Genomic DNA, 259,286 nt, shown 5'->3' on the forward strand with positions numbered 1-259,286 from the left:
CCTTCGAAATCGACAAAATCTCATTTTTTGCTGATAACTCAAAAACGAAGAAACGTAGGAGGCTACGGTTTCCACCTTTCTTTCTAGGAAATGTGTCATGCGTTTTTTTCTAGCTGTCGAAATCGCCCCAGTAGACAACGCATTTTGCTCACTCTGTATAGGGTGTCCTAAAGTGTCCAGTGGGGGAATCTCGGAAACTAGATAAGCTAGAACAAAAAAGGTGGCACGTTTTTAAGCTCTTTTTCAGCTACAGTGAAAACCGTAGCCTCCCAGAATCCTTCGTTTTTGAGTCATTAAAAAAAGTTTTAATTTTGACGATTTCGAAAAATTCTCATAACTTTTCGTCTTTGAAGTTACATACCTGAAACTTTAACCTTCCACAGGCACTTACCTAACCTAAGCTAACCTAACCTAACCTAACCTAACCTTCTACAGACACTTACCTAACCTAAGCTAACCTAACCTTACCTAACCTAACCTTCTACAGGCACTTACCCAACCTAAGCTTACTTAACCTAACCTAACCTAACCTAACCTTCTACAGGCACTTTTTTACGTAGAATCCTTTTCTATATGCTTAATTTTGAGGCAAAGTATTGTTCTTTTGAATATCCATTAAGAGGAGTTCCATTAACACGTGATCATAAACGTCAAAGAGTGGAATGGACAAGGCAACATATCAATGGGAACGATCAATGGTGTAGGGTCCTTTTCACTGATGCATCCAGATATGGACGATTTTCAGATTCTCGAAGAATAATATGAATAGGATATGAACAATCCCACGCATACCCTGTAATCGTCGCTATGTCTAAGAAGTCCATTCATTCCAAGAGGGTAGTGTTGTGGTACGGCCGCACAGATCTACACATTTGTCCTGGGAATATGACCCCCTTACACTATAGGGAGCATGTCATTGAGAATGTTGTGCCAAATTTTTACGCTGCTATTGGTGAAACTTTCCAATTTCTAGACTATAAGACTATACCGCACCGTGCAGCCATAGTTGAGAATGCGCGCTAGGAGCTTGGTATTCCACATTTACCAATACCTCCGCACTCACCAGATTTGAATTGCGTAGAACATGCATGGGATATGCTCCAAAGAAGATTAGATAAACATCCACCTACCCCAGAATCCTTAAATGATCTGAGAGAGCTTCTGCCCCGTTTATGGAATCAAATTCCTCAAGAAATGTTCAACAACCTCGTGTGTAGTATACAAAGAAGATGTCAAGCTGTTATTGATGCCCGTGGAGGCCATGCATTGTATTGATAGTCTTCTCTGGGAATAAAATTTCGTTATTTTACTCGATTTTTCTTAACCACCCTGTATACGCTGCAGACCTACAGGCTAAAATTAATTTTCAACTTATCATATTAATATGAATTTTCATCACAAAAATCTTATTTCAACTATATTTTTTGCAATTTAAGTCAATATCCCTAACTCATTTGGAGCAGTTTATATTAAATGACCGTTGCATATCGTAGCATACGACAGGGATGAATGACTGTTCAATTCCTCCAAAATGCTCTGTGAAATGTATATTCTCAATCCCACCCACAAACTCCCGACTCTTTTCAGATAACGGTGTCACTTTTATCCGACTTATTCCTCCATATTCCCTTCCATTATCCCAAATTCAAGTTTATACACGTCCAATTTACCATCACGTGGAGAATGAAAATACGTAACGAATTCAAAATTGAATTTTCGAATTATTCCAAGGGAAGTTTTCCACACGTTTGCCGCCGTCTGCATCTTCTCCAGCAATGAAGAAAAGATGATAAAACAGACGAGAAATAACCAGAAGCGTTCGCTTTCCCTGTACTTGAACGCACCCTTTGATATCGACTTCACACCTAATTAGATTTTCGAAGGAAACCACGTGGAGTATACGGGGAAAACAAGGCTTGTGATAGCCGATCCTCCGTATTTTCCCACCACAGCATGAAGATGAATATTTTTCGATAGGCTCATTAGCCCTTTGTTATGGCCGTCTAGAATGCGATAGCAAGCCTGTTTGAAAGTGTTTTCATAATATGTATATCATTATGGCAATATACATAACCAAATAAACTGCCAGTCGAAAATTAGGTATACAGGTTGAGTCTTTGACTTGTACGGTTGCTTGATTTTGGCTGTTTCTGGTCCGAAATTTTTTATTTTTTGAACTATATCCACCCGGGTCATTTTTTCGATTAATTCTAGGTCGCAGATTCAGAATATGCAATTTGATTTTTCCTAGGATCATTATTTTAGGAATTAAATGAGTTTTAGTGAAAAATTGGTCAAATTTGAGATGCTATAGCAGCCAGAAAAAGGGAATTAGACATATACTGACTTTTTTATGATGTACGAGTCCTTTGCGACTGGAAAATTCTAATTTTTATTCATCTGACGCGAACAACTTAGATTTTATGATTTTTTCCGCGAAGGTCCAAATTTTTCAATGTTTCATTGATCATAACTTGAAAAATAAATTTTTAAAAAAATATTTGTTTGCATATTCGTTATCTCCGCCCTTGAATTAGTCGACAGTATGAATTTGATTCCGATCGGAGACCAAAAATATTTTTCAAAAAATCGCAATATTTCCATACATATGCATGGAAAATTTGAAAAATTTTTAATTTTCCCAATTTCCACCAAAACTAGAAAATTTACTAAATCGAGGGCGTAGATCACGAATATGCAAACCGAATTTTGCTGAAAGGATTAGTTTTCAAGTTATGGTCGATGTAAAATTCGAAATTTTGGACCTTCTCGGAAAAGTCATAAAATCTGAATTATTTGAGGTAGGTGAATGAAAATTAGATTTTTTCATTCTCGAAGGATCAATCTATCACCTAAAAAATTAGCATATGTCCAGTGCCTTTTTTCTGGCTGTTAGGGCTCTTCAAAGTTGATCAATTTTTTCGAAATTTTTCAGTAAAATTGAATTATTTTCCAAATTACTAATACTAGGAAAAATCTAATTGAATATTCGTAATCTACGACCTCGAAGTAGTAAAAAGAAAGAGCTTCGACTATATAGTTCGAAAAATACATTTTTTTCGGATTTAAAATAATTTCGCCTGCTACCACCGAAATTATTCCGAAAAAAAAATCATTTAGCTTTATCAACCCGGATCATTTTACTGAATAATTCGAGGTCGTAAATCAGGAATATGCAATTAGATTTTTCTTGGGATCAGTATTTCAGGAAATAAATCAAATTTCGAAAAAATTCATCAAATTTGAAGAGCTATAGCAGCCAGAAAAAAAGCTCTGGACACATGCTGATTTTTTTTGGTGATAGGTTGATCTTTTGCTAATGGAAAAATCTATCTTTCGTCCACGTACCGTAGGCAGTTCAGATTTTATGATTTTTTCCGGGAAGGTCCAAAATTTCGAATTTTCCATCAACCATAACTTGAAAACTAATCCTTTCAACAGAATTCGGTTTGCAAATTCGTGATCTACGCCCTCGATTTAGTAAATATTTCAGTTTTGGTGGAAATCGGGAAGATCAAAAATTTTTCGAATTTTCCATACATATATATATATGTATGGAAAAATCGCGATTTTTTTCGAAAAATATTTTTGGTCTCCGATCGAAACCAAATTTATACTGTGGACTAATTCGATGGCGTAGATAACGTATATGCGAACAGATATTTTTTTTTAAATTTATTTTTCAAGTTATGGTCTACGAAAAATTGGAAATTTTGGACCGTCGCGGAAAAAATCATAAAATCGAAACTGTTGGCGGCAGATGAATGACTATTGGAATTTTCTATTTGCAAAGGATCAATCTATCGTAAAAAAAAATCAGCCTATGTCTTATTCTCTTTTTCTGGCTGCTACAGCTCCTCAAAGTTGTCCGATTTTTTCGAACTTTTTCACTGTTGAAATATTTGTACGAGTCAAGGACCCTGTATATACCAACGCAGGTTCTAAAAGATATCAACGAAATAAAGAATAATAAAACCGTACAGACGGACAGAGATGAAGGGATGAGATTTTACAGCAAGCGTATGAATCCAGCCCAGTGTCTGTTGCCATATCATTCAACAGGAAAACAGCAGGAATAAATCAGACAATTCGGTCTTAACTCCAGCGTAAGCGCGAAACTTTGGTCGGGGAATCTCCATCTTAGGGCCCTAAAATGAGAAATGGCCACGGTGCAGTCTTGAAACGTTATTTCGGGCCTCTTTCAACTTCGGCCATTTCAAACGGAATATATACATAAATCAAAACCGTTCCCACCGAAAACATTAACATTCCCCACTTTTAAAAGCCGTTTTGTATGCATTTTTAAAATTCATCGGGTAATAACTCACTGCGGCGCGTCAGGGAGAAATCCGAAATTTCTTTCGGCGTCGGGATTCTGTTTTAAATTTCAAATTCGACCGAGTGACTTCCAGGATATCTTAATTAACGCACTGCCGTGGAACACCTGTGCCTTCCGATGTTCCCGATTAATAAGGGCCTTGTTCCGCCTGCCTCGAGTCTCTGGGAAAATTGGGAGGTGTTTTGGATTGATTTCTGGGCTCCTCGCCAGATGAAGCGGGGAAAATGACTTTCGGGGCTCTATTTTCGACTAGGAATTAGCTCATTTCGAGGTTTCATAAAGTTCTTATCTGATTTTCAACCACCAGGTTTTATGGATTCGAGAAAACCAAACATTTGATGATTCGATAGGGATTTGCACTCTAGAGAGTGCTTAAAAATGTAATGTTGAAAAAAACCATTTTCTCCGAAAGCCTCGTTTAGATTTTCATTTTTCAAAAATTGCGATATCTCCTTTTATATTTCTCCAATCCAATTGAAACCTCGGATTCTATAATCAGCATTGCCAAGACTCCGACAAAAATGAGCAAGGGGTTAGACCCCCCCTAAAATGACGTATTTGCTACTCTGTCTGAGAATCAGGAAGTTCTATCACTGTCTTACGATATGGAGTGCATAGAATTTGTTCCAAAGATTGTAGAAAACCGTACAGTTGTTGATTCAATAGAAAATTCCACTCCAGGGAGCCCTTCAAAGTGAACTTGGAAATGAAAAATGGAAAACCAAAAAAAATTATTTTCTCTTTAACAGTGTCAGATATTTGAAAGTTCGGTATGAAAATATAGGTTTTCGAACACGCTGAATCTACTGCGTGCAATTTCGAAAGCCTATCTCCCTTCGTTCAGATTTTCATCTTGGAAATGGCATTTTTCGAAAAGTGCCAATTTCACTTGAGAATTCGTCAAGACCGAACGGTTGTACCGAAAGGGATGAAATTCTCTGATTTATTACTAGAAGAGTTGGTCTCTTAGAATTTGTATCACATTCAGATCTGCGATATTTTTCCTGGAAGAAAAACGACTCGCAAGTTGACTTTCGAAAAATTCCCAAAAAGATGGGGTCAGTTGATACTTCCTCAAGACCGAACGGTTATGCCGATATGGATGAAACTTTCAGATTTCTTACTAGAATAGTTGCTCTTTCAGAATATGTATAACATTTAGATCTGCGATAGTTTTCCTGGAAGAAAAACTGCTCGCAAGTTGACTTTCGAAAAATTCCCAAAAAGATTGGGTCAGTTGATACTTCCTCAAGACCGAACAGTTATGCCGAAATGGATGAAATTCTCAGATTTGTTACTAGAATAGTTGCTCTTTCAGAATATGTATCACGTTTAGATCTGTGATAATTTTCCTGGAAGAAAAACTACTCGCAAGTTGACTATCGAAAAACTCCCAAAAAGATGGGGTCAGATGAAACTTCCTCAAGATCGAACAATTATACCGAAATGGATGAAATTCTCAAATTTTTCACTAGAAGAGTTGTTCTTTTAGAATATGTATCACATTTATATCTGCGGTGATTTTCCTGGAAGAAAAACTACGCGAAATTTGACTTTCTGAAAATTCCCAAAAAGATGGGGTCAGTTGAAACTTCCTCAAGACCGAACGGTTAGGCCGAAATGGATGAAATTCCTAGATTTGCTACTAGAAGTGTTGGTCTTTCAGAATATGTATCACATTTAGATCTGCGATAATTTTCCTGGATAAAAAACTACTCGCAAGTTGACCAGCGTAAATTCCCAAAAATATGGGGTCAGTTGAAACTTCCTCAAGATCGAACCGTTGTGCCAAAATGGATAAAACTCTCAGATTTTTCACTAGAAGAGTTGCTCTTTCAGAATATGTATCACTTTTAGATCTTCGACAATTTTTCTGGGAGAAAAACGACTCGAAAGTTGACTTTGGAAAAATTCCCAAAAAGATGTGGTCAGTTGAAACTTTCTGAAGACCGAACGGTTTTGCCGATATGGATGAAATTCTCAGATTTTTTACTAGAAGAGATGCTCTTTTAGAATATGCATCACACTCAGATCTGCGATAATTTTCCTGGAAGTAAAACGACTCGCAAGTTAACTGTCGAAAAATTCCCATAAAGTTAGGTTCGTTGAAACTTCCTCAAGATTGAATGGTTGCACCGGGGTGGATGAAATGTCGAGATTCATCACTGAAAAGGTTGCTCTTTTAGAGTATGTATCACGTTCAAATCTACTATGATTTTTTTGCTAGATTCCACCTAACTCGAAAGTTGAAAAATAGAAAAATCAGAAATATGATTTTCTGGTAAACAGTGTTAGATATTCGAAAGTATGGTGAGCAAATGACATATTGGCACTTCTGTCTAACAATCACGGTGTCCTACTACTGTCCTAGGATATGGACTGCATAAGTAATTGTTTCGTAGATTCGAGAAAACCGAACAGTTGACGATTCGATAGAGAATTGCACTCCAGAGAGCCCTTCAAAGTGAACTCGAAAATGAAAAATAGAAAAATAAAAAAAATTATTTTATCGTAAACTGAATCTTTATTTTGTTCATATCTCCACTATGTGGTTAATTTTGGAGGGTTGATTCTGAAAGGACGGAATTACTTTCACATTCCCTCCTTCCTCACATCACCTTGCACTTAATTTAAGCTGAAAAACTCCCCATTACAAAATAGCTAACCGACAGAACACAATATACAGGAATTCCTTCCCCAAACCGTCAAATATGAGATTTCATCTCGAATTTCACGAGATAAACAACGACAGGAGCAAAACACGAAACACTGGAACCTGGAGGGTTTTTTGTTAACGACGTCAAAGACTACGTGGAAAAAATGGACGCAACCCACGTCAGATTCCCCAGATTCATTTCGTTAATTAATGAGTCACACAATTCAGGATTATTAAAATCTCTTAAACGAGCCCCATCATCTTCCACTCGGGCCTGTTCCAAGCTCGCTTACCCTTTCAGCTCTCATCAGGGGGGATAATTTGACTTATGAAGGATAACACACGTTGGAAGTGAGAGTATATAATTCGTTTGTAGCACTTTGGGTGAAGATGTGGGATGATTATTTAAACCGATTAGACATCTTGAGTACTTAACGATTAGGTATCTGTGAATCTGAAAGTAGAGAACTATTTCCACCCCAACAGATGAAAATCGCTAAATGCTGAATATTCTTCACACATAACCTCATCATTTTCATGTGAAAAAATGAGTGAAAAATCAAAATCTGAGAAAATATTGAATTTTCTGGATCTCCATGGTGAAAAACTTTTTTCTGACTTGTCTCACACATAATTTCATGTCTTAAGAGACCAATACATGATTTATTCATTCATTCATTTCGTAAGGTTTTCACCATATAGGTTTTTTGAAGTAGGATAGGTCAGATTGCTACAAAAATGGGTGTTTATTTTCATCCATGCCTTCAACATCACGTTTATGTTTGATGAAGCTCTATGTACGTAGCAAAAACCATGTAGCTAGATCTTTATAAACTGGCCAAACCTATTCCCTTAATTCTTAACTAATCACACTTTTGATCCCTTGAGATGATACAACCTTTATTCAAAGGGAAAGGCTACTCTTATGGTCTCAAATTTAAATGGATAAGATCTTTGAAATGTTGCATCCCTAATTCCACTTAACACTTAATCCAATCCATAGCTGAAAGGGGTGGCTTTGAAAGCTATAAGGGCACAAAGTTGGAAGACTGAAGAAAACATCAACAGAAGTCCTCATTCCAAGAAAAAATTTATGTCAAGGTAGGTGGGGTAGTTTTGACGCTTTGTATAGTTCGAAAATATCTACAGCGAATCAAGTAGTGCCCTCTGTGAAAGGGAATGAAAGAAAGCGATCCTGTGTAGCTGAACTGAAGCTGAATCCTGAAAGTCCTTGAAATCGATAACAGAATCGCTAGCGACATCTTTCGGTGGGGTAGTTCGGCTGGGAAAACTATGGAAAATTCATTTAACCAATAACACAGGGGTAGGAAAACATTTCTGAAGATGTCGTTAGACGTTGGAGGCAGCTAGGTTGATTTAGAAGTATGAAATATTGTAATGATGAAGGAATATGATTTTGTGAAAGCATCCATTTGGCTCATTAGTCTCAGTTTTCAATAATTGAGACTAAAATTATGGTGTTTTTATGATTTTGATAGAAAAGTATTATTATTTCTCTGTTTGTAGTTTGATTATTATCATTTTTTGGTATATTCTCTACTTCGAATGTCATCCCCTATTGGAAAAAGTAAAAGAGTAATTATAGTATTTTCGATCATGAAATAACACAATATTGATACAGATCATCGATTTGGTAAGACTAAAGTTATCGAATTTGAAAGTTAAAATGAATTACAGCGAAACTGACGAATTCTATGTGTGCGAATACTAGCACTCAAGGTGCTGCATTATTATCTGCAAATTCCTATGATAAAATTCCAATTCCTCGAATGAAAAATTTTACCATCAGAAGTTTGCAGGTTCCTCTGAAAACTTCTTTATATCATAAATGTTAATATTCCGAAAGTGACATTGACATTCGATCTCAACAAAAACGTTCATTCATCGACCTAGATGTTGAATAGTCTCAATAATTTTGAAGGTAGTTCCATTCGTCTACACTTTATCGTCAATTTCCTATTCCATATTATAATAGATTGAATATGAATCGTAAACGACATAGTAATATGTAAGCTATGGTGCCAGTATCAAAAAGAGAAGAAGAATAAATTATGAAAATGCGTTGAACGATGACAATCACGCTAAAAGTAATTTATGCAAATTACATAACATAGAACAACATAAATGGGACTCCATACGTCAAATTGCAAAATCAGATCAAATTCTCATTTGAACATTGTATAATTCATTATGAAGAACTGTCATCATGTATTGAGTGAGAGGACGAGTAAATTATCAACAATTAAGCTAGTATTATTGATGGGTGGTTAATAGTGGACTAACGCAAAGCTGGTTTGGTCTAGAAAAATACCCAAGAGGATGCATAGAAGTGTAAATACGATATTGGATTGATGCTTATAAAATCAAGAAGTCCGTACAGGAAGAGTTTGATGTACAGGATGTGTCAGAAAAACGACCCTACTTCAAGATCACCACCTTTGGATTTTGGGGGTTCCACAGGACTCCTTCACGCCCACAAAGAACTTACTTCATACCGTCTTCAGTTTGTCTTACCTCTCACTCCTAGACACACAAGTGATCGACTGGCTTGGTGCAGAGAACAGCTGAACTGGGTATTTCCTTGAATAGAATAATATTATCTTTAGTGATAATGCAGATTCTGTTTGTGGATGCATGATGGCTGTGCGAGGATGGAAGATGAGATCTTAAATTTTTCGTGGAAAGGCATGGGGGCTGTTCCCAGAGGTCTGTAGGGTTGAAATCTGGTGATCGTAGATACCCTGGTAGTAGTTGAAATGTAAGGGCAGCTGGGAATTCTTTGGAATTCTGTTGTAATGAATTCATTAGTTGTTTTCTATGTCCCTCAGTATATTAACGTATTGGTGGAGTTTTAGAATTCTCACAGATTTGGTTCAGAATCGCACAGCGACAAAACGAATCTCTCAGCTCATGAAATAATAAAAAAAATGGTTGTATTAATCTTTCCTTCGAATTACTAATTAATGAGAATCGTTTTACAATTATAATGAATCTATGAGCTGAATATCAGACGAACAAACCTCATTTATAGGCGGTTCTATCCATACCGTAACGACATAACTCAAATCCTTAGTTAATTACCATATTTTCTCACGCGTGCCAAGATACGCGTCGTGAGTACAAGCCTACACATTTTTCCCGGAAATTTTTCAATCGGACCGACAGAATCCTCGTCTGGGCCGTAGGATGCGCCAGACTCGATTTGAATTTTTCCGAAACGCATGTCCAACAACTTCTCAATGGGGTGACATTGGCAACAGTTTGGTTTGTTGTCAGTAGAAGCGCGAGTAGCGAATAGTTGGCCATGCTTCCCCGACCAAAACAATCAGGTTATCCTTGAAGGCGGACAGAGGCGCGATTAGTTCGGATTTTTCGGAGAATTTTCCGCCCGTTTTCCGCTTTTCAGGTTGGCTTCCGATCGAGACAAGGGACGTTTTCCTTCGGGTGAAAGTTTACCCGGATTCGCGAAGTTGGAGATGTGTGAAATTGACGGCTTTGCCGATTTTTTCACGCGAGAGTTGCAGAGCAGTCGAAGTTGACGGAAGTTTGTTGTTTGTTTGTGCACGGGTCACTGAGATTAAGCGGGGATCTTCGTTGATTTTTTCTCGTAGACATGTGAAAAATGAACTGCACTTGAAAAACTGGGAATATTCTAATAGGTTTCAAATTTGTGAGTATTGTTTTTAAACACAACATCAACTAAACAACATTTCTAAGTTTCAAACTTTGCCTTCAAGGTTCGAATGAAAATTGAAAAAAAACTTTGGAACTGTTATTCCATTAGTTTTCAAAACATCTATTCTCAGGAATTTTTCGAACGGGAATCCTTTATGTAGAATGAAGGCAAAACCAGTTTACGTAGATACAGGTAGTACAATTGCTACCGCTTTTTTTTAATCCTGACTCAGTCAAGAATTTCCAATTGATATTAACTGGATATTTTTCCTATTTTTTTATGTATGCATTTTAAAAAATTCAAAGAGACTATAAAGCCTCATAAAAAGAAAAATATTGTGAATAGAATTAGGAAATGCTAATTGAAATCAGCTGATCTTTCTAAATAACTTTGACACCCTCAATGTTACATGCCCTTTCGTAAATAGCAACACTCAGTTTGATTTATTACAAATTGTACTGAAGAAAAAAAAACAAGAAAAAAGAAAAAAATATACAGATGGAAATGAAACATATTCGACTTCTAACACTTTAATTACATTTTGTTTTAAAAATGCAGTCACATCTCTTGGGAAATTCAACTTCCTAGAGACTTTTTCAGAAAAAGTAGGTACTTGAATAGCTGGACGCCATTCCTGTGTATCCATTTTGTTATTTCAGAATCTATTTTTGGAAGAAAATGAATTCAGAAAAGTGAAGAATCCGTGCATGCCTCATTATGATCGATTTTCTCAAAGTATGATACGTGTTAATGTTACAGTTATGCAGTTTTTTCATCGAAATAAGTTTTTCATTTTTTTCAATAACAGACTTGTTACTATAAAATTTCTATAAAAAATGATTCATCACAATATAATCGTGAATCACCAATTTCTGTATTCAAAGAAAATCTGATATGCTTTACATGCCTATTTTATAGAATATACATAGAATAACGACAAAAGGAGAATGGAGGTTCCATTCTTACCATTCTTACTCACAAAAAATTTCAATAACATGGCGGAACGGTATGTCATACGATAAATTCGTACTTTTTCTTGCCCGACAATCCCAAGAGTAAAACTAGCATATTTCCACTCTTTTCAGTGGATTCCAACCCCTCATTTTCCATCCGAATATTACAAACCTAAATCGCGCAAGAAAGTTCCGCAATATCTGAGGTCCAAATTCAAATAAAATGCAAAAGACATTAGCTTGGAGTTCCATTTGGAGCGTGAGGTTAAATTGCGTTTGCCACAGACGCTGCCCTGGGTGATCCGAAACAAAACACTATTTGTCGGCTCTTTTGATGGGAAAGACGAACACTCCAGGGAATACAGCGATGTTACAGGCGCCATTTTCAAATTCTTATCAGGGAGAAATGCACACCAAAGAGTGCGAATATGGAAATGAAAAGAAAAACGAAAAAGTTCAAGGGCATTTCTCGATCGGACATACCTGTTCCTGCTGGAACAGTGAAATGTAAAGATTACAGGGGAATGTTATTTAAAGAACAGCATGTGAAACCTGCCTAATCAATTTTGTATAGATGTATATGACCATACTCGTAAATGGTGTGTTTTGCATCTTATCCAAAGAGAGTAATAATAGGTTCGCACTAAAATCACTATAACTTTCATGATTCCAAAGAGGATAATAAGATCTGTGCGCCCATTATAACAAATGCTCCTTTACCGTTGACCCTGTTCTCGCCACACTGACGAGGATGTATTGATATCTAGTTAGCCTACACCAGTTCCATGCATAAAAAAAATATTGCGTTACCACAGCAACGGACAATAACTCATTAGAAGTGTCAGTGTGAAGTTTGAAGTCAAAAAAGTAAACCAGAGTTACGCAATAAATTAAAAGAAAGAAGATGTCCACCGAAATTGTGAAAATGGAAAAGTTGGAGTATCGAGCCATCATCAAGTACCTGTATTTGAAAGGGTTAAGAGGTAAGCAGATTCACGAAGATATGCTTAATACACTTGGTAATCAATGTGAAAAATTGGACTGCAAGCTTCAAAAGAGGTAAATTTTCCATTAAAGATGGAAGCACTGAATATTTCATACGAAAGCGATCATCTTATAGTTCACGTCAATTTGGACATGAGAAAAATTGCTACAAAATGGATCCCCAAATGTTTGAATGTTGACCAAAATCGTGCAAGGGTAGAAGCATCGCGTTCGATCTGTGCTCGATTTGAAAACGATGTAGACTTCTTAAACCGAATTGTATGGATGAGACTTGGGTACATTTCTACGAATCAGAAACAAAGCAACAATCGATGGAATGGCGACACTCTGGTTCTCCAAGATCTAAAAAGTTTCCTCTCCAAAAATCTGCTGGAAGAGTTCTTGCTTCAGTTTTTTGGGATTTCCATGGAGTAATCATGATTGATTGTTTGGATAAGGGTGGAACAATAACCGTAGATTACTATTCGACATTACTAACCCCTCTACGGGAAAAACAAAGAGAAAAGACGCGGAAAGCTATCCAAAGGTGTTTTGTTTTTACAGGACAACGCCGCTGCACACAAATCTTATGTTGCCATGCAAAAAATTCGTGATTCAGGGTTTGAATTGCTGGAACACCCCCCTTATTCGCCAGATTTGGCTCCATCCGACTATCATCTTTTTCCTCAAATGAAAAAAAGTTTAAAAGGTCGTAAATTCTCTTCCAACGAGGAGGTGATAAAAGCTGTGGAGATTTGGTTTGCAGAGCAAGAGGAAACATTGTTTTTGAGAGGTCTAGAGACGTTGCAGGTTCGCTGTAATAAATGTATCCAATTAAGAGGACAATATGTTGAGTAATAAAATACTTTGACATTAAAATTTTGTTGGGTTATATAATAGGCTAAGAATTTTTCAATATATCCTCGTATATTCGCCCATCAGACTCGTCAAATACGTCAAAAGTATGATGGATCATATGTAGATAAGGAATATGTGACTTAAAGAGAACTTGATAAGTGTGTGCGTCACATCTTCGGACCACCTTACTCCTTTAATTTCCCATTTGGAGATAAGATATAGGAAAACACAATTTCACTGATGGGATACACTGTGCTACAATGTGGGCAGAAGTTTTTAATTCTGCCTGGCAAAACCCAAAGGAGGATACTTTTTTCAAGCGTGCGTTCATTATGTTCTGAAGAAAGGAATAGACCCCAGTGTACTATTCTGAACATCCCATATATCTCATCTCTATTTTCCATTCAATGCAGGAAACGAACACAAAACTTCGGTTTATAAGTTTTCAACGATATTGAAAAGGGGGGATTGGAAGATGATTTGGGGGACTAGTTCATTGTTGGAAAATATTCCATTTCAAATACAGCAGGAATCCCACTTCCTACTTCCTACATCCTTTCAATTTAGGCATGTTTCCTCTGCCATTAAGTTGTCTTGTTAGATTTCTTTGGCCCACCTGAACTGCCCTTAATGTGATAATCTCATCTCTTGTTTATTTTCGACATAAAATTAGACGTAATTATGTAGTAACCCACGTTTTTTTCGCGTGATGTTTAACCATTTAATGTAAGCAAAGGCTCCGACCAATTGTGAGGTTCTCATTATGTGATTTACCATGAGTTTACCGCATTTGGATCAATAATGACGTTTATGAAAGATATATATCGTGGAGCTCCCATACGATAGAATAAATTTAACAAACTAAATTGAAGTATTTTTATTTGGATTTCCCTGGATTAACTCTTTGTCATTTTATTTGTTTTTTCAATCGTAGTTTATCATAACGAAATTTTTAGTTAAATATGCAATATCCAATACAAAAGGGATAATTTTGTGAATGCTTATACTATTATGCAATTATTCAAACAGAAGGCTAAGTGGAGTATGCATTTTGTGACGCCGTCTTTAGAAACAAAGTCGTGAATTTAATTTGGATCTAGCGAAACTCGACAAAGAAGATTTTCCCATTGAAAACAGATTAAGAGCAACCAAAAATCGAACCCAGTTCTCATTGTGTTCACAGCGTAGAATATCAAAGGTTCTTAAGCTTGTTCCTTCGTCCCTTGAAGAGCCATCCTTGAGACCTTGTTTCTGTTTTGAATTCAAACGTTGCTAATCGCCGGATTTTCAAGTTCACCCAAGTCAACTTGGGTCATGTCAAACGTATTTCCAGCGTTTTGTGAATAGTATTCGGCGTAGAACTGGGTTGCCTTGGCACAGAGCTGATTCGGTTTGTGTGGATGCACTTGATTTTTCCCGAGGATTTGTTTCGACTGAACGGATACATCGCCATCGGAAGTTGTTATGGGGTCTGAAATAAGATAAATAAGATCGAATGGCCGGGAGGTGATCAAGTATAGGAAACCGAAATTGCTGCAGTTTCAGAAATTCCCAGAGACATAAAATAAAAACTTCTCTCGTTATCTACCATTCTATTTGCTGGAAGTTTGATGTTGTACTCAAACGGACTTAGAATCTAAGGTCTTCAAAGCAAACAGCATATACAGGGTGAGTCTTTGACTCAAGATATGACTCAGTTTTGTCATTATGACCATTACTTACCATAAAAATACCAAAGCTTCGAACAACCCAACTGTTGAAACCAAGATGGACTTTATGTGATGAATATTTGAACGTTTTGTGAAATAAAAGTATTCTTCATATTTTCTAGTACCTATAATGCGCTGTTTTCGAGTAATTCGATATTCAAAATTTAAAAAGGATCTGTGAAATTCGAAAAATTGGGTACTTTGGCTGATTATAAACCTGTTTAAAAGATCCATAGATGTGTTGTGTCATAGTTTAGCAGTTATTCTGGACGTAATTTTGTTTTTCCATGGGTGGGACAGCTCATTATGAAAACTCAAAATAGCTTTCTCTATCTTTTTATCAAGCCTAGTCGTAAGAGATGGTATGGAAAAATATTTGTACGAGTCAAAGACTCACCCTGTATATATAAGCATATGATACGGTTCATTAGATATTCAATTGACTAATTGGTCCACCTTAGAACATAAACGCCTAATGCCATCATTAGAAGTAAAGTCCACTTTTATTAAGCTGAACTGAACAAGCCATTTGTCAGTTTTGTCAAACTGACCACTTACCTATACATGGTCAGTCGTGGTCTACACGTTTCTGGCATGAAAAGTCAGAGTTGTCGTTTGGACACTCTACTACCCTCTACCTCTCTGACAAATTCCTTAATTGGTATGAAAAGTAACTGAAAATAGAAATTAACCTTTTCGTGCATTTTCGCATAATAGTAAAAATACCCAAGATACCTATGAATTTTGTGCGATAGTTTTTACTCACTCTTTAATTGTTCCTATTTCCTTTACGAAATCACAAGCTCATATGTAGAAACTGCGATAATTCTTTTTATCTGGGTTCAAACTTTATAAAAATGGAGTGATGCGTCAAAATTCACCAGCTCAAACTGTATGAATATTTTTTCATTCAGTGCCTCAGGTTACACAGGTTATCAATATGAAACATGAATTCCGTTTCGCCTGGGAGGATTTTTTCAATTCGTCTGGTGCATTCCGACGAAAATAGGCAATGAAAAAAATTCAGCATTCGTAGCATTTTGCCTTGAATATAGCAGCAATAAGCCGAGGTTTCGGATATGGAGTTGGATGTAATAAGATTAAGGCAGATGAGCTTTTCAACCACACAGTACGTGCTCGCTCCCATGTAATTTTTTATGCCGCTCTCAGATTCAATTCTACGTTCTTATATCGTCGCTTAGAACATGGAAATCCCTGTATACAAAACTATGTTGAAAAGCGGAGTGAATGCGCTTGGTGAATTTGATGGCCTTTAGGTTGTATTCCGTGTGTTATTCTTGATTTTAATGGATCGTTCATCATATGGCATCGAGATCTTGTTGGTTTCACCACAAGACATCCATTTACGAAATACAAACATTGCCCCGCCAAAATTGACTCATCCTTGTCTTTAATCATCACATTATACGGTGACATATTTTTTTCCAACGAGAAACCACCAATTAAAATCATTCAAATGTAGAATAAATCATTGGTTTGATGTGCCAAGATCAATTTCCTATATATACTCAATTGAAATTTTCCACAATTGGTGGTGCTGCTATACCAATTAGGGCATGTTTGACGTTGTCAACGCATAGTCTTACAATACGATTAATCTATTCAGAATCGATTGACGTATAAATGGAGTTGTTATGAGTGGATTCCAAGAATCGAGTCTATTATCATAAGGCTCAATAGGAAGTTATTCCGTAGTATTTGAGCAATGCGTATTTCGGGCTTGTTGAATAGTTTTCGAGTCAACATTTCATTTTTGGAAAATTTGCTGTGAGGAACAAAGCAATGGAGGTTCAGTATCTTTTTGGATATGAAGATATCTCAGATACCAACTAGTTGATTCTAATAGGTATTTCTTTGAGTATTTTCAACTAATTCCATGTTCAGAAGCATTGCAGATGATAATAAAAATAGCAACAGTCAACAACCAACGAATTAACTAATTTCACCTTTTTAATATCAAAAGATACCTTTCTTTCAGAAAACAGTCAGTATTCAAGAAACTAGCAGGCATAAGAATATATTTGGCTACCCATTTCTGACTCCTCATATAATCCTCCATTACCCCCTGTGCGATGGTCAGAAATCACCCTGTACAACCAATCGAAAGAACATCTGTCTCAATTTGCTCGTCCAAGAAGTTCAGAGAAACGTTGTGCATACTGAAACTTCACTATTCACTTAATAAGGCCCGTCATGTTATAACCTGATAATTTCAAGATGTGGCAGATTGTATAACTTCCGAAACTCGTTAAGTCTTTGGGGTTTCAGGTGCATCCCTTCTCGTCAACTAAGATCGAAGGCAGGACTTCAAACACACAAAGGGTGGTGTTGTACTGAAACAGTGGTGGTTTAGTAGAAGCTCGTGAATTCCCAATTTACTAGTTAGCTCAGTCCGAATGGCTTTACTTTTAGTTGAATGTTCCATATGGGTGTGATCAAAATTGTAACTCACATTATACAAAACGGTTTTACTCATCGTTCAAATCACTCAACTTGAAAAGTACAAGAATCGAATTACTCAAATTTGATAGATTTTTTTTTGGTTCACCTGAATCACCTTCATTTTATGTGTAGCTTCGGTCAATGATTCTTCTAGTTCTTCATGCACCACCATAACTGTTTCTGTATTGAATTAACATTTTTATCGTATTCTTCTTTTCGATTTCGAACAAGAAACTATCCGAAAACTGGAATTCTATTAATAAAACATATAAACTCGTAGAGCATTATGAATAGCATAATATCTGGGTCAAGTTTGACAACCGGATTCCCTGATTCAGGGAAAATGACCCAATCTATTATCATCAGTTAGTTGCTGATTATAATCGAGTATATTCTTTGCTGTGTTGGTAATCAAAAATTTCTTAATAGGTTGAATTAAATATGGTACACTTTGATGGTTGCTCTTCATCTACTAACTGGCAAGTCCAATGACTCTAAGTCATTAGAAAAACAAAGTTTTCCCACAAGAATTGTTATTTCAAATGACTTTTTACCCATTGTCTATGATACGCCACTGCTAACTAACCGAGTCCTGTCAGTGAACTTGAGATTGCCACCTTCTACGTCATCACCCTTTCATTCGGTTTTCAACTGTATTGCGCCTGCAGCCTGCAGTGCTATATCTTGGAACGTAAAGAGCGAAGCGATAAAGATTCCATAGGCACCAGATATCTAACATTTTTAGGAATGTGTTTATGAGAAAAAAGAATGATAGGCACGCCGAACGAGTTCTTCATCGAAATTAACGTGAAATTAAGAACTTAATCACATTCCATCCAACGAGCATGCTATGCTAATGATGTACTTGTACCATCGAAACATCCATTACCTAACGCTTGGAATAGGTATTTAAACAAATTCAATGCACCGTAATAAATGTCAACTTTATCAATGGAATTATGTTCATTTGGATACACGATTGTGCTATCTGCCATAAACTGCTATTATAACTGCGTTGTTGATAGCCAGTAGTAATTAAATCGATTACTGTTGATTGATAACCACTCAAACACTTCTTTGTATGAAAAACTAATTGATCGTTGTCGAATATTGTGCTATTTCTTCTTTTGCAAGGGCAGGACCGTTCTTAGCGGGAGTGCTGCGCGTGCATCGCACGCTAGTGGTCATCAGAAGGGGCGTCAGCGGTGACGTTTCGTTAAATAGTACAAAATATATGTACCAGGGTCATTTGTTGACTAATTCGAGATCGTAGATCACGAATATGCAATTAGATTTTTTGTAGGATCAGTATTTTACGAAATAAATCACTTTTAGTGGAAAATTTCGAAAAAATTGGTCAACTTTGACCAGCAGCCAGAAAAAGAGAATTACGCATATGCTGATTTTTTTTATGATAGATGAATCCTTTGCGAATGAAAAATCCTAATTTTCATTCATCAGAAGCGAACAGCTTCGATTTTATGGTTTTTTTCCGCGAAGGTCCAATTTTTCATCTAACAACATGAAAAATAAATTTTTCAAAAAATATCTGTTCGCATATTCGTTATCTTCGCCCTTGAATTAGTCGACAGTATAAATTCGGTTTCGATCGGAGACCAAAAATATTTTTCAAAAAAATCGCAATTTTTCCATACGTATGGAAAATTTGAAAAATTTTTGATCTTCCCAATTTCCACCAAAACTAGAATATTTATTGAAACGAGGGCGTAGATTACGTATATGCGAACCGAATTTTGCTGAAAGGATTAGTTTCCAAGTTATGGTCGATGTAAAATTCGAAATTTTGGACCTTCGCGGAAAAAATCATAAAATCTAAACTATTCGCGGTAGGTGAATGAAAGTTTGATCCTTTCGTTCACGAAGGATCAATCTATCACCAAAAAAATCAGTATATGTCCAGTGCCTCTTTTCTGGCTGATACTGCTCCTCAAACTTGATCAATTTTTTCCTAAATTACTAATACTAGGAAAAATCTAATTGAATATTCGTAATCTACGACCTCGAATTAGTCCAAAAAAATGACCCGTGTCGATTAAGTTCGAAAAATAAAAAAATTTCGGATTTTGAATAATTTTGTCTGCTACTTACTTACCCACGCTCAGAACAAAAACTATTCATTAAGCTATATCGACCCGGATCATTTTTCTGACTAATTCGAGGTCGTAGATCAGGAATATGCAGTTAGATTTTTTCTAGGATCAGTATTTTGGAAAATAAATCACTGTGCAGTTTTAACTTTTCTGTGACTTTTCTTTAATTATATGTGTAGGCATAGGGGCAGCAGAATCTTAAGCCAGCCCTAGAATCGGCCCTGTGTGAGGCCTTAGATTAATTAGCACTCCATTGAATCATCTTTCTATTTCATTAATTCTCTGGAGAGCAATCTTGAAACAAATCAACAAGTCCTGAACGATCTAGACTCACAGTAGAGAATATCTAAAAGTTAGTTAGGTACTGATAAAATTGAAAACGAATGTTTAATAAACAGAAATTTATCTATTAGTTACAGCTCCTGTTCCAATCACAATATTTTCAACTCACACAAATCATTACTTTCGACATAAAATCAATTCAACAATGAAGAATGGCCATACAGCCATTCCATATACTTCTATATTTTATTATACTGAAATATTGACATCTGTGTTTTTTATATGGATTTTGTAAATAATAATATTTTACTTTCCCTCCAAGTGATAACAGAGGAGAAAAAATATTTGAACAAATTTCCTCCATATTTCGGTATCCCCCAACTACCCAACAAAAAATATTATGTTCGAACTGATGTTATTCTTTCTCAACCTCTCCAAATTTCCTTCTAGTAAACACGGAATCCACTTCGCTCGTTATGCCAGAAATATCACCATAAATCATTTCGTATCTATTTCACGAATTACAACAGAATCGTTTAACGTTTTTGAACAACCGCCAAATCGATGTTAACACCACATTTCAAGGGCTTGTACTTTGAAGAGCTAAATAACTGATGATCTCGTGTTCCTAATTCGAATCCATCCATTTTATCTTCCTCGTTAACCCAGGAAATCACCTTGCAAAGAGGTATTCGGGATATGCGAGAACTGGTTCTTAAATTATAATATTCATATTTAATTGCATTTCGAATTCGATATTAGGCTATGTGTAGAGTTGGTTGGTTCGATGATGGTATGAGGAAGGAATTTTGTGTTTTATGTCCCATCCAGGTCCCATGTACCAGCGTTCACATTTGAAGGTTACAAACTTTGAAAGGTTATGAATTTCAGGATTATTCAGTCCTCTGTCTTGAATCATGACAGGCAGAATCGTCAGATTTCACCAACCAATAGCTTTATTATGTGATCCAAAAATTTTTTCTTAGATTTGAGGGGTTTTATAGAAGAATAAAAGGTTATATGTTTATTTGTGTCCGTTTTTTTCAACATTTGTAACCTTTCCGTGCTTGACTTATTGGCACTTATGCAGGGAGACTCAAAACACGAGGCAAAAAATTAAGAAGCTCATACATACTACGTTTATGCCATATTTTAGACAGGGTAAAGAAACTAAAACACTTCATTTTTATAATAATTATCAGTCAAACAATTTATTAGTCTGAAACCCTTCGAAACAGATTTTGTTTGAAAGGAAACATTTTCAAATAAACATTGTAATGCTTATCTTTGATCTAATCTACAAAATCAATTTCTCATATAGATAACGGGGCATCACTTCTGACATTGAACTGTGCTCATATTTAACCTCCAAAAAAAAACAATCAAGAGTTGTAAACTATTATAGATTCCGGTTTCATCTTTTATTTCTTTCGAACCTAATGGTATGAGAACAGGCTCCTGGTTTACCTGAGCCGACTCTACCATAGCCATATAACTCATACATTAATTTTCAGTATCATCCTCCATGAACTGGTTTCTCAGACAGATATGTTGAACCCGAGCCAAAAAAATTACATAAAATTCGTCCTTAGCATTAATACTTATAATTGGTTTCCGTGTGAAGTTAACATTCTGGAAAATTTGAGGCAATTTTCCGTATTGAATGTATTTGGTCCAGCCCAAATTTATCAGTGCTTGGGAATGACGAAACCTGCACAGTACTCATGAATATTTCATTCAGATATATAAAGCCACATTAACAGTTGTTATGGCCAACAAAATGCGACCAATTATTCCAATGAGTACAATTAGGAATTCACGGTATGTGAAGAATTAATTAATCATTTCATGTAACTAAAATCATATAAATCAATACAAAACCATGATTTTCCATAATGCGATTTCACATTCACTCTGAAAATGTTCTACACAGGCGTGAGAAATTTCGAATGCACCATGCAATTCCTTTTGGAATTTGTATTATGTAGGACCAAAGTGATTATGTTTCAAAATTAGCTGGAGAATCCGTAAAAACAAAAATTTCTGGTACATGATTCGAATATGATGTGTACCTTGTTTGGAAATTCCTAACAAATGTATCAAGAAGGTAAAGAAAGATAAATAACAACCAGAAAAGAATGAAAACCTATATTGAAGGTATGTTGTTGGATATGAAAAAACACAACCTCTTTTGAAGATCGCTACTTTCAGTTATCAATAACTTGAACTTTCACTCAATCTCATATATAAAAAAGGAAATAGAAAAACGATTTTGAATATGTACGGATGTATTAGGTTAGGTGTTTAAACACTGTCAACTATTCGCTGTAAAATGTCGACTATAGAAAACAAACTAGGATATTTTTGAGAATCCATTACAAGCAGTTGTAACTAGATGTTAATTAAAATCAATCGTGTTGATTTTACCCCGTCTGAAAAAGCCTTGACTGAAGTGTATAAGAATTTGAATATTCAAATTTCCTCAATTGTAGTCCCTACAATAATGACATCCAATAATAGAATGTTTTCCATTCAAAGTTAATCTGAGAAAGCGGTAATTCAAGTTCCTTACTGACATTTCCATATTTGGAATTTCGAACATTCTCACTGTTCAAGAACAATTTTTTACGACTGATAGAGCATAGATGTCAACAAAAAGAAATGCTACGAATGTTTAGGTATTGTTTGAATGAATCGCTTACGATAATGAAACTTCGTGTTCGAATTTCTAGACAAAATTCTCTTTGGTTCCGAGAAGCCACAATTATGGTATAGATAAAAAACATTGTTTTGAATTCTTGAAAATATATAAGAATTATATTAACCTTATGATCACGAAAGATTCTTTCAGCCAGAACCTCTAGCAGACCGTTCGTCGAAAGTTTCGATCTACATTTTTCCCATTTTCTCCTACAGTTGGATTTTCCCAAATTTTTATAGATTACCTACCCTACCCCATATGTGCACAAAAAATTGGGTGTTCTGTTTTCAGTGTCACTTAGTGTAAGATAAACACTCCATCTGTTTTCCTATATTATGCTGTCATTATTTTTCAGACCATAATTTGAACGAGAAGTAGTTTCGGGAAACTTTCTAACACAATTTTGTTATCCAACTTTCAACATCTCCTGATGAAGAGTACCTTCGGTTCTACATGAATCTAGGCAAATATTTACTTTATTTTGATGCGACCAAATCCATGAGCTCTTAGAAACTTCCCCCTTCACTGAAATTTTCATTATTAAAAATCTCCTTAATCAATTTCGAAAGCTCCCTGCAACAACCAACAACTAAACTTTCTTTTACCGCTACTCGTATTTGAAACTTGTCACTCGTATTTGAAACTTATGGAATGGGATCATACTATTATACAGGGTTGGCCATAATTCTAGAATGAAATTGCATCAATATTCCATGAACGAATACAAGAAAAAGAACACATGTATGAGAGATGTTCCAGATACCTTAACAAAGCCTGGAATGAACATCAATTTGTAGGTGATCTCTATCAATTGTTGAACAGTGTATTTCAGTCCGCCTTGCAAATATGCTCTTTGTTTCGGTAGCCAGCTTGGTCGAAAGTCAACATAGAAATTGATATGCTGCTAGCACTTATCATCTGCATGTCATAACTGTGGTGCTGCCTGGGCGGTATAATCTCATTATTCCTTTTGCTGCAGCTTCGGTTGTGGTTGCACTCGATGGAATTGGAGTTGGCTGTCGCGAATTGCCAGATGAAAACATTCAAATTACGTTGTGACCTTAAATGGACGACCTACTCCTAAAACAAGGGATTATGTCATTATCGAATCGCTTCATCAAAGTCGCCAGAATTTTAGCGGTTACGGATTCACATTCGCAGACATAAACTCGCTTAGTTTCGAGAATTCAGAGACCAATTTCCCAAATGCCGTAATAGAATCGAGTACACAACATCTAATGTTTTAGCGGAAAACGCTAGCATCGGAACAAAAAGGGAAAAATGATGGATATTGAAGGCTACAGCAAAAGAGATGTGGAAAAATTGTTGGATGGACATCAATTCAAATGAAGCGTCAAGTCTTATTTTTCCATAATCGATTCCTTATTTTTGATAGAAAACTGCTGAGATTTATTTGTACTCCTCACACTTGAAGCCATTCAAATCTAATACCAATTTTATCGCCCCACTAAGAATAAAAGATTCGTGACATCTACGATTTTTTTCTGATTGTGCTCGCTGTTTTTTACTCTTGTCTTAAACCTCCCCGTAGAGAATTCCAACTTACATTTCCCTGCAGTCTATCCACTTAACCACTACCTCAATCATTAACTGTTCATTGGTTAATTGCAATGCCATGCGTATAATTTTTCGCATTACGATTCATTCTGAACTCCGTTTTAATGCCTGAAGGGATCTGAATTAGCAATTAGCATAATATTCGGGACTCTACCTCCAATATCAAATCTGTGTCTTAATTATGCTACCAGAAAGGAATACCGGTAAGAAACATGATTTATACGGCTGTAAATATGCTGATATAACCGAAACCCAAGATTAACTTTTTTGAATATAGAATCTAACGTTAAAATGAATCGGCTGAATTAGGTCTTACTACCTGTTATCTACTTGTAACAGTAAAAAATTTGATGCTTCCGGAATACCCCAGCGTTAACCTAGAAAAAATATAGTCAATACTCAACATATACTGAAATATGCTCGACCAAAGTATATAATGAATTAATGAAAATATTCCTGAAAGTTACACCACATGATATTTCACAAAACTTCACCAAGCATTTCAATTTCTTATACACTGCGGACAATCATCATCATTTATATGATGATGATCATTTCGTCGCTTGAATCTCAAGTCAGAATAATGGATTCTTTAGATTCATCGTCTCCAAATGTGGAGAAAATCAAGACTTAAACTACTAATGGATTATTCAAAGCAAAACAGAAGTGTTGTAATATAATTTTCTCTCAAAAGGGAAATGATAATAAAGATGTAACTCTTGTGATTACAGAGCCGGAGCGAGGGCGTGGCGAGAGAGGCAGTCGCCACGGGCGCTAGCGATCTGGGGGCGCAAAATAAAAATATTAAAAAAACAATATTCTCTCCAATTGAATATTTTTCATTTAATATTTAACACAAAACATAATATTATAAAAATATGCCAAACACATTATACATATGTGTGTGAATTAAATTAATGTGAACGTAAACGAACACTATACAGGTGGGATTGTAAACAAAGTCCGTAGTCCACAGCATGGACTGGAGAATAATAATCAAATACTTAATAATAATAAATTATTAAGATATAGTCCAGATATAGTCGGAAAACAGAATGCGTCGCCACAGCCTTCTAAAGAACGTCTCTATTGACGGCTGTGGCGACGCATAACAACGCGATAACAAAGGCCATGTCGAGATCTACTTACAAAAAAATTATTTCCTTCAGAACATAGACAACAATAGCTCCTGGAGAACTGGAGAGCTGGTAAATTATCACAGATAGAGGTTACAGAAGAGGAAAAGAGAAGAAAAATAAAATAGCCTGGAGGAGAAGTTGATGATGAAACATTTTAATTTTGACTAGAGGAATAAGCTGAAAAAGGACCTCATTCAAGTATTGAACTATATTTCAGTGCAACTCGAATAAAGATTCAGTGTTTTGCCAGAAGTTTCTGAAGACAGCTTTCTCGAGGGAATATGTTTGCAAGGCTTTCTACTTGGCGAATTAAACAAGAAAGCATTGAAGTATAGTCCCGATTCAGATCCAAACAAATTTGTGGCCATTCAAAATATTCTTGACTTTATCAGTAACTACAGCTGCCCAGCTACATATTAACGTTCTTTCAACAAATTGAAATTAGTGAAAACCTATTTAAGGTCTTTAACTGGACAGGAAAAGCTGACTTATTTAGCATAGCAGTCCCATCAATAGAAAAGAAAAAGAGTCACGACATCATTGATATTCTTGCAGAAACCGAAGCAAGAAAAGTCAAATTATAGTTCATTTTGAATGCATGTTATTGTTATTTCGTATCCCTTTTATTTTGATTTTATTTGTATTGATTTCTTTAAAACAGTAAAGATTTTTCCAAGCAAAAAAAGCTAGGTATTCGATTATGAAAGATAAATACAAATCAACATAGGAAAGAGAATTTCTTAGGGGCGCATTATGAGAATTCGCCACAGGCGCCAGAATCCTAGTTCCGGCTCTGTGTGATTATGCTCCTTTATATTGGCTCAAAGCAAAAGGATGAGTTAGCCTAAAGCACTCATTGCATCAGCTCTCCAAGACACAATACACTGCATGAATACTGTATGACTTCATGAATATTCGAATCTTTTGACATCCATTCAAGTTTCAATTGAATTCAAAGAAAAGCGGTTACGATTCAATGTTCATAAAACAAAGTCCAAAAGACTGAACCAAAGTTTTCCCTTGTTCCTCGAAAAAAACAGTCGAGAGTTATTAGAATGTTTCGATTGGATCATCTAAAAACTCCTATGAATATTTGGTGTATAATAATAAAAGAAGTGAGAACTAGGAGAAAGAGAATGATGATAATTTGGACGTTATTTCCTCAGTATGTCACTGAGATTGTATTTTTGATGGGGATACATTTGTAAGATGCCCCCTGCTTCTTTGCATCAGGAAAATCCGAGTTTTCATGAAATGAGCATCTGCTCTGTAACATTCAACGTTGATACGGTAATTTTTAAAAAATTACAAGATGCGGAAAGTAACTAATATCTCCTGTTGTATTGTTTGAAAAATAAGAAAAAATCGATTTTCACGAAAATTTTATCGGAGATCCAGAAGTTTTGGGGAGAAATTTCAGGTTTTCATCCATGAAAAATTGAAACCCCCTCTTCGTTTAGTTTTTCATCGTTTTAATGGCATTTTTGAAAATAACAATCTTGTTCGACCCACTTAAAACCTTCTGTTCCATACTCGGCATATCTCAGACTCTCTTATATTATAAAATCGAGTTGAAAATTTTCTAATTTATGAGTTAAAAATGAGCTAGGCATTGGACCCTCTAATAAAACTGCCTATTTGCTACTCCGTTCAGAAATTAAGGTATCCTGTTAGTGTCCTAGCATATGATCATCTATAAGAACAAAATAGTCGAAGATTGAATGATAAATTGCTTCCCAAAGAGCCTATTTCAAAGTGGACTCAAAAATGGAAAAAAAAATCGGTTTACTCGACATTCTCCCTTAGATTTTCATCGTTTCAATGTCGTTTTTCGAAAATTAGATATATCCATCGAACGGAGTTGTGGAAAAATCGACGTATCGTTGAGACACTCTGTATCTCATTCGGAATTCACGATGCAAAACGTGTGCAATTATTCCCGAAGGGGTCCCAGTTTTTTTCCGTTCCAGATTCCAAAGTTTCGTCGATGAGTATGTTACACCAAATTTTTTTCGAAGCCCCTGGGAAGGCGGGTTTGATAATCCAGTATCATAAAGGTGTTTCTATAGGAATTATCTTCACGTATAACCCGTAATAATACCTCATTAATGCAATTTCGCAGCTGAACTAGAGGGATCAATTAAGTACACAAAAACGGACAAAGCGCTATAATTTGGAATTTATAATCATCGAGGAGACTTTGAAACGGGTTTTTGTTTATCTTTTTTTTTCACGATTCTACGGCCAACATTTCCGTTCACCGAGCTTTTGATCAATATTCGTTGGCTTATCGTCGATATTTTGTTCATACATTCGAGTATTCCCAACTGAATCAGAAATGAAAATATTGATTTTTAATGGAAATCAATCCAGATTCAAAACAAATAAAAGACAAAATTTGGTACTATTCAAATCAATCAGCGTCACTCGGAGTATTAACAGGAAAATCATCTCATCGAGGAAGAGCAGATGTTGACCATGGTTTCGGTTCTATTTGACCTCGTCAGAGCAACACAATTCTATTATGTTCGGGTGCTGGATACATGCTGCAATCCAAGTTGCTGACTCAGAAGCACTGAAAAGATCGTTAATATGGATCAGGAAGAGGTTGGGTGACAAAATTGGGCCATACTTCGGGGGACGGAAGATTTCCCTTGCATGTATGTATTGATAAATTCACATTTCCCATGCATTCCGACATGCGTGCTCAATTTATGTCCAATAAAATAGATGAGAGTCTATGTTGCATCGGAATAGATCCAGTTCTACATTCCTTCAACCACAATATTCAAAATGTTCATTTCGTCCCTTCTGGAAGTAGAAATCGTGACTAGAGTTGGGAAATTGTTTTATATTCCTCTCGCAGAATTAGATCACAACTCGAAATCAGCCTTATACAGGGCGAATCTTTGACTCGTAGATTCTATACCATTTTTTCCGAATCGGCTATGTTTGAAAGATACAGGCTGTTAAGAAACCATAAAAATGTTACTTTCAGTTTTATTTCACAAACGATTTTATCGAATGAAATGAATTTCGGTATATATTTCTTCAATTATTTGATGAAACTTTTTCAAACACAAGATATCAGCCACGTCTTCCAGTTTTCTCATAATGACCATCACGTACCACAAAAATATCAAAAATTCAAAGAACCCAAACTCTTGAAACTATGTTGGTAGCTATCTGATGAATATTTGAACCTTTTGTGAAATGAAAGTATTCCTCTTATTTTCTCGTATAATGTAATTTGATGTTCAAAAATTAACGGAGGTGTTGTGTCACAGATTTAGCTAGTTATTCTGAAGATAATTTTGTTTTTCCACAGGTGGCACAGCTCATTATGAAAACTTGAAATGGCTTTATCTTTTTATCAGCGCCGAATTGGGAAAAATGGTATAGGAAGAAGTACTTCTTTTGACCTCAAGAATCTAGTGTCAGAATATTTGTACGAGTCAAAGACTCACCCTATATACATCGAAAATAAATAGTTTGCTGATACGGCTTCAATACACAAGCTTGAAACCCAAGAGAAAAACTTTTCGGTTCGAAACATGTACATATTTGTATTCGTTCGAAAGAAATTGGATGCGAGAAATTCGATTTACTTCTAAAGCTCCGCGTAAAGCCAGTTTGAAACATTTTAAACGAGATATAAAGTACGTAAATAAATTCGTCGACTGGAATGAATATTCTGAAATGCTTTCACCAACTGAACACTCTCTGAACTGGTTGCCATAATTTCAAGACGTTTTATGAAACATCACTGCCATTTTCGATTTCTTCCATATTTTTCGGGAATTTATTGAATAATTTAAGTGCAAAATATGTTGAAGATCTCTGACATGAATCGTTGGGGATCAAAGGCTGTGTGCCAGATTATTTTGCTCGTCATATTTTATGTATGATTGTTCACATTTCACGTTAATGTTGCTACATATTGAAATGAATGTATTCTTCTTCGTTTACTTAAAAAGTCATAGAAAAAGTATACTCTGTCACACCGTTAAAATGAAAATATGATGCTCATGATATACTAGCATCAGATTCTCATTTTAACCCAGAATATAGGTACTATTCTTTCTACAGTTATAATAAAAAACTCGTCTCGTACAACTGTTTTTAATTCGAATTTAAATTTGAACATCAATTCTTCCCATTCCCTTTAAATTAACTCGTATTTCAAAAACGTCATACTCTGTTTCTCTTACAGAGGGAAACTCCAAGCACATGGCCAATTTTCGTGGCATAATAAACCACTCGACGAAATATATAAATTTAGACATTGTGGGCAGTAATTTCGATTATTTTGACACCACTGACAACAAATAGTAGTGCTGGCGTGTCTATTAAGTCGAAACGTTCACATTTCTTCCCGATCAGCTTGAGGCACATATGTTGTTGTTTTGCCACGATGAAAAATGTTCACGAAATTACGAGTAAGATGTTCGACTGGCCGTCTTCCAAGAGTTCCTATGTATTTCCGTAGTAGTTTTCGAATTACTTCTACAATCCTATCACTCTGGATGAAAATAGAATCGTAGTAAATAGGAAATGAGAGTGGTTGAACGAAAACTCTATTGCGCTTTTCGATTCTAGGAATCCAACTGGGATTCAAGAAGATTTGTTTCAATTACCTTGATCGGAAAACATGTTCAACGAACGTAGTATTTTCTTTACTGTCAGTTATCAAACTGCATCAATCATCCCCAAAATGCATTTAGATAAAATTTGCCAAAAACGTTATTTATGTTGTCCAGGTCTTACTCGAAGCAACAGAGAGAAGTGTATGGAATTTCAACCTATTCAGCATTCAGTATAAAACGCTTCTAGGATATTACCATAAGTTTGAAAATCATCGGCTTATTTCACTGGTTATTTTTAATGATCAATTCTTCGAAAATATTTAGAAATCATACTACGAATTTCAGGCGAGAAAAACTTTTGGAAATATTCCTGTAGGTTAGAATTTAATTAAGAAATTCCATCCGCAGATTTCAATAAGGATCTCAGATTGAAAATTCCCCATTCTAGGTATATCCTAAATACTTCCGCTGGAATCGAAACTTGGAAACTGAGGAAGTGTTCACAGATAGTGAATTTCTTCCAGAACATTACTTCTCCGTGCTCTCTGAGGCAAGAGGTCCTTCATATCTCGCACCTACGAGTTGTTTTTTAATTTTCCACAAGTACATATATAGAATATTTCCGCCAACTGCACTTGTAACAATACCAAAAACTCGCAAACTTTTTGTTTTGAGAACTCTTTGTGCCCTCCGAAAAAAATCCATCGGAATGTAAGTTCGAATCGGTTCGATATTGGATTCTCGATGAATCAACACGTCCTTTTGAATCGACGAACAATCAACCCCCCAACCCCATTCACTTCAAAGAGCTCTCAAGTCCCTGTAATTCCAACAAGTAGGACAATCAAGTTCGCCACCCTGTTAAATGCTTACAGTCCACATCGAGCTATATGCACAGAACAAAACCACACAAGTTCTGTGAGTATTAAAGAATCCAATAGGTATCGAGGGAATTCAGAAAAGTTGGCTACTTTATAAAGCTCGTGCTGATCAAAAGGAAACCATAACATGAGAGCTACATATCTACTAGAATATTAGTGCATCAGTGGATTGAAAAGAAATTACCAGTACGATGAACTTCGATGCAGTAGAGTCTTATGCTAGAAATAAAAATTGACTAGTAAAGATACTTATTGCTTATGGATACAGATATCGTTTTGTTACAAATACAATAATTTTCTGATATTATTTTATATACAGGGTATTGGCTTGATATGGCCGATTCTTGATCCATAATTGAACTAAAAATGAAACATATAATAGGACTTCTAGTGAAGCATAAGGAGATGCAGATGTCTCAAGATTAAAAAATAATAATGTTATATTCTACACAGAAAAATAGGACAAAAACTTCATATCAACCTGTATCTTCATGACTCTTTTCTTCCAAATTCAGTAGAAGTAAATTCCATGCCTATTCTACACAAAAAATTATAGGTGCTAGAGTTATGTCCAGAGCATACACCGTCTATTCTATACGAATGAAATTCTTCTTGCATTCTCTAGTATTCATAAGCACAGAATTAATTCTGTGTTTACTCTTTAAAACGCTTCTTAAATTGCAGTTTTTTCCACAATTTCATTGGAGTGCTTCTTCTGGAGAAATTATTGATCACAGATTAAATCAATCCAGCAAAAACTCTCATTCATGATCCATTATATTTTCTTATAGTATATTACAAAATGAAATGTTTGGTAAACAACGTTAATATTATGAAGGATAAAAAGATAATGAAAAGATTAATTGAATCTATTTCTCGACAAGTATCGAATAGTGACTATTTAGAACTTCACTCTTGATGTAGATTATCCACATTAGTCTAGTCGACTCTAAAAAAATCAATAGAACATTTATAGGTTGTTCAAGATGCTGCAGAATGTCTTCATTAACTTTTCCACTCCAATACCTCGAGCTAACTTGGGAGGGCAGAAAAACCTCAATATTTTCGGAATTTTTTAACTTTCTGGCTCATTCGTTCATTTTCAAAGTTGTAGAATATTGGATTTGCTACAATATCATTAATAACGTCATTCATTTCTGCCGATTACTGAAACTTTGATTGGCTCATTGGATCTCACCTAATTTTAGGTTTAGGTGTATCGAATTTGATGCTCAGCAACATCGAAAATGAACATTTTGGACGAAAACAGTTTAGTTCAGAAGCTATGAGCGGAAAACTGGAAAAGTCTGGCAATTTTGAGGATTTTCAGCCTTCCTCATGTTAACACAGGGTCCTCGAGTTTAGAAACCTCACAAAATCATCCCAGATCATCCCCGAGCAACCTGGAAAAATACCATCTACATTACGTTCATTGCAGTACCTGATACTGTAATGAAATCTGGAACTTGAAATGTACTGTAACAGCTTTTCTATCATTGCCAAAGATTTCCGACACCACACGTGTATCTTCCTCTATTCACCAGCTGATTGTCTATCCTTTTTTCTTTCAGGCGTTCGTGACCGACGCCCGAAGCTCATGCTGCAGCATCCCAACGCGACGATGGATGTCTCCCTGGTGTCGAATAACTCCCTGTCCGCTTCCCTGAGAACGACGGATCATTCTGAGACGCCGGTTGGTCGTGACGAACACCTGGCTCTGTTCGAAGTGGCCACTCTGGCCATCATTTTCATAGTCACGGTTGTGGGGAACACGACTGTTCTTCTAGCCTTATGGACGAGAAGAAGGTTAGTTTGGGATTTTGGTGAATTTTCTTCCACAAGAATTGCAGATTGAGGATTTCTCCTGCATGGGATCCAACTCACAGATGTAACACATCACTCAATATACACTGCGCAAAAAAATTAACGCACATTATGGAAATCTCAAATTTATTCTACAACTGAAGGTGTTCTCAATGATAATTATTTTTATCAGAATTATGCATGCATATGTTATCCACTTTCAACGGTTTTCTTCAATACAGATGTTTTTTCCCAGCAGGAATAAAAAAAGATGATATTATCAGATTTTGAATGTATTGGCTCCATTGCAAAATCAGTTGTTCTCGATCAATTTTAGTGATCAATAGTTTTTCTTTCGTTTGATTTTCTACACTCGATCGCTATGCAACGCGAAACACGCAATTTGACCCAAGAGGAGTTTCCCATACAAGTGTGTACAGAATGTTGCAGCGATTCAGGGAGACAGGTATGAATGTCCGAAGACCAGGACAGGGTAGACCACGGGTTACAACTGCCATTCAAGAACGTTACTTGAGAGTTTCTTCGTTGAGACAACGGTTTGCAACCGCTCGCCTCCTTCAAATTCAGCTTGTGCAAACTCATGAGGTTCAAATTAGCACTCAGACCATAGGAAATCGCCTCAGAGAATATGATTTAAGGCCTCGTGTCGCGGCAAGAGGCCCTGATCTTACCCCAGCCCATCGAAGGGCGCGTTTGGATTTTGCGAGAGAGCATATCCATTGGGAAGAGGCTGATTGGGAAAGAGTTCTCTTCACAGATGAGTCTAGATTCTGCCTCTACCATTGTGATCGACGTTCCCTTGTATACAGACGTCCACATGAAAGATATGCTCAGTGCAATTTCCTGAATACTACTGGTTTCGGGGGAGGATCGATTATGGTATGGGGTGGAATATCTTTGACTGCTCGCACAGACCTAGTGGTCGTTGATAATGGAGCTATGAATGCTGATAAGTATATAAGGAACATTCTTGAAGAGCATGTAGTGCCATTTGCCCCATACATTGGTGAAAATTTCATATTTATGGACGATAATGCCAGACCCCATCGTGCGCGCATCGTTCAGGAGTACCTGGAAGAGGTTGAAGTCTCTCGAATGGAATGGCCAGCAAGAAGTCCAGATCTCAATCCGCTTGAGCAGGTTTGGGACGACCTCAATAGAAGGCTGAGAAGTTCAGAAAATCATCCAGCTACCCTTAATGACTTAGGAATCCAACTCGGAGAAATCTGGGAAGGATTAGATCAGAACATTTTAAGATCACTCATTTTGAGTATGAACCGTCGTTGCCGAGCTGTAATTAACGCAAGGGGTGGAAATACCAAGTATTAAATCACTTATCAGCATTTCAGTATTTTGAAAATTATTCATTACTCTTCTTTCACATAAGATTCGGTGAAATCCTGAATTTTTCTTTCATTTAATGTGTCTTGTTTCGTTCAAAACCTTCCCGAGAGAACATAAAAAATGAGTTATAAAGTCAATGTAGAGTTAACTTTCATTAAAATTGAGATTTTCAGAATGTGCGTTAATTTTTTTGCGCAGTGTATATCCTGTCTAACCTTCTAATGCTCTTTTAACTTCTCGATGACCTGTGATGCGATTTTTCGAAATAGACCTTAGTTTTCTCATTCACTCTTTCAATTGAGACAGATCTCTTTCTCTGAAGCTTCTTTTACATGTCTTCAACAATCCAGTAGTCGCTGTGGAGAGATGCTACTATAAGGCACAAGGAATTCCTAAAGAATTCTCACAAAACTAATTAATCTGTCCATCGTCCCCACTGATGAGAAAACATCACGTTCTAGTTTTGTCTTTAATCTGCTCTTTACGTCTTCTTTTTTGCTGGACATCCCTTTTCTTCAGCATGAGGGGCGTCGAAAGTCCTCAAAATGAATTATCTCCTTGACGACTTTATGAAAGAGTTGAAATGAATCTCATTAAAGATCTGCAACTTGGGAAGTATGACATGAAATGAAAACCTCTTTCTCAGGTCTCTCTGAAAAGTCTATAAAATATTCATACCAAATCTTTCCTGAATTCATTCTGTTCAAATTTCAGTTCCTCAACTCTAAACGAAGAATCAATAGCTTGTGGGGTTTCCGCACACATTCTTAAAATCAATATTTCAGGTTCAATGTAGTCACGATGATACAAACTACAAATGCCACTAATCTTAGGGTTCAACATCTTATTGGAAATCTGCTTTGCATCGAAACCTAATACCACCATTCCATACAACCACGACACGATTTATAGAGTTTTTCTGGTATGAAGTTAGACCAAAAACAATCATTTGCAGGGTCTCCTAGCAGCCACTACACCTTCTGATGAATTGAGTGACTATATGCATATAAAGAGGAGAGTGTTTCAGTCAAAATATAATCTTTCAGAATCCCAGTTTCGTTCTATAGTTCCAGTGTTCGCGTATTCTATCACAAGATCCCAGAAGCTGAGAGAGCTCAGAACTTCGTTCTCTCACTGTCAGACTTTTTTCCAGAATAATGAAACTGATTCGGATTTTCGTGACAGAAACTAATTGCCTTCAGTGGGCATCTATCATCCAGATACCAGGTAATAAATTTCAATCCGCAAACAAACTCCATCTATCTCAAGTATCGAATTCACTGAAAAGAATAAAAGGCGAGTTTTAGTTACTCCCATCTCTCTTGTTGATAGTTTACGTTTTTGTTCCAAGGAAAGCTCTTATATCCCGCTGTAATGTCATACATATTCCGATGAAATACAACGACAATTTCGCTACTGCGAGTTTTTGCGAACACTTAAGAAGTAGAAGATGGAGGAGATGCCAAGAAGCCATGGAAGTTTGGAAGGTTGCTTGAATTTCTTTGTCAACTCGGGAGAAAATGCACTCAATATGCGCTCCACTCAAATTAGAGAATTTTGCTAATAAACTAGTTCACATTACAACATTCCAATTTTTTTATACGTTCCAGATATGCCGGAAGAAAGAAACTATCCCGAATGTACTTCTTCATCTTGCATCTCAGCATCGCAGATCTCATCACTGCCATCTTCAGCGTCCTCCCCCAGCTGGCATGGGAGATAACGTACAGGTTTTATGGCGAGAACGTCCTGTGCAAATTCATCAAGTTCAGCCAGACTCTGGGCCCCTATTTGAGTTCGTACATACTGATGGCCACGGCGGTGGACAGACACCAAGCCATATGTCATCCGCTGACCTACTGCTCTTGGACGAGCAGGAGGTCAAAGGTCATGGTGTATGGGGCTTGGATAACGAGTCTGATATTCTGTCTGCCACAGGTGAGTTCGTACCGAATGCATTAATTATAATAAGTGATTAAAATGATCTATGATGTGTATTTATCGAATAGATGAGGTAGAATAAATCTTGGCATTCATATCCTGCAGGTAAATTGTTATACAAACACAGAATAGTGGTCTGAAAGTGAATGTGAACTGAAATATACTTGGTCAAACCTCTTATAAGTAAACCTGTCCAATTTTATCAATCATTACAATGATTAGGGTGATAATCGTAAGGGTTGAAGTAATAAACATGATGATTGAGAGATTAATGATGATGATCGAGATCGTGAGAAGAATGATGATAATCGTGATTTTCATGATCATGATTACCTATAATAATGATCATCGTGAGTGTTCGCGAAACTTATGATGATGATCTTTAAAGGTGATAACCATGGTCATCATAATCATGATCATTATAGCGATGATGATGTTTATTAGATTCATTTCTTCATTGCTTTATTCAGAACACCTGGACCAATACTCTAGGACCGATATTCTTTTACATTCCGAAAAAATTTCCCAAAATATCGAAAGTAAACATAATGATTACAGTGATTTTATGATTATGATTCCATTATCATAATGATCATAGTCAGTTTCGTGATGATGATCGTAAAAGTTCTGATGTTTTTCCTGATTTATTATAATCACGGTGGTGATGATGATTATTAAATTCATTTCTTCATCAATCTCTTCAGACTTCAGACCTCGTAAGCCAACACTGTTAGACTGATTTTGCTTGTAAAATAGCTTCCCTTAATATCGAAAATAGAAATCAGATTTCATGATTTCGAATCGAATGACTTCATTATAATTAGTCAGCTCAAAAGGTGATGGGTATTCGTAGAACTGAACGAGAGCAAATCATCATCTTTCTTCAGTTGATACAACAAGTGAATAGTCATACAAACACAGAATAGCAGTCTGAAAGTTCCTAAAAAAGTTGAATCTCTCAGAAAAGAACTGCCAAACTTATGGGGCACTACGGTGATTATCACAGTAATGATGAAAATGATGATCGTGATTATTATGATGATGATCTTGATTTTCATGATTATGACCATGATTTTCATAATGACCATGATTCTCATAATTATTTCAGAATACTCTTATATGAGAAATTTACTTTTCATGATAGAGAATTTATGATAGGATGTTACCCATCATTGATAGTTTCTGCTCGACTTGTTTGATCATGTGTTGGTAAGCTAGACACAGCCTTAAGGTTCCTCATGTTCTGGGTCCTCCTCATATCTAAAATGTGACGTTGGTGTATGCGTTGCCCTTACGTGCTCAACTTCCCCAATTCTGTGTTACAAGTCTCGGTAGACCGCGTGTTAATCTTGCACTTTTAATGTGACGCTGAGCCTGTTATGAACAATGTTACTCAATTTTGTAGATTCCCGAATCTAAATTACCTCGCCTTCATCATCCCAGTCCCTCGAATCTGTAAAAAATTAATCCACAGCACGTCCCCAGAAGGGAAATTGAATCACTTTTCGTTCCCGGTGAATACAGGGTGATTAAAATAAGAACTTCCGGATCCCTTCTAACAGCAATTAATTCAAACTTGTCGTGGAGCCCCCAAAACTCGGTGGCACTGGACAAGAATTCAAATTAGACCGCATTATCATGCCACAGAGTCGAGTGAGGTGCTGAAAGCTAACAGAAAACCGGGCAGTAACTTTTTCGAGTCTGGCTGGAGTTTCAGCACATCATTTCCGGAAGCTACCGGATAAATATTACGGGGTTATTTCCGGTATCAGAATGATGTTTTAGTGGACAATGCTCGGTCGATTTCAAGAAAAAAATGGAGGACAATGAATCTACAGATACATAACTTTGTGATTTTGCCTTCATAGCTTTTTGAAAATCGGTAAAAAAAATTGGAGTATCCAGCCTTCATCAAGTACCTGTATTTAAAAGGGTTAAAAGGTAAGCAGATTTACGAAGATATGCTTAATACCCATGGTGATCAATGTCCTTCGTATGCGACCGTGAAAAATTGGACTGCAAGCTTCAAAAGGGGTAAATTTTCCATTAAAGATGATGACCGATCGGGAAGGCCAGTTTCTGTCAGTCCCCGAATGTATCGATGCAGTTCATGACATGATTTTATCAGACCGTCGAATTCGGATAAAACGGATATCTGAAGCACTGAATATTTCATACGAACGCTTTCATCATATAGTTCACGTCAATTTGGACATGAGAAAAATTGCAAAATGGATCCCCAAATGTTTGAATGTTGACCAAAAGCGTGCAAGGGTAGAAGCATCGCGTTCGATCTGTGCTCGATTTGAAAACGATGTAGACTTCTTAAACCGAATTGTTACCATGGATGAAACTTGGGCACATTTTTACGATCGATGAAATGGCGACACTCTGGTTCTCCAAGACCTAAGAAGTTTCGTGTCCAAAAATCTGCTGGAAATGTTCTTGCTTCAGTTTTTTGGGATTGCCATGGAGTAATCATGATTGATTATTTGGATAAGGGTAAAACAGTAACCTGAGATTACTATTCGACATTACTGAACACTCTACGGGAAAAAATTAAAGAGAAAAGTCGCGGAAAGCTATCCAAAGTTGTTTTGTTTTTGCAGGACAACGACCCTGCACACAAATCTCATGTTGCCAGGCAAAAAATTCGTGATTAAGGGTTTGAATTACTAGAACACCCCCCTTATTCACCAGATTTGGCTCCATCCGACTATCATCTCTTACCTCAACTGAAAAAAAAAGTTTGAATGCTTGTAAATTTTCTTCCAACAAGGAGGTTATAAAAGCTGTGCAGGTCTGATTTGCAGAGCAAGAAGAAACATTTTTTTTGAAAGGTCTAGAGACGTTGCACGTTCGATGTAATAAATGTATCCATTTAAGAGGAGAATATGTTGAGTAATAAAATATTTTGACATTGAAATTTCGTTTGGTTCTATAAAATTTGGCTAAGAATTTTTCAATATATCCTCGTAATGTTGATTGGAAATTCGCACACTTTAGGCCTCTCTGTTTAAGCGGTTTTCCCTCAGGACTAGCCTGTTAGGAATTTGTGGTCGGTTTGAGGCTGCTTTTAGGCGCGAAAACCACAATCTGGAACTCTTGCTACGAGGCAGGGTAACGCACCCGGCAAACTCCGAGTATCCGCGCGGATTGAAATCCGTTTCTCGACGGGGTTATCGCAGTTTTACGGTTGTTCGAAGCCGCGGGTCCCTCTGACGTGAAGATCCCTCGAATTATAAGCTTCCTCAAGCGATAAATAACATATCGATCGGACATCCGGCTTTAGAAAGGGGCATAAAAGTTTGGGAAATCGCGCGCGAGAATAGGTATACTTGGGAAAATGTTGGATTCATTGTGGAGGCGAAAATAGAGACGACGCCTATTAGGGGTGATGAAGACTAAATTGCATGATTTTCACTACAAGGAGTTTCACGAACCGTCTGTATTCTTATTAAAGCAGCTTCAGGGGATCGAAGATAAATATTCATATAGTTTCATTGAGGAGAATACATGATTGACTACTGAAGCACAAAAATGGAACATTCGCCTTCCCACCCTTGCACAGGCATCATGCATTTCTGAACAGAATCTTAATTCATCACTGAAGGCTATTTTTCTTTCATTCAAGGTCCCTTCTCAGCCATTCTCTACAACTATTCAGTTGGAAATCGACGGTTGCAATTTGGCGAATGCGCAGGTTAGCACATATTAGGATAAAGTATAGAAGAATATCTTTGGAACGAAGAAAAATGATATTTACAAGTGGTGAAATGACATTTAAAACTGCTTTATTTCTTACTATCGTACTTCTGGTTTCATCGAAAAGATCTCTTTATTCCGAATTCGTACATACCAAGTTTAGTGGAAATGAAAAATCGAGAAACAAATCAGTTTACTCTTTCCTGCAGAACTTCGACTTATTCCATGGTTTAGTGTAGAATTTGTTGTAGAAGTTTGAGAGGCTAAATCAATTGCAATGTCTATGTCTATTGTCTAATAGTTTCGTTCGTTTCGGTTTGCAAAATCCCAAATTTCGACCATACCTGCAGCATTGAAACGTTTAAATGATTCAATAACCGTTGAACGTGATATGGAATTTCTTTCAGGATACAAATTATTGAAGTATTATTATTACACCTTATTTTATAACTTCTATAATACTATCACTATAACTGAAAACGATGTTTTTTACTTGAATGAATCATTCTGAAACGTACAATTAATTTCTCTTGGTTTGGCAAGAGTTACCTATTCGTATACTCGTTAATTCCTTACTACATTGTATTACTACAAAGAATAAAAGAAAAATAGGTATTTATGTTCTTATTCTCATTAGTATCAAGTCAATTATTCACATATTTTTCAACTGTCTCAGGCCAGACGGACCAAATTTTGGTAGAGAATAACCCTGTGAGTCAGATATCATATTTATAGTTTTGGTCCGTTACAATCCTGTCAGCAATCCAGGTTTTTTGTCGTGAACGACGAGAGATAAATGGAAGAAATATGATACAAAAAAACGAGTGATATATGCACACTATTCCAGCCATTTCGCAGAAGATTGATTCCAAGAAAATGTCATTTCCAAATATATTATATGAGATAATTTATTAGCATGTCTCCAACTCGACAAGTTGTCGCGCCATAAAAGTTCATTTCGGTAAAAATGAATAAATTCTACAGAAAATTATCTCAATTATGTATAAAATTGTCCCTTTATTTTAATTTTTGATCACAATTCTGAGAAGAAGTGTATGATTCCAGCTTGTTATTTATTAAAGGATTTCAAATTGTGAATCTGTCATTGGATCATCAAGATTGGCAGATTTAACACGTTGAGCGCCACAGCGGTCCGTAGGGACCGCTGATAGTCTTACTTGTAGGACCACGGCGGTCCGTAGGGACCGCTGTTTTGGAATTTACGACTACTCTTCAGTAGTATTTTTTTTCGAATTTTTATTCGAAAAAAATTGAACAGGTGTTGTTATGGTTATAATAAGGAGATTGGACTCGACAAATTTCACCTGTACCGCATTTGCTGTGCGTTTCTATTTTTCTGGGGACCAGAGCGGTCCCGTGGGCCCGCTCATCAATATTCTTGATATCAGGCGATATTGCACTTTTAGCGAGAATCTGAGCAAAGGGATTATCTATATGATATAAGAGCAAATCAAAATATCGACACAGAAAATTTGGCCCCACAAGAAAATATATCGATATTTGGATGGCGCTCAACGTGTTAAAACGACCAAGTTTTAACGGTGTAATTATTGGAAACCTCAAAATCATTTGATGAATTTATTGAGCTAATTCAGAGGAAAAACTACATACAGTCAATCCAACGAAAATTATATTCGTAGATTAATTAATAAATTGTTACTGACAAAACGAGATAAACTGACTGATGGAAAGGCCAATGCAGCAATATACTTTCGAAATATTTCCGCATAACTGATGAAATAATGATCAAATGGTGAAAATCAATCGGATGGGAAATCTACACGGATAAAATTCAAATAGAAAATTCCACCCGGACACATTTGCCTAAACGAAGTGGAGGGTGCGTTCATTCCAACTGATATCTGTCGAATTTTCATTGGAATGCTTTATTGTGTCGGAATTTCAGAGCTGACCGTATAATTCACCCGGATAAGTGAAATGAGATTCAGAGGTTTTATCTATAATGCCACAATCCGAATCATTACGATAAAGGTTAACCTTCAGTGAAATAAACTCAACAGAATCTACTAGTGGTCATAAAAATAGGAATTTAGACTTGTAGGGGGATTTATGAGGGGTTATATTGTTAGTAGACGTCCCTTCACCCCAGTTTCTTCAGAAAAAATCGTAGAAGATCAAGCAAAGTACGAATCTATCGCCTATGAGCCAAGTTAAAAAAATTATTCCTTCTGAAGATAACTTGTAATGTCAATGAGAGAGAGTACATTGAATTCGTAACAGTAATCATTCCCTAATGGCATGCATTCAGCATGAAATATCCAACGTATTCAACGTTGTTCAGAACTATGAACTTGTCGATTCGGTGAACATTTACGTTCATACATATGTTAATTGCTGATTTCAATAGCTCGTGGAAAGTAGCAGCCATAATTTCAGCAAATGCCAGCAGTTCCAACCCTGTCTGATTGTCCCAATTAGGATTTTCGAGAGCACATCAAATATTCCCGTCTTTGAAATTGAAGATAACCGAGAAGTTGGAGATGAATTACTCAAAATCCATCAGATTAATCATGTATTACAGAGTTGGAATGATTGTATCTTGTATCAAGTTTGATTTCGAACTACAGACAGTTCCTCACGATTAGTTATCAAGAGAATCACCTTGTGCTTATCGGCAGACGTCAAGTAGATACTTGACATGCAAAAACAGTAAACGCCCGACACTTCCAAAGATTTTAATTCCACAATCCGTAGCCAGCACAGATGCTGCTTGCTGCAAAATACGATCGGACATAATTGGATTGACTCCTTCATCTCCCTAGATACAAAACGAATTTAATTAACTGCTTTGCAAGAACTATGAGGGACGTGGAAGAATTTCAAAGTGCTCCATCGCAAACATTGTGGATCACGAAGACACCGTCAAGACTCTGCTGTAAGGGTATATTGCTGAATTGCGATAATTATGTAGAATATTCACAAATTGTTGCTTGGCGACGAAGAAAATTGAGATCGAAAGACAAACCGCGGGATAAACGATGAAGAATCGGGTTTGACGAATGAACTGGAACAAATCTGAATCCGAATCATTCTAATGAAATTCGTGGCTCGGAAAATGGGGCAACCCAAATCAAATCTGTAATATGAGAATTGAACCTGTCTTATCGCTCGAATTTAAATCAATAAACGTTACCGATATGAAAACTGGATGACGAAAAACCCAGCATTGAATCGTTCTTTCTTTCGCAGATTCGTTATTCGAATTCCGTTCAATGAAAGTAATAGCAAATAAAAACTCTCCGTAACAAGTTTCTGAAAACCTTATGATTTCTGAAACGAGAAATCGTTCTGCTTTGATCTCTATAAATAGACCCCTAAGGAAATGTCAAATAGGCAGAGCATCTTCCAATTGCACTTCGACAAACTTCAGTCCGCGAGCGATTTATTCTGGAAGTCATGCAACTTAACCCAAAAGAACTGTTCAACATTAAACTTCAGGCAGAATTCTATCATTTCTAAGACTTGACCCACAGCTTTAAAACAAATGTGTAACTACAAGTTCAAAGGGGGGACACATTTCTTGATAGCAAATAATTTTCGGGGATGTTTTTTGCACAGGGTGTCCAGAAACTGAGCCAATAAACGTAGAGGGAAGATTTCCTATCGATTCTACATAAATCGTCCCAACCGAGACTTCCCAGATGCTCCTGTGGCATTATTTTTTTCGAAATGTCCAAAATTGCATGTGGGAGGATCAAACTTAGATAATTTATGTGGTCTCTATAAGCACAGAGTGTTAATGTTAACATCATTTTTCATCATGAATATAGGCGTATCGTTTTGCTCGTTCAACTGTTGGTTACAACAAATTTCCTTCACTTTCGGTCCCAATTCCAATTGTCTCAAAATACTATTAAATGATTATTGGCATTGAAAATTAAAGAAAATGAAAAGTCGATAAGGATATGATCAAACCTGTCTGTGAAATCTGGCAATTCTTGAACAACTATTTTATTCTTATTCTTGAATCTTTTCTGATTGTCCATCATAGTGTAGCTCATTATTTTCGCAGGTTTTCATATTTTCCTATCAAGAATTATCTGAAGGAGAATACGACTGTTGGGCAACATTCACCTACAGTTGGGGAGAGAGAGCCTATGTTACATGGTATGTTGAATTTTTTAATATATTTTTACTGAACTATAGGTAACTGAATTATTGGAAACAGAAACGTTAGCTTTCGTGAATTTTCTCTCCAACATTAATCAATCGATCTCTCCACCAGAAACAGGTGAGTTTTTTCACGCTGTGGCTTCCTCGGTTGGAGGGTGATCTAATACCTCTTATATTATTCACGAAATTTGCCTGACCCTTCTAGAATTCTAATTGAAAAACATTACAGGTAGGTACTGAAGGCTGTAGCATTTCTACTTCCTCAGTTTCAGATGTTTTACCTAGGATAAACTTCTGAAGAAGAGTTGGCAAATGATGGAAATCATCTAAAAATTGGGCAGAAAATTTCGTTGTGATTGCAAAATAGCGAATGTGTCGGTTTAAAATACTGTTTTAGTTTGTTTGTTAAATGTGTTTGATTGACTCATGTCAGTCATGCATTATTACGATGGTTTTCACACAAACAGTTTGTCTTATCATTCGACAAAAGATGTAGAGGCTTACATAGTCCATGATGAATATGTTTCCTTTCATATTGGCACTCATTTGAAAGTGCAGAACTGTTTCCCAATATTTCATGAGGTTCATCTGAAAGTAGCTGAGGAGCAGCTGCATTTGAGAGATAACTGGCCATATCGTATGTTCACCGAGGACATTGCCTGTAATCTCGAATAAACCGAGTTTCTTGACCCTTTTCGATACAAAATGAATTATGTACCGAGCCCAAGGTTCACTTTAGCGTTTCCGAAGGCGATAGATCAAAATTTGATGATCGTTTGAATGGCTGAGGGAATGTACATATTTTCAGAGTTGTTTTTCAGGATTCAATTCCATTGATTGATCAAAAAATTACAAAAACTGTGTACCTTTGACTAGAAAATATCTACTGTAGGTAATTCGAACACAAAAAGCTCATGTTTGATTCATAACTTTTCGATAAAGAAGAAAACCACAATATTGCTATCGATGAAGAATGAGCAATAAATCATAAGATTAAAATAGATGAATTTCCATCCCTCCATCGAGCAGACTCTATTGAACGAACTACAAAAGACCTTTTGTCTTCGTAAATCTGTCGTTAAGCATCAGAGGACGTGGTATTGATAGTTCGGGAATCATTGTTTATGGTCACGACGAGAAAACATTAGTTATTTGAGTTTCAAAAGCCTATATTTCTATCGAACAAGCAACTGAACTTCGAATTCAGATACTACAAAAATAAAATATTGGTTCGTAACAGGAAAATATACAGGGGGGGTCTTTGACTCGTAAAAATATTTAAACAGTAGATTCTTGAGATCAAAAGAAACGCTTTTTTTCCTTACCATTTTTTCCAATTTGGCTCGGTTTAAAAGATAACGGCTGTTGAAATCTCACAATTGGTTCCATCGAACCTCAAGAATCTACTGTTTTATTTGTACGAGTTAAAGACACACCCCGTATCCACCATAAGATTAGCTCGAATGCTAGCCATAAAATTATTCTTTCAATTTTCAATTTGAAATAGTGAAAGGCATCGGTGTAAAATTTGCAGAGTTCTTTATATTTCTCTTCAGGTACAGCATCTCCATATTTATCGTTCCCTTGATCATCCTCATCGTCACATACACGGCTATCTGCAGGACCATATGGCTGAGTTCGGAGTCCAGTTTAAGGCCCAGAAACTCACAGACCTACCAGAACAACGGTAAAAACAAGAGGTTACCACTAATTTCGAGGGCTAAAATCAACACTATCAAGCAGACCATAGCGGTCATTGTGATGTACATAGTTTGCAGTTCCCCCTTCATCGTTGCCTTGTTATGGGCTTCTTGGGATCCAGACAATCCCTTCAAAGAAGGTAGGTAATCGAGGTGTCTCTTGAATATATCAAAGAAATGCCTTTGGTTTTTTCTCACTTCTCACTTTTTGTAAATTTATCTTCATATAAAATTAATTTAATGAGGACGCACATGAAGAATCTCTGTAAAGTTTTCGGTTTTCGAATATCTAAATGGTATTGGGAATAGCTTTGCAATCAGGGATTCTTCTGACATGAATCTGGAGATACTTGTGAATTTACTGGTACCTGAAAACAGCAAGGATTTTTCTTCACGTTATCATAATTCTATTTTGAACTCGAATAACTCCAAAATGGAAATGGCATGTAAATAACTTAGGCTTAATTCTCCAGGAAGTCGAGAATCCCCTCCTTTCACTTATCGGAGAGTCATCAACCCCTAGGGTTCGAAGTGATCTTTAATTTTTATTGGGTAATTTGATCCAGTTCGTTCAAGTATCAACCCGTATCCCTATTCGAAGGGAAAATTTAACTTCATGAATAATGTAGTCTTATCAAATAAACGCCTATTACGGCCCTTAGAATACCGATCCACGTTCGGGTGTAGGAAGCAAGGTTCATTGTTTTATGCATCACGAATAAATCAAGAGGTGTAACCGGAAGTAGGTTGCATCTGGTGTCTGAATAAATGCGTGGAACGCTCAGGGATTTTGGGGTTATTTTTGTCGTCGAAAAGTTCAAGGTTGCGCTCAGAGAAAAGATCAATTTTGGTAAGGAGAGAATTGGAAACTTGTGAACTCCTCCAAGCTGGTGTGGATCCTTTGCATTCATCTCGATTTATTTATTTTCTATCCGAGTTTGTTGTCTTGATAAATATTCAATTCGATAATAAACAAGATGTGCCTCGAAAGAAACATAATGCATTTCAAGTGGTATTTCAGTGGAACTGTTTTTGGGCCAGAAACAAGCAATTTTCCCACTTCTCAGGTGCTCCATAATTCACAGATGGAAAAGCCAAGGGATTTGTTAGGGTCGCAGGAACAACGATATTAATTCTCACAATTTTTATTCCTCTTTCCCTTTATATAAAGCTGCTTCGAGACTCGCAAAGGTCTGTTTGTGTATACATCGATCATACAACCCTGTATTAATAATAACTATAATGAGACATTTGCGCATTCGCCAGTTTGTATACGTCATCTGAAGATTCGAAAATTTAACATCTATATAACCCTGAAGTTGTTATAGAATTTTCAAGGTATTAAATGAGTAGATAAAGAGAACAGTTCTTGATTTTCGTAAAGTTTACGGTAATATACTTATAATGAATGAAGCTGTTAACATATTTATCATTTCGTTCCTTATTCCCAAAAATGATGGGGTGAGAGTATCACAAAATGATACACATCATTATCGTAAATTATCGCACCATCGCACCTTTCTCAATTCAATTGGTTTTTAAAATATTTAAAATGGAAAATCCATTGTTCGCATGACAGATATATTATATCCGAGCAATATCCGATCCCATAAGGACCATCTAATGTCAGTCAAATCGAACACTATAACGGGAACGATTCACAGGCCATATTGACATATTGTAGTCTGGTCCCTCGTGTGAGAAATTCATAAATAAGGCCGAAAGAATATTTTCAGCGAGGAAAATTTATAGGATTTGGCGTCCTTTCAAAAAGACCAGGAATCGTATACGTAGGCGATGATGCGTTAATGTTTGATGACGATCAGTTCAGTATCATTTGATATTCAAGGCGGGTGGCTACATTTCCAGATGGGCATTTACTGGAAGAGTTTTAGTGCCTCAATTGGTATTCCGTTAGGACGGATCCTGTTTGAGTATGCGAGGAAATTGCTTGTCGAGTGAATGAAATGAACCTTTTCAGTTGTTTCACTTAGTAATAGAAACGTTTTTCACTCAGTGATCGGCCGTTTCTTATCAACATTGATTACACAAAATATAGATGTTTTGGAGAAAGACTTTGTAAAGGAGAGAAAAATAAATTATATAAAGTTGAGCCAAACTTTGTTATTTCAAATGGACACCCTATATTTTGTTACATTGTTCAATTCTTTAACTCTAGCTACATCTTAGGGATATAGGGAACGCCCTATATATCAATATAAGCAGTAGGACTTTTAATCCTAAAGGCAGATATGTATCATTTGACTGAATGAAAGAAAACATCATTATACCTACTGATAATCATGTGAAATTCAGTTCACCATTCTTATAATTAGAAAAAGCTTCTCCTAATTACTGAAACCTTACGACGTTTTAATTCAAAGTCCAACACGTTCCTATACAAAACGAAGTTTATTTCCTCATGCAACACCATTGTTGTAAAATGAAGTCATTCACTCATTCCTAATGAAGTTCTGCACAACACCGGACTAAAACTCAAAATATCACCATAATACTGTGGAAACTTGAATCTTTCACACCATCCACCTCGGTGAAAGTAGCCATCTAACTAAGGAAGGAATAACTTTTCTTCATATATATTGTAATCTTAATATAAACACGAGTAAACTCTTTCTTTTATCATCCAAACTTTCTTCCAGGGGTGTCATTCGTCATCCTGACCCTGCTGTACAGCCTGAATAGCTGTTTCAACCCCTGGATTTACTTGGCTTTCAACAGGGAACTTCCAAGATTACTTTTAAGACACTGTCTGTCCTCGAGAAGAAATTATAGGGATGCCAATGGCGGAGGTACGTATTTGCTGTTTCCTTTCCTTTAACGACCGTTTGAATCGGACAAATCGTTATTTGATGACTTCTGAGTTTATGATTACGTTCCTTTTCTCTGCGGAGATCGATACCAATAGCAGGAATTTCGAAGATTCTAGGCGTCGTGGACTTGGATGGATTACTTTTTCAGCAGATAACACCTCAATAATTAATCACTTTCTCCATAATCCAAGAGATTTATTTCATATCAATCAACAAACACCTTACAGAATTTCAAAATAAAACTATCCATCTCCCCCAAAATCACTCCAGGAACCGCCACTGCCATATTCTTCGCGTTTTGCGAGATTCTATAATTCGGTTAGCTCAAATAACGTGATTGTATACATGATTCTTTCGGTTGATAAGGCAAGCAATGATTCGTTTTGCGTGAAGACTTAATTGGACACGCATGGACTATTACCCTTTAGCGTCATTCGTGATTACTATCTCAACACAGATATGAAATATGGCCGAATGTCAGATTAATATTCCAGGCGTAAAATTATGTTGTTTGTGGATGAGCAGCCTGAAGCTGTTGCGAATCCAACTTATACGTCAGCCGTCAGATTAATAGTAGAATTATTTGTTTTCGTCCACCTGTACGACCGGGATAAATCAAAAGGCGGGTGTCAAATTTTCTCAAGATTTATTGATTATCTTCTTCCACAAAAATGATTCCAAATCACTCAGATCAATATCATTTGAGATTGGAATGATCTAGATCTGGTCGGAGGATATATTGATATCTAGTTAGCCTAAACCAGTTCCATGCATAAAAATTTTTTTGCATTACCATAGCAACGAACAATACCTCATTAGAAGTGTCAGTGTGGAGTTTGAGGTCAAAAAAGTAAACCAGAGTTACGCAATAAATTATAAGATACAAGATGTCCACCGAAATTATTAAAATCAAAAAATTGGAGTATCGAGCCATCATCAAGTACCTGTATTTAAAAGGGTTAAGAGGTAAGCAGATTTACGAAGATATACTTAATACCCTTGGTGATCAATGTCCTTCGTATGCGACCGTGAAAAATTGGACTGCAAGCTTCAAAAGAGGTAAATTTTCCATTGAAGATGATGACCGATCGGTAAGGCCAGTTTCTATGTCAGTCCCCGAAAATATCGATGCATTTCATGACATGATTTTATCAGACCGTCGAATTGGGCTAAAACGGATATCTGAAGCACTGAATATTTCATTCGAACGCGTTCATCATATAGTTCACGTCAATTTGGACATGAGAAAAATTGCTGCTAAATGAATCCCCAAATGTTTGAATGTTGACCAAAAGCGTGCAAGGGTAGAAGCATCGCGTTCGATCTGTGCTCGATTTGGAAACGATGTAGACTACTTAAACCGAATTGTTGCTATGAATGAGACTTGGGTACATTTCTACGATCCAGAAACAAAGCAACAATCGATGGAATGGCGACACTATAGTTCTCCAAGACCTAAGAAGTTTCGTGTCCAATTTTGACATTGAAATTTTGTTTGGTTCTATAAGTAGGCTAAGAATTTTTTAATATATCCTTGTATATCGGTTTTAATATAAGATACACAGTGGTACTCGAGAACTCCAAAAATCTATTGTTGCTTGAACAAAATTTCTCTCTTTATGCCGTTTGTGTGTATGCCAGCCTTCCTGGGACTTGGAGAACTAACCTAATAAGCAGATAGCGATAACCCCGTAACATCACATTGCAGGTCGCAGCGGAAGCAACTCTTCCGGCGTCCAGACCACCACCCTACGTTCCTTCTCCAGGTGGTCGATATGCAACAGCTCCAAGTCGGCCAAGACACCCCTCACCAACGGCAAGAACCTACCCCGTCCCTATCTGACCAAATACAAGGCGCAGCGCTGGATTGTCACCTCTCCCAACACAATGAGCACGACCACTTGAAAGTTGGGAAGCGACGGCCTGCTTGAGTTCGGAGAGGGCTGTCAAAGCATGGACGATATCTCCAATTCTTCCCTGGTTGAGCTCAGTGAGCTCACGTCAGAGATGACGGAAATGCTCGATGTAGATTTAACGGAGTCTGTGATTTAGGATTAAGCTCAGAGCCAAATGGAGAAATTCCACCATGGTATTTTATGTTATTCAGTAATTTGTCGATCGTATTCCTTCAACTAAAGATTGATAGTGGTCGTGGGATCGGAATAAATTTCACAAAGAACTCCAACTTCTTCTATGAGCGACGTTTCGCAACTTTATTGTTGCTTTCTCAAGCTCTAAAAAAACATACAGGCAACAGTGAATATACAAACATTACACAACAATAAAAAAAGTCTCTACCTAGAATTCAACTGTGTTCCTCTAGTCCATGACAAAAAGATCGCAATAACATGTAGGTAAAACAGGTGACAGCGACACACTCCTTCCCGACGTCAAATTCATACTGAATTTCATATTGTTGAATATTAATTATTATAGTACATCTGAACGGAAAAGAAATGCGCCTCCGTCATCGCTTTCATAAGGAGAGAAACATGAAAATACCATTGAACAGAGAATTCACAAAATCTCACGAACTGGACAAATATTGGACAAACTAACTATTCTACTTTGAACATCAATATTTCTTAAATATTGTAATAATATATAAGATACCATGTTCTTGTGGGAAATCATATATTGGCCAGACCAAACAGTACCTAAAGTCACGGATAAGCCAACATACCAACGATTGTAAAAACCAGAATCAGAATAAACCAAACAAAACAGCATTAGCTTCACACCATTTTGAAACTGGACACTCTTTTATATTCGAAGATGTCACAGTGCTAGATCGGGAGGCCAATTGGTTTAAACGCAACGTGGGGGAGATGATCCAAATAAACTTGGCCGACACTGTCAACCTAAGAAGTGACTGCGCTAATCTTAGCATTATATATAGCAACATACTAAATATGTACGCCCGACAAAATTTTAAATTCAGGTAGTTTTTTTTTTTTTTTGTGTTTTAGGTGTAATTTAATTTTATTTAAGAAATATTGATGTTTAAAGTAGAATAGTTAGTTTGTCCAATATTTGTCCAGTTCGTGAGATTTTGTGAATTCTCTGTTCAACGGTATTTTCATGTTTCTCTCCTTATGAAAGCGATGACGGAGGCGCATTTCTTTTCCGTTCAGATGTACTATAATAATTAATATTCAACAATATGAAATTCAGTATGAATTTGACGACGGGAAGGAGTGTGTCGCTGTCACCTGTTTTACCTACATGTTATTGCGATCTTTTTGTCATGGACTAGAGGAACACAGTTGAATTCTAGGTAGAGACTTTTTTTATTGTTGTGTAATGTTTGTATATTCACTGTTGCCTGTATGTTTTTTTAGAGCTTGAGAAAGCAACAATAAAGTTGCGAAACGTCGCTCATAGAAGAAGTTGGAGTTCTTTGTGAAATTTATTCCGATCCCACGACCACTATCAATATTTTATGTTATGTTCCTTCAAACGGATCACCAGGTTGCTTGCATAGACTTATAATAAATGTTATTATAAGTCTATGGTTGTTTGGAACGAAAGGTGTATAGAGAAAATATAACTTATTTGCATCTGCATGGCGAGAAAAGGTCTCAGCCAAGTTTTGCTGTCTTTATGCATAGGCTTTTCCTAACTGTTATCCACATAGTGAATGATATGTGATGTTTTCATATCATAAAGTGAAAGACACTTCATCCAAATTTAGTCCAAATCCAAAATTCGTTGCTGTATTCATAATTTGCATTGATAAATTCAACAATTTGCTAAAGTATATACCTACATCAAATTTCCGATATACCTATATGTGGAATAAAGGAGAGTTGAGTAAAAAAATGTCTAAAGTAGTGTCGAAATTAAACATCCATTGGATTGTTTGCTTGGAAATGAAGGTGATCCGTACATTACGATTTAATATGTATATTAGTATTCTAAGACTAAGACTGTAAATATGAAACGTATATACGTATAAGAGAACATATAATACAATATACAATATATCAGTAAAATGTTACATCGAATAAAATATTCTTTCGTAATGAAAAAATCGATTAATTCAAAGGAAAATTCTAACAATTCGAGTAAGATTAGGCTGTTACTGTTATGGAAACTGCGTACATGATAATAAAAGAAATGAGGTAGGGATTTAAGATGAGATTAACTTATCTTTCAACTTTTATTCACAGCAACGGTATTTTCCTTATACTCCTTATAGAAACCCGGCCTATACATTTTACTGCCATAATCAGTCATAAATAATGACTGGAAACCAAATCCCTACGGTGATGATAAATAAGATCGAAGTTTCCCTAGGGTAACAATAAATCATCCCTTAAGGGGTTAAACTTGAGGACATTTTGCTAAATGGAGAAGCACCACTCATCAGTCTGCGTTGACGAATGATGTAATATTCTGCTCATACACGTACGAGTTACAGTGGTTTCACAGGAAATTCGAGTTTTATTAGGTACCCAAGTAAAAATTGTGGCCAATTTTACCAGTGATTATGATGTGTGAAATTCGCTGGGTTCAAATAGTTCTGTTGATTTGCTTATAAATGAGTTCCTTCTTCTCCTCAAATAAACTCGACGAATGTATTGTCATTCATAAAACTCTTCGTCCATTTATGTATTTATGGAGATTGTTGCTTAAATCTGATACTAAATTACAGAATAATGGATCCATCTGTGATCTGTAGCCTTTACCTGATCTAAAAGGCCGGAAACTAGGATCAGTTGATATTTAAAATAATACAATAAAACACTCTCACCCTGCTTGAACATTTTTACTTTAAAGAACACAAACGTTTTGTAATGATTCCCAGCAAAATACGAATGTAAAAATCAAATCACACTTTGAAATATGGAAAGAGATAAAAAGGGGGATGTAAAACATGCTACGCCGCATTTAGGATCTTTTTTCTGGCCTGTTGGATTACGTAGGCTAAAATCTGAGAGTATCTCTGTATTCTATAAAAAGAACAATGTAAGTAGAGTGTTTGTCCCACGACAAAGTAAAGGTGCAAATAAAATGTATACGATTCAAAAAGAACTGATGTATTTCTGGAACGTGAAAGTACATGTACCAAAATTGTTCTGCCAAATCAAGTTAATTGAATAAAGGTATATTTTATAAGAAAAACTGGTGAATGAATGATCCTTTTCTTCTCAATAAGTTACATATTTGCACTTTTATCTGAAAATCACTGTGTCCTACTACTGATGCCCTAGGGCATCAGTAGTTGACTTCGAAAAGCTCTCTGGAGTGCAATTCTCTATTGAATCATCAACTTGGTTTTCTAGAATCTTCAAAACAAATTCTATGCACTCCATATCCTGAGACATTAAAAGAACATCCTGATTTTCAGACAGAGTGGCAAATAGGTAATTTTAGGGGGGTCTAAACTCTTGCTCATTTTTGACCTATTTTGACGATTTTCGAAATCGAGTTTCTGTGCTAGGGTGGAAGCCTAGGCAACGCTGATTATAAAACCGGAAATACCAAATCGATCTGACGAATATAACAGGAGATATTGCAGATTGAAAATTGTAATTTTTGAAAAATGCCATTTCAGAGATGAAAATCTAAACGAAGGTAGATAGGCTCTCTAAATTGCTTAGAATAGATTCAGCGTATTCGGAAAATTATAATTTCATAGCAATATTGCGAATATCTAACACTCAGTGTACGAGAAAATCGAATTTCTTGTTTTCCTACTTTTCATTTTCGAGTTTTTGAAGAGCTATCTAGAGTGCAATTCTGTATCAAATTATGAACTATTTGGTTTTCTGGAATCAAAGATTAACCTCTTGGCTGGAATATGAATAACAATTGTAACAATTGATATGTAGTCCATATCCTAGAGCTCTAGGATATGTGTCCTACTACTGATGCCCTAGGGCATCAGTAGTAGGACACATATCCTAGAGCTCTAGGATATGGACTACATATCAATTGTTACAATTGTTATTCATATTCCAGCCAAGAGGTTAATCTTTGATTCCAGAAAACCAAATAGTTCATAATTTGATACAGAATTGCACTCTAGATAGCTCTTCAAAAACTCGAAAATGAAAAGTAGGAAAACAAGAAATTCGATTTTCTCGTACACTGAGTGTTAGATATTCGCAATATTGCTATGAAATTATAATTTTCCGAATACGCTGAATCTATTCTAAGCAATTTAGAGAGCCTATCTACCTTCGTTTAGATTTTCATCTCTGAAATGGCATTTTTCAAAAATTACAATTTTCAATCTGCAATATCTCCTGTTATATTCGTCAGATCGATTTGGTATTTCCGGTTTTATAATCAGCGTTGCCTAGGCTTCCACCCTAGCACAGAAACTCGATTTCGAAAATCGTCAAAATAGGTCAAAAATGAGCAAGAGTTTAGACCCCCCTAAAATTACCTATTTGCCACTCTGTCTGAAAATCAGGATGTTCTTTTAATGTCTCAGGATATGGAGTGCATAGAATTTGTTTTGAAGATTCTAGAAAACCAAGTTGATGATTCAATAGAGAATTGCACTCCAGAGAGCTTTTCGAAGTCAACTCGAAAATGAAAAGTGAAAAAACAAAAAAAATATTTTCTCCTAAATTGGGACAGATATTTGAAATTTTGGTATGAAAATATAGGTTTTCGAACACGCTGAATCTATTGCGAGCAATTTCGAAAGCCTATCTGCCTTCGTTTAGATTTTCGTCTCTGAAATGGCATTTTTTTAACTGCGATATTCCTGGTTATTCGAAATTCAAAGGATAAACGATTTTCTTTCAGATACAGGAAATTTTAGCCATTCCTACATATCCACCTTTATCGAGCCACATACTTTAATAATGTACTATTTTTTTATTATCACTTGCCACTGTGGGTTAAGCTTGTAAATCCAAATTTAAGTACTTCTTTCAACCAGTAAATAAAAGAAAACGATATTTGAAATAATATTTATTTGCATAAAATCAATTTATAATCAAAACATAATGTAGAATAACACATGCAAAATACTTTCGAAAAAAAAAACAATTTTGTCATAACAGGTAAAAGAATTGGACAAAACATTATATATATTCATAAAATATCCTGATATATTTGAAAGTGGGCATAAGACGTAAATAAATATACAAATATACATGATAACACATTACGCAAATATGCAAAAACTCTTAAACTAATCTAAAGATTACACAATAATCATAATCAGAAGCAATGTAACATAAACGAATGAATAAATATCCATAAGATGCTTAACATCATCCATTAGTTCATTAATTTTGGGCTTACATAAATTAAATATTGAGTAATGATAGACTTCTAGCATGTATGCAACCAATTTCTCTTGTCACTACATTTCTCAGTATCACATACTCTTTGTTCTATTTTAAAATGTCGAGAAACATTCTTAATTCTAATTTATAAGCATATCAATCATCAAAATAGTAATTTATATTGCATTGAAAATATTTATTTCCACAAGGTGTGTTCGTGTGTGAAAAAAATTACAAGGACACTTTGAACTTTTTGGAAAATCGAAACAATTTTCTAGGAAAACCAGATTCTTCTTACAGAGAGGTTTGTACTATTTTCATAACATTCAAAATGTATTCTGCAAAGCAATGTAAACTAACAAATGGAAGAAGTTGACTATAATACAGAGCGAGTAAAAAATTCGTTAAGCTGAATACTTTTCCCACACAAAAACACCCTGCTGTATAAAAATATCCTCGAAATGGTATATATACTCTTCATCTGACATAAATACCGAATTTTATAATCCAATCTACTTTCATTCATAAATGTCATTATCTCAATAAACATTTCAACGTAAAAACATAAATTTGGAAAAAATTCAAAACAACATCACAAAAATTCAGAACGTAGTGAAATTTCCAACTCCATCTTATTCAAAACTTTGGGGTATATCCTATTCACAATAAATTACGATTCAATCCAATAAAATGTAACCTTATCTGTAGTGTTTTCATCGCTTATTCTGAAAATATGTATAACTCTACTACTTCTATAATCTCTCAAAAATTCAATGATGAAATTATCGTTGGATATCTGTGATAAATGTATGTATATGGGGCTGAAACTTGGAAAACTCGAGGGGGTTATGGAAATGGCACTACAGATTTGCAAACACCATGTTTTTCAGTCTTTTTCATTGTTTAACTTAAAGGAAGAGAAATGAACGATTTTTAACGTGTGTCATTGACATGCTTGTTTATTTCTTCATATGACTGCCCTAAGGGCTTCGTAAGGACTGAAAAGCAACCACACGTAAAGATAAACATGACAACACTGCTTTAAAAAAAAAGACAAAGAAGATGAAAATTTTCTTTCAATCATTTACCACCGAACAGACCTTCGTGATCTGATGTCAAGTAGAGACCCTAGACGGAACCTCAAGGAAACTAAAACGGGTTAAAAATCGTCCAATAGAAAGAAAGGAACATTCAACGGTTGTCGGTATCAAGTTTATCAACTCACATCAACGTCGCTTCGAACGACTCCATTTCATTCGATTCCTCTGGGACCATCTATGGGCATCGTGTGGAGCACCTCGTCCAACAATTGCAGCGCCCTGTGCAGGTGCACTTCGATCCAGCACGGGGTTTCTTTGATGGACTGTCTGGGGTAGTCGGGACCCCAGCCCTTGACGAAGCTCAGTCGGAGGATGCACAGCTTCCTCAGGTCGTCGACGCCGATTCCTGTGGCCGCGGAGAGGCTTATGGCCGGGGCTATTCCACCGACCGAATGGGGTCCTGCCACAGAATTGTTTCTTATGTAGAAGTATTTTTTTTTAATGAGAAACTCGATTATTCTAGTCTAGTCTAGTCAGCTGACTGACTGGACCGCTGAGGGGCACAGAATGGTATGGAATTACAGGTTTTCGAATACGCTCAATCTATTCCGAGCAATTTCGAAAGCCTATCTCCCTTCGTTCAGATTTTCATCTAGGAAATGGCATTTTTCAAAAATTGCAATTTTCAATCTGCGATATCTCCTGTTAAATTCGTCTGATCCAATTGGGATTTCCGGTTATATAATCTCGATTTTTTGGGTCAAAAATGAGCAAGGGGTTAGACCCCCTAAAATGACCTATTTGCTACTCTGTCTGAAAATCAGGATGTTCTATTACTGTCTTAGGATATGGAGTGCATAGAATTTGTTTTGAAGATTCTAGAAAACCAAACAGTTGATGATTCAATAGAGAATTGCACTCCAGAGAGCTTTTCGAACTCAACTCGAAAATGAAAAGTGGAAAATAAAAAAATTCGATTTTCTCGTAAACAGTGTTAGATATTCGGAAGTTTAGTATGGAATTATAGGTTTTCGAACACGCTGAATCTATTGCAAGCAATTTCGAAAGCCTATCTCCCTTCGTTTAGATTTTCATCTGTGAAATGGCATTTTTCAAAAATTACAATTTTCAATCAGCGATATCTCCTGTTATATTAGTCTGATCCTATTGGAATTTCCGGTTTTATTATCAGCATTGCCAAGGCTTCCACACAAGCACAAAAACTCGATTTCGAAAATTTCGATTTTTTGGGTCGAAAATGAGCAAGGGGTTAGACCCCCCTAAAATGACCTATTTGCTACTCTGTCTAAAAATCAGGATGTTCTATTACTGTCTTAGGATATGGAGTACATAGAATCTGTTTTGAAGATTCTAGAAAACCAAACAGTTGATGATTCAATAGAGAATTGCACTCCAGAGGGCTTTTCGAACTCAACTCGAAAATGAAAAGTGGAAAATAAAAAAATTCGATTTTCTCGTAAACAGTGTTAGATATTCGAAAGTTTAGTATGGAATTATAGGTTTTCGAACACGCTGAATCTATTGCAAGCAATTTCGAAAGCCTATCTCCCTTCGTTTAGATTTTCATTTGTGAAATGGCATTTTTCAAAAATTACAATTTTCAATCAGCGATATCTCCTGTTATATTAGTCTGATCCTATTGGAATTTCCGGTTTTATAATCAGCATTGCCAAGGCTTCCACCCAAGCACAAAAAGTCGATTTCGAAAATCTCGATTTTTTGGGTCAAAAATGAGCAAGGGGTTAGACCCCCTAGAATGACCTATTTGCTACTCTGTCTGAAAATCAGGATGTTATATTGCTGTCTTAAGATATAGGGTGCATAGAATTTGTTTTGAAGATTCTAGAAAACCAAACAGTTGATGATTCAATGGAGAATTGCGCTTCAGAGAGCTTTTCGAAGTCAACTCGAAAATGAAAAGTGGAAAAACAAAAAAAATTATTTTCTCCTAAACTGGGCCAGATATTTAAAATTTTGGCATGAAAATATAGGTTTTCGAACACGCTTAATCTATTGCAAGCAATTTCGAAAGCCTATCTCCTTTCGTTTAGATTTTCATCTCTGAAATGGAATTTTTCAAAAATAAAATTGCGAATTTCACTTGAGACCGTTGTGCCGATATGGATGAAATTCTCATATTTATTACTAGAAGATTTGCTCTTTCAGGCTATGTATCACGCTGAGATCTACGATAATTTTCCTGGAATAAAATCGACTCGAAAGATGACCTTCGAAATATTCACAAAAAGTTGGATTCAGTTAAAACTTCCTGAAGATCGAACGGTGTTAGATATACAAAAGTTTGGTGAGCAAATGTAGGATTTCAAACGCGCTAAATGTATTTCGAGCAATTTCGAAAGCCTACCTCCCTTCGTTGTTTTATGTGCCCCTCTATAGTATCCTCAATCAGAAATGCCTACTTCTCTGAATGAATAACGGGTTAGGTGAATTTAAATTAGAAATTAGGTTGAGTTAGTACAAGATTTAAGTTAGGTTAGGACAAAATTGAGAAAAATCGACTTGAAGAATTCAAAGTTTTGTAATAACCCAGATCATCATGAAATAACCTGCAATTCATTGAATTAATTATAGGTTAGGTCAATTCAAGTTAGGTTAACTTAGTACCAGTCGATTAAGGTTAGGTTATGTCATGTAGATTTAGTTTAGTTTAGTACGAATCAACTTAGGTTAACGTGCGAGTTACTGCCCCCCAAAACAAAACAATTTCTGACCTGGTATATGCCCCGCAACTGCGGCGGCTTGCGCGGCGGCCGCCGCGCGTGCCGTCGCCGCCTGGGACGTCATCTGGTGATGGCACTGTCGCAGATCGAACACCTTGATGTACGCCGAGGGGAATATCTTGTGGACCGCGTCTCCGGGCTGTCTGCCGGCCTCCCTGTCCAAATAGTAACTTTGAACGAAAACAGGATGGTCACTAAGACACCGCAACCAAACGTCACCCTCTCCCCTGAGATCGAGCTGCACGCCCTTCCCTATGTGGAGGCGTGCCCGCTCACTCTGCTCGGTCCTGTGTACGTTGCTGAGCGCACCCAGGCAGAATCTGTTCCCTCCCGATGGGTCTACGTAGCCGTCGGTGGTCACGCTGGGGCAGCTGGAGAGGACCTGGAAAGATTTCAATGAATTACTCTTCGAATCAGACAATCGATGACTTCCATCAAGAAATTTCACAAGAGCAAGCAATGACTAACCTTAAAAGTCTCCCCAACCTGGATGTCGAGCTCGAAATAAGCAACTGAACACCAGTATTCTGGAGGAGGCTGGCTAGACAGGAGTCCACCCATGTTGACCCCATTCTCCATCTGGCCATTGTTCCAGAAGTTGGTCCTTTTTTCGGGAGGTTGCATCGACTGTGTATAAATCAGTGTATTGGTACCGCTCCAATTGTTCTCTGTTCCAGTCATGGGTTGTGCCATCGAAACGTTCTGTTGCTGTTGGTTGTCTTGGACGTTTCCCATATTTCCTACCTGTATGGGGGAATTGTTGGAGTTGCCGTCATGGTTGATCCTAGAAGGAACGATTGGGGAATTGTTTCCTGAAAGAAAAAATTAGAAATTCTGAGGTTCGACAGTTGACACTTGACAGATGTCATCTGACAGTTACTTATTTGACAGTTACTCATTTGACAGTTACTCTTTTAACAGTTACACAACTCAGTACAAGCCTATAATAATAGGTTAATAGAAGCTGAGTAGAAAGTTTTAGGTTTTAATGTTGGTTTCCTTAATTCCATGTACCTGTTATGTTTTGCACCATTGGCTTGTTTTCTGGGACTATATTTGTTTCAGCTGTCGTATAGATCTGGTGATTGTTATGTCCGGACACCAGATGCAGTGTCGTTGACCCAGGAGAATTCTGCTGAGAAGTGTTGATCTGTGTGAAAACTGAACCGCCCATGTGTCCCATCTGCATGTGAGGCAGCCATTGGGTATTTCTGTTATCGGTATTTTTTTCCATTTTATTTCCTTGCAAAGAACGAGTGGGAGAGTTGTAGATCGGGTTGGTGTCTGAGGTCGGAGGAGCTGGAAGAGCGTTCATTTGGAAATTTTGCTGGAATGGATGATGCTGGATGGTCTGAGGAGCATTCTTGTTGATTTCATTATCAACCTCCATGCTTGAACCAGGAACGGGACCAACGGTGTATTCATCCTTCACCATGCGGGGGGCTCCTGATTCAGAAGGAGAATAATTTTATTTCACTATTCCAATTAGCATCTGTTCTGTATTTTTCACAAATAAATGAAATTCACAACTAGTATTTCGTCTCATTCCAAATTACATAAACATAAATACTAATATAAGAATAACAAAATGGTGAAGCATGAAATTAAATAATAATCTTAACTGCCAATTAACTAACCTGACTGTAATGTAAGCCCGCACAAATCAATTCCAGGGGAAACCACCCTCTCATAGTGATAGGGATTTACACACACTGAATCACATTTTAGGTCAAACGCAAACTGACAATGTTTCACATGCTTCAACTCGTTTTTATGCAAATCACTCCATCTCCAAATTCTGGCGTAAATAACATGAGGAAATCCTTTCCTTCCAGCCACCTTGATCAATGAAAATTCATATGGGATAAATTAGTAATTAACTATATGAACAACCAATGCTATGTTTTTACCTGAAGTCTCCCATCCAGTGTTCTTTGAATGGTTACACATTTGCTTGGGTGAGCACCACTGGTCGTTATTGCTGTGATGAGAGAATCAAGCTCATCTCGTTTTTCTTTCAATTTTTTTACAAGAGACTCGACTGCTCTTTTAGCAAAACCTTCATTTTCACCCCCCTGTCTGTGACACATTAAACTGTGTACAATACTTAGACATGCATCAGCAGACGATGGTGCATTTGTACCAATTCCAGACATTTTTCAATATTTCAACTCAGTCTAAAAGGGAGCAAACATATAATATTAGTTTTTCAGATCGAATTCCTTTTAATCAGTTGTCATTCTTCAGTATATCTACCAACTCAAAAGACAGTATCTAAGTGCTGAACAATTTTTACTATCAGACTTCAACTTCCACATGCACAAGTACTTGACAGCATCTTTAAATACTTTTACTGCTAATTGGTAAACAAACATTTGTTTGACAGAAGTATCACATATTTTAAATGCATATCTAATGAAAGATAACACAAAAGAAAAGCCAAGTTAAAAAAGATCTCAGAAAATTATGACATCACTTTTTGAAGAATTTATTACAATGGCGAACAGACATTCATCTCAAAAAATTTTTGTGAATGAACTATGTATTCCTGATAAAATTATTTATTTTTTATTTTTAGATAATTCTTCTAGTGAAATGTTCATAGATTGAATCGGATCAAATAATGAAATTATGAAGAATGTGTGATGATCTCATAGGATGAATTGATACCTCTTAAGCGTTTCTTAGAGAACATAAGAGCCAGATTCGATCATGATACATTAATTCAGCAACCAAATCTTATTTTCTGAACCAAAAGACGAATTTACCGTATATTTACAATACAAATACAAACTTTCGTGAACGCCATTAAACTTTTCAGGCATAGAATTCAATTTTAAATTCTTATTCTTCGATGAATTTCTGGCGGCCTTTTTTAGGTTGAAATCATGAGCTGTAAGTTTCAGCTAGAACGAAATAAGGACAAGATTTTCTCGGATTACTATTTTCCTTCCGAGTAGCATCTTACGAAAACAATAAAAATGCATCTTTCATGCATTTGAACCTCGACGATGCTCGACTGTCTCTATTTGTGCCGTTTTTTTATTACCACTTTTTGACTTTTCCTTCTTTAGCTTTTTATAAAGTGTAGCCTACTAGAAGTTACCAAAGAGTTAATCTTTGAAGTTACTAACTAACTTCTAGTAGGCCTGCAGAATGAACTGGCTTCACACAAAAATAAACATCTTTCAGAAAATTCCAAATCTATTGGATACAAATGAGTTTCCATTATTTGCTGATATTCTTTCCGCCTGCTAGTTTATTTTGAATGCAGATTCCTAAAAGTTTGTAACAATGAAAAAAACTTTGAATTCACCTATATTTGTTACAAATAAAATTTCTCATAAAATATACAATGGTATTTCATTATTACACAACTTTACCATCATAATACTGACAATAGAAAAATATATCATGTAATCTTCAGAATGACTGTAAATGTAGTTAAGGTTAGTCCATTTTTCATAACAATAGTTATAGCATTATGTCCAGATACTCTTCTTAACAAACTCCTGAAAAAGAAATTAAACAACAAAATTTTCAACTGATAAGTACCAATTAAAAGTGATGGAAAATTTGCATGAAAATTATTACTCATTTCCTACCTCATTTTCTTGGATTTTTTGGGACCAATCTTCTTTCATCATATTTTCAACAGAAGCACAGATAAGTTTCACTACTTTTCCAATATTATCATTAAAAATCTTCAAAACCAATTCATGTGAAACATGTTCAGTGTTCGGTTTCCAGCAATCATAATCAGTTACAAGTGCTACACCAGCATAACTGATGCCTGCTTCCTTGGCCAATACTACCTAAATGTTATGTCATAGTTAAAAAAAATCAATCTTCCTAGGTTTCTCTCACCTCTGGACATGTTGTCATTGAAATAACATCAGCACCCCATTGCCTGAACATAAGGCTCTCAGCCTTACTAGAAAATCTGGGACCATTTACGGCAATTATAGTACCAGATGAATGACAAAAAATACCCAACTTCTCAGCTGTCTTGATGATAACCTGCCGCAACTTCTCACAATAGGGAGGTTCCATAGGGATATGGCAGATACCTTCAAGTGCATTACAAGAGCCATCATAAAATGTCTGATGTCTTCCATGAGTACTACAATGTTTTTTATCTTGATCACTGATTCAAGAAGCATTTCTATCGAAGTGATATTTTTTTATGGAATATATGTATTTTAAAAACATAAAGAACAAAAAGATAAATATGACTGATTACTTCAATGCTATTATCAAAGAGTAATAACTCTGTTGTTTGCTATTATGATCTGGATATTTTTTGCTAATAGAAACATGGAAAATATAGAAATATTTCTACTCAAATAGGTAGAGGTAATGAAATTTCCTCACTTATCAATGAAATTATTCAATATGACTAAGTCCCCTGGCTTATAGTCTTCTCGAAGTGATCCAGTAGCTGTTGATACTATAATTTGTGTACAGCCTTCTTGTTTCAAAGCCCAAATGTTTGCTCGGTAGTTCACTTGATGGGGTAAAATATTGTGCTTTCTACCATGCCTGGCCAGCAGAACACAAGGTACTCCACCAATTTCCCCCAAAATCAATTTATCAGAGGGATAACCAAATGGCGTGGTCACTTCCTTCTCTGTCCTATTTTTTAGGATATCAGGATTATCCATGCCAGTTCCACCAATGATTCCAACCTACATATTTATATATCAAATTAATATAAAAAATGATTTAAGTGTTTGCTGCATGAAAAAATCGATCCTCGTATTTTCAGTAAGCACTCTGTTTCCATAAACGAAATTGATTTCAATGATTTATTTTTTTTCACAAGTAGGTACCTAATGAAGTTATAAAGTTCTTACCTTGATTGAAGGTGCCATTTTTCAAAGATTAGAAATTAAATATACCCTGCAGGAATACTTGCTTGATTCTGTTAATTTTTATAGGTTATAAGATGCTGCCGATTGCGGGCTTCGACTCAAATCTTTTAATCAGTGCTAATAGATAAGATTGAACTTGTAATTTCTACGCTTGGTAGCCAAGCACTATCGTTCTGGTATTCCTATGTGTTGCTTTGCTATCATTTTTAATCTCAGCAAAAGTATTTATTAATTAATTCTTGTCAATGGTGAACAAGTAGGCGAAATTTTTTTTGAAATTGCCCTCTTGTCAACCAGTAATAAGAAAACAACTTGATAATTTAGAATATTTGGACACAATTCATGCGATTGACCAGTTTATACAAAGACAAGTTTTCCATTTATCGGTGAAATCGGAGAAAACGGTTCTCTCCGACTTTTATACCATTTTGCGCATCCACCATAATCGAATAATCATTCGATCACCTGTTTTGTGTTACATTCTCTGCTCAGTTCTGACAGTTGATCAGAAAAATAATCGATAGAAAAAGATAGAAGGTAGTTGTTGTGAAGCTAGTTTAAAAACTAGCGCGTTATTTTATCTTCTAGAAACTATGCATAGCAGTTTTTGCGAATTGTGAATGCACAAAGAGGTGCCCAGGAATAGACGATTTGTAGCAGTAACTTGGACACCCGAAAAAATATTTCACAATGGTAATCCTTTTGAATCTTGCAATTTCAATTTTCACTTAACAGTCTCGTTTTTAGTCTAAATCTGCAACCAAGCCTACTAAGCGAAAAAATCCCAAGTCGTCCTCAACTCCTAACCCAAAGAGATTTAAACCAACAGTTGAACAAAATGAATCCATTCCTGATATGGAAACATTACTGTCAGATTTGCCAAAGGAAGAAGGGAATATTTCTGAGAAACAAGCAGAAATCCTAAATGAAAAACATGAAGGTTCTCCAGAAGAGATAGTGAATGATGTCAAAAGTGAAGTTGTAGAAAAGGAACATGAAAATGAGAAGTCTCAGGAAAATGAAAAAGAAAAGGGAAAATCGTCTCCAAAATTGGACGATGGACCTTTTTTCGATGATGATGATAAAGTGATAGAGCAAACACATCATATCATCATTCCTTCATATTCAGCATGGTTTGATTATGATTCTATAAATGAAGTGGAAAAGAGGAGTCTACCAGAATTCTTCAACAGTCGGAATAAATCTAAAACACCGGAAGTCTATCTAGCATATAGGTGAGTTTTGTTATAATATGAGTATCTATCATGTCTAATTGATTCATTTTGTAGGAATTTTATGATTGATACTTATCGCCTCAATCCAACTGAATACCTCACTAGTACAGCTTGTAGAAGAACTCTAGCCGGAGATGTTTGTGCAATAATGAGAATACATGCTTTTCTTGAGCAATGGGGGTTAATCAATTACCAATTGGAATCTAACAGTAAACCTGCTGAGATGGGTCCCCCACCAACATCACATTTCCATGTATTATCTGAAAGTGCAGCTGGATTACAAAATATTGGTACTCCAAAATTGGCTAATAATGACTCGAAAAAAATCATGCTTGATTTAGATGATCATTGCCCTGAAAAAAACTCAATGATAGGCCAGCTGGGATTGAAGTTAGATCAATATGCTGGTAAAGCTAAGAAACAAAGCAAAGCAGCACGAGAAGCTATGAGGTGTTGGACAGAGCAGGAAACCTTGCTTCTTTTGGAAGCAATAGAAATGTTCAAGGATGATTGGAATAAGGTTGCAGAACATGTTGGTTCTAGGACTCAAGATGAGTGTATATTGCATTTTTTGAGGCTTCCTATTGAAGATTCGTTTCTGGATAAATTACCCAATGGTCCTCTAAATTTTCAGCCGATTCCATTCAGTAAGTCTGGTAACCCAGTTTTGTCCATCATAGCATTTTTAGCTTCCATTGTTGATCCTAAAGTAGTGACTGTTGCAACTGAAAGTGCCATGAAATTGTATACCAAGATGAAGGACGAAGAAATTCCACACCAAATAGTAGAGGACCATTTAAACAGAATAAGGGAGTCTAAAATCGAAGGAAAGTTTGATCCGAAGTTCCGTTTGGAAGAAACAGGAATTTATGGGACTGGGTCAAATGAAAGTGTTGACGTTGATGAGATTGGGGAAAAAGAAGATACTCCTATCATTAAAGTGGAAGGAGATACCCAGAAAGATATTGAGAAAGCAGCAGTTCAGGCTCTAGTAGCAGCTGCTCTTAAAGCAAAAAAACTGGCCGATGTGGAGGAACAAAAAATGAAAGGGCTCATTCAGCTTTTAATTGAAACGCAGATGAAAAAGTTTGAGTTGAAGTTGCAACAATTCAAAGAACTGGAATTGATGCTTGTTAAGGAAAAAGAAACTTTGGAATATCAGAAGCAGCAGCTAATCACTGAGCGGCAAAGTTTTCACTTGGAACAGCTTGAAGTAGCAGAACAGAGAGTCAAACAACAAGCTCAATTGAAAGTTCACCAAGGAAGTGAATAATTTAGTATTTAAATATTATTTTGTTTTACTTGTTGAACCTTAAAGAATGCCTATTTTAATGAGTCACTGGAAACAGTAAAAAAGATACTAAATTCTTCCTTGAACATAGAGTTGACATCAAATACGTCTTGCATTATCTTATGAAGTCTGGACATTGTGAATTATAGGTTAATTTTTTATATTTTTTATGGTGAGACCTCATAATGAAAAACATTGCTTTGCAATATTTCTCTTGAGTATTTGTTTCTGTAAAAACAGGAGTGCCATTTTTCTTGATGATCTCTTATACCTTATCTTAAAGGTTGAAGGTATTAAATTCAGATTTGGTTTGTAGGAATAGTTTGATAATTTTTATTGTTATATTCATTTCGAAAAAGGTTCATTTCATTTCATTTATTATGTTCTTTTATTTAATGAGAGGTGATATGTAAATTAATTTATTAATATTTATTTAATTCGAATATGTGTTCCTTAATGTGTCAAATTATTGGATAGCTTTTTTACTGGATAGCTGGATAGCAAGACTGAAAAATAAAGGAGAATAAATATATTAAATCTTGTTTTTAGTCTTTCATAATGATGGGGATTGAATGGGTTTTCAATTTTTCAAAACCAATACAGTTTTATTTTTTCAAAACCAATCCAAAGTTTTATTTTGTACCACTTGCAGACCTGGATCCACTTTTATTATTGAGTCATGGTGTTTTCGAATCTATAAAATCCTGATACCTTAATGACGTCATGTTCATCCACTGGGAACAGCCTGTACTTGACAAATGTTTTCACGTACTTGTTATAATTAAGGTCGCACTATGAACAAAATTCATTAGTTAAGTTTCCGAATTATCAAATTTTATCATAATGGCGTAAGTTCAATAATAATTATAGGTACGTTTCTTTAAATGTGAAAGTTTCAGGTTGTCCTTTATGATAATATTTTTTGTCATAATATTCACGTTATTCACCTTTTTCATTTGCTGTTATGGTTCAGAAGGTTAGTGTTAGTACATAACCTATAAACTGAATCTTATAATTCGTATTGTTCAATTTTCAGAAGAGAAAAGGAGGAATAGATATTATCAGCCCAGTTATCCAAGAAATTCTTTCGAAAATGTTAGTGTTCCGCCTTTTAATCCTACTAGCTACAGAAATCCGAATCCTACCAACATAGGATTCAATGTGACTACTACTGATGGTAAATACAACTGCAATCTAGCTCGTAAATTGATATCTTTATATATGGATTTCTGTCAAACGGGAGTATGTCTTATCACTGCAATTTTTTTATTGCTTTTAGGGCCTTCTAGAATAATCCCTCCGGTTGGAGTGATCCCAAGTGCTCCTAATACATTTCCATCGCCTTACCCTCCAGAAAATGTAACTCCCTACCCTCCAGTTCAAGCACCTTACCCTATTACAGATTCTCAAACCTTTCCTCAACCTCAGACTACCACATCAAGACCTTCAGCACCAGTAGAAGATAATTCTCAACCTCCGTCATATTATGAAGCAACACAACACAAATATTGAACTACATAGTTATGAGAAGTATGTCAAATGTTATGAACTTCTTAGATAAGTAACAATTTGCTGTATTTGTCAGGATGATGTGATATCAACATAGTGTTTTCCTCAGGATAAGTCGTCAACAAAAGGCCACATGCAGATACTTTGACGATGGACAGTACTTTTGAAATGTGGTCCTCACTATGCAACTAACATAATGGAGCTTTGATAACTATATATTTTTGTAAGTTTTACATGTTTTTTACCACTTAAGAGCATAAAATTGATATTTTATCACTAAAGTATGTCATATTACTTTATTTGTTTTTATATAAATCTCACTAGAAGAAGATTTCAATACATGATGCTTGAAATTTTCTAAACTATCTTTCTTATTATCCTTAATCTACATCCGAATCTTAGTCTGTTAAAATACAAAATAGGTAAAGGTTAAAGTTTCTGAAATCGTTATGTTTCAACTGCCCTTCGTTCAACCTAATTTCCAGCACTCTTTTTAGTTTTCGAAGTGATTTTCATACTACATCAGGAATGTTTAACATATTTATTTGAGGCGTAGGGACCTGAATTATTTTCGCCAAGTTAATAGGTAAATAAAAGAAATCTTTCGTTTCGTTTTGTTTAATTCAGTATATAATCTTACAATCATAAATTCATATAATTAAATTTGTCCTTTTCTGCCCAAGTTGAAAGCGAAATATCTTAACAATTCACAAATTATCAAAACATTTTACTTCACAATCATAACAAAATATGTACATATTGCCTTGAATCAGTAAAAAATCATTACATGCATTAAAATCAAACAGTCTCGTAGGTATTATCTTATGTCGAACTCATTTAGGGAGAGTCTCATTATTCGAAGCCTCGATTAGAAGCTCCAACAAGGCGTTTTGAAGCTAAAAATAGCCATACTTACTCGGCTCATTTATAGAGGGCGCCACCCAAAAAATTCTATTTTATCAGGTTATCTAGTCTATAAATCTTGAGTTGGCGATTTTCTTCTGACGTATTTGTTGAAATAGTCTGGCCTCCAGCATTTGCAGGAACCGGGAATCAGGAACCAGTCATAATAAAGCCTGACCTGGAAGCATCCCAAAGCGTCCACTCCATCGCAATGCGTTGGCCTTGCAGTGGTAGTGTGTTCTGCTGGAGCTGCTTGCAAACCTGCCCTTTTGTGTAGGTATTGCTGGTAGTTCTGCGGACAAAAGGGATGATAATACCGAATTCAGTATTGGTTGGTTATTTGTGTTGTTTACCTGGAAATCTTGCACAGAAGGGGGCTGCGAAGCAGCTACTGGACTTCGTTGAGGGTTTGCAGTATCACTGCTGCTGAGTACGGTATCAGGATAAAATATCTCTGCTACCAATAAACTGGACCATCTAGGGGATGAAAGACAACCACCATCCAAGTAGTGGCATCGAGACTGCAGGCATCTGAAACGGTGGAAAATATTGATACAAACTGAATGCAACATTCCTTCTATTAACTCAATTAAAAAGATTATGCTAACACCAGATTCACCCACCTCGTCACTTCTATAGTTTGTGTAAAATACCCTTCGTAAGGGATTTGAACCACGTATCTCCACACTCCCTGGTAGTTCTTGGCAAACACCGGAGTTGCGTACTCCACCTTTGCTGGACAGGGCGTTGGGGGACCTTCGTACCTTGGTGGTGGACCCCCATTCTCATCTCTCCTCTCTAACGGCAGATGTCCCGTGCTTTGTAAGACTGTGGTGGGTTGGGAGTGAGATTCTCCGTTTATGGCTTTGTAGAGCATGCAGAAAACACCTCCCTGGTCGCAGAACTTTCGAGATTGTCTTCGCTGTTCGGACTCTGTTTCATTCTTGGCTTCATCTGGTTTGACTTCTCGCTTCATGCGATCATTGGTACCGGAAATACTGAAAGAATAATAAGATGAACAATATTCCAAAACGGGAGGTCTGATGTGGGCCAAGAAGCACGAAACATCTAATTTTTAATTTGATTATTTATAAAGAAACCAAGATCGAAGAACGCTGTCCGTTTGGTTAGTTTAACTTGTGAAACTTTGTTGAATCCTGGATAAAATATCAGCTAGAATTGAAAATAAGAGTTACATTACAATGTAATTGATATTAATTACTATGTTATCTGTTTGAAGCAATTAGTGAAACATTCTGAACAAGTGAAATTGATGAATGGGGAAAATCTTAACAAATGATTGGTAGGTACTGCTCTTGTCATCAGGAAGGATGAACAATAGGATGATTTTTTTAATTGCACTCACGTGTTCTGTGAAATCAAGTCGTCTTGGAGTTGAGCAACTTTTGGCAATGTTTCGTCTGCTTTGAGAATAGGTAATGTCCTGCTTAAGTACTTCAGGGTCATATTCCTTATCAGTTCACTGAAAATTGAGGATGCATATGATCAGAATCCGAAAATAGATTGTGTAATAAAAGAAGTGATTCTTTGGATTGAGAATAATGGTTCAAAGCTATCTAGACTGAACTCAAACTGAGATTCAGTTACCAAATTGTTGTTGATTTAGTTTTCGTTCGAAAAACTCACAAGGGATATGCCGTTCCAAGAATATTTTGCCCCATCGGGTTCCTAGGGATGAAACCCTTGTTGAGATCTCCGCACAAGTTGTTGTGGGACATGTGGGGTGTCTTATCGCTATCCTCCCTACAGTCCACGTTGGCGAATGTGTAGGGAGGAGGTCTAACGGTTGGAGGTTCGGCATTTGGAGACTCCACGAAGGCGTAATAACCCTCAGGGGGTTCCTCGGAACTGGAACCAGTTATGGCATTGCCGGAGGACTTCTCTGGCGATGGATCCGCTCGTGTGACCAAAATTAGGAAGTTCTGAAAAGACAGAGGTTGATTACTAGGTATGTGATGGATCAAAAGTTGGAGAGAAGCGATTCTTTGGTCAAAAGAGTGAAACAAAAACTATTTTGTTTGATTCTATACAAATTAAGAAGGAAGCACAGATTTGTGCCTAATGATACTTCCTACTTCCCTTCACCACATAAGTCTAGCCCAAATGTTATATTTTTCAAGCGTATGTAGTTGAAATTGCCTGCTCAAAATGCCTAGAAGTGTTTATGTGACGCAAAGGTTAATGATCTTAGGTTATTATGGGTAGTTTTAGCGATCGCCCTAAGAATTTGAATTTCGATCTGATATAATGAATTTTTGGAATATTTCGATGATTTTGAGAATTATGAACATTTGCTTAGAAATGTATACAGCGTTTTTTGATGCGTGATTCTATATTGGATATAATAACAAACGGAAAAATTGGACTTTTTCAATTTAGGTCCTACAAATCGAAAACGTTCTTATTCATCTCCATGTCTGTTTTCACTTGGCCTAGAATGAAACTTTTCCTGCTTAGATTTCCAAGAACCGACCAACGTTTTTGCAGAAAATAAGCTTTCGAAACGAGTATGGTTACTCGACGCTTGACTTATATAAACATATGACAGTAATTGTGGTTGTCGGTGATTAACCTGAATTAGTCGGTGTGAGCCGCTAAACGACCAGTCATTACCGTTTTCAGAGATCCCGGGTATTTTCTTCGAAGCTTCTTTTGTGGAAGTGAAAGATGTTCCTTATTGGCCTTATAAGCGTCATAAAATGGTCTTATCTACATACCGTTCTCCATAAAATGAATGAATCACGATATTGACTTACAAAGTATCTGAGAATCGAAAAATTGGAATTCTGCCATCGGCGTAGTATTAGGGGTGGATTGAATAGTCATCTGCCCCTATACTACGCCACTGGTAGTAGCTAGAAACTATATAGTTAGTGTAGAAACGTTCTCTCGATATAATTCAGTAAGGTTTATAATACCTGATTTTCTAATATTACAATGATATGTACTGGGCAAAAATAATAATTCAAAATTTTTCTAAAAACTAATAAATTATCCTGTAACTCATACATGAGACACAGACCTAGGTCAGCAATGATATATCCTGTGTAACATGCTCATTTATTCAACGATGGTATTATTATCAATATTGTTATGAAATTACTTCGAACTTCAGATATATTGTCACAGTTATTTCCTCATTTATGGGGGTACGTAAGTGCAAATTACGTAAAATGCATGATCAAACTGCTCGATTCTATTGGCCTTCCTTATAGCACGTTGCGTTCACGACCTAATCATATTAATTTAACGTTCCATGAACATTCTTACAGTGTAACAGTAAACTAATCAACGGGAATCCAAAATGATTCACACAACGCTAGTGGCCAATATCCAAATTAAACCTTACACGTTGCTCCCATTTCATTTGTGAATGCATTCTTCTGAATTGTTCTACGAAAACTTGAAAAAACACGTAATATTGATTTTTCTCTTCCGAAATGGAAAACCAACAGAAAAAATCGTGATTTTTTACCCAAACAAACAGTTTTTTGTGTTCGTATTGGTTGGACAAGTGCTGATATTGCCCTATCAGCTCAGACTGATGCTTGATGTAGAAGCACAGGTTGGGGCTAGGAGTATTTTTCCTTCTAAACTCAAGAAGAACCTCTGAGTTCACATGAAAGCGACTCAACTAGCAATTTCACATTCTTCAAAACCGTTTGGAATCATTCAAAAGCGTGGAAAATATATAGGATTCGGCAGGAAGATTCTGATCCAATACAAGAAGAATTTGAAGGCATCCAACAAGCTATTATGTCACATAGTCACTGATGATGAAAATGGATCCACTACCTAAACATTCGATGCCTTATATCACCAGAATTTATATTAAGATCTCCACATGAAGGCGGCCAACCCCGTTTAAGAATGTGAAAACGGCCTTAGGCGGTGTTATTGACCCAAACAGATGAATGACGAAGGACGTAACCTGGGATCTCCAAGGTTAACGAAAAGTAGGTCTTGGAGTCAACAGAGTCATTGAATTTGAATAATGTCGGATGTAGGTACTTTTCCGCTATATCCTCTCTCGCTTAACAGATTTCAACTGGTTGAAGGAAAATAACCGAAAATTAAGCTAAAACTGAGGTTCTTGCCTTAAGTGAACGGTGTACGCCTGATGGGTTACGCGTAAGCTTCATGCGGGAGCTATTTTGTGGAATGTATGGAGGAAGTTTTATATTCAATGATTTAGAAGATTGGAAATAGGAGTTCAATGTCAAATTTTGTGCTGAATCGGCGTCTTTTACAATTTTTTCTCAAGTTTTAAAAGAAATGAGTTCGACTCGTCTCAGAAGAAAACAAAGGTAGTGGAAGGTAGAACGTGAAATTTTAGGTATTTCTTGGAGGGGTATTTGAGCCAAACACCAAAAAAACTTGAATTCACTTCAGAAGTGTTACAACAAGCAACTTCACATCAGTTAAAATGATTTGAAAACATTACTGGTGATAAAAATTGATCGACTACGATAAACAGCAAAAAAAAGCAATCAATATAAGTTTTCTTGTTCCTTGCCAAGGAAAAATACATGCTAGCACCTATATTCTCAACTAGTCCTTTTATTATACTTTACCTTCAACAAAAAGATGTTGAATTGTATTCAACAACTAGTAGACAATGAATCAATATGATCACAATACCCGAAGACATTCATATGTTGGGACTTCCCGTATAATTTCATTTTGTCTCGAATGAATTAGCCATCGCCATTTACTTTCGTTTTACGAGCTCTTTTTGTCAATCAGCGAAGTGAATAAAAACGTTATGCATTAGCGAATAATTTCTTCCATCATTTCTAAACTCTCCCATGCTGATCTTCCTCGGAGAAATAGGCACAACTGCTCATAAAATATCGGATAACAGTATATTTCCACCCATGGTAATGGACGGTACGATAATTTCGGTAGAAGAAATTATGCCCAGCAATTTAACAATTCAAAGAGATGCCTATTATCTTTCGGTTAGAATTTATTCTTAGATTAATTCAAAGAACTTTCCATGTTGAACATGGTTGCCTCTGTTTTTGTTCAACTCGAATAGAAAATTAGGATGAGCAAAGATTGGAAAGGTTTTAGGAATACTTTAAAATACACGACTGGCAGAAATGGAGGGACCATCAGCAAAAAAACTTGGCTATTGAGCCAGATAGTTTGCCTAGAAGGGGTCCATAAAATGTAGATTTATTGAATCGGCGAAGGAATTCCCAGAGAAGCTGAAACAAATACACACAAACTGCAGACCGGTTTAGGGATTATTGTCCCTCATCAGTACAGTGCAGTGTAACACATCTCAACCGGAGGATGGTGTCTTTAAGCGAAACAGAGGCCCGCCATGAGGGATATTTTTCAATCCAGATAACTTTCGTTTGGATGGTAGATTATTCGCATGATGATGATTGAAGGTTTGCATTTTAAACAGACCTAGTTGAACTAAAAGGACTTCATAGTTCAGTGGAACTTCCTTCAAGAACACCTCCACGTGACCCATTTGTTTCAGCAACATTTGACCATCTAAAAAAGTAGTGCATTTCCATTATGTAACGGTGCATTTGTTGCTGTGGAAATATATAACGATTGATCCCGGAAACGCCGCATTTGTAGCACACAATCGTGATATCCGGAATTATATTTGTTGGATAAGTGGATATATCTGCCTGTAAGCCAGAAAATTAATAGACTGTAGGGCATGACGTAAGATATGGCGTGCCTCTGAGTGTATGTCTGCACTTGGTAACATAAGAATAAACGTTACCTTCGGAGAAATTTGTGAATATATCAAATATTCTACTTCCTATAGTTCTGGTTAGTTCAAGTATTCATTGAATCTGAAACCTTTCCATCGAGAATCAAGTGGCCCCTTCTGATAAATTCCACAGTTGACGTTTTTTGTTGAATTTTCGAATATAAAAACGTCAGCTCTAAAATTTTTATATAGCCTATTTGAATTTAACTAGGGTATTAAATAAATCAGCTAGAGTAGTTCTGCTAGCTTAACGAAATCTTGCAGAACCCATGTAAGAGAACGCATCTAAGGAAAATCTTCTGTAGATTCTATCTTATGAGAGCCTTATTAGCTTCTGGGTGCTGCTGCTAACTTAACTTTAGGCAAGCAAAATTTCTCCAAAAGTTGGATAGCAGGAAAATGTTCATTAAATTAAGAAATAGGCCTTAAATTATGGGCAGAAAAAATTCCAAGGGGAAGCATGAATACTTTTTGCAAGTAAAATAACCCTCCCAGAATCAGTTTTCGGTTCTCGTACCAAAATACATCCATCAGTTTATCATCAAAAGATTTTTATAAAATGGAACGATCGCTCATGAATACCATAAATAAATAATGCCACAGTGGAATCTCGTGAACACGCACAGGTTATTATTCTTTTAATAATTCAAAAGCATTGATTATCATTTGTCAAAGAAATTCTGTCACACTTTCTTCTAACGGACACGGTTCAGATCCTTTGATTATGCAAATAACAAAACAATCGAACGGTAAAAACGGAATAATTCGTGAAGAAAAAAGACATTATGCAGGCGTAGAAGGAGGAAATTTCAGGATTGAATGTGTTGTGATAATGACCGCGAAACGAGCGTTCAGAAAAATATGTATATATGGATCTTGGCAGTTGACTGGTTGTACGGAGCCTACACTAAACCATGAACTTTTTTGAGCGCTACTTTTCATTCGTACATTTTGCTTTCCCGTAATTTTTTGGGTGCGCTGATTTCATCAGTCAAATTATACATCGGTATATGAGGTGATCATATTCTTTGATATCCTTAATTATCCTAGAACAGTAGCACATTTATTATTTCCCAACGCTTTTTTGTACCAAAAATTTGTAATGTTCTTCAGAAAGAATCTAGAGCAGTTTCTTATTCTTTATTACTCTATTATTATGAAGAATGACCCCTATTCTGATTGTGACACGATGTGTTCTTTTTTCTTTTATATACAGTGTGTAAATGAATAGTTGCGAAAAAAATTATGGGGTTGCATGATTCCTTGTCAAAAAATATTGTGGGTCTTTCACACACATTTTTTTAGCAGCCCTTGCTTAGAAACCTACAAGTAATTTTTAATTTTTCTCATACAAACGAGAAAAATATCAGAAATAAAATTGAGCTGACATTCTACGGGATACGGTTTCAAAATTGTATTGGATAACGATATAATGACTCCATACTGCATGATGATATCTCTACTCAAATTAATTGATTGTATTAAATGAGTAAATATGCTGTAAATTGCTTAATGCAATATACATTACATACATACAAAAATCCTTGCGATGTTCTGAAAACCTCCTAAAATTTCGGTTAACGATAGAGTTGAATGTGCGGAATACGATTCTTCAGATAATTTGACATGCTACTTCTAAGTTCAGTACATATTCCCAACTATGTTTACTCTCTGTTGAAATATAGGCTGTTTATGAATAAAAAACATACATTTATTCAATTGGCCAATAGTAAACAATAGCATTAATGCTTTGGAAACTAGAGAGTTAAAGCTAATAAACCGTAAGATAAGTTCCAAATTACATTACTCCATAATTAGTCGAGCTAAGCTCTTATATAGTGAAGCTAGTATTACATAAAAATATTATCATTTTCATTGTATGTAGTAGGTACCAAAACTTTGGCAAGAACGATTTGTTTCATTCAATTTTCAATCCGGAACGATGTCAAGATCTGGGTGGATGGTTATCGGATGATACTCATCGTTTTATATCAATGTAGGCACCAAATTTCATCGATTTGTCTCCATTTTATTCGGGGAAAACCGGGGAGAGCTGCTGAACGAATTTATTTAAAATTTAAATTGGTCCAATACAACACTTATTTCAGACCAAAATGTTTGAGATCTGAATTGAAGATCCTTCGTCATATAAATGTGGAATTAAATTTTCCGTTTCCTCTGAACCATTTCACGCAACACTCACCAATATTATAATAGTCCTCATCCTAACTAACTCCCCCATCTCAATCCACTGGAAAAAAACTCCCGATTGTCTCGAAAACCCGTTCAATGGCAATGGAAAAACCGTTTCAACAGTAGCGTAAAATCACGACTAGTCCGCAGTCAGACGCCGCTGAAGAACTCGAAGAACGAACTGTGTTTCTGTACGACTGATTGGCTTCCTACACCGCCGTTCTGTAACATCCTCCGTGTAACGGTAACAGCATATCTCCCGTCCGCTTATAGCATTCATAAGACAACAGTCCCCTTTTCCCAATGGGTTAAAAGAACATCGAAAAGGTGTCGTTTAAATTACTTTACCGACCTGGGCGGTGGTATAAGTACACTAATTGCGTAACACTCTGTATGATCGAGATACGCTGGTATCGATTAGTCGATATGATTGAAGAATGTTCATCAGATCTATTTTTGCACCTTGACGTTCCACTTTGATGATCCATTGCGGCATATCATAGCGGATTTTATGCTGAGTGGCATAAAGTAACAAGACTTGTGCCACTTGAGAATTTTTTTTATTTTCAGTTAAATGGTCACACCATTTTAATTTTATTCTCTCACCAACACCTGAAATTTGATAAATGCAAGAAAAAATACTAGAATACTCGACAAAAATCATATATTTAATACTCTGTTCATAATAAAATACAAAACCAACTAATAAACCACAGGTAGATTCAGATACTCAATTAATCAACTACAATATTCGTAACTTAATTAATATAACTCGAATTAACCATCAGAACGTTTTATTTCGATGCAGTCTTCAACTGACTTTTCTGGTAAGCCAGTAACATTGACCAGATACTCAAAGGTCGCATGTAACCAATAGAACGATAGTTCTTGTGGGCGTATATTGCTTCTGGATAGTCGAAAGCAAGACCAAACAAGTCTGTCATGGAGTTGTACATCCCTTCCGCTGTTTTGAACCCTTCGGTCACCATACCCTAAATAAAATTAAAAAAAGGAATAAAATACAAACCCTAAACAAAAAAAAAACAAAAATTGAAATAAAATATGAAGTTAAAAGCACCTCGAATATCATGGTGGAAGCTAGGGCATAAGTCACTCCAGGCCAGACTTCCAAGCTCTGTACAGTAAATCTATCCTCTTCCCCACCGATAAATCCATTAACAGCTCCCATATTTCCGTTACAGAAAGACTGGACATTATTTGCGTAAATGGTACGCAAACTACTCTCAACATTATTTTTCGGAAATACCTGAAAAACCATTGGGACAAATTCGATCGATCTTAATCCCATTTTTCTGTACTCACTTCATGATTGAACCCGCTGGCCCTCAAATACCAGTGTCCGCAGAGCTGATCAGCCATTATGGACTTTTTTTCATCATCGGAACAATCGAAATTGTAATAGATACCGTTCCACAGTTTCTGTTCGAAAGACTGCATTCCTTTATGTAGCAAACTGTTGAACTTTTTGTAGTCCTCTTGTTTGTCCAGACGTTCCGCAATTTTTGCCATGGCGTAGAGTGAGGCCAACCAAAGGCCTCCGCAGTAGGCGCTAAAAGAATACATAAATTTCAATCAAACGAAAAAACTTAATTACATGATTTTCACTAACATGGATTATTAAACCTACACATACAGATAAATTCTTTCTTCTTCCCCTGAAGATGATACTGTGATTCCGAAACACGTGTAGCGGTTAAACAACTCATATTAGTGAAAATCAAGTAATTCACTTTCTAGTTTGAATTGACACCAAGATCCGATAAACCAATCGATGATGTCCCTACCTAGGTCCTGTCATGGTCCAAGTGTCGTATGTTTGATCGGGCTTGGAGTCATTTTCAATGAGACCATCTTTATCGGTGTCGAATCTCAAGAGATTCATGGTTACTGTGTAACATGCGTCGTACATATCCTTCAGATAAACATCGTTTATTTGACCATCTTGACAGAGCCAAGCATCTCTGAAAACTTGCAGGACGAACTTCGAGTTCAAATCTTTCCAGTCGCTGACGTCATGAATGTTGTACGAGTTGGGAAGAATGAATGGTTCTTCGCCTAGAATGAAAATTGGAAGAAAAATCGGACCTTAATCGGGTCAAAGGCAATCACAATTTTTGTCGTTGTAGTTTTTTGGGGGTGTTATATTCAATAACTTGAGAACTGTAGACTCCTCAGAAACTAAAAGACATGAATCCACCAAATTTGGTACAAATATCCATTGCTACTACTAATAATACTCTCAGTCTTTGGTTGAGGAGTGATACCAAAGATTAACTTTTCCTCTTTGGTGATACTCGCCAAGTTTTTTTTTGCTGGTCTTTATTTCAACCAAAAAATTAGTTGGGAAGATCAGCTATAGGAATTCGACTTTAAGTTCAATGAGATGTTATCGCTCTTACCTGGATCTCCAACGTCATGTGGAATGGTATTAGCAACTTTCCTTTCAACTGACTCCCCGTCAAAAAGTATAGTTACCCTATCAGGGATCTCCTTGAAAACCATGTCCTTCATGTCATACTGTATGATGCTCTGAAGATGCGGCCAATTCATATTCAAAGCGAAAGATGCGTAAAAATGAACATCGTACGTGTTGTACATTTTATACTCATGGCCTTCCAGATACGCGAACCTCCCATATTCTTTCCTGCCGATAGAGAACAGCAAAAAATAGAGGGAGAAAAAAAATTGGGAATTTCAGGGTGATAATTCACTGGTCGCTTTAGACAAAATCTCCTCTGTTTTTTTATGCAAACAATAAAGTAATAACGATAGTTAAAAAAAAATCGAAAACGGTTGGATCGATTTTGGACCACATCGATAGGTTCGAAATTGCGAAGAGTAGCGTGCGCAAAACGATTTTTTTGGGAAATTTGACTAGCTCAAAAACAGTTTTTCTGATTTTCACCAGAATCAATAGCAAAATAGCTTCAAAACTGCGATTTGTAGCCACACACACACAGTCATACGTTGTGAGACATACCTTGGGTCCGTTTCTGGTAATTTCTGCTTTTCTTCTTCTTCCAAAGTAAGCCAAATGCTCCCCCCGTCACTTACATAGTATAACTGATTGAATAAGGCAGTTTTAAACCAAGTTGGGAGATTACTGAAAGAATAATTTAAAATTACAAGTAACCATCTTCCGAAAAAAAATTATTCAGCTTACGCATCATTCAAAATTGTACTCTGCCACAAGTGAATATCTTTTTCCCACTGTCCATAGTTCTGAAAAGCATATTGAGAAATTTTCAGACCAGCATCTTCGCGTCCGAAGTAATCCGTGTATTTTTTGTAGTATTTTTTCATTCTCAACGGGAAATTTATCATCGGTATATCCCATACCAAATTATACTTGATCAGTTCGGATTCGGTTGGCTTCACTGTTACTTTGACAGCAAGACCGCAGGCCATTTCTCCGTGAATCATTCTCGTATTGGTCTCTGATTGTTTTTCGAATCTCCCGTCGTTTTTCAACTGGTACCAAGGTTCCGATCCGCTCGAATTAGGGTCGAAGAACAGGCATTTTGAGATTTCGTGAGCAGAATCGGCTTCTGTTGCAAGCACGTAACTTGAAGGCATGCCACAGATTGTGTGATAAAGAATAATGCCATCTGCAATTCCGACTTTGAAAGGTTTTGTGTGACACGCAGCTAAAATAGGATTCAAGAGTTAAAAAAAAAAATTAACGACAAGATTGTAAAATGATGATATGCCTTCAACCTTTAACCTGTTTTCAAACAATTTGAGGGTGTTTTGTGGACTTGAATTAATTTTTAAGGATAGAAAGACTCATATTTACAAGATTTATCTTCTTTCTTGCTTCCTGTTCCATTTTTGAAAGTGAAAGCAATAGTAACGATTCTTTTGGCATCACTGGTATTTTGCACATTCCATTCGAAAACAGCACAAGGCAGGGAGGAGTCCTAATAATTCAATGGATAAAAAAGACGCAGGATACCACTAAAAGCTTTCAGATTACCTTGTAATTATGCGGAATGATAGGAGATACCTGACGGCAAAGTAATTTAATACCATATTCTGATAGGTCATATTCTGTCCAACTTCTGGGATACAGAGCTGTATATTTACATTTACTCCCTTCTATCAAACTCTCCCAAGCGCTCAATGTTTTCTTCCTGAAATAATAGCCACAATACGTTCATTCATGTAAAAAAAGGGTCGTCCTAGTAACAATAGTATACAAATTTGCAAAAAAAAATGAACACTAGACTAGAAACACCTTCAGAAAATGGGAAGATAATTTTTTTATATTGTTGAAATTGTAGTGTGATTAGTTTCCAACTTCTTTTTAGTTGAGTTTTTAAATTTTTGTTTCTGCACCCATTTCAATATTTTCAAAATGAGTCATGATAATAAGGACAACCTATTTCAATTATTTCATTATGACTCATATCATAACTGAAACATTTACCTTCATTTGAATTGAAATAGAGGAGTTGCAAGGTTCAAAGTGCTTATCTTATCTAGATATTTTCTTATTTCAACATAAGCTCCTAAAATAGTGAAAAGTCATCTGCCCAATAAGATATGATCAAATCTGAAGTAATTATATAGAAGGGGGTGAAACAATTCTTAAAAGTATATCTGCAAAATCACAACAATCTTATTTTGAAGTTAAAAAATCAAATTTTTTTTTCTTATTTTCAATTTATGAAGGTAGAAGTAGTTTTTATAGGCTATGAGCCACTTAATTTTCGAAAAACTGTACGCCTGACAGAGACACTTTTTTCTAGAATATCACATGATCATCATAAATTAGAGTAAATCAAGACACATTGTACATGACTTTACTATGACGTAGGAATAGTAACCCTAGACTAACTGTTTGTGCAATGATGGTATCAACAACACATAAGCAATGGAGTAAATCAAATAACAGGACCAAAACTAAGTGATTCATTGTTTATGTAAATAATTTGATGAAAAATAATGCAACATAATATGTTAGTTGTATCAAGGAAATACTTGTTGATTCAACAAGCACTTAAACTATGTATATCATTGTAAAATGGTTCATTGTTATCTAGAATCAAGCTTTCAGTAGTTAGTCCAGATAACATTGTTGTGAAACTTTGGAAACATAATACAACACTGAACAATTATGATTCATTCCTGGAATATATCAGTAATAAACTCCTAAAACACTTACGGAAAAGTTGATAACAAACTGTGGAATATAGTTCTCTCATGTTCATCTTTTATTGTAACTATGAATTGGTTTGCTTCTACAGTTTCCCATTCATACAGACCGGGTTTCAACTGGAATCTACAGAATTCACCCTTAAAACCCCTGCCAATAGTACCTGAACCTATGCCTCCAATAGGAACTCCTTAAAAACAAAGTTTTCACTTCAGTTATTGGGAGGAATCAGAAGTTAAAAAAAAATGATATACACTAGATAATCCTCTTCCAAATTGGTTGCGATGAATATCAATAATTTGATTTGAATATCCCTGCAGAACAGATCTAAATTAATTTAAATAAACTTTATGGTAATAAATTGTTTATGATTTATCCACACTAGATCTCATTCTGCTCATTCTCTAATTTTTCACATGAATATCAATATAAGTATCGCAAATCTATTCAAGAATACATACCATATATTCGTTCTGCTCTTCTAGGATAAAAATAGTCCATGATAATGGACTTGCCAGTAAGTTTGCATTTCAAATAGAAGAATATATACCTGAAAGATCTCCATGAACAGAAATTGATAAAATCATTAGGAAAATTACCTAATAATTAGAGGTAAAAGTGTCCATATCGTCCTTAAGCTTGGAATGTAAGATTGAGATCTGTTTTCAGGATATTCATGATTTAATTTCAATTTTAAACCATACTTTGGTACAGCAATCTCATCACTTGCACTTTCCATGTTTCATTTAATTCTGTTGATTTTATTTACGGTCCTTGAGTAAATACTGAAAACTGAACTTATTATGGGAATATCTGGAACCTGAATGAATTGAAATTATGCATATTTCTTATTTATCAATAATTTTACTATATTGTTTTGAAGATAATATTTATATTGAATCGAGTAGGCTAAAAATAGTAGAATTTTGGGACTACTTCAGTTTTGAACTAACAAGTCGAAGGAAGAATGTCGAAATCAACCTCATCACAGCCTGAAATCAAGAATATCAATTACAATTATGTAACTTTATTATCTTATGGCATATAAATAATGGAACACAAATGGATTCACTCATTTATTTGGAGTAATTATTGATACTTATTGTTTACTACTGTAGCTGTAGATAAAATTCTACGGAGATGACGTATGCTGATTGAAATCAGATGACGTGTGTCACTGTTGATTGGAGCATTTTCTATTTTCTGAAAATTCAAAATAATTTCTAAAGATGGCAAATATTGGAACCGTAATTTCCAAATTTTATACTGAATACACTACTAAAACACCAAAGAAGTTGAAAATAATTGATGCTTATTTATTATACATTCTACTGACCGGCATTGTTCAGTTTGTTTACTGTTTACTAGTGGGAACATTCCCATTCAATTCTTTCTTAAGTGGTTTCATTTCAACAGTCAGCTCCTTCGTTTTGGCTGGTAAGATGCATTTAAAAATTAATACAAACACCCTACTGTTTTATCATCAATAACATTTTTGCTTCTAGTGTGTTTGCGACTACAAGTGAATCCAGAAAACAAAAATCAATTTCAAGATGTGAGCCCTGAGAGAGGATACGCCGACTTTATATTTGCTAGTATCGTCTTGCACTTGGTTGTAATGAACTTCATTGGTTAATATATTAGTTTAATATATTTTCATGTTAATTTCTGTTTTGATATAAAAATGTAATAGATTATTTCAAGGTGAGCGTTTTATTTAGATTCACATTATTCTCCTTCGTTTTATTGAATAGTGTTTCATGCCTCGTCTCTAGTAGTTATTATTTCCTTATAGCGAAATTGACCTTTGTGCTCCTTTTGGTCAAATTTAAATTACATATATCTATTTCGATTGCCATCAACCTTGTTCGTGTTTCTCCTCTAAATAAAAACAAGATAAATATCTATGAGATTCTAGTTTATCTCTTGAACTCTTGTTGTTATCATCCAATATTCAATTTATAATAACATTGATCTACCACTGTATTCAAGCATGAAGAAAGTGACAGTGGTTTTTATATTTTGCATATCGGCAATTTTTGCTGCACCAGCCCTAGATGAAGATGTGAGAAAATTAGAAGTAGGTTTAGTTTTTCCAAAAAATATCGAATCATTTATTCTTTGAATTATCATTTCATTTATTTGAATCGATTACTTTCATGACCTTGAGAACAAGTTAATCAAACTGTTAAGTTTTATTCGTTTGTTTTTATAGAGCAATAATCTTGGAGATTTCAATGATATCAAGGAAAATATTCCTGGTAAAATCGAAGAATCCACCTCATTCACATCGACGCCCACTATTGAAGAAATTGGTCGAATCAATAGATTATGTATTGAAGAAACAAAAGTCGATGAAAAAATTGTTAAAATGGTTATAACAGACCATGTTATTCCAAAAGATTCGAAATATCCAAAGTTCCTAGCATGCAGTTACAGGAAACAGAACTATTTGAACGAAAAAGGGGAAATTCAGTTCCAAAATATCATAAGGTTTTTATCCAAATATTACAAAAGAGAAGACTTGAGGCCATTGGAAGTTTGCGGAGAATTAAAACAAACCAATAGGGGAACTGATAATGCATTGAATGCTTTGAAGTGTATCTTGCCTAAACTATTACCAATCAAAGAAATCTTTGATGAATGAAAATCTACAAACTTTTCATTCGACTAGAGATTATTTTCATTCATTGCATTAAGTGTGATTAGGAGGACGAAATTCGCAGCTATTAATAGGTTAATAATTTTGAGCAAAATAGAAAGATTATGTAAAATATAATTTAATAACCCTTGTACAAGGAATGGGTCGAGTAAAAACATATGTACAATCTATTTAACTTGATGCAGTTCATGAAGTTGTTTGTTTTCTCCAGATACCTCCACATCTGAAAAAAAAAATGTAGACGTTAACTTTGTATAATAAAAAGGTTAATCTGTCAAAAAAATCATTTTCTATTGGCCATACTTACTGACAGGACTTCAGCCATCTTTGATCCCAAGCTCTGATAGCTGCTGTTCTGGTAACTGATACTATCCCTGCAGAACTTCCACATCTCACACATTTCTTAATGATGCGAGGGGTTTTTCCCAGATAAAGGTGTCGAATTGAGTCCACCGTCTGACCACAGTTTGATTCCTCTTTTCCAACCAAATATTCTGGTTCACAACCATATTCCAACTGAAAAAAAAGGATATGGCCTATGAAAAGTGTGCAAGAACAAGAAGAACTTTGGTTTTACTAACAGTACAATAATCTTTACATTAGGATTTCTGGATTCAATAAAACACTTTTTCATTGGCCATTTTAAGTATCTGAAATCTGTTAAAGAAATATTGATTCCTTTTTCAAGTTTCAATATAGATTTGATTTTTCTAATCAGGAAAAATTATCAAATTACAAAAGTGTTTTATTTGATAAAGAAAATCTGAAGCCAAAATCAATGTGCAGCTCTGAGTCATTTATCGACATACCTGTAATGGTAAAATTTGTTGCGCCAGTTGCGGTGAAGCTAAAGCTGATTTAACTGGTGGGAGCTGCATGGGCTGAACCATTACTTGACTAGAAAGTTGACAACAATCATCTGAAAAACATAAGGACACTCCATTCAAGACAACCACTAAACATCATAAAATTTATAACATGATCCAGATATATTCCTATAAATTGACCAAGAAATGAAAAGTGTGACTTTGTACAAAACATTTATTGTCCAAAAGTGAAGCTCATTCTCTACATCTGGCGAAATTATAAAAGTATAAAATGGCACTGAGTTTGGAATAACAAAACAAAATTGTCTTCTAAATGGAAACTACAATCTTAGAACTGTTTTTTGGTTTTTCATTTTCGTCACACACATAAAGGAAAACTTCACTAGTAACGCTATTTTTCGTCGTAATATTTGCTACAAAGAACTCAGCCACTTGTTCCTTATCATCCAATTTGGTTTCAACCATGGAACATGTTTTATCTGTTGGTGAGTGGTCACTAACAGATGGTTTGTCTATGTTACTACCTAATGAGGTTTTAGAATATATCCCCCAAGAAAAACGCCCAACAGCACTGTCCATATTAAGGGAACTGTGTTCCCTCTCCTTCTGTATAAAGTCCCTGGTTATGGTACTATCAGTTTCATACACACTTTCATATAAATCTCTGAAGAACAGTTCCCGGGGAGTCAGCGCCACTTCCAAATTTTGAGACAGAGGTCTTTGGTCGTCGTAAACCTGATGGGAACGAACGCACACTTCTTCAGAATTTGGTTTGTTCAAGTCTAAAGTGAGCATAGGGCGCTTTTCTGCGATTTCTGACTCATCCACACAATCACTGCAAGCTTCCAAGTCACGCTCCAACTTAGAAATAGAGTAAACGCTGGTAAGGGATGGGCAATTCTTGTTGTTCTTCCCGGGATTTCTCCTCCAGATGTACACCAGAACGCACAGTATTATATTGAAGATTAAAAATTGACTAACGAGAAAAACGCATCTTTCGGACGTGGTTGGACGGTAAGTCTTGATGTAAAGCGAAAATAGAATCGGAACGAAACCGAACCAGTAAAACATCACGAGAAAAACCAAGATCCATGGCAAGTAGATAAATCTGAAGGGGTGGGACCAATACTTATACGGGAAATTTTTGATTCGGTCCGTCATTTTTTATTTTTCGCATTGTGCGGCAAGCGACTGCACAACTTTGATTATCCAGGGAGTTGAGGAACGCTGTTGTGGTTAATTTCCTGATAATGGATTCGAGTCAGGAAGTACAGTTTCCTCGCCAGATAATTTATAAGTGCGAAACAGGAAGTAGATTAGGTACACATAACAAAAGTGTTTTGGTTCTAGGACTGATCCTTAAAAGGCTTGCAGACCCGAATGATGGAATATTAATGGATGAAAATGATGTCAATGTACGAGTGCGGTTCGAAAATTAAACTTAAAAAATATTTTTACATGCGATCTGGCACTGTTGAAACTCTGAAGGTTGATTTTTTTTTCAAAGGTAAAGCAGTATGTTTGTTGATAATCTGCCAAAAATAACAGTTTTCTCAGGCTATAATAAAGATGGATCTACCTCTGAAGTGTATCAGAAGATTTGTAGATTTAAAATACACTACTTTCGACCAAGAGGATTTACGAGCGATAAAAAAAAAATCTTCCCTGTTTCCCGATGTAAACAAGAACCAAGTACTAACTCTAATTACAAAAATTGACATCAGGTGGTGAACTGAATAAAACTTATTAATTGTTAAATTAAAAGCAACACTCTACTCACCAATTAAGCTCTCATCAGGTTCGTTTACATTTTGCACCAATCTACTCAAGAGCCTGAAGACCAGCGCCAAGATATCCAGATTAGCGTCCGATTTGATGAAGCAAGGGAGACATGCCGGCCGTAGGAGACCCCAAATCCTGATCAGAATGAGCATCTCCCGCAACATGTTCAGGGCTTTTACATCCCTAATCAGCTCGTAGCCTTCAAAGAGAAAAAACACTTGGTTAAAACACAAAAATATCAAACATACGAGAAATCACAACACCTTTAGATTGACTGGGCCTGCTTTCCGGTATCTTCAGCAATAAATTGACCGCCAAATCTCCAACCCACTGAATCAATTGCTGGAGACTCTGCAACGTAGTCGGTTCTACCGTGAACTCTTTGGCTTCTAGGTGCATTAAAAGTTTGTCAACGTCACACTGTCCTTCGTTGATCACATCTGAAAAGTAATCGTTAGAAAAAATTGCACACCCTCATGAAATATCGAAAAACATACTCGACAGAGAATCTGCGGGACTCTTTTCGTGACTGCTCATCTCGCTGGGTCGGAGGAGACTCTTGAAGGCTGTCGAAATGCTGTGCAGCATGGAGAAATGGGTCAAATCATTAGCTTTGGTCTGCCCTTGAGCACTCAGTCTGGAAAAAAAACGGATGTAGGCATTGTTGAGTCAACGTAAATGTAAATTTACCCATATAGAGACGTTTTCATGCATAAATACTGCATGTAATAATACTGTTGGAGCGATGAGGGTTGCCTGTTGAAACTTTCAGTCAGTCGGTCGCAAAGGGGATCCAGCATACTCGGCCTTAGCACCAGGAGAAGGTCCAACCAATCCATTCCTGATACTAAGCAATATTCTAGAATTGTGGTACAGTATGGGACGCTCAGAGGCGTCGAACTGTCGATTTGCGGAGGTAACTTGAAGAGATACATAGAATCGTCCGAATCGATTACTACAAGAACATTACCCAACCATGACATATCTATTGCAACGATATTCACGCTGAAATAAGAAATGGAGATGTTTACAAAATATTCCAGATTGCACAGTCATCAAAGTCTGTCAATCATCAGGGGTAATGCTAGTTATTCTAAAATAATTATATAATGGAACACACGATAATAAATGTCCAATAAATTTCATACATAAGTGATTTACCTACCTAATTTTTTGGTATTTAGCATAAGGTTCCCCCATGTACTTTGGTTTGATCATTAAGTTTGTATTCACTACAGGTTTCAGAGTGTCACGATACAAACAATGAATCGAATTATCCTTAAAGGCTACAACTACATATCCACTAGAGACATTATTTATCAGGGAGAGTTTACTGATAGCCAGTGAAGTAACTCTATGTGGATATTGAAAATGGCTATGATATTGCCATCGCTGAAACACAAAATGAAGATCTTATTCATGACACAATGTTTTTAACGGATCTATAATATATTTTGTGATAATTTTTTTTTTAAATCAAAGAGAGTGTAAAAGGAGCGCTTGTAATAACAATTCTTCCATACTTACCACAGTGTGATGATGTTGGGTAGTATCACTTTTACCCAAAACACTATGAACAGGCATCGATACTTGAATTAATTCCCAAACTTGTAGTGTTGTCATTGTATCATTTCCAGCAGAAATCACCAACGAATCTGCATCTTCCCTCATCATCCATTTAACATTGGTAACTGCTGCGCCCTTACTCCCAATTATATTTTGTACTGAAAAATTTCTCAAATAGAAACAGAAATGAATAATAAATTGTTTTAGCCAACTCACTTCCAGTTTCTGGTGGTGCTTCTGATAGGAAAAAACTAGGAAAAAGATTATTACAGTTATTACTTGTAATTATACATTTTTCACCAGATTTCATAACTGAAACGTGATAACACAAGATTGGTAACACTGGATCTCCACTACTCACAGCTATCAAAAAATGGCCATCTGAAATTGTAATATGAAGGATTTTATTATTTTTGTATTTCAATAAAATATGTAGTTCAAAAGTTGAACAGTTTCACAAACTTCACAAACTCCTGGCAGATTTTTCAAAATAAAATTTTGGTAACTTAAATATTACTTACTCTTTCCAAAACAAATGTCTGCAGCCTTGATCAATATCCGTATTGGGGCCAAGCTTTCGGTGGTGATTATAACAGATGTTTGACTGGTGGTAGGTGGAAACAACATAGCACAAAGCATACCTGTTGAGGTTAATAATAAGACTCCATTACAAGGTCTACCACCAAACTGTTTCACCGAGCAGGCAAATTTCAGGTGTGTGAACTTATCTGAGTAAATTGAACTATCTTTCTTCTCAGGGTTAATGCATATCTGAAAGATGAACAATAAGTATTTATTCCATTTTAGTATACTTTGTAACAGAAACCTTTTTGCCTGTGTGGAAAAAAGCAGCTGATATGATATTTTCACCCTCTAAATTAGTCTGAGCAACTACTGTCCATTCATTCAGTAAATGGTCTTTTTCTCGATAAATTCTTGCATAGCCATTTTGATCAGCAACTAGCAGTAACTCTCCGGTAGAATCCCATTGCAAAACAGTTATTGTGGAAGAATTCGATAGAATTCTGAAAATAATCCATACTGAATCGACCATAATTTCATGAAAAATATACCTTACTTGCAAGTCAACCATGGACTGTTCAAATCAGCAACATAAACATTTGAGGACCAATTTAATGTTTTGGAATTTTCTAAATCACTTTCCGTACTAAAAGCAATAACGTTCGTAGGAGAAATAGAGCATCGAATAGATTTGGGCAGGCTGAAAAATATTATTAAAAATCTGTTGTGCTAACTGTACATTACGTTATTTACCTGTTGAAGATATTTTCCTTGTGAGGGCTAATTTTTCTGCTACTCTTATTTAGAGTAAATATATGGTCCATCTTGAAGCATTGATGAAACTCAACCAACTCTACTGTATTTTCGAAATTTAAGTGAAGCTGTGTTTTGACAACACAACGCACAGATGTAAAAGTGAGGTTAACTATTTTCGACGCTTTTGACGGCCGTCAAAAACAGAAGGCCAAGGTATATTTTGAACTATTTTCTTCTTCTTCTGCTTCTTTAAAGATAAAGAATGAAAAACTCCGAATGTTTACAACACTTTCCATGATAAATGAGGTTATACAAAAAAAGCAAAGTGAGCAATTCATCAGTTTGTTTTGAACTATGGACTCCATACTTTCAACTTATATTTTTCCCATTTTGATAAAACCACAGCAAAGACAGCAAAGAGACTCTTTGTAGCAAAGAGTAAGTTGTTACTCTTTGTTTGCAGACAGTGCGTAGGTCTTACTTGTCATAGGTCAAATGTACGGATCATTGTTTGAATTGACCGTTTTTGTGTTAACTGTTCGAAAAAACTTTCACAATTTTTATCAAATTAATTTTCTCACCGAACTAGAGTCTCTGACAAGTCTGAACAAACTATTTGATTATAATTTTCAGTGGTGTTCTACGCAATGTGTTAAATTTCTTTGAATGAAAAAGTGGTGTATTAGGTTTCTACAAGATGAATTGTGCGAAAGTTGATGATAAAACCATTTTTTCTACTCCTCAACCTTTTGCTACGTCGACGGAGATGAGAAAAAGACTTCGACCAAAGGAAAGCGATAATTTGATAAACTTAACTAAGACAGAAGATTCTGATGAATCTATGGGATTGATTTCAATAAAGAGTGACAATATCGGCCCATATATTGAGGATATCCAATTGAAAGATTCTAGCAAAGATATTAAGAATTATGCGAGGGAACAGCGGGAACTAGCTAGTAAAATGCTGCAGAGAAGAGAATCAAAAGTTCTAGGTTTGCCTACCAGACCACCTAGACTATCAGATCTTTCCAGTGGCTCACATTTTGCTTTGTCTGATGGCGGTAGTACTATAAGTGAGAGTGACTTATTGGGCCATAATTCAAGTTCAACGCCTAGACCATCTATTTCAGGTAGTACATTGGACATTGCTGGAACTTTGTCACGTATGAGTTTGGAATTGAGTGAGTAAAATTTTTCTAAAATATATGAAGAATAAATTTCAACAACTTAACTTTTTTAGAGGACCCAACTATGAGTTTATCAACAGCTTTGAATAGGATGCAAGAAGAATATGAGAAGATACAAAAATCAATATCAATCCAGAGTGATATGTTCAAATCTTCTGAAGAAGCTGAAAAACTGTTGCTTGCAGGTGAAGCGTCATGGAGGAAGGAGAAAGAATTACCAGCACAAAAGGTAGATTTTTCTATGAACAACTTTGATAGTTCTGAAATTTCATCAATTAGTGCATATTTCAAACAAAGAACAGAGGATCTCTCTGACATTATACCATCCAAACCTGGGAGGAGTTCAGAAATTCGTGATACTCTACAGAATTTCAGGAAAAGTTCTGTAATGAGTTTGCCTTCAAGTATATCTGTAGGAGATATAACTGCATCTTCTGATGGAGATCTAGGCTATGCTTTATCTGAATGTGACCTTGATGAAGTGCCTGTTAGAAGTGAACATGAAGAGCCTAATGCACCAAAAGAGAGCCTGAGCATTTCAAGAATTGCTGAGATTTTGCAAAAATCAGATGAAACTCCAACAAAAGTATTGAACTATCTATTGAAACATTGTCCAGGAGGAAGTAAAGTCAATGATAAAAAACAAATGGATCTTGCCATGCCTGATGTCAAAATTACAACACCTTGTAACATGATGCCTTCTGTATGTGAAAAAACAGACCAAGATAGTGGCAACTTCGATCCAAGTACACTTACTCCGAATAAAGAAAATTACGACTGTATCAACACCCCCCAACAGTCTTCGTTAGGTAAAATGTCTGGTATCTCCAAATCTCTCACATCCCTAAGAAGTACCAGTAGTTTGAGTAATCTGCCGGGTGGCAAGCTCCCGATAGAAACGACACATTGCGAACTTGTTTGGGGATGTGTCAAGGCAGGTAAAAGCGAAACTAAGCAATTTACCTTACGAAACAAATCCGCTAGTAAAGTACAAATACAATGTAGTATATCAAGTCCGGTATTCCGAATTATGCAGGATCGTGCTGAAGATTCATCAAACTGCATCAAAATCCTACTTCGGGCACATGAGACCAAGTCTATATCTGTGATTTTCAATCCTCTAAGTGAAGGCGCAGCTGCTGATGAAATCGTCTTTTCACCGTGTAATATGAATTTGCAACAAACTAAGAAACAATCTATCAAGTTGTTTGGTTACGGAGGATCAGGATCTATAGAATTCAAAAATAAGATATTGAAAGATAGCTCAGGGAGACACTGGTTGAGTTTGGGTAATATCCTGGGGCAATCAGTTGTTCAAGAAAGTATAACTGTGATAAATCGAGGAAGTTTGCCATCATTCGCTTTCCTGGATTATATATCGAAGGACCTTGCCTTCTCTAAAATATCTGTCCATCCTCGTACCTTGATTTTAGAACCGTTTGAAGAAAGGAGGGTAGATATCAGCTTGAAATTGAACAGGGAAGATATGAAACATCTGCATAACAATTTTTCAAATCCTGCTTTCGAAATCGGCACGGTGAAGATCATATCGGGGACAGAAGCCACCAGGGGAAGAATCAAACGACTGTGCAAACTTGTCAAGGACAGAAACCTAGAGATGGATTGCTTAGGAGAAAGGTTAATGCAGGACATTCAAGGAGAGGCCATACCAATCGACGTCGTCAAGTGCAGAGAATCGATAACCAGCCTTAAAACACTTCTTTTGGGACTCACACAAAAGGAAGTTGTTCTGATAGTAGAAAAAGATCTAGATTCAACTCTAGTGCCGGCGTTGAATGACGATACTTCCATGTTTCAAAGTTTATACCAAGATAGCACTTTCACAGAAGAATCTGTTAAGAACAGCTGCAAGTTAGAACCTGCTCTTGTGATTCTCAATCCTCCATCCAAATGTAAAGACATTTTATTCTTAACTTCAGATAGTGATTCCACTTTATCGTTCAACATTGAGGTACCCGAAGGAATTAAAGCTCATGTTTTGTCTGGAACCTTAAAGCCTCAATCCACTGTGATAATTCAGTTAGAAATTGATGGTGGCGCTGAAGTTCCAAAGTCGTCAAAAGTATCTGTTAATGTTGAGGGCGAAATTTTCAGTAGTACTGTAAAAGTAAGATATATTTAAGGTTCCTATTTATTTCTCAATTAGATTTTAAATGTTCCTGTTTTTTTTCTGTAATTGTGTACTTAATCATTCAAATACATTTTTGGACTGTGGATTTTTAATTGGAAATTTCATTTCTATTCGATCTTCCCCTCATTCATGTTTTTCAAGGATGAAAAACATTAATATAGATAGTTCATGACCATGAACAGGAGACAAATATGTAAAATAACAATGCCAGGATCTTTTTTTGTAACCTGAAGCTTTACTGGACAAACATTAGTCAAAAATTTCAAAAAGAGTTGATATTAGTGTAGTCATAGCGGAAGAATTAGAGCGTTTCCCAAAAAACTGACCTATTTATTAATATTTTATTTCAGTATAGCACAATAATTACAAATAATTTGTTTAGTTACTTAAAAATACATCTACAATTTAAACTCAAATGAAAAAATCGATGTTCTATATAATACAATGTCCAAATTTTGAGTGTAACATTTGGTAACAAAGTTAAAAATCATTGCATAACTTGCATCAAAATAATCCTAACCAAAATTTACAGTCAAAACCGAGGTTATTTACATCTTTTACAAAAATCAAGACTAAATACTAATATAGCACCATTCGAAATGTGTGAACATGAGGTAATAATGAATACTCCAGTTAATTCAGCCCAAAAATAATGATTTGTGAAGTGGTAATAACTGTAGGTACATATGCTGAGTGGGGTTTGAATGTGATCTGTTTTATTTGACATTTCGAAATTCATCAACCTTTAATTACCCCAATAAAACTTTGAAATGTTAGATTTATAACTTATAAAACAATATTAGTGGATACCACAACAAAATTCGAATTCCTTTTCACTAGGCCCTCTAACATGATGAAAAAGAAAGCGAATTCATTTAAAAACTTATATCTAGTGTAAGGCACATGAAAACAGGGTATTTTGGAAATTTGTCTGGTATTACTCTACTGAAAAACGAATTGAAAAAAACTTGAAGAGAAGAGGGTTCAGTATTAATCTGATTATATGAATATTTGAAAAAACGAAACCAAAGTCTTTAGGAGGAAAAACTCAGTAGAACGTTGAAGGTAACTAGAAATCAATTCCCAAAAACTCTGCAAAACAAAATATTAACTCAACAATTTAAAGAACAAAAACAAAACATTAGAATGATTTTCTCTGGTGCAATTTAACAAGTTATTAAATGTGCTAGAGAAGCTGATGGCACAGTTATTATCTATTTCAGAAGATGAGACTATTTGCGCATCTTTAATGAGTTTAAAAATTAGGTGAATGTCTCCGATGACAACGATGTTAGCTATCTTCGCTTGATAAGACTGTTGAGAGAGGGTTAGAGTCGTTGTGACGTCACGTTTTTGCTACTTTTCCTGCCCATTTTGAACCAACCCGCCGATTTATCCGGGTCCCTAGGCATTGAAATAGACCTGGAGACTTCCCGTGAATCTTCACGACCTCTGCTGATTCTGCCTAGAGACTCCACAGAAGCGCTCTTGGATGATATCTTCCTATCATCCTTCTCTTTGCTATACCTGGAGTTTTCTCTGGGCATCCTGTCCTTTTTCTTGTACAGCGTAGACGTTGAATTCCTTGTTGACTCTTCTTTGCTCCTCTTCAAGGTCTGGGAAGAAGAAATGTTTTCCTTGCTCCTAGTCCGGTGGTTGCCCAGTGTAGAAACGTTCTGATTCGATCTCCTAGTCTCGTGGGCTTTCTTCTTTAGGGTGGAGGAGCTGGAGTTTCTGCTGGTTCCGTTCTTCGATACCCTTTGCTCGTATTTTCCATTCTTGGTGGCAGGTACTGGTTTGGGATATTGGCTGTAGTCTATATCCATGGATTCCTTGAAGTGACGAGGTTTCCACGGGGCCAACATGGAGAAAGACCTACTCAAGGTCTTCACGCGTGGTTGCATTTTGTTACTTCCGTTCGAAGTCAGTTCTTCTCTTGATGCAGCTCTTGAGCTATTTCTGAGGTAGCCTGGTCCTGGTATATCTCCCACTGAAAATTGAGAAGTTCTTTGTTGAGATTGATGTCTATATCATCCCCTTTTATATCGAATATTATCCGAGGTAGATAAGGTTATGTTTTTCAATATAGAAGACGAATTACCTGTTGCTGCATGAAGGTATACGATACTCCTTTGAGACTGCTGTGACTGCTGGCTACTGTCTCCCTCAGTGGAACTTTCCAAAGAACTAACTTCATTCTTGCTCCTCCTAAGTCTGTCATCCCTCCTTTGGGGTTCTCTCGACCTGTGACTAGGGGATGCTGGAGGTTTTAAGGTTGATTTCGAGGACCTGTTCGTTTCCCTGTCAGATTCCGATATGTTCAGCATAGATTTGTGATTGTTTTTTCGTATTCCGTTTTCCTACAACAAAAAATTGATTCATATCCGGACATTTGATGCCGGAAATGAACTTACCTGTCGGGAAGGCCGGGTTTCTTCTGAAATGTTGTGTAGATCTCTAGTAGACTGGCTTTTTATCCTGTCTTTTCCAGATATCTCGGTTCGCGAACGGTTGGTAGTTCTTTGCCTTAAACTGTCTCCGAAAAACCTTAGACTTTTGGTCGGTGGCGACTTGGGTGTTGATTCTTCTTCTGCACTAGTTAATATCCCATCTACCTCATCCTAAATAGGCAAAGGAACAAAATTTACTTCAGTTTCATGTTTCGAAAGTGTTAAGTGAGTTAAAGAACAGTTATTCCTACTTCCTACTTTAAAACCCTCTAGTATACCTTTTTATTCTTCTTCTTCGAGAGTCTGTCCAAAGATTTGAACCAGCCATTGTGGGAAGTATTTGAATCTGACATATGTCCATTGGTGTGACCAACGGCATATCCATTTTTCGGAGGCTCTGGACTGGGCGTGGGGAGTCTACTTCTATTCCTGTAGTCGTAGCTCTGAAATTGAGAAAACCAAACTGTAGACAACAAATATATCGGTCTAAAATCTAGAATCTGGGGTTTCTTAATGAACATCATTATGGATGGCATAATTTTATATTACCATTACCAATTCTGTAAGGTGTTTGTTGATATGAAATAGGTATACCTTTATAATTGTAATAAAAGCTATATGTTTCAAATAAAAGTACTTTGAAACTTATTCCTATTTGGAGGAGAAACATAATCATTTTTCGAACCCAACTTTTTGGGAATTTTTCGAAGATCATTTTTCGACCTGAATATTTTCCAGGAAAATTATCGTAGATCTAAATGCGATACATATTCTGAAAGAGCAACTCTTCTAGTAATGAATCTGAGAATTTCATCTATTTAGGCAAAACCGTTCGGTCTTGAGGAAGTTTTAACTGTACCCAACATTTTGGGAATTTTTCGAGGGTCAACTTTCGTGTCGCGTATTTTCCAGGAAAAATCATCGTATATCCAAAATAGCTTCTTCGATTTTCTAGGTAAAACTTGTATCGTTCTAGAACTGAATACTTCGGAGAGGTAGGATTGCAAACTTTTCATCGGGCTACCCAGTAGTATTGTCGGCTAGATGAAAGCCGGCCTGTAACGAGCTTCTGCGACAGGTAACAGAGGGGTGATATTTACGAGGCAGACATACGTGTGGCATTCCAAGCGAACGTAACCGATTCGAACCTGCCTAATAGAATCCTCTCCCATGGCTACATGCCACATAACATAGACATGGGGGTCTTACCCGGTGCGCAAAAATAGGTTTCTACCAGTTTATCTAGAAACCTTGTGATCTTATTCGTTATTTTCAATTTAAATTCCTGCGACCGCTTGATGAAGTGAGGAGATACGGGGGCCGACTAGAAATTATGACCTTTCAAGGCCTGGGAGCTACTTCGTCGGAGATATCCTTTTTATCTGAGCTCTGAGAGCGCTCGGATCCTGACAGTGGCGGATCTCCAATCACTGCACAGGCGCAAGGGGCGCACTTCTCTGAAATTCAGATGAAGGCCTCAAACCTGGGAAGTATTGGGAGTACAAGTTTGAAAAATTGTTTGTTATTAATGTCTCATTGTGCAGCCGAATTTGGTGGTTTCAAGGAGGTCAGATATCAGACCATATTGTTTTGAAATTCATACAAAAACCTATGTTGGAATGGTGGATTTCATGTGTTAACTAAACAGCATTTGTATGGGAGGTAGTTTTCTGCATTCATTGAAGGAAAAGTGCAGCTGAAATGCATAGACTGATAAATCGTGTAGAGACTGCGTTCGACGTTTCCAGAATGGTGATTTTAGACTGGAAGACAAGCCTCCTTCTGTACAGCCAAAAAAACTGGAAGAAGAAGAATTGGAGGCACTACTAGAGAAGGTCTAAGGGCACAACAAGCAGTTTTCGTACCTTGGATTGAAATACATGGGAATCATTCAAAACTCAAAGACAAGTGTGGACTGCACAGTAAGACGCAGATGAAACATTTTGCCACATGACCCCCAACTTGGATCGCCTCAAAAGACGAGGCATTTTTCGGATGGGAATTCGAAAGTTACTTGCGAGGTGAAAAAAAGTAGTAGCCAGTGTTAGAGAATACTTCGAAGGATCTGTTCATTCATTTCTTCTGAAATAAATGAATTTTTGGCCATAAAAATCGGACCAAACTAATTTGTACTCCTAATATTCTGAAACCTTGAAAATTTCAGCAGGATTCCAAAGTTTTATAACAGAAATAAGGCTTAAAAAATCGTTTTTTGATCATCGACTTGCATATCCGTTCGATTTCCATAGAAAACACCCCAGCCTCCGCCTCAGATGTTTTACAAATAGCGCGGAGGACTCGTTCCGTTTTGCGCAATAAATTTTCGCCCTTATATGTAAGCGGATCGTTGCAAATCAACCCAGATACATATTCCAGCGATGTTCCCAACCTTCGAGTTTCGAATTAATAAATCTGCACCTCGGACGTCAATTTAACATCGCAATTATCCTTATTTATGTACCCATTCGGCTCTCAGAGTCACAGCGTTATTGTAACAAATAGAGATGATAACCATTTCACAATTCAATTGAGAAACGACCACCTGGTTTATGCCTTAAACGTCGCAGAGTTTTTTTTATGGGAAATAATTGGCTGTTTACCAAGCGCATACCGTTTGATGTCGAAATCCATAGATTTTCTCTCGGTTATGGGGAATAAATTACTTTACATTACAATGTGCAGGAATAGGTTTTTTTCTGTATATGTTTTAACCTTCACTTCAAATATCCAACCGTTAATTTCAATGTTACCTGAATTCTTAAACTCAACGTATAATTCTGGTAGTACTTCAGAATCTACTTCAACATTCGAAATTCGTATCTCAGCAACGTTATTTCGAAACGAGATATTTCTGTAGAAACAGAAACAAAAAAAAAAACCGTTGCTATGTATCAGGAACCTAGTAAAAACATGAGAAGTGACAGCGATAAATTAAAGTACCTTCACTTGAAAAATGTAACGTTTCTTCTATACCTCATTCATATTTATTTTAGCACTCGGTTGGCCATGGAAATTTGACACATTTCACTGTGTATAGTATGAAAATGTGGGGTTATGACGCTTGTCAAAACATTTTTGGGTTTTAAATCAACGCTATGTTGCCCGTTCTACGTAAAAGTTTCTGTTATTACGTATTTTATCACAATGTCGAATCTCTTCGGAAAATATATGTGACGAACGTAATTGAAGTTTACACAAATTGATTGAAGGCATACCAAATCCAGTTATTTATTACATGGAAAATACAAGAGATCAGTATAATATCATAATTTGCACTAGCTTGAGGAGAGTTAATTTTCGTTATCTTCTTTGGTTGAAGTTTGAATACGTTGCATCAGTTGTAGATTTCAAAAATATTAACCAGAAGATGAAATGCATATGATGCAGTGGTTGGGAATGGGTATCTTCCGAATGAATTAACAGATAATTACAAGAATATTAAATTCTTCAACAAAAATCATCTTGCTTCAATATAAGTAAAAGGAATTAAAGGAAGTTTCAAGTCAAGATTTCAAGATGAACTTCACCTTTGAACAAAGATTTCACATAAATAACCAATAAACAGGACAACTGGCCCGTATTTGTGGCTGTCCATCTTAATACATAGATATAATAATAATAATTGGGTATTTATTGGTACCTTAAAACATTTACAATGTATAGGACAAGTCAAATGAAAAATAGAAAAATCTATTTTCAGGAACTTATTCTACGATGACATTCATCGAAAATCCTGTAGTAAACTTTTCGCATTAATTCACTCAAACATAAAATTCTCAAATGCCACCACTTTTTTGGGTCTCCCAATAGAAGGAAATTCTTTGTCATCCCCTTCATTCACAATCTTTCTGATTGTGGAAATATTCAGCTGAAATATAAGTCGTCTAGATTCAGATGAAACGTTATATGAATTCTTTTACATTGAATATGTTTGCTATACCGTCTGACATATTGTGGTTTTTAGAATATCTTGGTGCAACTATTTGAATGAGCGGACCTGAATTCTAAATAGTACTTCCTGAGATCCTGTCTCTTTTTCCAATCACTTTCGGCATTTTCGTAATAAAAATTGATATTAGTTGTGGCAACGGCGTTATGACATTACCGACATTTCATGAGCGCCAACCTTACTCCGTTCTAGTTACAAAACTTGAGAAAATGTTCCCATGGCCAACCGACTGCTAAAATAAATGTGAATGGAGTATATGTATTCATGTTTATTGGGAATTAACATAGAAGAAGGGGTTCATTTAAATTACAATAACCTTGTAATTTTTGATCATAGCTGGCGATTTTTTCCAGACAAGGATAACCCACCCTGACCTTCCTCCAGCTACGCTCATGCCCGTGATCTGATTTCTGAGACGACTAGAAAGAGGTAAATGTCGGTACGCCCAGAAAAACTACCAACAACGTTCATCGCTCATCCGATCTGATATTCAAGATGAACCTGCATCGTTATTACCCGGATCTGAACAGGACGTACGTGTGTGGTTCGCACCTAATCCCGTCACGTCTCTCTATCCCCGTCCGAAAACCCAAATTACATCGTTTAAACACCGGAGATTATGGAACAATAAGAAAAAACTTCACACACAATCACGACCCGATGAGGTCGATCCAATCTGCGACAGATAGTCCGGTGGAATGAAATTTTAAATTTTTACGTCCTAAATGCGTGGCTTCCGGTGTTTTTAACTACGAAAATCCTTGAGAACATCGCTGGACAGTGGCGGGGGAGAGAATTCGGATTTATAGGTCCTCCTTGAGCGATTCGAAAATGGGGTATTTTCCTAAATTTCAAAATATATGTCATTGAAATCCTTATAACTCAAATATATCGAAATATATTTTTTTAGAATTTTAACATATTGCGTTTTATCTGTATTCACTTATGAAAATTCTGATTTCAGAAGTGCTCTCTCATGAACATTCTACGTCATTTTCACAATCCGGCAACGCCAGTCGAATCAATAAAGGTCATGAAAGTTTTATGATCATCATAGACTTAATAAATATCAAGTTTGGTGATCACATTTGACAAGGAACACAAACAGTGCATAGAAATATCAAACAATGACACAAAATGTCATCGTTTTTAAGAATATATAGACACAGATTACAGAAACAATTTTTTGAAATGTGTGGATATAGAATTCTATATCTTGATCAGTTCCACTGTTGTCTAATTAACAAAAAGTACTAGACTTTAGTGAAGGCATTCTACGTCACAAGCCTTCACATACTCGAAGTTTCGAAGGGTATATTTCTGAAATATCTTAATTTTGAAGCGAATCTTTTACGTGTTGGATAACTAATGGAAAAGGGTTTCCATAAATAATTTTAAATTCGATTTTGGAGTTTTAGGAAACTTGCCCATTCCTGATTCTTCTCTGTGATCAATTTCGCCACAGGTGTTAGTTGGACTCCCTGTGTACTCATTTCTCGCAATCCGTCCAATTTCAAAGCCGAATTGCGTGGCATTCTATCGATATTGGACATAGCCGCAGGTCTAGCACAACCAAAACCCAAACTGCCTTGAAAGACCTTGTCCCGCATAGGTTGCGATGTACTTGAGATGAGGCTAGGGTCGCAAGTGAGTCTCGTATTTTTTTTTCTGCAGGAACCTGCGTGAGAGGAATCCTCGGCATTCAACGGGAATGTTGATGACATCTGGACTTTGAGATTAAGTTTATTAGTATTCATCGGTGGTGCTTTCGTTAGCTCGTTTTCAAAGAATTCAGATAGATAAGTTTATATCCGTACCATCGCGGTGAGTTCACGATGCTTCGTGAAATATGAAGTGGTTCGAGGAAATTTCGAATGCCTTTGATTGAACTTTGGCGAAAATCCTGAGGACTAGTGTCGCCAAGTGCTGAAGAAGAAATGTGCGATTCTTTTTATTCAATTTTCTCTGCAACTCATAGATAAAGATTTTCAGATGGAAATAATAGGCTGCGAAATTTGTATTGTCTACAAAATGATTGGTCAATCAGATAGATCGATCACTACCGATAAATTTATTGAAACATATACAGGGTGAGTCTTTGACTAGTACAAATATTTCAACAGTAGATTCTTGAGATCAAAAGGAAACACTTTTTCCTTTACCATTTTTTTCGAATCAGCCCGGTTTGAAAGATACAGGCTGTTGAAAAACCATAAAAATGTTATTTTTAGTTCTATCTCACAAACGGTTTTATCAAATCAAATGAACTTCTCAATATAGTTTTTCATTTATTTGATGAATCTTCTTTGAACACAAGATATAACCCACGTCTTCCAGTTTTCTCATTATGACCATTAGGTACGTGCCATAAAAATACCAAAAATTCAATCTCAACTCTTGAAACTAAGTTGGACGCTATCTAAGGAATATTTGAACGTTTTCTGAAATAAAAATATTCTACATATTTTCTCGTTTTGGAGTAATCTGATGTTCAAAACTTGAAAAGTATCTGTGAAATTTGAAAAATTGGATACATTGGCTGAATACAACTATGTACTACACAGATGTGTAGTGTCATAGATATAGCTTGCTATTCTGAAAGTAATTTTGTTTTTTTTAGGGGTGACAGAGCTCATTACGAAAACTAAAATGGCTGTATCTATTTATCAGGACCGAATCGAAAAAAATGGTATAGGAAAAAAGTTTTTCTTTTGACCTTAAGAATCTACCGTTCAAATATTTGTGAGAGTCAATGACTCAACCTGTATAAATGAGTTATTACAAAAAGGTTTCTGTCTACACATTCTCTCCTTTCTATTTCATTCTATTGGCTTTTTTAACAGCTCTACGTTCTCAATTGGAATCGATTTCAATAAGGAGATGGATATTGCTGATATAACATCGATCATTGCAAGAAATATCGATACTATACTATCGATGTTTGTTCGTACAACTTGCCTAAAGAATACATGGACAAAGTGGGTCGATATTTGATGAAAATTCATAATCAAACTAGAAAATTCATTTCTCACTAGGAAAAGTGAATAAAAACTCCATTCTAGTGAATTTGGGAAAGTAATTGCTTTAGACAGATTGTTCCAATGACCAACGTTAACTATGATGTTAAAAATCAACACAAATCACATCCATTTCAGGTTCAGGAAATATCTCAAACTTTTCGACATGAAATGAGTTTTTTGCCTATTACCGCGATAAAATCTCAACCTCAGCTCACCATCGACGTTCCTTGGTCATCCCTAGTCCGAGTGCTCTTCTCGATGACCTCCCAGCAGCTCGTGATTTAGCGTTAATCGATTTTTTCCTCGCCACGTTTGGATCGGTCGAAAGTTATATCTGGAAATCGTTTTCACCCTCGGTATAATAATGGGCGGTTTTTGTGGGTCAATCGTCAGAGAGAGAGAGAGAGACCACTCGTTGATTGTTTAATTTCGGCGGTCGGAATGTTTTCGGACGTTTTTTGTTGGCGGTTCAGGTTGTAATTTCGGTTTCGACCGAACTCACTCTCATTGAGTAGATAATATGGCACGTTGCAGAGTAAACAGTTTATTTCTTGGGAACGGGTTTGGAAGAGAGCGAAAGGAGTTTTCGGAAATGAGTATTGAAAGGTTCTGCCAGAGTGTAATCTTTAAGGTGTAGAGTTAGGTCGTTTAGGATTGATTCATTGAAATTCTGTAAATAAGAAGTTCTGTTTTCTATGTGGAAAAAATGTGTTTTCTATTCAGTTCGAATCTTACGAGGATATATTGAAAAATTCTTAGCCTACTATAGAACCAAACAAAATTTCAATGTCAAAATATTTTATTACTCAACATATTCTCCTCTAAATTGGATATATTTATTACAGCGAACCTGCAACGTCTCTCGACCTTTCAAAAAAAAAGTTTCTTCTTGCTCTGCAAACCACAACTTTTAAACTTTTTTTCAGTTGAGGATAGATATGATAGTCGGATGGAGCCAAATCTGGTGAATAAGGGGGGTGTTCTAGTAATTCAAACACTAAATCACAAATTTTTTGCATGGCAACATGAGATTTGTGTGCAGGGGCGTTGTCCTGCAAAAACAAACCACGTTTGGATAGCTTTCCGCGTCTTTTATCTTTGATTTTTTCCCGTAGAGTGGTCAGTAATGTCGAATAGTAATCTCCGGTTATTGTTCTACTCTTATCCAAAAAAACAATCATGATTGCTCCATGGCAATCCCAAAAAACTGAAGCAAGAACTTTTCCAGCAGATTTTTTGACCCGAAACTTCTTAGGTCTTGGAGAACCAGAGTGTCGCTATTCCATCGATTGTTGCCTTGTTTCTGGATCGTAGAAATGTACCCAAGTCTCATCCATAGTAACAATTCGGTTTAAGAAACCTACATCGTATTCAAATCTAGCACAGATCGAACGCGATGTTTCTACCCTGCACGCTTCTGGTCAACATTCAAACATTTGGGGATCCATTTTGCAGCAATTTTTCTTATGTCCAAATTGACGTGAACTATATAATGAAAGTGTTCGTATGAAATATTCAGTGCTTCATATATCCGTCTTAGCCAAATTCGACGGTCTGATAAAATCCTGTCATGAACTGCATCGATATTTTCGGAGAATGACACAGAAATTAGCCTTTCCGATCGGTCATCATCTTCAATGGAAAATTTACCTCTTTTGAAGCTTGCAGTCCAATTTTTCACGGTCGCATACGAAGTACATGGATCACCAAGGGTATTAAGCATATCTTCGTAAATCTGCTTATCTCTTAACTCTTTTAAATACAGGTACTTGATGATGATTCGATACTCCAATTTTTCGATTTTCACAATTTCGGTGGACATCTTCTTTCTTTTAATTCATGGCATAACTCTGGTTTACTTTTTTGACCTCAAACTTCACACTGACACTTCTAATGAGTTAATATTCGTTGCTATATATGGTAACGCAATATTTTTTTTTATGCATGGAACTGGTCTAGGCTAACTAGATATCGATACATCCTCGTATATCAATTTTTGGAAATCAAAAATGATTTTGAGACCAGAAAATCCCCGAAAACCACGCTGTGAAAGCGTTTCCCTCTTGGAGATTCCAACGGTGCGTTAGGCGACGAACATTTTCATCGGCCCATTAAAAACGGTCGGCCGGGTACGTGCAACAATGCAATCTCATCGTAAATTTTTGTCGCTGCGCTAAAACAGATCCCGATAAGAGAGCGCAATTGAAAAAAATCACCGCCTCTGCCAAGAATTCCACCGACCTCGAACAATATACATTTTTCGACCTCGCGGCCATAGTTGTTAATCCTGAAACAATAGGGAAGCACGCGTTTTATTTACAATATCGGCCGCGTAATCAGTTTACCTAGACAATTTACAACGTTATTGTCTGTACGTCTGTCCGTCCGTGTGTTACGTGTGTAGGCACGGATCCGATTAGACTTATCGGTCTCTAGGGGGCTCTGATCGGCTGGGAGTGTGGTCACAACGATCTTGGCCAATTATCGGAAGAAAATTGAAGAGAGTTTCCTGAATTTTGATATTCACATCAGCGATATAATCGAGACTAAAAATTTTTCCACATAGACCTTAAAAATCGACAGATTATGAAAAAATTCAACGACAACATTAATTGCTGACTTGGTTTCAAGGTTTTCCTCCTGTCGTAGGAGTTTTGCATAAGGAGGGAGCTAAAATGTGTCCTCTGAGAAGGTGTTTTCGTTGTTTTTCGGTCATATCTCCTGTAAGACTGAAAAATTCAAAAAAATTGTTGGTATGGAAGATGTAGAGCATTGAAATATGTGTAAAATGATACCAGACACATACAAGGCCAGTCTTTGACGCTTAATGTCCACTTGTACTGAAATAATCGTTCAAATATTTCAATAGTAGATTCTTGAGATTGAAAGAAACACCTTTTTTCATATAGAGTCATCCGGGCAACTGTGCGCACTTTTGCCTGTAAAGCCATACCCTGTTTCAAATGTTGAAGCTAGGAAAATTAACACATCTTCATAGGATAGAGAATTTTCTAATCTATAAGAAAACATCAAAAAGCAAACAAACAAAAACGTTTTCTTCCCGCAAAAAAGAATTTAATAGAGAAAGTCGGAGTGCGTTCACATGCCCCGTATTGCGGGTAAGTGTGCGCACCCTCACGGGGTAAGTGAACGCAGTGCTTAGTGAACCACACAATCAAAACAAATCACAAAATAATGTCATCAAAATGTTACAATTAAAACAAACAATTAAAGAAATGCTGTTTATTGTCAATACAGAAGCACCTTTGTATAAGCACTGCATTATTGTTCGTGCCACAATTCCTGGTGAACACAACACTTGATACATTCCCCTGTTGGTGGCTCTTTATATATTTCCGAACAAATAGGACAATATTGATCGAGTCGTAACCAAGAAAATCAACAATGTCATAATTTATTCCTCATTGAACTAATGCCCATATAATGAATCTATGCGCACACTTACCCGCGCACACTTTCCCCAGTAAGCCAAAATTTTAATTGACGTTCTTATAAAGTTGAGCAGCTAAGAGAACCTAAAATTTTTTATTATATATTTAGATTAATATGCGCATGTTCGAGTAAATTATTGTTTAACACTGTCGGACTCGGAACTTGGACCTGTCAGAATTTGCAGAGATACTAAAAATTAACAAGAAAACTAGTGAATTTGATTAATTGTAAATAAAAAGTTAACGAAACGTCACACGGTGCACTCCTATGAAAAACTAATTTGGCGATTCTGCGCCCTTGCTTCACCCAAATCAACTCCTCTTTCATACATTGCATAAGAGATATACGCACTGCGCACATGCACCCTCTGCGCTCAGTTACCCCGAATGACTCTATGACAAAAAATAATTTATGATGAACCAGAAGACGTTTCTACATGTAAGGGTTAAAAATTGTGTGTTGGGAAACAAAATTTTTGCGAAAATTGCAGCTTTTTTACAGTTTTTCCTCATCTGATGACAATTTCTCAATACTGCTATTAGAATCCTGTAGATATAATACTGGGGAGAGCATCAAACTCATCCTTGTAAATTACAGATAATTACTAGTCAACATATCCCCTCAATTATGTCTCAATCAAGTCATAATTATATAACGCGCTGAGGACCAGACGCACGGGAATAACTCAAAAGTGAAAACTTACCCGAACAACCCGAACAAATCGCAGAATTGTTTCTTGACGCTCATTATGATCCAAGATGCCGACGCGATGGAAAAAATTCGTTCGAGTGAGTGTTAATTGTTTATGCCAGGAAAATGATTACCTCAACTGTCGATGGAAATCCGCTCACAATGGGTGAATGGAATCGAGATATCCGATCATTATCAGATCTCGAGATTAATCTTCAGTTATTAAATGGCCATCTGCAATTTGCATGTTGCACAATTTTCCTTTTACGTAGCGCGACCTCCAAGCGGATGAATGGCTGGATTCCTGGCCTAGGTACGGAGGTAGGACGACAAGAAACCGACAAAACGTTCCAATTGAAACAAGTATTTCGATATATGCTCCATTCACATTTATTTCAGCAGTCGGTTGGCCATGAAATAATTTTCTCAAGTTTTTGTAACTAGAACGGAGTAAGCTTGGCACTCATGAAATGTCGTTAATGTCATTATGCCGTTGCCACAATTAATATCAATTTTTATCACGAAAATGCCGAAAGTGATTGAAAAAAGAGACAGGGTTTCAGGAAGTGCTATTTAGAATTCAGGTCAGCTCATTCAAATAGTTATAACCTGATATTCTAAAATTCACAATACGTCAGACGGTAGCAAGTATATTCAATGTAAGAGAATTTATATAATGTTTCATCTGAATCTAGACGACTTATATTTCAGCTGAATATTTCCACAATCAGAAAGATTGTGAATGAAGGAGATGACAAAGAATTTCCTTCTATTGTGAGACCCAAAAAAGTGGTGGCATTTGATAATTTTATGTTTGAGTGAATTAATGCGAAAAGTTTACTGCAGGATTTTCGATGAATATCGTCGTAGAATAAGTTCCCGAAAATTGATTTTTCTATTTTTCATTTGACTTGTCCTATACATTGTAAATGTCTTAAGATACCAATAAATACCTAATTATTATTATTATATCAATGTAAGATGAACAGCCACAAATACGCGCCAGTTGTCCTGTTAATTGACTTGAAACTTCCTTCAATTCCTTTTACTTATATTGATGCAAGATGATTTTTGTTGAAGAATTTAACATTCTTGTAATTATCTGTTAATTCCTTCGGGAGATACCTATTCCCAACCACTCATCATATGCATTTCACCTTCGGGTTAATATTTTTGAAATCTACAAGTGATGTAACGTATTCAAACTTTAGCCAAAGAAGATAACGAACATTAACTCTTCTCAAGCTAATGTGCATATTTCATATTATACTGATCTCTTGTATTTTTCATGCAAATAACTGGATTTGGTATGCCTTCAATCAGTTTGTATAAACTTCAATTATGTTCGTCACATATTTTCCGAAGAGATTCGACATTGTGATAAAATACGTAATAACAGAAACTTTTACGTAGAACAGACAACATAGCGTTGATTTAAAACCCAAAAATATTTTGACAAGCTTTATAACCCCACATTTTCGTATTATAGGGAACTCTAACGATTTGTCAAAATCAGCTAAGCGTTCGTTGCCGTGGGGCACACAAGCTTTTCCCTCCATTGATTCGCATGCTGTTTTGGTCGAGTATTGTGTTTTGTGCATGATTTTTAAAAAAATGTTCTTCCTGACGTTAGATTAGAGTGTTAAGACTATAGCTTCCTCAGAAATGCCTCTTTATAGTGATAATAAAAACAATAAAAAGCTTTGTGTGCCCCACGGTAACGAACAATCAGCTGATTTTGACAAATCGTTAGAGTACCCTATACAAAGTGAAATGTGTCAAATTTCCATGGTCAAACGGGTGCTAAAATAAAAGTGAATGGAGTATAGGTCGAACTCCAAGGAGTTCAAACTATACAGGGTGAGTCTTTGTAGCATACAAATATTTTAGCAGTAGATGGGAGTTCCCAATCTGTTACGTTATAGGTACTTAATCACTTCCATTGAAGCATATGTAGCATACCGATTCCCACAATAAACTAGTGAAGTTGCGAATTTCATTCGGTCACGATCTTCTCTGATAATCCTCCAACGCACACATAACCCCATCGGCCCCGGGCCTTAATTTCATAAACCTTTCGCTCGATCACCACCGAAAAGTGAAAGTCCCACATGCCGCATCCATTTCGGCCGACACCCGTTCATCGATTTATCGATCGACCTCCTTCGAGCCTTACGGATTCTCGATTTTTTTTCTCTCGGCTCGGATTCCGCCGCTCACAATTACGCGCGGCTGAAATAAATTAAAAGAGCTAAATTGCCGAACCGGAGCCGACGCTCTATCGAACATGGAAGTCGATAAAAATACTGAGTTTTACAGCGTAATCGCGTACCGAGAAGAAGAGACTATTTTTCAGATGCTTTCGATATCGATTTCCCACGGTTAGGCCGTTTTCCCATGTGCCCCGGGGTTCGGAGAAATTCTGACCGTACATGGCGCTGTGCTCTCAGTGTTCTATCATTCGACGAGAAATTAACAGAAAAGAAAAGATAATTTTGAAGGACTAGGCCTGCCATAATCCAAATTACGAAGTGAAAAACACCGATAAACTGCTCGTCAAAAGCATTGAAAGTTGCTGCAAATACAATATCAAATCAAACGACGACAGAAGTGCGAAATTCTTGACAAGAATTCATTAAATGGAAAGAAAACATTTTTTTTTATTTTTCGATCTATATCGACCCAGGTTATTTCTTCGACTAATTCGAAGTCGTGGATTACGAATATGCAATTAGATTTTTCCTAGGATCAATATTTTAGGAAACAAATCATTTTTAGTGAGAAATTTTCAAAACATTGGTCAATTTTGAATAAACGTGGCAGCCAGAAAAGAGGTACTGGACATATGCTGATTTTTGGATGATAGATTGATCCTTTGCGAATGATAAAATTCAACTTTTATTCACCTACCGCAAGCAGTTCAGACTTTATGATTTTTTCAGCGAAGGTCCAAAATTTCGAATTTTCCATCGACCATAACTTAAAAACTAATCCTTTTAGCAGAATTCTGTTTGCGTATTCGTGATCTACGCCCTCGATTTAGTAAATACTCCAATTTTGGTGGAAATCGGGGAGATCGAAAATTTTTCAAATTTTCCATGCATATGTATGGAAAAATTGCGATTTTCTGAAAAAAATTTTTGGTCTCCAATCAAAACCAAATTGATACTGTCGACTGATTCGAGGGTGTAGATAACGAATATGCAAACAGATATTTAAAAAAAAAATTATTTTTCAAGTAATGGTCGATGAAAAATTGGAAAATTTGGATCTTCGCGGAAAAAATCATGAAATCTTGACAGTTCGCGGTAGATGAATAAAAATTAAAATTTTTCATTTGCAAAGGATCGATCTACTATAAAAAAAAATCAGCATATGCCTTTTTCTCTTGTTCTGGCTGCTACAGCTCCTCAAAGTTGACAAATTCTTTAGAAATTTTCCACTTAAGGTGGATTTCCTGCAGAATCACGCTGAAGGAACCGTGCGATTTTTGTGTTCTTCCTCGGGAAGACGAAAACCTTGCCTATGTCCCCTAGTTAAAAAGTGGCAGCCTGCTTTCGTTTTGTTATCGGCCAGTGAACAGGGATGAGACCCATGAATCATGGGTCCCATTGAAAAATGGGTTCAGGGCGACACTCCGCATACACGTCACCGCTATATTGGGCGCTTAGCGTGCAGAAAAGAATGCAACACTCAACAGGTTACTTTTGACGGTTTCGTCACCCACTTTCCAACCGTAGCAGTGCGACCTGTTATCCTCTCTCACTTGTCACACGCCGCACCAGGTGGAACCATATGGCGTGCGTGGGACGTTGCTGCCCGATGGTGGATTCGGCCTTGTCTTATTCTTTCCCTTGCAGAATGAGAACTGAGATTTTCAATGAAAGTGCGTGTGTCATTGTTTCTAAGGATTTGCGAACTATACTATACTCCATTCAATTTTATTTTAGCACTCGGTTGACCATGGAAATTTGACACATTTCACTCTGTATAGTACGAAAATGTGGGGTTATGACGCTTGTCAGAACATTTTTGGGTTTTAAATCAACGCTATGTTGCCCGTTCTACGTAAAAGTTTCTGTTATTACGTATTTTATCACAATGTCGAATCTCTTCGGAAAATATGTGACGAACATAATTGAAGTTTATGCAAACTGATTGAACGCATAAAAATCCAGTTATTTACATGAAAAATACAAGAGATCAGTATAATATCATAATATGCACTAGCTTGAGGATAGTTAATCTTCTTTGGCTTAAGTGAATACCTTACATCAGTTGTAGATTTCAAAAATAGTTTCAAGTCAATTAACAGGACAACTGGCGCGTATTTGTGGCTGTTCATCTTAATACATTGATATAATAATAATAATAAGGTATTTATTGGTATCTTAAGACATTAACGATGTATAAGACAAGTCAAATGAAAAATAGAAAAATCAATTTTCGGGAACTTATTTTACGATGACATTTATCGAAAATCCTGTAGTAAACTTTTCGCATTAATTCACTCAAACATGAAATTCTCAAATGCCACCACTTTTTTGGGTCTCCCAATAGAAGGAAATTCTTTGTCATCCTCTTCATTCACAATCTTTCTGATTGTGGAAATATTCAGCTGAAATATAAGTCGTTTAGATTCAGATTATGTAAATTCTCTTACATTGAATAAGTTCGCTACCGTCTGACGTATTGTGGATTTTAGAATATCATGGTATAACTATTTGAATGAGCGGACCTGAATTCTAAAGAGCACTTCCTGAAACCCTGTCTCTTTTTTCAATCACTTTCGGCATTTTCGTAATAAAAATTGATATTAGTTGTGGCAACGGCGTTATGACATTAACGACATTTCATGAGTGCCAACCCTACTCCGTTCTAGTTACAAAAACTTGAGAAAATCATTTAATGGCCTATCGACTTCTGAAATAAATGTGATTCTTCCATTAAATTCTTTGGAAAAGTGAAATTTTCGCTGTTTTCCGAATCAACGCCTTCTTGTTCGGAACTTGCAGCTCTCTTCATCAGCAGAACTCCGAAATTTCGAAACATCTGTGAACATAACGCGTCACCACCTATACCGTAACGAAAATCCTCCAATCTGCAAAAAGTGTCAATCCAATCACTCATAATTAAAGAACGACCTCATATGTCTCATGCTCGAAGCGCCTCCTGTCTAGTCCTCAGCCGTCAGTGGCGTTCCATGTAGACCCGTTTAGCCGTATATGGTCCTCTTAGATTATCGCAATTGTACCCACGACAAGGCCTAGCCAACACGATGATGTAACCAGACAACGAACGCCATATTAGACTGGATGAAAATCGAAAAACGTGTCGATTAAGCGTCTAGGAATGTTTCGCAATTCTTGTCGACGACGATCCGGAGGAGCAATGTTATGTTTCACCTTTGAAACACTGCCAAAGACTAGGTTTGAATAGGGATGATGCCATGGTTCGACACATTTAATAATAATAATAATAAGGTCTTTATTCCTAACGGAAATCCCAAGGAAAAGATCACCAATAGGTGTTCTACCACTTATCCCTTGTTACAGAAAAAAAGAAGTGCTGTAGAGTGAAAAAAAGTACAATAACATATCAGTATACAGAGAGAAAACACATATGTTTCGGAAACAATCAGAGAATTGAGCTAGTTGTGGCTGAGGAGGAAATCCTTGACCTTTCTTTAAAATTTTTAACTTTTGGGCACTTTTAATTGATTAGCATTTATATTAGAGTCATTCGGGGTAACTGAGCGCAGAGGGTAAGTGTGCGCAGTGCGTATAGCTCGACTATGCAATGTATGAAAGAGGGGTGCATTTGGGTGAAGCAAGGGCGCAGAATCGCCAAATTAGTTTTTCATAGGAGTGCGCCTTGCGACGTTTCGTTAACTTTTTATTTGTAATCAATCAAATTCACTAGTTTTCTTGTAAATTTTTAGCATCTCTGCGAATTCAGCCAGGTCCAAGTTCCGAGTCCGACAGTGTTAAACAATATTTCATTCGATCATGAGCATATGAATCTAAATATATAATAAAAAATTTTAGGTTCTCTTAGCTGCTCAACTCTATGAGAACGTCAATTCAAATTTTGGCTTACTGGAGAAAGTGTGCGCGGGTAAGTGTGTGCATAGATTCGTTATATGGGCATTTGTTCAGTGAGGAATAAATTATGACATTGTTGCTTTTCTTGGTTAAGACTCGATCAATATTGTCCTATTTGTTCAGAAAAATATGAAGAGCCGTCAACAATGGAATGTATCAAGTGTTGTGATCACCAGGAATGGTGGCACGAACAATAATGCAGTGCTTGTAAAAAGGCGCTTCTGTATCGACAATAAACTGCATTTCTCTAATTTTGTAACATTTTGATGACATTATTTTGTAATATGTTTTGAATGTGTGGTTCACTAAGCACTGCGTTCACTTACCCCGTGAGGGTGCGCACACTTACCCGCAATACGGGGCATGCGAACGCACTCCGACTTTCACCTTTTATTTTTTTTTTGGGGAAATAAAACGGTTTTGTTTGTTTGCTTTTTGATGTTTTTTATAGATTAGAAAATTCTCTTTCTTATGAATATGTTTTAATTTTCCTAGCTTCAACATTTGAAACAGGGTATGGCTTGAAAAGCAGACAAACAGTTGCCCCGAATGACTCTACATATTCGATTCAGCACATAAGTTGAAGACAATGAAAGAAGTTAACCGAACATCCATCCTTTCGAAGGAAATCCACGTACAGTCGCGGTCGGGCTATCTAGATGCATAACAATGATTTCCGGAAATACACTTTCAATCGAATTTGTATGTGGGTCAGTACGTGGAGAATGACGCAAGCAGAACGCGAATGATAACATTGATCGAATGCGAATTAAAACGGCCGGGGAAATTGGAAACTGCCTGAAAACATCACGATCCTAATATAGATGTAGATATATCCTACTTTCGTAAACAGAAACGGTATTATCCAATCGGAATGAGATATATTAATGAGATTTGCCCGTTGCTGAAACTGATAGGGAATCGGTTCTGAACGGAAATTTGCGATTGCAATTACAGATGAACGGTCTTGTTGTAGAACCGCCAATTGGGTTAGTTACAATTACAATATGCAACACGAAACGGTTAAAAGGTGCATTGGAAATGGTTAAAATACCTTGTAAAGTGTAAAGACGTTCAACATTGAAAAATAGAAATTAATAATGATTCAACATTTCAAATTCTTGCAAACGTCAATAGTCCACAATCGTGTCCTCAAAATCTTTATCGCAGGTATTGAAGTTGAGACCAATACAACCAACCCATTGCATCCTATCGCAAACAACCCGAAAAAAAAATCCTACTAGAATGTACGATTACGAAATAGACAAGTAATGAACTTCGTATATCAATCCGAAGGTTCTACGAGTTGTTACTGTTGTTTTATGATGGTCGCTGATTCATTGAGGCAGTAAAATTTGTCGTTAGCCGTTGACAGTTCATTGTCGGGAAAGGTTTAAGGTTTAACCGTTCTCAATTATGCGAGTTTAAGTCGCTATGATAATGTAGTGTGAGAGAAGGGAGAGCATTCGTGAAATAGTATTTCTCACAAGTTTCTTCAATCATATACTCGAGAATTTTTTCACAATATCCTTGTCTGTACCTGTAACACATATCAAATCAAATCATCTCAGAAACTACAAGTGCAGTAACAACAATCAGGGTCCAAACGGAATCAATTGGTGTCGAAGAACGTAACAATCTGAATGGGAATCATTTAAATAGTTTTTCTGTGTTGAATTTTCCACGCCCATATTGAGCGAATGGTCGTTAAGTAAGTATAGGTACCTGACTTCAAATTGTTGGCAAACAAACACCTTGAATCAGTTTAGCTTAATAGTTCACTTAACATACAAATTGATTTATAGGAAATACCCACGTTAGTTTAATAGCCTTCAATTATATAAACAATTCCTCGAAAACGAAGATCCTGGATTGATATTCCGAACATTTTTTCCTCGAAGGACAAACCTTGGCAAATCATCGGTATTACCACTGAGTTGTGTGAAAAAATCAACATCACTCAGAAAGATATAAAGATTGAAGGCCTTGGAAAGAGGTTGAGCATATTGATATTTCTGGACCTGTAGAAGAAAATGTAGATGCCCGATCTATATAGTAGTGTATTGGGAATTCCAAAGAAGCGATACGCCCCCTGGTGTCAATTTTGTAAATGAAAAGTACTTTTGTCGCCGTTGTATTGTCTACAGCTCGCCATCCAGTTCCACAGCTCTGATGAACTCTAGGCGATCTGGGATGGCTTCAAGACTTTCTTGCTCTTACAAGTTCCTCGTCCAAAGCATCCTGTATCAACAGGTGTTCTGGTGTTTCTTCCTTCTCCCAACAGAATCTGCAATCGTCAGACTCCGCTAGATCTATTAGTTGCTTCCTGAGACGGCAATCTTAGTACTTCGACGCCTTCCATCGGATTTCATGATTCATCCCGGCTCGGAGTAACAGAGGAAGGACTAAACGCCCATGCCTACTCGGATTACTTGGCGCCAGATGTCTCGGTTTTTTCCAAACGATTTATAAAAGGCGAGGTGTCAGAATGGCATGATTTATGGAATAAACTGCGGACGATTGCGCATAGGCATTCCTGGAGAAATTTACATACGATTTTCCGTTGTTATGTCTCGGAGCTACCTACATGGACGATGAGGAGTAGGAAACTGAGCAATTTCGCTTTCAGGGGAATCGGAGACGGCTTTTTCAGCGGATTGGATTGATTTTACGCCGTCCGCCGGGGAATCGGCTTTTTTGGAATGCTCCTTTGGGGAGTTGGATATAATAATGCAATTACCGCGTTGAAAAAGTCGCCATTTCAGGAATTACGCGCGGACGGCGATTATGTTATGGGGAAAATTGTTCTTGGTATCGAAGACGGCCGAGGAGCATTTTTCAGGTAACACATTTCTTGGTGACACGTTGGAAAAAATCATTTAGAATGTATATGGTGGATTAAAATCGTGATCATATTTATTGATTCTTCAGATATCGAGTCATCCGATTGTGTCATTTCTACAATGCATAAAATATCGGGAAAATAATTGAAACCAAGTTTTGTGATGGAAGATTTTCTTCAGTGGGTCCGAACTATACAGCTCTGAATATATAGTATATAGGGCGAGTCGCGCAGATTCAAAAGAAACACTTCTTTCCTTTACCATTTTTTCGATTCGGCCCTGATAAAAAGATATAGCCACTTTAAGTTTTCATAATGAGCTATGCCACCCCTTCAGAATCACAAGCTAAATCTGTGACACTACACATCTGTGGATCTTTTAAAAAGAGTTGTGTTCAGCCCAAGTAGGTATCCAGTTTTCGAATTTCACAGATATTTTTTATTTTTGAACATCAAATTACTCAGAAACGGTGAGTTATACGAGAAAATATGAAGAATACTTTTATTTTACAAAACGTTAAAATATTCATTAGATAGCCTCCAACTTAGGTTCAAGAGTTGGGTTCTTTGAATTTTTGGTACTTTCATGGTATGTAATAGTAATAATGAGAAAACTGGAAGACAAGGGTGATACCTTGTGTTTGAAAAAGATTAATCAAATAAATGTAGAACTATATAACGAAATTCATTTCAAGGAAAAAGTGTTTCTCATGACCTCAAGAATTTACTGTAAAAATATTTTTACGAATCAAAGACTATAGAGGGTGATAGCCGCTCAAATGCCTTTTCATCGAGAAAAAATGACCTGAACTATCTTCAAAATTCCAACGAATGTAAAGGTGGCTCAAGAATGGGTCAATTTCATTGTGAGAATATATGAGAAAATAGTTCAACATGCAAACCATTCCCTAAGCTTTGCCGAAATCGAAAATAGGATGTCAAATTCGATAAGCAGTAAAGTTGATATTGACATAATACATATTTTTCGTTTACTCAGAATAAGACTGCATATGAAGAATATTTTCTGAGCGTTTTGCGATGTTTGAGAGAATAAATTCTTCTGAGAATTAGATTTATGGGAAGAAATCTAGTGGATTTTGCACAACCTCTTCGCTTTGTATGTATAAACCATAATCAGTGTTCCATTGACCGATTCTTGGCGTTAAAAGGAATACGTAATCTTGTAAAAAAGATGGATGACATGATGAATAACACAGACAATTTAATTATAACCAGCGCCTTCGCCATTTTGCGATATTTTTGTGGTATATTTTCCAAAACGTTCAAATTTAAGGTGCCCATACTGGCCACCATGAGATCTAACACATATTTTACACCTCCTTATGAACGATTGTTCAATTGTGCTTGCATGTCTCATTTAAGTAGCTAAAAATTTTTAAAACAAGATATACCTACATTAAACTAGGACTGGATTCATTGTAATATCAATTTATTTTGTATTAAATGCGGCAAATACCATTTACGAATCTCAAAGAAACCTGCACCTTCTTACTTTCGCACTCAGGCTAACCATATTTCCTTTTACATCACACTAAGTTAACCTTACGAAAAAATGGAGCAAATTTGAGTTAGATCTTTGTTTGAAAAAAACTATGTACGAGCCCCAAAATTCATTAATTACATTCAATAGCTCATTTATACAGGAATACCTTCATTACGCCGCACCCACATATTCCTCAGTGCTGACTATGATTCACTAAGTGAGAGAATATTTTTGATCCAGCTCATTGAGTGGAAGAGGAGAAACTTGGCCAGTCTTTGTCCATCTGCTAGGAAACAAGCTTGCTCTTTTGTTTGCTTTGCCTGTTTTCTATGTAGAATGTCCCTTTTTCACTTGCCAGCTGATCTGCCATTTCATTGCCAAACACTCCAGGATAACCAGGTATATATCCAGATGAGATTCATCTGATTAGTTATAGTACGAGATCCCATTGCAGAATTACTACGTTCATTACGTACAGAGACAAACACACATTTTCACATACGTTTATGGATAGGAGAATACACTGATAACACCGCAGCCTGTCAAAAGTGGCCGCAAGTTATTTTAATTAAATTAATGTTAATCAATATTCCAAGAGAAATTTCGTTCACTCCGTTTTGAAATAAAATATCATCCACATCATAGCAATGCATGTAAAGAATACTAAAATCCATAGCTACCGTTGCACACTCGGCCGCAACTACCTCGCAGCCAGGTGTAAGCAGGTAACATTTCGACGTATTTCTACGTTCATGACGTACACGGCTGTTTTTGATATCGAATTAAAGCTAATTTTTTTTCCTATAGGATGATGTATGGCTGCCTGTGAGAAAATAGCCGCAAGTTAGGTCTGCCATCTGTTAAAGTAGCGAGATACCCGAAATAAAGTAAGAGAGAGTTAGACTCATTTCGCACCATCGGGTTCTTACCCGATGTTCCGAATTATATCAACTGATATTATGGGATCTTCCACACATGTTCCGGTTTAGTTTCGCACTGGAAAACAACCAGGGGTGCTATTCTCGAGCATTCGCAATATATGCGATCGTACGCATCGAAAAACCTTGTGATGTTTTTAACAGCAAATAGCAGAATTTTCCAGAGTTTCACCAAAGCATTGTGTGCTTTCATATGGGCTAAACACAATGCTTTGGTGAAACTCTGGAAAACTTTGCTATTTGCTGTTAAAAACATCACAACGTACGATCGCATATATTGCGAATGCTCGAGAATAGCACCCCTGGTTGTTTTCCAGTGCGAAACTAAACCGGAACATGTGTGAAAGATCCCATAATATCAGTAGATATAATTCGGAACATCGGGTAAGAACCCGATGGTGCGAAATGAGTCTAACTCTCTCTTACTTTATTTCGGATATCTCGCAACTTTAACAGATGGCAGACCTAACTTGCGGCTATTTTTTCACAGGCAGCCATACATCATCCTATTCGAAAAAAAATTAGCTTTAATTTGATATCAAAAACATCCGTGTACATTATGAACGTAGAAATACGTCGAAATGTTACCTGCTTACACCTGGCTGCGAGGTAGTTGCGGCCGAGTGTGCAACGGCAGCTATGGATTTTAGTATTCTTTACATGCATTGCTATGATGTGGATGATATTTTATTTCAAAACGGAGTGAACGAAATTTCTCTTGGAATATTGATCAACATTAATTTAATTAAAATTACTTGCGGCCACTTTTGACAGGCTGAGGTGTTATCAGTGTATTCTCCTATCCATAAACGTATGTGAAAATGTGGGTTTGTCTCTGTACGTAATGAACGTAGTAGTTCTGCAGTGGGATCTCGTACTATAACTAATCAGATGAATCTCATCTGGATATATACCTGGTTATCCTGGAGTGCTTGGCAATGAAATGGCAGATCAGCTGGCAAGTGAAAAAGGGACATTCTACATAGAAAACAGGCAAAGGAAACAAAAGAGCAAGCTTGTTTCCTAGCAGATGGACAAAAGACTGGCCAAGTTTCTCCTCTTCCACTCAATGAGCTGGATCAAAAATATTCTCTCACTTAGTGAATCAGAGTCAGAACTGAGGAATATGTGGGTGCGGCGTAATGAAGGTATTCCTGTATAAATGAGCTATTGAATGTAATTAATGAATTTTGGGGCTCGTACATAGTTTTTTTCAAAGAAAGATCTAACTCAAATTTGCACCATTTTTCAACTTTTCAACTTAGTGTGATGTAAAAGGAAATATGGTCAGCCTGAGTGCCAAAGTAAGAAGGAGCATGTTTCTTTGAGATTCGTAAATGGTATTTCCCGCATTTAATTCAAAATAATGAACGTAGTAATTCTGCAGTGGGCTCATAGACTATTACGAGTGTTTTGAGAGAGAGAATTTTCATTTTAACTTTGTCTGAACTGATATTGCTGTGATATAGAATGTATATTCTTCTCTTCTGCAAGGGTTTTCGCTTGGAATATTGACGACTTCTAGTCTGGTTTTTCTGGAACTAGTCGTCTCAGAGTTGGTTTATACCCCGGGTATAACGAAAGCCTTTCTATACGAGCGATTAATTTCAATTTTCGAGATAATGGTCGGAATCTCCGAGATCGGGTTCGAGTCCGGACGCAGAACGCCCGTTCTTCGGCGTATTTTTCTCCGGGCCGCACGCCTACCGGTGTGCTATTCCATCCATAGATAAGACGATAATCGGCCCCATAGGTGCGAACACCACAACGCGCTATTCTCATAATTTTCGCATAGGAAGAATGGCCGCGGCGACACAATAATAACGATAATTACGATCGAACGCAATTTCTCCTGAAATTCCTAGATTATAGCGACGTTTGTCCCTTAATGGCCCCTAATGATACCCTAACGGGCGGGGGGGACAAAACGTTGCGCGTCGCCGATCGCAAAACAAAAAAAAAATCGCCGTTTACGCCCGTGGCTCGGCTCTGGTCCAAGTCCATCGGTCTTGGGAAATTGATCGGTGGTGTTGAGGACGGTGGAATCGTTTTGATGGCGTCTCGAGCTCAGTTTCTCAGAATTTTCGAAAATCCAAAACAATTCGAAGGATCTGAATGTGCGTAGACATCAATATCCGTCATTAGTAACGTAGATGTTGAAGAGCGAAGCCCCCTCCGACCTTGTTCTTGTCTACGCTACTAACTAACTCCAGATGGCCACGTACAGTACCCCAATTTTGCGGTGCGCTGATTGACCGAAGCAGCAGCCCCACTTTCAGTTTTTTCCGAAGCAGAAAACTGCACATTCTCTTATTATTCTCTTTATTAGCTTTGTTGAAGTAACTTCTCTATGTTTTAACCTAGATTACTGTAAAACTCCTTTAACTGTTCACCTCATCAAAGTAATTCTCATTCAATTCTGGTGCTAAATTGTTCTCCTCGAAAGGTAATGTACTCTCAGTATTCTCAAAATGATTGATTTAACCATTTTTACTGATCTCAAGTGACTTTTCATTTGAACTACTCTGGATTATCTCTAGTTTTTAGTTGAATAATGTCGCTCTGAGTTTATAAATGTTGTTAGTATTTGTATTTATTACTGTATTAGCTTGCAGGTGACTTATTCTACAATAAATGTTTTTACACTACAATCCCCAACTCAACTATCTGGTAATACAGTCCAATACTAATTTTTATAAAATCTGAACACCCCCGATTTTGAACAGATGATAATATATAAAACATAGCACAACTTGTGGGAGTCTATATCCTGTATATTGTCCTGCGCTTCCTTTTTTTATCTATCTTTCATAAAATGTCTTAAATTTCTTTTTTTTTAACAAGGAATGTGTATGACTTACCGCATTATAATCCCTGATCTCCCTCTTCTTCATCTGAGGTTCCAAGTGCTCCGTACTCCCTTTGTATTCCTTATATCTAGACCTCAAATCCTCCTCAGCAACCATCGTCTGCTTGTCCTTCTTCTTCTTACTAGATCCCATGAATAACTGTTTAACCTGCGACAAATTTAATCAGTATTATCACACATAAAGACCTAAAACACATACCTTTTCCAAGCCACTCTTCTTTTCGGGCTTCGGAGGTTTCTTCTCTATCTTCCTCACCAAAGTCCCCCTCTCATTCTCAAAGTCCTTATCTATCCTCGGATCGTAGTGCGAACCGTCGTCTATGCTTCTTTCTCTCGGCGCGTATTCCGTCTTCCTTCTCCTGTATTCGTATTCTTCCCTCTCGTAAGGTGCATCGTAATCGTAGTCGGGCCTGAGTTTCTTTCCGACTGTGGCTTCCTCAGTGTGCTGCCTTTCGCTGGCGATCAAGAGCGAACTGGCGAAGCCTTCGTCTTCACTCTCCGTATTCCTCACTCCGTACATCCTTCTTCTTTCCGGCCTGTAGTTTTCCTCCCGTTTTATGTCGTTCTCTATGCCCGAATCGCCGAATTTATCCTTGCGGTCGCTGCCACCTCGGTCTAGGTACCTTTCCGACTTGAAGCCCCTTCTTTCTCTTCTTAAAGAGTCATGGTAGGAGTTTTCCAAGCTGGGTTCTTCCCTGTGCTTGTAGATTTCAGGATTAGACTGGTAGATGCTCCTCTCTTTGGACAGGCGATGTTGTCTTTCCATTTTCATCGCGTATTTGTCGTTGGACCTGTGCTGACTAGTTTCGAACCTTCTACTTTCGGGCGAAGACCTGTAATCGCTGAGTTGGGACTCCAAGCTCTTGGGATCGTACGGGTACCTCTCGTTCGTGATATACTCCACGTCGTCCTTCCTATCCCCGAAGAATCTCTTCGTGTGACTCTCCGTGTTTAACCTTTCCCCGAACCCGTCGATTCGGGATTCGGAGACGTATTTCTCGGTGAAGCCCACAGGGCTCTCCGAGCCTTTTCTGTAGTATTTAGAGGTAGATTCCGCGATGTAGACGTTGGAGTTCTTAGGGGGCGATACTCTGGTGATCCTGTCGTTCATCCTTCTGTTTATCCTGGATTCCAACAGGTCGCGCCTAGCGCTCCAGTCGCTTTTGGTCGTCCCGTTCAGTTTGGGCGTAACGTTCTCCATGGACTCCGTTATGCTCTCTCTACGCTTAGAATCCATACCGTCAGCTCTACCTCTTTCTACACTCACGAACCCTTTCTCGTAAGGGTAGCCGCTGAAGTACGTCGTCCTGATTTTGGGGCTAATTGGGGGCTCGTCGGCTTCCATGAAATAATCGTCGCGTTCAACGTCCGAAACGTATCTGTTATCGTAGGGTTTAGACAGCGGGGATTCTAAAGGGCTGTATTTCCTGTTGAAGTTCTCCTCGTAGCCGAGACCTTCGTCGGAATCTGAATGTTGGGGATGTTTTTTGACGTTCGAATTGTAAACGGTGTGGACCGTCTGCTTGGATGGGCCTGTGGCTCCGTTTGCGCACACAACCTGAAAAGGAAAAGGTTTTGAGGAAAAGAAGAGAGAAGATGAATATTTTTTAAACTGAAATTGAAGTCACTGAGAGATGAGCTAGAATGGAAGCACAAACGCCACTTACTGGCATAGAGCCTTCCTGTGGTATAGGAAGATGCACCTATAGGAAAGGGTTTCTGGAGAGGGAAGAAACCAAAAGAGAAACACTCTGGACGAAATCTGGAGGAATCTCCTCTGGGATTTCAAGAGTGCAAAACCCAAGAAGTATTTCGATCTGAGTAAGAATAAGTAACACCTCCTCACTGGCTTCCTCACATGACATTGTCGCCTAAGAAAGCATATGATGATAATGGGGTTATCAGAAACTGACCAGTGTATATTCTGTGGGGATGGGTGGAAACTTCTATTCACCTGGTTACAGAATGTCAAGCCATTGCAAACCTGAGCAAGGAATGTCTTGGACGAAAAAATTATAGGAGAATTGAGAAAGTTAGCCCACTCAGATATTGGAGTTCATTGCAACTCTGGAGCTGGTGGGCAAGCTGTAGAGGACTCATCAAACTATCATCATGATAGTACAAAAGTGCTTGAGTAAACCCATGCTCAAATGGCAGCTGGATATAGAGGGAGTTAAAGGAATACTCACCTGGGCATAAATTACAGGACTTCCAGGATCCTTTCCATTGTGCTTATCAGGACTGATCCCTCTGGTGTAAGAGAAGGGCTGGTTGTTGTTGTGTTGCACGGAAACATTAGGGATGACCAGTATGTTGGTCTTAGGCGGTGGAGAAGTCGACGAATCGCTACTCAACCTCTTCACCATGGTATCAACCGTCCGTCCCTTGGTTAAGGGCGGTTTATCTGCCGGTTTCTGACTGCTGTGTATCATTTTGGACCGACTCTCCTTGGATTTCTCCAACTTTTTGATAGTTTTATTTATCTTTGTATTCGAGGAATTGGACGGTACTGCCTCGAGTTTGAGTTTCTCATTAATGTTCGTTTTCTGTGGATCCTTAGGAGCTTTTCTAGTGGTCAAAGATTTGAGCTTCTTACCAAGAGCTGTCGTCTTGGAGTTTTTCTGCCTCGATATTTGTTCAGCTTCGTCAACATCGATGATCACGATCTCGGGTTCAGCCTTCTTCTCCTCGTGCTGCACCCTTATGCCCGTTTCTTCGAAGAGCTGGGCGTCGATTTCATCGATGTACTTCTTCAAGGACTCAGTGACGCTATCTTTGTTTTCTTCGGGTTCTTTCCTCTTCTTCTTCCTAACCGGCGCCTTCAATTCAACATTATCCTCTTTGACCTCTTGGTCAACGTTGACGTTATCGAAGTAGTCCTCTCGCTGTTGCACCTCGATTATGGGGGATAGTTGCTTTTTCGGTAAACTTCGTTTGGACTTTATCGCTTCCTCGGTTTCGTTTTTTGTTCGTTCGTTTTCGTACCTCCTGGATCTGAGGTTTGTGGCGCCGCTCACGCTACGACGCAAGTTCGGTTTCTTCTGCTTCCCGACATCTGATGGTTTCTTGAATATTTCGAATACGGATGGTTTGAGGTGTTTGGAGTCATCAGCGGAGGCGAGGGTGCGGGGGGGTTTTTTTGGCGCTCGTAGATCTGAGCTGCTTCGATGGACCGAGTTCCTGGTCAGGGAACCATAGTCCAACTTTCCCTTACGTCGGTTGGGAAGTGTGTAGAATTTTTCTTGGGGGGTACCTGGAAGGAAAAGAGATACTGTTGAATTGATTTTCAGTTCATGCACGAAAAAATCATCCTTTCAATAGTTAGTTGATGCCTTTTTCAATATAAACTGATCGATGTTCAACTAGGAAAAATAGAAACGAAGCCATAATCGATGGAATGGCGACGCTCTGGTTCTCCAAGACCTAAGAAGTTTCTTGTCCAAAAATCTGCTGGAAAAGTTCTTGCTTCAGTTTTTTGGAATTGTTGTGAAGTAATCATGATTGATTTTTTGGATAAGGGTAGAACAATAACCGGAGATTACTATTCGACATTACTGAGTACTCTACGGGAAAAAATTAAAGAGAAAAGACGCGGAAAGCTATCTAGAGGTGTTTTGTTTTTGCAGGACAACGCCCCTGCACACAATTCTCATGTTATCATGCAAAAAATTCGTGATTTAGGGTTTGAATTACTAGAACACCTTCCTTATTCACCGGATTTGGCTCCATCTGACTATCATCTATTTCTTCAACTGAAAAAAGTTTAAAAGGTCGCAAATTTTCTTCCAACGAAGAGGTAATAAAAGCTGTGGAGGTCTGGTTTGCAGAACAAGAAGAATAATTTTTTTTTGAAAGGTCTAGAGACGGTGCAGATTCGCTGTGATAAATGTATCCAATTAAGGGGAGAATATGTTGAGCAATAAAATATTTTGACATTGAAATTTTGTTTGGTTCTATAGTAGTTCAATATATCCTCATATATTTGAATGTTGTTTGGGAACATAGTGAGTATATGGTCATAAATGAATCCATGATCAAGTAGTAGTTTTTGGAATCATTGAACAAAAAACTACTGTGATAAGCCCCTAGGTTCCATTTTTTTAAGCGGTGGATATGACTATCTGTACTTGAAAAATCTCCTAAATATTGATTCTTACAATCCCGATTACACTGCACATTTTCCTACGCTATCTCATATAATATTCATGAAATTTCACAGTCAACGATTCCAGGATTTCGTAAAAATTAGAGTATCATTCCATATTTTACGATCTTTCCCGAAACATCCTGTGGTTATTCATTACGTCCAACTTGGCGATGTACAAGCTATAAAACCCTTATATTTTGCGTTGAGGGAGCGACAAAAACGATCGCTTCCTAGATCATTCTCAATTTACGATGTTTACCGCTTATTTCGCGCAGGATCTTTTCAAACAAGTCAATATTTATGTTATTCCACACGAGACATTATATTTTTCAGCATCGTTTACGATCTCGTCCAGCCGAGAGGCAAATTTGTTGGATTTTTTTCAATATCGATCTGCGGAGATCTCGCAGAGAATGTCAACCCGCGTAACGATGCTGGAGGAAAAAATGACTCAGCGATATAATTACACGATGACATACATAAACGTGAAAGTCATTCTGCAACTAGCTGCTCTTATACGTTTATCATATTCAGTGAAGAAAGAAAAATAAGCGAGTTCATTTGATTCAATCCTGATCGTTTTTTGTTACGGAGATCAGCTCCTTATTTGACCAGCAATAATCGTCGAAACGACTGAACCTAAGAGTTTACGAATTTTTTTTTCGCAAGTTACCTCATCTTTTCGATCCTCAGAAAAGTCTTCGCTAGGCTGACAATACGAGCTACCTGAACTCGAATTCAATTAACTCCGAACCTTTTCTAATGAGCGGTCGTCTTATAATTATTATGGAACAGCAGAAGAATGATGTCTTGACGGTGATTTTCGATATTCAAATACTAATGACGGCGCTGGACCGCGAGCAGGTCCATAACTCCTGTCCGTGATTTGGCTAATGGATGAACTTTATGGTTACGAGAAGTGGAAATACTTTTTTTATCGTTTCCAGAAGCTATTAACCGAAAATACAATGATATTGATGATGTCCTTTATTCTTTATTATGTAAGCTTCGCGTATTGTTTCCACTAATGAACCCTTGGAATAAAGCACAATAAAAATTATAAGCTTTTTCTTAGAAATACCTTAAAATTCTGCAAATAAAAAGAGTCCTTTAAGATTCAGACAGACTTGGATCTAAGCCATTATGGAGAATGAAACTTAGCTGGATAAAAATAGTTTTCTCTCACAGTACTTTTACTGTTTTCACTTTCTGCGATTTATTACATCATTGTTTGTCACAAAACGATACCCTCATATGAAGCATTTCAGAATCAAAGATTTCCAATAGTTGTTCAGCCTCACAATAGTTGTCTTATATGAGTTATCTGTTAAAAGTGGGATTAAAATTGTTGTTTTATCATTCTTGTTGCCTCTTAATGGTTTTAAAACTTTGAAGCTCTGACGAACAATGAAAATTTAATATTTTGCTATCATATGTGTTTATCGTAGTGTTCAACTCTTCTGTTATTATCTTCGCTTCTCTTAAAGCTTTAATCGCGACAAACTAGTCAAATTTTTGTTAATTTCATCGGACTATTAGAATGACTGTCGATGCCGAATGCTCCTCCGCAGAAAGCATCGCAGATTGATACTTCAAATGATCCTATTCGAACACAAAAAGCTGGGAATGGTACCTGGAAGCACCCGATTTAACTCCCATGCACAATACTCCGCCCCACCAATAAAAATTGGACATTTCTGACGTCCGTGAAATCAGATTAAGGATATGCTAATGAGTTTTCTCGGAATACTTATCTATCGATCGAATGACATCGCCGATCTGCCTGATGCAAGTGCCCACATCTATTCCGCTAACGTCGGAATGTTGGTACCACTTACATGTTTTTATCGCATCGACGTTCTGCGAAAACATCGCAATTACTGCCTCAAAATTGGTAGCAAATCGATGGAGTTTACGTAAACAAATTTGTTACCGGCCAGATTCGTAGTTGTAGCGGGTAATTGACGGCCCACTTGTAGGTACTTTTGTGCTTTCGCTATGGGGGCTGGTTGGAGCCAGTTATGGGACGGTTTTTCCATTTTTATGGTACCGATAGATGGTGATATTCTCCACATAAGCCTACTCACTCTTCATTCTCTGTGAAACAGTTAAGTCGGTGGACGTATATACTTAAAGTATACCGTTCAAAAGTTTACTTAGTTTCGGAGTTTTTTATAGTTGCACAAGTTCAGAGTGCAATCATGCTTTACAGGATGAGTTCAACAGTAGATTCTTGAGATCCAAACAAGGTTTTTTTTTCTATACCATCATAAATGAAAAACTATATTTCGAAATTCATTTCATTCGATGAAACAGTCCCTGAGATAGAACTAAAAATAACATTTTTTTATGGTTTTTCAACAGCCTATATCTTTTAAACCCAGCCGATTCGGGAAGAATGGTACTGGAAAAAAAATTTCTCTTGACCTCAAGAATCTATTGTTAAAATATTTGTACGAGTCAAAGACTCACCCTGTATACTTATTCAGAGCACCATTGATGAATTGTTCGTAATTAGGTCCATTTGTGAGAAGCCGAATTTGGACATTTAGAAAATTTTCCCATTCGCGAACCTTTTCTCGCAGACTTATATAATTCTTGGGACAACATAATAAAATATGATATTTTTAAGAGATCGGACTCTGAAGTATGTGAAGCCTTTCGAATCGAACCAAGATCTCGCCTTGCAACTATCACCGTTCTCGGAGCCAATTAACACCGATTTCAGTTGTTTTTCCATATAGGGTGGTCTTGATGAATTGCGACTGTATTATTATGCACGCAAATTTAAGTATAACGATTACGTAGCAGGGAAATTCTGCGTTCGCAGTTGTTTGAAAAAGTTTTCTCGGTATGGTGGCCTGATTAGGTCGAGATTTTGAATAATTTTGGATGTGGAAACAGCTGTGCACTTTACAGCGGGACAATCAATCCACAATTTACACTACACAAAACAAGATGAGTAGCAATATCTTTGAACATACAGACCACTTAAAAAGAATCATACAGCGCTTGTTTAATCATTTCTAATTAGACCATGAATTGTCTTGAGGACCATATTCTGCTTGTGTGTAATACCAAAGAGTAACAACGAGAGGTTTCACATTGTCTATTTTTATGAATGATTTTTCTTGATGGAAAATGAGAAACAAATCATTCAGACTCTGAAATCAGAGAGATAACGAAATGTATAGGAAGGCCTTCTTTATTTTTTCTACCACTATGCAGACAGAACTCAAGGTCATAGACAGGTGTTCTGTCAAAATTCTTGAGTGAAATCTCTTGTGATACTCTTTGGTAATACACAAATAAACACCCCTCTACATAGTGTATGTACAGCAATACAGAAAATTAGATTCAAGTGCAAAAAGAAAGAAGATCCACTTCAATGTTTGAGCAGTTTGGAAGCAACTGAAAAGTTTAGAAACAATGACAACATGAGCCTCATTGGATGGTAAGTTTAGTATTGAAACAAATATTCATTCCAAGGAGCTGATTCATGTACTCTATTTACGAGAAATGCGAAAAAAAAGACACTGATTAATTATGTTGAATCAACCTCAACCTCGTTAATTTGCATGCGATTTTTCTTCGAAAAAGCGTGCTACCTCGTATCGCATCGTGCCAGTCGAGACCTTCAAACCCAACAGACTCAGAGTCCTGGGAATAAAACGCATACGTGCATGCATATCACTTTCGCATCGCTATATCAGTTTTGAGAGCCTTCCCGACCCCGCCACTGGCAATCATGGAGCATGTGAAAGCGATACGTATACGTATTATACGCACGTACGTATATCCGTGTCATAATCGAAATACTGCTTTGGGTGTCGATTTACAGAAACGCTCAACGCTCAACATCAACATATTATCAACTCGATATTTCTCCAAAGATTCCATATTTCAGGATAATACGGACAATTTCTCGCATCGCAGAGCCCATTTCCATATTGCAGTTGTCGTAACAGGTGTCATAATGGTCTTAGATCTCTAGGATTAGGCATGCATATGAATTGCAGGACATTCTCGATAGGAGCGGTAGATATTAACCTCTTAAATATCTGGGTGGCAACTGAGATAATCCAAGAGAAAGGGAAAGTTTATTATGCACATAGTTCTGGAAGATAATCTGGTTGAGAATTCACCGTTTCGTAGAGACGAGGTTGGAAAATATGAGGACTTGATAAAAAAAAATCTATTACATTATGATCTATTGTCTGTCAATTTTAACGCCCTGTATGTTTTCCTGCAGCAATAGTTTTTCGAGCCTAATTTCGATCCTTAGTAGGTATATGTCTTAATAGATATGGATCACTCTGCATAACTTAAAATGTCTCGTCAAAACTAATGACAATAACTGTCTCTGGATCTTTCAAAACATCATTCCTAGTGCCGCAAAGGGTGCTTTCCACATATTATATTGGAAAAAAATGTGGAAACTTCTCGTGATGCAGTAGACGAGGTCGAGATCAGCGATTGGCAAAAGACCTCCACACAAACCATTAAATTCCTTGGAAATCGGGAGCATCAACTCAATTCTCTTGAAATATATGATGAAACGAATCGAGTACTAAAAATATGTTACTAACCATATCTAACAATTTAATTACGAATCATTCCCCATGTAACGACACGTTTCGAGATACATAAAAACGTTGATTTACCGCCACTGTTATTTCTAATTGCGACGCACCAATTCATAGCGATCGTTCAAAGATAAATTCTTGCATATTTAATGGCCCAGTTTGTCACTAGAGAGTTTAGCGAATGCCGTCGCAATTTCTCCAGCGTTTGAGATTCTTCTCACCATCATACCGTGAAAAAATGCCAAGAGCTATTGTATCATGTTGTACCATCCATAAGATGCTTAATTGAACTCTTCTAATAGTCGTAAATGATCGCCCAGCTCTCAAATCGGATACTAAAAGTTAATGAACCTGCACGCTCTCTCCAATATCGCATTTTCACAATTTATATCACTCTATTAAGCAATACTATCAGACTTCCTCTGACAATCGGCAATTTCCTCCTGCGTTTTTTTCAGAGGCACGATCGGACGATATCCAGCTGAGAAGAAGCGATATGTAAGTGCCATGCGATCCTTCAAAAATGGACTTATTAAAACGGTGCTTTGGAGTGTGTCACTTTAATTACCATCCTACGATTCAGAGGTGATCCGTGATGGACGCCTTTAGGAAGTGGCAGAGAGCTGCACCGTTAGTTTTCGGTAGTAAAAAAGGCATTCAAGTACTCGATGGATTATACCGATTGAAAAGTGTTGTGATGGCATTATTGCAAGGCTGTATTGGTGTAACGTTCGAACTAAGGATTTTATCCAGTTCTCAACTCTGGAGATCACACAATCAGATTGACAATGACTCTTTGATCCAGGAAGGAGCAAATGCTAGGAAAACTAAGTTTGAGTGAATATATTATCACTTTACCCCCAGAACGAAAAAGTTGGGCACATTTAAAATAATGATGAATAACATAGAACCTAAAGCATAGAGACTGTACCAAAAAGACTGGCGCTAAACAGAATTGGTAGGGTTGAAATTTCTCACCTCTGTTAGTAGATACTACGCATTCAAGCCTCCCGGCCTGCTCTAATACTCTGGCCGCCTCCTCTTCTAGTTCCCTCTTGGACTTTCTTATCCTCTCCTTCCTCACTGGTGATCGACGAATGTGACCGTTAGTGTCTCCATTAAAAGTCCCGATTGATCGCTCTTCCTTGCGAGGCACTGCAACGAAAAAATCGAATGATAATAACTCACCTCGTTTTATAGAGCAATCTGTTCGAAGGATAAACTTTATTTATGCCAGGTGCATAACACATGACGCTCTAGGAGGATCAGATATCGGTACTTGGCGACTTTTACAACACCATTTTATGGTGCGTTTATGCTTTTTACGGGACGAAGGTTTATTGAAAGGCTAATTAGGTAATTAGTAAAAGTTGCATCTTGGCGATGGAAAGGTGGCGGCGGTAATGGAAAATTCAAGGCCCGCAGGCATCTGTACCGCGGAAAAGCTGTAATAGACGAGCTGTACATTGATCTCTTAACGCTATTTACATGTCTTAATGCTTTTGACATCTTTTATCGCTTTTGACGTCTCTTAACGCTTTTGACGTCTCTTAACGCTTTTGACGTCTCTTAACGCTTTTGACGCCTGTTAACGCTTTTGACGTCTCTTAACGCTTTTGACATCTTTTAGCGCTTTTGACGTCTCTTAACGCTTTTGACGCCTGTTAACGCTTTTGACGTCTCTTAACGCTTTCGACGTCTCTTAACGCTTTTGACGTCTCTTAAGGCTTTTTACGTTTCTTAACGCTTTTGATGTTTCTTAACGCATTTGACATCTCTTAACGCTTTTGACGTCTTTTATCGCTTTTGACGTCTCTTGACGCTTTTGACGTTTCTTAACGCTTTTGACGTTTCCTAACGCATTTGACATCTCTTAACGCTTTCATCATACATGCTCAACAAAATCATAGAATAACCATCTGAAAAAGATGTTGGCAATGTAGATAATAGATGAAAAATACCAAATTTCTTAATATTCAAGGGTTAAATCAACCAAATGGGTGTCAAGACAAAATTGTACCATTTATTTACTGTTAAACCTAGAGATAAATCGAACCTCCTGTTTGAATAGAATAAGAACAAGAGTCTCGAATCCTATCCGGCGGTTGAAAAATGTACGGAGATTGTCTGACACGAACTTTACCTCATTTCCAACATTCCTAGGAATTTCGCATATTTGCGGTGATTTATGACTGTTTGTACTCCGTTCAAGGCTGCCAACAACACAATTCTTCCAGTTTCTAAATCACGTTCAGTACCGACTTCCTCTGTACATTCACCATGTCTGAAGAAACTGCGCAAATATTTGTTTGTACGAAGGAGGTTTCATAGTTTGCTTTCGAAATTGAACAAGGCTTGTCTAGAATTGGCCGACAAAGAAAACGGATTAGCCGTTTGTTATTAGAAGTTAGCCGGAGGTGAGTGGTTGGTCAAATATGCGAGAAAATATTGGAAAATGAATATAGGATGCATATTTCAATGTCAGCTTCTAAATAGAGATGTGATGTGAGTACCTGTAGCCAAACCATCTAACTTTTATGGAATACGTTCAAAGTGGCGGTCCAGGACTGATTTTAGGGAGGGGGAGTATAATTTTATATTAGGAATTCTGTAAAGTGTTTGTTGGTATGAAATGAATAGGTATATTCATATATATGTTAGAACGAAATCTACCTTAAGTTTCATTCATATTTGAAGAGGGAAATGAAATCATTTTTCGATATTCGAAAAAATATCCTCAATGGAGGGGAAGCTATGGCCCCCAGGGACCCCCAACAGCCGTTGCTAATTCCCAGGTAACTCTGAATTATCTCGAGGAAAACGAAGTTCCATCGAAAACACGAAACAACTTCAATTCAGTCGATTATAATGGTACAGCGATGTCAAGGTTAAGTAATATTGTTATGTTTCGTGTTTCCTAGCTGGATTCGTTTAGCTCACTTAACAGGCGTGACTTAACCGAAGCTGGCAAAAAAACAAGATAACAATAGTTTAACGATTTAATTATATTAATGGACGTTAAAAATAATCGCTCGTTCTCTAATAACAGCCAGAAAAAATCGACGATTCGGATGTGCTTCATCTTCTCGTCTTCTTCACAAAACTTTACGAATGAGAATTATGACCATGAATTGATTCAATGTGAACCGAATGACAAAAACTGGCAATCAATTCAATTGCGAAATATATTTACAGTGTGATTTAAAACAAGGTGAAGAAAGTTTACAGTTACGAAGATAGAGTTTTCTGAGTATACAATGCTAAACCAATTACATTACAATATTCACCACAATAATCGTCATTACTACTAACCCAATTCCATCTGATTTTATAAGGTATCTACTGTAACAAGATGAAATTGACATAGTAAAAAATGATTGCTGTGGGATTTTTTGTACGATCAGTATTTTAGGAAATGAATAATCATTCTCAGTGGAAAATTTCGAAAAAATTGGTCAACTTTGAGGAGCTTTAGCAGCCAGAAAAAGAGAATTAGACATATGCCGATTTTTTTTACGATAGATGGATTTCTTATAAATAGAAAATTTCAATTTTCGTTCATTCACCGAGAACAGTTTAGATTCAATGATTTTTTCCGCGAAGGTCCAAATTTTCCAATTTTTCATCGACCATAACTCGAAAAATAAATTTAAAAGAAAATATCTGTTTGCATATTCGTTATCCTCGCCCTCGAATAAGTCGACAGTATAAATTTGGTTTTGATCGGAGACCAAAAATTTTTTTCAAAAAAATCGCAATTTTTCCATACATATGCATGGAAAATTTGAAAAATTTTCGATTTTCCCAATTTCCACCAAAACTTGTATATTTGCTAAATTGGGGGCGTAGATCACGAATATCGAAACAGAATTTTGCTGAAAGGATTAGTTTTTAAGTTATATTCGATGGAAAATTCGAAATTTTGGACCTACGCAGAAAAAATCATAAAATCAAACCTTTCACGGTAGATGAATGAAAATTGAAATTTTATATGTGCAAAGGATCCATCTATCACCAAAAAATCAGCATATGTCTAATTCTATTTTTCTGACTGCTACAGCTCCTCAAAGTTGACCAATTTTTTCGAAAGTTTTCGCTAAAAGTGATTTATTTCCGAAATTACTAATCTTAGGAAAATTCTAATCAGATATTCGTAACATACGACCTCGAATTAATCAAAAAAATGACCCGGGTCGATATAATTAGAAAAATAAAAAAATTTCATATTTAGAATAATTTCGTCTGCTACTTTTGTTTACCCGCGCTCCACCACTGAAATTAGTCCAGACAAAAAATTATTCATTTAGCTACATCGACCTGGGTCATTTTACTAATGACCAATGTGAGGTCGTAGATCAGGAATATGCAATTAGATTTTTTCTAGGATCAGTTTTTAGGGAAATAAATCACTATGCAGGTTTTACTTTTCTGTGTCTTTTCTTTAATTATATGTTTAGGCATAGGGACGGCAAAATCTTAAGCTGACGAGGAAAAAGCTCTGAGCACGTGTTACGCATTTTCAGCACTGAATTTTGCAGAAATTGAAGAAAACACCGACTTGAAATTCTTGGACCAACAATTCATTTTATTCATTGTTTTTCAACGAAATTTTGTTCAACTGAATTTTATCAGCTGTATACTTAATAGGTATTATAGGAAAGAATAATACAATGAAATATTTTAATATTAATTTGCGCAGAATTAGAATAAGAAAAAAACGATTCATTCGTATATTCTCATTCTTGAAATGAAATAATGTTAATCTATGAATGCGACACGGTGTAATTGAATTCTACCCAAAAACTATCGATTTAAAAAAATTTCCAAGTTCTTCCCTGTCTCACTAATAAAATATTCAACTTACATAAAAAATCAAAGTATCTAAGAATACGAAACAACCCCACCAAAAAGTCCCAACGGTTTTTCCACTCCAACGTCCGACAAACCGACAGAAAACACCGCTACAACTCTATGACCGCGCCACGGTACAACCGTCCCGTCCGAAAACTTGACGTAAACAAACCGGACGCCTGACGTCGACTGAGAAAACCGAAAACAGCTCGCCGCGATCGCACAAATTCCGCATTTTCGCCACCGAGAGATCTCTCATTTGCATACACCTTATTCCGTTCTCGCAAGGTCCTCCGATCGCCGAGATCGTTCGCGATCGCGCCCATCTACATTGTCGCCCGTCGTTTCATTCAAGGAACGCTCATCGGAGGCGGTGGGCGTCCGCGAAGGTGGCGTTGGAAATGCGCGAAACGGTCCGCGTGACATTTCAGGCAATATAAATAGGTATGAAGTGGTCCGCTGTCGCCTACTGCGCGTTTACGGCCGTTCGTTTCGCGATTGTTACCAATGTTTGGGTTTCAGAGGGCAATCGGAGCCGTGCATGAGTAATAACGACTGCTACCGATGAAGTCATCAACGGGAATTGGACCTTACGGAGGCTTCGATCGGGAAAATCGCGATCTGAGTCATTTGGAACGTCCGACACGTGTAACCGGAGCATTTTACGTTAATCCGGCTCGAAGGACCAAAATTCATTTCACCCCTATTGATTATTTCTCGACGCCAGAACGGGAAAGGGATCTTGTAACGTCCAATTAAATTGACTCAAATGCGATCTTATTCTTTCTTCACAACACAGCATAAAAGATTTTCATTCGATTCCTTCCCAAAGGAACAAAATGTTATTCCATCTTCGTCCGTTCAACATGCTACAGGTCGAAATAACAACAAAACCTTGCAGAGGGTTCAATTTTCTCTCAGTACGCTCTTCGATGGCTACTTGGATCGAGAAATTCGCGATCTGAGTCAATAGGAACGTCCAAGACGTGTTACTGGAGCTTTTTACGTGAATCCAGCTCGAAGGACCAAAATTTATTTCACACCTTATGATGATCAATGCAAAAACGAGAGAGAGATCGTAAAAAGTCTCCATCCGGCTCCGAAATACCACCAAAAACCTTGTGAATAGTTCAATTTTTATATCTCTTCGTAACCTCAGTAAGAACAGACTTTTTTTCTAACTTCTGTCCGAAGAATCTCAGATTCATTCCAGTCATATCAGAGAAAAATGCTTTCTGACTCGTTCATAATGTGTCAATAAGAATCAAAGCTTCTAACCTGAATCCAGCCCAAAGGACCAAATTGTCATTCCATCTTTACCAAACAATCTCGCTGTTGGTCAGGACAACGTTGAGAAATGGACCTGACGCCGTTTTTTTTTTCAGTTAGATCCACAAAACTGCGATTCGATCCATTTGTATCGTCTTAGTTGAAGGAAGGTCTTCAAGCCGTTCTCGTAATCCAATGAACAATCTTGAAATCTAGAAATATACCTTCAAAGGCTCGAATTTCCAATTAGAAAAACCGACAGGAAATGGATGCTCGGAATCGAATCCGGCTCGAAGCACCAAATTTCATCCAACGTTATCGCAAAACCAAAAATACTGCCAAAACGCCATAGAACGTCAACATTGGTTGCCAGATGAATTACCAGCGAAAGAATCCTATAAACATGTGCGATTCAGGTCATGGATGGCTTCGCATTGCGTAACACCATCGTGAGCATGAAATTGAACACCGTTTGGGACGAATCAATGCCATCGATACTATTGGTAGCGTTCATCACTGCGAACGATAGATTCGTCGCTACCATATTTGAAACGAATGTAAATTGACGTTAAAAACTTTTAATGGTTGCAAAAACAATCGATATTGCGGCGTTCAATGTTGGTTTCGCGCTTGGTGTACTGTTGAAGTCTCTGAGTGCGAAATAGCACATCACTTCGTAACTCTCAGGTCTAACTAAGAAGTTTATTTGTGATTCTTCTTTATTCATCAGCATTCTCTTCTTCAAGAGTGATACCTTCATCTCAAAGATGTTCTACCTTTTTAAAGCCCTTTTGGAGAGTCCCCATAATGCTCGACAAGCCACTATACGTCTTTAACATTGTTTTTCCCTATCAAAAAACATTGATCAACACTCGAAATTGCTTTTTATTTTTATCTTCAAAATAACGAAACGTAGCCTCTGAACTGATCGTCAGAATGACATGAAATTTTGTCTGTTTACTGTTTGAAGGTCAGTACTACGCAGAAATTACGTGGGTTTGTCAACAATGTTGCCATATATTTGTTAGACTGGGGACTTTTGAACGATGTAGTATGATCACGATTTAAAAATTTTAGTAGGATCTCTGTTTATAAAACGTGAAGGAAATCCGAAATAATATTAAAATTCAGTAGTAATAATCAGTATCCAGGATCTTTAAACATCATTTGAATTCATCTACAAGAAGATTTGACGGATACCGAAAATCATAGTCTTCGCGTTTGGCACATCGTTAAAGTCTAGGCGAGTGATAATAATTAGAATATTCTACGTTTATCGGGAACATAAACCAAATTCTCGTGAAAAAATGCCCGACAAGGTTCTCCGGGACCTTGAAGACCTCGTAGAAATATCAAAAAATCCAAACTTACGGCTTTTCCCCTTGGCGTTCATGCAAAATTCATGAATCCTCGGCGAATATAATTACGAAGCCGTCAATCGATCATCGTGAATTTGGCCGTTGTTGTTCCTAGGAATATGTTTTGATCTTTCGATTAATATTCATGGAGATAACGATACGAAATGAATCAAGATGGATGCTGATGACATTTGGGTAACTTGATATTTTTTTAGACTCCGAAACTGGAGGTCGAAAAACTGTAGAAGCAGAGTTGAACGTTCCAGCAATATTTCATCGAAGACTGTAGCAAAATAGTGGAATTTTATTGATTTTTCGTCTCCTCCGAAGAAATCAATAATTCATACATCTTCCAGAATTTTTAATCAAATAGGTATTATCTTATCGGCCGGATGTTTCATGTGAAACACTTTTCGGCCTTTTTTGGTGTGGGATGTACTCATACGTTCTTTCAAAAATTGGGAGAAACCCCTTGCTCACCATATGTTGAACAATTCACAGAGAGTTTACACTTCTTTAAGGCTGTGCCTTCTCAAGAAGCTTCTGGGATGTACCACCGATATATCAAATCATTCATTCAGCATACCATGATGAATATTATAATTCCCACGGACAAATTCTAACACGTGCGTGCGCGCAGATCGGGCACTAATTCACCTCGGTCCGCGCGGGCAATTTTTCACGAAAATCCTACGATATATTCCCGCTCTGACAGTTTGAAATATCCTCCTTAATCGCGTCTAACAACGCATTAAATCATGCGGAAAGGAACGATATGAGCGCGAAAAATGGCAACAGGTGCAAATTTACAATTCAGATGGTTGGGATTGTTCGCGGGTCGTTTTGGAACCGGCGCGCTTGTTCTAATCTGGCCATCGAGGTTGCCTTATGCAAATGGACGACCTTTGAATGTCACCCGAGAGTCGTTTCAGAGCCGGTGGGGTTTGATGCTGGTCGATGGACCGCCGCCGACTTGTTTACCTTCTGTTCGGCTTTCCCGAGGCGCATTTCTTCAATTTTCGTAAAGTGGTGCTTTTATGGCGCCACGTGTTAGGAAGTTTCGGTTGTTTCTGTCAGGCTAGACTAGCTCAAATAATAACGCGTAAATTCGGTAGAGTGCCTTTTGTAGAGGGCGCTTCGATGACAGGTTTTAATTAGGCGCCAACTGGACAATCAGGATGTCCAAAGAGTGACAGAAAATAGAGTCTTTCTTCTTCGAAGACAAGGGAAACTTAGGGCCAGTTTCATAACCAAATTCGAAGCTTCCCTTAGTGTTATTTTTAGATGTGTAACAGCGGGTTTCATAAACTCTGATTGTCCGATCAACGATTTGACAGTCACTGGATTTCTAAAACCTTCAAGCGAATAGCGAGGGCCGTAGTCCCGAGCTATTGACGAAAGGCGAATCTGCCCATAAGGGCTAATCTACCTACAAGGTGGATCTCCTGGCTATACTAATCTACCAATAAAGGTAGATCTCCTGGCTATACTACCCCCACTCATACAATTCAACTCCATATAATATCCTACTTCAGTTTTGTTTCGTGTGCTTTTCAGAGGAGGTGAATATTTTTACGAATAAGCTTTTGTCTTTTCAATCTTCACCAGAGTTTCGTGAATATTCGTGATTTTTTCATTCGAGGTGAATAAACTTCGAAAATGAGTTCATCGAAGGATTGGTACAAGGATTTCCTGTAACTATTTCGATGCCTACTTTAATACATTATCGTTTTTTCAATGCGTGGCTGAAATCTATACAATTCCAATATTTTTAATCAATTATTTCTACTCATAGTGATCACAACTTGAGGTGAAGATCGATATTTTTAATTCAATATTCTTGAAGGTTCTGATATTTAAATCGATATTCTCATCATAAAGGATGCTCTTTATGATGAATTTTTCTTATAATCCAGTTTCGTAGGTTTTTTCCTCTTTGAAGTTACTTCATGCTTTCAAAATCAGAGATGGAATTGAAATAACAAAAACAAATAAAGTCATCAAAGAATATAGATATTTCCTGAGATATTAGCCCTTTGAAGAGTTATCTAAAATGTTCTCGAAGTCTTAGGTGAAACTTTATAGATAATGATTACGTTGCCACGAAATACCTCACCCCTAACATTCGTCTACTTTCTAATTCATCTTCAGTTTTGTTTCGTGCGTTCTCCAGACGAGGTGGATATTTCTACAAATAACCCTGTGCCTTTTCAATTATTATCAGTGTGTTGTGAATATGAACTGTGTGAATGAAACCTTTTCATTCCTGAATAAATTGAAGGTGTAGCAATTGAGAATAATTGAATGGACGTACGAACATCATTTTTTGATGCGAGAATGATATTCTGAATGATCATGACCTAATTATCGATTGAAAACAAATTGACGTCTATTCGTCAATCAAGCGTTGATTTCCTGATCAAGCTTTATGAAACCTGGGCTTAAGAAGGCTTCAAAATTCAAAATTAAAGGCACTCTTCCAGAGGTTGGCTGAGGATTTGGCCATTGGTGGATTTCTTCACATCTGCTTTTGGTAAACGTCATAAATTTGAACTCGGTTGCAAAATGGCGTAAGCGACAATTCAAGAACATGGAATTTTAGTTACTATATATTCTGTTTGAAAGTATTTATATGGACAATTTCATCATAAATACTCAATGGTATGTGGCTGCGAAATTATTTCACGAGTATGAACATGTCAATCTCAAAAACTGATTGATTACTGATATGGTCAATGTTTGGAAGTAATTTATTTTGCGAACAGCTCAATTTTCATTTGAAATCTTTTCACATATAATTAGGAGCTCGTCATCTACGAGGATTGGTTAGTAGTTTAGTTTTTTCAAGTGGCGTCCCTTATTTTTTGTGCTAGAAATTGATAGTAGATGAGGATGATTCATGGGGTTTTAGCCCTCTGTCTCGGAAAACAACCTCTCGAAAGTCAACCAGTAGTTCGACGCAGTTACATCGACGTAATGATGGTTGACCACGTTCTGGTGTGTTCCATGCAGAGTTTGACAATCAAATTCCGTAATTCGCTTTCTGTAGACTATTCCTGATGAAACGGCCTTATTCAGAGAATATTCCTTCAATTTACTGAGACGTACAGTTGGACAATTCAGTAATTCCTCGACCCACAAGATCTCGTGGCAGCTCTGCTTTTTTTATCTAGCTTTTACAGTGATGTTTATGATGTTTCGTTAGCATTATTCTTATTAAGGAGTAGCTCAGTGCTAAACCAGTGTAGGTTCTATTCGTTCTGATCAGATAATCAGAATGAACTAAGTGATAAGCACATTATTTAGGTGTCTTACTGAAATCAATGAAATCTGGCGATTTGGATATTATTTGTGGAAACGATTCATGGCACAAAATGAATAATAGAAATAACATGTTTCGTGAGAGATGCTTCCTTTTTATGCAATTTTCTTTATCCTCATCTTCCTCCCTGTTTCAAATTACTCGAAAATAGCCAGTTCATAATAGTCCATACCGTTTGAGAACATTCTGTCAAGAAAATGAAAAATAAGAACTAATAATATCATAATCGATTCACGAACCCGCTCGGAGTATATGGAAGATGAATCGATTTAAATTAATTAATAGATGATGTTTTCGATACCTTATGAAACAATAAGGAGTCGTAGGCATCAAGGTCGCAGCGAGAGCCATTTAAGAGAGTCGTGTTGTTGAAAAAATGTTTCGAGAATGCAGGCGGGCAGGAATCGACAACAACGTCGTTGAATTGTTAGGAATCGGTTCACCTTGAAGAAAAAAAAGTTGTGTCGATGTATATGACGAGAGATTTCTACCGATATCGAAATTTTCGATAACTAGTTCCAAATGCCAAGGATGGACTGGCATTCCTGCGAAGGAGAAAATCAGATCATGTACAGTTTCCATACGGAGCAGCGAAGATCGGAGATTTTTTTCTGGCCGAATTTTAATGTAAATAACGGCAGGCAGATATCAGAGACCACCAAGCCAAGAGTTAATAAGGAATGACCGTAACTAGTACTGCAAAAAACATGATTGATGATTTCCTTTTCAATGCTCACCCAGTCCACTGATACTGCTGATAATCTCTTCCAGGAATTATAATTAGGAGGTAGCAAAAAGCGTTTGTCCATAGGCAGGTTGAGATTCATCGGAAAATTGACGAGGGGCGTAAGGCGAATTTTAATATTGCGTCGAGAAGAACGCGCTTTTTGAGTGAAGGATTTGGGAAAATATCGAAGAGCGTTCTTTGAAATTCGTCCATTAAATTAAAATACGAAAACTGAACTTTCTATTTTGTTTCTGCACAAAAAATCCGTCTACTTTGATTCAGATTGAGACCACAGATTATTTGTCATCAAATAATCAGTTCAATCAATAATCAAAATTAGCAGTTTTTTTTTAATTTCTTGTCTCTGACAAATAGGCGATTCGTAGACACAGAGGGGCACATAAACTATCTATGACATCAATGATCACAAAACTTCAAATTATATCAGTCACAATTTTAAATGAAGGTCAGTTTTCAATCATATTCAATAAACATCATTTTCTCATATAAATGGATATAAAGTAAACCAACACATGTGAAATTGTCCTATTATGTTGAATCAGGTTAGATCCCCAGATAGATATTAGGCATTTCGGAATGACGTCGGTTGAGGGGGTAAACAAATCATCTATGATATTTATGATCACAAACTTCAAAGTGTACTTACTACCCAATAGGGAACTCTAACGATTTGTCAAAATCAGCTATGCGTTAGTTGCCGTGGGGCACACAAGCTTCTCCCTCCATTGATTCGCATGGTGTTTTGGTCGAGTATTGTGTTTTGTGCATGTTTTTGGATAAAAAGTTCTTCCCGACGTTAGATTAGAGTGATAAGACTATAACTTTTTCAGAAATGCCTCTTTATAGTGATAATAAAAAGCTCTGTGTGGCCCACGGTAACGAACAATCAGCTGATTTTGACAAATCGTTAGAGTACCCTATATTGTCAATAATAGTCTGTTTCTATCATACCGCACTTTCAAATCACCACAAAAGGATAATTGATATTCTCAGAAAATTGATAAGGATTCACACAAACCCCTCGAAATCACTATAGCATGAACCTAACCAACACTTGATTGAGCCTCTCAGTGGTCAATTTTTAGATACATAAACTTCGACAGGTCGTTCAGATTTCAGGATATAGGTTAGTTAGCGGTTAAGAAAAATTAGATTGAGTTTATTTACTCTTTTCAAAGCACTGCTTTGATAGCCTTCTCCAGATTTCATCTCTATGGATATTCATCAAATATACTGGGTGTAAAATTATATTTACATCAAGACTAATGCAACAATTACGCGGAGACTTCAACGGTCGGTTAGGACAGATTCTAATCGACGTCCAACATCGATTTCTAGGATAATCCTCACGGTTCCACCACGAAGCTTCCCTTCCGTTTCCCAACATCGACTCTTGATGAGTTTAAAGTCGGAAAACGTCGCGTAAAAACTCTGTAGAATCGGAATAATTGAGCGTTTACGCGGACAGATTTGAACGTCACCGACACAATACGAACGATGAGGTATCTAATTGCTCAATTTCGTTAATGACATTAATTTACGACGCGAATCGTTCAATGTCGAATCGATAATGGACAGAAATTCGATAGAAAAGCTTGGGGGGAACCGGTCCCCCTTTTTATTGCCAACCTGACGGTGTAAATTTTAGCGAATTTTGTTCGGATGGTCGTAAAATGGTCTTTATGTGGGCGTTTTTGTTTGTTCGGTATTTTTCCATATGAAGCATCGATGAAATTAGAAATTGGTTGAAGGATTGCTAAGAAAAAAATGATAAATAGTTCTATATCGATATATCTAAACAAATCATCAGTACACCTTTGCTACAAGACAATTCATGAAATGTTGGGACAAACTTATCCGAATATTGAGCAGAGCATTAGAAAGCTGCTCCAGTATGTTAATCTAGGGAGGAAAGTTGTCTTGACATCTCTGCCCAGACATGTTCTATGCAATTCGTGTTTGGTTAGCGAGCTGGCCTGTTCATCCTTTCAATAGCATGAGCATCTAGCACTTCATCAACCAGGCGACCACGTAAGGTCAATTATTGAGATGGAATTTTCACCAGATGCTGCCGCAAGCAGAACGATTATTGGTTCAATCATATAAAGATATCTATGGCTGGTTTTATTAGTATTCTGCAAAAATACCAACGTTGTGCGAAGCTTCAGACAAGTGCCAACTCATAACCATACGGAACCTCCTAGAAAAGAAGTTCTAAAGAAACCTTAACTTGTTCTGAATATCTGTGACTTATTTCCCTACTTCCAAGAGTCAACTGAACCATATCTAGACTCATCTTTGAAAAAACACCGACTGCAATCTTCAACTGTCAAATGGTCGTGATCCTCGGCCCACTGTCGTTGTCGTGCTCTGTGCTTCCTATTCAAAATGGAAGGCTAAATAAAGTGAGGTCGATTCTCATTTCTTCTCTGGAGTCCAACCCTGACGTTCGTCGGAAATGAAGACTTTTCAACCTCATGGTGCGCCATGAACCAATCTCGAACAAAACGGACTGAACAAGAAGAAATGAGCCGTGATACCCGACACCAACAAGTTCGAACCCATTCTAGTCTTTTAACACCTCGTTTTATCGTCTCATCCATCTTTTTCGCCGCTCCATATCGTTTACTCCTTGTCAACATAATGGGTCCCCCAAAAACGCCGGTTTAATATTTCACTCTCGCTGGGGTAGTAACTCAACACCGTCGAGGCCCTATCGGGCCTCCCGAAATCGGCCGCGGGCCCTGCCCATAGAGAGCGAACGCGCAGCCACGACCTTGGCCTTGGACGACCGTGATCTTGAAAATAATATCGGTTATGGATGGGCCTGCATGAACGGCCGACCATTAGCATATTTATTCTTGGGTAGTCTTTTTTTTGGGCCACCTCTGGGCGTTTTGGAACCCGATAATAACGGCTCGGGGTCGGTAATGGTCGGATTTTGTTGGTTCTTTTCTGGTCGACTCTTTTTTTTTTCGAAATACGATAGCTTACTTTGGACCGCATAAATTTTCGGTTGTTTACGTTGGAATTTTCGACAGTGACGGGTTAGAGTAACTTTGGATAAGTTTCCCACGCACTTAGGAGAAACAGCGATTCATTCTTCAGCAGAAATCGGCAAAAAACATACGCCTTAAATACACTGCGCAAAAAAATTAACGACTATTATGGAAATCTCAAATTTATTCTACCACTGAAGGTGTTCTCAATGATAATTATTTTTATCAGAATAATGCATGCATATGTTATCCACTTTCAACGGTTTTCTTCAATACAGATGGTTTTCCCAACAGGAATAAAAAAAGATGATATTATCAGATTTTTAATGTATTGGCTCCATTCTAAAATCGGTTGTTCTCGATCAATTCTAGTGATCAATAGTTTTTCTTTCGTTTGATTTCTACACTCGATCGCTATGCAACGCGAAACACGCAATTTGACCCAAGAGGAATGTGCCCAAGCGGTAGTTTTGCGAGAAGAAGGGTGGACATACACAAGAATTGCAGAAAGGTTTGGAGTTTCCCATACAAGTGTGTCCAGAATGTTGCAGCGATTCAGGGAGACAGGTATGAATGTCCGAAGACCAGGACAGGGTAGACCACGGGTAACAACTGCCATTCAAGAACGTTACTTGAGAGTTTCTTCGTTGAGACAACGGTTTGCAACCGCTCGCCTCCTATAAATTGAGCTTGAGCAAACTCATGAGGTGCAAATTAGCACTCAGACAATAAGAAATCGCCTCAGAGAATATGATTTAAGGCCTGGTGTCGCGGCAAGAGGCCCAGCTCTTACCCCAGCCCATCGAAGGGCGCGTTTGGATTTTGCGAAAGAGCATATCCATTGGGAAGAGGCCGATTGGGAAAGAGTTCTCTTCACAAATGAGTCTAGATTCTGCCTCTACCATTGTGATCGACGTTCCCTTGTATACAGACGTCCACATGGAAGATATGCTCAGTGCAATTTCCTGAATACTACTGATTTCGGGATCGATTATGGTATGGGGTGGAATATCTTTGACTGCTCGCACAGACCTAGTGGTCGTTGATAATGGAGCTATAAATGCTGATAAGTATATAAGGAACATTCTTGAAGACCATGTAGTGCCATTTGCCCCATACATTGGTGAAAATTTCATTTTTATGGACGATAATGCCAGACCCCATCGTGCGCGCATCGTTCAAGAGTACCTTGAAGAGGTTGAAGTCTCTCGAATGGAATGGCCAGCAAGAAGTCCAGATCTCAATCCGATTGAGCAGGTTTGGGAAAACCTCAATAGAAGGCTGAGAAGTTCAGAAAATCATCCAGCTACTCCTAATGACTTAGGAATCAATTATCAACCCAAAAATGCATTCCAATATCTGTCAGATCTGTTTCAAGCAGTTATTTCGCATTAATCATATTTATTGTAATTGAAAACGAGATTATTTATTAGTTCGAGCAATCCGTTGAGCAACAAGCTATCGGTCTCGAATCAGGTTAGAATGGAAAGCGTACAAAGCCACACGTACATGGCCATCGGTTCTCGAAAAAAATTGCATAAATCGGGACACTTGAAACGTTCATAATCTTCTTTAACGAACCAGTTGATATTTGAATACTATATATGCCGCAGCGTCATCTGCAATCAAAAATTGAAGTCTCGGCTGCGCCTAATCAATGGAATTTCCATATTATTACCATTTTATGGGTCCCATTCTCTCATTTGCATAAATGTGAAAAATATAAATTTAGCTCGTGTTACGTATGGCTTCGACGGACTGGTCAGTTTGCGAAATTATGTAATGCCGGCTCTTTATAGTCTTGTCTGCGTTCACATGGTTCATGACGACTCTTTTGATATACACTGCGCAAAAAAATTAACGCAAAGTGATTTAATATTTGGTATTTCCACCCCTTGCGTTAATTACAGCTCGGCAACGACAGTTCATACTCAAAATGAGTGATCTTAAAATGTTCTGATCTAATCCTTCCCAGATTTCTCCGAGTTGGATTCCTAAGTCATTAAGGGTAGCTGGATGATTTTCTGAACTTCTCAGCCTTCTATTGAGGTTGTCCCAAACCTGCTCAATCGGATTGAGATCTGGACTTCTTGCTGGCCATTCCATTCGAGAGGCTTCAACCTGTTCAAGGTACTCCTGAACGATGCGCGCACGATAGGCTCTGGCATTATCGTCCATAAAAATGAAATTTTCACCAATGTATGGGGCAAATGGCACTACATGCTCTTCAAGAATGTTCCTTATATACTTATCAGCATTCATAGCTCCATTATCAACGACCACTAGGTCTGTGCGAGCAGTCAAAGATATTCCACCCCATACCATAATCGATCCTCCCCCGAAACCTGTAGTATTCAGGAAATTGCACTGAGCATATCTTTCATGTGGACGTCTGTATACAAGGGAACGTCGATCACAATGGTAGAGGCAGAATCTAGACTCATCTGTGAAGAGAACTCTTTCCCAATCGGCCTCTTCCCAATGGATATGCTCTCTCGCAAAATCCAAACGCGCCCTTCGATGGGCTGGGTTAAGAGCTGGGCCTCTTGCCGCGACACGATGCCTTAAATCATATTCTCTGAGGCGATTTCTTATTGTCTGAGTGCTAATTTGCACCTCATGAGTTTGCTCAAGCTGAATTCGAAGGAGGCGAGCGGTAGCAAACCGTTGTCTCAACGAAGAAACTCTCAAGTAACGTTCTTGAATGGCAGTTGTTACCCGTGGTCTACCCTGTCCTGGTCTTCGGACATTCATACCTGTCTCCCTGTATCGCTGCAACGTTCTGGACACACTTGTATGGGAAACTCTAAACCTTTCTGCAATTCTTGTGTATGTCCACCCTTCTTCTTGCAAAACTACCGCTTGGGCACATTCCTCTTGGGTCAAATTGCGTGTTTAGCGTTGCATAGCGATCGAGTGTAGAAAATAAAACGAAAGAAAAACTATTGATCACTAGAATTGATCGAGAACAACTGATTTTAGAATGGAGCCAATGCATTCAAAATCTGATAATATCATCTTTTTTTATTCCTGCTGGGAAAAAACATCTGTATTGAAGAAAACCGTTGAAAGTGGATAACATATGCATGCATAATTCTGATAAAAATAATTATCACTGAGAACACCTTCAATTGTAGAATCAATTTGAGATTTCCATTATGTGCGTTAATTTTTTTGCGCAGTGTAGGTGGATGAACTGATCATAATTTTCTACTAAAAATTCGAATGTTGGAGTTTTCAACAGTGAACTTTCTTCCTAAGATACTTTCAGAATCCTGCAGTTTCTAATTATAACGGTAACAACTAATGAACTTATACACCTTCTCACCAAGAATCTTTTGAACACTCTCAAGAAACACAAGTAAAGAACTGTGGTCCTTCGAAAGGAGAGCGTCATTACGGAGACTATTTAAAACTTGCCATAAAACTGCCGTTGCCTCCGTAGGTCGCAAATTTCATTACCAATCATTTCTTCGCAATCTAGGCAAATCGCTGAACTCCAAAAAACATTAATTTCTAACAGTACCAGAAGCAGTACTTCGATTAACGTCGAACACCATGAGGCACAACTTGAAACTCCATTCAAGGCCAACTTCGATAGCGACAATCTCCGTCCTCATTAACAGCCGAATATTTTTGCAGAACCGTCAACCTTTCCGAAAAAGGCACAGGAAGGTAATGCCAATTTATGCGGTAGTTTGACCTCACATCTCATCAGCTCCTATGAGAAATTCAATATTTCGCTTAGAGCTGACATTGTCCGATGGAAAACGAATGAAGACATTATAATTAATGGTAATAGACCGGGGCTGTAGAGGGCGTTATCAATTAACGGGCTGAAAAATGGACCTGGTCATGATTGAAATTGAAAGTGCGTGGTATTGTGGGGAATTGAAAAATGGATGAGGCGCTGGTTGTGGTCGTAGGATTGTCGTTGATTCTCGATATTCGAAGGTATACAGGATGGACCAACTGAAAAATGTTTTTCCGGAGCCTTTATGAGGATTTCTCTTGATATTTCATCGTTGTTGGGTTGTTTTCCTAAATGGGTTAGAGATCCCTTCAAGTTCCTCAAAAAGAAAATGGAGTCAAGTAGCGCATAGTTCGGAATGGGGTATTTCAATTTTTCTGGAAGCAAGGTTGAATTGAAGGGGAAGTAATAGGTACCTTGTGATTCGGAAACTGCATTCGCTAGTTCTTGTTTTATTTTTGTTATTTTTCATGTAGAGGATGTATTACCTTCACCTCGTGTAGTTTATTTCAATTTAGTTGCTTTTTCTTGACAAAAATGTTGAACTTTAGTTCTATAAAACTTGAAAGTTAGAACACGTGAAAGCCGAATTTGAAAATAGGTTATATTTTTGAGTCTTTGATTCGTCCAGATATTTTAACAGCAGATTCTTGAGGTAAAAAGAAAACACTTTTTATCTTTACCATTTTTTCCGAATCGGCTCGGTTCAAAAGATACAGGCTGTTGGAAAACCATGAAAAATGTTATTTTTAGATCTATCTCACAAACGGTTTCATCGAATGAAATGAATTTTGAAATATAGTTTTTCATTTATTCGATGAATCTTTTTCCAACACAAGATGTCGCCCATGTCTTCCAGTTTTCTTATTATGATCATTGCGTACCTCAAAAATACCAAAAATTCAGAGAACCCAACTCTTAAAACTAAGTTGGACGCTATCCAATTAATATCTGAACGTTTTGTAAAATGAAAGTATTCCTCATATTCAGAGGAAAAAAAAATCTGTGATATTAGCCAGTCTGAAGGGAATTTTGTTTCTCCAGGGGTGGCATAGACCTATATGAAAACTTGGCTATATATTTTTATCAGGACCGAATCGAAAGAAATTTTATGGGAAAAAAGTGTTTCTTTTGACCAATTTAATCGACTGTTAAAATATTTGTACGAGTGAAAGACTCACTCTATATAGTGGAAATTTCTTCATTATTTTCATGCTTCATTGATTCTCTTGCTATCGTAACTATTCTACTCTTTCTGCTCACGAAAAAGGGCAAGTTTATGGCATTTTCGAAAAGGCATTCAAATCCCTTCAGAACATTTTTCCCATTTAAGATTGTAGGGGTTGCATCAAGCTGATATTCTTTTTGCATTATCTCTGGATTCTCATGGGAGCCGAGATATTGAGGGTTTTTCAAATTCATACACCCCATATTATACATATTTAGTTCACAATATATTTATTCAATCCTTCAAGAAAAAAAATAAATCAATTTTTTCGTATAAATTTTTGATTGATATTTTCTCCTGAAAAACGGAAACGGATGTTAATACGAAATTTTTCGGTACTTTATTTAATCACTCTGTGTATGGATTATGCCATTATCATCAGATTTCTCCGATAAAAAAATCCGAACATAGACCATAATTCAATATTTTTTTTAAAGATTTTCTACCCCGAATATAGACCATGATTCCTTGATCTTTTTAAGATTTTCTACCCCCATAAAATCATGTGTTAGGTTGACACTGTTTCATCTGGCTCCAAAATTGCGATGAAATTTGTTCATGAACCAGGAAAAAAGAGGAAAATCTTCGGGAAAGTTGAAAACTTACGTCTTCCCTTCGAGCGAGCACAGAAAACTCACGCACGTCTAGAATTAGGTACGCACGACCGAACGGAACACCACCACATACGCGCCTGCCGCGTGCAACTCGCTGACATAAACAATTCACCAGGTCCACCACGCCGGTATGTTGTACGCTGCGAGCAGATAATAAGTTCTTTATCCGTCTGCTACTTTATTCAAACTGAAAATATTCTACCATTAAAAACCTGAAATGAATTTTATGTCTACAATATAATAAGCCGAAGGTTACTATCGACTTCATTTCACATCGCGCCGCGCTACCGCACTATATTCGTCGTGTTCCTTTTCTTTCCTTTCTACAATCTCGTACATGCGGTCGCTTACGGAGATGCCTCCGCTATGGGGACGATTCTCTCGGTTCTGGATGAATGACGGAGGTTTTTTCGATGGGAGGATGCACCCATCGCCCGAATTCACTCAGAGAGAACGGTTTCCATGCGGTTTCTAGTGAGCTATGGAATTTTGACAGTTGACGTTTGGTTCTTGGACGTAGCGCCAAGCTTGCACCAGATCAAGAGGTTTTTGTGGAAGTGCCAGGGTTTTTTTGACTTCTCTCCTTGTATCTTTAACTTTTTGAAATAATAATAGCTGATTCATCTATGAGTGGGGGTCGACCAAACAATAATTCTTGTCTTGATGACATACTTCTTATCTTGTCTTGAGTGACAGTTGGGAAATTGGAAAAAATCTTGAAATTTACTTGTTTGCTGACGAACTCCAAATGACGTCGCCCAGTTACACTATTTACCCCTTTTAGTTGATTGAGGTTATTATTACCAAGAAAATTTTGAAAAAAGGCTCTATAGGCGATCGAAAATACTCGGCCCTCTTTGGCATCTCCACACGCCACGTCACACAAACACGCATTGGCGTAACTATTTTAATCAGGCAGTGCAATTCAAATAATAACAACGTTTGGGCACAAAAGCTGCTAACGGAAGCAGTTCTGTCAATTGAACTTGACTTTGCCACCTTCTACGTCACCACCCTTCCAGTAGGCTTTGAACTGCATTGCAACTTCTTTCTATACCTACTCTTGATTATCACAAAGTGGTATAATCTTATTTTACCATAACTGACACTGACTCTTCAGTAAACAGAACGTCTGCTGAGCAATTTGGCTCCGATTCTGACTCAGAATATTCCCTGACAAGCACTAGAGAGAAACGTAAGTTTTAGTAAAAATATAAAATGATCAGTGAAACTAAACCGACTTCGACTAATGCGAGTGAAAATGATCAATCTGAATCTGAAGCCATAGCTGCGAAAGCGGCAAGAAGAAAAAAACAAGCAGCATTCACCAATGCAAGATAGGTACTAGTGGCAATGCTGACAGAAAAAACTTCTGTTATTCTTTCGAAATTCAGATGGACACAAGTACCAACGGCGAAAATAATAAATAAGCCAAAATTATACCATGTTTTCATAAACATAAAAGAAGTGTATGCCAGAAAGTAAAAATTGCAAACCTAGATTCCAATTTTAGATACAAAAAGATAATCAGAATAGGTATTTCATGTCATAGCGTATTATATTTTTGTGATAATAACGACAAGGATTTATATAGGTGACGTTCCAGACTATTGTACTCAAATCGCCCAGCTTTATAACCCAAAATTTCCAAACTTCAACTTCTGCGGCCTGACAAGGAATCACGTGACATCCTCCCAGTTCCTTTGCGGTCATAATTGATTCATTGAGACCACATGGGTGGTCTAAGTGCATGTAAATCGATTGACCCTTCCTACTCTTCAACGATACAGTGGTCCTCGTATAGTAGTTGCAGCGCTTAATAGGTTAATTAATGTCCGTGGAACATATTCATTACCTTATAAAAATTCTCTGAGCCCGTTATTTTTTGGACGATATTAACGACGGTGCCAGGTGATGCAAGAATGGCGAGGATAAGAGGAAGGAATTGGTGAGCATATTCTACATTGTCGAATTGTGCAACATACGTGGGACGATACCAAATATACATTGGCGTTCTGGCGGATGGAAATTTATGGTATATGTGTTTTTCACACCTTCGGAAATATTATACAATCATGGGTGATTTGCCTATATCCTTGGTCGACATATTTTCGTCAACAAACGCAATCACAGGATATTTCTAATAGGTGGCATTTCGAAACTGCAAATCGAACACAATTTTCGTTGACAGTTTTATATCCACAAAATTCAAGGTGCTTCATCCAATTCTCGATGAATTTGATATTGCTATCTGAAGCATATCCACATATCTTTTTGATAGATTGTAACTCACTATCTGTTATCATGATCTGATGGGAAATTGGGAATCAGAGAGCCTGATAAAGATAAAGAAACCCAACTCGAGGAAACCTTCATTGCTATCCTAAACTGAACGAATATTGGGTAAAGGAAACCTTCCCCTGAACTCTCAAGAGAGTAGAGAGAAGGAGAACGATCGCTGCTTTGAGACCGCAGATTGTTTGACCCCTAAAATATGTACCAATAGGTAGTTCATGTTTTTGCCAATAGCCGCGCTGGCGATCATGGGAGGGCGAAATTTTATTAAAACTAGTTGAAGTTGGACGAGTTGACAGCAAGGGAAACAACATCTGACTATGGTGAAATGTTGAAGCATGAGCTAATGTAAGAGTGTTTTGGCATCGGAAAGAAAAAGAGGAGAGATTAAATTTCAGAGTGCATTTTTGAGAGAAAATTGGAACAACCTTACCTCAAGAATCGACTCGGAATCAATTTGCGTGTCAAGAGCACTTTTGAGATGAAGATATCAAAAAGATGATGGGTTCATTATAAACGAAATCGAAATTGTCATTCCTCGTGAGAATTGGACTCTTCTGCATAAGAATATCTGAAGAAGTGGATATTCTTGAAGAATTTTGTTGGCATAACAGAATATGTGGTTTATAACGGTTCTCAGCTGAGTATTGGAAACAGAATCTACTCTAATAAGTGATTAATCTGAGATTGCTAGTTTTTTTTTGTCTTGATCTGTTCTACGCCTCACTGCGAATGTATATAATTTTGAAGATTATATTAAAACAACCAACAAATCCTGTTTTCAATAAACAATGATAAACATAATGTAGGTATCATTTTTTGATCAGTGATTTCTTTTGAATTTCATTGATTTTGTCATTCATTATAAATGAATAAAGCTGATAACTTAGTTCCTTTAATAATGTGAATTGATTTTCATTGCACAATTCAGAAAATTCATATTTATTATAGATTCGACGAAAAGTATTTGACAAATCATCAGGAAAAACTACGGTGACACATAACCTAAAATGAAATGAAGGCTGTTCATTTCAAATTGGCGCTTAAATCCCCACCCCTTATCGATCAACCTAGCGATCGCAGCGACCCCTATTTTCTCCGTTTCTGGAGACACATTTTTTGTACGGCGATGGTTCTCCATAGAAATCTTCAGAGTGGATCAAAAGTTCGGTTTATTTAATGCAAAAGTTCTTGTGGTTCTTATAGGAGACTTCCTTGCCAAAAGCAAACTTCACAGTTGATCATTGTCGATTCAGAAATCACGTATGCCGTGTTCCAGCGTGCGTTTTATACCGGACGCTCTTGAAAACGGGTAAAAATCATCATTAGGTCTCGCGGCCACGCCCCCGTGGATTGATTTTGTCTCAATATATGACATGTAACGTGAGCCGACGAGTAATTTCGCATACTAAACGGCGAGATTAAAGGATAAATGGAATAAGGTCTTGCAGCTAATCGGCGGAATGCGAAAAGAAGATGCAGAAAGAAGCGCGTTGAAGGAATGTGCGAATAACAGTATTTTCCAGATAGATGGAAGTGTGTCTCGGACCGACGATGGAGTTTTTTTTTTCGATAATTTCGCTGCGAGGCGCTAGTTGTAGCTGATGAAGGACCAAGTATTTTATACTTTTTTTTCGGCGAACGCGATATTAATAGGTTGATGCTGCGATGATTGAAAAAATTGAGAGGTTATAGTTATATGTGATTATCGGTATGAAGCCTAGTCGGGAAATTTGCTTAACCTGCATTATCATCAAGTTGCTGCCCATTTCTGCAGTCCCTTTTTTCATTCGAAATGAATGAGGTGATCTCGCAGGATTTCACTCGATTTTTTGAGCACTTCTTTCGAGATACTGTAGCGGAGTTGTATAATTTGAAATAATTTACACGAGGGTTTAAGCTCTTCAATATGAGTTGATACAGTGCTCAAGAGATAATGAAACCCTGAATATCCAATTATCTGATTCTTTTGCAACCTCATTTATCTTATTTTATACAGAGTGAGTCTTTTACTCGTAAAAATATTTCAACAGTATATTCTTGAGGTCAAAAGAAATACAGTTTGTTGAAAAACCATAAAAAATCTTAATTTCAGTGCTATCTTACAACTTTTTCATCGAATAAAATGAATTTCGGAATTCAGGTCTTCATTTATGTGATGAATTTTTGTCGAACACAAGATATCACCCACCCATTTCCGGTTTTCTCATTATGCCCAATATTAACCATGAAAATACCAAACATTTAAAGAACCCAACTCTTGAAACTAAGTTTGATGCTATCAAATTAATATTTGAACGTTTTGTAATATAAAAGTATTCTTCATATTTTCTCCTATAATGCGCCGTTTTCGAGTAATTTGATGTTCAAAAATAAAACAGTATCTGAAATTTGAAAAATTGGCTACTACAACTCTGTTTAAAAGATCCATAGATGTGTAGTGTCACAGGTTTAGCAGGTTATTCTGAAGGTAATTCTGTTTTTTCAGGGGTACCAAGGATCATTATGAAAACTTAAAATGGCTATATATTTTTATCAGGGCCGAATCAGAAAATTTGGTACCTATAGGAAAAAAGTGTTTCGTTTGACCTCCAGAATCTTCTGTTGATATTTGTATGAGTCAAGGCTGTATAGATATTCGTATTCGAAATTTCTTGCCTGGGTTAACTGAGCTTAAATTTCGAAATAATTTAAATCAAATTTCCATTTATATTTTCAAATCTGTTTCCTCTTACTTTCATCATTTTTGATATAATTTGGTGTCATTCTTAGCTGAATGGAAAAAGATGGATAACTGTCATTTATTGCGGAGCAAATGCCCATCAACTTTGAGTCCTTCAGCCTGAATGGATAAATAACCTGACTATTTACACATTCCAAGCCACACTTCAGATTTTACGAAACATAAGAATGATCATGCCTTCAATATTTAGTGGCAAACTATTTTTTTCACTACGTGGAATTCTTCAAACATGGCATCGCACAGTCTTAACAGGGTGGCGCAGGTAGAGAGCTAGGGTTCAATTTTTCGGAAAATGTCATATCAATAAAGTGCGTGCTTTACTTTTAATTCGATTGGTTAGAGGGGATCACATCGAATACTTACGTAGCCTACAATATCTGAGGATTCAAATCCATCAGACTTTTTCAAGCTGTTCTGTTCTACATGCACTATCTCTTACCTCATTGTTTGGTAAAGTGAACTACTTGAGGTTGGCAGTAATTTTTTTAAATATCTATTAGATTCGTTCTAAAATGCATACATCATTAGTTCGTATTAGTGTTCGACAGGGATGGGTGGAATAAGTTGTTACGATTAAGTTAGACGTTTCAAACAGGGATGTAAAATCGGGTTTTTGCTCCTACCAATTCTCTTCACGTGTACATCCCTGTTGAAGGAGACCCTAGGTCGTATTTGAGAAGCGTCGGATCGCTGTGAGTCGGATCGGGACACATCAGGCATGCCAGCTCTACTTCAAATACATCTGTAACACCCATATCAAAAAAAAAAAATTGAGACATAAAGTTTCGTTCAAGATTTACATCGATGGGAGTTACAATGAGCTGAAATGTGAGAATGGGGTGAAAGATTAGCATGATATTATACAGGAAAACACACGGATCTCCTCCAGAATTCCAGGAGTTTATCGTTTTCATCATCGGTACATAGAATTTTACTATTTCACTTCTTCAACAGCGCATCTTACGATAGAGTCTTTCTTCTCCATCTATTATATCCCTAAGAGTGCAGCTCCTCGTCTGCCGATCAATTTGAGAAGAGAACTTAACAAATGCATAACTTTTAGAGCCGATAGCTTCAAGCTTAAGCATTTTTCCGTATCGAAGCGTATCCATTCACCATCTGAGCTACATATTATGCAACAATTCCCTCAGGGAATAAGTAAATCAACGTGATGTACTGATTTTGTAACAATCCACGAGTGTGACGAATGCGATTTGACGTTTGGGCCTGCCGTCATAAACATCCAATGTTTCAACCGTTCGGCGTGGGTTGTCAAGGCTGCCCATGATTTCCATCTGCCTGTCGGTTAACAGTGAGCTCCTTCTCATTGTTTGAGACAAATTTGTTATTCATAGGAGGTCGCGGAATTTATGGAGCTCATTTTTCGCAGTACCTGGTGGGTTTGAGATGGACGGAGGTGGAAATTAAGCGTCAGAAGAATCCATATCGCTACGGACGTTTACCAAGAGTATAAAGTCGAGTTTGAGGATCCGTTAGATAACATTTCGGGAATTCTTTGTTGCAACTTTCAATCCTCCTCTTCGTAAGAATGCATTATGAAGTTATTATAAAGTTTCAGAGAGAGGCACCAGGTTGGAGTAAATAGACCTAAACTGAGGATCTCTAAAGCCCTGGGAAGTGGACCCTCTATTTTACAGACCGAGACACTGTCTGTAAACGTATGCGCTCAGAAGAGTCTCAAAATGAACCTCAAAGTGGCGCATATCTATATAACCACGTAGTGCCAGGCCACGCTGAGGTCCCTGGAATCACAGTAATCACACTGCTAGGAATCTCTGCTCATGGAAGTGCCCTAATACAATCAAGCAACTGGCCAGAGGCAATAAAGTGACTCTACTATGAATCAAAAAGTCGATGAGCTTGCAAAAAAAAACATCAAGGTTAACTCCTGCTGGACCTGAGCCTTTCTTTGGTCTTGAAACATACCAATATAAGTCCAACAATGGGAGTTGAACAACAGAAAAATCCTCTGGAGAAACACTCCTGGGCTTACTCAGTCAAAGAAATTCGTGATGATTTCACCGACCTACACCAGAAAGCTGCTGAAGCTGTCACTAGCTGAGCTTCGGGTGATGGTGGGACTGCTGAGGGATCACTGTAGGTACAAATATCATTTGTACCGTATGGGCAAGTCAGCAGATGAGATTTGTACGTTCTGTGTATGCAAGTGTCCAGAGCTGGTTGGCCTTAGAACCATTCATGAAAGGAAACTGGTCTTGGATACTCCTGATGTAACGGACAAGGCTTCTAAAGATCTTGTCGGTTTTATCTACACCATTGACGATCTCCTTGGGTCTCTTTGAATGAGAGTAAGGTAGAGAACGAAAGATCTGAATAGTCGCAGTTCCCGGAAGAGTAACTGAACCACAACGACCCCGGTTCAAATAATAATAATATAAATATTACTTACAAAGTTCATAAAAGACCTTGAGACGTTGCCAAATTTGTGAAAATCACACGCAGATTAACTCGAATATCATTTATAAATAGCAGAAATAGGAGGGGCCCGAGGACTGAACCCTGTGGTACTCCTAGGTTCACCTCGTACTCAGTAGATAAAAAATTTTCAACTAAGACATGTATAGACCTGCTTCCTAGATGGCTGCGAATCCACTCCGAAAATAAAACTCGAAAACCGAGGTTATAACCTTTTTCTATGATGCATTTTGTTTTTTCCATTCCAAAGTTCTATTTCTTCTGGTTATCGGCGCATCCCTTTGACCGAAAAAACGCCCGTTGAGCATAAAAGCCAATTTTCGCTCTGATCTGAGGACCTGTGGGATACCTACACACACAGAGGCAGAAGCATCGACCCCCGTAACAGAGATGATATCGAACCAATTAGACGCCATTAGAGCTCATTATATCGAGCATAGAAATATTTCTCGGTTAGATTATCGCCAGGACGTCGGAGACCACCGATAAAAGAAACTAATAGTGACTCCCATCTTTTCTATGCGAAATTAACATGCCTCGGCATCGGCCGGATGGCCAGCCGCTGCAGTGTCATCTCGTCAGCCATAATTTCATTTTGCTATAATTAAAATCCATTGAATAATGCTTTTAATCACTTCTGGGAACGGTCTGGTGCGACGAGGTACAAAGGCGCATCTAGCGCGGTAATGTTCAAGATGGCAGAGACGGACCACAGACGTATTGTCTTGAGAGTAGAGAAGATCGCTTAGTTGATTCATGTTTTGGCCACTAGCCGCGCTCGCATCTCTAAGAGGAATACGTGCTGTTTTTCCAATTTTGAATAATTATTGCTTCTATCTTTGAATTAATTCGAATCTTCTCTTCGTTTCAGTAAAAGTAGGAGTAGATGAAAAGATGATGAGGTCACAAGACTTTGGACACACCTTTGCAAATTTCAATGACTTTATAACAGGTGCAAATTGACAGTTATTTCGTGGAACACTCACCATCGGAAACTTTCATACTATGAGAGAAAAATGAGTCAAGGTTCTCTGTCACAGCTCTAAAACCAACACAAACTCCATATCTCGTAGATCTGAACTTTTTCAACGCGGATTATCCGTTAAACGTAGTGTATATGAAGTACCACTATGCCGATGGCAAAAAACCTAATGGATTCCAGTAACACACTGGATAATTTTTTAATTATCAACTTCGACATTTCATTCGCATTATATTTCACCTCAGGACAAGGTCGGACGTCAATAGAAATTATACGTCGGATTTATTTTCGTTCCATTTCCATTGCCGTCAATTTTTTCGTGCATTCTAATTCAATCAAGCGGTTCTGCGACAAGGCATTGATAGGCAATTATGCGAGGTAGCAGAATAGCTAAGTACCAACTACTAACTGCGACCAGTCATTAAACCGTTCGTGATTTATTGCAAGGAGAAAAAAATGTCGGGTGAGACAAACAATTTTTCTTGATAATTGTCTATAAATGGATTTATGGATTTCAATATAACGGCAAACTATCAAGTGGAAAGCAGTAGGGACTGGAAGATTGAGGAAGTACTGGGTTTATTTCGATGGGTTCAATATACCGTTGCGAGAGTTGTAAAATTAGGATCGCAGTGGTTTCGTAGTCTCGTGAATATTTTGGACAATGAGGGAATTTTGCTTCCAAATTTGAAATCTTTTGCAATCAGTTCTTTGGATTCATATAACTTTTTCCTATTTTTCTATAGAAGATTTCAAAAGCCTTAAAGTATAAGCTGTTTTCATTGAGAGTCGAAATTATTTTTTTTTAAAACATATCAACAAAAATTTTCCGGGTTGTGAAACATGAGCCGGTGGTCTTTGATAGAAGTATTTCCTAAATACTTTCAATAAATTGGTGAAATGAGACTATTGTCCACTTTTTAACGAGACAGTTCACCATCAAAATCAGATGAATTAAGTTGAATTACTCCGTCAATCACTGTCCTCTCCCTAGTGACGGCTGGATTACTGCAGACACAAAAAAGATGCTCCAGTAAGAGAAGTTTGGCTCAAATAAAGAAGTAATTGCGGAAACTTAGGTCTATTTCGAAGGCAAAGACGAATCGCTTTACACAAAGGGCTTCAAAACATCAGCGGAGTGTTGTTATGAATGTATATATTTCTTGAAGTAGAGTATGCTGATGAATAAAGTAGAATTTTCAAAAGAAAATCAGTTTTTCTCAGTTAATCCGACTGATTGAGTGATATACTAGAGTTGACAACTTAGAAAGCTAAGGAGATGATGCTGGTAAACTGAAATGTATCAAATGAAAACCGATAGTTCTGAGAGAATTCAGAAAACTAAATTGGGAGTCAGAATTCTCAATCTGTTGCAGTTTTCACTGTTTTGAACGAACCTATTCGTCCAATCTTCCGCTGAACTGTCCAGTTAAAGAATGCCATATTGTTTGCACGATCAAACACTTCAGAAATTTTCTTCCACGAGTCATGACCATAAAAACTTCTTCCTGCGTCCATCAACGAACGTTCAATTTGCTCCTCCAGAATGCCTCCATTCCACGATACGGCTTGCGCCTAGCCCCGCAAAGATATTGCAAGATATTATTATTACCCCAGATGTCTAAATTTGCTGAGAGCAGCCTCGCCCACACCCACGTTTTTCACGAAGAAGGAAGCAGAGTCGTGGGTACGTTTCCTTGGCCGTTGGACCTGCCGCGCTCCTGATAGGAGACGGCCCACGGTCCGATTGGAATTCATTAATCATTGCCGTAATGATTGCCTCTTCCCTCTGGGGTGACGTGGAGAAGACACGAGTGGAAACGCCGAGAAATGAGTGGATATTTGATCCGAAAGGGGCAGGGTGGGCTATTTCCTGAGAGGTTTGAGCAGAAAAAACACCCGAACCCTGAACAATTTTTTCAACCTAATTTGCCAATAGGTATATTCGATAAGATACGTTCTGAATGGGGAATTCTCCCCAATTTGGGTTTTCACTGCATATGCAAGTTTAAACTGAATAATTATGAGTTTTATTCATGATTTTTTCAAATCCACCGCGGAAACTATTCAAAATCATTCTTCAAATATGGGGTTTTAAATACACTGCGCAAAAAAATTAACGCACATTATGGAAATCTCAAATTTATTCTACAACTGAAGGTGTTCTCAATAATAATTATTTTTATCAGAATTATGCATGCATATGTTATCCACTTTCAACGGTTTTCTTCAATACAGATGTTTTTTCCCAGCAGGAATAAAAAAAGACGATATTATCAGATTTTGAATGTATTGGCTCCATTCTAAAATCAGTTGTTCTCGATCAATTCTAGTAATCAATAGTTTTTCTTTCGTTTGATTTTCTACACTCGATCGCTATGCAACGCGAAACACGCAATTTGATCCAAGAGGAATGTGCCCAAGCGGTAGTTTTGTGAGAAGAAGGGTGGACATACACAAGAATTGCAGAAAGGTTTGGAGTTTCCCATACAAGTGTGTCCAGAATGTTGCAGCGATTCAGGGAGACAGGTATGAATGTCCGAAGACCAGGACAGGGTAGACCACGGGTAATAACTGCCATTTAAGAACGTTACTTGAGAGTTTCTTCGTTGAGACAACGGTTTGCAACCGCTCGCCTCCTTCAAATTCAGCTTGAGAAAACTCATGAGGTGCAAATTAGCACTCAGACAATAAGAAATCGCCTCAGAGAATATGATATAAGGCCTCGTGTCGCGGCAAGAGGCCCAGCTCTTACCCTAGCCCATCGAAGGGCGCGTTTGGATTTTGCGAAAGAGCATATCCATTGGAAAGAGGCCGATTGGGAAAGAGTTCTCTTCACAGATGAGTCTAGATTCTGCCTCTACCATTGTGATCGACGTTCCCTTGTATACAGACGTCCACATGGAAGATATGCTCAGTGCAATTTCCTGAATACTATTGGTTTCGGGGGAGGATCGATTATGGTATGGGGTGGAATATCTTTGACTGCTCGCACAGACCTAGTGGTCGTTGATAATGGAGCTATGAATGCTGATAAGTATATAAGAAACATTCTTGAAGAGCATGTAGTGCCATTTGCCCCATACATTGGTAAAAATTTCATTTTTATGGACGAAAAGGCGAGACCCCATCGTGCGCGCATCGTTCAGGAGTACCTTAAAGAGGTTGAAGTCTCTCGAATGGAATGGCCAGCAAGAAGTCCAGATCTCAACCCGATTGAGCAGGTTTGGGACAACCTCAATAGAAGGCTGAGAAGTTCAGAAAATCATCCAGCTACTCTTAATGACTTAGGAATCCAACTCGGAGAAATCTGGGAAGGATTAGATCAGAACAGAAGGAATATTTCCTATTGGAAACAAATACGAATCGTAACTCCCGATACGAATCCCCAGATATTCACGGCAATGAAAGTGATTAATACCCCTCATTTTCCAAGTCCAACTTCATATCTTCATTCCGTATCGCTTAACATCCATCATTAAAAGTAGCAACAAAGATGTAAGTGGAAAGAAGGGCGATGATGAATCTGCCCAACGAGAAACGACAAAGAGCGAGAAAATATGCGTCAGGTTCGCGCGATTGTCAGGTATATTTTTAACTCTCATACCACAGATTGTTGTACGTGGGATGCGCATAAATATTCCCAGTCGGCCGGTTGAAATGTGGACTTTAAGCAGAGGAACAACAAACGCAGATTTTCGAGTGGTGTGAATGAACAAAGTCCATAAAGTTCTTTTCACGAATACCACCGTTTTTTTACAGATTTAAAGTGTCAATTTGTGGGCAACAAACGAGTTATTTCTATCACTGTCTGCCAAAGAGGAGTTGCAAAGGATGTTCTCAGTACTCCAGGTAGAATTTGCATGTTCCAAATAATTTGGTGGTTGGGTTTTCATCACGAGAAACTTGCAGGAGCGAGGAAGTAAGTTCCTCTGCCATCTCAGATATTGAAGCTCACCAGAAGCATGGAACTGAAGAGCCATCTATAGACTACGAAGAGACAACAGCTTTCTTGTGTAGCACAATAACCCTGAAGATTGCAATGCAACACAGCTTTCCCTTAAAATCTACAATCTACTAAGGAAACTGGAGTACATGATCCATGTGAATCTCATTGTCCTATTTATATTTATATTAAGACTATAAACTGACTATAAACTGATGCAAAACTATGTTCTCTCAGTTCAAAACTGATTAATAAATATACTCGATGTACCAATGGAGCTTTTCCCTATTCTATGTGTCCAAAAATATCTTCGAGTATGGGCTTTCGCATTCGTAAACACGAACACTTATCATCCTGCCCCCGTATGTCGATCCACATACTCAGCGGCGGTCCGAGACGGTGTCTGTGAGGTCTTCAGGCCGTATTAAAATTTTCACTTATTACAGTCCGGTAGCAACATTCTTCTCGGTTCATTCTTTTCTACTGTAGAGGTCGTTAGCGGGGATCGCATAGGGCTGTGCCGCGGACAGAGATGGATCTTGAGGTTTGTCGTAATTATTGTTATATTTATGCTTCGAAACATCCAGTGGGGAAAAATTCTTTTCGCTGTAACTTATTTTTCCAAGACATTTTGACGTATGATATTTGAAATGGCTAGATTGTACCTACTGAAGAGTTGAAACGAATACATAGTTCAAGATTGACTTTAATGCTTACTTCAATACAGGATGCTCACCGAAGATGCCGCTGAAGTAATGGATATTTTACCGCATATCTATTTCTATCCTAGGATATGCAGTGCATAAAAGTTCTTTTGTAGATTCTACAAAACGAAACAGTTGATGATTCGATAGTGGATTGCTCTCCAGAGAGCCTTTCAATGTGAACTCGAAAATGAAAAATCAAAAAATTTTGTTTTTGTCCTAAACAGTGCCGGATATTTGAAAGTTTGGCTTGGAAATATAAATTTTCGAACGTGTTGAATCTATTGCGAGCATTTTCAGAGGCCTAACTCTCTTCACCTAAATTTTCATCTATCCAATTGAGATCTCTGATGCTCTAATCACGAATTACCCTAGTTTTTGTTGAATCTTCAGTAACAACATGTATACATTTCTGTCGAAATGTCTCTACAGATCAAGTAATTGCAAATTGGCCAACATTCGAACATGCGACAAAAAATTTCCCATAGATTGATGCAAGTGCAAAAAAAAGCGATACCTCGAATATTCACTATAGTTTCTGAGCAGTGTATATTGCATATGAATATTTATATACATAGCAAGATCGATTTTTGAAGTGAAAAAAGCAATGAATGTTAGTTGCGCATGAATTAGTACTCACGAATAATGTTGTCCTGTGTGTTGAGAAACTGACCTGTAAAAAAAGAATTAATGAAAAACTGAAATTGTGAGAACAATCTATGAAAAGCTGATACTCAATGAGTAACAGCAATAGACTATCATTGTAGGACTAAAAGTTTTTTACAACCAAACTAAGTAAAAATAGAAAATGTGTTGGTAGTTAAAGTAGGTAAATTCAAGTTTCTCAGGATACAATTAGTAAAAATCGAAAATCGGGCAGAATTTAGCAGTCTTTCCACTCCAGACATCAACAGATCAAAACGTTAATCTCATTCAGATTCAACATTTCACGGAAAGTAACATGTTCCTATATTGAAAATAATTAAATATTTTGTCCCGTATAATGAGATTCACGAAAGGGTGAGATCGTTTGGATACAGGAACTCATTCCTCAATCTGCTGCGAATATCATCCAACTCAGAAATTACAGACATTCATGAAGAACCGTAGATAACATCTGAACCTATCAAGTACACACACACACACACAAGTTGATTGCCAGTAATTATAAGATGACAATTTTCTTAAATTTCTCGGAAATTCCTCCTTCCCATCATCGGACACAATTAGCATCATCAGCTTCCCCAACTCATGGTAATTGCTAATAAGTTTTACGTATATACCCAGGCAACGTTGATCGATCTAACGCTGTATCGTATTTCGTAGTCGTAAATTTCGTGTCCGTTAAAAAACGCCCGGTTAATGAAATGGCAACATTCAATCAACTTTGTGTAATACGCCCGGTCTCTTTAGTGATGAAACAGGTGATTAATTTGAGTGGCTACCCGTCCAATATCTCCCAGATCTAATTGCAAGCGATTCAGATCTGGGATCAATGTCGGACAACAATTGAAATTGCACAAGAGACGTAGAATCGATCAGTGGATTGAGCAATTTTATTTTGGTATTGGATGGGTTATTGTTTGGGTATTGATGCTCGACATCCATCAATATCGAAATTGCTGAACGGTTTTACTAGATGTAGAGACAGAGTTTTTGAAGAGTGCAACAATGAAGTGATAAAATTTACCCCATCTTTTTGACAATTTTTAGAGGTCTTCGAATGACACTCAACGTAAAAAATCTAAATTTCATTCAAAAATTGCCAACTCTTCGTAACTCTTACTTCTCTAAATTCATACTGCGAAAAATTCATAATTTTTTTCGTGCCCCATGGCGGAGGTTCATGATTCCGACCACGCCAGGGAGTCGGCACTCATTGGGGACTCTTAAACACGAGCAAACAAATCAACCTATCATTTTTATAAGTCGAATCATTATCACTCACTGCTTGAAACCGCCGCTCTTGAAACTAGGCGACCTTGCAATTAAATTGTTGCAACGGACGAACATATGTTTATTGAAGTCTGAGGTGAATGAGAATTGACAGTGAGCTATATAAAGACGATGAAAACGAGCCATGTGAATGTATCAGATCGAATGAAACACGAGTCCGGCGTTGAACTGGGTTTTTTCCTAGAGACGAAGAGTTGAGCAATACGGAAATGGGTTAATTATTTGTTATGACGATACCGAAAAAAATCGAGAAAATTGCAGAATTAAATTCATACCCAATGATTCAATTCCTCCTCATGAGCAACACTGTAAGATGCTTCAGCACCGTTGAGATGGGAATTCAGGAAAACAATTCTTTGATGGACCTAGCAAAAAGTATCCTAGTATTAAGTTTGTTACCACAAATGAGTTTTGTTTTTGTTCGAGCTTTATTGACTTCCTTTCACTTTCTTCAGTAGCCATGAGAATAACTGAACTAAAGGTAGTTCACTATACATTAAATATGTAAACGGAGCAATTATATTTCCGAGAATGATGTATTGTTTTATTCTTAGGCATCTGATGTATCTTTCGAATGGTTTTGCGCATGAAGAAACAGGAAGGTTTTAATTGTTATTTCGCTGAGGAATTGGAGTTTCTTTCTTGGTCGGACGTTGAAGTCTCTTATAAATCTAGTATTTCGTGTGTTTTTTGTACACTTTATGAGTGTTTTAGCTCTTTTTTACTATAACAAAGAAAAATGACGTCTGCATTTCAAATCACTTCACCACCAAAAAAGAAACCACCAAATGACCTGATTTGATGCCATACGCTTATGTTTTGTTTTTATGATGCCGTATAGCGTATAGATATGCCGTTTATGGTTGACGGGTAAGCAGACTTACGGAGATATGCTTAGTACCCTTGGTGATCAATGTCCTTTGCATGCGACCATGAAAAATTGGACTGCAAGCTTCAAAAGAGGTAAATTTTCTGTCAGTTTCTGTGTCGTAAATATCGATGCAGTTTAGTGTCCAAAAATCTGCTACAAAAGTTTTTGCTCAATTTTTTTTGGATTGCCATGGAGTAAACATGATTGATTTTTTGGATAAGGGTAGAAAAATAACCGAAGATTACTATTCAACATTACTGACCACTGTACGGGAAAAAAATAAAGAGAAAAGACGGGGAAAGTTATTCAGAGGTGTTTTGTTTTGCAGGACAACGTCCCTGCATACAAATCTCATGTTACCATGCAAAAAATTCCTGATTTAAGGTTTGAATTACTAGAACACCCCATAATTCACCAGATTTGACTCCATCCGTCTATCATCTCTTTTCCCAACTGAAAAAAAGTTTAAAAGGTCGTAAATTTTCTTCCAACGACGAGGTAATAAAAACTGTGGAGGTCTGGTTTGCAGAGCACGAAGATACATTTTTTCTGAAAGGTCTAGGAACGATGCAAGTTCGCTGTAATAAATGTATCGAATTAAGAGGAGAATATGTTGAATAATAAAATATTTTGACATTGAAATTTTGTTTGGTTCTCTAGTAGGCTAAGAATTTTTCAATATATCCTAGTATTTGTGTCGAAACCGAGCATCATGAGGAAGAGAAATCGTCCGTTTAATCGGTGTACAAATCAGAGACACACTGCACCTTGTACAAATGAAATCTTTCGCGGCACAAGGCTTTCCATGAAGGCTGACCCAAATATAGACCTTGCGTCAAGTCCGAGCAGTCTGCCGGGAATGAGACTTGCTACGTTAAGCCCGTAAAAATCGAGCAGACGTCCTTCACAAGGTTCTCATTAATTTTATTTATCGATTCTTCTGCTCGTACGCACCCCGTCGCGATCCGTAACGACGTCATTAACGTACGAACACCATTGTGCGTGACAGACGTACGGACAGATGCATTAGCCTCGAAAAAACGCGGAAGACGAAAGGTTTCGGATGCTGGTCTGTCTTTTTTAGAGCTGTCACACAAGAAGGAGCAGGTGAGTGGATCTACCTCATCTCTACCCAGAGCAGCAAGACGGTCTTCCCCAAGGAAAACTAGATAATATGGAGAAAAGATTCCAAGTATTTCTGAGAGTTATCGAAACTTTAAATCGAAAGAGCAACAGTGTACTCATTTCGGAAACGACAAAAATTCATGAAAAAAAACCTGAAATTCCAGGAAATTTTTAAAAACTCTGGACCAAAATCGACAGACTTAAAATTGCGAACTTATTTGTTTGAATTGAACCCAGAAATTAATTTCTCAACAATTGAATATGAATCCAGATACACATTATAAAAAAGCAACTCTTCAAGTAAAATGGTTCGAGATTTCATCGACCTCAGTGCAATCGTTTGGTTTTGACGAATTTTTAAGCTTGAGCTGTCTCGGAATTTTTGGCAGGGCAACTTTCCACACGCGCGTATCTTCCATAAAAATCATCGTAGGGATAAACGTGATAGATATTCTGAAAGAGCAGCTACTCTTGTAGTAATAAATCTCTATCGACCACACTGCAACCGTTCGGTTTTGAGGAAGTTTCAACTGAACCCAACTTTTTGGGAATTTTTCGAGGGTCAACTTTCGAGTAGCGTATTTTCCAGGAAAATCATCTTAGATCTGATTGTGGTACATATTCTGAAAGAGCAACTCCTCTTGTAATAAATCTGAGAATTTTATCCATCTCGGCGCAACCGTTCGGTCTTGAGGAAGTTTTAACTGACCCCATCTTTATGGAAATTTTTCGAAGGTAAACTTTTAACACGCGTATCTCCTAGGAAAGTCATCGTTGTCCCGAATGTTATACATATTTTGAAAGAGCAACTCTTTAAGTAAAAAATCCCGAAATTTCGTCAACCGACCGTTTGGTCTTGTTGAATTTTTAAGTGTGAGGATACAATTTCTTGCAAATAAATTTTAGTGTTTGCAGCTCGAAAAAAACTAATATGAAAGAGTCGCACTTTTTCGACAAGAAATCACCCGTTTGTTTCGATAGAGATTCCGCCTCTAATAAAGTTACGCCATTGTTTCTGACCAAACTGGTCGTATTCAGAATTGAAGCGTGCTGGTTATTTGAAGAATGCTGTTGTTAAAATAGCACCTTCGCAGTAAGTTCAACAAATACTATTAGCACTTTCATAACCTTACATCCACTTTGTAGGTACTTTGTTAACTATTCAAACCTTGACCAAGTATTCGATTGTGATGCAAATATCTCTACATATCGCTTCGAGTTATTTTTAGATCATTATTATTGAATAGTATCATGTTTATCCATGGAATATATGAGAATCTAGAGAAGATTCACCAGCAGAAAAGCCCAAGAACTGTCTGAGTTTGGGCGATTTGTCATCGTGAGAAATTGGGGAAAAATTTGATGAAAAACAGGTTTCCAAAGTGTGAAGATTGAGTGTTGTAAAAGGAGACATTCGTTTTCTTTTATAAGTTACTTTAAATCGATCATATTGCAGCATACTGAGATGAAAACGATTCTCAGAAAGAGTGAAATCTGCTCTAACCAGCATCAATAACTTCCTGCGTCAACCGGGAGCCAATTGAAAATTCACCTATCTCCAGACATAAACCAACCAATCTAAGAATCGCGAAGTAATTAATATAAATTAATGTCAATTATCTTCAATGAAGAGACAAGAAGAACGACCTGTACAAACCGATAGAACTCTGCCATTTTTTCCCAGTGATCTAGTACGTTGTGGCGTTTCCGACACGACCATAAATGTGTATAATTGGCACACGTCAATGGTAGCTTTCTGTGTCTGCAGACGTCGCGACCGATGCTCATGGCTGTCGACTGCGAGGAAGCGTCAAGTCGAGCACACAACTAGATGCGAAAATTATACAAGAGCAAGGGTAATCTACATCGGAAATGATCTCAGTGGTACTGGGCCGAATACCAACGCTTTGATATAACCTTAAAAATGAGGCATTTTGTAATGCTCTGGATTTTTGTTTGCCATTATAACAATCAAGTGTCATGTATGCAAAAAAAAGTTTTAAAAAACGTAGCATCCAGGCACGTACTTGCCGGAGGATCATCGCCATCTTCTATGGTGCGGTAGTCTTTGATATCGAAGTCATAAAGCCTCATATTTGAAACTCATTGGTTACAATTGACCCTCGTGAGTCCCCACCGATCGCCTTCCCGTCGGGAAACGTCAATCAGACGTCAGTCGCGTTTTTTCTCACAGTAGGCACTCTATAATCACGGGACACAGCCCCTGGCATCTATCAGGATGGGGAAAAATTCGCCATCGCAATCATACAATTATTTTGATATATAGCCCGCGCAGCATCAATAAATATTGCATAATAACACCGGCCGGTAAAGTAGCGATCTGTATACATCGATGAGTAGATATGGAGACGAGGCAGCGGCATTATTTACGAGGTCTAAAGTAACTTGACGGTAAGAAATTGAAAGATTCAGCGTGATGAATTGCGTCAGAATTGGTCGTAGACGGCCATTAGGGGCCATTCCCGATCGCTGGTTGATAATTTTCCGATAAATGCTATGTACCCAGTGCGCTTTTTTTCACTTCGGCATGAAATCCAATACTGGTAATGACAGAAACTCGTTTGTTGGACTGCATGTGGGTTCTGTGGCCTGGAATACAGACCTATTTTCTCCCACTGTGTTCTTAACCATTATGAGCGACAAGAAAATGCTCAAATTTCGGTAAAATCGGTTTTTATCGAACCGAAGCCAAAATATATGACATCGACTGTCAGATTCTCCTGACGTTTGCTGTCAGTCGATTATAAGTTGGCCAGGAATTCTCTGGTCGTCGAGAGCTGTCACAGTTCTCAAAAGATTGTCTGTTAACGTTTTTCCAAATATACTTCATTCAAATTTATTTTAGCAGTCGGTTGGCTATGGAATAATTTTCTCAAGTTTTTGTAACTAGAACGAAGTTAGGTTGGCACTCATGAAATGTCGTTAATGTCATAACGCCGTTGCCACAACTAATATCAATTTTTATTACGAAAATGCCGAAAGTGATTGAAAAAAGAGACAGGGTTTCAGGAAGTACTATTTAGAATTCATGTCCGCTCATTCAAATAGTTGAACCCTGATATTCTAAAATCCACAATACGTCAGACGGTAGAGAACATATTCAATGTAAGAGAATTTATATAATGTTTCATCTGAATCTAAACACATTTTCGTACTATACAGAGTGAAATGTTTCAAATTTCCATGGCCAACCGACAGCTAAAATAAAAGTGAACGAAGTATAGTTTTTTGGCTTTTTTTATTCTCATTTGAGCTCTTCTGAAAAGATTGGGTTTCGTGTCCTTTGTCTGGGAGGAGATGCCCAACTTTTGGCTTGATTTCCGATGTTCTGTGCTCTGAGATCCGCTTACGACTAAAATTCATTGTTTCCTAGGTTAAAAACTTGCTTCCTTATCATTCTGAATGATGCCATAAAAGAGTACGAATAACACATAATCTTCTATTTTTCTCGTACTATTGTTAATATTATATGATATTGTAGAGCCCTAAATAAAAGTGTCTAGAATAATATCAATGAAAGTTAATAATGAACTCAAGGGTCAAGCTAAGAATCAGCAGTCTCTTGAAACTTCAGTCTTAACTGACTATTTTCACACTCCAAATTCAACAACGTTTTAAATTAAAAAAAAAACAATAATTGGATCATATGGCATTTGAAATTTCGAAATGTTCTACTATATATGTGACTTTAATTTATTGTCCACATAAACAATATGCCAACTGATCATACCTTATGATTATTAAAATTATTAGGGAGTTGAATATTTGATCACGAGATCGAGAACCTACTCGTATTGTTCTCCGATTGGAAGAACTGAGTCCTTATTGAATTATGCGATGTCACAATATTAATTTCATAGCAGCAAAACGGTAACAATTTGCTAGAGGAAATTGAAATTGAACCGGAATGCCAGTTGATCAATATTTCAACATTGAATTCATGGGTTGGTGCTTTCTGGTTTGGAAAGTATGGACTTTAATGAGGCAAGCAAGGTACGAGGGGCGTTGGATAAAAAACTACGCATCTGATGCCTTCTTTTTTTATTGTACTCAGTCTTCTTTGGTAGATCACTAATGTTTTTCTTTTTACATTTCTTGTTTCACGAAAAACGCTAACACATCGATTGATAATCTACAGCAACAGTGGGATACTTCTATTTTCCCTGGAGTAGGATTCAACGTTAATTTTTTTTTACACAGAATATCTACCTTCAAGATTCCACAGCTCATTTGATGACCAATTTTCATTATGTCTAGCATTATATCGACATATTCTTACATCGAATTATCTGCTACTTTCACAGGGTACTAGATACTAAAACCATTTTTTCTGTTTCTTTCAAAACATAGCTGTTGTTTCCTCTTTTTTCTCTTGAAATCATCGGCGTCGACGGTTATTTCCCTTTAAGAATGGCTCCCTATAATCCGAACAAACTGTTGAAGTCGTTATCGATGGAATGTAAATGTGAATGATATCTACCCCGGAGTTATTCTATCATTTCGACCTACCAGTAATTACCGATTTGAAAAAGCGTTTGGATTTTGTAATAGGGGGCGTCGCCATTAAGAATAAATCGTAACGAAATGACGTTTTTCGGACCTCACGCGAGTCGTTATATTCTCGGTGTGTAATTGAAAAACTCACGAAGGGGCTACAGACTGAGCCATTACTTTCGATAAATCATCAGGAACTTTTATTAGGTAGAACATGGCTTCGGTGTTGGTCCTTTTTCAGTTCCACATAAATAAATCATCCAAACGAAGGAAATTTTGGCGAATTAAGGAATTGTTAAGTCCAAAAAATCATTGATACACTGAATATCGACATACGACATTGAAAAATTCTTAGTCTACTATAGAACCAAACAAAATTTCAATGACGAAATATCTTATTACTCAACACATTCTTCTCTTAATTGGATACATTTATTACAGCGAACCTGCAACGTCTCCAGACCTTTCAAAAAAAATGTTTCTTCTTGTTCTGCAAACCAGACCTCCACATTTTTTATTACCTCCTCGTTGGAAGAAAATTTACGACCTTTTAAACTTTTTTCAGTAGAGGAAAGAGATGATAGTCGGATGGTGAATAGTCTGGTGAATAAGGGAGGTGTTCTAGTAATTCAAACCCTAAATCACGAATTTTTTACATACGATTTGTGTACAGGGGCGTTGTCCTGCAAGAACAAAACACCTTTGGATAGCTTTCCGCGTCTTTTCTCTTAAATTTTTTCCCGTAGAGTGGTCTGTAATATTAAATAGTAATCTCCGGTCATTGTTCTACCCTTATCCAAAAAATCAATCATGATTACTCCATGGCAATCCCAAACAACTGAAGCAAGAACTTTTGCAGCAGATTCCTGGACACGAAACTTCTTAGGTCTTGGAGAACCAGAGTGTCACCATTCCATCGATTGTTGCTTTGTTTCTGGATCGTAGAAATATACTCCAGTCTCATCTATAGTAACAATTCGGTTTAAGAAATCTTCATCTTATTCAAATCTAGCACAGATCGAACGCGATGCTTCTATCCTTGCACGCTTTTGATCAACATTCAAACATTTGGGGATCCATTTTGCAGCAATTTTTCTCATGTCCAAATTGACGTGATCTATATGATGAATGCGATCGTATGAAATATTCAGTGCTTCAGATATCCGTGTTAGCCCAATTCGACGGTCTGATACAATCATGTCATGAACTGCATCGATATTTTCGGGGACTGACACAGAAACTGGCCTTCCCGATCGGTCATCATCTTCAATGGAAAATTTACCTCTTTTGAAACTTGCAGTCTAATTTTTCACGCAGACGAAGGACATTGATCACCAAGGTTATTAAGCATATCTTCGTAAATCTGATTACCTCTTAACCCTTTTAAATACAGGTACTTGGTGATGGCTCGATACGCCAATTTTTCGATTATCACAATCTCCGTGGGCATCTCCTTTTCTCTAAAATTTATTGCGTAACTCTGGTTAACTTTTTTGACCTCAAGTTCACACTGACACTTCTAATGAGTTATTGTTCTATATGCTATAGTAACGCAATATTTTTTTTAATCAAGGAACTGGTCTAGGCTAACTAGATATCAATACATCCTCGTATGATTGATGATGAACTGCTAGATTTTCGTTTTAACCTCAATTCAAAAAGATTCGGGGAGAATGTAGGTTAAGTGATAACACTCGACACCCTGTATTCCAGAATCTTCGATATCGGGGTACTCCCATCTGAAAATTTCCGATAAGTGGCGAGATAAGACAAGGCAATTACTAGATTATCGGAAATTCTCCCAAGTAATAAACCTACCGCACACAGAAATAATTCAATACAAATTGCCTGCCTTCCAATTTGATGTCAGACTAATGCGCAATCAGAATATCACAGCAGCTCATCGCTGGAGCATAGAGAATAATGGAACAAAGCCCCCAATCTAACTAATTGTAATTGACTAGAAAGGAGGTGCACCATTGAAGAGCATTCCTACTAGAACAAGAAGAATTATAAAAGGTCCCTTATAAATAAGTTTATCTGCCATAAATAATGATGTGGATTCTCATGCAAGGGCCCCAGGATGTCACGCTCCGGCCAACCACAATAAAAGTTTTATTATGTGTCTTCTCCTGGAGCCGCGATCACGCTCTATGTCCCTTTTGGTCATCGATCTTCATTGTTATCGGAGATTGGAAAAATTCAGGTAGAACAAAATGCCGTAATAATACATTATTTCAGTTGCACAACTTCCTCTTTGTTCGGCCGGCTGTTGCGCGGGTCTTAATTTTGCATTCGCGTTTCGCATCGGGAGAACTAGATGGCCATTGTAATGAGAAGGCTGATGAGGAAAAAAGAGCACTGGGAGAGGAAGCATAGGAAGAATTTCACGGGAAAAACCATACGTTCTTTTCGATTAAATAACGTCACATTCAAATTCCAGCAGACTATAAAAGAAAAGCACCATTAACAATACTTTCTACTAATTTGAAACGCTGTCAACGTCAACGAAACGGTCGAATTAATGAGCCCTGACTAGATAAATCCTCCACCATCAATAACGACCACTTCATGCAGGGTTTCGAACTCTGACCAAATAACTCACGCAGTTCACAGTTTTTTTTTCTTCCGAGATGGACCACTCGAAAATGTTAATTCCTCACCGGATTCTATGGACGTAATTAAGGTGTTCTAGCCGGAGAGGCGATGGCCTTTGGTAACCCGAAGCTAACTTGATTATAACATCCATTATTCAATGCGAGATCTGTCAAAGTAAGTGATATTTGGAATGGGTTAATTTTGATAGTCACAAAAGAATGTTTGGTACGTGTTGAATGGAGATTTCGTGCCGTTAACGGTTTTTCTCTAGACACGCATCATTTGGAAACGTTTTTTCTTCTTTCCGAGATTTCGATTAATTATGATGGATGTGATAGGAGCGATAGGAGAGGTGAAATGAAGCAGATGGTTATGTGGGAGAGTTGTCGGTTATCAGAGTCATCAGGAGGGTTAGATTTGAGCTTTGTAAGAAGTATTATATTAATCAAGTGATCAGTTATATTCAATGTCTCAATTAGATCTTCTTCTCTCCTTTCATGGGGTGAAATTGGATGTTCCTTCCAATAAATATGAATTCTTGGGTATATTTTTATTTCCAAGGAGAAAAGCATCACATTCAAAAATATCATGTGTGACTGCAAGATGCTGTTGATTTCTACCAAAATTGGTGTATTTACTAAATCGAGGGGGTAGATCACGAATATTCAATCAGATTCGTTGAAGGATCAGCATTTTGGAAAAAAAATCAGTTTCAGTGCAAAATTTCGAAAAAATTGGTCAAATTTGAGGAGCTGTAGCAGCCAGAAAAAGAGAGAAAGAGATATGCTGTTTTTTAAGTGATAGACTAGTTTTTTGCAAATAAAAAAAACTTCCTTCATCCACCGCGAACAGTTCAGATTTTATGATTTTTTCCGCGAAGGTCCCAAATTTCCGATTTTCCATCGACTATAACTTGAAAAATAAATTTTTAAAAAAATTACTGTTTGCATATTCGTGTTCTACGCCCTCGACTCAGTGTACAGTATGAATTTGGTTTTGATCGGAGACCGAAAATTTTTTTCAAAAAATCGCAATTTTTCCATACATATGCATGGAAAATTTGAAAAATTTTCGATCTCTCCGATTTCCACCAAAATTGGAGTACTTATTAAATAGAGGGCGTAGATTACGAATATGCAAACAGAATTTTGCTGAGAGGATTAGTTTTCAAGTTATGGCCCATAAAAAATCGAACATTTTGGACAGCTCGCCTTTCAATTTTACCCTCGCTTTCTGAACAAATTGTTTTTATTTATTCACCCATATCGACCCGGGTCATTTCACTTACTGATTCGAGGTCGTAGATTACGAATATGTAATTAGATTTTTTGCAGGACCAGTATTTTGGGAAGAAAATTACTTTCAGTGCAAAATTTCGAAAAAATTGGTCAACTTTGAGGAGCTGTAGCAGCAAGAAAAAAGGAGGAACAGATATGCTAATTTTTTTGGTGATAGATTGGTTCTTTTCTAATAGAAAAAACCTCACTTCATTCATCTACCGAGAACAGTTCAGATTCTATAATTTTTTCAGCGAAGGTCCAAAATTTCCAAGTTTTCATCGACTATAACTTGAAAAATAAATTTTTAAAAAAATAACTGTTTGCATATTCGTGTTCTGCGCCCTCGTGTTAGTGTAAAGTATGAATTTGGTTTTAATCGGAGACCAAAAATTTTTTTCAAAAAATCGCAATTTTTCCATACATATGCATGGAAAATTTGAAAAATTTTTGATCTCCCCGATGTCCACCAAAATTGGACTATTCACTAAAACGAGGGCGTAGATTACGAATATGCAAACAGAATTTTGCTGAAAGATTTAGTTTTCAAGTTATGGCCCATGGAAATTCGGAAATTTTGGAACTTCGCGGAAAAAATCATAAAATCATAGACTGTAGTGAAGCCAGCTGACTGAATTTTGAGACGAATCTTTCACATAGTTGATTTTGACTAATGGGAAATGGTTGCCATGCATAATTTCAAATTCTATTTTGTTGTTTTAGGAAACTTCCCAATCCTTTCGAACAACAAAAAAGTTTCTGGTCATTAAGTGCTAGAGTCCGTCCGTTCCTGGTGGTCCTGAAGGAAACAAATCATGAAGGATATGTGTATTGACTCAAATTCAAAAAATTACCAGAATCCGTTGAGTAGTTCGGAAGTTATATCAAAAAATCTGAATTATAGCAGCACTATTTGAAGCCACATATCTTGGCAGGCCGACATCGTAAATAAAAAAAAAATTGGAGCGTTCCTGACTCGTCCTTATACTTTATTCACATCTGAGACAGAGTCAAGGAGTACTTGATCACCTAGCATAACAGATAAACCCCGTCTCACGAACCAATATCGGATGCCACTTCCCACGAAGTATAAACGCTGGCAAATCGCCGTGAAACCCATCATTTACCCTGGAACACCTGTTCTACCTTCGCGGAAATTGAAACATCACCGGATCCCACTTTTTTCCCGGTCAGCAGAGATCAGCGGAGGCGAAATTTTCCAATTAAACAACGCACCGTCGAGATTTGGTATTCAGCGGACGCAGGACTAACGCAGTCTCTCACTGAATCATTAATAAAGAACAGATCGGAACCGTTCTACCGGAAAATTAATCATTTGCCAATGCGCCTCGCGTCCTCGATTTTTCGTTTTGTTTCGAGGACTAATTATATAATTCAATTAAGATGGTTATTATGCGATAAAAGCGCGACCCATGCGAAAGAACCGAGCGTCATTAGGTCGGACGTTGGTTTTTGCCTGGAAAGCCAACTTGCGATGCATGCGATGCGCTGGTTTCACTTTTCCAGCACGTTGGAGCTTCCAGCACGTTGGAGCTCAATTTTGAACAAATTGATCATTTCCTCTCTCCGCGCCGACGGGTGGTTGGAGGTCGGATGCAAGAAACGACACATCTCTCGACTTAAGAGGGATCTCTACATTCATTCATTGCTGTATCCCGCTACCGGGAATAAATCTACAAAAAGACAAAAAAAGAAATAAGAAAAAATAAATAAATGAAGGTGCGAACAGATTTATAATTTCTTAGGGCTAATTGCGACTGTGAGCCCTCCTATGACTGAAGAGACCCAACCGTGACCTACTGATCCTTCCACACTCCGGGCATGGATAGTCACCAACCAGATCTGACCGCCGCTGTATTCTTCTCGAGATTCCATTATAACTGTGTACCAAAGACCTCCACTGTGACCTGTCTAACGCTAGTTGTTTCCAGTTATGATTGGCATTAACTGATTTTAGGGATTGATGTAGTATATCCTTTAACAACTTTTACTGGACTCCTGGTTTACGAGCTCCCTCTGTGAATTCGCCATACAGAGATATTTTGGGGTGACTTGTATCTTGCATCCTCCGAATGTGGCCACTCCATCTGAGTCGGGACCTCGTTACTTGAGTCTCGATTGTTATACAACTCGCGCGCTGCAAGACTTCTGCATTTGAACCTTTGTGGAACCATCTGATGTGCATTATCTGTCTTAGATGACGTTGTTGCGTTTGTTGAAGCTGTTTAATATGTTGCCTGTAGGGCGTCCAGCTTTCGCTTCCGTGAAGAAGTGTTGGCAGGACGACTGCTTTGTAAACAGCTGTCTTGGTCTTCAGATTGAGGTCGTGATTTTGAAATACTCTGACCTTTAGCTTCCTGAATGACCGTGATGCCGAATTGATACGGTTGTGTATTTCCGTGTCATGGAGCTTCCCAAGTAATTGAATTGCTCGACCTGTTCTAGAGTTTCATTCTCCAGGCTGTCGGTTCTGAGTCTAAGGCCTAAAGCTTCATAAATATGTTTATAGGTATCCAACATTATCTTTAGATCCTCTGGGCTAGCGATAAGTGCGCAGTCGTCTGCATATTGGAGTTCCGTGATAAACTTTGTACGGGTTCTTGCTCTGAGGCGTTTCAAGTTGAACAGGCCTCCATCAAATTTTATTCCAACACCTCTTACAGGCATACTCATGTCAGCAATTATCGAGACAGCTAAGGCGAAAATATTGAACAGTATAGGCGCTAACACGCAGCCTTGTTTTATTCCAGAGTTGGTTAAGAAATGGTAGTTTGTAGAGCCATTATGTTGTATTCTAGCGGTGTTGTTAGTATGAAGGCTTTTACACACTGCTAAGAATTTTTCGGGTACTCCAAGGCGTCCCATGATTTTCCATAGCGCTCTCCGATTCACCGAATCGAAGGCCTTACTTAAATCGATGTAGGCTGTATAGATTCTTGATTGTTGTTCGCGGTCCTTCTCATGCAGCTGTCGCAGTGTAAAAATTACTTCCACCGTACCTCGATTTGGCACTGGGAGAGGTCTACACTGTTATAGTTGTCAGTTCAAAAAGAGAAAATGAATATCTTACGTCAGAAACCACTAATTTATACGGGGGTTTCATTATGATTCAGTTCAATCAGTTCGTTACCTCGGAAAGTCAGAAATTTATTTATTGGTCAAACAGAAAATTTTTTTTCATTGAAGAACAAATATGCATTTATGTTATTAACTTTCCGAGGTGCAACAATCTCTTCTATGAATTTCTACAAGAAGAAATTTCTTGAAAAGTCTTTTCTACAATCCGTATCCTGGTGAATGATACGTCTTTTAAGCGAAATGCCCTCTAGAAACATATATTCAACAGAAATATTCTCACCTTGGTTGAGCCTAACTAAATCAGAGAAGTGGTATCCGAAATTCAAATGGGTTTCGCAACAACTCTGTCAGTAATCTTTAAGAAATGTTCACTGTATCCTCTGGAAGAAATCTTCGAAACGATGAATTGATACCATAACAGTACCTCTATTACCTACCGTACATTATCTCGTGTTCCAATGCCACAAACGGTTCTCGAACACTTCGCTCCTATTGACGATCAATAAAATCATACAAACTCCCCGTTCTCATCAATTATTTATCGTATTCCGAATTTTTATCGCACGGTATTAACGGTACACGGTAACGAGTATCATACTGAATAGATGACGATCGGGTCACGTGGTAACTTAACATGAAATTCGTGAATCGGATGCCTTTTTTCCCCGTCGTAACATGCACGGTAACAATGGCAAATTGGAAGGAGACCATTGTGTAGAAATCGTTGTTTTCTTATCTTTTTCCCGAGTACGTGAGCGGTTCGCCAGTTGCCTATGACAAATCAATTTTTTCTGCCGTCAGGAGTCCGTAAAGACGTGAGATAGTTAACGGTAGGGCTTCTTGTATTTTTGCATGCTTGTTCCTGGAACGAGTGCGAATTTTCAGGTGAAAAGAGGCTCAAAATCTGTGCAGTGCCTTTGATGAAACAATTTCTGTGCTTTAATATTCTTTTCTGATATTTTCTGCCCGTTTGACCCCTATAAAAGGATTGAAATTTTCAATCTGCGATATCTCCTGTCATATTCGTCTGATACAATTGAGATTTCCGGTTTTATAATCTGCAATGCCAAATCTCTTTTGGGTCAAAAATGAGCAAGGGGTTAGATCCCACTAGAATGACCTATTTTCTACTATGTCTGAAAATCAGAATGTTCTTTTACTGTCTTAGGATATGGAGTGCATAGAATTTGTTCTGAAGATTTTAGAAAACCAAACAGTTGATGATCAAATAGAGAATTGCACTCCCGAGAGCTCTTCGAAGTCAACTCGAAAATGAAAAGTGGAAAAACAAAAAAAATTTGTTTCTTGCGAATTTCACTTGAGAATTCGTCAAGACCGAACGGTTAGGCCGAAATGGATGAAATTCTCTGATTTGTTACTAGAAGAGTTGCTCTTTCAGAATATGTATCACGTTTAGATCTTCGATAGATTTCCTGGAAGATAATCTACTCGAAATTTGACCTTCGAAAAATTCATAAAAAGTTGGGTTCAGTTAAAACTTCCTCAAGACCGAACAGTTGTGCCGAAATGGATGAAGTTCTCAGATTTCTTACTAGAATAGTTGCTCTTTCAGAATATGTATCACGTTTAGATCTACGATAATTTTCCTCGCAAATAAACTACTCGAAATATGACCTTCGAAAAATTCCCAAAAAGTTGGGTTCAGTTAAAACTTCCTCAAGACCGAACGATTGAGTCGAAATGGATGAAGTTCTCAGATTTATTGATAAAAGAGTTGCTCTTTCAAAATATTTATCAGATACGCAAAGAAGCTTATGGCCAGTTCAGTATCTGGATAATTATGTAAAAAACTTAGAGACATAGTTCGACTAATATCGAAGGTAGGTTCATCTTCGCTTGTCACCCTGTATATGTGACATGAAGAATGATCCTCGATCAAGAATGAATTCCCGTAGATCAGATTTCACAGATTTGAACTCATACGTCGACCTTGGCTACCAGAAAAAAAAACACAATTCTGATGTAAATTTCGTAACATTCACCTTGAATCTCATTCAAGATTTCAACTGAACCTCATAAAAACGTAATAACTGTCAGCGTTTCGTGTACGTTTAATGACATCGGTCTCTGTTGCTACGTGTTAACAACTTCTTCCAGCGGTTAACTCATGAATTTTTATGTGAGAGGCTGTATTTCACACGCAAAAATTCGAATATTTCATGATACTCGTATTATTAGTCGTTTTTGTGACAAAAGTTCAGATATTAGGCAATAAATTGAAAATAGTCCTTAGAGTGGGATCTACAACCATTTAAGTTTGCACAAATATATGGGATTTGGATATGCAGTGTCGTAATTTTTGGCTTCTGCTGTACCATTTTCCAGGTAAACTGTAAAGTTAGCGTTCTGGATTTTTGTTTCATTGATCATTGAAGAAATTCATTGAATATAACGTTGTTGCATCTGTCAGAATATGTGTGAAGTGTTTGGAGCAAAGAGGGGGACATTTCCAGCAACTACTAATTTCAGAGAACTCTAAACCTGAAATAAGATAATTCGGTTTCAAATTCAAAAAAACGCGTTGGTAGTATCGAAAGTTGAGGATCCGTAAACTTTTCACAAATGAATCATAGAGTTTCTAGTTCGAACTTTACACCAACATCGTTGAAAGTAAAAAAAACTAGGGATAACTGTCGAAATCGCTATACGTATGAGACCATCGATTCGATCCTTAGATATCTAATAAAATAGATGATTTGAATCGTAAAATATATGCGAAACTAGTCATTATATACCCACGGTCGTCAATTTGGCAATTCTCCTGGTATGATTTATGATCTTGCCAGGTATAATCGTAGGAAGATAAATTTCTTTTAACAGACATTCAGATATTTCTTTCGCTAATTTATATCCTTTGATGTATAATACAATAGCGATCAGTATTATGGATAACATCTATACATATACACCCATCGTCACTATAACTAACCGCCGAAATGTAACAGATTTTTTTCGCCTTTTTTTATACTTATACAGGGGATCCCAAATTGCTTGATTTTGGCTGTTTCTGGAACTTTTGGATTAGATTCTTAGATAGGAGGCCTGGGCTCGATTTTCGTGAAAAATCCTTTAGTGGAAACCATTTGTCTTGAAGATATAACCAAATTTTGATATTTGATAGTATCTGAAATCGATAAAAACTTTTTACAGGCATTTTTCAATGGGAATACGACGCCATACTCAACTTTTTGTAAAGATTGATTTCTGATTTTACTCCTCAGCTCAGACTAGGGATATTTTAACGGGATAACAAGAAACATGTCACCTGCTAAATCTGCCATACTTGCATCCTACAAATCTCCGCAATCCACCATTCTCCAAAATTCTGCTTAAACGTTCTGCAGAACGGAGCTCGTTAGTGAGTTTCATGGTATTCTCTTGACAGGTCCTTCTAGAAGGTCGAACGCTTGGCCGGCGTATATTTTTGGTCGTCAAGCTATGATAAAAGATATTTTCACGTTTTCGTAGCTGCTTTTTGGGATATGTTAATGTCGGACACTGACGCGCTGACCTTGGTCGTGCAGGTTGAACGATTCGTGAATACAATCGCGAATTTTTCAAGAAACGCGCTTCTAGAATTTCATAAGCTCGAGTTGAGTTCTCGAAACTCATTTGGGGAAATATGAGGAGTGAATCCAGCCAAGAATGTGCTTGTTTACAGGCTGAACTCATAATATATATGCGGTTCCACATTTTTCGGAGAAGCCTCCTCTTGAAAAAGTCACTGTCTCAAAAGCTGCTTCAAAATTTCCACCAAATTTTTTGAACTGGTAGTGTGGATCGACAGATAAATCATTTCAAACGTCTCTCCAATCTGTGTTTGGTCGTGTTTTGAACCTTCCGATTGGGATTCAAAATTACATAGTCATCCCATGCATATTCCGTCCGAATAAAAAGTTTCTCACACAGAAATGCTCACTTTCGAGCATCCTACAGAGCGAATTCCGAGTTGAGGAGTTAATAACTATATTTAAGGCGTTTTCCCAACCCCTACAATGCTTTCACGCTGCATTGCCTGGCTAATTTTGTCCGCCTCATTATTATTCAGGCGTTTAAATTGGGCTAGATAGTCCATTATGCCGGGATTCACTTTCGAATTTCTTTTTGCGACGCTGAAGTGGCTCGAATGGTGAATTGGCGATGTAATTGGGACCTTTTGGTTCTTGTCAGCTTGTTGAATATCACTGGAGGTGTTCTGATGGATTGGAATGTTCTGGGTGCGCATTTTAAAGCGTTTCCATAGAAATTAACCGCAAGAAAATACATAGGGGGAGTCCGTGAGACTTGCTCAGGTAGGAGACTTGAACCACCTCAAATATTTCAATTCAAATTTCGCGCTACCGGTATCGTAAATAGCTTGAGACATACTCGTAACAAGGCACAACTAGTGGTGGCTTCATTTTGGTCGCCGTCAGAATAGTTCGGGAGTGAAGTTGTTTTCTTTCAATATTTTTCCTGACAAACTTATGGTCGAGTCTCTGTCGCCCCCTGTTCAACTCTCCTATGGATTAGGGAGACATGAACCAAATTTCGGTTCCTAAAAAAGAATTGCTGTACTCAAAATGTTCATCTCACCATCACTCTACTATTATCTATCGTTACCTATTTGGGCATGACATGTCTTCACGCAAAAAAATGAGTTGCTACCATTTACAGATACAACTTGAGTGGCTTCAGACAGAAAAGCGGCTCAAATCTTCCGGACTTCCCATATTTACTCATAAAAATCTTTAAGCTTGTTATCCCCACAGTCTTACCTGACATTCTTCTACATTGTTTCCATATTATCTCCCAAAAAATTATTCAAATAGTCTCGAATCTTCTAGAGCATGATAAACAAGTATGATATCCGTTTTAGCCCAATTCGACGGTCATGAACTGCATCGATATTTTCGGAGACTGACACAGAAACTGGCTTTCATGATCGGTCATCATCTTCAATGAAAAATTTACATCCTTTGAAGCTTGCAGTCCAATTTTTTCACGGTCGCATACGAAGGACATTGATCACCAAGGGTATTAAGCATATCTTCGTAAATATGCTTACCTCTTAACCCTTTTAAATACAGGTACTTGATGATGGCTCGATACTCCAATTTTTCGATTTTCACAATTTCGGTGGACATCTCCTTTCCTTTAATTTATTGCGTAACTCTGGTTAACTTTTTTGACCTCAAACTTCACACTGACACTTCTAATGAGTTATTGTTCGTTGCTATGGTAACGCAATATTTTTTTCATGTTAGAACTGGTCCAGGCTAACTAGATTTTAATACATCCTCGTATTTGAAAATTTCATTTTACATGTTTCATCAAGAATATAAAAGTCTGTATGCAATCCACAATTTTACACTCAAGAACGTCCCGAAATATTATATTTTCGAATCCTGATACATTCGAATCACACAACTAAACACTTAGATATTGACTGTAAGAAGATTCGTTTTTAGCAGCTACATCAGCATTTCTCGAGAAACACGAAAAAGAAGAGATGCCCTTGGACGATCTAATCTAGTCCAGCCGTTTGGAACTGATCCTTTTCTGTCCCATTATTATTTATAGTCAATTAGGGTTCCTGCATTCGCATTTGGCCACATCCGAAAACATATAGGGAACCCTTAACGATTTCGCAGAACGCAGACAGTTAAAGGAGAAACAAAAAGTTTTGTGTGATCATTAAAATGGCGGCGAATGTTTGAGAACAGGGGCTCAGTTTGATTTCTTGCTGAAGTGGGTTCTATTTCACTCTGGTCGGGACCCGACGGGGTTTTTGGGATGGTCTTTCAAGGATATAGAGTCATTCGGGGCAACTGTGCGCACTTTTGCCTTTCAAGCCATACCCTGTTTCAAATGTTGAAGCTAGGAAAATTAAAACATATTCATAAGATAGAGAATTTTCTAGTCTATAAGAAAACATCAAAAAGCAAACAAACAAAAACGTTTTCTTTCCGCAAAAAAGAATTTAATAGAGAAAGTCGGAGTGCGTTCACAAGCTCCGTATTGCGAGTAAGTGTGCGCACCCTCACGGGGTAAGTGAACGCAGTGCTTAGTGAACCACGCAATCAAAACAAATTACAAAATAATGTTATCAAAATGTTACAATATTAGAGAAATGCTGTTTATTGTCAATACAGAAGCGCCTTTTTACAAGCAGTGCATTATTGTTCGTGCCACAATTCTTGGTGAACACAACACTTCATACATTCCCCTGTTGGTGGCTCTTCATATTTTTCTGAACAAATAGGACAATATTGATCGAGTCTTAACCAAGAAAATCAACAATGTCATAATTTATTCCTCACTGAACTAAAGCCCATATAATGAATCTATGCGCACACTTACCCGCGCACACTTTCCCCAGTAAGCCAAAATTTGAATTGACTTTCTTATACAGTTGAGCAGCTAAGAGAACCTAAAATTTTTTATTATATATTTAGATTAATATGCCCATGATCGAATAAAATATTGTTCAACACTGAGGGACTCGGAACTTGGACCTGGCAGAATTTGCAGAGATACTAAAAATTAACAAGAAAACTAGTGAATTTGATTGATTGCAAATAAAAAGTTAACGAAACGTCGCACGGCGCACTCCTTTGGAAAACTAATAAGGCGATTCTGCGCCCTTGCTTCACCCAAATGAACCCCTCTTTCATACATTGCATAGTCGAGATATACGCACTGCGCACACTTACCCACTGCGCTCAGTTACCCCGAATGACTCAACAGGCTTGCATTTATAGCAGTGGCGGCTCGTGGTCATGAGAGCTGAGGAGGCTAATAGTTTTCGAGGAGTGTTGGAACAAACTCTTATCAGTCAATAAAGTATACTTCTTCAACATAATGAAAAGTTGTCAGTTCTAAGATTAATTTTGAATGCAAGAGGATGCTATATGCTCCTTTTACTTGTTATGCCTTTCGATAGATCGCGGTAAATTTTTCAATTGTGAAAACCCCGTTTTGAACCATGAAGTATATTCTGTTTGATGAGAAAATAAATATGGCCAGCAAAATAATTTTTCCCGTTTGATCGATCCAGTTAACCAATCACATTTATCGTACCAAACAACACTGAAACTTCTATTCTGGCGCTTTCGGTAGACTTTAGTGTAATTAAATTTGGTGGAGGTCTTGTAAAGGTTTTAACAACGTGTACAGTTAATTTTCAATATTCAATTCCATTTTATTTTTTGATCCGTATCAGTACTTACCCCTAACGCCCTAACAAAACAACCTATCTTAACAAGAATATATCACAAATTTCCCGAAGTTCCAGTTCTCCACGAAGTCGTTACATTCAAATTGAAAATTGAAATCATAACAACTACCGCCGGACAACGCCCCTACCGTCGGAGATCAAGCGAATATAGTCGAAGACGGCACGAAAGAATCAATGGAGAACAGGGGAGCTGAGCCTCCTCTGGTACATTTTACGGGCGAATATGGTACAGTAAGTCAGCTGAATTCTTGTTCGGTTAGTATGCGAGTCCAGAGAACGTATGCGTGAGTCACACTATCAACGGAGGCAGCAGGCCCAACAGCCTCCGTCCGAACCGAATAGGCAGTACTAGGAAATATTCACATTCGACGCGGCGGACGCGTACGCAGCCGGTGGATTGTATGATTGTTATGCTGGATTTTTATGAGCGGAGGACCGAAAAATGAACTAATTTTTATCTGAATATCTAGTTCAGGTGTTCGGAAAATTTATATAGAAATTACTTTCTGAAAATGAGGACATGCCCGAAGTGAATGTATTTTAGCTCTAAGCTTTATGAGGAGGCTTAGCCTCCCTTGCCTCCTCTGACGAGCCGCCCTTGATTTATAGGTAGAACGTCTGGTAATAATAAAAACCGGAAAATATGGAAGAAATGGGGAGGATATCAGGAAATCAACAGTTGACATATCAAGTGACACTTTTTAGAACTGATTGGTGTTATGAAACGTCTTACTTTGTGCAACAACTGGAGACGAAAAATGGATTTCACAATTAGTGGCAACAAATCGATAAGTTTTCCATTTGCAAAAAATATCATAAAATAAACGAATTCAACATAAGCTCACATGATAAATTTCCATTTGGCACTGCCTCGAAGTCAGTTATTGACCAGTACGACCCCTTTACAACGCACCATGAATATCCTGAAAGCACAGAATCCTCACGAACAAGACCGGTAACCAGCTTCTAATTCCAGGAGACCCCAGAGTAACAAAAATTAGGACCACCGGTGTGTCTGCTCGTTATAAGGCAAATTGCACACAGCTCGCCTATGCAAATAAGACTGAAAACCGTAATTTTTGCGCACAAATTATTAACGGAAGGAGCCCCATTCGTCCGCAGGTTAACACGATAGCGCGGATGGGAAAAATTTGGCGCCTGGGGTGATTGGAAGAGGAATTGTCGATAAATGCCCGTTTCTGGTAGAGAGAAGGATTGTTATCTACGTGTAGCAGGTTCCGCATGCTTGTTTTAATGCGAGGAATCAGTGGTGATTGAGTGTGCGTATTAATAATGCGTTTTAAGTCGCTCTCTGTACTCTATAGCGGTGTATCATTCCGCAAGAATTCGCCTAAATAAAATATTTAAAATGGCGGGTTTGTCATCCCCCGAGTCAAATGGAATTACATTAAATTTGAAGAGGAAGGGGGTCCAGGCAGCAGGTAAAGAGATGACTGACATTCATTGTTTATCATACGAACGCGTTCATCATATAGTTCACGTCAAGTTGGACATGAGAAAAATTGCTGCAAAATGGATCCCCAAATGTTTGAATGTTGACCAAAAGCGTGCAAGGGTAGAAGCATCGCGTTCGATCTGTGCTTGATTTGACCGAATTGTTACTATGGATGAGACTTGTACTTGGGTACATTTCTACGATACAGGAACAAAGCAACAATAGATGAAATAGCGGCACTCTTGTTCTCCAAGACCTAAGAAGTTTCGTGTCCAGAAATCTGCTAGAAAAGTTCTTGCTTCAGTTTTTTGGGATTGCCATGGAGTAATCATGTTTGATTTTTTGGTAGAACAATAACCGGAGATTACTATTCGACATTACTGACCACTCTACGGGAAAAAATTAAGGAGAAAAGACGCGGAAAGCTATCCAAAGTTGTTTTGTTTTTGCAGGACAACGCCCCTGCACACAAATATAATGTTGCCATGCGAAAAATTCGTGATTTAGGATTTGAATTACTAGTACACCCCCTCTTTTCGCCAGATTTGGTGCATGAAGTGGAAAATCAAGCTGAACGGACAAAAGAGCCAAGCAATATTACTACAGAAGAGAAGACTGCGACCTACAACGAATCTAGAAGTTGACGGCGAAGAAATCGACTGGAAAAATAAATCCAAATATTTAGGAATAACGCTTGACAAAGGACTTACTTGGAAAAGTCATATTAAACAAACAATCGACAAAACGAATGCAGCGATGAATAGACTCTACCCTCTGATAGGAAGAAGAAGCCACATGTCGAAAGAGACTATATTGAAGATAATCAAAGCCGTTGCTAGGCCTCAACTGACTCATGGACCAGTTGCCTGGGGTTTCGCGGCAAAGAGCCATATCAAAAGAATTCAGGCCACTGAAAACAAGCTGCTACGATGTGCAATAGATGCACCTTGGTTTGTCAGGAATAGACAGATTTATAGGGACCTAAAATGGAAAACCATAACGGAATTCATGAAGAGAAAAGCAGAGAAATTATTCGAAACAGCGAAAAACCATCCGAATCAAGAACTCAGGAGACTAGAGGACTACGACCCAGAGGAAGACAAAAGGAGAATGCGAATTTACCGAAGGAGACCAAGAGATCAATTGAAGAGAGATTAAAATAAGAACAGAGACTTATTGAAAAATCCAATAAAGTGTTATCCAATAGAGGATAAACACATAAATCCCAGCACGATAGTGTGCAAGAAGAAAACCGACTAAGAGATGAACTGTTTATAGGCAAATGCCCGACACCAATATTCAAGAAGCAGTTAAGGGTTTTTAGTAGGTCTCGAGCTCAGGAGAGTGAGAAACCCCACACTTGTTCCCCCTCAGGAGAGGTTGGTTCGTCTGACAGATTTTCCCCCTGCTACACCAAAAAAAAATCACCAGATTTGGCTCCATCCGACTATCATCTCTTTCCTCAACTGAAAAAAAGTTCAAAAGGTCGTAAATTTCCTATCTCGACATTGAAACTTTGTTTGGTTCTATAGTAGGCTAAGAATTTTTCAACATATCCATTATATGGCTTTGTTTCCGAGATATCAGACTTCGAAGTTTCAAGAATATCAGAAGCCCCTTGATTTTTCCGAATCGCCCTGTAGATTCGTGATTACCGTCGGTAGTCTCTGATGAGTAAAGACTATTAGCAACAATCCTCATCCATCCGCGACTTCCCAGGCCCATCCGATAGCAATAATTATAACCGGCCCAGACACCTGTTGTGATGGGCACTTTCTTTGTTCGCCAAAGATCAGAGCTTAGTTTATCACTTCGCCTGAAACGAGCCATTTTTCGCATCTCCTAATTTATATCATCATGCCTTTCTGGGCTCGGCGGTACCATCACCTCAGCCGGTGTCTGAGGCAGATGTAATTGCAGTCTTGCCTTCAACAATTTCCCTCTCGATAAGGTTAAAGATCTTCATTCTTCTCGCGGCGCGGTTCGGTTCTTTTTCAGAGATCCACGAAGAAGAGTCACTTTCACAATCGTGGACGGTGAGTATGGCCCAAGGGGCCCATTTGCTTTCGTCGGAAAATCTTGTGATTCCTTCTATTTCGCTTTCATGTTTCGCAGATTTCTCTTGATGTTTTATGTAAGTCTTTGACTTGTACAAATATTTTAATAGTAGATTCTCGGTTAGCACTCGGTTGGCCATGGAAATTTGACACATTTCACTCTGTATAGTACGTAAATGTGAGGTTATGGCACTTGTCAAAACATTTTTTGGCTTTAAATCAACGCTATGTTGCCGGTTCGATGTAAAAGTTTATGTTATTACTTATTTTATCACAATGTCGAATCTCTTCGGAAAATATGTGATGAACATAATTGAAGTTTATACAAACTGATTGAAGGCATACCAAATCCAGTTATTTGCATGGAAAATACAAGAGATCAGTATAATATCATAATATGCACTAGCTCGAGGAGAGTTAATGTTCGTTATCTTCTTTGGCTGAAGTTTGAATGCGTTACATCAGTTGCAGATTTCAAAAATATTAACCCGAAGATGAAATGCATATGTTGCAGTGGTTGGGAATGGGTATCTCTCGAAGGAATTAACAGAGGATTACAAGAATGTTAAATTCTTCAACAAAAATCATCATGCATCAATATAAGTAAAAGGAAGAAAAGGAAGTTTCATGTCAAGATGAACTTCACCTTTGAACAAAAATTTCACATGAATAAACAATTAACAGGACAACTGGCGCGTATTTGTGGCTGTTCATCTTAATACATTGATATAGTAATAATAATTATGTATTTATTGGTACCTTTAGACATTTACAATGTATAGGACAAGTCAAATGCAAAATAGAAAAATCAATTCTCGGGAACTCATTCTACGATGACATTAATCGAAAATCCTGTAGTAAATTTTTCGCAATAATTCATTCAAACATAAAATTCTCAAATGCCACCACTTTTTTGGGTCTCCCAATAGAAGGAAATTCTTTGTCATCCTCTTCATTCACAATCTTTCTGATTGTGGAAATATTCATCTGAAATATAAGTCGTTTAGATTCAGATGAAACATTTTCTTACATTGAATATGTTCGCTACCGTCTGACGTATTGTGGATTTTAGAATATCAGGGTATAACTATTCGAATGAGCGGACCTGAATTCTAAATAGCACTTCCTGAAACTCTGCCTCTGCCTATTTCGTAAACAGTTTCATCTCTACTAATCCACTACACTAACGGAGGAAAAGGTTTTTTTACTGGGGTTTTTCCCTATGATCTTGTATCATACGCAAAATTGTTTGGTACCCCGTTATGCTAACCTCTGCTGAAACTTTATATTATACACATGCTTTAATCATTGTTCAATGTTGAAAATTGTAATGCTTTTTGTCAAAAGAATATATATATATATATATTGATTTAAATTAAGGGTGTTTCGACTAGTATCCTATAACTTCAATATATATATATATATATGGGAGGTTAATATTTTCGAAATTCTTCCACACCTGCCGTATCCATTGCCACTGTTAACAACCACGCCGTTCCCTGTCGCTACGTGTCAGTACTACCAACATAAAAACCCAACAACACAAAGATCACCGACTGAATTGAAATGAATCGATAATTATTCCCGACATCCAATAACAGCGTACGTGGGAACTGAGGCCTGTGATCGCTCAGTATATAAATGCATCTAATAGGCGATATTAATTTATTCCGATTGCATGCACATATTCATTGAGAAGAACTTGTCCCACCCAAGTGTTTTAATTACTTCAATTATTTCAGTATTTACAGACGAAAGATGAGATCTCGTAGACATCTATTAAATCAGGGAATTAAAAAGAGAAGAGCGTTTATATTAGTTATTACATACGCATTCTGCTGAGCGCAGAACGGGTTTTACGTTGGGGACGGCTCGTTACGTGAAAATAGACGTTTAAGTCCTTACATTCCGGTCGTCTACATTCCTTCCACTTTCCCTATCCTCATTTCGTCGTGTTTATAGACGAAGAGCAGTTTTGGGGATTCGTCAATCTTCGAAATCTTTTACATTTACAGTTTTTCTGGAAAATGTTTCTGCAGGTAAACTAAAGGAAGGGCTAGAGTAGGCCCCACTCTGGTGTTTATAACAGGAGGAACCTTTTCTAAAACGGAACACTCCATCAAGAAGAATTTTCTATACTTTGTTGTCGCTTTAAAGCAGTCTTGCATACTGTTGCCATTTTAGGCAGGTTAACCATTATGTAGACATCTTACTTATCACACTAGTACATATTATGCAATATCATTGTTCCATTATACTGGGTGATTCTTTGACTCGTACAAATATTTCAACAGTAGATTAAACAAAATTACTTCCAGAATAACTATACTCCATTCACATTTATTTTAGCAGTCGGTTGGTCATGAAATAATTTCCTCAAGTTTTTGTAACTAGAACGGAGTAAGGTTGGCACTCATGAAATGTCGTTGATGTCATATCGCCATTGCTAACTAAAATGAATTTTTATTACGAAAATGCCGAAAGTGATTGACAAAAGAGGACTATAAGGGTTTACGCGACTTCAGTCTTGGAATTGTATTTTGTGGAATATATGACAGAATTGGAAATGAGTCGGGAAAGGAGTGAAACTTATTTCAAGAATTTATAACTGCAGTCTTTCTACGAATATGAGGCGGTACTATGTTTGGAAGAACAGGTAACCATTGAATAGGTGAAGATCTAATAGTTCCAGTAATAGTTCTCATAGAAAGATTCAGCTGTGCATCAGTTTTTTGCACATGAGCACTATTAACCCAAACAGGGTAACAATATTCAGCAGCCTAAAAAATCGAAGCTGGGGCTGCCGTTCGTAGAGTAGTTACATCAGCACCCCATGACCAGCTAGTTTATGTAGGACCAGCTAGTTTATGTAGGATATTCTTCCTAATTTTCCTATTTTCCAAATCGACTTTGAAATCCATCAAGGAATCTAGCCTAACTCCTAGATATTTAGGGTGGAAGTTATGTTTCAAAAATAATTACCGAAAACTACGCTCCATTTTCTATATTTTCTTGTACTTTATAGGTGACTTCTATTATGTCATGACTTGATTAACCTGTCAGAAGAAATCGCCAAACCACAAAATAGAATGGCTCGATACGTACACTGCATGCAGACTTTATAAATCTGCAGAACTTCGAGTGCCTCATTGATAAACTTCGTCTTTCTATACTCTACTCGTATTTAGGTTGAAGCTTCGTGGATTGTGTGGAAAAAAATGAGCAGTAACTTTATGCCTCAATCCTGCGATGGTATCCCATTTGATGATGGTAAATCTTGAGTTAGCATTCGGGGCAACTGTGCGCACTTTTGCCTTTCAAGCCATACCTTGTTTCAAATGTTGAAGCTAGGAAAATTAAAACATATTCATAAGATGCAGAATATTCTAGTCTATGAGAAAACATCAAAAGGCAAACAAACAAAAACGTTTTCTTTCCGCAAAAAAGAATTTAATAGAGAAAGTCGGAGTGCGTTCACATGCCCCGTATTGCGGGTAAGTGTGCGCACCCTCACGGGGTAAGTGAACGCAGTGCTTAGTGAACCACACAATCAAAACAAATTACAAAATAATGTCACCAAAATGTTACAATATTAGAGAAATGCTGTTTATTGTCAATACAGAAACGTCTTTTTATAAGCAGTGCAATATTGTTCGTGCCACAATTCTTGGTGAACACAACACTTGATACATTCCCCTGTTGGTGGCTCTTCATATTTTTCTGAGCAAAGAGGACAATATTGATCGAGTCTTAACCAAGAAAATCAACAATGTCATAATTTATTCCTCACTGAACAAATGCCCATATAATGAATCTATGCGCACACTTACCCGCGCACACTTTCCCCAGTAAGCCAAAATTTGAATTGACGTTCTTATAGAGTTGAGCAGCTAAGAGAACCTAAATTTTTTCATTATATATTTAGGTTAATATGCCCATGATCGAATAAAATATTGTTCAACACTGAGGGACTCGGAACTTGGACCTGGCAGAATGTGCAGAGATGCTAAAAATTATCAAGAAAACTAGTGAATTTGATTGATTGCAAATAAAAAGTTGACGAAACGTCGCACGGCGCACTCCTTTGGAAAACTAATAAGGCGATTCTGCGCCCTTGCTTCACCCAAATGAACCCCTGTTTCATACATTGCATAGTCGAGATATACGCACTGCGCACACTTACCCACTGCACTCAGTTACCCCGAATGACTCTATATGTAAGCTGTATTCGGGTTCGGCTTTTGGACGGTCCGAGGATGGTTCTAGAACTGCGCAGAGGATTTATTACTAGGGCGCAAGAGTTTTGCGCAGTCCTAGAACAATTCTCGGACTGTCAGAAAGCCGAACCCGAATACGACTGTAATTTCAAGAAACATGCGATCCACATTCGCCAATCTGTCCCCGAGCCAAACGTCCCTAACGACGAAAGACCTGTAAAATTCCAATCAGACCGCTAACCGCGTCCCGTTCACCGCGCGATCAACAATTCCACCTATTCAGATAGACCGCCGATCCCGCTGCCTATAGTTGTCGCATCCAATCTGGCGGGGAACAAACGCCACCTAAGCTCCCACATAATTCCACCTCGACGGACCGTCCGCACGCCAACACGGCCCGATATGCAAACATCGGCCAATAATTAACCGGTTCAAATGAGCGTATAAGACCGCATTCAAATCGCCACTTTTCGTACGGCAGAACCGCGTCATACGTCCGACAGACGCTCCGTGTATACTCTCCCTCTTGGAGATCTTAATTACGGCAGCGTTATAGCGTTATTAGACATTAATAAACAACGAGCTGGTAAGCGATCCGTGCTACGAGGCAATTAAAACGGTGACACCTCGCCTCTGCCCGTACGACTGGGAGATTTCAGATTGTCTCCTGGCAATAAGGAAAAGGATCGGTTCCATCAATGGATATCTACGCGGAAGAGGCCGGTGCCGCGCTAATGAAGCGGTTTTTTTGCCAGTCAACCGCTCGCGGTGTACCTTGGTCGTTATACGTGAGGTTCTACTCTAAGCCTTCTTTGTGCATCCGTTTTTTGTCGCACCAGTAGTACATTCATTCGTCAACAGAAGACTTCCCCGACTGCCAAAACCGAAATAATCCTGTCGAGTTCACAGAATCGATAAAGAACGCGCTAGCAATCACAGACACCGCTTTATTTAAAGCCACCTTTCCAATGGTGGTCAGTGCCAATAGTGGCATGGTCATGTCATGTCATCTATGCGTCTCTGGCATGGTGGACAGAAAACAGAGGGCCACCACACAAAGCGGATTGCAAAAACAGCAATTGGGGATCTCCATCACCCTGTTACATGAGACCTCCATCCTACAAGGAAGCCTTCTACACTCTCTCTACTGCTAAGGAGTATCTTAAAAGGAACCTTAGGACATCCAGGCTACGCTGAGAGATTCATACAGCCACAGTTCTCAGGGAAAGGGCGTAATACCATTAAACATCTGACTAAACATCTGGTCAAGACAGTAGGGTGATTCTCCTATGGATGCCAGAACATTGTAGTATTGAAAAAAATGAAAAGGCTGATGAAGAGGGCATCTTGCTTCAACTGAACCTTTTTGTGGGCTTGGACAAGGCAGCGGCCCAACAATGGGAAGTATACAATAGGAAGACCCCCTAGAGGACACACACAGGCAGACGATCGTGCCCTACAGCGAAAAGCTCCAAGACCTGCAACGAGCGGAGTTTCATGTAACAGTAGAACCGCTGAAGGGGAAAATAGCAAACCAACTCTGGTGGCTCCCAGTCGAAGGCAAGGTTTCGTGTTATCTAGGGTGATAGAGACAACCAGTGAAAGCCAAAATCAGAGTTCACAAATTTCACTCGTTGACTTGCAATAAGGAACACAACAGGTACTATTATAAAATCAGTAATCACTCAAGTGAAAAGCGCAATACTTTGGGTAGAAAAGAAAGAGTCTACTTCACACAACTAAAGAGGTTTTCCTCGGAATGAAAATCAGCGAAAAGGTGGTGAATTCACGCAGTGAATCGGGCGGGAAGAAAAAGGAGAATCCGATCTCAAACGCGCAACGGGTGTTACGGATTCGTTGGCCAGCCAGAATCAACACTGACACTTAATGAGCAATGAAATCGGGGCTCAGTTTGCAGGTTTGGGGAACAAAGCATGGTGTTGGGAAACGATTCTCTACTCTGTTTTCTGCTTCCAACGGGTTTGCACGCCAGCCAGGAAATCGTACTACCAGAGGTGGTAGAACTAGTAGATGAGGGGTTGAAACTGATGTTTCCAAGTGAAAGTACGGAGTGTTCTCTTACCTCTGGACTTGGTCTACGGAAGGTGTGTCCAGCGTTTGTTCTGGCACTAGCTACTTGTGAATTCTGAAGGACCCATTTCCAACACATATTTTTATATTTTTTGAGGCTGTAGTGTACCTGAGGAAGCCAGTAAGGAGATGTATCTTCTTCTTCTTCTACGTGCGGTGCCCCACCGGGCTGAACTGAGGCCTTGACTTGTTCGTCCGCTTGTAGTTGGAGAGACTTAAACTCTGTGACATGCTGACAAAAATGCCACAAGTCGACAGAGAGGTGTCCCTCTCACCATAGGAGGTGTGGGTGTTCTGTTTCCTAGATGTGTCATCCTTAAGTCCTCAAGGTTGATACAGAAGAACAAAATGTGTTCAACCGTTTCCTCCGTGCTCCTGCACCAGCGGCACAGGGAACGGCTAGTCAGTCCCATTCTATTTAAGTGTTTGTTAAACAAATGACCAGTCATTGCTCCAGTCACTAGACTCAGTTGTTTCCTCTCAAGAGCTAAGAGTTTTTTGACCTCAGGCACAGAGGATGGTCTCTCAATGAGAAGCCTCGACTGTCTGAGACCACCTCTTATGCTCCATCCAGAGGAAAATTTCCTGTCCAGCCAACTATTAAAGAAGTTCTTGACAGATGTAAGGAGATGTATCAAACCTAGTAACTTTTACAGAATTTTGAGGATGTTTCCATTTTGTATTTTCACAAATTATGGAAGGACAGTGCTCACGATCAAATTATGTAAAGTACGGACTCCCAGCTTGTAGTACCACTTTCCAAAGAGTAACTCTAAGCGGCTGAAATTGATTTGAGTCAGGCAAGGCCTAGCTCCAAGAAGTACTTGTATAGAGGCTTGTTAGAGTGCTATTAGTGAAAAGGGGCGTATGACCTGGTTCTTAAGGTGTGTAGGCCAACCAAACAGAAATAAGAGTAAGTATTTGCTGAATCTTCGAGCTCACCAAATGACACTTTCTGTGCTGAAGAGCCTATGCAGGGTCTGCAAGGGGGGTTCATCTGGCAAGTCTGTGTAGGTGCGATCTGAGCCCCAACCAGCTCTGCTTCCCACCAGATCACGTCCGAAATTAGTCAAGGATAGAGTTAAGTAATGCCTTACTCCAAGGAGTACTTGTATAGAGGTTTGTTAGAGTGCTATTGGTGAAAAGGAGCGTATGAATTGGTTCTTAAGGTGTGTAGGCCAACCCAACAGAAATAGAGGCAAGTATTTGCTGAATCTTCGAGCTCACCAAATGACACTTTCTGTGCTGAAGAGCCTAGGCAGGGTTTGCAAGGGGGGTTCATCTGGCAAGTCTGCGTAGGTGCGATCTGAGCCCAAACCAGCTCTGCTTCCCACCAGATCACGTCCGTCAGGCATAAAATCGTGGCTATTCCATCATTCCGCTCGTGCATGAAACCGATGCATTGCCGTTGAGTCTCCGCCGGTCGTACGACCGGACAATACGGGGAACCCGAAGAAGAAGCGTCGCCTGGCCCGTCACGGCACACTTGACTGGGCGCCTACTGACGCCACTAACCGGAACCGAAACAAAAAAGATGCAACAACAATTGACGGCGTTCTTTCAGGGGCCGCTGCATCCGCGGCCGAGACACGGATCATCGGTGGATACAGATGGTTTCGTCGGGTCGTTTCGGATGCTGCAGGGTCGTAACGATGATTTATGGCGATATTGAACGGTCCGTATGTTATACGGGGTATTTTCAAAGGTGAGTTTTTTCTGACAGAAGGTAGAAGTCATCAAATTAAGCCAAGAATGGTCAATACACAATATTCAAGCTGGCTGAGCTAAAACCCCTGGAATTTCGACAAAATTTGGTGATTCCGGTATCGGAAAAACGAAACAAAACATAAAACTATGGCATCAGATCAGGTCACTAGAAAAAATTGCGATTTGGGGGTGACAACAGTATGGAAAATTGAGACAATTCATTGAAAGTGCTTATGTTGACGAAGTTCTATTATTGTTACCCTAACAATATAATATAAGTGACAGTAAAATGAAAACAATCAGTAATGGAAGTCAATTGTTTTTGTTCAACATCTTTGTTAGGCTCCATTACCCAAACAATTTGGGGAAATTCTAAAAAATAAACCCATGAAAACACGCAGTTAGAGTCATTCGGGGCAACTGTGCGCACTTTTGCCTTTCAAGCCATACCCTGTTTCAATTGTTGAAGCTAGGAAAATTAAAACATATTCATAAGAAAGAGAATTTTCTAATCTATAAAAAAACATCAAAAAGCCAACAAACAAAAACGTTTTCTTTCCCCAAAAAGGAATTTAATGGTGAAAGTCGGAGTGCGTTCACATGCCCCGTATTGCGGGTAAGTGTGCGCACCCTCACGGGGTAAGTGAACGCAGTGCTTAGTGAACCACACAATCAAAACAAATTACAAAATAATATCATCAAAATGTTACAATATTAAAGAAATGCTGTTTATTGTCAATACAGGAGCGCCTTTTTACAAGCAGTGCATTATTGTTCGTGCCACAATTCCTGATGAACACAACACTTGATACATTCCCCTGTTGGTGGCTCTTCATATTTTTCAGAACAAATAGGACAATATTGATCGAGTCTCAAGCAAGAAAATCAACAATGTCATAATTCATTCCTCACTGAACAAATGCCCATATAATGAATCTATGCGCACACTTACCCGCGCACACTTTCCCCAGTAAGCCAAAATTTGAATTGACGTTCTCATAGAGTTGAGCAGATGAGAGAACCTAAAATTTTTTATTATATTTTTAGATTAATATGCCCATGATCGAATAAAATATTGTTTAACACTGTCGGACTCGGAACTTGGACCTGGCAGAATTTGCAGAGATGCTGAAAATTAACAAGAAAACTAGTGAATTTGATTGATTGCAAATAAAAAGTTAACGAAACGTCGCAAGGCGTAATCCTATGAAAAACTAATTTGGGGATTCTGCGCCCTTGCTTCACCCAAATGAACCCCTCTTTCATACATTGCATAGTCGAGATATACGCACTGCGCACACTTACCCACTGCGCGCAGTTACCCCGAATGACTCTATTCCACAGGGTCTGTCATTACTCAAAGGAATTATTTCATTCACAGAATCATAAGCTCAAGTCTCACAGTTAACCGTATTGCGACGGTTCTAGTTCTTGCTCTTCCTCCCCTATAAGAATATGCAGTATTTCCTCCAGTACGTAGCAATTCCACGCACTTCTAACTACACTTTGTTAAGCCCTTAAATGTTTGTTGAGTTCGTTTAACCAACAAACTAATTGCTCTAGTAGGAAGGTTTCTTAACGCATGTTAAACTCGTGACAACTAATTTACATTTGATAAAGATCCTACATATGTCTTACACTCCTCAGAAATCAATGTCATCACAGGTAGGGCAAAATAAAACTCGCGTTCTCAAAGGCGATGATTATGACGGTCCTAGAAGGGATCCTTGAGGAACCTCAAGTTCCCGATGACAGACGTTGAGAAACGCCTTCCTCTGACCACTATCTGTCCTTTGATCACACGAGTGAGGCGCAGTCGTCTACGTCTCACAATGAAAAATGTTGATAACCAGAATGAATGATGCGGTTTTTCCATTCAGTCGTTTCAGTAACGGAATGAGGATAAGGATGCATCATTACCAGATCACGGAGCACACCTGAAGATTCCACCTTACTCGATTATTGCAGTCAACTATTTTGATTGGAGATAATGAATGAATCGTGACATAACTTAACAACTATTCAGTTCTATTCGCGGAAACTCCTCGAGATAGGACAAAAATGTTTCCTGAATCGCATCTTGGCCGAGGGAAAAGAGCATCCACGTGAGATAGCTGTGGTATTTCACATGGATTTTATGAAAAGTTTCATTGTTTTACAATCGCAGGCAAAAAAGCTTGGCCACCTAAAATTTTGCTAAAGTTAAAAGTTCGTTGTCCAAGAACTTTCGTAATTTTTTATCGATTTCAATTATTGTTTCTGAGCCAAACTGTAGATAGACTGGACATTTTTTCTGGAGTTTATTTTGATACCGAAGAATTTATCGATCATTCAAATCGCTTATGGAAGAGGAAGAGGTTTGAGTTATCGTTTTATAGATTCGCTTTTTGGTCTTAGAGCTCGCCAAATTTGTAGCTGATAGCTGAAAATAGACGACAGTGTAGAAAAGAAGAGAAAGTGAAATAAGGAAACTGAAGCCTCTCAAAGTAAATAAGAATTTTGACAAGGAGGCCAACTAAGTCGGGAACCAATATTCCATTTCTGCGAAAAAAGTGACTTGCTAAATTGTGCTGGGTAGGTATTATCTATAGAGCTACCATCTTAGGGAAAAGTATGCGCGCTTTTGCGATGTTCAAAAAACGGCAACCGCAAATCAATGTCAACGGAAATCCCCTGATAACGAAACTGTTACACGGCTAATTATGGATTGTGCACCGCTCGAACTGTCCAATGCAATAAATCCTTATTTATTCGAAAAAATATGAAATTTCCGATGCATTTGCCTTATTAGCGTGAATAGTTCCCAAGGATCTCTTGCGAAATGGAAAGTTGTGTTCGATAAACAACTAAGGAACAAATCTACGGGATTTCTTCTGTCACTTTCCAAGACCCTATAGATAAAACTGATACGAGCTCAGAATCACTTTTTTCCTATAGATACCATTTTTTCCGATTTGATGCTGACAAAAAGATATAGCCATTTTAAGTTTTCATAATGAGCCACAATAGTACCCACAGAATAACTAGCTAAATCTGTCACACTATACAACTGTGGATATTTCAAACAGAGGTGTACTCAGCAATTTTACAAATTTCACGGATATACTTTTTAATTTTTGAAAATCAAATTACTCGAAAATGGGGTATTTCACGAAAAAATATGGAGAATACTCTTATTTTACAAAACGTTCAAATATTCATAAGATAGAGTCCAACTCAGTTTCCAGAGTTGGGTTCTTTGAATTTTTGGTATTTTTATGGTACTTTATGGTCATAATAGAAAAACTGGAAGACGTATGTGATATCCGATGTTCGAAAAAGATTAATCAAATAAATGAAGAACTATATTCCGAAATTCATTTCATTCGATAAAACCGTTTGTGAGATAGACCATTTTTTTATGGTTTTTCAACAGCCTGTATCTCTCAAACCGAGCCGATTCGGACAAAATGGTAAAGGAAAAAAGTGTTTCTTTTGACCTTAAGAATATACTGTTAAAATATCTGTACGAGTCAAAGACGAAAAAGAAGGATGTATATCACAACGCACGATGAATGAATCCGCCATCATTCAGTCGCAGTTTTTCTGAAAATCCAGTTTCCGTTCACGGCCGGCACACACAATCATCGGACGCGATCGAAGTCATTAGCTAGGTGGAGACCTCAACGCTCGACCAAGCAACAAACCAATATCTTACAACAAAACGAAATCTGCAACCACGCACTCTCGCCAGTTATAATAATGCCGCGTTCTCTCTCTTTCTCCCATTTCATTTTTTCGCCTTCGCGGCATCGATTTCGAATAAAATACCGTCCGTATTGATTTATCTCGGTAGTTTATGACGCTTCTCTCCGTCCGGGATGATAAAAATTGAGCTCTCGGTAAGGCTCTCCACGCTGGAGGAAGACCGTTCGTCTATGTCTGGCTCGGTTGATATTTCCGCGGTTGGTAACAGTGCAAATTGAGAATTCTGTCGCGGAAATGATAACACTCAGAATTATTACTGCTCTGTACAATAAGTCACCTAGAATAATAACAGTATCTATCTAAGTATTCGTCTACACTGAACATACCTCCTGGAAGTTCATTATTTCAAGTTTTGAATCCAATAATATACAGTCCACAAACCAAAACAGCAACAACAATTGAAGTGGAATCTGTGAAGCACTAAACAACATTCATCTCGTAAATCCACACAATAAAATTCATAATTTTCAAGCAGTTATGAATATACTGAGAGTGGCAGAAAACAGATGACCCTTTTTTAATGAATTCATTAGGCAGACTTTGTAATTGTTCAAGTCTGGATAGAAAACAAGAAGTATTTTAGTCATATCTACAGAGTAACTTTTCTGCCATCACCAATTCTCACAAAAAAGGACTCGATAATTCTGTTTTCTAGCTACAATGATGCTACGAGGATGTATTGATATCTACTTAGCCTAGACCAGATCCATGCATAAAAAAATATTGCGTTACCATAGCAACGAACAATAAGTCATTAGGAGAGTCAGTGTGAAGTTTGAGGTCAAAAAAGTAAACCAGATTTACGCTATAAATTGAAAGAAAGAAGATGTCCACCGAAATTGTGAAAATCGAAAAGTACCGAGCCATCATCAACTACCTGTATTCAAAAGGGTTAAGAGCTTAGCAGATTTACGAAGATATTCTTAATATATAAAATATATCTTTGGGGATCAATGTCATTCGTATGCGACAGTGAAAAATTAGACTGCAAGCTTCAAAAGAGGTAAATTTTTCATTGAAGATGATGACCGATCGGTAAGGCCAGTTTCTGTGTCAGTCCCCGAAAATATCGATGCAGTATATGACCGTCGAATTGGGCTAAAGCACTGAATATTTCATACGAACGCGTTCATCATATAGTTCACGTCAATTTGTACATAAGAAAAATTGCTGCAAAATGGATCCCCAAATGTTTGAATGTTGACCAAAAGCGTGCAAGGGTAGAAACATCGCGTTCGATCTGTGCTCGATTTGAAAACGATGTAGACTTCTCAAACCGAATTGTTACTATGGATGAGACTTGGGTACATTTGTACGATCCAGAAACACAGCAACAATCGATGAAATGGCGACACTCTGGTTCTGCAAGACCTAAGAAGTTTCGTGTCCAAAAATCTGCTGGAAATCTTTTGGGATTGCCATGGAGTAATCATGATTGATGTTTTGGATAAGGGTAGAACAATAACCTGAGATTACTTTTTGACATTACTGACCATTCTGAGGGAAAAAAGAAAGATAAAAGACGTGGAGAGCTATCCAAAGATGTTTTGTTTTTGCAAAACAACGCTCCTGTACACAAATCTCATGTTGCCATGCAAAAATTCGTGATTTAGGGTTTAAATTACTAGAACACCCCCCTTATTCACCAGATTTGGCTCTATCCGACTATCAGCCCTTTCCTCGACTGAAAAGAAGTTTAAAAGGTCTTAAATTACCTTCCAACGAGGAGGCTATAAAAGCTGTGGAGGTCTGGTTTGCAGAGCAAGAAGAAAAATTTTTTCTGGAAGGTCTAGAGACGTTGCAGGTTCGCTGTAATAAATTTATCCAATCAAGAGGAGAATATGTTGAGTAAAAAAATATTTTGACATTGAAATTTTGTTTGGTTCTATAGTAGTAGGCTGAGAATTTTTCAATATATCCTCCCTCGTATGATGAGTTTTATTTTCGTACTCGTGCAGGGCATATTCAGGCTATCTCACTACAATATCATCAAGTATATAATATTTCACATAAACTATAAACCGGATATTTGCTAACGCAATTTCCGTCGCGTGAATCGTCTAGGAGTTTATCGACCTTTTTCTATATTTCATAACGACATCTGATATCGCCAAACCCAAAGTTTCGGGCGCGTTTCATATCTCTATATACAACAACCTAGATGTTAATGAACCCTCTGCGTCATCCGAAAATATCGCCGCGGCCCAATTCGGCGGCAAAAACAATTAAAATCCGATCCGGGTCAGATAGGCGTCGTATGGAAAAAAAAACCGGGCCGATAGCCGATGCCAATTTTGGTCAAACAATGGTGACGACAGCTGACTTCGCCTCGCGGTCTCCGAAGAAGACTGCAGACGATGAAAAAGCAGAATGAAATCATCCAGGCTGGCCGCGGAGATATTCTCGGCTTACGCCCATCTCACGTTGTCGCAAGTGTTTCGTGAAAGTTTGATCGGCAACGTTTGTTTTCTCCGCTGGTTGAATCGTAGGTACGCAATTTTTCGATTCTGTAGGTGTACAAGAGCAGGTGAAATCAATGAAAAGAATTATAGGAATAGGGGATACTCCTTCTGACGAAAATGATGTATTTTTTATGAAATATCTTTGAAACGTCACATTTTGAAATAACCATTTCAACCGTTACTCAAAAAAAATTATTTTAAGCACATAAAAATGAAAAATAAGAATTTAAAGCGTTTAATTTCGTTTGCACAAGTTGGCAACATCGACTGAAATATGCCTTGATAATAAAGGACAACAGATACATTATCTTGATGAGATAGACAAAGATGGCCGTCTATGAAGTCTGCGAAGGTCGTAAAATTTTATGGGATTTTTATGACCGGTTGCAGTTGAGACTCGCCAGTAAGTATGCGCCTGTAAATCAACAGCTGATCGGACATTGTTCTTTTTATTCTCTAGTAGGCGCTGTTGCCCAATCGTAAACTTGAAACCAAGCGATTTAAATTTTAAAACTCCATATTTGAAGAATGATTTTGAATGGTTTCAGTGGTACATGTGAGAAAATCGTGAATGAAACTCATAATTATTCAGTTTAAACTTGCATATGAAGTGCTTACCCACATTGAGGAGAATTCCCTATTGTGAGTAGATCTGTTCTATGTTACAACATATGGGGTATATGAAGAAAATAACTATTTTCTTTTCATGTTCTGATCGGTGAACTCCTTAAACATTAACATAAATAAATTAGTTAATCGACTACTGTACTATACCTGTTGAGTCTTTGACTTTTACATATATTTTAACTGAAGATTGTTGAGGCCAGAAGAAACAGTTTTTCCTCTATCATTTTTTCCAATTTGATTCGGGTGAAAAGCTACAGGCTGTTGAAAATCCATCAAAAAACCTATCATTCAAACGAATTTATCTGATGTGTGATGAATCTTCTCCGAACACAAAATTCCACCAACATCTTTCCAACTCCTGAAAGTAAGTTGCTTCCTAATGAACAGTCGACCATTTTGGAGAATATAAGTATTCTCCATATTCTTTCGTATACTGCGCCGTTTTCGAGTAATAAGATATTCAACAATGGTGTACCCTTCAGACTACGTGTCCGTTTATCCAGGAGGAGGAATGAAGATGAAGACTCTGTACATAAACTTTATACATTAGCAACATATGTTCCAGTTGCTACTTTTAAGAAATTACAAACGGAGAATATCTGTTAGATTCGGAAAATTGGGTACTTTGGTCGATTTTCCAAAAGCGTATCTCCAAGATAAATCATCGTATATCTAAATGTAATACATTTTCTGAAAGAGCAACTTTTCTAGTAATGAATCTCGAAATTTCATCGACCTCGATGCAACTGTTCGGTCTTGACGAATGTTTAACCGACATCTTCTTATGAATTTTTCGAAGATCAAATTTCGACAAAGCGTATATCCCAGAAAAATCATCATAGATCTACTTATGATACATTGCATGTGGTGGCTTTGCAATGCCAAAAATCTTCCTTCCTCTGGAACCCCGAAGCTGAAGAATTTTAAAACCCTGAATTCAGAGCAATTTTCTCTGCGATTCGAATTATCCGTAACACGAAGCCAGCCTACTGGCCCTTGGAGATTCGAGTTAGAGAAGTTTTTGTGTATAAGTACTAGTCAAACAACACTCACTCTGTATAAAGAAGTTGATAAGGGTTTATGAAAACAAGTCGAAATCACAAAAGCACTTAACCTAACCAACAACCAACCTTACCAATACATGTGTGCCCCTGAGCAGTCCGAAATGCCCTATAAGCTCCAATCCCTGACCCTTGAAGTGAACAGCATGAACCAGACCTCGTGACACAACTCGTAACCTCGTAACAACACATAACCTAACCAACAACCAACCTAACCAATACATGTGTGCCCCTCAGAAGACCAAAATGCCATATAACCTCCAATGCCAAACCCTTGAAGTAAAGAGCATAAACCAGACCTCGTGACACATGCTCCTCGTCAGAAGCAATTTTTTGAAACGATACAAATGTTACCTTCTTGTAGAATACACCCACTCCAGCTTCCTCGCTAAAATAATTCACCGATCAGAATCGCTTCCATGCAATCAGAAGGCCAATTCTCCACGCGTACATGTCCTGACCCATATCTCTTAACGGAAACCATCGGGCGACGTCGTAACGGAAACAAATCCTGCAACAATGAAATGTCAAATTGGATGCAAAGTGCCTCGGCACGGGTGGAGAAACAATAAAGCCGTAACTTAGGCAATCCCATAAGTGAGGCCGTAAACTATGCACATGAATTATCACGGACTTTCCCTTTCGATCGACCGCAGCTCAATGACGCGATGGTGGAGAGGTCGTGGTCAATCGGAGTTCAACAGCTGTTGCCAGGGTCAGAGAGGATGTCGGATCGTGTCCTTGGAGATGTGGGACGTCGCATGTTCTTGGGTATGCTCCGAATTCGAGAATTCATGAAGGTTTTCATTCTTGTCTAGGGTATGTTTTCGCTCTTGGATGAAAGAGTCTCGTAATACCAAACCTGTTATCGTCGTGCTTCAAAACAAGGATGAAACCAGAGGGAAAACTCTGGTGGGATATTCAAGGGCTGACCAAACCCTTGGGAACTTTGATACTGCAAGATCTAATAAGTACCTTCTTAATGTTTCATCTCCTCCTTGGTTTCTTTCGTGGTTGTCAAGATTTGTAAATTTTAGATATCCAAAGTTTCACTGCGACCCTCAGATCTACTGTGGCTTGTTTTGCTACTATGTCTTCTACAGCTCGCCATTCAGTTCCAGAGTTCCAATGAACTACAGTATCTGGGATGGCATCAAGAAGTTTACCTCCTATCTCCTCCAAAGCACTTTTGGCGTTGGCTAGCAATGGCGAGGCATCCTACTGTCTTCAGATGATCTGGAGCTTCATCCTACTTTCCACAGAATCTGCTAGACCCATTATTATCATTAGAGTAATTCTCTTTTGGTGTTTTCTTTCTCCTCAATCTTTTTCTTGAAGGTAAATTTTCGGGCCAGTAAAAGCCTTTTGTCCTCCATTCGTGGTGTGTGTATACCTCTTTATGTGTATACCCCTTTACTTCCTTTGATTCTGATTATTTTTGCCTATGTCGTTAAGTTTCCTTCCGAAACTGACTTTCAGAATGTATGGCTTTGCTACAAACTTTATTATCTGATAGTTCCTTTCTAGTTTATTTCTTAATATCGATTGCAGATATTTCTGCCTTCCCTACTCATGAATTTCAGGAGATGTAAGTCTTTCTTCTTTGATGATAGGTTGCCAGCAGTACCAAGATATCTGTGAGGCTTTGTTCACAATCACCAAGGTTATGACTTTGACTACAAACATTTTTTGAGGCTTTCATAACATCAGGACATCTTGAAACGTTTACAATTCTAATCTGCAAGGGTTGGTCATCCTCACTTCCACAAATGAACTCAAAAGTAGAAAACTGTTCCATATTCCAACACACTGTTCACATTTACGAATTTGAAAGTCGATAATGGTAGTTATCCCTATATCCTGTGTGTTGTAGTTACATTGACCGATGACCATAATTCGAAACCATCGAGTTCATCGAATTCCATCGAAAGCTGAAGACCATGCAAGCCAGACGGACAGGTTGACTGCGCTCGTCCAAAACTGGGACGCGTATTATACAATTCGTATCATCGAAGATGAAAGTGAAGACCTCGTAACGTCACTGGTACGAGGATTCTTGTGCATGTCCACTCGAAGAGCTAACCCGAGTCGGAAAATGATCGATCGTCTGTCTTCCTCTCGTGATTCGCTCCGAGGCACTTTACACGTAGGAGAAAGTATTTGTTTTGTTGGGTGCATTATGGATTATTACATGTATGTTATTAGTCTGTTGATTCGGCTACGCAAGGTGTTACGTTGATGAAAGTATTTGATTCTCAATCCTTGAATTATGTAGAGGATGAGTCAAGTCTTTCAGAGCGTGATTATAGAGGCCAACATATTGAAAAATTCACATCAATCTATGTCCTACAATGGACATCTAGAGAGTTAGAGTTACTTTATCTTGAAGTCCAAACAACCTCCAATTTTCCAATAATTTGCTGGAAATTTAGCAGGTATGGCAAAGTAAGGGACACCTACTGGGGAAGGAAAATAGTTAATGTGAAAAGGTTCACGAGATTCAAGCCTAGTAATTGCAAGTCTGGAACTGTTGACCAATATGAAGGAGTACATTCAAGGGATCCACTTATAATCCTCATAGGTACCGATTTTATTGAGTACAACACGAAAAACTGAAGGCCAAGCTGCAGTACGAATTATGGCTCCTATTGAGAACCAGCCGACAGTTGAAGCTTCAAAATAGCTTGATCTAGAAACTTGATCGTCGAGAATCTTTCGCTAATTCCCCATAGACTCGTTGAGAGTGCACCTCGTGACACCTCCTAATCAGTTCCGCCAAGCATGCCAGACTATCAGCGCTCACAGGCTCTCACCCCATGACGAATGGCTCAATTTCACGCCGAAAGGTGGCAACACAACCGGCGTTTTCACTAATTGCGCAAATGGCTCGTTTTCAAAGAGTCAACGCTGTTAACCGCCTAACTGTCGAGCCATATGCTCAGATCAAACAACAATCAGCGATCAAATTGAGCTCTGGCAGGTAGTTTTGTTTGCATTCTTGCCGAGTGTCTTTCACACATTGTAACACGTCGGCCGTTCCTGAATAAATAAACTGTTACGGCGACATGGTCGTGAATGAGGAATTGGAAGGCAGAAATAACACCTGACTCTGTTGATCGCATAATAAGCGGCAGCGATTTCGAAACGACCATAAGAATGAGTATGGTGAGGTTTATTCTTTCGGTGGACAGTGTTTGTTTTCGAGTAACGGGAACTCAGGGTTGTCGAAATAGAGGTATCCACGACGATAGTGTTAAATGGACAACAGTTAAAAGCAATTGAATAATTTCATGGGTAGGAACAATGAATGATACTTATAACGAAACCGTGCAACTCTTAATAGGGCCAAAAACCTATTGGTTCATAAAGGAATGAACCTACAGAGAACAGAGGGAACAAGGAAAGAGGAGAAACTGACACCTTGGCACTCTGTTGCAACAAAGCCACCAAGGAGATTGAATATGGCACAAAATAGCAAAACTAGATTGTGTAGGAAAGAGCAAGGAAGCTACATGGTAATAGAATACTTAGGTTTTGGGAGGCAACTCAAAGATTTTATACCCTACTTGAAGAAATTGTGAAAATCGAAAAATTGGAACATCGAGCCATCATCAAGTATCTACCTGTATTTAAAAGTGTTAAGAGGTAAGCAGATTTACGAAGATATGCTTGATACGCGTTCATCAGTTCACGTCAATTTGGACATGAGAAAAATTGCTGCAAAATTGATCCCCAAATGTGCTGACCAAAATCGTGCAAGGTTAGAAGCATCGCGTTCGATCTGTGCTCTATTTGAAAACGATGTAGACTTCTTGAACCGATTTGTTACTATGGATGAGACTTGGGTACATTTCTACGATCCAGAAACAAAGCAACAATCGATGGAATGACGATACTCTGGTTCTCCAAGAACTAAGAAGTTTCGTGTCTGAAAATCTGCTGGAAAAGTTCTTGCTTCAGTTTTTTGGGATTGCCATGGAGTAATGATGATCGATTTTTTGGATAAGGGAATGCTTGGTTCTATAGTAGTATAAGAATTTTTTAATATATCCTCGTATATCTATCGAAAATCAGTATTCGACAGATTTGGATAAGGAATTGCTCCTGTGGATACGTGTGTTCCATCCTCAATGATTCATGGATTTTCTGATAGAATTCCAGTAGAGTTGACTCAGCAACTTTCAATCTTATATCTACAGTTTACACATACACAAACATCTGACGAAGTAAACTCGTACAGATTACAGGGTAAACTCTGTAAGCAGTCTGTAAAAGCAGAGTAAACTCTCTGTTTCTGCTTGTTGAGCAAGGATAACATTACAAATGGAAAGGATCCACGAAGAGATATGTCGATAGATGCCCCATCTATCTCCAGGTAGGCATATATGTGGTACCTAGGCCATGCGTGTTCTTTGTAGTCCTGTCAAATGGGTATGAGCGCCATGATGAAGTGAAACCACAGAATAAAACTCTGATATTATCGTAGAAACACCGAAAATAATTGGAATTACTACTATGAGTTGCTTATTTAAAGCCATTTACCGAAGTTCTTCGGCATGTTATGGACTCTACGACTCAGACGCCAAAATCAACCAAAATTCGCAGTACCACGACCTCACCCAAAACACCCGCGTACCGAACATGGTCATAAATAACCTTTTTTACGAACCTAAACCCAATAAACTGGCCGAAGCCGCGTACCAAATTTCACGCTAATGGATTAAGCTGGTAGAACGAGTGAAACGACCGAGTCCGTTTCGATATTTATGTTTGTCGAGGTCGTTGGCTGTAGGTGCGAAATGTAGACGATCTTCTTTTGTTCTGTCATCGATAAACGGCTGTCACGATCGGGTAATCCGCGACTGTATATACGGGGTTATGAGTATTATGGCGATCCGGCGATGGGTTTCAACAACGGACAAGCTGTGACATTTTGGGGTCGAGACGACAGCAGGTTGCGGCACTAGGAAGAAGAATTGGCGAAAGTGCTGTCAAGTCGTTGGAGGAGTTTGAAATGTCAAGGTCCGTTCGGTTGTCTTGAAAGCACCGTTGCAATTTGCATTTCCTGCATGCCGTCAGCGGTAAATGATAAATTTAAAGGTTTTTCTATGATGCGACATCTACGGATGTTACTGTTATCATAGATTATGGAGGAATGAGGTTACCATCAACTCTCTCATGCGAATCACTCTCTGTTCTCGAGTCAGATTTGAAAATAATGAGTTTCTTGTTCATGATGTTCTACTGTCAGAGTTCCAGTGAGGGAAATTGTTTGAAGTAGGGGAGACTAGGGAGCATTGATACATGGGGAGGCTTGATACAGGCTTATATCCGCGATCTGTAGCCGTTTTCAAAAGTATTATACTAGTGAACACTATTCTTTGGCAGAGGGCATTGCGTGACGTTAATATGTAAGGCTAACAGTAGTTTGTTTGTGAAATATTTAACGAAGAGTGTTTCGAGGTGAGAAATTGTAAGTTTTTACTCAAGTTACCTAAGGGTTTTATGATCATGCATTAATTCTTCGGCATAAACAAACATTTCACTGGAAAATATGCATAAAACTACTCAATTTACAGTTTTATTCGCTTTTCAAAATATATGGGTATAAGATGAAAACATAAATCACTTTAAAAATTGCTTTCAGGGAGGTTTGAGACATTTGTCGTGGGGAGGCCTGATACATGTATAATCTTCAAAAAATATTCCGTAGCTAGTTGGATAGGCCTACATGAAGGCGTCTTCACCATCCAACATATCAAAGGGATTTTTAAAAACCGTACAATCCCCATGTATTTAACGAGGCCGACTTTTCCTGTGTGGAAGTGACTAACTGACAATTTCCTGATTTTTCTACACCTATAGGACCAAAGCAAGCCAGTATCATTGCTGACCTACCTACTGAGCTGAATAATCCTCTCGATTACTCTCCCAGTACATCGTATCAATCCTCCCATATGTGGGGAGGCTTGAGACAGTTTGCATGTTTTTGTGTTCAACGTTCTGTACAGAATAAGATGTTTATGTTTTGCGATTTCTATATTTATTTTGTTGAACGATTAATTGAAGAATTATATATTATAAGAAAAGTCCTGCTTCTTCATATAATTCCGTTTCCAGAATAAAAATTCCAAAAAACGTATCAACCCTCCCCAGTCTCCCCTATACTGCTTCACACAAGCTAAGTCATAAACCTGACAAAGGCTCTGCCTACTTTCGATCAGGTTGCTGAAGTAGCATTCAGGAGTTATAAATAAAAAAAGAGCCATCTGAGTTCTTGGACTATATGTGGCGGTGGTTGATGAAAATCCAACGCTCTTTGTAGGGTTTTCAATGGGATTGAGGTCTGGCTACCAAAGGAACACAGACATATAGTGGAATACCTACAGAAAGTTGGAGTATGGCGAAAACGTTTGAGTCAAAGAAACTTGAGTGATATTTTCAGCATTTTTTTTTTGTTCTTTGAAACCTGCACGTCTCCGAGCAAAAATGTTCAACATCAGCAATGACGAACGCGTGCAAGCATCGAATATACAAGGCGACCACGAAAATCCTCTTCGTTTCACTCATCACTGGTCCTGGCTAGGCCACATCAACGGACAACATGTCGTATTGTTTTCATTCACATGGCGTTTGTATCGCAATTGTTCCGAGGTATTGAATGACCGGTTGTAAGAACAGGAGATCTGAATCTACGGTAACAAGAGACAAGTGAAAGTAGTCCGTATCGAGATCGAAATCGAAGCTATTACATCAGAATCGTTTTTGATCGAAACCGAATAAGATATGCAGGAGTATGGGTAACGTGGTAAAACGATACTCCTATATACGTTTTGCTGGTAGAAATCGTGTTATGCTAAAGCCAGATACAACTTCTACTTCAAAATTTAGAGATTTTTTCATTGAATTGTTAATTCTAAGCAAATATTTTTGAATAAACTTCCTTTCCATATCAGTTTTGAGCATTCAATTATTGTTCGAACAAAATTAAATGATTCACAACTTTTTTTGTCCATTTTTTCTCTATTGGAAAGGGTTGTGAAACTCACTTCTTATGTTAGAAACATGTACACCACAAATTATACAAATATAGCAATAATTCTAACGTCCTTGGAATTGTAGATATGTACATAAAGAAATCAGCAAAGTACTGATGAACCGTCGACTAAGTTAAAAAAAAGCAGTGTTTTCCTTTAGTCCTGTAACCAAATTATAAATATTTCCCAATGAGGTACTATTTTCAATAAATATATAACTGTTATTCATCATATGGATGTATAAATTTTCTTCTTCTGAATTACAAAGGTTCCTCTTGGATGCCAGCACATAATTTCGCAGAGGTGTTCTAAAAGTTTGAATGTTCACTAAACATCGCATACGAAAGGTATGAAATTATGATGCGGATCATCCCAATCAATTGCAGGATAATCTCGATATTAAATTCCACTCTAGACATGCAATTTGGATAAACAAGAATGAGGGGAACCAGTAACGGCAATAATATTGTTCTTCAGATCATCAATTCTCAAGGATGACTTCAACAATCGTATTTCAGAACAGAGGTGAACAAGGTTTTTCCACCATCTTATAATATTTGCAGGAAATATGTGGAATCTATAGGGTGATTCAGTAAGGAAGGCGACCGGCCGTAGATATCTAGAAAACCTGCAACCTTTATTCAATGAACCAAGTCAAGTGAACTCTTTTCTGTTGAAACTCATAATCTCCTGATAAGTAAAACCGTTTTTTTCTCAGATATTAGACAGGAAGACATATCCATAAAGAGTTCCGGGAAGAATGCAAGCACCTCCCAAAACATCCTTCAATCAATATTTGACCCCTACAACGATTACAAGTCGATAAAAAACCTCTTCCGACGTACTCGCATGAATCCTCAACCTTTACGAATCGCACAAGGTGTTCCCCGACCGTCGGAATCTCCAGAGTTTCCGGAGCATAGATCATAGGCGGCTCAGAGATTAATAGGCCCTCTCACGTTATGCAACACGAACGTTAACGCCTTTTTAGGTAAACCGCGTCATAAAAACCGCCGAAATTATATAGGTAACTTTACCGGCCACATACCAGCGGATAGGCCTGCCGTTGCTGGACATCGTCGACTACAGTTACACGCCTAGTTGTCATATCGACATTTTTCCTAGTTGTTGAAAACTTATACCTATGACTCAGGGAAATTCGGCAGTTTCATTCGGCTAAATGACCATCGACATAATTCGCTGATTTGAATCATAGTCATAGTCAAATTCTCAGACGTCGTCTCCAGGATGACGCTGTCGGTTTTCTGCCGTTTTGGCAACGTTGGAGTCGCGTCATATCGGCGTTCCGTGTATGGACGGATCGGGGTCTTCCGTATGGCATGAATCAATTGGTAATCGAGTCCTCTCGACCGACCCCAGATCGAAATAAATCATCTAAAACGCGCCGAGTGTAATGAACCGAATCACGGGGCTTAATTACTCGGCTGCCGTCCTTTCGTGTCGGACTAGCGGGGTTAGACCCGGAGTTATTTACGGCACAGTCGGCTGGATCGAACGGTTCATGCGACAAGTTCGACGGGGACTGATTGGTTTCGGTGAACGACCAAGAACTTCTGGGGTATTTCAATTCTGCGAAATATAAAGCAGACAGGACTTGAATATTACTCTGTTGTTTGGAGTTTAGTCCCCAAACATCCACCAAAACTCATGGATTCGATCCAGAAAAGAGAAGTATGACTGACTTATTCACTGTCCGACTTTAACAGTCTGTCGTCAGATGTTCTGGTGAAAATTTACTGTTATGGTCGATACTCCGCTCAGCAGCATCATGACAACATGATTTCCAGTGGAGTATAATCTCCAGAATTCGAAATAAGAGTAAACAGGCTGATACTTTTCATTCAGGAACCAGGTTATATCTCTCTAGTCATCTATAGCAAAATGAAATCTTATTTCTATTCAAGAACACTATGAACCTAAAAGAAAATATCAGAAATGTTCAATTGCGATACATTCTGACTGTCAGGCTGAGATCAAAGCACGAAGCTGCCATGTGAACGACTATAGTATGGTATGGGAGTGCCGAAGAAAAATAAACAGGCAAGAATACAAGGTCTGTTTAGTCTGAATACCTACAAAAGAAGTGTTCCAGGATAAGGAAAAAACTGAAAGATAAACACCGTGACAGAATCATCCTAAGAAAGATCATTCCCGAAAGTTCCTTAAGAATTATTTGAACCAGGGTCGTTGTGGCTCAGTTAACCTTGCATTTTCTGGTCTTTACCCTACTTTTTCATAGGAACCCAAGGAGGTCGTCAATGGTGTTGATAAAACCGACAACATATTCCCCATATGAATGGTTCTTAGGTCAGTCAGCTCTGGACACTTGCATACCATGTGTTCAGCTGTTTCTGCTTCTGATCCACAGAGCCAACCAAATATGATCTGCTGACTCCCCCATACGGTACAAATGTTATTTGTATCGACAGTGCCCTGTCAGCAGTCCCACCATCACCCGAAGATCAGCTCGTGACAGCATTAGCAGTTTTCTGGTGTAGGTCTGTAAAATTATCACGAATTTCTTTGACTGAGTTAGTCCAGGAGTGCTTCTCCAGAGGGTTAATCAGTTGTTCAACTCCAATTGTTGGACAGCTGCCTATATTGGTCTTTTCCAAACCCACAGAGAGGCTCAGGTCCAGCAGATGTTAACCTTCATGCTTTTTTTGCAAGTTCATTGGCTTTTTCATTTCCTGCAACACCACAATGCCCTGGTTCTCATATTAGAGTAACACTATTGGCTCTGGACAGTTGCTTTATGGTATTATGGCTGAAATGTAGGAAGTATCTTGAATTCATAGTAAGAGCTGCACCTTAGGCTCCTACTGGATTCCTTACAGGACATTTCTGCCTGAGGAACCATTCAACGAGAATGTATCTAGAAGAAACTGACGATTGCAGATTCTGTTGGTGGGAGAAAGAAATTTCAGAACTTCTGGTGATGCAATGCCTCGCCATTGCTTTGGACTAGAAACTTCCAAGAGCTAGGAAGTTACCCCCTTAAAGCCATCCCAGATGATGGTGTTCATTAGATCTCTGGAAAAGAGCTTGCTGAGGTCACAGTGTATCAAAACCCTTCGTTAAATCCACTATCTACATCTACAAAGATCGAAGATGTGAATTTTTTATCATCCCTGATTTCTATTGGTTTTCTCAGTAGAGAAAAGAGAGATTGAGTTTGTTCTGTTGATTTTCAGCTGAAAGCAAAATATTTCTAGAAAAGAAGACTTGCCTTAGGCTTAAATTGAGATGAAGAAGAAGCAAGAACACGAATTATACATCCTGAAAGCTCAGGAAATGCCTCATAAGCTCCATCTCGCAAATTCCCACATCTCGCAAAACAACCAGATAGGGTCAAAAGGCTGAACTTTGCGTCCGCTATCGGAACCATCTGAAGGCATTCTTTCGCAATGCCTCCGTTCCCCGTCCACGCGTTTTTTTCCGAATGAAATATGAAAATAGAGCCGTAACTCCGTCGACGAGATGAGCCGCTAAGATTGCATACCTGCCGTATATACCTGCTGCAGCGATTACCCTGAGAATGATATCCGAGACCGAGTGACACGCCAAAACAATTTTCCACGTCGGTATCAGCCAGGCGTTCGGTCATTTAAATGTTAATGGAAATCTCTTCCTCGAGAGATATCGAACGTTTAAAATGCAAATAGGACGGGGTTGGATGTACGCCTGACTTTGATGTATAAATATTGCCGGATTACTTGTTCGTTAAGTGTCGCGTGGAGGAGAATCAATTTGATTTGTGCGAATTAGAGGTTGGGTTGTATGTTACCCACTCGTATGGCCATCGTATGTTGTGCAACATACATGTGTCTTCGAATTTTGACACAAGTAATTGGTTCTTAAAAAGATCTAGATTTTCTAAACCGAATTTTCATAAAAACTGCGACTGAATGATGGCGATTTCATTTATCGTGCGCTGTGATATACATCCTTGTTTTTCGTCTCTAACTCGTACAAATATTTCAACAGTAGATTCTTGAGGTCAAAAGAAACACTTTTATCCTTTATCATTTTTTCCGAATCGGCTCGGTTTGAAAGATACAGGCTGTTGAAAAACCATAACAAAATGTAATTCTTAATCCTATCTCACGAACGGTTCTATCGAATGAAATGAATTTCGGAATGTAGTTTCTCATTTATTTGATGAATCTTTTTCGAACACAAGATATCAGCCACGTCTTCCAGTTTTCTTATTATAGCCATTACGTACCATAAAAATACAAAGAATTCGAAGAAACAAACTCTTGAAACTAAGTTGAACGCAATCTAATGAATATTTGATCGTTTTGTAAAATAACAGTATTCTTCATATTTTCTCGTATGATGTGACGTTTTCGAGTAATTTGATGTTTGATGTTAAAAAAAACCTGAAATTGGAAAAATTGGGCACTTTGGCTGAATACAACTATGTTTAAATGATCCACAGTTTTTCCTGTTCGATCCACAGATATGTAGTGTCACAGATTTAGCTAGTGATTCTGAAGGTAATTCTGTTTTTCCAAAAGTGGCAAAGCTCATCATGAAAACTTTAAATCGCTATATCTTCTTATCAGCGCCGAATCGGAAAAAATGGTTAAGGAAAAAAGTGTTTCTTTTGACCTCAAGAATCGGCTGTTAGAATATTTTTACGAGTCAAAGATTCACCCTGTAGATTGTACTATGACAGAATATAAAGAAGTTTGAGTTTGGCGAATAAGTATTTAGGGCCCGTTTGCACCAATCCCCCTTTAAAATGAGTACTTAACTAAGCGTAGCTTAAAGTTAATGGACGGTTAATTTTATTTCCAGTTGCACGACTGCGGCTTAACAGAATCTTAAGTAAGGGGCCCTTAAGTTTTGATATCTAGTGATATTTCAGTTTTTTATTTTGGTGCAACTTCATTCTAGTCCAATAAAGCCTTTTCATTGGTTGGCCGGTTGAAGATGATCGTTGTCATTTCATTAACCTAACTTTATTGTCCTGTCAGTCAGTGTCAAGTAAACTATTATATTATTATCAAAGAGTGACAACTTTTTGTCGCTGAATTAGCATTATTATTGATAATGAAATGGATTGTCAAATAAAAGGTACTTGACGTTATTAGAGAAACCACAGCAGTTCTGCAGCCAGTTTATGAGTTCAACAAATTATTTTAGGTTAGAATCCCGCCCTTCAATACCTAAGTGGTCATTACAGGAGCGCTTAAATTTAAGGCTAGCTTTAGCCATTTGAATGTCACTTAACAGTTGGTGCAACGTAATTTAAGTTGAGGGTTCATTTTAAGGGACACTTAACACTAAGTGCGTTTGGTGCAAACGGGTCTAAGCAGCCTTCACCGTCTGCTAGAGATCAGGCATTCCCTTCTACTACCTTCCCAATTGTACATCATCGAGGCTCATCGACAGGTTAACTAGGTTAAAACAGCCATTCAAGGGCCTGTACAGAAATACAATATTGAGGTAGTTAGTTTTTCACCTGCGTTTTATTCATCTGAAAATTCTACATTCATTCAGCCGTATAACCTGATTAATGAGCTGACATTCTGTATTGATTATCTAATAGAAAAATGCACTAACAGGTTCAATTTTTGTTTGAATTACGCAGCTATTCGTGTATAATTAGGGAGTTTGCCTTGGTTGCTGAGTTCTCAAACAACTACTTGAACTTTATAGGACAGAAATGGATTAATCTTTCGTGGCTGAGTATGATCCATTCGATTATGTTGATAACACTTTTCTCCTAAATGACCCAATCTTCCTAAGCAACAAAAATTGTAGCCATTTCTGGCACAGAAGCTTAGGGTTGTCGTTTAACACACCCAATTATCCTAGCGTCCGTGGCTTGGTGGTTGAGGGGTCGCACTTCGGCTTAGTATACCGCAAGGTACCGAGTTCGATCCCGAGCTAGGGAAAAAATTTTCTAGTTGATACGGGTACATGGGTACGGGGCCACCATTTACTGTTGGCTTAAAATTAACAGTGTTGTGCCTAAGGTGGCGTAAGGACACAGTAACAAGGCCTACACAGAACACCTCACACAAGCTCACAGAACTTCTGAGGGGAGGATCGGGGTGATATGATGTTACATCGCTGGTAAAGAAATTTGATGACCAGTGGCACCCTGATTGACGAGGAACAAATCGCCCCTTTCCGGATTTCAGCCCGGAAAATAGAGGCGCCGCCGCTGCCGTTCGCGCGCTCGTCCGTTTTCCCAGCGGCCGTTAATTTTCGTGTACCGTTCGGTTCGCGGCGTGGCCGATATTAGTTCATTGTCACGATTTCGTCCTGAATAGAACGCGCGCCGTGCGACGGTATTTGTTCTGCAAGAGTACCGCAATCGGAGCGTGGCAAAAGTGCCGGCTCCCGCGTTCTTCGTCGTCGGAACGGATGCAGATGAAATGAGTTACAGCTCGTTGCGTCACGGCGAAACGCGCGACCTCCCCTAGGTCACCGGCAGGTGAGGAAAACGAAGCCCGGGTCAACGGAGGAGACGCCACGGCTTCCTGGAGGATCGCGACGTTTTGGTCCTGCGAGATGTCATCGATGAATTTTAAACATTGCTTCTTCATTCACCATATTAGAAATATTTCAGGAGAAAACGGGAAAAAAATATAAGTTTTCACCAGAACGAGCCTCTTTCGGGAATGAGGCCTGCTAATAGAGGCTACTAAAGGCTTCAAACTCAATACAAATAAACATCAATGCGTGTATCCTAAATTCAGAATTCGAATTTTCATTACTTAATGACTAGTTTCACTAGGCTTATTAGATGAAGGGTGTGTCTCTCAAAACGAAACATACAGGATAGGAAACGAAATGAATATTGAAATCAAGATCAAATTCACAACAATATCACTTCAATCCTAAGTCTTGCAACCCCAACCACACGGAACTTCACTCTATTCCACCCATTGTACTCCTCTATTCCACTCTACCCTACTCTACTCTACTATACTCTACTCTACTATACTCTACTCTACTGTACTCTACTATACTCTACTCCACTATACTCTACTCCACTATACTCTACTCCACTATACTCTACTCTACTTTACTATACTCCACTCTATTCTACTCTACTATACTATACTCTACTCTACTCTACTATACGCTACTCTACTATACGCTACTCTACTATATTCTACTCTACTCTACCCTACTCCACTATACTATATTCTACTCTACTCTACTATACACTACTCTACTATACTCCACTCTACTATACGCTACTCTACCCCCATTGAACTCTAAAAGAGTTCTTTTAGAGTTGAACTCTAAAAGAGTTCTTTTAGAGTTCAATGTCTACCCCTCTTTACTCTATTCTACTTCACTCTACTCTACTCTACTCTACTTCACTCTGCTCCATCCGAATCTACTGTTGAGTTTTCACGAAAAGAATGACGTATCACTAATTTTTGTCGAGGAATTACCCCTCAAATTTTTTCCACAACCGTTCATAATATCGGGCGTCTCAGGTTGCCTGTCCACCCTTAAAACATGGTTATCTTGAATAATATGTCCCATAAAGTAAGTAAATCGCACATCGATTGGGAAACCTAGAAATATTGCACGACACCTTGCAGATTTACCTTGTATAACCAACTTTCTCACACGGTGTAGCTACTGTTGAATCTCTACAATTGTGTGAGCCATGATGAGTCCAAGGGCCGGTTGTAGGAAGGTCCATTAAGATTTGATGCCCCACCAGAATTTAAAACTGTATGTTTTGAAGGGAAAATAGAGAGAATAGAGAACAAATGAGCCTTTTCGTTAAATTTGCAGGGTACTTCGACTTCCATTCCTCTATGAAACATTATCATCGATTATTTTTCGAAACTCACAGAAAACATCATCTTCAATGAACTTTTCTATGCAGATTGTGTTGAGAAAGCAGTTTTCCCTACTACTTTCAGAAATTTTTCAGTCGTTCCAATATGTTCTTTGAAATGATTGATTTTTTCTTACTTACACACCTAATACTAACTGGCTATTGAATCACAATGATTCTCATGATTCTGTATGAAATCTATTGGGAGTCAGTTTATCAAAGATCCTGTGCTGTATTTCATCGAATCATCGTACAGCCGTGAACGAAAATCATTACCACATTACACAATATTAATGCAAATTGATTAATTTAATCGAATTACTCACCAACATCCACCCACGGTACGAGGAAGCAATTATATGCTTAGTGATGCATGGAGACTCACCTGCAAAAAATATTAATGCGATGAAGAACGATCTACATTCAGAAAAGTGTTCATTGAAAAATTTAATGATAGCACATGTCATAAACAGAGATTGTACGATGGTGTATGAAACTGTGCAGTTTGAATGCGAATACAACAAACAACAAATCATCTACAGATTCGAATACTAAAGATCTTGATGATATTCTCCATTTTTTCTCAATTATTCGGAACATTTTTTGAAGTATCTTAATCAGGATTTTGAGCAACGACAGCCTTAGCATGTCAAATTGGTACTTGTTGCAAGGACGTTTTCATTTCAATTGGTTGCTTTATAGACCATACATACACAGACATAGTGCAGAGTCTCCACCATCAAGAGAAAACCATGTAGACTTGCATACACAGGGTGTCCCAACAAAAATCCGAAAAATGACCGAGGGAGAAAAAGACCGAAGAAATCAAGTGGCGGAAGAGAACCCCAAGCCCGCCACTGTCCCCCGGGATAAAATTCCATTTCACCACGTCCGAGCAACGAACGTGACACCGCCAGATAAGAACGGATTGAAGAAAATGCGTTCAGCGGGCAGGCGGACCACGTGACCGGGTAATTTTTGCTCTCTCTCCGGCGCACTCGACTGGTTAATGATAATTATTCAAAGTGATGGCGTAATTAATCGACCACTCGGTATGCACGAGCGAGGGTGCCGGGGGCAAAGGGGTTAAGTAACTGTAACTCACGTGAGGGGTTCTACGGCGATCTAGTCTTCCATGAGAAAGTAACGGGATTCGGTGTTGTTTCCTCGGAAGACGTGTTTAATAAGGTGGTGCATCGATTTGCACCCACGCGAGGTGGGGCCGGTGCAACAGAGAGAGGAAGAAGGATAGATTGCATCTTATCGAAACTGCAAAATCGAGTTGACTTTGCTCTGGATCGAAATTGTCAAATATGCTCCGTTCACATTTATTTTAGCAGTCTGTTGGCCATGAAATGATTTCCTCAAGTTTTTGTAACCAGAACGGTGTATGGTTGGCACTCATGAAATGTCGTTAATGTCATAACGCCGTTGCCACAACTATTATCAATTTTTATTACGAAAATGCCGAAAGTGATTGAGAAAAGGGAAGACAGGGTTTCAGGAAATGCTATTTAGCATTCAGGTCCGCTCATTCAAATAGGTATACCAAGATATTCTAAAATCCACAATACGTCAGACGGTAGCGAACATATTCAATGTATCTAAGTGAATTTATACAATGTTTCATCTGAATCTAAACGACTTATATTTCAGCTCAATATTTTCACAATCAGAAAGATTGTGGATGAAGAGGATGACAAAGAATTTCCTTCTATTGGCAGACCCAAAAAAGCGATGGCATTTGAGAATTTCATGTTTGAGTGAATTAATGCGAAAAGTTAACTGCAGGATTTTCGATGAATGTCATCGTAGAATAAGTTCCCGAAAATTGATTTTTCAATTTTCATTTGACTTGTCCTATATATTGTAAATGTCTGAAGGTACCAATAAATACCTAATTATTATTATTATATCAATGTATTAAGATGAACAGCCACAAATACGCGTTTGTGGTCCTGTTAATTGTTTATTCATGTGAAATTTGTGTTCAAAGGTGAAGTTCATCTTGACTTGAAACTTCCTTTAATTTCTTTTACTTATATTGATGCAAGATGATTTTTGCTGAAGAATTTAACATTCTTGTCATTATCTGTCAATTCCTTCGGGAGATACCCATTCCCAACCACTGCATCACATGCATTTCATCTTCGGCTCAATATTTTTGAAATCTACAACTGATGTAACGTATTCAAATTTTAGCCAAAGAAGATAACGAACATGAACACTCCTCAAGCTAGTGCATTTTATGATATTATACTGATCTCTTGTATTTTCCATGCAAATAACTGGATTTGGTATGCCTTCAATCAGTTTGTACAAACTTCAATTATGTTCGTCACATATTTTCCGAAGAGATTCGACATTGTGATAAAATACGTAATAACAGAAACTTTTACGTAGAACGGGCAACATAGCGTTGATTTAAAACCCAAAAATGTTTTGACAAGCGTCATAACCCCACATTTTCGTACTATACAGAGTGAAATGTGTCAAATTTCCATGGCCAACCGAGTGCTAAAATAAAAGTGAATGGAGTATACCTAATGACCATGAAAATATTCAGTAAAATGCCAATGAATGGATAACTATTTTCGATGATAAAAAAAGTAAAATCGATGTATGTCGAACTGACATCACTCAAATAAAAAATGACATGTCGCAGTGATATCAATACAGAAAATAGATCTAGAACAGAATGTCTAATAACCCTCAAAACTTACAAAAACCTGAGCCAAACTGCGGAAAACCACGAGGCTCTGCTCCAAGAAAAAACCCCCCTACTATATCCTGCGACCCTGCTTGAAGAAAAAGATGCGACCGTTGTTAGCTTATCATTGGACATTCTAGAAAATTTCATATCGAACGAAAGCACTCACTCAACTATCCTTTCAACATTTGGAATTTATGAGGCGCTGCAATCATTATCTTTGAAGAGAAGAAACAAAGATTACCAACTGAGTAATAGAGCTGAAGAACTGGTGGATATACTGCGATCAACTGCTCCTCCTGCTTTTGGAACCAGAAGTAGATCTAATAAAACTCAGAATCAGAAGAGGAACACTGTGTATCTCTTACAGATTCAAGAACTGAACAATACCAACAAGAAAAGACTGGACAGGATGCTGGTGAAAACAAGCGGAGTCATTTCCTTCTTGATCGACTTGGAAAGAAAGCGATGTACGATTCGACTCTGTCAAAACACCAGTATACAATCTCTGGCAGTGAAAATTCTGGAAATTTGCAAAATGACCCCCATGATCGTAACCAAGGACTTGATAAGTGGAGAGGAGGTTTTGAAAGACTTGATCGAAGGTACAACGGATAAAACGGTACTTGAGTATTATACGGATGAAGGAACTCCCCCAAAAAACACAGCTTTGACTAGAACCATCGATTTTGTCAAAAACGGGAACTGTTTGTTCAAATCTGTAACAGATTTTTGGAACGAGTCTTTTTACTGGTGATATTTTTGAGGTTAGTGAAAGGGGCTTCAATACTGCGTTGAGTTCGTGATGTTTCTGTTTTATTGTAGATGTATAGGTATTAGTTTTTTACGAGTTTTGGGTGGATTTATTATGATATCATTAAATTATATGCTGTATTATGAATATTTCAGTGAATTATTTTGACCAATATTTTCAAACAAACATGAGAATAAACACATAAACATTGATATACCTATCATTCTGAAATTCTAATTCATCCAAGAAAACATTGATTCAGATGAGATATTACTAACTGAAATTCGATTGAACTTTTATCGTAGTACCCACACAAAGTCGATAAATTATACATTAATTCTATCCCTATTCTGCAAGGGTACCAAATCAATCAAGGGACCCAATCAAGGGATTGAGGAGACAAGCAAGAAAGTAAAACAGACAATGAAGTAGCAGATGAACTGAAGACGCTGATCGGATCAGTCCCATAATGTCCGAATAAGTGATAAAAGTAACCCTAGTATTCTCAGGCTTGGTTAATTTGTTACACTCAAGCTAACCCTGGAATACAACAGGAATAATCCAGTCTTCTTCAAATCAATGACCTAAAATCTCGAAAAATCAACCGGATTCGGGTCTGGAAATAACTGGGGCTACTCAAGACATAAATCACCTTCCGCAGATTCCAGACATTCCTTGTAGCCTACTCTAGAATACATACAGAGCTCCAGGTGTTCTTCCAAAGCCTGCTCTGGTTGTTTTAGTTCCCGTCAATGAACGGAACAGCCAGACCGGCACCTGGCTTGACGTAGTCCCAACCTGCCACTGCCTGACCATGCGGAAGCGAGCGCATTCATCACAAAGTTCGCGAAGAACTCAAAAGGAACTTGTTTCAGTATCCCACAATATCTTCAATTTCATCATGCTTTGTCGATTCGATGTTTGGAGTTCCTCGTTGAGCTGAACGTGGAGGGCAAATATTGGACGTCATCAAGTTTGTCATGTTTTGAGGGGAGAGCCGTAGATCTGATTAATTGACAGTTTTATGTGATGTATGGTCGGGATAGACACTCGAAGTGAAACTCGATCGAGGATTTGATTGAGCTGACGGTCGATATTCAGTGTATTTTGCATGAATTCAAGTGTTCATTCAGTCTGACACTGATTACTTGAAGATTGTCTTACCCTGCACAACAAAACTCACAGCAGAATTACGAAAAAAATAGATATAGTGATGATGATTTCTGTCTGTCATTGTCCTCATCGAAGAATCTCGTGAAACCCTTGATAGTTTACTTCACGAAGTCTTTCTCCGAAGGTGACATCCATCGCGTTTCCAGAAGAGGCATAAATTGAAACCGTCCTTCCATCCTACCTACAGAAAATTCCAAAACGGGTGTAATCCACGAATTCCAAGTAGTAGGATCGCCGGAGGCTGTCTCGTTACCACTTCCACAGGAATTTCCCTCGCAGCATCTCTCTCAATTAATCATTTTCGAATGTCTACAAGTCCGCCGAGTGCGGCTTATCATTAAGTCCTACTCAAGATACGAACCTAAAATCAACGGCTCGTCTGGAAGGTATAATCAGAAAAATTAGGATTGCTAGAATATGGGACGCCGTCGGCCGCGTGCATGCCACGATGAAGAAGAAGAAGATCGAGATTCTACTCCGGCGACATCGTTAAGTGGTCATTTCAGTGCTCGATTTGGGTCAACGATGATAGGGGACAGTAGTCATGGCGGGCATTTGGAAAGAGGATTGCCTTTGGAGTAGCAATTCTTGATTGAGTTGAAATAAGTTGAAAACACTGTGCCCGGGTTTCAGAAACCTTGATCGGGGAATCAACGCTTGATTGACGAACACGCGTCTGTTTCTTTTCAATCGATAATTCAGTCATGATCGTCCAGAATATCATTCTGTCATCAAATTATGATCCATATAAATGCATTCAATGATTCTCAATTGCTACTTCTTCAATATATTCAGAAATGAAAAGGTTCCAGTGATTTCGTTTTAGAAATCGCGAGACTGTCAAATCGTTGATCGGACAATCAAAGTTTTGTGAAACTCGCTGTATGAATGTTACACCAAGTAAGGTTGCGGTATGCACTTAGAGCATGTGTTCTATGTTCTAAGGCCTTGCCTCATATAAGAGAGGGTCATTTTCTATTACTGTCAGTTCAATCACTCGTTGTTTATGTGAGATTTTATCATTTCTTCATCCTTTCTTCTTCTGGCTGAGAAATGAGTCAGCAGATCATTCAATCTTTCGAAAACTACTAGAGATACTTCAATGAAAACTGTTTCAGCCATCCAGTTTTATCCGATGCAAATGTTGAAAAGTGCTCGCATTTGTGCGAGCTGTGAGAGTTGAATATTTGGTGTACTTTAAAGGCAACGGATCTTTGTGCAGTCCTGCTGACGTTCCGTGGGACGGTTTCAACGCCTGTCGAAGGCAACTACGATCTCGAATATACGATTGTTTATCATTTTGATTCGCGCCGCGCGCTGCCTCGGACTTCCTGCTCCGTTTTTGCCTCTATGGATTTATGGCTTTGTTCCCATGATTTATATCTAGCTGGGTGCCGTATCTGATCCATCTCTAGGTCCGTTATTCCTTCTCACGATCTACCAGATGGAATTCACCGGAGAAATGGCGATGTTTTCGAAAAAACGACCGTTTAACTGTGGGATGATTCTGAATTGAAAAATGCACGAGCAGAAATAATAATTGTTGTTGATCCCGGTACGGTTTTTTGATTAGGGTGAATTGCCATAGTGCGATTCGTCTATACAAGGTGATTCAGCGCGACGGCTTATTAGACGTCCGAAAGCAACCCACAACTTTCTCATTTCAAATGACACACCCAGTATCGTGAATATTCGTTCGGTAAGTATCGCACTTTGCCCTTAAAGTGTAATGGGCCTTTTTCAGTGTTGTTCTCACCAGTGCGCCATCTATAGTCTCAACTCTCGGTCAAAATGTTGAAGGTGGGTGTTCATCAGGGCTCACTATTGTTATCTAGTGAAAAGTCGTTGTGTTTATTATTATAAAAACCCTTTTTCATACCTGGAAACGATCGATTCTTCCAAGCAAGATCTGAAGAGATGCATGATGATGATCAATAAAACATTCTAACTTAAATGTCCACAAAACACCTCATCTGAGGTAGATGATGATTGAAGACTTTGTTAGCTTGGCTGCCAACTGGGTAGTAAGGTTTAGGTAAACGATCAGACTAGTGTATCTACCTATTCAAGAAGAAGTTAATATGGATGAATCAACCAAGAGACTGTGGAAGTAGTTTCTTTATGGGTGGCAATATTTTACAAGAGGAATATACGAATTCATTTCTTCTTCCCGCAGTATCCATCTGGCTGACTGACTTCAACAAGAAACATCTATTACCACTAAATGAATGAATATCAGAATCATCTCTTGACTCATAACGTACCATATGACGCCGCTCCATCATTACTCAATTCAAAGAGGCCACCATGCATCTTCTAAAAAACCCGTATCATCTCAAAAACGAAGAAACATTCAATCGCGCAAGGTTCTAACTCCCGCCATTCAATCGAAACGCTCTCAGCATTAGCGACCTTTTGTTATTAACCATTTGAGATTCTCCGAAACCCTTTCCTAGCTTCAACGCCGCGGCGGAGCTAATCGGAAACATCTGCTGCGACTTCTAAACAATCGAATGAACGCGCGTCGATGCCTCGGAGCTGAGCAGGGAGATGATTCGACTGTTTTCGCTAATTGAAAATGACAATAGAGTATACGTTCTGTCTTTAAGTAATTTCTCAACGTTGTATGCCGGTATCTTTCCATGATTTCTGCTTTGGAATCGCACCGTGGTCGTAGAAGTTGCTGCTGAATGGCCATAAATCAACGTTTCCATGGGCAACACATTGTCTTCTAAGAAGGATGATAAACTGTTGGAAATTATCCAAGATGCACTACCCGACAGACGACAAACACTCCATTTTTCAAGTGGAGTTTGTGTACACCTTGAAGGTTCGTCTGCCGAAGGTTAGCCTTCACAAACAGGTAGAAGTAATGAGAAAAATAAGGAAGAATCCTTTCAGCGTAAAAGCCCATAAGCGACCAACTCAGGAATCCGACCATAATTTCCATCGATCCAGATAGGCAATCTTCCAATTGATGTTGCAGAACCAGCAGCTCTATATCGCTTTAATAACAACGTGGAGCAATCAATGCTACGGCCCATACGCTGAAAATACTTAAGCCTACTCCATTTCCACAGATAAACAACGCAGTGCACGTAGAGAAAAAAAAGTAGGGTCTTCGAGGCGGCTTAAAAGATAAGCGCACCATTTAATAGTCCAGTTTAAAGAGCTAAAAACCACCGGCAATACCCTTGTTGAACGTGTAATTTAGCGACAACACTATTATGGTTATATCGTTATGAATAGTATTATGGTAAACTACGGACTCGTTCTGTAATTTGTTTTATCTGTGGCATAAAGTAATAGCACGTTATATGTTCGTGATGAGATAATTATTGCTCTGATTGCTACGAAAGCATGTTGCAGAAAGTGCCTGACAATGAATGGAGGGTATAGGGGACACCTGTTGGTATTATTTTCGTTGACGTGAGGGCGTATTGCCATGTGCCAAGCCTAGAAACGCGTCCTGCCTCACTTCTACTTATTGACAGCAAATCCTTACATTATAGTACTGATGTAACCTGTTCTTTAGGAAAGATTTTGCAAAGATAGGAAGATACGCCAGTTTTGATGTATGTAGTTCCCAAACGCGGTATTTCTCCACTCGACCATGAGCTGATACATTCACGAAAAATAACCTTCACATGAATCTTGTGATGGGAAATGGCACTCAAAGTCTCAAACTGCTCGTGGCCCATAACAACAACGACTTCTGCTGACACCATTTGAAAGACGCTGATTTTTTACCGCTACCACTTAATAATTGTGTCGCCATTAGACTTTTTCGAATTGTATACCGTGAATTTTGCGTCGAAGATTATTATTATGAGATTAGCGAGGTCCCGGACTGGAAAGGAACGTTTTTTCGCAACAAAAATCACGAGATTACGCAAAATGTTTTGTTTGAACAGAACGGTCTAAATCTGAGTCGTTTGGAGTTGGAGTTATTATCTGCGCCACAGTTTATCGCGTTGGTGAAACTGTGAGGTTTAGAGTATATAGAGCGTAGTGTGAGTGTGGTGGAGAGCAATTTAGCCTATTTTCGATGACATCTGTTACAGCGAAAATGTCTTCTTATCTATACTCCATTCATTTTTATTTTAGCAGTCGGTTGGCCATGGAACTTTGCACATTTCCCTCTGTATAGTACGAAAATGTGGGGTTATGACACTTGTCAAAACATTTTTGGGTTTTAAATCAACGCTATGTTGCCCGTTCTACGCAAAAGTTTCTGTTATTATGTATTTTATCACAATGTCGAATCTGTTCGATATGCGACGAACATAATTGAAGTTTATACAAACTGATTGAAGGCATACTAAATCCAGTTATTTGCACGGAATATACATGAGATCAGTATAATATCCTAATATGCACTAGCTTAGTTAATGTTCGTTATCTTCTTTGACTAAAGTTTGAATACGTTACATCAGTTGTAGATTTCAAAAATATTAACCCGAAGATGAAATGCTTATGTTGAAGTGGTTGGGAATGGGTATCTCCCGAAGAAATTAACAAATAATGACAAGAATGTTAAATTTTTCAACAAAAATCATCTTGCATCAATATAAGTGAAAGTAATTGAAGGAAGTTTCAATCAAGATGAACTTCACCTTTGAACCAAAATTTCACATGAATAAACAATTAGCAGGACAACTGGCGCGTATTTGTGTCTGTTCATCTTAATGCATTGATATAATAATAATAATTAGGTATTTATTGGTACCTTAAGACATTTACAATGTATAGGACAAGTCAAATGAAAAATAGAAAATCAATTTTCGGGAACTTATTCTACGATGACATTCATCGAAAATCCTGCAGTAAACTTTTCGCATTAATTCACTCAAACATAAAATTCTCAAATGCCACCACTCTTTTGGGCCTTCCAATAGAAGGAAATTCTTTGTCATCCTCTTCATTCGCAATCTTTTTGATTGTGGAAATATTCAGTTGAAATATAAGTCGTTTAGATTCAGATGAAACATTATAAGTATAAATCCTCTTACATTGAATATGTTCGCTACCGTCTGACGTATTGTGGATTTTATAATATCAGGGTATAACTATTTGAATGAGCGAACCTAAATTCTAAATAGCACTTCATGAAACCCTGTCTCTTTTTTCAATCACTTTTGGCATTTTCGTAATATTAATTGATATAAGTTGTGGCAACGGCGTAATGACATCAACGACATTTCATGAGTGCCAACCGACTGCTAAAATAAATGTGAATGCAGTATATATGGAAATATCTAACATTCCTTGAGATCTTCGTTCAAGAAATCTATATGGTAGCATCTATGGAGGTGATTTCATCGTTTCAAACACAAATTTTCTGTCTATTTTTGAAATAAAAGTGATATCGAAAACAAATTTCCGATATTCTCCCTATTAAATCATCGTTTCCAAACATTCTATCAGGAAACCAATGTATGATCTGGCGCGCACATATTCAAGAACCCCGCCAGACAGATAACCACACATCGGGTCTTTTTCTTCAAGTTCCACTCTGCGTTAGCTCCGAAGACACAGACTTCGCGGTTCCATTAGGAAAATATAATGGATCTATTAATCAAACTAAAACCGGCATGCTCCTAGCTCGCGGTCCGATGTTATCTGTATGCTTAGTTTCGCGTAACAGATTGACAATAACTGCATTAATCGTTATTTTTACGATAGCAGCAAACGAAGAAATAAACGAAGATGAACTTGGCAAGATAACCGCCAATAACTTCGGGTTCAGCAGCCTCCCAAGATCACCTATGAACACTGTCGGATAACCAGACGCCGATGACGAAATGGAAAGTTGAAAAGAGGAGTTGAGGATGTGAAAATTAACAAATTTGGTACCTTAGGGAAACCCGATTTTCATCCAAAGTAAACAATAAAAAACAAACTTTAATTTCATGTAGAAAATTTCACAGGAGACATAATCGTTCAAAGAATGATTTTCTCCACGTTCTGTGCACCTGTCTAGTTATGTATTCAAGTGAATAGGTAGATATTATGATTGGCGACAAAGATGTAACGGTTAATCACGATGAATCAGAGTGCTATTTTGGTACTGGTGTCATTAAGAAAAAACGCGAGCTTCTCAGAAGACCTCCACAGTCGGTCGAGCTTGTTGTCACGGTCTGTTGAGAATCGGAAACAGTTGGATCTTCAGTGAATTGCAGCTGCGATGAATATTTTCACCGATTTTGTCGCTATAATCCATTCGTAGGAAGAAGAGAAGAAAGAAGGAGGAATCAATGATTGCGACTGTCAATTGCTGCAACCTTTCGTCAATTGTCATGAGGAGGAAGGCTGATTGTAACAAAAGCTATTCTGGTGAAATGCATTCAATACCAGTTTATCAATAATGTTCCACGTGAACCTTCCACTGCAATTCCCTTGTTGTTTATTTATTTAAATTTTGTATGAGTTCTCTACATTTCTTCTGTTTTGCTGCATATTAGTTGGATGTTGTTGCCATACGCAATTTATCTATTGATATCTAGTTAGCCTAGACCAGTTCCATGCATAAAAAAATATTGCGTTACCATAGCAACGAACAATAACTCATTAGAAGTGTCAGTGTGAAGTTTGAGGTCAAAATAGTAAACCAGAGTTACACAATAAATTAAAAGAACGAAGATGTCCACCGAAATTATGAAAATCGAAAAATTGGAGTATCGAGCCATCATCAAATACCTGTATTTAAAAGGGTTAAGAGGTAAGCAGATTTACGAAGATATGCTTAATACCCTTGGTGATCAATGTCCTTCGTATGCGACCGTAAAAAATTAGACTGCAAGCTTCAAAAGAGGTATATTTTCCAATGAAGATGATGACCGATCGGGAAGGCCAGTTTCTGTGTCAGTCCCCGAAAAGTTCATGGCATGATTTTATCAAACCGTCTAATTGGGCTAAAACGGATATCTGAAGCACTGAATATTTCATACGAACGCGTTCAACATAAAGTTCACGTCAATTTGGACATGAGAAAAATTGCTGCAAAATGGATCCCCAAATGTTTGAATGTTGACCAAAAGCGTGCAAGGGTAGAAGCATCGCGTTCGATCTGTGCTCGATTTGAAAACGATGTAGACATCTTAAACCGAATTGTTACTATGGATGAGACTTGGATACATTTCTACGATCTAGAAACAAAGCAACAATCGATGGAATGGCGACACTAGTTCTCCAAGATCTAAGAAGTTTCGTGTCCAAAAATCTGCTGGAAAAGTTCTTGCTTCAGTTTTCCGGAATTGTCTTGGAGTAATCATGATTGATTTTTTGGATAAGGTGAGATAACAGGAGATTTCTATTCGACATTACTGACCACTCTACGGGAAAAAATCAAAGAGAAAAGACGCGGAAAGCTATCCAAAGGTGCTTTGTTTCTGCAGGAAAACGCCCCTGCACACAAATCTTATGTTGCCATTCAAAATATTCGTGATTTGGGGTTTGAATTACTAGAACACCCCCCTTACTCACCAGATTTGGCTCGATCAGAGTATCATCTCTTTCCTCAACTAAAAAAAAAGTTTAAAAGTTCGTAAATTTTTTTCCAACGAGGAGGTTATAAAAGCTGTGGAGGAAACAAGCAAGAAGAAACATTTTTTTTGAAAGGTCTAGAGACGTTGCAGGTTCGCTGTAAGAAATGCATCCAATTAAGAGAAGAATATGTTGAGTAATAAAATATTTTGACATCGAAATTTTGTTTGGTTCTTTAGTAGGCTAAGAATTTCTCAATGTATCCTAGTATACAGGGTGTCCGGGGAGTAACTGTACATACTCATACCAGAGATAGAGTTTGACTAGCTGATTACGGATTGACTATAAAAAATTAATTTCTGGATTTCCCTAGAAAGCTACAGGGTGATTTTCCAACTTCATGGAAATACTTAGATCATCATAAAATCCAAACTTATTGACGGATCTTATTGAAACTTAGGAGGTTCTTGACACATGCTAAGGTTGAGTCAGAAAGATATCAATTATTCCATTATTCCAGGGCCGGACTCATTAATCTCCATTTAAAGTGTTCAGGGTAAAAAAAACACTTTGTATTTCGAATTACAAATAATTGATTAGCTTCTTTGAGAGAAGCTTAATTATGCTTCAATTTTTGGTACCGCTCAAAGTTGTCACATCAACAATAATTTTTTTATGAATTTTTTAATTTGGATAAAGTTCGAAAATTGCAATTTTTTTACCTTAACAGGACATAGTCATCTTGTGCAGGATGAAAATAAATAATAAATTTTCTTAGAAAAGTCACTGAAGGTGAAGAAGACTATAATAATTTGTTGATATACTGGGTGGCCACCCCAGACGCGGATTTCACTTTGAGGTAATGAAGGTATTTTGAAAAAAAATTTGGTGATGTGTATAGGTTATACAGAAGCATATTTCAAAATTATTCTTATGTATACTGGGTGTTCGACAAAAATGATATAGACCAAAGTTACACTTCTTCCAGTGGAGAGAACAGCTAATGAACAAAATAATCAACTGTTGCGATATTATGAGAAATAATGGTGATATGATTCGAAAGGCTGTGTCCAATTTGAAAATTCGGCAAGAGAAATGTATACAAGATATTGGTTTTCATTTCGAACCACTTTTGAAATATCGTTCATTTGTTATTGTTTCGTTATTGAAGTGCTTATTAAAGCTCTGAACTTTTTTGTAAATTTTTTACTAATATATTCGCATTTTATATTCAAACATGACATTTTCAGTTCTTTTCATGGTGAAAAATTCAAATTTTCGAACTTTTACCAAATTCAAAAATTCATAAAAAAATAATTCTTGATGTGACAACTTTGAGTGATACCGAGAATTGAAGCATAATTTAGCTTCTTCCTAAAAAACGAATCAATTATTTGTCATTTGAAATACAAAGTGTTTTTTTTGCCCTGAACACTTTAGATGAATATTAATGAGTCCGGCCCTGGAATAATGAAATAATTGATATCTTTCTGACTTGACCTTAGCATGTGTCAATAACCGCCCAACTTTCAATAATATCCGTCAATAAGTTTGGATTTTATGATGGTCTAAGTATTTCCATGAAGTTGGAAAATCACCCTGTAGCTTTCTAGGGAAATCTAGAAATTAATTTTTTATAGTCAATCCGTAACCAGCTAGTCCAACTCTATCTCTGGTAAGAGTATGTACAGTTATTCCCCGGACACCCTGTATGTGATTGTTTCTTGTGATGTGGTTGAATCCGTAGTGAATAAATGAATCTAAAACCAAATTCATGTCAATAGGTTCATCTTTTAGAGCTGTCGCCACGAATATGGCTCGGGCCTGAGGCCCTCATGGTTTGTTTGCCTCGGATGTGGCTCGTTTTCTGTGTCATTTGAATCTAAAGTCAACGACAAGGTCGTAAGGAAGATGAGATAAGAACCAACCAAAATTCTGCGAGACCAGCAAGTCGCATCGGCTGAAAAATAAAACGTACACAGTCTGCCGACAAATCTATTCGGCACGATCTCGTTGAACGACAAGGAGCGGAATCTGCTTGAATAGGAAACGAAGAACCAGAGAACAATCCAATCTCCTCTTTATTAATCTGCCAGGATCATCGCACCGCGGGCCCGCTCTTATATACGTTTTGCAACGTAGCAGGTGTTAAGTACATGTCTCGGCAATACCGAGGCTCTCGATTCTTGTGATGTAATAGCCACCATTCCCGACGAGCGGCAATTTTCGCACGTTTTCGTTGGCGGTCCTGTCTTCTCCAATAATGGCCTAGACGGCCGGCCATATGGGCCTGTGGAGGTGGGAAGCGGAAGTAATTTTATGGAAAATTATATCTGAATCATTCGTACTGTACCGAGAAATTGCCGACGGTGCGTTATGTGGCGATGGAGATTATCGATGGTGTGGGATATTACCGGTGAGAACTTGTCCCGGCCGATGGAAAACTGCAAATTGTTCTCACTTATGTATTCGGCGGTTTCGTGAATTCACCGAGAAATGCTGAAATTCGCAACGGAATCAGATGCTTCGAATTGTGAAAGTTTATTTCCGCAAACGACAGAAACCGCATTTTTAGTACCGTGGATTATAGTCGTGGAGACCTAGTGGATTTTGAAGATTAGATGGTAGCAAGAAAAAAAGGTTCTATGATGTATGTACTTTCAGCGGTGGGGAAAGCGTCTGCAGGTTCTCAAAGATGTAAAAAAAATCATCAGGTGTACATACTCGAGCGTGTCAGATTAAAATACTTTATATGTCCTATGTGTCTCTGATAATAAATCCACTTTAATCTGACAGTTTGCTGTCAGCATCTGGGGCTGGACGTTCGGAAGAGTTGAAAATTGTGATTTTTATAGGAAATATTAATTGGACCCAAAAAAAGCTTCTATTCAAGGGACTGACAATTCGGAAGTTCACAACGGTCCTCTGAAAATCGTTATTTGTACATACTCGAGCGTGTCTGATTTTCATACAGATGGTTAATCTCAGTGTTGCAGACGTGTTGACCCATTAATCTGACTCAAATCAGGAGGGGTATTCTAAATCTGACAGTTTGTAGATGATAACAAGGCATTTTTGTAAAATATCTCCCTTCCTGTATCTGTAATAGTTTCTGTATTCATTATAAAACTTGTAGATAAAAAAATTCTATACAACTTTTGTCTGAAGCAATTTTACAAACTCTCAGCCGTTTTCAAGTTAGAGGGCGATAAGGACGAGGAGCTTAGCCACACATGCGAAAAGCCAAGGTCAATGTAGAAACTCAGTCTGATACATTTATCTCCAAATATCTCGGAAATGTTCAAACGTAGAAAAAATTGCTTCGGACAAAATTTGTAGAAAATGTTATACCCTTCAACTTTTATAATGAATGCGAAAACAATTAGAAGCCCAGGAGAGGAGATAATTCGAAAAAACAGATTTTTGTGACCTTTATGGCCAATTTTTATTGTTTCAGCTTGCTGAAACTGTCAGATTATATTTTTTCCGTTATTCTTGAATCATTAGATTCAATATAAGGAAAAAAGCCACTGCGCTCTAGAATGTACAAGTGACGTTTTTTTTGCAAGTTTGGCGCCCTCCCATACATTTTCGTCACGCTTAACTTGTCAGATTAAGAGAATGTATACTTTCCAACATGCAATTAACCACATATATCTTAATCTGACACGCTCGAGTATGTACAATGATAATTTTTTTTTTACTATTCTGACAGGCTGTCCTAGACAATTCCCCCTATATACAGGTCTAATTTTTGGTACAGGTTCTCTACAGGGTCCAAGGTATCTCCCCTTAGATTAATTTGACACACCCGAGTAAATCCCCAAACTACAGGGGATGCTGAGTAGCTACTCCACCATAATTCGGATTTGATATCCTTCAAGAAACGAGTCGGATCATCTTATAGTCACCACATTTCATGAAGAGGAATCATGTGATTTATCATCGACGATGATGTAGGACGAACCGTTAGGATGAAGTGAAATTCGCCTTGTTAGATTGCACGAATCGTTATCAAGCCAATCATTAATTGGTCGGAAAACAAAACCTTCTATCGAAAGATCATTCGAACTAATCGTTTCGTTTGAAGAGTAGTTCAACGAACCATCCGTGGTGGATCTGACGCTGAAATGAGAAGAAGTGCAGAAGGAATTGATGCTCTCTCTTGCTAATTCACCAGAAAAAGACGTATACTCTGAACTATTCTCACGAGAAATCTAGCGACACTTGAGAATTCACACGTTCAAGTGTCAACGCGTCAAATCAGAGTAATGAAGTGGGAAAATACCGAGTGTATTTATACCATGTACATCATATAGCTTAGGATGCTCCGACGTCATTTTTATTCAATGAAATTTACAAAGCGTTTAATATTTCATGTAGTTCCACGTACGTATGTCATAATTTGATTTAGGAATGTTGTCCAAAATGCTCAGGACTTAATTATCGATCAAGCTTTGTGAAACCTTCGATAGATGTTCCATGGCAAATTGGTTTTCAGTTTGACCGAGCGTCATCAAAACATTTGAATCAATCGAACTCCCAAAACAAAACTCTCTGGTCAGCCTTTAACTGAAATCCACCAGTAGGCTCTCTTCCCCTTATAGGAAATGAACATTTATGACTTTCCCATAAAGCAGCCAACAAAAACATCATTATCCGAACATCTCGATGACGTAAACATGTAAATTCTCTCGTCGAACAGCTCTAGTTTACGGTTCTTCGACGACGTCCAAGACCAGGAACTTTTACTTCTTTAACTGCTCCATTCACCTGACAATACGTTGAACAATGCACTTTCAAATGTGGCCAGAACGGGTTAGCATTCATCTAACGCTCGCGACAATGTAACAACGTATTTTATAATGGCTGTACCGGCCATCAACCATGACCACGTTCGTTCTTGGTTACGCATACGAATACGTTTCTGTCAGATCGGCCGAAGAACGTTTTAACAGCGGCTGTGTGACGTCTGATTTGTTCTCGACCAAAGGACTAACGAGGTTTCTATTGGCATGCGGAGAGTTTGGGAGCTTTTTTGGATTGGAGGTATACCAATAAGACAGATTCAACGAAGACGGACTTCTACGAGGTCTAGTCAAGATATCAAAATATATACTACTCACTATTTGAGTCAACACCGAAGAAGATATAGAAATATTGTCTCATCTCTTCCTGGTAGCCTAGAGGTCAGAGCGCTGGACCGGCAATCATGGGGTTGCGAGTTCGAGTCCCGTCTGGGGTACAACTTTTTCCAGAATTCAAAAATTTTTCTGTCTGTCGTTAGTATGAAGTATTTTTCTTGATTTGAACAGGAAATCAGAGCGATTCGATTCTGTCAAAAGGGTGATCGCACAATCAGATTCTTGTGAATCCATCGTGAGCTCCACTTCGTACATCTGATCGGCCTACTACTATACGCCATCCTACGACCGGAATAAAAATCCGTAGCCTACCTAATATCTCAATGGCATTATTTATTATTGCTCGGCTCGCTGGGTGGGTGAAATACAGGTTCCATTCGTTTTTTCCGCGACCAAGGTGATTCTAATTGGAAAATTGGTGGGTGGGTCGTCCTGGATAAATGAGAAATCCCGGCGCGGTTCAAACCGAGAAGAAAATTGGCTCTTTTTATAGCGGCTCGTTCGGCGTAGAAAAGGTAGAATAGTATCTAGTCATCGAGGCACAATATAAAATAAATATCGGATGTTATTGTGCAGTGTCTGGCGGTCTAGGTGGCATAATGGCGTCGATCGATCAATGGAACTTTTTACGGGTCTCATTTAGTGGCGAAATTTTGTTCAACGTCATAGATTTTTTCGATATTTTTCTAAAATTCTTGAGAAGACTTCGAGCCTTCTACGTTTGTTTTATGCAAAACCGATTTTGAATGTCACCGGAGGAAAAAATCTAAATGTATCAAGTCTGGTGAACGAGGTGGCCGTATCCACTTCCACGCAATCGCTTACTGATCATTTCCAAGATGAATGGATTGGTAGAAAAGGTACCAATTTAATTGAAAATAGGAGTACGAAGAACATGCCCAGAAATTGCATTTTCCAAAACGTAGAGGCCGAATTTTAATATATTTTGGTCTACGAATTATGACAAGATGTCACTCAACGCCCCTTTCCATTTAAGATCTAAGGGGATGCTGTCATCACGTTCACAGTAACAAAAATGTCCCTCTACTAACCCATCTTGATTCATTTTGGCATTTTTTCTGATTATACCATGAGGCCGAAATATTGAAGGTGGTACTCTTTCAAATTGACACACTGTATATTCTATTTCACAGTTAGATAACTTCTATAAGATCTGATTCATAATGTTGATGGTTTCATATGTCAACTTTTACAAATAGGCCCACAAGAATAACAGGTTTTTTGCTCCCACCAGTCGCGAAACTGTTAATGCTCACATTCATATCGAAACATACATATTTTGGTAATAATTCTCCACTTACTTTTACCGATGCTGTTGAAATTTCTTCGGGTCTATTTCTTGAATTACAAAGCTGCGAGAACATCTCGAAATCAATTGAATTTGACTGACATTTGTATTCGTTGCCATGGTTTCTCTTTGATGGAACACAGAAAAAGACCAATGATTGTCGGAACTTTTCTGGCAGCTAATGTCAAAAAGTAATTACGATTAGTTATTAAATTTTCGTTTTTTATTTGCAATAACGGTGATATGAATGCAGATAGAACTTCGTATTAAATGTGATATGTAAGATCTGATCCATAATGTTGATGGTTTCATATATCAACTTTTACAAATAGGCTCACAAGAATAACTGGATTTTTGCTCCCACCTGTCGCGAAACTGTTAATGCTCACGTTCATATCGAAACATAAATTTTTTGGTAATAATTCTTCACTTACTTTTACCGATGCTGTTGAAATATCTTCGGGTCTATTTTTTGAATTTCAAAACTGCGAGAACATCTTGAAATCAATCAAATTTGACTGACATTTGTATTCGTTGCCATGGTTTCTCTTGGATGGAACACAGAAAAAGACCAATGATTGTTGGAACTTTTCTGGCAGCTAATGTCAAAAAGTTATTACGATTAATTATTGAATTTTAGTCTATTACTTGCAATAACGGTGATATGAATGCTGATGGAACTCGTATTAAAAGTGATATGTTACAATTCGGTCATACATTCCTCGTATCCAAGCTGAATTAGGGATGGGAAAGCTTCTTCCTTTCGACGCACTAAACGGGAAAGAGGATGATTCGGAAATGAATCATAGACATATATTCTCGGGTTATTTGAGGTTTCAGTGACGGTCTCAATATGTTTTTGGTTCATTATTGAAAAAACTCAACCAAAAATCTTATCCGAATTTGCATAATTATGTTGATCGTAATGAAGGCAAGAACTCTCCACAATTTTTACCAAAGGTGCAAAATTCCAGAGGTCTCCAGTTTTTCAAGGCTAATCCACAGTTTCCGTTATCTTTAACGAGTGCATCTTGTTGTGATAAGCAAATTCCACGCTTATGGTGATTCCACTTCGTTATCAGTTGTTCTCATCTGAAATATGCATCAGGAACTCACTAGCTAATTCTTGAGCGAATTCTGCTCTCCCCACACTTGTAATGATCTGAATTCTATTAGTTCTTTATCGCACTGGATGGCTTGGAGTACGCTGAGATGGATAGAAAAATTTCAGGAGACCGTTAGGTTTGTCAGTACCTTATTATGCAAACATATAAATTGAATACTGCTGTCGAACGAGTATTTACGAAGACATTTCTGAATGATACTTTTCAGGACATCGATTGAATTTCAAGAGGAAGCAAAGCAAGGAGAGACTTCAAACTGCTTCACCAATTCCGAGTATAAAAAGAAATAGAAACTCAATTCAGGGCTTAGGTATGTAGATTTGGTGTCAAAATAACATTATAATTTATTACAGATAACAGCATTGCTGGATATATCTCTAGGATAGTGGTTACAAAAGTGGTAGAGGTCAGTTCTCTTGACCTGAGTCCACTGAATTTTTTTAAATGCATGGTAAAAAAGATACTTGAACTATCACATACAGGATGTTAATAATTGTTGCGAAAATATTTAAGGGGTGATTTCTTGCCAAAAAATGGTGTGTCTTTCATATTGATGAATATAGCCCTCTAAGATGACACCTGAAAAGCAATTTAAAATGTTTTTTCAGAAACCAAAGAACTGACAGAAAAGAAATTTAGCAGATATTCTATGAGAGCGAGAAGGCAATAAAAATTTTTTTTGGTGGTACTCCCCTATAATGCATAACCAACAATTCGACAGAATGTTGCATACTTTGAATGGATATGATATCAATGGTGGTAGAAAATGATAAAAAATTATAAAATCCTCGACTTCTTTTATAAACATTGAAACTTCAAAAAATATATTTTAGATATGTTGAAAACTCAATTTCAAGCCTTCGCGTGATGTTCAGTTAGGATGAACTGATAGGTAATAGTTCACTTGTACATAATATGTAGGTTTATGTTGTTTGTTCAAATGCCGTTTGAATATTTGGCAGCAATGTGAGTTTAGCGGTTCTTTAATGGACTTATGTTGTATTATTAGTCGATACCATGCAAATGCGAAGAAGTCATCGATATAAATTGAATGTTGGGACTCCTTCTTCGAGCGTCATACACTAAGATCTAGTGATCAATAAGTGAAAAAAAATGATGAGGAATAGTGCCTAAAAGTTAATTCGATTCGGTCTATAATCTATATTGGAAAAGTTAATGCAAACACTTCATTAATTGCAAAACTAAAACCTTGTATTCTATCAACCTTGAATAACAATTATTCAAGCTGATTCAACACGCAAATTTCATACCCCTTATGGCTAAGCATATCGATTTATCCGTAGATATTTATTTTTCGAAAAATTCGTACATATACCTACGTTCTAATATAAAAAGTAGCAGGAGTCGAATTTCTGTTTTCCGGACTACGTATTACGCTAAAAAAATTTGGGGAACGGTTGGCTATTTTTTTCTTTCTGAGTTTCCCCAATGTACAGTTTCCACTCACCTGATAAAATAAATATCCGGAATTGAGCTCCGCAAGGAAAGAAAAGCTCGGGAAAATGCGAACAAAACCAAAAATGGATCGAAATATCAACACTCACGACACTGCCGCGCGCGCGCTCTCTTACACCTTTAACAGTCTGTAGAAGATAACACGTTGACGACCAGGTCGCAACTGAAGGAACCGCGTATCGCGGAAAGTTGGCTGTGGAGGAACAATTGCCGATCTTACTCTCGGCAATAGCCTACTTGGATTAGACGCCGATGAAGGCTGAATTGAGATCCTAAACGAATCTTTCGCCTTTTTTGGAGCATTTGCGATCCATTATTACTGAATGGAATACATGATTTGATGCGATCTGGTTCCCACGGGGAGAGATGGGAGCTATGCTCATGTCTCATCCTTGAGTATGCTTGCCTTGAGGCAAGACAGAAGACGGTCTGTCTTAAGGATGGAATTGGTCGAAAAACTGATATGAATGGATGACACTGGTCTCAAACTGAAATTCAAAAAACACCTTTCAAAAGTTATTTTATCTCGAAAACCAAAAACCACCATAGATGAGATCAAAATAGCACTCTGTCTAATATGGATTCTAATTTTTCTTCCCACAGAATGACATTCGTCAGTTTCTGTTGGACCATTCTCTTCGGGTGCTTATTGATGCTACAAGAACCTTACAGGAATCCAATAAAGATCTCGTAGTGCTAGAGTTCCCAAAGAACCTTTTGGAATGATTCATCCTGGGGATATTCCTCCAGGGTGGTCCACTTTTAGTTGCCATAAAAGCATAAATGCTTCCATGTTGTGTCAGGTTATGAGAGACTTTGTAAGAACGTTTCCATTCAGGATATCTGAAAGGACAAAACATTTTCAATATGGGATGTATCATTTTCAGAAAATTTGGTGAATCTGGATTAAAATGAATGATTTCATTTCTCAACTACATAGTATAAGTAAATGAGAAAAAGTCATATCTCAATTTTCATAGCGTCTTCTCAGATATGCGAAATGGAAGTGATTTTCAAAGGCTCTCATAACCTGACTCATGACAGAAGCATTATCATATAATAGAGACACAATTCAAAGAGACGAAAAAAAATCCTCTCAGCGGTCCTGTCAAAGTCAGCTGAATCAAATGCCCTATTCTACAGGTGTTTCTATAGTTGATTTTCTTGGAACTTACCTCTTTTAGTCCACTACTTCAGAAACCTGTCATGAGAACTCACTGAACTTCCTTTTTCTATACACTTCACTGATCCGAAGTGCTCTTCGTATGCAAGTTTAATCTGCATGTATCGTTTTAGTAAAAAAAAATTTCGATTTTTAAATTGTTTCGAAACAAGCAAAATCGTGCATCTACAGGAGAGTCCAATACTTATCGAGGAACCCAGGTAAGGAGCCCGGCCTTAAACACAGATCGAACAGGTTATTTATGTTGTTATGAATACACCGAGGAATACACTTTATCGTCCATAGAGAATGAGCAATATCATCTTATACAAAGATGCAACCGGGACGCTAGGCAAGAGCGAAATAACGAATGCAGTTAACCTGTCACGGGAATAGATAGTTTTGCAATTATTTTAGTTATTTCACTTTCCAAGAGCATAATAATTATATATCGTATGGTCTGGATAAAACAATTCCTTAATTGACTCGCGGAATATGAAACATGTTAGACCTCCCAGTAGACTAAAAATAAGACCAAGCCAAGACTTGCCGTCGCGAATCTTGTAATGAAATGATTAAATCAATTACACGCGGTGACCTTGTCAATATGATGCATTTTTCGAGTGTTTACAGAGCCGTTTAGCTCTTAACACACACGTCATGTTAGAGAATATAACCATAATGATTTTCCAATAGGGAAAATCTATCACTATCATTACTTGCATCGTTATGGTAAGATTGAAACTTACTCTATAGAGGTAGAATGCTAGATGAGGTTTGACGAGGGGATAATTTTGATGGAAAAGGCTTTTCGGTTCAATTTGCTGACTTTTCGGTATGTTGTAGATTTTGACTTGACTACTTGTTGAGATACATGCAATGATTTCTCATGAATCACTTGTGTATTTTCATTAGACCAGTAGAGTACCTATATTTTACTCATCGACAAACCCACTAAGCCAAAAGTGAGTTTCATCGCTGAAGATGAAGATGAGGTCTTATTTCCTGTTCGAATGTGGTCTGAGAGCGTACTTTTATACTGTCCTGCAATCACTTGGCGAATAGTTGTACCATCGTTGTCTGGAGGATAGTATTATTATATGGGAGTCATGGATGGGACACCATTCGGGACACCATCAAGGACACCAAACTCCGGTTGAGATGTACAAGCATGTATTGATATCTAGTTAGCATAGACCAGTTCCATGCATAAAAAAATATTGCTTTACCATAGCAACGAACAATAACTCATTAGAAGTGTCAGTGTGAAGTTTGAGGTCAAAAAGTAAACCAGAGTTACGCAATAAATTAAAAGAAAGAAGATGTCCACCGAAATTGTGAAAATCGAAAAATTAGAGTATCGAGCCAGCATCAAGTATCTGCATTTAAAAGGGTTAAAAGGTGAGCAGATTAACGAAGATATGCTTAATATCCTTGGTGATCAATGTCCTTCGTATGCGACCGTGGAAAATTGGACTGAAAGCTTCAAAAGAGGTAAATTTTTCATTGAAGATGATGACAGATCGGCAAGGTCAGTTTCTGTGTCAGTGCCCGAAAATATTGATGCAGTTCATGACATGATTTTATCAGAGCGTCCAATTGGGCTGAAACAGATATCTGAAGCACTGTATATTTCATACGAACGCGTTCATCATATAGTTCTCGTCAATTTGTACATGAGAAAAATTGCTGCAAAATGGATCCCCAAATGTTGAATGTTGACCAAAAGCGTGCAAGGGTAGAAAGAAGCATCGCTTTCGATCTGTGCTCGATTTGAAAACGATGTAGACTTCTTAAACCGAATTGTTACTATGGATGAGACTTGGGTACATTTCTACGATCCAAAAACAAAGCAACAATCGATGGAATGGCGATACTCTGGTTCTTCAAGACCTAAGAAGTTTCCTGTCGAAAAATCTGCTGGAAAAGTTTTTACTTTAGTTTTTTGGGATTGCCATGGAGTAATCATGATAGATTTTTTGGATAAGGGTAGGACAATAACCGAAGATTCCTATTCGACATTACTGACCACTCTTCGGGAAAAAATCAAAGAGAAAAGTAGCGGAAAGCTATCCAAAGGTGTTTTATTTCTGCAGGACAACGCCCCTGCACCCAAATCTTATGTTGCCATGCAAAAAATTCCTGATTTATAGTTTGAATTACTAGAACACCCCCTTATTAACCAGATTTGGCTCCATCTCTTTCCTCAACTGAAAAAACTTTTAAAAGGTCGTAAATTTCCTCTCAACGAGGAGGTAATAAAAGCTGTGGAGGTCTGGTTTGCAGAGCAAGAAGAAACTTTTTTTTTGAAAGGTCTAGAGACGTTGCAGGTTCGCTGCAAAAAATGTATCCAATTAAGAGGAGAATATGTTGAGTAATAACATATTTTGATGTTGAAATTTTGTTTGGTTCTATAGTAGGCTAAGAATTTTTCAATTTATCCTCGTATAACTTTGCACTCTACTGATGAGAGACGATTATCCCGAAACTGGTCCATAGTTTGTGTATATATTTTTCAGCCTCTCTGAGAATTAAATTTGAGATCTTCTCCAATCTCTTCCAGACGCAGAGCAAGAAGAAACTTTTTTTTTGAAAGGTCTAGAGACGTTGCAGGTTCGCTGCAAAAAATGTATCCAATTAAGAGGAGAATATGTTGAGTAATAACATATTTTGATGTTGAAATTTTGTTTGGTTCTATAGTAGGCTAAGAATTTTTCAATTTATCCTCGTATAACTTTGCACTCTACTGATGAGAGACGATTATCCCGAAACTGGTCCATAGTTTGTGTATATATTTTTCAGCCTCTCTGAGAATTAAATTTGAGATCTTCTCCAATCTCTTCCAGACGCCACCCATGACTAAGAGGCTTTCCAATTCTTGAGTGAGCTGGATTTTATATGGGTGAAGATTGTGTAACCACAATATTTGCACCATTTCTTGTACTTCTTGTTCCAGTCTTAATTTCAGATTCAGCTAACGAATGATTTGAAACGATAAGAAAATTTCGACCTAATGATCTTTCTATCGGAAATGGGACCTCTCGGCTAAGTCCAATTCTGGAGAAGCGGGCCGAATCGGTGTTCCTGTTCGATTTATGGCGAAACAACATAAATCCGACAGATCGGAGGTGTTAATACGATTCGAATATGATAAGCGTAGGCTTATCTGGACAAGGCAGCTTTCACCGTGGTACAACGGACGAGCAGGAACTGCAATTTTCTTACGTCACGGATTTGCGCCGCGAAACAGTTAGGTTAGGATTCCAGCTCGCGCCCCTCGGACCATTTTTCTGGTTCTAGACGTCTCGTTAATGGCGGATTTCAGGCGGAAAGAGAAAGAGGTCGAGCTGTGACTCGGCTGCCTCCGATTATTGCCTTTTGCTTCGTGAGATTTTTCACATCAGATGTTTCGATTAGTCGACGATGGATCCCCAATGTGAAATTCATTTTTTCCGTTGCAACACTCGAAATTTCATAGAGCTCTGTGCAAGCGTTTGATCTTGACGAATTTTTAACAGACCCCATCTTTTTGGGAAATCTTTTTGGGTCAATTTTCGAGTCGTTTATCTCTCAATAAAAATGACCGTAGATGGAATTGTGATACATATTCTGAAAGAGCAACTTCTCTTGTGGTAAATCTGAGAATTTCATCCATTTCGGCATAACCGTTCGCTCTTGAGAAAGTTTCAACTGACCCCATATTTTTGGAAATTTTTCGATGGTTAACTTGCGAGTAGTTTTTCTTTCAGGAAAATTATCGCGAATATAAATGCTATGCATATTCTTGAAGAGCAACTGGTCTAGTAATAAATTTGAAAACTTCATCCATTTCGGCAGAACTGTTCACTCTTGAGGAAGTTTCAACTGACCACATTCGGCAATTTTTCATGGTCAACCTGCGAGTAGTTTTTCTTCCAGGAAAATTGTCGCAGATCTGAGTGTGATACATATTCTGAAAGAGCAACTCCTCTAGTAACAAATCTGAAAATTTCATCCATTTCGGCACAACCGTTTGGTCTTGAGGAAGTTTCAATTGACCCCATATTTTTGGGCATTTTTCTGAAGTCAACTTCAGAGTAGTTTTCCTTCCAGGAGAATTATCGCATATCTAAATGTGATACATAGTCTGAAAGAGCAACTCTTCTAGTGAAAAACTCACTACTTACCTCATATTCTTGGGAATTATTAGATGGTCAACTTGCGAGTCGCTTATCTTTCAGGAAAATGATGGTAGATCTAAATGTGAGACATATTCTGAAAGAGCAACTCTTCTAGTATTAAATCTCGAAAATTCATTGAGCTCGGCCTTGACATTTTTTTGACTGCCCCTATCTTTTTGGGACTTTTTCGAAGGTCAACTTCTGAAACGCGTATTCTGACGAAAAGTCATCGTAGATCTAAATGTGATACATATTCTGGAAAAGTAAAGGTAAAGGTCATCGAGCTTGGTGCAACCCTTTTATTCTTGACAAATTTTCAACTGACCCCATCTTTTTGAGAATTTTCGAGTCAACTTTCGAGTCGCATATATCTTCCAGAAAAAATCATCATAGATCTCAATGTGATACATAGATATTCTGAAATGCAAAATGTTCTAGTTATAAATTTCGAAATTCAATCAGTATCTTATTCGATATTGAGGGTTCCTTATGGGAAATAATAAACCGAAACAGGTTCGACACTTCATTTTATGGGTGTAATGAACTGACGAATAAAATCCAATGGAACAAATCGATTCGACAATATCCAACAACAAAACAGTTACTTATACCTACTCAACGACGTTATTTGTATTGGTATACAAGTTCTTATGAAGTCTCGCAAATTTCCATCACATCGTTAAGCTAACTGAGCAACGTTATCGCCGAACACCCGAATATAACTCAAAACTCTCCGGATAGGTGTTGCTCCATCCATTATCCACCAAATTAATCCGCATCCTATAATTTGCAACGCGGAAAAAAATTCGTCTATGAATATTTATTCCGACTCATTTCCCTATAAATAACGATATAGCTCGTGCGTTGTTCCCTGAGATTTGGCAATCAATTCTACTATTAATGGGAGTCGGAATAAGAAAGGTCAATGGACTTTTTTCATCTTTCAACTAGGTGGGTATTGGGTCATTTCATTCAATCACGACCCGACCATTGTGTACTTACGAATATCTCAATCAAACCGGCAGTCATTCAATTGGGAATTGCCGAGAAATTAATACTATTTCGGTGCTGATTGATGGGCTGTAATGAATAGATTTTTTTGCCGCTTCTCGGACAATCTCATCAATGATTCTTCCGTTCGAATAGATGTTCGTGATTCGTTCAGTGTTGATTTTCTCCGGGTTCACTCCTGGGTGATCAGACAGCAATTTTTTCATGAAAACTGCTCGTAGTCGAATGTTTGTGCTTGGACAATGAGGTAGAATCAAGATTTGATGGGATTTTTGGTGGTCCTGTGACCTCTGAAGAGAGCCTTATCCTTTGGTCACGACCGTAAACAGAGTCCTACAAAATACATGCTCTGGTTTAATTGAAATACAGATTATACAGGGTGTTCCTAAATTGAACGTACAAATGAAAAGGGGAGATACCTTGAGTGAGTTTAAGAAAAAAAAGTCCCATAAACATGGGGTCGCAAACGTTTCGTTTTCGAGATACAGAGTGTTGAAGTTTGAATTTTTTTCAAGTTTTTTTCTCATAGTATCTACACTTCACAAGATATTCAACTGAAATTTGGCATAGATATTACATTTTAGAGTTCTCACCACGTGACATGGCAATTTCGATAGAAGATCTACAGGGTGATATTTTTTCTGGAACACTGCCACCTGTTCTCCTGCAGAACTTTTTTTTTGGTGAGCAACTGTTAATTTCAAAAAATGTAAAAAAAAGCTTTGTTCTTATACTAAACTTTTCGGTCTTTTGTAGTTTTGTCGTATCTACCAACGATTTCGAGAAAAAAAAATTTTGAACGATTCTCTCGAAATCCTCGTGAAAATCCAAATTATGATGGGAAGGCCACTTTGTAAGCTGTGGTTAATGAATTCAGTGTCAGTTTTTATGGAAATTTTCCTGATCTGTAGCGATGATTCATAAAGATTCGATAGACTCGTATAAAAAAATTCAAACTTCAACACTCTGTATTTCGAAAACGAAACGTTTGCGACCCCATGTTTATGGGACTTTTTTTTCTTAAACTCACTTAAGGAATCTCCCCTTTTCGTTTGTACGTTCAATTTAGGAACACCCTGTATAGTGGGTCTTTGGCTCGTACAATTATTGTAAAAGTAGATTCTTAAGGTCAAAAAACATTTTTTTATTATCCCATTTTTTCTGTTTCGGCCCTTAAAAGATAGAGCTATTACTCGAAAACGGCGCATTATACGAGGAAATATAAAGAATACTTTCACAATTTCACAAAACGTTCATATATTCATTAGATATCGTCCAACTTAGTTTCTAAAGTTTGGTTTTTTGAATTTTTGGTATTTTCATGGTACGTAATTGTCATAACAAGAAAACTGGAAGACGTAGGTGATATCTTGTGTTCGAAAAAGATTCATCAAATAAATGAAAAACAATATTACGAAATTCATTCCATTCGATAAAACCGTTTGTGAGATAGAACTAAAAATAACATTTTTTATGGTTTTTCAACAGCCTGTATCTTTCAAACCGAGCCGGAAAAAGGGGTGAAGGAAAAAAGTGTTTCTTTGGACCACAAGAATCTACTGTTAAAATATTTATATGATTCAAAGACTCTTATTTGAATTACCATGTATAAAGTACTTTGAAGTCGTGTATTTGAAATATAAGATACAGAATAAAGAATTTTAACTATTTTCATTATAAATGGAATATACATATTGATAATTGAAGTCAGTTATGTAAATCAACAAAACCAACTCATCACACAATTATTCAGTAAAAGAAGGGGAAAAATAAAACTGTCTAAAGAGAACAATCTCCCAACTGGTTCTGATGAGCACAAACTCGTGCTATATTCTATGAACAAATTTTTTATATTCAGATGGTGGAAAGAAGAAGATTTTATCTGCAGAAATCTCAGTGGTCGTGGCATAAAAACACATTTACGACGCAACACACCCAACACTTTACGGCCAATCAGTTCCCTAAGCAGACTACGCATAAACGCCAATCTTTCTGTGGTCTTCATTGAGGCCATCTCTCGCCTTCATTCATAAACTACGACGTTGTTAACAAATCCCAGGCGATAAACTACACGTTTTATTCAATTAAATGTGGTACTGGGGACTGGGAACATGTGAGTCCGTATGTAACGCCCTGTGGCCGCTTACAAATTACAAATAAAATTCTCACGTGCTTACGACCCATAAATCAAACCATTTTTCAATTATCCATAAAATCCAGTAATTTATGATACGCATTTCAGCATTCCCGACTGTGACCGCGCAGAACGGAACATGTTTTATTTGAAATTACTCTTTTGCCGAGAAATCGCCTAATGGCCGCCATGCCCCTTTGACGCTGCGCCGATTGGAGAGGAAGTGCTCTAGAAGAATGACCACGCGAAGTCACGGGAGTGATGGATCTGAGCTCAGGTACGAATCCGAAGCAAGAATGTCGCGATCAGGACGATTTTTCATTGCAGTGGATTTAATCTTGAGGAAATGACATCGAAAAACGCCAGAACGTCATTTGCAGATGATGCAAACTTCATTACTCGAGATGACCAGCTTGCTTCTCAGTTCGCAGTTATATTTTCTGCTTTCACGAAAAAATCAGACATGTGAATCGGGGATAACACAATTAAACAATGACAAACAGACTGAAACTGTAATTTATAGTGTTCAGATACGGGTGCAACAAAAAACAGTAAAATAAAACATGGTTTTCTTCACCAATCTATAGTATAAACCACACGTAGGTATGCCAAAAGAGCCAGAAGAATACGCTTCTTCTGGTGCCAAAAGTTCAGATTTGTAGAAGCATTATGATGGTCATCATTATTATTCCTGCTGAAACAAGAACAAAATCTTCCAACAGAGTCCCAAAAATTAGGTTCCTGATAAGTAGAGGTCAGTGGTCTAGTCTAGATCAAACCTGTTCTCGAGCCTGTAGGTTCCATCTGACTAGCCGATAGTTCTGTGATGTCCACTTTGGTGCTGGTATTACTTGACTCCACACCAAAACACCCAAGAACCCTACACCTTTCTTTATTCCACGTCAGAGAATTTTTCTGAAGAATACTCCAGGAAACTGTGGTGAGAGCCAGGGAATCCTGATCTCAATGCCAACTCCTACCTAGTAGGTTAATGAGAGGAAACACCGCTGGTACGCTGGTCTGCAGTAACATATCGAAAGTGATTTAGTCTCAGTACACGAAGAGGTTTCCTGATAAGTAAAGGGCAGTGGTCTAGTCTAGATCAAATCTGTTTTCTAGCCTATAGGTTACCCTGACTAGCCGATGGTTCAGTGATGTGCACTTTGATGTTGGTTTTATTGGACCTCACACCAAAACACCCAAGAACCCTACACCTTTCTTTACCCCACGCTAGAGAACTTTCGTGAAGAATGCTCCAGGAAACTATGGTAAGAGCCAGGGAAAACTGAAATTTCACTCTGATGTCAATGTCAACTTACCTAGTAAGTTGATGAAAGAAAACTCCGCTTGTGAGCTGATCTCCAGTAACATTTCGAAAGTGATTTGGTCTCTGTACAGGAAGAGGTTTCCTGATAAGTAGAGGTCAGTGGTCTAGTCTAGATAAAATCTGTTCTCGAGCCTGTAGGTCCCACTTGACTAGCCGATGATTCTATGATGGGCACTTTGGTGCTGGTATTATTGGACCTCACACCCAAGATCTCTACACCTTTCTTTACTCCACGCCAGAGAATTTTCATGAAGAATACTCCAGGAAACTGTGGCGAGAGCCAGGAAAAGCTAAAATTTTCTCTGATGTAAATGTCAACTCCTAACTCGTAGGTTAATGAAAGACAACTCCGCTGGTCAGCTGATCTCCAGTAACATTTCGAATGTGATTTGGTCTCTGTACACGAAAGTTTTCTGATAATGCTATGAGGCATATGTATTGGACCAGCAGGGGGCTCATTCAGCTTTTGTCAGTCGTGAACTGACGCTTCTTATCTATCGTAGATCAGTCAACGTCAACGTCAACGTCAACGTCAACGTCAACGTCAACGTCAACGTCAACGTCAAAGTCAACGTTTTTCTCAATGGATCGCAAAGATTGATCTGCTTCCCCCAATGAACTTGTGTAGTGTTCAAAGATCCATAGATACTCTTGTTCCAGAAGGATAATTTCAAGAAACTCAGCTGTGGGCATCTAAAATTATTCCAGTGTTTGAGTAGGTTCATGAGTTGTACAGTACATTGAACCCAATTTCTATCAATAATACAAGTACCTACCTCATCGGAATATTGAGAAGCAGTCGAAGAACCAGAAAACCGAAATTATCTGAAGCAATAAAACACCTCCACCTTCTCGAAACACAAAATCCGATCGCCTATCACCCGATCACCCTCAGGCACCACCCATACAAACCTAACCTAATCTCCGAACACATCCACAAATATAAATCAACGAAAAAATAAACGTAACGACCACGTAGGCCGCCGTAACCGATCGTCTTCAATTTTTTTTCCTGGCGGTCCTTCCAACGCGAATCCTACCGGCCTCAAACAGAAAAAAGGAGTTTCTCCAAATAAGTTTCCGACCTCGCACATGACCCGTTTAGCAGCAGTGATTCATAATTCCATATCGGACCGCAATAGGAGGCTGCGATGCGAAAACGGTGCATTTGTTTGCCCGCATTGACATTGAGAATGCCATTTCTGGGAGACGTGTGTGATCGATTGTTCTTCCATCTTACGGCCTTCGGGAGCGATAGCTGGTGGACTGATGGTATGGGCGTGTCATGGAGCCCTGCTAGTTCTCGAAATAGCAAGATCTTCAATAATCCCTTTTACACACAACACAAATATTGTAGGACATCAGAATTTGGCTACTTGAGTACCTATTGGTGAATGTTTAGAAAGCAATTGTACCTATGATCATAACTGACCTCTTAAGGGTTGTTTAATGTTTGCAGTATCCCAGAGTTCCTTGTGATTGTGAATTTAGGCAGGCTAACTGATCAACTTTGTATTGATTGCAATAGGCAATAGAAAACTATTCTTGCTAGTATAGAAAAATCCCAGCAATATTTAAGGAAAGAGTTCCAGGAGAAGGAGAAATCTTCCGAGACTGGAACACTCCCGATTTTGCTGCACTTGCTTATTGGATTCCTTACAGGGCATGGTCTCCTCAGGAAGCACCTCATGAAGATGGGTCTAGCAGAAACTATGACGAGTGTAGGTAGATTATCTGGAGAGAGGTTAGAACCTCCAAATCACCTGGTCATAGATTACATCGCCGTTGCTAGTCAACAAAAAAGGTTTTAGACGAGGAGCTTGCAGGATCGAGTAGATAACCTCCTTGCTCATCGGGCCCTATTTTTGGGCGCCTAGGATGGTCTCCTGAAAGGCTGGGGCCAATAGGGAACAAGATGGTTCGGTGAAGGATCTAGAATCAAACAAGAACTCGACACCGAAGTTGAGTCAAGAAAAATTACAAATTCTAAAGAATCATTTCTATCTGCATTCACACCTGTTGAATAACATTTCCAAGAAATGAAGAACATCATTCACTTATTCGCCCATTTTTCGAGCAACTTCTTCTCATATTTCCATAACATGTAACTACTCGCCTCACTATATCTACATCTTGAATTGCGAGCTCCTAGCCTGCGTTAAATACGCAACAAAATACAGATCCTGACCTCATCTGACGTGTAACTCTCGCATAACTCAGGATATCGCTGGCAAACTCCGATCCTGGTTAATTTAATATACTTTGAACTAAATCAGCCATCTGATATTCTGGCGGAAATAGTTAGTCACTCTACACCGGGAACTGTAGACCAACATGCATTCTGAATTCCACCCATCGAACAAGGTTCGCTCACAACACAACTGGTCTTGGTCTGGAAAAAATCTATCTCACTCACAGATGTCCATTGGGACTGGAGGAGGCATTCTGTGCACCGATTTTCCTATGACGCCCACGCATATCGTCTCCGAGTTGATTGAATGAAGAGTATGCAGGAGTTTTCGAAATTATTCAGCGAATATGGGACTTTTTTTGAAAAATATCAAGGCCGGATTCATTGTGAATGGGTTCTATCTCACAGACGGTTTTATCGAATGAAATGACCTAGTCCTTTTTGGTATAAAATTCATCTTTGTGTGTAACATCAAGATATAAGAGTCTTCTAGGTGTAATTTCACCTAGTTACGTAAATTTTCATTTCTTTTATATGACCCTAAACGTAGACACCAAAGAATTCAGTTGGGGCATGAATCGAGTGCTATTTGAAGCCGTGATCTCATTCATTTATGACTCTCCATTGGAGCAATCATATTTCTTGCAGGTACACCGGCACAAGCTGAAGATTCTTTGTCTCATAACGCCCATAACCGACCCTTGGCTCAAAAACACCAATAAATCTGATCCTCAAACCAACAACGAGTATACTGACCCCAATAATCGAATACTTCAGGGTCAGGAGTACAACACGAGACCGAAAGAGAACCCAAAAATAAAATAAAAGTATGAAATATTAATCACACATCTACATAAGTGGTAATAAACATGTTTACCTCCTATAAAAACTAATATTTTATTGGATCCTTTGATATAACTACATTATTAAATCTTTGTATATTCGGGTGTAAGAATTCATGAGGGGTTATCAAAAAAAGGTACAATATCAATAAAAAAGTTTACACGAGTGTTATGTCTTATTGGTCTGGTGAGTTGGGTTAAGATGAAAGAAAAGAGAAAGAATTATTTCATTTTATTACTCTGATATTTTTCCACGAATGCAGTTTGCAATCTTCACTTTTCTTCTTTCTTGGAAGTTTTCTAATTTTTCTTGTTTGTTTTCTTCTCTATAAACATGAAAATAGATTGATTTTGCCTTCTTCAAATTAATGCTAAATTTTAACGTTTTAAACCAGCGTCATCGAGTAATCTACGAAATTTAGACAGTTGACGTTTTGTCAATGTCAACGTTTGAAATTTCATGGCCTATTCGACGTCAAATCTTTATGAACGATATTTTTGATAAAGGTCCTGATGGATAGGATCTTCAACTACATTCCATTCAAAGTCCTGTCTGGATGGCTGGAGTCGTTGATCCTGTCTATCTCCTGCATTTCTGCATCGAACAACAGATTGTTGATGTTGAATTGCAGCGTCAGTCTCGCGCGTGGATCCTGTAGGTTTCTCATTCTGCAAGCGATCCATTCCCCGAAAATGGAGTATTCGTCCCTTCCAACACCAGGGTGGCATCTTTGGATGCTTGTCTCTTCGTTTCTGCGGGTGTCAGGTCTAAAAGCGACGTTTGGGTTGAGGGACGTCAGTGGAGGGATGTTCAAGGTGGAATTCCTCAAGGTGATGTCGGCGGGACTCTGCGGTTCTTCCCGTTCATTCACTATGAAATTTTCTTCTGATGGTATATCGATTGTTTCGGTCTTGATGAGCTGCACGCCTTGCTGAAGGAAAACAATGAGAACACATTATTAGAATTTGATCCACAGATGTGTAGTGTTATAGATTTTGTTTGTTTTTCTGAAGAGAATTATGTTTCTCCAGGGGTGGCATAGCTCATTATGAAAACTTAAAATGGCTATATATTTTTATCAGGGCCGAATCGGAAAAAATTGTATGGAAAAAAATTGTTTCTTTCGACCTCAGGAATCTAATGTTGGAATATTTTAACGAGTCAAAGACACATGGCAACAGTAAGCAAGACAGTATTTGGGCAGTGCATATGGTTTTCTAGATCTTTTTTTTTGCTTCAAAAACCTTTTCGCGTACATTTTTCTTGTCCAAAATAACAGTTTTCGCCATATTACATGCTGAATCAGCAGTGGCTGTGTATTTAGATGAATTCTACAGATTGAATCACTAACCTCTTGCATCCTAGAGATCTCCCTATTCTCCCTATAGATTTTGGCCGGTATTAGGAACCTCAGGCTGTTGTAGGCGAACCATTTGGGTTGGTAGGAGTCCCCGTTAATCGAATATTTCTTGTAGAGCTTATAGCAATGCATGAACTGCGTCTTCAGCACTTTCATCTTCCTCTCCACGCTCATCACATCGTAACCCATGGCGGTGGCAATCACTTTCCAAGCAGCAATTCTTTTTCTTTTATCCCGATAGGATGGGTTGCTCACATTCCACAGGCAGTCTTGAGATTTGTACAGCTCGATGAGTTTGGCGATCTTGGTCCTTGTCTAATAGTCTTTCGAGGCATCTTCGTCCATCCTGGCTTTTTCTTAGGGACAAATCAAGATATATGTTTGAACAGTGCAGAACGAGCCTAGTAGTGTGAAATAAAGAACCTTTGAACATCGATCGAATGGAGCCATAAGCTGGAAAAATCTTTGCCAACTAAAAGGGTTTTTTTAAATAAAAACTAGTAGTTTTCGAGCCAAATACTGGATGTGTAGGACCGACAGGCTTTTCACTATTTTCTTGTCTTGAAATGAGAAAATTTCAGATGTTGTATCAATTGTGAAATTACAATGTCAAATGAGCTGTGCAATAGAGAAAACTGCGTAAGAATTCATGATACAAGTAAGTTAATCAGCCACAAAATTTCCAACTTTATGGATCAAAGAGCGTATAGCGCAATTTTATCAACAATTCTATGTAACTACTCCAGCTATGAATATTTCCAATACGTACCAGCAAAATCCGATTCTTGATTCAACACAACACAAAATATTATGCGAAACTGTCGTGAAAATATTGCCACAACGCATAAATGCTACCATCCAACACTGATGTATCGCAAACAGTTGATGGCAATCGGAAATTTTCGTCATACTTCGTTGCAGGGCAACTATGTTGAGCCATAATATGGCATCCGGAATGTTTACATAGTTGGGCAATCGTGAAGTTGTTTGAGGAAATGTTGTGCAACGTTGCCGGCTTGAAAATATATATGGCATCGTACGTGTGGCGTCATCTTTTGATGCGAACGCACAGAAGTGGATATCGATACCAGAGTTCTATTTTCTTCGTTGATTTTTCATGAAATTTATGTCGAGAAGTGTTCTCATCAGGTTGTGGCATTTTGGTTTTCTATGTGACATGCATTTTCTGTCAGAATCGTTAGAGATTTCCATTGCAGAGAAGAGAGTTTCTTTCTTGAATAACAAAGTTTCACTTTTCTCCGCTATGTGTCTCCAATCGCCAATGAATTTCTATATATTGATGTGTATCTTGCTAGAGATATTTCGATTCAAGAATTTTTCCAAAATTTCAAATACACAGAACAGTTCTTAGGGATTTTGGCGCGCCCCTATGCCTACACATATAATCAAAGAAAAGACATAGAAAATTAAAAACTGCTTAGTGATTTATTTCCCAAATTTCTGATGCTTCAAAAAATCTAATTGCATATTCGTAATCTACGACCTCGAATTAGTCGAAAAAATGACCCGGGTCGATATAGCTAAATGAATAATTTTTCATTCTGTGGTGGAGTGCGGGTAGCAGACGAAAATATTCTAAATCCGAAATTTTTTTATTTTTCGATCTATATCGTCCCAGGCCATTTTTTCGACTAATTCGAGATCGTGGATTAAGAATATGCAGTTGGATTTTTTCTGGGATTAGTATTTTAGGAAATAAATCAGTTTTAGTGAAAAATTTCGGAAAAAATTGGTCAACTTTGAGAAGCTGTAGCAGCCAGAAAAGAGGCACTGGACATATGTTGATTTTTTTTGTGTTAGATTGATCCATTGCGCACGGAAAAATCTAATTTTCAATCAACTACCGGGAACAGTTTAGGTTTTATGATTTTTGCCGCGAATGTCCAAAATTTCCAATTTTCCATCGACCATAACTTGAAAACTAATCCTTTCAGCAGAATTCTGTTTGCTTTTTCGTGATCTACACCCCCGATTTAGTGAATACACCAGTTTTGGTGGAAATTGGGAAGATCAAAAATTTTTCAAATTTTCCATATACAACGTGTCCCAAAATTCAACGATAAGCCGGCGCCGTAGGGTGTACATGGTCGTGACTACTTCAGAAAAAATAAGAAAAAAAATCCAGCTCACTTTGTTATTTAATTACAAAATAACTTAGAAATTCTTCGAAAATTAACAACCTTCATGACATTTTAAGTTACTACGGACACAATTTTTCAAAAATTTTTGTAAATTTTTTTGTGTCGGCAACTTGAGTAGTACTGCTGCCCACCACGATTCCTAAATCTCCTAGAATACTTATAGTTTTTACACAAAAAATAATCAAGATATGTTTTTCCCATAAAATTTTGAAAGATTTTTCCGTTCAGCCCACTTTCCCTCATTGTTTTGTTAAAAAAAGTATGGAAACTATGGCGGCAAATTTTTCTAAAAATTTACACAACTAACCAAGATTCCAAAATAGTATAATAATCCAAGAAAAATAGTCGCAAAAAAAATATGCGTACCATTTCTTAGAAGGACTAAATTACTTAATTGTTCTCGTTCATAGTGACAATTTTTATTATGTGCCGAAATGAGATTGCGTAAAGTCATTTCTTGGAATTTCAATGGGGTACGTGTGTTGTTGATGAAATTTAGAAATTAAAGAGAAAAATATAGCGAGAGATACACCTTAGAGAAGGATAGTAGATGTTCTTTGTTTAATAACAATAGCACTGATAAAGAAGTTCCTATTCTCGGCAAAGTCAGTACCAATCTCAGAACATAGATACATGGAATGGACATTCTATGCTACGGTTGAATTTTTTGTAGTTCGCACATTCGATGTTCCTCTGTCTAGCACGACACTAAGGCAGTGGCGTTATATTGAGAAATTTACATACTTCCTATCTATTCGTACTGAAAATTGATGTTAATGATGTCCGAGTCAACTGTCTCAATTTTGATTGGCAACACTAAGCAACTATCTCACTCCAGTCTTTGGAATGTTTATTTTCCATTCCATGTATCTATGTTCTGAGATTGGTACTGACTTTGTCGAGAATAGGAAATTCTTTATCAGTGCTATTGTTATTAAACAAAGAACATCTACTATCCTTCTCTAAGGTGTATCTCTCGCTATATTTTTCTCTTTAATTTCTAAATTTCATCAACAACACACGTACCCCATTGAAATTCCAAGAAATGACTTTACACAA

At 37.7% G+C, this 259,286-nt stretch overlaps 14 protein-coding genes across 19 annotated transcripts; 7 read left to right on the top strand and 7 right to left on the bottom strand.

Moving 5' to 3' along the window:
• The first annotated feature begins 32,486 nt into the window (after positions 1-32,486).
• On the top strand, positions 32,487-50,534 carry LOC123308321 (mesotocin receptor-like). The gene is made up of 6 exons (XM_044890931.1): positions 32,487-32,743; positions 35,716-36,043; positions 43,806-43,900; positions 45,463-45,746; positions 48,267-48,416; positions 50,146-50,534. The coding sequence occupies exons 1-6, from the start codon at positions 32,535-32,537 to the stop codon at positions 50,340-50,342; spliced, it is 1,263 nt and encodes a 420-aa protein (XP_044746866.1). The 5' UTR covers positions 32,487-32,534; the 3' UTR covers positions 50,343-50,534.
• A 5,815-nt stretch (positions 50,535-56,349) lies between these two features.
• Positions 56,350-62,321, bottom strand: LOC123307224 (mothers against decapentaplegic homolog 4). Of its 4 annotated transcripts, none has more exons than XM_044889447.1 (7): positions 62,163-62,321; positions 61,403-61,669; positions 61,130-61,331; positions 60,507-60,938; positions 59,961-60,304; positions 59,484-59,874; positions 56,350-57,190 (listed from the first exon to the last, which is right to left on the bottom strand). In XM_044889447.1, the coding sequence occupies exons 2-7, from the start codon at positions 61,646-61,648 to the stop codon at positions 56,943-56,945; spliced, it is 1,863 nt and encodes a 620-aa protein (XP_044745382.1). In that variant the 5' UTR covers positions 61,649-61,669; positions 62,163-62,321; the 3' UTR covers positions 56,350-56,942. The 4 variants fall into 4 exon arrangements, with proteins under 4 accessions (XP_044745382.1, XP_044745385.1, XP_044745384.1 ...); XM_044889450.1 differs by having other exon boundaries at positions 62,261-62,281; XM_044889449.1 differs by lacking the exon at positions 62,163-62,321 and adding an exon at positions 61,753-61,963.
• A 471-nt stretch (positions 62,322-62,792) lies between these two features.
• LOC123307590 (S-methyl-5'-thioadenosine phosphorylase) lies at positions 62,793-64,515 on the bottom strand. Its single transcript, XM_044889961.1, has 5 exons — positions 64,349-64,515; positions 63,867-64,180; positions 63,360-63,615; positions 63,098-63,307; positions 62,793-63,004 (listed from the first exon to the last, which is right to left on the bottom strand). The coding sequence occupies exons 1-5, from the start codon at positions 64,364-64,366 to the stop codon at positions 62,975-62,977; spliced, it is 828 nt and encodes a 275-aa protein (XP_044745896.1). The 5' UTR covers positions 64,367-64,515; the 3' UTR covers positions 62,793-62,974.
• Positions 64,516-64,772: 257 nt separating this feature from the next.
• Positions 64,773-67,397, top strand: LOC123307589 (SWI/SNF complex subunit SMARCC2-like). The gene is made up of 3 exons (XM_044889960.1): positions 64,773-65,059; positions 65,114-65,601; positions 65,656-67,397. Exons 1-3 carry the CDS (start codon positions 65,057-65,059, stop codon positions 66,872-66,874), a joined length of 1,710 nt encoding a protein of 569 aa, XP_044745895.1. The 5' UTR covers positions 64,773-65,056; the 3' UTR covers positions 66,875-67,397.
• Positions 67,398-67,603: 206 nt separating this feature from the next.
• On the top strand, positions 67,604-68,758 carry LOC123308301 (proline-rich receptor-like protein kinase PERK2). 2 transcript variants are annotated; one of them, XM_044890906.1, is made up of 5 exons: positions 67,604-67,740; positions 67,792-67,868; positions 67,929-68,069; positions 68,172-68,422; positions 68,478-68,758. In XM_044890906.1, the coding sequence occupies exons 1-4, from the start codon at positions 67,736-67,738 to the stop codon at positions 68,402-68,404; spliced, it is 456 nt and encodes a 151-aa protein (XP_044746841.1). In that variant the 5' UTR covers positions 67,604-67,735; the 3' UTR covers positions 68,405-68,422; positions 68,478-68,758. The 2 variants fall into 2 exon arrangements, with proteins under 2 accessions (XP_044746841.1, XP_044746840.1); XM_044890905.1 differs by having other exon boundaries at positions 68,172-68,409; positions 68,495-68,758.
• Positions 68,759-69,003: 245 nt separating this feature from the next.
• Positions 69,004-77,487, bottom strand: LOC123308300. Its single transcript, XM_044890904.1, has 6 exons — positions 77,272-77,487; positions 70,952-71,247; positions 70,671-70,787; positions 69,928-70,302; positions 69,658-69,835; positions 69,004-69,596 (listed from the first exon to the last, which is right to left on the bottom strand). Exons 1-6 carry the CDS (start codon positions 77,308-77,310, stop codon positions 69,375-69,377), a joined length of 1,227 nt encoding a protein of 408 aa, XP_044746839.1. The 5' UTR covers positions 77,311-77,487; the 3' UTR covers positions 69,004-69,374.
• Positions 77,488-77,908: 421 nt separating this feature from the next.
• Positions 77,909-83,355, bottom strand: LOC123306392 (non-lysosomal glucosylceramidase). Its single transcript, XM_044888371.1, has 12 exons — positions 83,040-83,355; positions 82,902-82,990; positions 82,450-82,630; positions 81,259-81,415; positions 81,079-81,202; positions 80,446-80,929; positions 80,263-80,385; positions 79,682-79,926; positions 79,067-79,337; positions 78,585-78,831; positions 78,340-78,528; positions 77,909-78,253 (listed from the first exon to the last, which is right to left on the bottom strand). Exons 1-12 carry the CDS (start codon positions 83,177-83,179, stop codon positions 78,056-78,058), a joined length of 2,448 nt encoding a protein of 815 aa, XP_044744306.1. The 5' UTR covers positions 83,180-83,355; the 3' UTR covers positions 77,909-78,055.
• Positions 83,356-83,542: 187 nt separating this feature from the next.
• On the top strand, positions 83,543-84,148 carry LOC123306395 (dolichyl-diphosphooligosaccharide--protein glycosyltransferase subunit DAD1). The gene is made up of 2 exons (XM_044888374.1): positions 83,543-83,877; positions 83,946-84,148. The coding sequence occupies exons 1-2, from the start codon at positions 83,670-83,672 to the stop codon at positions 84,074-84,076; spliced, it is 339 nt and encodes a 112-aa protein (XP_044744309.1). The 5' UTR covers positions 83,543-83,669; the 3' UTR covers positions 84,077-84,148.
• A 139-nt stretch (positions 84,149-84,287) lies between these two features.
• Positions 84,288-85,291, top strand: LOC123306394. The gene is made up of 2 exons (XM_044888373.1): positions 84,288-84,520; positions 84,656-85,291. Exons 1-2 carry the CDS (start codon positions 84,434-84,436, stop codon positions 85,085-85,087), a joined length of 519 nt encoding a protein of 172 aa, XP_044744308.1. The 5' UTR covers positions 84,288-84,433; the 3' UTR covers positions 85,088-85,291.
• On the bottom strand, positions 85,205-90,721 carry LOC123306393 (mediator of RNA polymerase II transcription subunit 16). The gene is made up of 14 exons (XM_044888372.1): positions 90,553-90,721; positions 90,356-90,499; positions 90,104-90,302; positions 89,799-90,048; positions 89,494-89,658; positions 89,239-89,435; positions 88,877-89,103; positions 88,402-88,716; positions 88,209-88,348; positions 87,975-88,151; positions 87,710-87,910; positions 85,912-86,021; positions 85,410-85,618; positions 85,205-85,325 (listed from the first exon to the last, which is right to left on the bottom strand). The coding sequence occupies exons 1-14, from the start codon at positions 90,621-90,623 to the stop codon at positions 85,289-85,291; spliced, it is 2,442 nt and encodes an 813-aa protein (XP_044744307.1). The 5' UTR covers positions 90,624-90,721; the 3' UTR covers positions 85,205-85,288.
• A 345-nt stretch (positions 90,722-91,066) lies between these two features.
• LOC123307770 lies at positions 91,067-93,986 on the top strand. The gene is made up of 2 exons (XM_044890196.1): positions 91,067-91,736; positions 91,796-93,986. The coding sequence occupies exons 1-2, from the start codon at positions 91,253-91,255 to the stop codon at positions 93,883-93,885; spliced, it is 2,574 nt and encodes an 857-aa protein (XP_044746131.1). The 5' UTR covers positions 91,067-91,252; the 3' UTR covers positions 93,886-93,986.
• A 235-nt stretch (positions 93,987-94,221) lies between these two features.
• Positions 94,222-242,108, bottom strand: LOC123306388 (calponin homology domain-containing protein DDB_G0272472). 2 transcript variants are annotated; one of them, XM_044888366.1, is made up of 10 exons: positions 241,870-242,042; positions 156,248-156,366; positions 131,425-131,601; positions 123,903-124,966; positions 121,913-123,271; positions 121,706-121,861; positions 96,623-96,787; positions 96,309-96,515; positions 95,996-96,254; positions 94,222-95,884 (listed from the first exon to the last, which is right to left on the bottom strand). In XM_044888366.1, exons 2-10 carry the CDS (start codon positions 156,342-156,344, stop codon positions 95,223-95,225), a joined length of 4,146 nt encoding a protein of 1,381 aa, XP_044744301.1. In that variant the 5' UTR covers positions 156,345-156,366; positions 241,870-242,042; the 3' UTR covers positions 94,222-95,222. The 2 variants fall into 2 exon arrangements, with proteins under 2 accessions (XP_044744301.1, XP_044744302.1); XM_044888367.1 differs by lacking the exon at positions 156,248-156,366 and having other exon boundaries at positions 241,870-242,108.
• Positions 223,336-224,378, top strand: LOC123306390 (armadillo repeat-containing protein 1-like). Its single transcript, XM_044888368.1, has one exon. It carries the CDS (start codon positions 223,354-223,356, stop codon positions 224,167-224,169), a length of 816 nt encoding a protein of 271 aa, XP_044744303.1. The 5' UTR covers positions 223,336-223,353; the 3' UTR covers positions 224,170-224,378.
• Positions 242,109-255,105: 12,997 nt separating the features above from the next.
• Positions 255,106-257,045, bottom strand: LOC123307368. Its single transcript, XM_044889652.1, has 3 exons — positions 256,835-257,045; positions 256,057-256,421; positions 255,106-255,636 (listed from the first exon to the last, which is right to left on the bottom strand). The coding sequence occupies exons 2-3, from the start codon at positions 256,252-256,254 to the stop codon at positions 255,235-255,237; spliced, it is 600 nt and encodes a 199-aa protein (XP_044745587.1). The 5' UTR covers positions 256,255-256,421; positions 256,835-257,045; the 3' UTR covers positions 255,106-255,234.
• Positions 257,046-259,286: the final 2,241 nt, after the last annotated feature.

The sequence above is a fragment of the Coccinella septempunctata genome, chromosome 2, assembly GCF_907165205.1.
Source record: "Coccinella septempunctata chromosome 2, icCocSept1.1, whole genome shotgun sequence".
Classification (NCBI taxonomy): Eukaryota; Metazoa; Arthropoda; class Insecta; order Coleoptera; family Coccinellidae; genus Coccinella; species Coccinella septempunctata.

What these genes read in the sequence shown, in the direction of transcription:
- LOC123308300 (XM_044890904.1), bottom strand. Translation starts at nt 77,310, where the DNA reads ATGGGGGAGTTAGTTAGGATGAGGACTATTATAATATTG. An exon ending in TGAGGACTATTATAATATTG is followed by an intron (nt 71,248 to 77,271) that starts GTGAGTGTTGCG and finishes CTGTCTTTTCAG; the next exon opens with AACTTCCTAATTTTGGTCAC. An exon ending in CTTCTGTGCAAGATTTCCAG is followed by an intron (nt 69,597 to 69,657) that starts GTAAACAACACA and finishes TTTTGTCCGCAG; the next exon opens with AACTACCAGCAATACCTACA.
- LOC123307589 (XM_044889960.1), top strand. An exon ending in GAAGTCTATCTAGCATATAG is followed by an intron (nt 65,602 to 65,655) that starts GTGAGTTTTGTT and finishes TTCATTTTGTAG; the next exon opens with GAATTTTATGATTGATACTT.
- LOC123306388 (XM_044888366.1), bottom strand. Translation starts at nt 156,344, where the DNA reads ATGCCTGATGTGTCCCGATCCGACTCACAGCGATCCGACGCTTCTCAA. An exon ending in AGATCAGGGATTATAATGCG is followed by an intron (nt 96,788 to 121,705) that starts GTAAGTCATACA and finishes TCTCAATTTCAG; the next exon opens with AGCTACGACTACAGGAATAG. An exon ending in AAACCCGGCCTTCCCGACAG is followed by an intron (nt 96,255 to 96,308) that starts GTAAGTTCATTT and finishes TTTTTGTTGTAG; the next exon opens with GAAAACGGAATACGAAAAAA.
- LOC123306393 (XM_044888372.1), bottom strand. Translation starts at nt 90,623, where the DNA reads ATGGACCATATATTTACTCTAAATAAGAGTAGCAGAAAAATTAGCCCT. An exon ending in TTTTCCACACAGGCAAAAAG is followed by an intron (nt 90,049 to 90,103) that starts GTTTCTGTTACA and finishes TTCATCTTTCAG; the next exon opens with ATATGCATTAACCCTGAGAA. An exon ending in AGACATTTGTTTTGGAAAGA is followed by an intron (nt 89,659 to 89,798) that starts GTAAGTAATATT and finishes TTACAATTTCAG; the next exon opens with ATGGCCATTTTTTGATAGCT.
- LOC123306394 (XM_044888373.1), top strand. Translation starts at nt 84,434, where the DNA reads ATGAAGAAAGTGACAGTGGTTTTTATATTTTGCATATCGGCAATTTTT. An exon ending in AAGATGTGAGAAAATTAGAA is followed by an intron (nt 84,521 to 84,655) that starts GTAGGTTTAGTT and finishes TTGTTTTTATAG; the next exon opens with AGCAATAATCTTGGAGATTT.
- LOC123306395 (XM_044888374.1), top strand. Translation starts at nt 83,670, where the DNA reads ATGGCAAATATTGGAACCGTAATTTCCAAATTTTATACTGAATACACT. An exon ending in CAGCTCCTTCGTTTTGGCTG is followed by an intron (nt 83,878 to 83,945) that starts GTAAGATGCATT and finishes TTTTGCTTCTAG; the next exon opens with TGTGTTTGCGACTACAAGTG.
- LOC123307770 (XM_044890196.1), top strand. Translation starts at nt 91,253, where the DNA reads ATGAATTGTGCGAAAGTTGATGATAAAACCATTTTTTCTACTCCTCAA. An exon ending in ACGTATGAGTTTGGAATTGA is followed by an intron (nt 91,737 to 91,795) that starts GTGAGTAAAATT and finishes TAACTTTTTTAG; the next exon opens with AGGACCCAACTATGAGTTTA.
- LOC123307590 (XM_044889961.1), bottom strand. An exon ending in TTGAATAATTTCATTGATAA is followed by an intron (nt 63,616 to 63,866) that starts GTGAGGAAATTT and finishes AAAACATTGTAG; the next exon opens with TACTCATGGAAGACATCAGA. An exon ending in CAATGACAACATGTCCAGAG is followed by an intron (nt 63,308 to 63,359) that starts GTGAGAGAAACC and finishes CATAACATTTAG; the next exon opens with GTAGTATTGGCCAAGGAAGC.
- LOC123306390 (XM_044888368.1), top strand. Translation starts at nt 223,354, where the DNA reads ATGACATGTCGCAGTGATATCAATACAGAAAATAGATCTAGAACAGAA.
- LOC123308301 (XM_044890906.1), top strand. An exon ending in TTGCTGTTATGGTTCAGAAG is followed by an intron (nt 67,869 to 67,928) that starts GTTAGTGTTAGT and finishes TTCAATTTTCAG; the next exon opens with AAGAGAAAAGGAGGAATAGA. An exon ending in CAATGTGACTACTACTGATG is followed by an intron (nt 68,070 to 68,171) that starts GTAAATACAACT and finishes TATTGCTTTTAG; the next exon opens with GGCCTTCTAGAATAATCCCT.
- LOC123306392 (XM_044888371.1), bottom strand. Translation starts at nt 83,179, where the DNA reads ATGGAAAGTGCAAGTGATGAGATTGCTGTACCAAAGTATGGTTTAAAA. An exon ending in TCATTCCGCATAATTACAAG is followed by an intron (nt 81,203 to 81,258) that starts GTAATCTGAAAG and finishes TTGAATTATTAG; the next exon opens with GACTCCTCCCTGCCTTGTGC. An exon ending in CCAGCGGGTTCAATCATGAA is followed by an intron (nt 78,529 to 78,584) that starts GTGAGTACAGAA and finishes ATGGTTTTTCAG; the next exon opens with GTATTTCCGAAAAATAATGT.
- LOC123307224 (XM_044889447.1), bottom strand. Translation starts at nt 61,648, where the DNA reads ATGTCTGGAATTGGTACAAATGCACCATCGTCTGCTGATGCATGTCTA. An exon ending in AGGTTGGGGAGACTTTTAAG is followed by an intron (nt 59,875 to 59,960) that starts GTTAGTCATTGC and finishes AAATCTTTCCAG; the next exon opens with GTCCTCTCCAGCTGCCCCAG. An exon ending in AGTTGCGGGGCATATACCAG is followed by an intron (nt 57,191 to 59,483) that starts GTCAGAAATTGT and finishes ATTCTGTGGCAG; the next exon opens with GACCCCATTCGGTCGGTGGA.
- LOC123308321 (XM_044890931.1), top strand. Translation starts at nt 32,535, where the DNA reads ATGCTGCAGCATCCCAACGCGACGATGGATGTCTCCCTGGTGTCGAAT. An exon ending in TGATATTCTGTCTGCCACAG is followed by an intron (nt 36,044 to 43,805) that starts GTGAGTTCGTAC and finishes TTATTTTCGCAG; the next exon opens with GTTTTCATATTTTCCTATCA. An exon ending in TAGGGATGCCAATGGCGGAG is followed by an intron (nt 48,417 to 50,145) that starts GTACGTATTTGC and finishes ATCACATTGCAG; the next exon opens with GTCGCAGCGGAAGCAACTCT.
- LOC123307368 (XM_044889652.1), bottom strand. Translation starts at nt 256,254, where the DNA reads ATGGGTTACGATGTGATGAGCGTGGAGAGGAAGATGAAAGTGCTGAAG. An exon ending in AGATCTCTAGGATGCAAGAG is followed by an intron (nt 255,637 to 256,056) that starts GTTAGTGATTCA and finishes GTTTTCCTTCAG; the next exon opens with CAAGGCGTGCAGCTCATCAA.